The sequence below is a fragment of the Podarcis filfolensis genome (genome assembly GCF_964270895.1).
Source record: "Podarcis filfolensis genome assembly, chromosome: 1".
Lineage (NCBI taxonomy): Eukaryota > Metazoa > Chordata > Lepidosauria > Squamata > Lacertidae > Podarcis > Podarcis filfolensis.
The window spans coordinates 78,571,042-78,824,535 of record NC_139604.1 but is presented as its reverse complement, the minus strand read 5'-3'; the positions used below and the strand labels follow the sequence as shown (position 1 = coordinate 78,824,535).

Here is a 253,494-nt window from a genome sequence, read left to right as displayed (position 1 = left end):
ATTTGTGGATTATAATTGATCGCTGTCATGAGCTGAGCTCGAGTAGGAATGACTGAGATCACAGTAAGATTTTCCCCTTACATTTTGTTCTGGTGCACTGGCTTTCTGCTGCCTTGCCCATGGTCTAGGGTTTGTGCACTGCACAAGTTTCTTTGTACTTAACCATTGCTAAAAGTAGGTCCTAAATGGGTAAAAATAATTCCTCTTAACTATGTGAGACAGATGTGAGACAGCTTTTATCATTTCATGCATGACTCATTCCGGTGTGTCTTAGGGCTATTTTCCTTTTGTGTCTGGACCAGAAGATTCTCCTGACAAACGTAAAGACCATACTGTGCCGTATTCCCTACATTTTCCTATAACATTGCAGCATTCTGCTGGACAGAAGCCAGTCAAAGCTCCAGAGATGGTGCAGTAGCTTAGTGCAAAAGTCCATACATACCGTATTAATGTAATGTTACTCTCATGGGGCGGCGCATGCCTTGCACACTGAAGGTCCCAGGTTCAATCTCCCATATCTCTGAATAGGGTAGGGAAACACTCCTGCCAAAGCCCTGGAGAGCTGCTGCCACTCAGTGCTGAGCTAGATGCGCCAGTGCTCTGACGTGGTGTGCAACAGCTGCCCATGCAACAGTGGTCACGTGGACATGACATTTACTATGTCCCAGCACAAAAAAATAAATGAATGTAAATATACTAAGTACTTCCTGTATACTTAAAAAATGCCTGTTAGGGATATTGCATCAGCCGGTTCTCTGACATAACAATGGCCTGTTGGTGGGAAAGAAACTGCCATGGGACTATCAAAGGTTCTCCACAGTAGCCTCTTGAAGTGTTTCGGCCTTCAAGGAGCTGTCCATCCTGGCCCAACTACAGTTGTACCTCGGGTTACAGAAGCTTCGGGTTACAGACACTTCAGGTTACAGACTCTGCTAACCCAGAAATAGTACCTCAGCTTAAGAACTTTGCTTCAGGATGAGAACAGAAATTGTGTGGCGGTGGCAGCAGGAGGCCCCGTTAGCAAAAGTGGTACCTCAGGTTAAGAACAGCTTCAGGTTAAGAACGGACCTCCAGAACGAATTAAGTTCTTAACCAGAGGTACCACTGTACATTCAAACAAGAACACAAACAGTTATTACTACCTAGAGCAGAGGTTCCCAATTAGCTGATTACAGAGGACCCCCTCTTTCTTAAAAGCCAAGCCTCGGACCCCCTACTTTCTTAAGAACAGCTTCAGGTGAAGAAGGGATCTCCAGAACGAATGAAGTTCTTAACCCGAGTTACCACTGTACTGTTTTCAGCTGTAGATGCTTGGGCAGATGTAAACAGGCAGGCAGTGGTACCTCCTTCCTAGGCATCAGATACCACAACTACAACAGCTCAATGGAAGCAGACAGATCCTGGAAGTGCTGCCTGTCTTTTGTGTGAATGAAGTAGGAAGGGATAGGTCGGGGGTACACAGGTATTAGACTTTTGAGATCTGCTTTCACTATTGTTTACTTGAACCCTGAGACCCACTATCCAGAGCCAGGTACAAGAGAGTGGAGATGCCCTAAGAATTAAGGATAGGATATATCTTATGCTTCCATGCAAGCAATGAAACAGTTGTGGAACATGGATATAAAATTTACAGCATGTTATGGTTTAAGAGAAAATTATATGAAAATGATATATCGTTGGTATCTAACACCAAGTCAAATGGCAAAAATGTATAAATCTAGATCAAACAAGTGTTGGAAATGTAAAGAGAAAGAAGGTTCTTTTTATATATATGGTGGTCTTGTAGTAAGGTTAAAGCTTACTGGGAAATGATATATAATGAATTGAAAAGGATGTTCAAAATAACCTTTGTAAAAAAAACCACCCAGAAGCTTTCCTTTAGGGAATTATAGGGACAGAACTACCTAAATTGTATAGAAATTTATTTATGTATGCTACTACAGCAGCAAGAATGCTACTCACCCCAAAATGGAAAGAAGCAGAAGTCCCAGCAAAGGAAGAATGGATAACAAAAACTTATGGAATATGCACAAATGGCAAAACTTACCAGAAGTATAAGAAATCAAGATAAAAAACTTTTTATAAAAGAATGTAAATGGTTTATTGAATATTTACAGATAAATTGCAAACAGAGAAAAACATTGGCAGGATTATTGTAATAACCTGCAGTTTCATAAGAGAATATATTTAAAGTAGATAATTAAATGAGTAAATTAAATGAATTTGGATATGCAGAAGATATTAAGTAATAAATTTAAGGATCCGCAGAAAGAGGGGGAAGGAAGTCAAACTTTGAAATGTTAAAATGCATGTAAAATTAATGAAATGTATAAATTTGAAAAGCATAAATAAAATCTTTTTTAAAAAGAAAAAAGGATAGGATCCCACACATACACTAAGTAAAATAGAAACATCGCCACCTGACCCCACCCCCACCCACCATGACCCCCACCACCTCTTCCCCGCTTTTCTTCTAATGTAATACTAATGTCTCAACAAATGAAACTGATCTGTAGAAAATGTAACTTGAAGAAAGAGACACTGCACATACTTTTGTAAACCAAGAAATCTTTAATAAAAAATACATTAAAAAAAGAAGAAAAAAAGGATAGGATGTATCTAACTACCTGCTCGTGCCAGAGAAAACACCTACTTCTGGTTTCTTCCCAAGCTTTCTTTATTTCAGGAGCCTATTTTAGAAATGGAGGGGTGAAGGGAACCTTTTAACTGTTCCAATTGTTAGACAAATGGGAGTCAGAAGTCCTTGCCAGTCTACTGCAACTCACTTAGTACATTGCAATCTGCCTTCCACCTACCCCAGGGGTTGTTGTTGTAACACTCTTGGAATAAGGGGAATATTTCCAGAGGTGCTCAGAGGATCATTATAGGGACTCATGCATGGAATGATTACTTTATGCTTTGAATCTGCTCAGGCATTTCAGAAAGGCAGTTTAAGAACAGGTTATTTCACTTAATCTTTTGAAAGAGCGGGAAAAACCCACCCTCTCTCTTTGGTGGCATTACACAATACAAAGAAGGATGCCTTCGTAATAGCTTCCTGGCTGATAAGAGGTTTTACCATGTTTTGTTATTGTTCTCATTTCTGCTGTGCAAGTTCATTAACAGATTGCACTTGTATACAGATTGTACTTTGTATACGGTTTATAAGATAATATGATATTTTTAGCTGCAATCACATGTAACCCCATTCTATGTCACTGACAGCAAATCATCAGCACGGGATGATTCATTCAAGGTCCATTGGATAAATATCTAAGACAAAAACCCAATCATAGAATCAAGTTCAAATGAACTGAAGGATACAAAAGCTCCTTTTCTTTAGCTGTTGACATGTTAGAGCCTAAAGCTTAGGAAAAGGGGTTAGCGTTTTTACTTCTTCCTTTTTAAACACACACACCTGTTTTCTTTCCTCTTGACAATCATGGCATATGAGGACAGGCTCTTGACAGAAGCAGAGTTTTAATTCTGATATTAATCTAGGTTCTTAAGTAGGCTTATTTTGTGTCAGTATACATGAAAAATATAGTATGGCAGCTAACAGTATATGCAATGAGCTAGGCTAACCCCTATACAGAGATTGCCTTATAGGTAGCCATTAGCAAGTCACTAATCTCTCAGTTTCTCCCCCCACCCCCACCCCCAAATATGAAAATAACAATACTGATCTATAGCTATTACTCTCTGCTAGGGAAGAAGAAAAAGAGTTTGGATTTGATATCCCGCTTTATCACTACTCGAAGGAGTCTCAAAGCAGCTAACATTCTCCTTTCCCTTCCTTCCCCACAACAAACACTCTGTGAGGTGAGTGGGGCTGAGAGACTTCAGAGAAGTGTGACTGGCCCAAGGTCACCCAGCAGCTGCATGTGGAGGAGCGGAGACGCGAACCCGGTTCCCCAGATTACGAGTCCACCGCTCTTAACCACTACACCACACTGGTGTGTTCATTTCGGTTCCTCTTAGTTTCTTTCTTTGCCAGTCTTAAGTTCACCCCATTTCTACACCTGCTATCATTTTAAAAAAGAAGTCCAAATGAAAATCTGCAAACATTTTCATTCACATGTCTTTTAATAGAGACAATGTTGTATGTGATTTTGTTTAAAGCTGTTTTCCTCAATATAATATATTTTTCATTAACACACATATTTATTGTGCACTTTCCCCTAAAATACCCTTTCCTGTACATACAGTATATTCTGGTTGGGAAACTACAGCACAGATTCAGAATTTTGGAAAAGTGCAAAACTTTGGGTTCTGTGTTGCGATTCACATATTTGGGAAGTGTGAATTCTCTCCCATCCCTAATGTCTGTAGGTTCTGGGGGGTTTTTTGGTTTTGGTTCCCCCCCCCAGATGAAGTTGGACTTCAGCTCCCATCCACTCCAGCCATTATGGCCATTGGTCAGAGATAATGGGAGCTCGAGGTCAACAACATCTGGAGAGTCACACCTCTCACCCTGCACTGTATACGCAATATATTATACATGCTAAATATTACTGTACATTGTACAGTTATATTGTACATTGTACACTATTGTCTATTGTAATATTGTACATTCACATTATTTCAGATGAACCCTCTATACTGTTTTGTTTGATATCGCCCAACATTTTCCCTCAGAGCTACCCTAACCAGTTTGCACCCTTACTGGAAAAATAGCTGGCTTGCACAATTCTCTCCCTTTCTGCTCCCATACTTCAAGCACCTTATTTCCACTCTCTCCTTGGGCTAGATGACTTTGCCTCATGAGTAAACATGTATTCTGCAAAGTGTCCATTGCATGCAAACTTGAATGATTTGAGAAGCAACGGAAGAGAGTATTTTATTTTTATTTTTTGCCTACAGCACTTGTTTTTATTTTGTTCGTACAATGATGTGACCTAAATGCTGCCTTTCCCCTTAGAAGATGCAGGTTAAAAGAAAGATTATCCTCTACAGAGACAGAAGAAAACCCTGAGGCTAAGCCACAGACAAGAGGCTAGATATATTTAAGGAAATCCCCATTTATTTTATGTGTGTGCATTCAAATGTATACCATCCCCTTGATTATAGAAGTGAAGATTTCTAGAAGCATGAACCCCCTCCTCAGTTTTCTGCGGAAGATAGCAGAGCTGTAGCCCAGTCCTATTCACGGTCACTCAGGTGTAAGCCCCTCTGTGTTCACCAGAGCTTAACCCCCTGGTAAATGTGCAAAGGATTTCAGCCTCAGTGCTCCTTTGCCCAGGTTTTGCCATTTAAGGATTAGCATCTAACAGCACAATCCTATCCACATCTACTCAGAAAGATATCTCACACTGAATTCCATGGGACTTATTTCAAGGAAGGTGGGGATAGAATTGCAGCCTAACATATTATTGAGCTGGGTTAATGTTACTTTTGTTAGATAAGGATAAAAGAGAAAAAGACAGCTGTTTAAAATTATTTATTAAAAATGAACACCCATATTTCACACTTAGGACATTTCTCTTGTATCCATTCTGCAAACATATGCAAGCAACTGGTTTATATTAAATGTAATTCTGCCCCCACCCCCCAAAAGGAGCTTGTGACTTAGTGATAATTTTCCAGCAAAAGTCCTGTTTTTGTTGTTGTTGTTAATGCTCTAAAGTTCTGGATGACGTTCGTAGCCCAAGCATTGCATGTGATTGTAGCCACTGCTTCAGGGAAAGGTGTGGTGACCTTTCAACTTCTCTTCTGCTTTTGTCATTGTGTTACCGTGGCCTTATTGTTTATTGCCTTGACTGTGGCAAGTGGGCGGGTTTCTACTTCCCTCTCCACCCATTGGGTGTCTGATAGTGGGGAGTGGTAAACTTCTAAATAGCCTAAAATTGGCCTCAGTTCACCCATTGAATGAGTGGAAAGTTGACTTCCATCTCCCTCATTTTTTTTCTGACACTCATCTTTTATTTAATATGTTTATATCCTATAATTCCTTTTTTAAAAAAAGCTTGGAGCAGCTTACATGGGAGAAAGCCCCATGGAGCTCAATATTAAATATACACAGGTTCAGGTTCAGGCTGCATACAGCACATACACTAGTGGCCAAAACTGTGGAAACCTTTTGGAAAAAGTGTATTTCCGAGGTTTGATGGCTCATAACACCTGATTGGCTCTCTAAACACTCATGCTCATTGGCTACATTCAAATGAAGGAAACCTAAGCAAGTTGTGCTTCCTTTTTCTGGTTATTTGGCTATATCTTTTGATAGAATACAGATAATTGAACATACTTTGTTATACTGCACTTCATTAAATTATCTTTCCATTGATATATAATTTTATGGTATTACTCCAAAAAAAGTGGTGTTATGAGCCATCAAACCTCAGAAATACACTTTTCCCAAAAGGTTTCCACAATTTTAGCCACAGTGTAGTTACATTGTGAAATTCGCTCCATTGTAGTCTGAAAAGAGAATCAGATATAAGTATGGAGGACAAGGCTCTCAATGGTCATTATTAACCATGATGCTTATGTTCTGCCTTCACTGGTAGAATAGAACAGTAGCTGTGTATCGCAAGTGAGCAGATTGTGGCTGCAGGCATCTGGCTGGCCATTGTCCTTGCCTGTGCTGGGCTAGATATGCCTTTGGCTTGATCCAGTCAGGCTCTTCTTATATTCTATGTACAGTATACTCAAACTAGCTTAGTCCCATTGATTTCAATGAAGCTCAAAGAGTTTAAGGGCAGCTGGCATAATAAAGGCTTGTGGCACATGCCCTTTATGTGTCATTCCTTGTCTTTCAAGAACATACACAACAACCACTAATCAACTTTTCCCTGATCTCAGTCTGTGAATAATAAGAATGAAAGTATCCCAATGAAAACAAACCGCCTAATTTGCGACAGTAGTAATGTGCTTGCTTGTAGGTAAAGCATGCCCCCAACACAATGAGCTGCCAAAAATGATTTATCCAATTACATTACTTTGTATATTTATTCTTTTCTTCACATTATTGTTTTGGACAGATCAATAGCAATTCTGTTTTGGAAAGGCTAAGCTCCAGCTATTGCCTTTAAATCTGTACTTTCCCTCCAGCACTGTGGGTGAAAACAGAAGAAAAGAAAGGATGGCAATATGTCAGGATCCGACATGAAGGATGAACATGAATGACACCTGTGTGAAATAAACAGCTAGCTATATCTTACTGTTGCCTGAAGCGGAAAGGTATACCTTTTAAAGAGTTAAAGCCAGGTTCAAACTTGCAGAGACAGCAACTGAAGTTGCAGAAACAACTTCATCAGAGAATGAGCACTCTGGGAACATTTATGTGAACCTTAACCGACTATGAAACGAAAGACATGAAGGAAATGCATATTTTGCAAGGTAGAAATGTCATAACCTACTAACCTGGAAGCCATGAGAAATCCCTGCATGTGCTAGATCTCAGCACTTGACCCTCATACAGACATGCCACTGTAAACATTGTGAAAGAAGGAAGAAGAAGCAGAAGAAGGAAGAACCAGCGCTGTTAGCAGTAACAAGACAACTGTAACTTAATAACATAAATACTTCCCTTCTATGTATCAGTAGATTTCCGATTTTATTTTTAAATTGGGCTATAATTTAGCCACTTAAATATATTATATATGATCATCAATATTAGTTTATTCTTCATTGCTGGTGAAACTTATGGGCCAACTTATGACCAAGCCCTACAAATGAATGTTTAGGACTGGCTACAACAACACACCAATGCAACATCTCAAACCACCCTTGCACTGAACAGCTCACCTAGTCATCATAGACATCAAGGAATTCCACGGTGGTGAATATATGGAATTCCACCCAGGTGAGTAAACTGGCTGGCAAGAGAAGGATAGAGTGGTCCATCTTTCCTTTGCCAACTCGCTTAGTTTCCATGCTAGCTATGGAGGAAGTGAAGTCTCTTTCTCCCTGGTCACTATGGAAACATAGTGGGCTGGCGGAGGAGAGAGGGATAGATCAATCTGTTCCTTCTGCTCCAGCCCACTTGTGTTTCTATGCTGGCTAGGGAGGAAGATCACAGAAACCAAGCCAGCTGTCAGATGAAGAACATAATAACCCAACCTTTCTGTATGAACAACAAAATGTGTCTTTCCCACATCGGTCTCTACAGCCACAGCAGGTGCTTCAAACCTCCAATGGTTTGACTTCACCTGCAAAGGCACATTCCTCCATTGTTTCCTGAGACAGACAGATGTCAACAGCAGTCTGTAGTCAGTCATCCACCTGGTAGAAAGCTCCCCTCCCCCAGCCTAAGAGGCTAGGTTTTTTTTTAAAAAAAAAAAATGCTAGTAACATGCTTTTGACAGATTTCAGGGCTATTATTCATAGTGACATTGTGTATAGAGATACAAGTACCATATTTGGGATGCTGAAGACCAGCTACTTTAACATATGATTGCAGAGACAGAAGTGTGTAACAACTACATCTTCATCCCTAGACAATGTGGAAGGTGCTCATTCCACAAGCCTCTGTCAGGCAATAGGATAACCTTTGGAGGTGTGCATTAGTGCTTGTTCTTTACTCTTTCCAGGGAAACTTTCTTATTAATCCATTGAGGTTCCTTTTAGATGTATGATTTGATTTCCCTCCGCAGGCATTAATATGCCTCCATGTCATGATACACAGAACTATAATTATTTCCAATCTCTGTGTCATTTTCAAAATTTTCCAATCCAATTTCCTGGGTAGGAAAGGGGAAAAAGGGGAGGTTACTGCTATTTGTAGTGCTACGGCGATGTTTCCAAAACAAGATGTACTATGTCCTGAAAGCTGCTATTTTGATAACTGTGGTTATGCTCCAAGTTATGAATAGCAAAATAAGACAACACTTAGTTTTAAATATGCTTTTAATGCACTGCTAGAACTGAGAACTCTAGCAAAGCCGTAAGCTTAATTGCAAGGGGCTCAGATCATTGCCCTGAAGTTCATCTCTTTTTTAAAATAATTTTTTATTCATTTTTAAACATATTAATTGTCATACATACCACAAACTTTCACATCTTATACAATCTTTTTGGACTTCCATCAGCACCTCTGATGATCCCCCATTTTTATCTTAACTAACATCTTCCTTTTTATCCAATTATGCAATAATTCAAATTATTCACCTCACAAAACTTCCTGGCCCTGAAGTTCATCTCAGTCTTTTAACAGCTGCTGAAGGAAACAGGACAACTTTACATACTATTCCTGGTTAAATTAGCAATGTCATGATCATTCATGTGACGCTTCAGTAGCCTTTGTGAGTAGTTCACAGTTCATGGAGAAGGTGGAATTGATAGCTTTTAGTAGATTTTCATTAGTAATATTTTACTTTCTGATGTTTAGAGGATATTTCGTTTAGTTGTTTGCTATGTTTACTACACATTTTCCTTGTATTTTTGTAGCTGAGTTTTATGTGTAATGTTCCATTGAAGATGATGTTTTATTTAGTGGATTGGAGAAATTCTCTGGAGTTTGTTTGGTTTTTATATTTGCTTTTTTATAAAAAAAATCCTAGTTAGTATATAAATTGAACAAACAAACCATCAACAAGCTTTTCAATATGACTGGAGAATAATTCAATTTACATACCTGGGTCTCAAACTGTGAGGCAAGTCTCATTAGGGAGTTCCACGTTCCATCTGTAAACATTTCTACACGCACCTTGATTGGATCAGACCAGGGTGGGCAGACTTCAGGCTTGTCAAATCTATTTTGTTTTTCATTAGAACTCCAAGATCTATCAATCAAAGCCATATGCGAACCAGACATCTGGTTAGAATGAATAAGGTGCTTCTGAGCCTATTCTGAGCCTTTGTTTTCAACACCAGAACTGAACTGAGCTCATATTCCTTTCACAAAAAGTCCACTCCTGGTTAGCTTTCTTCATTTCAGTAAATTGATTAGAAGGGGAAAGTTAATTTGCTGTTGTTCTGTGGCTGAGAGTCCAGAAGCAAATGATCCAGAGAAGGATGAGCAGGTTCAGATTCACCAGCTTCCCACCCCTGGATTAGAGAACAGGCTGTTCCACTTCACCTCCTCAAATCAAAGCAATTCAGAAGACTATGATTCCCCATCTTGTTTGTTGCCAGTCCTTGAGGCTAGGGAACTAAACAAATCACAGGCCTGTTTTCCCAAAGCATTTTGAAATGTTGCCTTGGGCCCAATGACTGCCTTCATCTCTCAGTTTGCTTTCTCTTAAACGGCAAACAACAGGGAACCATTCCAAAAAACCCAGTTATGACTTTTGACTTCAGGGAGACCCATTATGAAATCAGATACAAACCGGATATAATTCTGATACAGATTCTTCTAAAAATATTTACATACTGGGCTTGGCTTTTCCTACAGTCCCTTATCTGGTCCTATCAACTCATTTCATACATCTAAGTTGTGTTTGGCTGGGAAGCAACTTAGACCTTGGAAGTACCTGTTCAAGGAGACCTATTTTACTCGCTCTCCAATACATGTGTGCTACTGGAGCAAGGCATTTTACCTGTTATGTCATCCATTTCCCATGTGCCTGATATTATTATTATTATTATTATTATTATTATTATTATTATTATTATTTATATACCGCCCTATACCCGGGGGGTCTCAGGGTGGTTCACAGAATAAAATCAAGATATAAAACCACAAAATACATAATAAAAATGAAAACAACAACCCAATAGCTACTATTGGGGGTTAAACCCCAACTTCCATCAGCCCCAGCTAGCATGATCAATGGTTAATGATGATGGGAGTTGTAGTCCGGCAACAACCGGAACTCCACAAGTTGCCCACCCTTGCATTACATGATATTTGTAGTGCCCCTGCATACTGTTGCCACTATTGGCCTGCTCTAGACATGCTACTGTTAATTCAGTATGCTGGAGTCCCAGAAGCTGAGACTTCTGAATCAGAGGTAACAGCTTTATTATATGTAAACAGCAACCTTAGTCCTTGACTTCAGTTTACCCCTCAAATTCTGCTGCTGGTCATGCAAGAGGTTCTTACTTGGCCATTACTGATAACGGCTTTCCCATCACATAAACAAAGCTCAGGCTACAATCTTAAACGTACTTACCATAGAACAAGCCCTGCTGAACACAATAGGAATTATTGCTCAATAAACATGGGCAAGATTGCATTGCGCTGTAAAGCTGCAGTCCTATGTGTGCTTGCTTGGCTGTAAACACCACTGAACTCCATGGGATCCATTTTTTATCCCCCCCCCCAATGTTTAATGTTCTATTACGTTTTTGTTGTCAAATCTTTTTTTATTGCAAATTAAAATTCAAACATTAAACATCAACAACATCATGGGATCCATTTTTGGGTAGATGTGCATAGGATTGCTCTGCAGAACTTTCTACCTTACGCAAAAGGTGGAAAAAAGTTTCCAGGCTTCTTCCTCAATGTGAGTTTTTGCTCTGTCTCTGTTTGGAAAGACGGCAAAAGATCATCAGACTTCAAGCTTAACATCAGTTAAAAAATTAATAATGTGTAAATTGCATTGATTTTTTTCTTGCCTTTGAACAGATGATGCAGGGAATTCTAATCCAGTTTGCCTATTGCTCATTAAAGTGTTTATATGAAAATAAGGTACTATGGCCAAGAATTATCTGGTGTAATTAACAATATGATATACAGCGCTGCAAACCGCCTTAAGGCATACCCTACGTTTAACAGCACATAGTGTTTGGTGCCAATTTTTGTAGACATGCATCTACAGTAGTATTCACATGCACAAACATGTACTTTTAATACACAAAACAAAGTGTACATTAGTATATGCGTAGCGTTTGGATGTCACATTCAGATGCACTCGCAAACATTGCAAGAGGAATTGTGTTTTGAAAAGTTCAGTCATTTCAAGGCTCAGATTTATTGTTGGCCACACTCAGGGAAAGGAGAGGTATTGTGAGGACCGCGAATACCTCAGCTCAAATTCAGCAAAAGTGCAAGACGATGCTGCAATTAGAGTCAGTGAAAAGACTGCATGAGCAGTTGTCATGCATGCGATAAGTTGTTATTTCAGGCCGATGGCAGAAATCCTAGAAGAAAAATGAAGCACGTGGGTGATTCAGAGAATTGAAGCAAGTGAAATGTCTCACTTCAACGGGCTGAAAAGAGTCTTTTCTACAAAGATCTTTTAAAATGAATGCTGCAGAGATTTTGTAAGTTACTGACATTTCCTTCTTCGCTCTCCCAGATGCCTGAGGTGAATAGCAATCAATTTTAAAGTTGGCAATCAATCAAAATACATCAAAAAAATTTTATTTTAAATAAATCCCCAACCATAATCCCAGCCCAAATGAATAAGTCTTACATTCTCAAATCAGAAAACCACAGGCTAAATAAATAAATAAATAAATAAATATTTATTTATTAAAAATCTGGCATTGGTGAGTTTTAAAAGGAAAGGATATTTAAAGTGGTGATGTAGGTATTAAGAATACCTTTGCTTAGCAAAGCAGGCACAACTCTGAGCATGTGAAGAGGGCATTCAAGTTGGAGTCAGAGATCACTGGCAAAAGGCAGTTAGGCTGCGATTCTATATGCACTTACCTGTTATTGAATTCATTGGGGCTTACTTCTGAGTATACACAGTATACACAGGATTTGCTCTTCAGAGTTGGTAGGTCAAAATCAGTACCTTTGAATGAGCTCAAAAGGCAATAGGTAGCTTGTTCAAATAATCAGATTATTAATTTATATTCCACGTTTCCCCCAAGGAGCTTGTGTCAGCATATTTGCTTCACCCTTTTAGTAGGATTATTCTGAAACAGCTTTACAAAGTAAGCTTAAAGGTATGAAATTGGCTTTACCCAGGGAAGCTGCAAGTTAGCATTTAATATGGAAGAGACATTGGCCTCTGGCTTAATCTGGCCAGAGGTGGATGGGAGATATTTCCATTTTATTTTCTCCACTGCTAATTCCAGGGCTGGTACAGCTTGAGGGCTTCTTTGGGTGTTGTGAAGGGGCTTAGAAACCTGTTAATTGACTATAGACCTGATAGTTGACTATAGTCAAAAGACCTCTTTTCTTTTTGTTATAATGCTTTGTGATTTTTTTGATTTTTGATTTTATTATTATTTCTACTTGGGGTTTTTTTTGTTCAGTTTTGATGTATGGCTTTTTTCATTGTACATTAATAATAATAGATATATATTTTTTAAAAAAGAAACCTGTTAATTGATGTCCTAACTCCTAGATTGCCCCATTTTGGTCCCCTGTGCTATTGGAATACCACTGGTGGTACCACCTATTCGACTCTCCACAGATATGCCCTAGGTAGGGAGACCTGTGGCAACAAAGATGGGCTTCCTCTCTGACCATGGAGTCCTTCTCCCAGAGCTTCCTATGGTACCTTAGTTGCTGAAAGCCAAATGCAGTCTTGGAACTAAATATTTATTATTAATTTCCTATCTAACATGAGTCTGACCAAACTGCGGGAGGCAGTGGAAGACAGGAGTGCCTGGTGTGCTCTGGTCCATGGGGTCACGAAGAGTCGGACAAGACGAAACGACTAAACAACAACAACATCTAACATTCTGCTCCAGGGGTTCGGGGGGGCGGGAAGAGGGAGAAACTTTGCATTTTGTTTATATTTTGTTGAAAGCCAATAAAGGCTGTTGTTATTATTATTAGTATCCTTCTGTCTCAAGAGACACTGGAGTGTGCCTCCAGGGGGTGAAGTCAAAGGCTGGGTTAGCAGCACCAAAGTGACCTCTGCAGAGTGCAAGCCTAGGCAGTGTGTATGGAGCTCCTGGGCTGCCCAGACGACGAGACTCCTCTCTCAGCCTCGCTGATGTGGTCCAAAGGGAAGCAGAGCAATACGTTTGGCACCAGCTTGGCTGCAGGAGTTGCCAGAAAAAAATGGTGTACAAGGCACCATCTAACTGTCATAAGATTTTCTTAAAAATAAATAAAAACCAAGTTTACATTTGCCAAGGATGCCAGTAAAATTTCTATTGTGTAGGGCTGGATCACATCAGACATAGCCTGCTGTTTCAAGGTCAAAGTTAACAGAAATTTGGCTTAGAGAAAGGAGAATTCTGCAGATTGGCTGAATACTAGACCTTTAATAATGACACTGAGAAACAGTTTTGGCATACTGCACATCTATGTTTTTGAGATGCTGCTACCGAAGCTGCAAACAAACTAACAACCAACCAACAGTATTGGAAATAATATTTTAATATTAAGAAAAAATAATAATCTTAAGAAACATATTTGCGGAATGTAGGTAAACCAACAGATGTGCCCCTAGAAATGGGTCATTTCTAAACTCTGTTGCAACAAAACACACAAGGATTCTTGCCTAGATTTCTTTCCGGTGTTCTTCGCTTACAGCAAAATCTCTGCTTTGAGAAAACGCCTTCAGAAAAGGAAGGAGCAGGATGAGTAAAGAGTCAAGGTATGTTAATTGTTTTCAATTATATAAAAGGCTGCTCTAACAGGATGAAAAAAAGGGGAGGGGAAATTCTCCCCAGTGACTTACAGAGAATAACAGGGAAAGTCAGCAGTTTAAGCGTGTGAGCGACAGAAGTAAGTAGCAGTAACTAACAATTAGGAAATATGGTGGCAACCCATTAGAGGGAATTTCTACAGTATAATCCTATAAGAGAAGCTCCCCCTCAAAGTCCCTTCTATCGAGCTATTAAGATCGCTATATTTTATTTTTACTATAACTCCTTCTTGAACAGCCACACATCAAGCAGAATTTCAGCAAGTGTTTTCCGGCATGAAGATGAACAAAGATTAGCACTACCCTTGCTGAATTGCCTCGTGTTTTCTTTTAAGTGTCACAGAAGCCCAGCCAGAAGAAAAGAAGCCGCCCAGCCTTCTTGCTAGGAATGACACAGGCACATACAGGAACGTGACCTGGCCATAGCTGTCAACTTATAGATTTGAAAATAAGGGACCAGCAGCCTCGAAAATAAGGGATCAGCAGCCAAAAGAAGGGATCAACCATTACTTTGATACAATACATATTTTGTTGTGTGCAAATGGCTTTGGATACCTATTAGGTCCATAAATTACCATATAGCATATATTCAACACAAAAAACCAGCAACAATTTGTTGTTGACAAAGGACAGCTGGACATAGAAAGGGCCCCATTACCTTCAGTAGCCTATTTAAGGGACATCATCAATAAGGGACAGCAGTGGGACATGGCGCTGGGATAAGGGACTGTCCCGCCAAATAAGGGACGCTTGACAGCTATGACCTGGGCACAGACAACTGGTATGTCAGTTCCAATGGATTCCCCTTTTCCTTGGCTGGTCATAAGATCACAAGAGTCCTGCTGGACCAGGCGAATGGCTCATCTAATCCAGTTTCCTGTTCTCACAATGGCCAATCAGATGTTCATGGGAAGCTCATAAGCAGGACCTGAGCACTAGGCTACTCTCCCTTCCTGTGGTTTCCAGAAACTGGTATTCAGAAGCACACAGCTTTCACTATAGTTGTAGTGTGGTAGAGGCTGGATGTCCACTTATCAGGGATAGTGTAGTAGTGGACTGCAGGCAATGGCAGGTGACTGTGATCTTTGAGGGCCTTTCTGACTGCATGATGTTGGTGGTTCAGAACAGGGGAGTCAAAGCCTACTTTACATAACAGTCACTATAGTTTTCAGAATCTTTAAAAAATAAAAATAAGGTGCTTGACTTTTGGAATCCTTCCAGGCATTCAAATTCAGCACCTAAACACCACAAATGACAGATCACAATGCTTGCTCCACTTTCATTCATTTTTCCGTACGATGGGAGTCTTTAATTACACAGATCGCCTCTGTCCAAAAGTTGTTCAGCTACGGTTCAGTTACTGAAAATTGTATGTGCAGAACATCAAAGAAAAAGCCACGGATTGCTTCTTCTCTCGTGTACTTGAGAATGTCCACAGCACTCATGTGAAATTCATGTGAGGTTCGCTTTCCGTAGCTCAGAAATATAGTAATTAAAATTGTGGTAGAGAGTCCCCGACAAAGTTTATTGCAGCCGAAGTCAAGTATTAACTTGCCAATTTTACAAGCAACAAAGCCAGCCGTGTGTGAGATGTTAGCGGAAAGCATGTCAGCTACATGTTGCTGTCTTGTAACGTTATTTTGTAAATTCAGCGCTAGATTCAGGGTCTGCCAATTCCTTCCTAGTGCCAAACACAAAGAATGCACCAGTTAACCGGCAATCTTTCAAGCTGCACAAGCGTGAAAAGTAGCACCTTGGGGCAAGGGCAGGTCTCCTTTGCAGAAACACCAGGCGCATGGCTAAGCAGTGATAGAAACTCAAATATATAAGCTACGGTAGGTGCCAAATGGCTCCTTGAACCGGGGTGACAGTTGCCAAATAGAAATGCCAAGTTGCCATTTTTGGGCCAGGCGGCTCCTAAGTTGTACTTTTCAATACTGCTTTTGGGTTCCTGAAACTCATTCTGATTGTGCAGATAAAATCCGATGGATAGAATTCTACAGGATGTGCTGCTAGTGTGTGAAAACAGCCCAGGTCCAAGGATCCCCAGGCATGCACCTCCAGGCACCATCCTGCCACCCGGGCATCTTCACTTGGTCGCAAGTGGCCAATAAGGTAAAGGGACCCCTGACCATTAGGTCCAGTCACGGACGACTCTGGGGTTGCAGTGCTCATCTCGCTTTATTGGCCGGCGTACAGCTTCTGGGTCATGTGACCAGCATGACTAAGCTGCTTCTGGCAAACCAGAGCAGCACATGGAAACGCTGTTTACCTTCCCGCTATTTATCTACCTGCACTTCGTGCTTTCGAACTGCTACGTTGGCAGGAGCAGGGACCGAGCGATGGGAGCTCACGCGTCACGGGGATTCAAACCGCCGACCTTCTGATCAGCAAGCCCTAGGCTCTGTGGTTTAACCAGGTGCAAAATATGCCTGGCTGATTTTGAACACTGTGGATATGGCTATATAACCAACGTATTATTTATTACAGTTGTACCTTGGTTCTCAAACGCCTTGGTACTCTCATGTTTTGGCTCCCCAACACCTCAAACCAAGAAGTAAGTGTTCCAGTTTGCAAATGTTTTTCGGAAGCCGAATGTTTGGCGCGGCTTCCACTTGATTGCAGGAAGCTCCTGCAGCCAATCGGAAGCCACGCCTTGGTTTCTGAACTGTTTTGGGAGTTGAACGGACTCCTGAAACAGATTGAGTTCAAGAACCAAGGTACCATTTTATTACTGTTATGTACTTAAGAACATGTTCTCAAAGCTACCAGCATGAGTTTGACCAAACTGCGGGAGGCAGTGAAAGAAAGGAGCGCCTGGCGTGCTCTGGTCCATGGGGTCACCAAGAGTCAGACACGACTGAACAACTAAACAACAACAACAACTTAAGAACAGAACAGAACAATCATTAAAATGATTGGCTACTCAAGAAAAAGTTAAACAACTGCATAGGCCTGTCAGAATAGTCTTCAAGGGACACCTGAAAGTCGAAAGTGTGAAAGCCTGCAGAATCTCCACTTGAGACAGGCTAACCCTAAATGTCCAAATTCTGGTTGAGGACAGTGGGGCCTCTGTAACATGGGGGACAACTAACCACGGTCTTCCAGATGATCTCAATGATCAAATGGGGATACACAAGCTCAGGCAGTCCATCTGCCCCATCAGCAGTCTAGCTGCTGCCTTGTGCACCAGCCGAAGCTCCCAGACTGGGGCCCAACATGTACAGACATACCGCTTTCCTTGACAATCAAGAACTTGGTGCGTTCAACAGTATACATGCTGGGTGCTTTCTGACTAATGCTGTATGTGCCAGAGGGGCAAGATGGCATTGGGTACAGGGCTAGAATGTACAGTCCCGCCACTCCGCTCAAATGTTCACTGAATGGCTATGGTCCCACCCCCCAAAAAAGATCTATTCAATAGCTGTTTTTTCCACCTAGACAGAAATAACAATATGGTGGACCTCTGCTAGTGGAAGCAACCACTAAGTACTTATAAAGTCACCTGAGTAGCCAATTTGTGCCACAGTACTACAAACAGCACAGGCAATCCAGGCTCATGGTAAGCTTGGACAAGAGCAGGAGCTCCAGTGACATGAATGGGAAAGCCTGTGGCTCTCCAGATGCTGCTGGACTACAACTCCCATCATCCTTGACCATTGGCCAGGCTGGCTGTGGCTGATGGGAACTGAAGTCTAACAACATCAGGCAGAACAAAAAAAAATTTTTCCTTCCAGTAGCACCTTAAAGACCAACTAAGTTAGTTCTTGGTATGAGCTTTCGTGTGCAACTTCTGTTTCAGTGTATCTGAAGAAGTGTGCATGCACACGAAAGCTCATACCAAGAACTAACTTAGTTGGTCTTTAAGGTGCTACTGGAAGGAAAAAATTTTTTTTGTTTTGACTATGGCAGACCAACACGGCTACCTATCTGTAACTGGAACATCAGGCAGGCTCTACACTGGCTACTCCGGTTTAGGGTAAAGGGATGGTAGCACCCTCTGAGGTGATCCTGAGTACTGTGGCGAATGCTGTGGCATGGGGAGAGAAGTGCAGGGGCCAGGGAGAGGCAATGGTTGATGGTAAAACCAACCTGGAGGCAGGCAATTCACTAAATGGGATGCTGGCTCATGCAGAACTCGCCCCGATTGGCTGCCACAACATTCTCCTCAGTGTGCCTGTTTGTATTCTTCCCAGCTGCACCCAGTGAGAGTTCACATCCAGGCCTAAACCTGTGACCTCTCACAGAAGAAACCTGGGTTGCTCTACAGCCGTGGTTCTTAAAGGGTATGGCAAGAGAGGATGGTAAGTGGGGCGGGGAGATTCAGGAACAACCAGCATCATATTTTTGGAATGATTCATGTACTTCTTGTTGTTTCTTTTTTGTTTCCTGATGGATTTCTTATCAATAAAAATGTGGTATGGCGAAAGCAAATTTTTATTCTGAATGTGTGGCCCAGAGAAAAAGGTGTGAGAACCACTGTTCTGTATGATTAGAGCTTCATGGTATCCCACACATTGCATGTAGTGGGGAAGAGGGATGCCATGGGGGCATTTTCCTGTTTCTGGAAATGGATTGGCTCCCTATATGCCTGACCAATGTAGGAGCCTACTTGCTGCTCAGCAATTGGCGAGAACGTGCAATATTGCTCTGGAATTCAGCTGATTGGCTCTGAAAGCCCATCTTTGAAAGCTACCGTAGCTCCTGCTCAGGTGAACTCTGACAGGTGTGGTGCCAGTCACTTGCTATCTATGTAATGGCAGCTGACTTGGCTGGTGGGTAGTTCCACCTGTCAAAGGTGGCCCACAGAGAATGGAGGATTAAGGAATCCAGCCTGCAGTCTGGCCCATTTCCCATCCCAGTACTGGATGCTTCGGGGAGGGGCTGTCTATTTGCTATGGGCTGTGTGTTTTGGAGTGCTTGTGTTTTCTCCTTTTCAGTTTTTGTGCTGGGAATGTATAACATCCTGACTACATGATGCTAGCTAGCATAAGCCGACCTCCCAGCTTGCTGGGTGAGACCCTCAGACTGACCCATAAATCAGTCTTGGAGCAAAGCAGAGAGCAAGAAGAGAAAGAAATAAGCAAGGTTAAGTGCAAATGCCGTTCTGTAAGTGGTTTGTCTATAGCAGCCACAGCCCCCAACCTTTTTTTTTTTTAAAATGACAGCTCAACTGTGTCTTTAATTTTCCATTTCATGTCATCTTTTCCCATTGATTTCATTGTCCAGTTTCCCGTTGCAAAGCTTCTTCAACATAGTCTGCCGCAAGTTTCATATGACAGTTCTTGAGGGCTTTTATTACATCGTCAACCTTTGCTTCCTTCCCCTTTGATTTCCGCCACTCTAGAAGCGATTGCATCATTTGTTCATGCATGTTATATGGATTGGCGGTTACAATTCTATCGATTTTGACTTCTGAGATGCCAAGTTTTCGAATGAGCATTCTCCAGTTTTTCCCAACGTGATCACATATGACCTCAAATGCTTTGTCCAGCTTACCTAAAAACAAAATCATAGTTTGCGTCAACTTGCTAATTCACAATGGACCATTTAACGCTCCTCCTGCCATACTCCAGAGAATACTCTGTCTTGACCCTCCTACTTGTCCTACTGTGAAACACTCGGGGTTATGGCGTAACACTCAAGAGATGGGACAGGACTCCAGTCTGGGCGCTACTTCCCATATTTGCTACCCAGCCAACCCCATTTTTCATCTTGAGGTGTGCAGGGCCTCTGGGTATCTACATACCCAGTGAGAAGTTCACTGGCCAACCTTTGACTGTACTTAAGGAGTAAGGAGCCTCCAGCCCAGGGGCCTAAATAAGCCCATCAGGCCTCCCCATTTGGCCCATGAGGTCTTTCCGGCCAAGCCACACCCACATGCCCTACACCTGACATCATACATGATGCCAGATGTGGAGTGGAACATCACTTGGCTGTGATGAAATGAGGTTTGCAGGCATTGCCAAGCAGTTGATTGGTGCTGCCTGCAAAACCCCATGCAAAGCACTGGGCCCAGGGATTCCCAGTACTTGACAATCAGCTGATCGCTGGTACTTTGTGCACGGTGCATTTGCCCACACACTCTGATTTCAAACCAGGCTTGCATGTGTGTGTATCACCTGCCATTGTGACATCAGGTGATGGACAAGAGAGCAGCCTCACTCATCTGTCAAACTTGGCTAATGGTGAAGAGGTGGGGGAGAGAGAACCATCAGGCCCATTGGCCAGGTTTGAGAAGCTCAGAAAAGGCCATAGCTCAGAGGAGTTTCTAACTGCCTTCTGCCAGCAGCGATCAGCTGATTGTCGAATACTGGGAATCCCTGGGCCCAACGCTTTGCAGGCACCACTGATCAGCATCTTGGCGATGCCTGCAAACATCATTTCCTGTAAGCACACAAAGTGTCTGTTTATTTTTATATTGGGAAACAGGAAAAGAGTTACCATCTTTTTTCCTTGCAGGATATCTTAAAGAAAAAAGTTTAAGAGGAGTTCTGGAATGCAGATGGCATTAGCCCTATTCAGGGATTCACACAAAGCAGGGAGGAGGCAGAGGTGCACAGGCAAATCCTGTCCCCAATATTTACATAGAGGCTCCTCTTCAGACTTTCAAGTGTTCAGTGTGAAGATGGATGTCTGAGTGTGTTGGAAGCATCATGATAATGCCTGCATTATTAGAACTCTCAATCATAGGGAAGCTTCTTTATGCATTCAGTCAAATGTATACAGAAGCCCCCCATAAGTCCTTTATGCTGAACATGTGAGGGCCTAAGTATGAGCCCATGCACAAGGGAACACTGGAGGGTGGGCTTGCCAATGCACCTCCTCCTCACTCCCTCTGACAGTCTGGAGCCTCCATTTGTTTCCAACTACAACTCCTATCAGCCCCAGTCAAAATGGCACCACTGGCTGGGGCTGATGGGAGTTTAGTGGTGAAAGCTGCTCTAAGGCCTCATGTGTACAGGTGTGCAAACACCTAAATAAGGCTAGTGGGCTAAGCAAATTGTTTCAAGTTGTTAAAAGCAAGAACCCTAGACAAGACAGCTTGATCAGCTTTAATAGCAGCTTGATCAAGATGAAGCTAAAGTTGAAGGTTAAAAGGTAAAGGGACCCCTGACCATTAGGTCCAGTCGTGACCGACTGTGGGGTTGCGGCGCTCATCTCGCTTTACTGGCTGAGGGAGCCGGCATACAGCTTCCGGGTAATGTGGCCAGCATGACTAAGCTGCTTCTGGCAAACCAGAGCAGCGCACGGAAACGCCGTTTACCTTCCCGCCTATTTATCTACTTGCACTTTGACGTGCTTTTGAACTGCTAGGTTGGCAGGAGCAAAGACTGAACAACGGGAGCTCACCCCGTCGCGGGGATTCGAACCACTGACCTTCTGATCTGCAAGTCCTTGGCTCAGTGGTTTAACCCACAGAGCCACCTGCATCCCTCAAAAAGTTGAAGGTTAGGCAATGCAAAAAGGTGAACTGAGCTGCTTCAGACAGCATTATTATTATTATCATTATTACTATTAGTAGTAGTAGTATTAAGAATTTACCCTAAGCCCTATGGTCAAGTCACAACAATTAAATGACATAATCAATATTAAAACACAAATTTAAAAACTGTGGAAAACAACTTAAAATTACAAAACTAAGGTGGGCCCTGAAAATATACACCTCAAGTGTCAAAAGCCAGAGTAAGGGTGTAGAACACTTTTAGCTCCTTACAGGCTACAAACTCAATAATAAAGAAACAAATTTTCATATGCCAAAGCTCACTTCCTTAGATTAAACAAAAAAGCCAATTCCACCTACGTTTTTCTTGTGCATTCAGCTGATCTTCCGGGTCCCCACTTGCGCCCTCTTCAAACTGCCTAAGCAAAGTCAGCAGATCTTCTCTTTGCAGGCTTTTGAAGGCCTGCTCCAAGAACTCCACCTTGGTCCTCGTAACTATTTCCTGTTCCAGGAAAATGTTGAATAGATCGAGGCCACTTTGCACGGCCTCGAGCTTTTTTTTGCCAATGCGATCCCGGCAAAGGAACTTGAGATCGGCGAGCTCCTTTGGAGAAAGGCTCCTCGAGAATAAATTCAGCAGATCCAAAAACGGATCCATTTCTGGGGAACCTAGAAAGAGCAAGGCGGGAGATTAGGGAGTCCATATTAAAGGCATCAGTATTCAGGAAACCTTTCTCCTTTTTAAATAGAATACTGCTTTAATGCAGTTTTTTTATGGGCAGAGAAACATCTAGCAAAGATGCATTTGAACCCCAGGGCGATCATCGGGCAGAAAACGCAACTTTTAAAAATCTGACTTTCTCTTTCACTTTGTTTTCTAAACTTTCCCCCCAAAACAAACGCTAGGAAACTTTTTGCGCGGCGCTGAAATCTCGATAGGAGGTTGGAAAAAATGGAAAACTTAAGTTTTTAGAAAGCTTTACATACTTACTTCCTGGTTGAAACTTTGTTGTCGATCCGGAGGCTCCGGCGTCATCCGGAGGGAGGTCGCTTCCCTTTCGGGGCCCTCCGCCCACGCGGCGCAGCTTGCCTCTCTCCGGAAATCCGAGGCAAGGGAGAGAATCGCAGGGCGCTCCGCGGACACCAGGGGGCAGCATTGGCACAGCTTTTGCAACTAGCACCGCTGTTAACACGACCCAAGCCAGCCAGAGAAGAAAGCTCAGAAATAAACGTACGGCTTTTCTAGTTAAGTATTTCACTTAAAAATATGGAGGTGTTGTTAGACACCGCATTAAAATTGATCTGTCTGCTCCGTTGCAGAAACATGGTTTATGCATTTCTGCAGCAACCAGTTCTCCGTTCTGCATTGTTTTATTTTCTAAGTTGTGGACATTGCATTGTATTTTATAATAATAATAATAATAATAATAATAATAATAATAATAATAATAATAATAATTTATTTATACCCCGCCCATCTGGCTGAGTTTCCCCAGCCACTCTGGGTGGCTCCCAATCAGTGGCGTAGTGTGGGGGGTGCAGGGGGGGCCGGCCGCACCGGGCGCAACATCTGGGGGTTAGGGCAAATCCACGGGTTAGGGGGCGCAAATCCACGGGTTAGGGGGCGCAAATTACTTGCCTTGCCCCGGGTTCTGACAACCCACGCTACGCCACTGCTCACAATCAAATGTTAAAAACAGTATAGCATTAAATATTAAAAACTTCCCTAAACAAGGCTGCCTTCAGATGTCTTTTAAAGATAGGATAACTGCTTTTCTAAGTTGTGGACATTGTATGATGTCAACAGGGCAAAGTCGTTGTTTTATTTCTGCACTTCTCAAACATTTGTATTGTTATATGTAATAAAAGAAAACAATCAAAATTATTGATTGGTGATTGATTGATTGATTGATTAACCACTAACCCCCTCCCGGTACCAATAAAAAAAAATTCTTTTCAGGGATTTGTATTTTGTGCATATGCTTAATTTTAATTCAGTTGTGCAGTCTTCCTTCCTTCTTGCATGCTATTGAAATGTATGTGCTTTATTACATGGTTATTTTTTTATTTTTTAAATTGCACATTCTAATTTATGTAAATAAATACAATGGATAAAAATGCTTTGGGCAGTCAAAGCCAAGCACTTTAAAGTCATATTGCTTTCCAAGGGGAGATATTTAGAGTGCAATGTGTGCAGGTGAGTGTATATTTTTGGGCCAAGATCCATGGCTCAGTGTTAGGTGCCAGGCTCAATTCCCAGAATACCCAGATAGGGCTGGAAATGCCCCCTGAGTTCCTGGAGAGCTGCTGTCAATCGGTGTAGACAATAGTGAGCTAGATGAAGCAATGTTCTGACTCACTCCTATGTTTATAGGGAAGCAAATAGCACTGTTTTCAATGGGATTTCAGTATGTAAAAACACAATCAGAGGCGGATCTTGGGGCCTCAAATTCCAGCAGCAGCACCTGTGCGACGCCAAAATTCAGTGCCCCCCCCAACGCTTCTTGCCTTCCATTCTAAATCATAGTTTAAAAGTCAGTTTTAAGAAAGAAAGTGGGTTTGTTGCACTTTAAATCCACTTTAGTTCTGCGCTTCGAGGTCTAGCACTCAAATCTAGTTTTCAGCTAGCAATATCTGTCCAGCAGAGGGAGTTCAAAGAACTGGAAACCACAGAAAATATATTCCTTTCTTTGGAATAACCATTAGAAAGACCAACAGTTCACACAGTTTCTTCCTCTTGCAGCAATTGTAGTGTGCTGTGCTGTATGATTTTTAATTGCCTTTTTCTTGCTTCTTTTATTTCTTATATTGAATGTTATTGTATTCTATAGAATTCAGATTGTAAGTGTTCTTCACAGGTGTGCTGCAGATGACCTTAGAAAGCTTGATCTGCTGATTACAACTTGGGAAACTCTGGTACAGGGAAATCCCTTTTGATTCAAAGGTTATATAAATTAAGGTTATGACGATTAGGCGGTATATACGGTAAATCCTGCCAAATGAAATGAAATATTCAACCGTGTTGAGCCCTCATCTGAAGAGTTACTATCCAGCCACCATTTTGCCATAGGCATTACCTGAATCACAGGAGAAATGATCTCTCCTTAACAAATATTTCATTTGTTAGCTTTTTAAATCCTACATCTAAAGCAGCAGTGGTTTGTATGGTGGGACAGAGGAGCAGCCTTCATCTCCCAGCAGCATCATTCCCTCTTACCAGTAGGGGGAGACAGTGGCCACACCAGGCCAGCCAATCCAGTGCTCCTCCTGGTGCACCTGCACTGCCCCAGCCATGTCTCCCCCTCCTGGTAAGCAGCAGTAAAGCAGTTGCTGTAGCTCCCTCCCGCTAGGAGATCTGCTCTTGACCTAAAGCAGGCCTAGCAGAAGCAGGGCCAGTCTTGCCTTGAAAAAATTTCAAAGAAAGATTAAATTGGCCCCTTTTCTTTTTGAATTGGTTCCAATACCTCTTGCAAATTCCAGTCAAGATATAGAAAGGAAGGCAAGCAGGCATGCTAGCTACATTATTTTCGGCACTTGTTTTCAACATATGTGTGTATGAATTAGGTAAAGGTAAAGGGACCCCTGACCATTAGATCTAGTTGCAGACGACTCTGGGGTTGCGGCGCTCATCTCACTTTATTGGCCAAAGGAGCCAGCGTACAGCTTCCGGGTCATGTGGCCAGCATGACCAAGCCGCTTCTGGCGAACCAGAGCAGTGCACGGAAACGCCGTTTACCTTCCCGCCGGAGTGGTACCTATTGATCTACTTGCACTCTGACCTGCTTTCGAATTGCTAGGTTGGCAGGAGCAGGGACCGGGCAATGGGAGCTCACCCCATTGCGGGGATTCGAACCGCCGACCTTCTGATCAGCAAGTCCTAGGCTCTGTGGTTTAACCCACAGCGCCACCTGTGTTAAAGACCCCCAAATCTCTCTGGCCACCTCTGCACTACACATTTAAAGCACCATGACGCTGCTTTAACAGTCATGACTTTCCCCCCTAAGGAATCCTGGGACTTGCAGCAAAAGCAGCTGTACCTGTCAGGAGTCAGAGGTATTTGCTGAGTGAGAGCATGGAAAGTCTCTAATTCAGATTTTTTAAAAAATGGTTAGGGTGTATATTTTACACTGTCTGCATATGATCTGAATGTAAGTAGATACCCTGATCCTTTCCTTTCCTTTTTCATGAGTCATCACTTCTCCTTCCCAGGAAAAGGAAAGGTTTGTTAATATTCTGTTAGAAAGGGCGTTGCCCTTTCTATTCACAGGGAGCAGATTATCTTCAGTCCTGTCAATAAGCAGTACAGGATATGACTATGCTGGTTACTCATACCAGTTCAGAAAGAATGAATAAGAAAGGAATTCCTTTTTCATTGCATAGCTTGCATTCAACTTTTTTTTCTAAAGAGAAAATTGTTTTTATAATTTATTTTGCCACCAACTTCAAACCGATATTGAAGCCCTGGAAGTAAGAATCCCAGTCTTTCCTACCCTAACTTGTATTCCAAGTTGTGCAAGTAGCCAAACTGGTGTTATGGTGCACGCGGACGAAATGATACACTAATCCCCACATCTTTAGCACAACAAATTGCCACTGTAACTTGAAGTGCATGCATGTATGGCCTAGGGGAGCTTTCTCCCACCTGGCGCCTTCCAGATGTTTTTTTGACTACAACTCCCATCAAACTCATCCTGCATGTCTATAGGAGGTCCAGGTGTCAGATCCGGCCCAATCGCCGCCTCAATCCAGCCCGCGGATGGTCCGGGAATCAGCGTGTTTTTACACGAGTAGAATGTGTGCTTTTATTTAAAATGCATCTCTGGGTTATTTGTGGGGCATAGGAATTCGTTCATCCCCCCCATATAGCCTGCCCCCCCACAAGGTCTGAGGGACAGTGGACCCCACTGAAAAAGTTTGCTGACCCCTGGTCTAAAACATCAGCTTAGCTTAGGGAATGCATTGATAGAGAAAAACAGCAGCAGGGCCTGAGACAGAAACAGCATGTTGTTGTATGCCTTACCTTTATGACCTTTATAACCCACCCAGTGTTGAGATTCGTGCATTGCTGCGGATGGACTAGATGACCCCTAGGGTCCCATTCAACACTACAATTCTTTGATTCTTCCTTCAAGAAGGCCAGGATAGTGTACATTGCTTCCTACCTCCCACCTTTTATCCTCACAATACTGTGAGGTAGGTTAGGCTGACAGTAGGGATGGAAGAATGCATCAGTTTCGGTTCTCCCAGGTCCCCCCCCCTTTTCCAATCTGAAACTTAGTTCTCCACGTTATACTTTTGTCATACTAAGAAATAATCTGTAATCTCCCATGGAATTGGAAGGAACCAGAAAATATGAGGTGGCTACATCCCAGCCCAACACTGACGACACTTGAGAAAATGGTAGGATGTCAGAAGAGCCACCACTCCTTTTCAGCCACCAGGACATGTTTCTCACCTGCTTCAACCTTACTTTTCAGGGAAATGGACATATCAGGGTCTTAAGTCTACCCAAGAATATGTGAGCGGATCTTGAAAGTTGTAATTAATATTCCAAGGATGATCTATAGATACATTTTTAAAGGTCCTTACAACTTTCCCCTCATGGTTGTTTTGCCTAAAAAATATTTATTTATTTACTATAAAGATTACTGTTCCATCAAAACTTTGTTAAAATTGGCAAGCCGTCATGAGAAAGAAGAGAATCCCCCCCAATGTTGCATACGGAAATAATTGAATAAGAATAACAAGGATACATGTGAATTTGTAAGCAGACATGAAGTGATATAAATGGTTTTTAAGGGTGAAAGACAAAGGGGAGAGGTTTTCTTTGAAAGCTCCATTGGGAAGATGTGATCTCTGAGGGAAAACATCTAAAAATACTCTAGTGCTCCCACTTCCTCAAACTAGGAGGAATTTAATCATAGTTTGTTTATTCCTGGTTCCTAGAATATGTGGGAGTTTCGCCATTCTTTTTTCACTGGAACTGGGATAAGCATCATGCAACAGTTAACAATCTTGTTGTTTAAAGCTATTTTAGATGGTTTCATGCTGTGTGTTTTCCCTTTCTTTTTTGGACTGTAAGGTGGTGAGGAAGCCCATTGAGTTGATCAACTGTGATGGAAGCCCATTGGATTGATCACACACACACACAAACCCCTGTATATTATGCTATGTTGTGCTGCAGATAAGTGTTAAAAAAGCTGAGGCGTAGTTGTGTTGACTTGGGATTTATTCACCCTCAAACAAGGTAAGACTGCCAATAATTTGTGTGCTGTATCTTAGAAACACAGTGCTATGGAAATCAAATAGGGCTGGTCAAGCAATGCTAACAGAACAGGGTGTGAGTAATTTCTGGTTCAAACATACAAACAGAAGTCAGCGCCTTTCCCACAATACTGGCTTAGGTTGGCAAACAAGTGTGTGTGTGTGTGTGTGTGTGTGTGTAAGTAATCAAATGTTCCAGCCTAGTATTTTCATCCACTTTCAAGTCCTGCTTGGCACGAGTGACTTACCAAAGAAACCAGCGTAATTCATACCAGCATAGTTCTTAATTTCCACTCAGATTGTGTGGTTTTTGCATTATAGCTGTTGCATGGAATTTGGTATCCTTGCATGCAGACAACACCCTTTCAGTACTGAGCAGAGGGTTCACTGTTCGGGACACTGTCATAACAGCCTCTTGCCTGCATGCAGGTTAAAGTTGTGCTCCTCCTTTAGCAGTATGCTTCAAAGGCGAATTTATTTCTGTGAATTATGTTGGCTAATATTTCATAAAACAAATCCTTCTTCAAACTAGCCCTTGGAAGGCACGACGATGAAACTTGCCTCCACTTGCCAAAGGGAATATTAGCTGAAGCCTCATATCTGAAGAACTTTTCACTATGATAGCCACAGTCAACACAGCCACCAGCTTATCTGAGCTGTATCTGATGCTTTGAAAAGGTGCCCACAATGAGCTGTTCCTCTTGCTTATAGCTTGAGATTAGACCTAAGGTCAGTTAGCATCTTGATAATGCACATTTCGCAAACAGAAGCTTTGAACACTTAGCAGCCCACAGCGTTACCAACTTAAATGTAACCATACTGATTCATGGATGCTTTTCTATATTATTATTTCTACCCCAGCCGCTCTGGGCGGCTTTCAACAGAACATTAAAAACAGAATAAAACTTCAAACATTAAAAACTTCCCTAAACAGGGCTGCCTCCAGATGTCTTCTAAAAGTCAGATAGGTGTTTATTTCCTTGACATCTGACGGGAGGGCGTTCCACAGATCGGGCACCACCACCGAGAAGGCCCTCTGCCTGGTTCCCTGTAACCTCACTTCTCGTAGTGAGGGAACTGTCAGAAAGCCCTCGGAGCTGGACCACAGTGTCCGGGCTGAACGATGGGGGTGGAGACGCTCCTTCAGGTATACAGGACTGAGGCCGTTTAGGGCTTTAAAGGTCAGCACCAACACTTTGAATTCTAACATATAGGTTGATTGTTTTAGTTAAGCTGGAGGAAGTGCACTTTTTGTGTACTGTATTTGCACTCTGTATTTTAACCTGAATGGATCATAATAAAGTATTGACCGACTGAGAACACAGGAAGCTAACCTACACTGAGTTCATTTAGCTTTTAATGTTTGCTGTTGTTCCCGTATTTTTTTGGAAGCTGCCCAGTGGCTGGGGCAACATAGGCGGATGGGTTGGGTATAATAATAATAATAATAATAATAATAATAATAATAATAATAATAATAGACTGCTCCCATTTCCAATGTCCTTACCTGTGCTACCCCTTGGGGTCATAGTGGACAACTTGATGAAGGAGTTTACTCATCTTTTTTCAAAACTAAAAAGTCCAAGTTGATGCAATTTTTCATCACAAGTTATTCCATCCTCTTGATAATTTGGGCTGCCCTTTTCTGAACCTTTTCCAACTCTACAACATTCTTTTCGAGTTGAGGTAACCAAAACTGTATGCACTATTCCAAATCCATAGACTTGTATAACAGCATTATATTAGCAGTTTTATTTTCATTCCTTTTCCTCATTGATCCCTATCATGCAATTTGTATTTTTTTACAGCTGCCGCACACTGGGCTCTGCTTCAACTGGTTATTCAAAAAGTTCAAAAAGTTTGGTTATTTTATCTTTAACAATACTTTCCACCAGTTTTCCCAGGACAGACATTAAGCTAACCAGCCTGTAATTTCCAGGATTCCCCCCTGTTGCAAATTCAGAGTCGTAAAGTCTTTAAGTGCTTATCAGTCCCTTGTTCAGTGACAAGAAATTAGTCTCAGCCTCCGTGGTAAGAGCAGTCTTTACTGGTCTGTACTATTGCCAATGTGGGATCAAGCTGTGCAGTGTTTTGGCGGAGAAAAAAAATCCTTTGTATATGATTGTGATGCCCTCATGAGAAGAGCAGCAGCTTTAAGGAAGGTTGTTTTATAGACGTCAGGATTCATGGGTAAATTTCAGCATTATTAGAGGGGCAGTAAGTCTGTGATTCTGGGAGGAGAAAGCACATGTATTCAAGAAACTTAGCAGCACCACAACATGGGGCAAAAAGGAAAAATGCCATAAATATTGGGAAGAATTCCATGTTGTGCCATGTTGACAGTTTCACCAGAGCAAGCATTTCAGCTTGACAAACAGAATGATTCCTCTTTTCTCCCTCCATGTATGGTTCTGTGCGTTCTCCTGAACCCCACAGAGCAAATTGTAGGGGCACAAGAGGCACACAGGGGAGGGGGAAAGCCCGGCTGCACAAGCAGAAGTCCTTGTGAGGGCTTTCATTGGTGGGATTCATTAGTTAACTGAATTCTATCAATTATATGTCGGTATGGACATAGCTAGAGAATAATCTTCAGATTTTTGAACAGGTCCAACTTTTGTTCAGAGAGCAACAGAAAGATCACACTACGTGGTCGGGATCTCCTAAAATTTCAGACTTTAGAGGAATATAGCAATAGTGTCAAAGCCACCCCAAATTTAACAGTCACTTTATATTGACATTACAAGTCCAACAACCCTTTGTTTTTTGTTTTTCCCTATTAGATGACTATAGAGTACTGTGAAATGGCATTTGCCCGAAGGAACCAATGAAGGAATATTAACTATACAAAGAAATATTCAACAAAAAACTAAAGCAGCTTTATATGCATTTACTTTTCTTTTCTTTTTAAAAAAGGAAGCATTATATAATTTTCTAGGTAGTAATACAATATTATATACAAACCCCATTGAAAAATAGTAAAGAACTATAAAACAAGTAAAAGCATTTATTATTATTTAATGATCTCAAAATAATGAATGTTTATAAGTATATAGTCTTAATATTTACAGGAATGTATTAGGACAACATTTTAAGATAACTCTTTACAATTTCTTTATTTCCCATCGCTTGTATTCAGCATATAATTCTAAACTGGGCAATCCATCTACAGTACTTATAAAATTACAAGCTGATAGAGCGTGAAATGGAATATACATTTTCTATGGGTGTGTACATTCATCCTGGTTTCTAGTTAAACTAATAGCTCAGGATACATTTTACATGAATGTAGGCTACCTAGAGAGAAAAACAGTAAGATGGAAGTCACAAAGGGATTGATTTTTTGCTCACGAGACGGCACCTCCTGCATTCTGTTCCTGCTGCCTTGTTTCCCTCATATTCATCCCAATCCAACAAGCATAATCTGCACATGCAAATAGGCTTCTGGAATCATGTCCATGCCATGAGTTCAGAGTGACCAGCTCCCATGTAAGTGTGCAAAGGGCTGCAGCCTCCTTCATGTAGATTGCTCTTTTGAATATTGTCCCAGCAACGCAGAAGGAAATATCCATCTGACACCTGCACTCTGTGTGAACTTTGAACAGGTGGTCAATGCTAACAGCTCAAAGGTTGCATACAGATGCACCTGCAAACAGAATCGGGTACAGGTTTCTCCCCTCCGAGGTAAGTTCTGCTGCTTTGATTTTGCTCTTCAAAGAACATGCAGCCTCCAGGTCTAACGCCACACACATTTTCATTCATATTTATCTGCTCATGCCTCTGCTTGGCAGCGTAATTATTTATCTAATAAAGGGCCACATCTTTTTAAGGTGCTAAAAATTGTTCCAAGTAATCATTGGAGTTGACTTCATGATCGACACAGGGGTGTTAGCCAATCAGAGCTGTGCAAATCCAGCTTCTGCTGAAAAAACCCCCAGAAGAGTTTGATCCAGGGGGAAAGATTGTGCATTTGCCAAAAAAACACTTAATGTGCTATCCTGGCTGGCTCATCACTGATATTTTGTGCGTTGGTTTGCATACTAAAAATACTGACCATTGATGGGGAAGGGGTTTGATGGAACTGATTTTCAAACATTCCCTCTCTGTCCAGTAGATCATGAATGGGGAAAACTTGCTCCCCCCCCCCCAGGTTTTGCTGAACTATCATTCTCAATATCCCTGACCATCAGCCATGCTTGCTGGGGCTGATGGGAGTTTAACTCCAGCAACACCTGGAGGGCCAAAGGTTACCCACTCCTGGAGTAGATGATGAACATTTAAAAGCTGAAAGAGCTGGCTACTGGTTTGGTGGAATGTGTAGGTAGGGATCTCTGGATTTGGGATGGCATCCAATGCTAGATAGACCCAATGGAATAAAATCCACAGATTTCAATGCATCTACTCTGGATGTGGCTAATAATGGATATCACTCTTTGCATCTGGCCAGTCCTAGCACAACCTGGGGTGTGTAGTCTAGATCGTGCCTTAACTACATTTTAAAATGTAATAATTGAAGTTTACAGGCCAAGAACAGAGCAGTTCTGGCGATCACACACAAGACTTTCTAGCCCAATAGATAACATTTTCACCTCGATGCCAGATGCTGTGGGTAACTAGTAATATGCAATGAAAATGTAGCACCCAAATGGCACCTGGCGAAACACTCCCATCAGTTTCAAGGGACAGATGGGAATGTCAACTTGCATTCATGTTATACATGCAATGTCCATGAACGGGTAACACCTCTGCATCTCATGTGCATCCTCCCTGCATATCTACATCAAAGCCCATACCTATAGGTTGGCAGCAGGATCCATAGCCAATAAACATGCACAGATGCTTTCCCATGTTGTAAAAAGCTCTTACCGCTGCCAAAGGCCATTGTTGGATCAGGGTAAAAGTGAGAGAAAATTTCTATTGTCTTCTGTGAATCCTGTATCAATAAAGGTAGACAAGGCTGACTACAATGGTAACAGACTTTTAAGCAAGTTTTTTTAGATATAAAAAGGTGACATTCCTGCAATTCAATATATAAGAAGCAATTATAAACAAAAACAAGCCCTTTATTAAAAACAATCTTTGGTTAGATTGGTATTTTAAACATGTTGGACAACATTTTGTTAACTTCCACGTAAAGAGTGTTTCGGACAAATTATACTTAAGAATGAGTTTGCTGCATACTTTGTATAAAAACTAATAAGTACTACAAAACTATGTGATGATTTTGCTTTTATTTTCTATAATTCTGCAACAATGCTCTTTTAATTGAAATATAACACTCTTGGACATTTGGTTTTGCAACAAACCATACAGTAAGTTAATTTGCAATATAATGCCAGGCTTTGGCAGTTGTGGATGAAATTGATTTTTGTTCTCTATTAAAACTAAATTTCATCCTCAACTTACACAGCATAGGACTTTTTTTGGTATATATATGATATGATGCACTGCAGTTCATAACTAGGAAGACTGTTATATGAACATTTCATATTGTATGTAACATGAAGCAAATGTTCTACATTTTGCTTTGTTGTCTTTGCTCAAGATACACGTAGAAGGTGCAGATTAAGAGGGAGCTGGTGCCCTGCCAAGAACACACATAATAAATAAATTTAAAGACTTTTCGTGTATCTGGGGCAAAATTAAGAGGGGGGGGGTCTGCTCAGGGTGCTTGCCCTTTTGATTCTACTTTCATCTTTGTGTCCACCTGCATCACTGGGGTTATCTATCGAGGATGCCATATTTTTGGAGCAATCGTATCCTAAGCACTAGGCCTGACACTAGATATAACCGTGGAGCGGATGGACCTGGCAGGTATGTTCTAGCTCTCGGACTTGTTATCTGGAGCTTCCTCTTGGGTTACTTTCCCTGGAGAGTGACATTGGAAGGAATGTTGTCATGTGCCTTGGCTGCCCAAACCCTGTCACCAGCGCCATTTGTTGCCAAATGTTTGCAAATTGTAGGGAGGGTATGTGATGGTTGCTTAGCAGCCACTAAACAGATTCTCCCATTTCTTTCCTTTTCCATCCCAGGAGATGGAGATATATTGCCAAAAAGTCCCAAATGAGGCTGTTGGGCCCTCAGCCTGTAGGAAGTAGCAAGTGTTACTTGTTGGGGATCAGCAACAGGTTTTTTGTTTTTAAAAATCCCTTTACATTTTGCAGATGGCATACAAAAAGTATACTTGCCAGTCATCGCATTTTCCACAACATAATGCACCTGAAGATTTTTTGTACTCTGGAAAGTGCCGTATAAATGCTAACCATTACTATCAAGTCTGAAGGACGTCCATGTGATCTGCTCCCAGTTGCTGTTATTTGAAAGAGGCATGCACTAAATTTTACACATACATGCCCTTCAGATGTGATGAGAGGCGTGCATATCTTGTACTTGGCTGTCCGTATCCCAGTACAAACTGTAAAGTGACAATTGCAATCGAGGGCTAGCTAGGTGTTCGTAGAAGGATTTCTTTGACTTTGAAGTGTCCAGAACAATTTGTGCATGGTAGACTTGCAAAGGCAACCTGGGCTTATTTCTTTCTGCATGGCACTCGATAGGGTCACAGGGAAAACTGAACACAAAAAGGGGATTTGGCAGGAGATGCAACATGGAAGTATTTATATGCAGATGCCTAGAAGCCTCCGACACAAGATGAGGGAACTGGAGAGCCTGATGTTAAAAAAATAAATAGTAGGCACATCAGAAATATTCTGGAATGGGCAGAATAGGTGGAACATCATCATAATATAAACTTTATAGTAAGATCAGGGAAGAGTGTATTTGGGGTAGTGTTGCTCTGAATGTCGAAAGTGGATATAGAGTCCTAAAAGCTAGAAAAATTAAAAGGACTATTTGCATCCACAGAATCATTGTAAGTGGAAATAATCTGGTCCAAAACACAGCTTAGAACTTGAGTTCTATTATCTCCACTTCACCAAAACGCCAAAGGTAATATTAAGTTGCAGTCCTATATGTACATACCTGGGAAAATTTACTTCCCAGGTAACATGCATAGGATTGCACTGTTGATCTTAAACTTGATTAAAAAAAAAAATCCTCAAGGATTCTCAGGAATAACTCCATACCAGAATCTATACTAGATTTGCAGAGGGACACCCTTGGCCCAGCACATGCTCTGATGGGCTCTTCTTCCCTCAACTCAGCCTGCTATGCACTCTTCCTCATGCATTTCACTTGCTGATTCTCCCTTTCTGCCATTCATTCCTACTCCTTCCACACTCCCTCCCCCTGTCTCTTTTGAGCCGGCAGAAATTACAAGCTGTCACACAAAGAAACAATTGTGTGAAAGAGTACTTTCTTAATATCTCTTCTGAGCATGCTGCTTGTTAATTTCATTGAGTGACCCTGAATATTACGAGGGAGAAATCTCTCTCTCTCCCCCCTCGTGCCAGTCATAATTGTATAAGATATCCCAATTTAGTAAAAAAACAACAAAAAACAAAGCCTCAAATGTTCATAGAGAAGATGCTCCAACCCTTTGATAAGAGCAAGAGAACTGAAAGCAGCAAAGAAGCTGGAAAGTGGCAGAGAACAATATTTAGATACCTTTGTCAGGGAACTGGGCAGCTGAGTCATCATAACTGCTGAACTGAAGGATGCTTTGAGTTACAATGCTCTGGTCAGTGAAATGATAGGGGGCTGTGGTATCTGGAAGTATGAGATGTAATCAAAGATGGGATGTCCAGCTACACTGAGCAGGATGACCTGTGAACGTAATTGCTTGGGGAATAAGTTTGTTTAACATATTCCTTCAGCAACTAGGTTCCTAGGTTTGTGGAGGGCAGTGCAATTTGCTAGCAGCTGTGTGTGTGCTCTTTAATTCAGGGCACTTTTGAAAAAAGGCCCCTCAGTGCTTGGGGAAATTGTGCTGTTGCTAATATTCTTTCTTGTCCTCTGGACCCCCTCTGGAATGTGCACTTAGACACTCTGGATTACTAAACATAAATGCCCTTTTCACAAATCCTTCATCTTTCACATCGGAAGGAATGAAAGATATTCAAACAAACTGCTCTCAGTAGTGCTGGGCTGATGGCCCCACCATTTTGTTCACTGGCGTGAGTGAAGTGATGAATTGGGTTCTACCCAAGGCGTGAGCCCCAGATGAGAAACAAAATCTTCTTGCCACTGCTTTTGCTTAAGAGAAAATATTGCATGTTCAGCATAGAGCCCAGGAAACACAACAGGATTTCTGCTTGCAAAAAGGCCAGCAGATTGAAGCACAGTTTTTCTTCCTCTGTCTTGCAAGGAAGAACTCCACAGGATGCTCTTTATTTGCTTTGCAAACTGTAAAGCTCCCATACAGCTTATCAGGAATGGGGAGCCTCTAGTTATTCAAAACCCTCAGCCATTTTTCAATAAATAAGCTAAAGTAAAATTCCCAAGAGAATAGCCTACCTGTTCTATTTTCTTAAAATATAAAAACAGTGATAGTTATAAGCTAACCATGAAATATAGATATATGTAAAAAAAAATATCCCTGCATTGCTTTTTGTGCAAATAAAACCCCCAAAAGATCCTTGTCAGAAACAGAATATGGTCCTCCATTTTTGTAAGAACGTAATTTCTTACATAGATATAAGCAAAATGGTTGCATATGCTTAAACATGCACCAGGCTGTTAAAGAATCAAGTCCTATCCTTTAAATAATGGCTTGCTTATGAGTGGAATGCCCCGGAATAAAACCACTTCCTCTTCTACACTTCAACATGGCATGAATGAATGGAAGACGCACTCCCTCTATGGCTCATTGACGATCTGGGGCTATGGTTGTTACAGTTTTCACCTTTCCTTTTCTCCTTGCCCCCCCAGTTTTCTAGCAGCTGCAGCTTTCCCTGTTCTTCTTTCATGAAGACTTCCACCATCAGAACTTTCTCCTTATGAATTTGCTGACTGATGTCCTTGGGAATGTCTGGGATAATCCAGTCCACAAAGTCACTCATAAACATGACCAAGTTCTGAAAAATAAGAATTTCAGAGCCAATATTAGCAGACAAAACTAAGCACTTTGAAGTCCCAATTATTACAACGGAGAGCTCAGTATTTGCAAAAATTTGTCCCATGGAAGTCTGCGGAACATAAAAATTGCTTAACTTTGACTAGATTGTGTCCTAAATCATGTTCCTAAACAAGCCTGCTTGGAAGCAACCTTGATTGAAATCAATGGGAATTACTTCTACAATTATGGGATGCGGGTGGCGCTGTGGGTTAAACCACAGAGCCTAGGACTTGCTGATCAGAAGGTCGGTGGTTCGAATCCCCGCCACGGGGTGAGCTCCCGTTGCTCAGTCCCTGCTCCTGCTAACCTAGCAGTTTGAAAGCACGTCAAAGTGCAAGTAGATAAATAGGTACAGCTCTGGCGGGAAAGTAAACAGCGTTTCCGTGCGCTGCTCTGGTTCACCAGAAGCGGCTTAGTCATGCTGGCCACATGACCCGGAAGCTGTACGCCAGCTCCCTCGGCCAATAAAGCGAGATGAGTGCCGCAACCCCAGAGTCGGTCATGACTGGACCTAATGGTCAGAGGGTCCCTTTACCTTTACCTTACTTCTACAATTAGGACTGATATGCTAGACATATATTTTTTATTTAGAAACCAGAGTTATGTAAAATTACTGTACAGTTTACAACTCTCTGGCATACATGGCCACAGATATTTAAGGCCCACTCCCAAACAAAACCAGCCTGTCATGAATAAATTTCCCCAATGTCTGACTGCATGCAACTCTCCTTTTCTAAATGTCACTTTTTATACATGAAAATTAAGAAAAAGTAAAAAGTCTGTTTTGTGACACATTAAGGACACACACAGTTTTCCTCCCTGGCTTCTCTGGTCACATGGCCAACATGTGCCTGATCTAATACATCTGTAGCAGAAGACACATGTAACACTCTTCATATGTTACAACACATGTACCTTTTCTTTCTTAGAAATGAATTTCCTGGTGGGAAGTGGTAATACTTAGGCCCTCAACTCATAGAGAGTCAAATATTGGTTCAGAGAATTTATTTATTTACTTTATTTTTATCCCATCCTCCCCCATCCCACCAAAAGGAGCCCAGGGCAGCCACCCAATACCCACAAATAAAACAACATAATTCAAACACTACTGAAGTCAAAACTATCAAAGCGCATTTCAAACAATACACAATTCTAGCTGCTAAATGTACCACCCTTTCAAGTACAAAATGCCTGGCCAACAAAAATGTTTTAAAATGATGGCAATGTATGTGACAATCATCTTTCATCGGGGGGCGGGCGGGGGGATTTGATAGTAGGGGTGCTGCCAAAGGGCAAGGTCATGCTGTGGGCTACCGCCCACCCCCAAATCTATCTCCATTGGCGGCACTACAAGCAAGGCCTCAACCATTGATCTTAAGACCTTGTCTGGTTGGTATTGGAGGAAGTGGTCTTTTACGTACTTAGACTCTGAGCTATTAAGGGCTTTGTGATTACCAACACGTTGAATTGGAACTGGTGGCTTTACAGGAAGCCAAGGCAATGCTAGGACAGGTGACACATGACCCAGTCTGGCAGTCACAGACTTCATTACCATCTTCCAGGGAAGTCCCATGTGGAGCACTTGACCTAGTACAAACAGGTCACCAGAGCATGGGTTACTGGCACCAGGCTATCCTGGTTCATGAACAGTTGTTGCTGGCACAACAGTCAAAATTGGGCATAAGCTGCTCCAGATGTCATCTAGCTATACAGCGACTCCTTGTATCAATGAGTACTCTTGGAGTACTAACAGGGTTTGATTCTCCCCATTTCTCTCCTGATAAACATGACTAAGGCTATTTTGGTGACAAAACCAGACCTGGAGCCAGAGTAAAATGGCTCCAGATAATATTGTTATCAATATGTGGGTGCTAAATGCTTGGGTTTAATAAATGTTAGGATTTAATTAGAACTGGATGTGAAAATGGCATGTCAGACCCTTATGTCTAAGATACGTGGATTGGGTTATATTATATTAACAAAGTATTCTCTTTTCCAAGCTCTGTCTGTTAATACAGAGCCACCTTAAATAATTTTGGGATATACTTTACCTGAAACACTATTACAAACGCTAGTCTTGCTGCTAGCACAGCCCAGAAATCCTTTGCAATATCATATTTAGTTTCAGACCACGGGGGATCTCGGTAATCTTTGTATCTGAAAAGCAGAACTGAGAGTCAGTATGTTTAAGATGGGGATCTTGACTGAATATACACAATATGGCTCTTGCAAAAAGCATGAAACTTTGCCAAAGTTTTGTTGCTTTGTTGTACCCTTATCATATCCACCTGTTGGTGTTGCTTAATATTTCAGTTGTAGCCTTCTTAGAGATGCTGAGAAAAAATGTGTGCATGTATGTTTTGCATACGTATGTGTGTGTGTGAGTGTGAGTGAGAGAGAGAGAGCGAGAGAGAGAGAGCGCATTGACATTTCTTGAACAGAAAGGGCTTATTCCATGCAAGCCTCAAAATACATGTTATTATCACCAGTTATCTATGTAATAGTCCGGGTTGATTTGTGAGAAAACCAATCACAATCGGATCCTTCAAAAAGAGAATTTTGAGCGATTTCTAAAACTAAAAGTAGGCTGATGCCTATTAAGTGATGTTATCATGTTGGTAATAGACCTAACTTTGCCATTAGCCCCTCCCCTGCATATTCCATCTACTGTAAGTGCAAATTAGGGTAGGGGGAAAGGATGCAGGTTGGCGGGGAGGTGAAGAAATGAGATGGAGCCCTTATCACCCGAAGTCCTATGAGACTTGCAATAGGAAAGTAGGCAGAGACCCTTTTGGACCCATTCCTGCCTTCTTCATCCACCAGTTGGGGAAGGCATAGAGTGCTGCCTCATTGGACGGACTGAAGCAAAATACGTAATAACACAAATAAACTGTCTCCCATTTTAAAATAGGAAGAGCTGGCTCCAAATGGAAATCTTATCCAGCAAAAGATTTGCTGTGGGGCAGAAGGGTTAACACGACTTTTCAAAATGATTGGGTTGGAGGCCAGGGAGAAGCTTCCTAGGAATTTTAATACAGTATATTGACCGGGAGTTGTGCAGTATATTGGAAGGTGTTCTCAGCCCTCCTATGTCATGAGCATGGAGGTACAATGAAGCCTTGAGGCACAGAAGTGCAGATTTTTGCACTCTAGATTTTCTGGACTCCAACTCCCACCATTCTTAGCTAGCACAGCCAATGGTCTCGGATGTTGGGAGTCCAGCAGCATCTCAAGGAACATAGGCTCCCCACCCCCATCCTAGGAGATGAGTGACACCAGAGATAGCAGGGTGTGTGGGGTGGAAGATATATTTTGGTGAAGGGAAGGAAGGGGTGCTAGCTTTGGTAGCCCTGAGTGGCTTGCACGTAATCCTGGAGAGATTATGCGGGATGCTTACGGCAGGAGATTACATTTGGGTTTGGGACCTAATGAAAAGGAGCGCTGCGGCTTAGAAGTTCAGATTGGCACAGGGAATGGGCGAAGCTTAAGTGGTCATGAGTTTGTTCTAGCACAGGTGGAGCTGACCATTATATTTTCAACAATGCATGTTACTGGGATAACTAACAAGACAGAACAGCCTAGTCTCTGGCTTAGATCTTCAGATTCCAGTCTTTGGACCAGAGGCAAAAAGCATATCCAACAATAATAGGATTATGGATATATGTTCTGAGATTGACCGGGCCTGTTCAGTGGTATTAAAGCATTGACCATGCAAGCTAACAAGATTTCTGGGTGTTCTTTGATTACAGGACTAGATGCTGCAGTAGTAAGTAGAGCCTCGAGTAGCTGAGCTGTACTGTGTATTTGAAAGGTTGAGCAATAAAACAGTCATAAAGACAAAGGGGAGTAAGCAGCAGCCATAGCTTTTCATGCAAAGGCTGTGGGAAAGTGGGTCCTCACACAGGCCTCTGGGTTTGGGTGTTAGACAAATGGAGGAGTCCTGTGGATAACGACTAGTTCTGGTATGTGTCCCCTAACAGGCTGGGGTTGTTAGTGTGGACACTACTAACTAGAAATGCTTCACAGTGAAGGGGGTAGATTTAGACGGCTTTGTTATTCTTCCTTGGGTGGCAGTGCAACGGGAGGAAATGAGATCACATCGAGGCCTCAGGGGCACTCTTATGGGCCATAGCTTTGGGGGGAGCTGGAGAAGCTCTGAAGTCGACAGTTTTCAAGCTTCGAGAAAGGTGTCAAGGAAAGGAAATGGTATGGCTCAGACCATGACAACTGAGACGAGATAGTGGATATACACAGAAGGAAGATTTGTATGCAGATGGAAGGTGGTAGCCACAAATCCATGTTCAAATCCATACAACCTAAATACATGGAAACTTAATTATGAGTCCTTCTGAGATGCATGAATGGGTCAACATCCCAGGGAAAAATCTCTTTTAAGGAAATAACAGTATGTACCTGCATATTTGGACTGGGTAGCCAAGCTCCATAGCGTCATTTGGAGCTGTTCCATCTTGAAAATCGCTGACATTAAAATAGGATAGCGTATGGTTCACGAAGCCATGCATGGTGCCACTTTCACTGTACATATACAGGTACACGAGGCGTGGAATGAAGTCAGATGTGAATGAGATCACAAATGCCTAAGCCATAAGAGTAAACAATGAGCGCAATATTCAGGCAATGCTTGACTGATTTCATAACCAAACTCAACTGTCTCCTCCCCCAGTTGGGCTTATGAGCAGATGGATTGCTATAAATCAGGCTGGTTTCTGGCCATAATCCGCAGATTAATGATTTTCTTCACTCCATAGAAGTTTTGATATTCGAACTCTAGAACTGCAGCAAATTGAGAATGAGCAATTGAGGTTGGCTGAGGACATAACATCATGTGGACAATAAAAAACAGGTCCTTCATTGTTTTCTAATTTCAATATGGTTCTGCTTTCAGTATAAGTGCAACATTTGCAGTGTTCTGCTCTCTCTGGTTCTATATCCACTTATTTATTTATTTATTTATTACTAAGGCATTAAGGGGCGTGTGTGTAAGAATCCCCTCTTGCTTTTGTTGTTGTGTGCAGCGAGCCATTTGAACCACTTTGCATTGATGTGGTCTGAAAGTAATAGCAGTTTGGGTCAGCCTAGGCAGATGCTACAAATCAAGGGCACTCAAATTTATTATAATCTTGTCAAACAATAATGAATGTCCATACCACAAAGGGGATGACACACAGTAGTTGTTTAAAAAAACCAGAAAACACTCCATCCAGGAAGACTCAAACGTTCAAAAACGTACCAAAATTTTTGGTCCTTTATAATATTAATAAATCTTATATAATTAGATTTGCTGGTGTGAGCACAAGAGGGACCACCAGCAAATTGGGGGGGGGAAGCATTTGGGGAACATATAGTAATTTGCTTGGGGCCCAAATGATCCTTTTCCAAAGGATTCTTATAAAGCAGGAGTGGGGAACATGTGGTCCTCCAGATGTTCTTGGGACATCTGGAGGACAAAAGCCACGCAACACCTGGAGGACCACAGGTTCCCCATTTTTCTCGCAAGGGAATATTGCTGTTTTCTCCTGGCTTTCTCCACCAGTGGCTTCCGAATCCAATGTACCGATTCCACACTCAGACCCATTTGGAAGCTTAATAACCGACACATATTGCATTAAGGAAAAGGACAAAGAATGTCGTGCTTAACAAGCTTGGAAGCAAAAAGTCAAGAATGAATGTGGACACACAGAGGTGAGCATCAACCGACACAGCTTCTGACTGAGCACAACTGGGAGGCAGTGCAAGAGTAGCAGAAGCGGGGAGACTTTCTTGCCAATTTCTATTCCACACTTTCACATATTTTTCCATCACTGGATGAGCATTTTACACACATGGCTACAGGGATGGGCCACATCTGAAGGGGAAAAGGGAAGGAGGTAAGGGCCTCACATAAAGATGACTCCTTGAAGGACCAGAAAGACAGAGGAAGCAGGCACCCAGAGAGAAAAGGGTGGGCAAAGCCAGCTGGAAATAGAAGTTGAGCATGGCACATGCTTTCGCTTCAGCACATCTTTATGGCTGCCTTCCCAAATATATTCCTAACTATTTGGTGGACATCCCGCTAGTAAAGGTAAAGGGACCCCTGACCATTAGGTCCAGTCGTGGCTGACTCTGGGGTTGCGGTGCTCATCTCGCTTTATTGGCCAAGGGAGCTGGCATACAGCTTCCAGGTCATGTGGCCAGCATGACTAAGCCGCTTCTGGAGAACCAGAGCAGCGCACAGAAACGCCATTTACCTTCCCACCGGAGCGGTACCTGTTTATCTACTTGCACTCTGACGTGCTTTTGAACTGCTAGGTTGGCAGAAGCAGGGACCGAGCAGCGGGAGCTCACCCCGTCACGGGGATTTGAACCGCCAACCTTTTGATCAGCAAGTCCTAGGCTCTGTGGTTTAACCCACAGCACCACCCGCGTCCTGGACATCCTGCTAGTATGTTATTAAATCATTGTTTGGTGATCTCTTAAGTTTTTTTTACATTGCAGTGTTTTCCTCTACTCCAACTACAACAAATGCCAGCTGAATTATGTGAGCTTCGAAAGACGGGATGCCCTTTAAAGCGCGGCAAAGAACTGAAGACAAACCAGCTCTATAAATAAACGATCACTGTGTTACACAAAAACATCCATTTTAACAGGGCTATTAGATGCATCAAGATAAAACGGACTGGCCCACTGGGCCACATGGCTTTTTCTAAACATGAAAAGCCTAATGATTGTAATTAGTTTTGTTGAGATGTTTTAAAAGAAGTATGACATATAATACAGAACATACAACCTAGGTCAGTTATGTTTTAAACAACTCTCCCCCCTGCCCCTTTTAACAGCTATTGCAGGAATCAGCAATTTTTTTTAGCCGCAGGCAGGTCCACTGTCCCTCACACCTTGTGGCGGGCCGGAGAAGCAGCACCGGGGGGGGGGAGCTGGAAGAAGAGGCAAGGGGGGCCAGTAGTCCTCCAGTAGTCCTCCTCCCCACCCCCCCACCTTCCCTGGGGCTGCCACCGCCACCACTGCTTCTCATGGGTAGGCAGAGCAAGCTCGTCTGCTCCACTCTCTGGCCCACAAGAGCACCAGGGTGGCGGCAGTGGTGGAGGGAAGATGAGCGGTGCAAAAGGACTGGCTCCGGAGAGGGGCTGCTTAAAATGGCGTTCAGGCAGCCCTCTTCCTCCTCTAGGCAGGGCGGAAGAAGCCAGGAGAAGGGAGGGAGGAGGCGCTGCCGGGTGTGTGTGAGGGTGTGTGTGTGGGGAAATGGAATGGTGCAGAAAAAAAATTGGCGCAGGCCGAACAAACAGAATCCTCATGCCGATCCACGGACAGTCCACAGGCCAGATCCTGAAGGCAATTACCCCTGATCTGGCCTGCGGGCCTTAGTTTGCTGACCCCTGAGCTATTGCCTTTAAGAAGCAGGTGTTAGACATGAGATGAAGAGAGTCACTGTCGGACAACTGGTTGTTGCAGGTATCTGGAATGAGAGCTGCACTCACCTGGTAGGATAGGAATGGAAAGAAGTTTTGTCAGATTTGGTACAGGATCTAAGAAGTTTGTGAGGGGAGGCAGTCTCAGGTAGCAGGCAGTCTTTTGAGTGACACCGCCTACCTATGTGGTTGCTTATATGCTTCTGTAAGGCCTATTCACATTTGCAATGTACAACTGTACATTTGTAAAAAGTGCAAATAGAATACTGCAACAAGATGAGCTCACTGTCTTTTGCAAAGGAAACTGAAACTCTGCCCTGTGCCTGGGAAAGGGGAGTATGAAACAAGATACAGAACAATACATGTCTATAATGTTAACATTTCCAAGTAACTGAAAGGAAATTAAGAATCGGCGTGATCAATCACTATTTGCAAAGAATTACTTACATTTATGATCACAGCAAGTTTTCCTACACCTCTGAGGATATTATACCATATTCCTGGAGGGAAAAGACAAGCAGAAGGTTAAAAGACTTTAAAATGGCTACCCATAAGAATGGATAACTATAAATAACATCACTGTACAAGTTCAAGGTGCTGGTTTTTATCTCCATGGCCTAAACAGCCTGGGGCTCAAGTACTCTAAATACTATCTTCTTCCATATGTATTATCTCATACACTCTGCTCCATATGTGAGATCCTGCTTCAATCTCCTAATTGTTGTTCTTATTGCTATTTAGTTTAGTGATGGAGTTGTCCATTTGTTTACACTTTGTCCATTTGTGTGTTTGTGCGTGTGTGTGTATATAGATAGATAATTTTCCGCATATAGATATTTTTCTATTATTTTATTTACTTGATCCCTGCTCTGGGATTGAAATGTTGACTAAGTATCATCTTCACTACCAGTGTCATCATCTCATCACCTTATGCAGTTAGCAGACCTGAATTTCCCTAGTAGAATAAAGGAGGATTGAAATTTAAAACACAAAACTAAAATAAGAGTCCTGCCTCATCCATCACATATGGCAAAGTGACATAAATAAGGAATAATATCAACTAGTTACTGTGCTGTTAGTGAACTGCTTACCTATATCTTTTGCTCTTACTGCAACTGGCCTTCTAAGCTCAGTAACAAACTTCTTTGCATCCAGACGTATTTCAATGATGTTGTTCAGGAGCGCAAACAAGGGAGCCAGTGGGAAAGATGCAACAAACAGGGTTACAAACCCAAACTGGATGACTGAAAATTAAAAAGAAAACACACTGTAGTTTGCACATTATGCTGTTCTAGATGGAATGTATTTTTGGAAACAGCTCCCCACAAACAGCCAGTGCTAACTACTGAAACCACAATACTCTCAGATCATATGCATATGAATGTAGGTAGGTGCTGACCCTGTAATGTGTCACTTTGAGATATCAAGAACATGGGAGAATTTGCAATTCCAAGTAGAAGAAGGAATGACTGCTCAACTCTTAGAAAGAGACTCTCCAACATTTTTCTTACATATTCCATCTTATGCTAACAAATCATATCCAAAACAGTTTATAAATAAACAATCCTGCCCTTGAGACTCAGTCTTTTTATTTAAAAAACACATTACCTACTCAGTGGCGTAGCGTGGGTTGTCAGCACCCGGGGCAAGGCAAGTAATTTGCGCCCCCTAACCCGTGGATTTGCGCCCCCTAACCCATGGATTTGCCCTAACCCCAGATGTTGCGCCCGGTGCGGCCCGCCCCCCCTGCACCCCCCACGCTACGCCACTGCACCTACTAAAACTGACCATGACCATTACTCATCTATCACTGATTAAGGGTGCGATTCTATGCTCACTTACTCTTTGTATAGGGTAGCACTGTAAGCTATTAAAAAACTGAAACCCTAGTTTAAACACTTGAAATCTCACTCACTCATTTCCATGTATTCTGGAGTAAGACCAGCAAAAGGTTCCAGATTATAGTCTACTTCATAGCGTTGTTTTTTCTTCAAATATTCCTCGTGGTCTCCAGGACGCCGTCGTTTCGATTTCAAGTATCTTATGAATTTTTTCATTTTTCTAAGACGAAACATTAAAAACAACTCTTTGAAAAGTTTCAGTAGTTTTGTAAGAGCAAAAGACCAAAAAAACCAACCAAACAAAAATCGTGAATTTGCTGATTATGAAATTAGTTATATGGGGACTGTGGAGGGGAACGAAAGGGTCCCTCAGATGTGCACAAGACTTTCCATGAGTGCCTTCTGAGGCTTCTGTGCTTCATCTCCCAGTCTACAGTTGCAACAAGGGCTCTTCCTGAAGTTTATTTGACTTTCAGAGATGCCTTGTCTGAGAGGCACACTGGAAGGGTAGGCCTCAGAAGCCTTACTGTAAGTAGGGCTACTCCTTGGATTCAGTCTAAATATTTGCAAGGCATATGAAAAAGTAAATGGGATGAGGTCAATACACTTTCTCACACTAGTCCCTAAGGGTGGCAAAGATTGGTATTATTAATAGGCTATTTTGTAAGAACTAAGCCTTCATTTCTTTCAGTATTTAGGATTATTTTCAGCTTCTGCTATTACCTGTTAACAAACAAATTTAATTTAATTTGTTTTCACTGTAGATTCAGAATTCTTTTTTTATTGTCCAAGTTCTGTTGTATACCACTCTAGGAACCATACGATTGAAAAGCAAAATAATAAATATAGAAAATTGTATAATAAAGCAAATTCATGTTATTTTATAGTACAGTGGTGCCTCGCAAGACGAAAAGAATCCGTTCCGCGACTCTCTTCGTCTTGCGGTTTTTTCGTCTTGCGAAGCAAGCCCATTAGCGGCTTAGCGGATTAGCGCTATTAGCGGCTTAGCGGATCAGCTGTTAAGCGGCTTAGCAGCTTAGCGGATCAGCTGTTAAGCGGCTTAGCGGATCAGCTGATAAGCGGCTTAGCGGCTTGGGGAAAAGGGGGGAAAAAGGGAAAAAAAACCCGCAGGAACTCGCAAGACATTTTCGTCTTGCGAAGCAAGCCCATAGGAAATTTGTTTTGCGAAGCACCTCCAAAACGGAAAACCCTTTCGTCTAGCGGCTTTTCCGTCTTGCGAGGCATTCGTCTTGCGGGGCACCACTGTATGTAGCATAGCTGTCTTCTTGCCTTCTGCCTTTCAGACAAACAAAAAAACAACATAGCATTTCTGCTTTCAAGTTAATATGCAAGCATTTTACAGCAGATGGTCTCAGTCCTTGGCTACTTACGGAATGCCAATTTCAAAAAGATTGTTCTGAATCAGCTGTTTGCCCAACATAATAATGCTGAGTTGTATACACAATTCCATTAGGCAACCACCAGGAGCACACTAAAGGAGAAATAGAGATACATAGATTAGGGGGATCTAGGTAACGTAACACAGGCTTATATCAAGTTCATTCTCCTTGTGCCTCTTACTGCCTCTTAAACTCTGTTCCTGAAAGCTGAAGGACCCTCTGGAACAGTGTGAGAAGTGGCTGCAGGGGGTGGGGGTAAAATCAGTGAAAACTGCTTTCTCCCCACTTCTGTCAGTGGGGTCCCTCTGCTGGATCAAAAGCCTTCTGTGGAATGATGTTGCCCTTCTGTGTGCAGATGGTTAAATTTGTATCCACACCATGGTTGTTTTCTAGATCAGAAATAAGCATGCACAAAATGAACTGCCGTTACCTCTTCCATGCGAAAAGAATGAAAAATGTAGACATAATCTCCTGGGCGCCCAACGAATCTAGGAAAATTCAGAAACAATTACTGGTCTTTTGTTCTGCCTATTTTAGAGGAACAAGGTGTCGCACTCCTCCTGCAACATCTCCCATACATCCAGATAGAATCTTTGGGATGAATTCAGTGGGATGGTATGTCAATCGTTCTCTTGGAGCAAGAATTTCAGCATTGTCTGTCTGTTTGTTTATAGATTGTTCTTTAATAATAATAATCATCCTTCTCTATCCTCCATGTGCTGTTCTGAGGGGTTCCTCTGCCCCACCCCAGAGCCACTTTTGGTTGTGTGGGGAGTATGCAGGAGCAGAAGACAGTGTGTCTGTGTGGCCGGGGGGGGGGGAGAGCACCATTGCACAAACGGATATTCTTGAATGGGCTTCCACCAGTGGGACTTATTAGTTGAATCCAGTTATATAATCTGCAGGGCATGGACTCCTAGTCCTCATTGAGTAGGGATCCTGATATAAATGGGTGAATTTATCAATTTTTGTTTCTCTCTGTTTTTCTTTTTTTTTTAAACTTGAGTTTGGTTCTTCACATTTCTGCATCAATTTGTGATTTTTTGTAGACTCATGGAAATTAATCAGCATTTTGTTGCAATTTTCTGATAATATACACATTTTTGCAAATACAGTCAAACCTTGTTCTGCGTGTGCCTCTGCTTGCGTCCGCTTCGGCGAACGTCTGGAAGTACCGGGTTTGCCGCTTGCAGATAAGTGCTAAATCATGCATGCGCAGAAGCGCTAAATCATGGCGCTTCGGCGTGCATCATTTTCGGCTTGCGGACGGGCCTCTGGAACAGATCCCGTCCACAAAACGAGGTTTGACTGTAAAATTTGCTTAAAAACAATGCATTTTTTCTGTTATTTTCAGTACTATAAGCAATTCTACACACATATTATGCTAATATATGCATTTTTGTACATATTATTGGCAGGCTCCCCTGGATCTCTGGGTCCCAGTAACCTTTCCACTCCCATGCCTGGGCCCTGACTTTATCTCAACAAATGTTCAGTGTCAGCCTAGGTAACTATTAAATATTTAATTGATTTCTCCTGCTACTCACTGGTTCTTGTATAAGGTCTCAGAGTCAGGTTGAAGTAGTAGTTGCAACACTTGAAGTTAAACATTTAATTCACCTTATGCAACTTACTGGTCCTTGAAAAAGGTATTGAATTCACTGCTTGTATAACTCACCGGCCCTTGAAGAAAGCCACATAGAAAATAGGCGTGTAGGCATTGACAAATTTCAAAAGGAAGGCCTTGAAGATAAGACGTTCTTCAAAACTCTTGTCTGTTTTTGGAACCTCTGTGTAAAGAAGATTAATGTAAGAGTGCTTGAAAAAAGCATTCAAATACCTAAATTTTAGAGCCTGTTAAGATTTAAGATTTTGGAAGACTTCTCTTGATCTGTTTAGTTGTTGTTTTTTAAAAAAGAAAGGGTACAACCCGAAGGACCTGTCTGTATGGTGATGGTGGAACTAGAAAACTTCCAGCTTCCAGCAACCCTCTCCATGTCTGGAGCTGCATGCATTGTCCTGCCTAGGTATGGACTACATTCATTGGAAACATCAGCCTGGTCTGATCACAAGAAATGTAACTCAGGGAAAATTCTGTGTTTGATGAAACCCTAAGAAGTTCATGCTCAGCAATAACTGGACACCTCATTTTTCCAGGTCTTGATTTATTGTCCCTATGAAGAAAGCAATGACTGTAAATGAAGATGAATTACGTTACTCAGCTTCTGAAAATGGTTTGGTTCTCCATAGCAAGTGAAGAAGCTCTTGATTAATCTAAGTCCATTTCCCCATTTTATAATCAAACCAATGTTAGTTGCTGAAAGAAGTTCATGTAATAATACCAAGTGATTATTTCATATATATCATTGGCTAGACATGCTTTGTTCTTGGCTGTGTGGCCAAAGTGAAATAATTGTGCTTTTTTAAGACAGGCCATTTAAAGAAACTGTAGCTTTAAGTCAAAATAACTTTTAAGATTTATACCTACCAATCTGGGTCAGCCATCTGGCTATGCAGCCGTATACTTCATCCAAGATTATTATCACCACCAGATTAATAATCACTGCAGTTGCTGTGACAGTTACTCTAACATTAGACCGGCCACCGGGAGTGGAGCTGATGGCTAAAGCTGCTGCAGTGGAGATTCGGTATATTATGACTCCAAAAACAATGGCAAATGTCAGTCCAATCTGGAAAGACAAAAGTAGTATGTCGTAAGAATATGCAGATGTCAGTAAAAATGTCTAGATGTCAGTAATTGTTAAAAGGATGGCCAGATCTAGATTGAAAGGAAATGTTTAACAGTGAAACGTACTAGAGGAATAGTTCTGTCCTAGGGCCCAATTCATGCATCATATTTGTCCTTTGTGTGTCTATGCAGTAGCATTTTTTCAGGTTGCCACCACTGCAAAAATTGCAGTGGCAACATTCAGCTCTCATGTAAAGGAACCAGCTCACACAGGTGTCCATATATAGAAGGACTGCCTTGCTGCAACCCTAGTTGTGGGCCATGCTTTGTCAGAGGTGCAGGTAGTGTGAACCAGTCCATGGTTTTAAAGAAAATTGCTGCTCCTAACTGAGATTATCAAGGCCATTTCTGAATGCTACTGTATCACTTTTCTCAGAAGGTGGTGTAATTCAATCAACAGTGAACCTAAAGGCCATGTAAGCTATAGAGGAATTCTAAACTGCCAAGGAAATAACTAAATCATGGCTGAGAAGCATGTCCACAGTTACACTACATGATAAACTGTGGAAAAGAAAGAACAGCAAGCATACACAACGCCACTGAACGTGACCAATAATTAGCTGAAAGGCTTTGAAATTTCATAGATGGGGGGGGGGAGGTATTGGTCTATGTGTGTGGAATTTGTTTCAATCCTCTTCAAATGTTTATTTGTAAAAAATAACGCAGGAGTTCAGGTAGCATATGGCTGGCCATTGCAAGGACAGAATGCTGGACCACAGAGGTCTTTGGTATGATCCTGCAGAACTCTTCTTATGTTCTCATAATGGGGATGATACAGTAGTCACGACTATCAACTATAAAATCACAAAAAAAATGACTAGTGAAAGTGCATCCCAAAAAATCGACTTGAGAGAAGTCAGCGAGAAGCTTGGTCCTTCTCCAATGTTACAGAAGCTTTGCTCACCCGTTGAAAAATCTTGCATTACACTTAACCATAAACATTTACTAGGTAATACTTACCATGAAAATGATGCTCACAAAATTTGTGAAGTATGCTGGAAAACGATCTTTCCACGTCAGTTTTTCTTTTTCAGTCTATGGCATGAAAGAAAACACAATGACCCTGAGATGTAATATAGCCACATATACTGTAGCGACGAAAGCATTTTCTTTTTAATTTGTGCCGGTCATCCAAACTTTGATGTGTAGGAAAGCAATCAAATGCATAACTTGATAGTAGTGCAAAGACACAGGAATGGAAATAAACATTTTAGGAGGCAAACATCAGAACAGTGTGGAGTCAATTCAGTTAACTACAACTATATAAAGGGGTCAGTATATCACAATATTTATTTCAAATTGAGCTAGTTTGTTTATCAGTGTTATGAGGCCAAGCAATTTTATTTTATTTTTTACAAAAACACAGATTTTTAGGGATTGTCAAAGCACATTTATCTCTGTCTCTATTTTAGTCTATTTTATATTGGCCACTATGAAAATCCCCCCCCCCCTTCAGAACATTGCTATGCGTTTATAACAATGCAGAAAAGTTAAGATACTTTGTGAAAGTTTCATCACTCATGAAAATCCATTGTTTGTGGGAAAAGATGAATGCGATACTAAATAAGTTGATTAAAGAATGCAAACGAGGAGTGTGCTTATTTGGCTTGTCTTTTCTGTTTCAAGTCAGAGGAACAGGAGCTACTTTCCTGAATATGGTAAAATTTAGGAAACTGGTACTGAGGCAAGCATATGGAACAATATACAGATATACTGCAGATGATCTCAAGGGCAAGACAGCATGAACTGGGCCAACATGAAACATGATGTGTGTGTGGATATGTGTTTGCCAAGAAAAATATGGTCAATAACATGGTCAGCGATGTGGAATCTCAGCGCCATGGTGCCTTGATACTCGTCAAACCAGTCTTGCCTGCATTAGTTTACAGCTGCTCAGTCTCAACTAAGATATGCTGTAGTTCCTTTAAAAGCCCCGTAGCAGAAGGACAGAATGAAACCACTGCATCTCCCATCCTATCCATCCACTGGCTCCCTTCTTCCATCCTTTTGTTCATTTTATTTATTAAAAGTATTCATGAATTGCCTTTTCTGCTCCCAAGGCAATATACAACAACTAGAAACAACACATTTTTTAAAAAAACACAAATTAACAAAACAAAACCATCAAGAGCCAGGTGGAACAAAATAGTTTTTAAAGTTAGGCAAAGATAGGGACAACTTTGTGGCCCCCCTAGGGAAGGAGTTCCACAAGCCAGATGCTGCTATATAGAAGAGTTTCTGTCCTGGGCTTTTCACCTAGGAGCCTAGTTGTTGCCCCCTACATTTGGCAAGGAAGAAAGGTGACAAAAAGAAATGGTGGAGAAACAGAATGGGAAGCAGAGTGGCAGCACCTTCTCCTGATGTTACAGGGCCTTTAAAGGTTTGGGCAACATCTTTGGGCTCAGATATAGTAACATTAATATCTGATCATATCTTGTTTATTTTCATGGTCTGGTGAGTGATCACCGTTGTATTTCAACACACTGTGTCATGGAGATTATTTGATTTTTTAAAGCCTGAAAACAGGGAATGATGTGTTAATATTGCGATGTCATATATAATTACAGAAGGCCACTTCAAGAACAACAAGCATTTAATGTCACATGCATGTCACACGCATGCTGTCTGAGGAAAAACAAACAGCCGCAGGCAACTCTGCCAAGCATCTGGCACGTGCAGAAGTGCCACACCAGTCAATATGTAAGGATTAACCATGCAGTGCCATTCCAAACAAAGAGGAGAACCAGTCCCAACAAGAGTGCTGAAGAAGGGGGCAGGGGGAGGGGGGAAAATACGTATATGTGTATATTAGACAATAAACAGACAAAGTTTGGAAAACAAATCAATTTGTGTTTTCTATAGTTATTCATAGTTCAGAAAGTTTCCACAAATTTGAATGAAATGTACCAATTTCACCCCAGCCATGACTCTCTTAACTCTTTGTCGCCATTTGTTGGCTGCCTCTTCCGGCAATTGCGGGCCCTTCTGATGGCATTTGAAGGAAACAGAAAAGGGTCATGCAATATGGTTGTTACAAAGCATTGACTCATATAGGCAAATAAATCAATACCCTCAGCAAAATATGGACACGCTACAGCTTAAAAACAAATAGAAGCTGCCTTTACTTGTTATGGGCCAATGCTATGTCTTCTGAAATGAAGTAAATTACTATAAGGAAGAAAGTACAAAATAAAACCACAGGAAAATGACCAGTGTTATCTAGTAAAACAACAACAACAAAAACAATGCAAAGGATAAAAACGGATCTGTATTATTTTAAGGTGTCACAATATGTGTCAGACAAGAGTCTGATCTCCTTCATAATGAAAGTTATCAGCAAAATCCCATAATATTTTCTAGTGGGATGACTAGTCATTTAACTAACCAATGACCTGGAGTCAGGAATGAGTAGTGAGTTTGCAGGTAGAATGAACTTTTTCAGAATGGTGGAACCCAAAGGAGATTGTGGAGAAACCAAGAAGGATCTACCTGCAAGATCTTTGCTTTTTTAGTTCATTTTTGAGATAGGGTGACTGGAATGGAATACAGTATTTCAATCATGTTCACACCATAGATGTACATTAAGAACATTGGCAGTTCCTGCCCCCACATCCATGTTAACTACAATTTAATTCCCCCTCACCACCACCACCAATGTTGCATACTGAATAAAAGTTTTCATCTAGCTATTCATCATAAACTGTGAATTTCTTGCTTGGCTAGTCGTACCACTCTATCTCCCATTAGTACATAAAAATTACTTTCACTCTTGTTCCAATTTGCATCACTGCATACACACTTACAATGAAATTTAGCTGCCAATTTGTGGCCCACTAGCCTAAGCAGTTTGGTGTTGTTTGCAAACTTGAGCAGTTTACTCCTCTCTGCTGTTGAACCATATGGTTATAAATTTATAACACCTGTCCTCTTATTCCATGCCTGCTAACTTTTATTCTCTCCATATGAACCAACTCAGACCCTGTGATCATCATCCAAGGCCCTTCACTGTGTGCCTCCTCCGTGAGAGGACTGGAGGGTGGCAACCTAAGAAAGGGGCCTTTTCTGTTGGTGGCGCCTGCTTCTGGGATGCTCTCCCCAGGGAAGCTCGCCTGGCACCTTTGTTACATATCTTCAGGTGCCAGGAAAAAACAGTCTTCTTCTCTCAGGCCTCTGGCTAATTAAACAATCTATGGCCTTTTAAACTGTGGGCTGGAGGTATTGTTTTTGTTTGGTACTATGGTATGTATTTTTGTGTTTTTATATTGTAAACCTTGTGAGCCTCACATGGAGGGTGGTATAGAAATCTAATAAATAATAACAACAACTTTACACAGGAGCATTTGGTGAGGGAGTTCTCTGGCTCTCACAAATTCTGTAGTAGTTGATTTTTTATTTTTTATTGTGCCAGATCTACACCTTTACAGACTACTACATACCATGTGGCACATAGAAATCTGTATCAGTGAAAGTGCATCAAATGTCTGTTTTTCTTCTAGAAAACCAGGACTGTAGTTGTTGTACAGAAGTTTGGTTGCAAAGGAGCTTAGAGATGTTAGAAAGGGGAAACATTTAAAATGTAAAATTAAGGACTTGAAAATTAGGTAAATCATTCCATAAACCAGTTTGGGTTTCTGCACCCCTGGTTTTAAACTAGAATCACGCTGAAATTAATGTAACTAAACTGTTTTAAACCCATGGTGAATTAGAATGTGAATTACATGCTTACGTTCTGATCCTGAAGTGACAAATATCTGCAATGGTACACACAGGGCACTGATATATAATGGCCTCACAGATGGGCCATACTCATACCAATCCATGATAAAACCTTACTGTCAAAACATTACATGTATAGACACAAATGTAATTGGTTCAGTCGCAGCAGAAGTGCCTTCATGTTTAAGCAAATAATCCCCAAAGTTGAACTTAACCTACTTCAACTTCACCCAGTTCTACAGCAAGTAATATTTATGTCTGGCAATGGTTGTTTCCAGTGCAGCACAATTCCAATGTTGATGAGGCTGCTTCACTAGTCTATCTTCACAGGACATCAGGGCAATGCCGTACAGCAAGATGAGTGTTCCTTTTCTGGAGCAGTGGCTCAAATAACTGAGCCTTGCAAGCATTAACGAAACTGAAAACCCCCACAAATTAAGGTGCCGATTCTGGGGTTACAGTCCAGACACATGATAACCCATTCACAACACCCGTCCAACATATGTAAATCTATTGAAAATGGCATCTCATGTAGACTTGAACCTGGAAAATGAAGAAAGTCAATGGGAAACGAAGCAAGAGAAAATAATTACTAAATAGAAATGGTCAGGGAGGGGGAAGTTTGTGGCTTCCTTGGAAATAACTGGTCTGGGGTGGGAGGGAGGGAGAGAAAATGGTGATTAACCAGATGCAGATCCACTAGGCAACTATACAGTGCAATCTGCCCAGGTGTGTTTGGGCCATTTCGCACATTATACAGAGGTAAGCTTGGATTTGGCACGGAGTGTATATTCAACAGACAGCTGCAGCCAATCACGGCTTTCTTACACGTGTCCCTATACAATACATCCTTCGCTCTAGTCACAGTCTGTTTTTCTGTGCCCTTAAGTACCTAGCTATGGAGGAGGCTGCCCACTGTATTCTTGCATGTAGTCAATTTTCTTCTAATAATAGATTTAAGGCAGGGTCACCTGGAGTGAGCTCATCAAGAAAAAGCAATTCTTATTCTTTTACATTCTAAAAGTAGATCTTTTAAAGTATACCTCCAATTTTCATTCCGGGGGGAAAGACCCAGTTATCAGAACTTTGGGAAACACCAATATAGTGCGTTCAGTTCTGTGCACATATATTAATACTATTTTCACAGGCTTCCGTAATTGTTCTGGCTGCTATTCTATTCACGGACCATGATTTAGGTGTGAGAACGTGCACAGAATAAGGCTGCATGCGCTCCAAGGAATTATTGGAATTTAAAATAATACCTATGGTCACTATGCCTGTGATGAACCCACATCTGTATTAACCCTAGAGAGCTCAGATTATTTTCCTGAAGCAACAGCAGTCTAAACATTGTCGGACCCCAACTCTCACCAGCACCAGCCAGCATGGCCAATAGTCAGGGGTGATGGGAGGTGTAGTCCCACAACATCTAGAACAGGCATAGGCAAACTCCGGCCCTCCAGATGTTTGAGACTACAATTCCCATAATCCCTGACCACTGGTCCTGTTAGCTAGGGATGATGGGAATTATAGTCCCAAACATCTGGAGGGCCAGAGTTTGCTTATGCCTGATCTAGAAGGTCATAGGTTTCCCCCGTTTGTGTAGCTACCCTCTCTTGCTCTCCTGTCCTTGCTCTCTCTTTTTGGGTGTCCATCTCTATCTGTCTTTCTTTATATGTGAAGTTAAAGAATGGTAATGGAGGTGGAGAGTTGCTGTTTGTTACTGTATGTCATTGTAAATGGGGAAACCTTAACTATGAATAAAAAAAAATCTACATTGTTAGCTTACCTCTTTATTTTTGGATTCTTTCCTTAGTGATTTTTCTAACACTTTAGCTTCATATTCAGCCCTGGGGTGATCCTGCAAATAAGTCAATAGGCTAGTGAGCCATGAAACCCATTTTCTACCCATTCAAATGTTCAAGAACAAAAACAAATAAAGGTTCCAGTGTAATTTAATTTTAAAAAATTAAATGTTAATCTTATTTGAAAAATAAAATGTTAAGAGTTAATTTAAAATGCTTGCTCATGTCATTGCTCTCTGTTGGTGTGCCATTGTAACTAAAGACCTTAAGCTATAATCTGCAATGCTGCTGGCTCAGCTGATGTCCTTGCCTTGATGGTGACACTGCTGCTGCGAGATTGGCTGCGCTCCTCTCCCATATGACACAGCAGCTGCATCACACAGTTAGGGATGGGACAGAGGCAGGATTATGGCCAGCAGCAGTGCAAATCAAGTACAACCCTGCAACAATTTCTCTAGCAGCAAATGGTTTATATTGCATAATGTGCTGATTTGCAGCCTTGCAATTCATTTTAAACTGGAACCTTTCATTTCAGTCATTGCACAGAGGCCATTTGTAAGACGGTTCATCTGAGCTGATGTTACCATAAATGACCCAAGAAGGGGCTGGGACAGCAATAAGGTGGTTTGAGTTTAAGCATTCAGTTTATGGACACCTGAGATGCTCTTTCTTATCAGTTAACCTCATCAGTCTTGCCAAAAGAATGCATTTCAGATTTGCCAAACACACTGGGAAAATATGTGAAAATAATCAGAAGTTGAAGGAATGAGACAGCCAAAAGATTCAGAAAGTGCCTTAAAAATGCATTAGATGGATATGGGAATGGATATGAAAAAGTCCCAACAGGGATATATATATATATATACACAGTATAGGAAGAAAGAATCATTGCAGTGGAAGGAAATCAGATGCTAGGAAAAAAGAATGAGGTGAGATCAGAAGGCATCTTTCACCACTCGACAGATCAAAAAGGTAGAGAAATTTCAAAAAAATAAATAAAAATAAAAATAAATCCAAACCTTGACTGCCTCCTTCAGGAAACCATAAAAAACACAAACAAACATAAAAATTAAAATTACTTCACTGTTGCACAATTCTGCACTGGATACAATTGTTTTTATTCATGTGAATGTGGCTGAAGGAATCAGAAGAGACATGGCTGCATCTTTGGGGAAACTGTCTTCTTTTGCATTTATATTAATGTTAAATTGGTAGCATGAAAGGAAACATATTATTGCATCAAGATGAATGAGTTTAAGTAACATGGTGGTATACAGTCTGGATGGTGACATGTGATTAAACCCTCAATGGAATAAGCAACAACTACATGAAAGAACAGTTGTGCGCTGGATTTCCAGCCAGTGTTCATTTCAATGGGACGAGAAGCTCCTGGGGATTTTGTCTCACACTATTTAACCTCTTCAGTCTTCAGCAGGATTTAAATGCATGCTCAAGAGCTTGGTTCATAGGGCTGAATTAGTGGGACTGGAGTGTGTTAAGTGAAAAGTAAAATACATTCTATTAACAGCAGTTATCTCAGGTCACAGGCTGTTACCATTGCAGAGAACACTGAACATAACCCTGAAAGATATTTGCCACTAGAAGGATACAGTTAATCCTTTCCACTTTCATGTAAGCTAACAACAAGGTACCAAAAATAAAAGAACAGTTGTCTTATGGTATCCATAAAAACATCCTCCCATTGTTATCCAATAGGTTACGTCTCAATCCTAGGTATGCATGTGGGGTTCATGTTAGCCCAACGACATGTTTGCAAGCAAACAACAGGATCAGGGCCTTAGAACACTTTGATGTCACTGAAGACCTTTCAACACAATGGTCAAAAAAATATTAAGGCTGTAATTTATATTTATTCATTTCAATATGTATCACCTTTGATATTGAGGGCATCTGCAGGAAGCAGATGACCCACCTTATATTCCGTTATCCCAGCCCTAAATTAATGATTACACTAAAGTGAATATTTAGTTTGATAGACAAAATTGTGCTTCTGATTATTGGACAGTGTTTTAAACATTTTAATGTAAGCACTGCAGTTGGCAAACATTATCTTTAAAAAGTGGTCTCTCATAAAAGAGGAAATGTCTCTTCTAAGATGATTCCTAGGATGACACACATATACACAACCGAAAAAAAAGTTCTGTATGCATTTGCTTCAGAACCATCGTTTTTCTTCAAATGCAAATTCAGTTGGTTTACTCAGCTCAGATTTGTTTAACTGTAAAGTAAGCCCTCAACTTACACAGGGGTTCTGGTTCTGGGGATCGCACCTAAAGCTGAAATTGCATATTTTATTTTATTTATATATTTTTGCTTGCCGAGTGCATAAAGCTGAACGTGCACAAGTTAAATGCTCATAGGTTGTGGGTTTGCTGTATACTGTGCTATGTTATGCCAAAACTAGCTGTGATTTATGGTAGTAGAAGATCCTCACAACAGTTCAATGGAACCTTGTCTGCTCATCAGTTTTAAAATATGAGAGATGTGACCTCTAACCCTGGAAAGGTAGAGCACACAGTGCAAAAATAAATTTAAAAAGGAAAGTGGAGGGATAGGAAATTTGCAAAATGGGAATGTTTGTTGGAGAGAAGGGAGTAGCCTCAGGGTAAATGATTAAGTAACCTCTCCTTAATCACACCCGTTCTACTCCTGACTTCAATGACCTTGTTTTGGTTAAAATATTTGGTGTGGTTCTAATCTAACACCGAGTGTGAGCAAAACCCACCAACTGAACCTTCCAAAAATAAATTTGAGGGAAGTTGTGGCAAGTCAGAAAAAGAGAAAGCCTTTAGGTTCATGAGCCTTTCCTAACTGCAAGAGGCAGTGATTGAGACATCCAAACAGAAACCACAGAAGTCCTCTTCAGGCATTCAGCCTGAACAGGCAATGGCAAAAACAATGACCAATTTTCCTGCAATAATACGGCAGGTAATAAAAGGGAGGCTTCTAAGTACTCGGCCCGCCAGCTCTTTTGGGACTACAACTCCCATCATCCCTAGCTAACAAGACCAGTGGTCAGGGATGATGGGAATTGTAGTCCCAAAACATCTGGAGGGCTGAGTTTGCTTGTGCCTGGTCAAGCTGAATGTGCTCTGAAACTCCCTTCAGACACGCTGAATGAGCAAATGGTGGGGGTGAAGGAATGGGGCAGGACATGCAGGGGTGTACGTGAGAGGGCTGAAGTGCATGCCTCAAGCTCCCTATACACATTTTGCTCTTGTTTAGGCTACTAAACACCTCAAAAATTTATGCAACTCTGTCTTGTACCTAGTTTAGTGTAGTAACTTCATCCACTGTGGCCCAGTTTGCATGTCACAGCAAACATAGGTAAATGTTGGTCATGAGCACACTTTTCTTAGGCGCTTATGTCCTTCCCGTTTGCATACTGAAGAAACAAATCATGATTCCTAGCTTAGCTTTATGTAGGAACAAGGGACCATGGTTTGTTTTATTCCAGCAAACCCTGATTAGTAAGCTACAGAAAGTGGTTTGTTAGGAGTAAAATGAACAATCCCTGGTTCAAATCCCAAAACTAGGGATTATGGTTTGTTTCCTTTCAGCGTGACCTAGATCGTAGGGTTCATCGTGACATGCGATTGAAACCAGTAACACAATTCTAATTTGGAAGCCCGGAAGTTATTTTATAAATAAAAGCTCACAACTAACACCGATTTCCTTATTAAACTTTTAAAGCAGTATTTTAAGCAGTATTTATTCACTTTTTGAAAATGGAACTGTAAGGGATGGATTATACAAACACTGGATTGATTCACAAACTATTTCTAGGGAAATTTACATTTCAGGAAAAAAATTGAAAAAACTAAACATTAAAACGTAACAAAAGCAAAACAGCAGAAAACATTCTTTCAAAACAATCAACATTTTCCTTTTTGCAGTGCTTAAACTATGTCAGTGCTCTCTAATATTTTCTACATAATTTGCTGTCTTGAATTATTTTACCTTTCAATCAATGTTTGATATGCTGAATATAAGCTATAGTTTAAAAATCTAGGCTCACACAGAAAAGACAATTGAAGTACTTGCCACCCTGCATTTAGGAGAGAATTATTCTCAAAACAGAGCAAATCACACAATTTTTTCTTACACTCCCCCTCCCGTTCTCCTTCATGGGTGTGCTCTCTTAATATGTTTCCTGTATCAAGGGATTCATTTGCAAGCTATATATGTTTTAATGCCCACAACACTAGGCGTGACCCTCATTTTATAGCTCTAACGTTATGCCTCCATGGTAACAAGACATGCTACCGTACTACCACACCCTTCCCAAACTTAGAAATAGTATATGTGCAGGATTTTCCTTTCCAATGGGTCAACAACTAAAAATGAAAGACCATTTGGCAGATGTAACAACCAATGAAACAGCACATAACAAAATTAACTTACTTCCTCTTCTTCAAACCCAGTCAGATCCCATCTGTAGTTCAGACGCATCTGTTTTCTCTTCCAGTGTTCCATGAATGTAGCAGCTGGGTGGTTAAAAGAAAAAAATACTTAGAAGAGCAGGCTAATTCTACCACTTGCTATTTGTTATGGTTTCCATTAACAAAACCAGAGATGGTTACATATGCTATACAGCACACTACTTTCTTTCCTCTCCAAAGATAAATTAAAACATTTCTTTAAAAGCCCAAAGTAGAATGGAAGACCCTACTGCAGGCATGGCCAAACCTGGCCCTCCAGCTGTTTTGGGACTACAACTCCCATCATCCCCAGCTAACAGGACCAACGGTCAGGGTTAATGGGAATTGTAGTCCCAAAACGGCTGGAGGGCCAAGTTTGGTCATGCCTGCCCTACTGCCTTTAAGACTGATGATTGTAAATAATTGTAATTGATTTGATAGCATTGGGTTACTAGTAAGTCTAAACATTAGAGGACACTTAATGCTGTTTTTGCAATTTTCATTTACAAATATTGTAGAAATAAAACAAAATAAAAGTTGCCTTGACTTTATTTACAAATATATAAGCAGTACATAAGATGAGGCACTCCTAAAAGACAGAAGATTCACTATGGCATGCCAGATCCCCAGACAAATGCCTCAGCTCCCATTAAGCCTTCAGCCAACTTACCACTCTTTTTCCTTTTGCCAATTCCACAGAATCTGCCTTCCTCTCCCCATGGCTGTGTATGTGTGTTTCACCTGTCTCAAGCTCTGATGGGGATCTCATTTAAACACAAGTGTTCCCAATTATTCCTGAGCGATTAGCATCCATGGAGGCTCAAGCAACTATTCTGGGCTATTAACCCACAATTTTCAAGAGGGATTTAATATTCAAGCTGTGCAAAGGATGAGGATGGTTCAGATTTGAAATGCCCCCACTTGCAACCAAAGCTGTGGTCCATTTTGTTTGTCAACCCAGACCCATGTTTCCCAAATCTGGATTCATGCTTGAAATGGGTCACAGACCCCTTCTTCTCTCCTGTGCCAGTTCTCCCTTCATAGGCAAAGGGAGGGGGACACTTCAGGGAGTCTAGCTCACTAATAGGCAGGCTGACTGACTGACTGGTTAACTCAGGCATAGGCAAACTCGGCCCTGCAGATGTTTTGGGACTACAACTCCCATCATCCCTAGCTAACAGGACCAGTGGTCAGGGATGATGGGAACTGTAGTCCCAAAACATCTGGAGGGCCGAGTTTGCCTATGCCTGGGTTAACTCTAGAATTTGACATAGTGCTTGTGAGAATGTTCAGAAACTTATAAACCTTTATACGCTTCTAAGCATTTCAATTAAAGCATCATTTCTTGTGCCATCTCTGACACCTGAGATGTGTATTTTTGGAACCTACCTCACTTTTGTGATAGTAACTTGTTTTAAACTGTTTGGCATGTTATATTTTAAATTGTTGAAACCTGTCTTGGGACCTTAGGGTGAAGGGTGGGTATATAGTAGGAGCAATAAATTATTTATTACACACACACACACACACACACACACACACTGCCATTTATCAAAAGATCTCAAGGAGGTGTGCAACTTTAGAAACACATTACATTACATTCCCTTGTTGCCACCCTCTGAACCTCTCCGGGAGTGGAGACACAGAGAAGGGCCTCAGATGACAAGTGCATGGTCCGGGTTAGTTTGTATGAGGAGAGGCAGTCCTTAAGGTATTGAGGCCCTGAGCCGTGTAAGGCTTTATAGGTCAACACCAGCACTTTGAATTGGAAACTGATCAGCAGCCAGTGCAGTTATGCCAGGTTTGGTGTTATATGCTCAAACCGCCTCGTTCTGGTGAGCAATCTGGCCATTGCATTCTGCACCAGCTGAAGTTTCCGAATCGTCTTCAGAGGCAGCCCTGCGTATAACGCATTGCAGTAATTCAACCTAGAGGTTGTTGGAGCGTAGGCCATAGAAGTTATGCTTTCCCTGTCCAGATAGGGGCATAGCTGGGCCACCAACCGAAGCTGGCAGAAGGCACTCCACACCACTGAGGCCACTTGGGCCTCAAGTGACAGCAGCGGATCCAGGAGCACCCCCAAGCTATGTACCTGTTCCTTCAGAGGGAGTGTAACCTCCTCAAGAGCAGGCAATCTTCCACCCATCCAGCCCAGGGAACCTCCTAGTACCAGTGCCTCAGTCTTATCTGGATTGAGCTTCAGTTTATTGGCTCTCATCCATTACTGAAGCAAGGCACCAGTCCAGCACATCCACTGCCACACCTGCAGATGTAAAGGAGAAATAGAGCTGTGTGTCACCAGCATACTGCTGACAACACACACCAAAAGGCTGGATGACTCCTTGCCTCAAACTCTTTGGAGGAAAGGCAAGATATAAATATAAGACATAAATACATGAATTGGAGCACCCACCTGTTGCAGGTTAGCCCCTCGCTTCATGAAAATAAAACTGCAGGGGCAATCTACTATCTGGGTTTCCCCCCTATTCTTTGAAAATATTAATAAAACCTTGAATTTTTGTTAAGCATTTGCAATGAGTGATTACAGGGGAAACCTTCCCGATAAAGTAATTGTCAGCCCGAAGCTGCAATAATATGTTTGGGGCTGCTGGAACCTCTGCATCAATCCTCAATTCCATTACTTGCAAATTTCAGCGGCAGCACTATTTGGGACTTATGCAGATTTCCTTAAGGTGAAATCATCTTAAATCCAAGCACTTCAGCTTAACTGGACAAACGACTTACAAGAAAATATGTAAAGAAGGAAATGTAAAGCAGTAATTGCGCTGGAACCTAGAGAGGGGCTATAATTTCATTTTCAATGGGGACGCTACTATAAAGGAGGGGCACAGCGACAACTCTTAAGCTGCAGCAAACACAGCTTGTGTACATCAATCTATGTGCCACTGAGGTTGGGGAAGGCCCTGGGGACATGGATTTGAATACTGGGAACAGACCAGCACTACACAGTAAATAAGTAATTGTGAAAGAAGTAAGCGTGCTGAGAAAGCCTAACCCCAGGGGAATTGCTCCGAAGTGACTGCTAACAGATGTGATCAACAAGCTGTACTGAGATCCCAGTAAAACCCTGGAGAAAAGGAAAATGGGAGGAACTAGGCAAGGTCTCCACGTATCTTAATTACGCAGCAACAATGGGAATTTGCCAACATATTTTAATCATGTTTTATTCAGTTCTGTTAATCTGTTCTGTATCTCCTGTGCATAAATCTTAGAAACTCATTGCACACTGACATCATAATTATATATAATAAAAAGTAAAATCCTTAAAATGGTGCTTTTGGCTTTCTGTAGCTTGTTGATAGCTTTTCTGGGGATGCTTGGTATACTTGCTGAATGGTACATGCATATAAAGTGAGAATTATGGATAATGAAAGACTTCTCTCCCCCACCCCCCTTTGCTACCAGGAATCCCTCTTTTATAGCGTTAGCTTACAAAGCCATAAAGGAACTGTATCACTCTCTAACATGCAGATATGCTAGGTCCAAGGAGATGATCAGGATGTGTCTTTGTAGCTGGATGTTTGTGTTTGTGTGTGGACCATGCAGTGAAACATTTTTTTTAAACCCTACTCTCCAAACCACTGGTTGTGCATGCATCTTTGTCATGATGTCATGCAACCTTGGCCTCAGAGAACAGAGCACAGCCACAAACCATCAGGCTGCCACTTGAAACCATAGCTCAGTGGGAGAGAACGCGCTTGAGTGCCGAATGTCCCCAAGTACACTCCCTGCACAGCTTCAGCTCAAAGCAGACTCATGGGGAAAATGGGAGCCTCCACCTTAGACCGTGCAGAGCTGCTGCAAGTCAGAATGGATAGTACTACACTAGAGACCTAGAGAGACATACATACCCTTTGAAAAATAAGATAAAATCTTGCCCTGTACCAAGTAGCTCAAAATGACACAAACGTTTCCCTTCCATTTTATACTTGTGAGGTTGGTCTCTTCAAGGTGGACGTGGAAGACTTGCATTTGTCACAGTGATAGCAACATAATTTTTTGAAAGGCTTTAGAGAGCAAATATCAGAGAGGAAGTGTGGGGCAATAACAAGGACTAGGATTTTCATTACTAGATTACAAACTGCAATTTAGTCGGTTAGCTACTGAGCTTGACATTCTATTCATATATACTCCCTAAAAATCTGACTTCCCTTTGCACTAGCTTACAATGCTTAGCTTGCAGCTGAACCACCATGGTTAAAATGACATAAAACACAGAAAACTATTTGGGTCCTCTTTTATGCAAGAGCAGGGTGGTCCAACTTTTCACACAAAGTTGACTGCAACAGTACTTTGACATGAGACCTGTGGGCCACATGCTACTTTGCTGTGCACACGTGAGGAGGGCGGGGCGGAAGCGAGGCCAAAATTTGATGACCCCCAACCTTCATGCTACCTTCCCAAAGCCAATTAAGCAAGTTGCAAGGTTCTGGCAGGGACCTAGAGTGCACCCACCTCCTTCCCAAAGCTGGGAAAGTGCTAACTAGGCTTTGGGAAGGAAAAATGGTGGACTCTAGGACCGTATCAGGGCCCCTCACGTCTCCTTTCCAAAACCCTGAGCCTTGCTTACTCTCAGGCCACATGTTGGACTGCCCTGTGCTAGAAATAGCCAACTTAGCAATGCAGTGTGTGCATGGGTATGTACATACAGACTTCCCAATGTAACCAATGGCAAAAAAATTAAACACAAAGCTGAACAATCCGTCTCTGTAAAAATAAAATAATAAAAAACAAAATGAAGAAGCTCCAAAACTATAACATATAAATAAAAAACATATAAATAAAAAAATTCCAACTAAGACCAACTAAGTTTGTTATTGGTATGAGCTTTCGTATGCATGCACACTTCTTCATAGTGATTTTGAGATACTGCTCTCCACTGTCACAGGAGAAGGAGAGAAGGGTCAAAGTGATGCCTGGCCATATAATTCATGCCAAGCCACATAAAATTTGATAGCATAGTCTCTTCTTTCCCTAAACAAACAAAAATAACAGCAGGAAATATTTTTAGCACTTACGGTTGTGGAGAAAAGTAGCATAACACGAGATCAAAATCTGCTTTAAAAACAGATTGTCCCTACAATCATCCCTGCAACCCAGGATTCCAGAATGCTCTCTGGCCTAAGCCTAGACTAGTCCACCACAGGGCTTAGAGACAATTCTGGAAGGTGGAACACCAGTTTGTATGCAAGTGTAGACATGGAAAGTACTCTAAAATAAGAATCTTTATTTAATAACCATAGGCTCAGCCCAGTTTCTTCTTGAATTCAACAGCTGCAGCTGATGGGATTTCAAACCAACAACAACATGGGGGGGTAATGTTTTCCCACTCTGGTCTATAGGATTCTTTTGACTAATAGACTAGGCAATGGCCACTTCTGATTAGAGGAGTGCTGTTTTCAGTGTATCATATATTCTGAGTATCTGGAGACTAGACTGAGGGACTTGCAAATGTATTGGAAAGGGAGGGAAAGGTGAAAGGGAGAGAATGGATATTTGATTGCCTGGATGAAGGGATAAGACTATTTAAAGACACGACATTCTGCTTTGGCTTATATAACACATTTCTCAATACATGTAATGTGACAAGCCACTCTACATGATAACAAATCATCGATCTCTGTGGCATAGGTTGTTTTGCTCAGATTCATCTTCCTTCCTTTTTGGCTTCCCTCTTGCTGACTGCAGTATAAAATTAAATCTAAACTCAATCAGTCCATATTTCAGCTTGCCATTATCACACAGACACCCCTTACCACCCCACTCCTATTAAGTAAAATATACAGTTGTGTGTGTTAGCAGTATAAAAAAAATGATGATTTAGTCAAAAGGGGTGGTGGTGGTGGAAGAAGCCAGGTCCTGAACTCTCACAGAGGTAACTTGACTGAAATGCATTTTAATAGGAAAAATTATTGATTCCCTGTACAGCTGAGCAAATGGAAACTTGAACTGTATTTCTCATATCAAATGGCATAATACATGTCATCAATAATGAAAAAGTTTTCTACGTGGCAGGCAATTATCTTAATTTAAAAACAAACACAAGCACCATACTACAATTTCATGCAGGGTAAGAATAATTGCTGCAAATTCTGTTGTCTAAGCTGCTGTACTTTACTCTCCATATATCTAATATTTGAAAGTGGGGCAACAGGGTGCAGACATCTTGGACAAGTGCCTTCTTGCAAGCGTATGCAGCAACAAGTGTTTGACACTTTTAACGTGCATTTATAATGGATTTCTACTGGACCATCTGCTCCTCCTCCTGCTGCTACATACGTGTTCTTCAATATTCCTACATTATTGACTCCACACTGGCTTTCCTTGAGTCCTCCCGGGCCACTGTTTCCATTTCCATAATCCACTCCCCTTTTTCAACAGTGGAAATCAGTTGCACTATCATGCCTTGCCACCATCCCACTTTTTCTACAGCTACAGCTCATCAGCCCAGACCAGGTGATCTGGGGCCCTAACCAGGTGTGTGTGCTGGGGGTGGGGGGTGGGCGGGAATCTGGGTTATGACCACAGCCAATGGATGTGACTCTTACTTTTGTACACAAGTCTGTATTTCGGCCATACAAAAGCCAGAGGTTTTCAGACAAACATCTGTCCATGGTGCATGCAGGCAAGCAGAAGCCATCGTCCAAGAATACAATTTAGCCAGGCAAAAACACACAAGGAAGGGGTGGAGACAGCATTAGCCAAATGGCTAGATACTATCAGCCAAGACAGGAAAGAATCATGCAAACAAGTGCTAGTGGCCCACATGTCTTTAAGTACTTTGTCTATACCCTCAGGTTGCAACAACTGAAACCCACCCAGGCAATAATGGTGATACAGTTCTACGGGAGCATCTTGCTTATGGACTGCATTCAACACCACCTCCAAATTGGAATAGGTGTAATAGATTTCATTACGTGCAAACATTCATATCACATTATCCCAGGTATGTGCTGCATGTGTGAGAATGCATGTGCAAGATCCCCCATTGCACATTCAGGATCATGTCATGCTATGAAGGCAAATCCTTACTCTTTTTGAATTTTAATAGCTAGATCTCAGGGTTGTTGTTTTTTGCCATTTTACACAATCCGCTTGGTGCTTGGCTTTCAATTGCTACAGCATCTCAATACCTGGATCATGGAAGGCTCTTTGCAAAAGTGGGATGCCCCTCAAAAATAAAAGGACACCTTGAGAGGTACAAACAGCATCCTATTGATAACACTAATGCACTTAGCAGCTTGGTCATTATTCAACCGTACTTTGTTAAAGGCCATTTCTATAAGAACCGCCCCCCCAACAATAAATCTTTGCTCCAATGGTCTAATTTGGAAGCCAAGTCTGCAAATAGATTTTGTTGGCATGCTCTGCAATCCCCTTAATGCTATCTATACATGCCATGCAGCAGTTTTATGACAAATGCTTCATTTTATATTCATCCAAGCAGCTTTCTATTTTAACCTTCAGTTCAAAACATAAATATAAGGGTGGCAGTTTTATGGGAGAAGGAAAAAAGGGGGGGATCTACAGATAATTAACTGTTGAATTGTATAAACACTGATTTATCCTCCTGCTTGTTTCCTTCCGCAAGTAAGCAGATTAAAAACCACAGCCAGTGCCTGGGCCAACCAAAGTCGTGCAGACATTCTTACCCCACAGAGCCATGAAGACTGAGAAGAAGACAGTTGCTGGGTTGTCAAAGAGATGGCTTGCCCGAGATGTGGCACAAGCGGAGCTCAGCTTCCAATAGCTACAGGTTCTATCGCATAAGGGACACATAGTAATATTGTTCCTCTGGTCACACATCTCCATGCTGAGGGAAAACAAACAGTGCATGTCAGGTAAATACAAACCATTCTTCAAACTTGGTGTTTTCTTGTCCTGCTTCTCCCCTGGTCCCAATCTGTAATTTATACAGATTGTATATTCACCTGACTGACCTGCCAAAAGCTCTTTTCATGAATCCACCTCCTCATTTCAGACTTACCTATGGCTGTTTATACACCATACATTGAAAACATGCACCCCAAATTCTGAGAACTGAAGTTTGCTAAGAGCTCTGGGAGCTATAGCTTTGTACACTTTAAATATATAGTGTATATGCAGCCTATATGACAGTATTAGCTGCATGAAGTTACAGTACAAAAAAAAGAAGAAGGGAAATAGCACTGATTCCGTTATAGAGACTCTGCCCTTAAATGTTTGTCTATTATGCTGGTGTGGCTCTGCTATTGCTGCATTTTGTGATGTCATACTGGTCTAAGTATTTTTGTGCTGGTACAATATTGTATGCTTAGGGCATGAAATGTCTTTCCCGGACACCTAGGAGCCTGCAGAACACCAGTGCCCTAAGACATTCTACTCCATTCTCCTGAGACGCAACTAGTGTTGTTGTAGTTACTGAGCTATACTGGCCCAGTGTCAATGTAAAGTGGCCAATATAATCCAACATGTATCAACAGTTAAGGAAACTGGGACAGGCCACAGAATTGTGCTCTCCCTCAACCTTTCCTCCGCCCCCTGCACTCTCCTTTTCCTTCCTTTTTCAGCATTAACTACTGCTGCACTGACATTAACCCTGGTTAATACTGGCCAGCGTTTGCATTTAACCAGAGCTTGAAAGCAGGGTATGAATATGGTCTCCAGACACCAGTTAAAGATAATTGAGGTTAATGTTAACTTTGGCTAGCACAATGCAGATAGAAAGCCATAAGATGGAAGGAAGAAATTCACATTGCGGCTAGGGAGGAAACACCAGCTCTGTAACCTGTTCTCATTCCATTTACGTACATGTTCCATAAATTATTTCTGTACCAGACCATTGCCTATCACTAAATTTCCTTCCGTCTAGGAATTATAGCAAGTAAACAAGTCAAGGCAGTTTAGGCATTTCAATGGAATTTGCCCCAGGTTGACTCCTATCTCCTGGTACCTTCATGGCACAAAGAACTTGTTTAGGCAGGCATTTCTATAGGAGTGAGGAAGACAGGGCAAGGGTGAGCCTTCTCTGGAAACAGACTTCAGAGGAACCCTCACTATGTACAAATGTACGAAGTATACATGGACTCAGAGCTTAATTTGCAGCACAGCTCTCTGAAGACCTGCTTTCAGTGCCATCCCTTAAACATGTGTACGTAACAGAATGCTTTGCAAAACGCATTCCCCATCCCATTAGTCCTCTTCAATTTGCAGAAGGAGAAAAGCATTTCCAGGCTGGTTGAGGTTTTTTTTGACACCCACTCCCTTCAACTTTTTAGCATATGTCCAAGCAGTTTTCAACTTGACCAGCATTTTCTAGGCATGGGGCTGGGCAGTTTTCTCCTTTCCCAGGAAAAACCCGCTCTTTAGCTTTAAATCAGAACAAACAGCAATCCACGGAAAATTGGGTTGCTGTTTGTTCTGAGTGAGCACTAGAGAGCAGTTTTCTCTGGGGAAGAGAAGCAGGACAAGAGCGAGTATGGATAAGCTCATAGCCTCTCCAGAACTCCTCCCAACGTGTAACCATTTTTCTTGAACTATGATGCTTAATAATAAAAATGACCATTAGAATCAAACTCATGCTTCAAGGAATATGAGAAGTCATGGGGGAAAGGGTTAAGTGGTGATCTACTATGTATTTTGGTAATTTGTTTGTTTGCTATGCATTTGGACACCTTTTAGAATTCTGGACTGGATTACTTCAGAGAATGACATTTCAGAAGACTAGTTCCAGGGATGCCAGTGCAGATGTTTCTGGACTCCAACTCCTATTATTCCTGACCATTGGCCATTCTTACTGACGGGGTTTGTAGGCCAATAACATCTGGAGAGCATCACATTGGCTATGCCTGGTCTATACTAAGGAAACTCTTTCCTCCCACATGCCACACTAAGTTCTGAACCCCTTACGTCTAATCTTTGCAGCGATTCCATCAGCCAGATACCACAAGGAAACAAAAATGTTGAGGAAAAACAGACATTTCCCATAAATTAGAACTGCGTCGCAAGTTGCAGCACTTAACTAATATACATTATTAGCATCCTTCTATTTCCTGTACCCTATATTGATCTATTTTCAATTAAAGATCTGAAAGCTTTAAAAAGCAGCCACAGAAAATGTGACTCTTGAGAGATATAAGGCAAGTAAGCTGATATCTTTTTCCTGAATAAGACCTGTTGGTGTCAGAGTATGCAAGCTTTCAAGACTGATGACAGCAAGTTACATATAATGGATCATTAAGTGAAGTTAGTAAAACTCCCATCTTATCAGCTTTGGACCTCATGCAGAACAGTTCTGTATGTATATTCAGAAGTCCCATTGACTTCAATGGAACTTACTCCCAGGTAAATGCGTACAGAGCATTGAAGCCTCATTCTTAGAGAAGATCACTGTATATAACAAGCTAAATAAAAAAAATAAAAAAGTTGTCCAGTAGTGCCTTAGAGACTAAGTTTGTTCTTGGTATAAGCTAACTAGTGCTTCTAATTTCAGCAGGGTGTAGATATTTCGATACTCAAAATTAATTCATCTCCCATCTATGAAATGGTCAAGCAGTTTCTGTGCATGGAAGCTGAGTACCTATTAGCACTCAATAGTTTTTTGTATATAAGCATCTCTGGATTTGGGGCAGTACTTGCCCCTTATATGTACAAGACTCATCAACAGGCATGAAATAAGCTAACGCTTATACTTTCATCTAATGTTATTTATACATTTATCTTGAGTTCAGCAGTGTTAGCTATGTGCGAGAAGTTAATATACCTGCACAGTTCATACAGCTGTAATCAGATGATAAACTTATTTCATGCCTGAGCATGACTGAGCAGACTGGACATGGCCTGTGTCATAAGAGGAAATGAGGACGTTTTGAACACGTGGAAGATGGAAACCCACAAATGTGTATGTTACCTTGGTATGTTCTCGTCCACTGTTGCACAGCCATACAGGAACACGATAATCCCCACAATGGAAGCTGGAATAAGCATTTGTGTATAAACGCCAAGCCAGGCAAAATACAGTCCAATCTTTTCACCAAAGTACTTTCTGAAATACATTGAAGGGGAAACATTGTGCAATGTTTACTATTTCTTAAATTGTACCATGCTTAAGCTTATGAATCACACAGCAGGGTTGACTTTGAAGGAGAAAATAAGCCCTGTTGATTAGTTGGAATGCATTTCCCCTTGGAGGATTCTTGTCTGCATGCTGCTTGGAACAGATCCAGGACTGGAGGCACCAAGTAAGTCATCCATTCCTGCTTATCAGGCAGCTTTGCTGATCTGTTTCTATAGCTATCTTGGTCACCACAGGCTTGGCGAGGATCTCCTCACGCTGGCTCAGTTCAGACACAATGATAAACCATGGTTTATTGTTATGAGGACAATAAGGCATGTCTTCTTTCCTCCCTGCCCCAAGTGCAAGGCAAGGGGATTGGGAGGCTCAGCTTCCACTTAGTGGCAAACCACAGTACACCGTTTCCTTTAAGCCAGGCATGGCCAAACTTGGCCCTCCAGATGTTTTGGGACTACAACTCCCATCATCCCTAGCTAACAGAACCAGTAGTCAGCGATGATGGGAATTGTAGTCGCAAAACATCTGGAGGGCCAAGTTTGGCCATGCCTGCTTTAAGTAAAGCATAGTTTGCAAAATCCAGACACCTGTGGTTTGCCATTAAGTAGAAACAATAGCCTTCAATTTCCTTCCCTCACACATGTCTGAAATGAGCTTTCCTTTTAGTGCACAGACTCTCCTGTTCCAAAAGCAATAAATGAAACCCAGATTCTAAGTGTAGAGTCTTAATTTAACAAAGTCTTCCTTTATTTTGTGCAGATGAATGTGATAAATGGAGCTGCACAATATATTGAAGTGTCTGGCTAAAAGCTGAAAAAAATGAAGTAGGAGGTTAGAGAGAAAAATATATTCCCTTGCTGATTCTTTCCAGTGAAGCTTTCATTAAGTCAAAGTATATTGCTAATGGATACTGTTCCATTCAGCCTTTTGTAGTAAGGTGGTGTCACTAGAATTTGGTGGTGGTAGCAGAGCATTCAGGTTTTTCCCAAGCTGCATCTCCCTGGGAATTGCTGAAAAGGGTGGAGTTGCAAAATAGTACCTGCTACCTGCCTTGTTACCTTTGGGGCCTTGCTATACATTGTGTTAAAAATGTGATTAGCAGTTTTGTCATTTTTTAAAAAATAAAATGAAATACTAGGAATGTGGGAAGGGGGGGAGTATCAGTTTGGCATCAATTTGTGGAAGTTTAGGCCACTCCTCCCCAGCCATGATCCCATTTTCTCCACTCCTATTGTTGGACGCAGCATGGTGTAGTGGTTTGATTGTTGGATTTGGACCTGGAGGGCCAGAGTTCAAATCCCCACACAATTATGAAGCTCACTGGGTAACTATGGACCAGTCTCTATCTCTTGGTCTAATCTATGCCACAGAGTTGTTGTGAGGATAAAATCTGAGTGTGGGGGAATAACCATGCATGTTCCTGGAGAAAAGGTAGGCTATAAATTGAATTAAAACAAAATAAGCATGATCTTAAGTTTGTGGAAGGATCACAGTACAGTAATAGAGACCATTATTGCATGCAGAAACTTCAGCCCCAGGCATCTCCAGGTAAAAAGGTAAAAGACCCCTGGACGGTTAAGTCCAGTCAAAGGTGACTATGGGGTTGTGGTGCTCATCTCGCTTTCAGGCTGAGGGAGCCAGTGTTTGTCCACAGACAGCCTTCCGGGTCATGTGGCCAGCATGACTAAACCGCTTCTGGCTCAATGGAACACAGTGACAGAAAACAGAGTGCATGAAAACGCCATTTACCTTCCCACCGCAGCGGCACCTACTTGCACAGGTGTGCTTTCGAACTGGTAGGTTGGCAGGAGCTGGGACAGAGCAACAGGAGCTTACTCCGTCATGGGGATTTGAACCACCAACCTTCAAATTGGCACGCCCAAGAAGCTCAGTGGTTTAGACCACAGTGCCACCTGCATTTAGAACCACTCTTGGTTGTCAAACTGAATACAGAGAGAGGATGAACATATGACCTGGGCAGTTTGACTTTTCTCTTGAGCCTCAAGCTGTAAACAAACATTTGGAGGAAAGGGGCAAGGCAATATTTTAGGTTTAATGAGGGACCACATTCTCCTTACCTCACTAGGTCAATTGGTTGGTACTTATAAAAGACTCCATAACTTGCCCATTCCTCACACAGGAGCTGTAAAAGAAATTTAAAATTAAAACTAAAACTAAAACTGCAAGCAAGCAGTTCCTTCCTTGCTTCCACTACAGAGTTCACATTGTCCTCTGGTGTCACCATCTTGTGGGTTTATGTTCTTTAATCCACCAATACATATAATTTGCATTAAGTATTGAACATGAGTTTGATGGTTTGGCTCACTGACAGCTTCTTGTATTAATCTACAAGAGAACTAACAGACAGATATAAAGGTGCTGGGGGGCGGAGGGCGGGAGGCAAGAGCGGCCTTGATGTATGATTTGTAGCAATGCACATACTAGAAAGGCTCTTAATAGATCTGGAGGATGTTTGTTCTTTGAGTTATTAGTGTGGGTTAAGACGAAAGAACCTGGCTTATAGTCTCTGAACTAATATTATGCACTATATGAAAGATGCACACTGAACCTAAGAGTAGGACAAAATGATCTTTCTTTATTATTCTTTCCTTCTTTTTTTTACCACGATGTTAGCCAAATCAAATAAAGACCACTATTAGTATAAACCCATAAAATTAGAGAAAACTGAGCTGGCCATTTTCTTTCTTTCTTTCTTTCTTTCTTTCTTTCTTTCTTTCTTTCTTTCTTTAAAAGATTGATTATTCTTGTCACTGGGTAATGACAGGGAGAAAAATAACAATATTTGTGCTTGGTGCGTTATTGTTGATTGCTGCAATTCTGCCCCACCCTCAATTTTGTTCAACACCCCTTTAAATGATGGCTATTGATTTTGATTTGTGCAAGTTCGTTGGATTACAGCCAGTGAGTTTTAATATTCCACAGAGGTATGCATTTCACTACCAAACACTACCTCCCTGAATTTACATCCAAACTCCTCAGGACACAGGGATAAGTCTGGAGGTCAGTTGGGCCAAAGCTATGACAGTAGAACGTGCAAACACAACCCTATCATGTTGCGGGAGAGGTGAGACTCTGGAGATCTCGCCATTGCAGCATTTATGAAAATCAGAGATCCATCATGAATTTGTTATGCTTGGCATGCAGTTAATCTCAATTCTTAAATTAAACTTCTGAAATAACCAAATTCTCCAAATGTCAAGGAAAGTGTTTCAGTTACTTTTGTGTGTTTGTAACACTTTTTTCATTTAGGACTTTTGGACTGACCACTTGATTCATAGTTCATAATTGAAGGTTTTATATTGCAATCTGCAGAGTGAAAAATTGCAGCTGAATGAGGAGGCAATGAGGCCTCCTTGCTCAGTAGTGTGGGAAAATGGCCCGAATGGAAGAGATGTTCCACCACATCTGTCTATGCAAGCGGACACTTAGCGGAGCACTGCTTTTCTTCCCAATTGCTGGGTGGCAGAAAAAGGAGTTGCATTTGATATAGGAAACCTTATGCAGGCTTATTGGAAGTAGCAATGCTGACTTGGACACATCAGAGCAACTTCCTGACTATACCTTTTACAACGTGGAGCAACAGTACATTTTAATCTTTGTTCTTAAATCAAAGTGCACCGAGGGTGAATACCAACACGGATATTTAAGGTCACAGAGTTCGTCTGGATTTACACCACTGTGGGGTATGTGCAAAATCTCATAAGGGCCGACAACAGCAAAGAGCGTTAATAAACAGATGCAAATGTGTCTAGCTCTCAATTATTTATTATGGAATCACAAAATGGATTAAAAATGTTGGGAAGCCAACATTTTCCACCTTTTGAGATGCTCTTCAATTACTGGGGGAGGCCAGTATGTTCTGGCCTTCAGCTTAAAAGAGGCTTTGAACCCTTACTGGAGCCAAGTAATAACAAAGATACCAGGGATCTTCACAAGACTGAGATTTCCTCTGAGCGGAATGATCTAATCTGAAGCTCAGTTATGTAAATCGCTGCTCATCCATCAGCATTTTTTTAAAAAATAAACCATAACCCAAATTTAGCCAAAGTTTTGATTCCTAAAATGCTTTGCATGTTCACTCATGCTGTTTGGAAGGCACTACCATATTCCTCTCATGTTATGTGCTCGTAAACAGCTGCGTGGCAAGCCTCTTTGGCTGCATTCACACATAACATTAAACCAAAGACAACACAAGCTTGGCAGTAAAAATACAACAATGGTAAATTAAATAACTAAAAATGTGGTGTCCTTTCAGGGCACCCAGAATCAGCTGCCTAAGGCAACAGCATCATTCCACAGAGAGGCCAGTGCCGTTAAAGCAGGAAGAGTATGTGCCTGTTAAATTCAGCATGTTTCTCTTTTAAATACTTGAGAGAATATGGTGATCATCTGTTTCTTAATATTTTAAAGGCACAGATTCTACATTTCTGCACATGTGTGCCCTTCACATTTAACCACAAGTGTGAATATGTGGCACACAGGTGACTCACACCTGAGGATAAAATTGAGCATGTGAAGCGACCTTCTGTGGTAAGGATAGTTCACTCTGTGTATTATTAAAGAAACTCTCTTTGCTGCCATTTTGTTTCATGTGTCAGCAATGAGCCCAGGCACCGAAAATAGGCCAGAGGATGCAGGCCTAAGCCCTACCGGAAAAAGAAGTGAAGATGGCATTGGGAAGAGGCATGCATCAAATCCTTGGCCAGGTAGTACATTCTTCTCTCTGACTGAATGTCCAGATAGCACAAAGTGACAACTGGCGTGCTCAGATAATAGCATCTCCTTCATGAGAATCCCTCTGCTATTTATGCAGGGAAGAGAAAGTGTCAATGGAACAGAGGAATCACAACAATACCTTCCTCTGTCTGAAGGAGCAGCAGTTCAGTTATATTTAGCTTTCAGATGAATAACGCAGCAGTTAGCAGTGAGAAATTGCTTATTTTGTGAAAATGTCCCCTACATAAATGGAATTCTGAAATTAGCAAGAACCACCCTACAACTGCAACTGGAAAATTATATGGCATGTGCCCTTAAAGGGGTAACATTTCCTATGACATTTGGGACAATTGGCAGGGCTTGCTCAAGCGATTTTGCAACATTAGATGGAGTAAGATTTTGTCATTTGTTCTCACCCCAACCCTTTGAGTATCATCATGTTCAATGCCTGAATAGCAAAAGACCACACTTTTAAAATAGATTGTTAGCAATCTAGTACAACTATGTTTTTTCATTACATTACTCAAGGTAGCACATGCCACTCAAATACTGAATAACATATAATGTCTGGTATTATTAGACACATGTACTTGCTCAAGTTATTGAAAGTTACAATTGGTGGAACGTGAAGTGTACACATTGCTTTCTGGCTTCCTTTCGGCTAACAAACAAGAGCAGAGGAAACAACTAACACCAACAAAAAGGTTACTCAGGAATGGGGAACAGGTCAGCAATGGAATCTGTCTCAGAATCAGAGTTTCATGGGAACTAAGAACCTTGTTTTCAGCCTGATATCCTAAGGATATTTATTCTGATATCTCACTCATTTCTCTTTACATTTGAAAGGCTGTTAACCTTATTGCGAAATAATTTTAACGAGACTTGCTTGCAATAAAATCTGCACAAAAATTGCAGCTCTAACAGTCTGCTTAGAAAAGGCTGTGGTGTCTCACACACACGCAGAAACCATCTGCCACAATGTCCCTGCTGCTGCAACATTCCCACCCTGGCTCTGTGATTCTGGAATATGCTTCCAGAATACTGTTCTCTCTCATTTGCTACCCCAACCAAGCAATCAGTTAGGTGGGTTGGCTGGGCCCGAAACTTGACATGTATCCATATGATCCATACTTCAAGAGGTGAACCATAAAGCTGACACTCTGAGAGGTGAGTCCTCAAGTACCAACTTACTTTTCTGTCATTGTGCTCAACGTGTTCACCTTCATAATCCCCCTTTTTAAAAAAGAAAAGAAAAGAGATATTATGCAACAAATCAAAAATGACATGTGTTCTTTTTTTCTTGTATACATGCAAGACCAGTAATTATGACAGAGAAAGACACGACTTCCGAATTAGCAAATCATGTCCTAGGCAAGCCTTTGCTAATCTCATGTCATCCATTTTTTTCAGCGAAAAGGGAGCTGTTCAAAACATCTAGAGGACACCAGGTTGGCAAGGGCTAAGGCCCTCCCTTGGCAGACTGGGCAGCTGCTCTAGGGGGAATAACATATTTATTCATCTATTTTAAAAAGTATATCCCACTTTTCGCCATGTAGGTCTCAAAGCGGCTTACTACAATAAACACATGCACAATTAAAAACATGAATCAAATCTCCAAAATTTAAAACCTCTAAAATTGAGAAACTCAAAAAAGAAGGGAAAAAAGAAGTAAAACATCTGAGAAGCATTCAGGTGCAAAGGGCTCCTGAAAGAACACAATATTGACCAGGCAACTAAACTAAAAAGGGATGGTGCCTAACTGACTTCTTGTGGGAGGGAATTTCATAGAACTGAACCCACAACACTGAAAGCATGTTCCCTTGTTGGCTTCTAGCCCACAGGGAACCACTAATAGTACGCCCACCACGACCTCAGTGATGGATCTGGGGTGCTCAGGGTAAAGTGGTCCTTCAGGTATTCAAGGATTTGCACTCTAGTACCAGAGCCTCTTAACCTGGCCCAGTGGCAGACAGGAGGCTAGTGCAGCAGTGTCATGTGTTGGCAGTAGTCTGTTCCCATTACCAGTGTAGCAGCAGCATTCTGCATTGGCTGAAATTTCTAGACCAGACCGAAGGGCAGCCCCACATAGAGAGCACTGCAATTATCCTGTCTTGAGATTACGAATGCCTGAGCTATAGTGGTCAGGTTATCCCTATCCAGGAACGGGTATCCCTATCCAGGAATGTCTGTTGTTTGAGCCTGAGTTTTCCCACTGCATGCTGGAAGTGATTCACAAGAACAAGACGACTAAACCTGTTAAGAGCATTTCCTTCCTTCATCTTTTAAAGTCACCTAATGACAGGTGTAACACAGCAATGCTGGAGATCACCGCCTTAGTTTCTGTAGACAGGAGTGTCTACATTGTCAGTTGACACATGTATGAAAGTAAGCTGCTGCTTATGAGACCTCCTCCTACAGTAACTCCACAGAGTGTCTAAGCTGCCACAGGTTTCTCTGGCTTGGTTTGAAAACGCCACGAAAGAGCAGTCACAAGGTGAACTGGTACAGGAAAAGGGGGGCAGTAGCAATATAAGGTGATTCTTTTTTGAGTGCAGAAAGGAATGAAAGACTAGGACCAGAGGCAGATTTCCACATTAATAATAAAAAATATTTATACCCAATGCTTTGAAATGCATTCCTTTTTAATATAAAGCTGGACAACCTAAAGTAGGGATCCGGGTACAGCCCCAGGATCACTGAGAAGCAGGTCTCAGTCTTCTTCTATTATTTCGACTTTGGTGTTAATATTTAAACTGTTTAAACATATTTCTGGGTAAACACATCACATTCACACATAATAAACACATGTTGTGGTTGTTATTGTTATTATTACCATCATCATCATCATCAAGCACCCAAAGTACTTAATTATATTGTGAAATATGAGTATACAATCTGCAGCCTTTAGATAGTTGATAACAATGCAGCAACAGGGTGGCCACTCCCAGATGCATGTAAATATGATTTAATATGTAGCCTATGTTTCAAGTCATATATAAGCAATCCACCTTTACAACAGAAACTGCCCATTGAGAGCATGTGTTGCATTTATTAGGAGTATGTCAAGGAGATTTAGATCAGGAAACCAGCTACATGGTGCCACGGATATAAATATGTATCAGCAATCCCAGTGTCCTTGGCAGAAGAAGGTCAAAAGCATGGTTATTTGCTGAGCAGGTCATTTGCTGAGTCATTTTTACGGCTCTGATTCATATACAGCTAAAGAAAGTTATTATTTGTGTTACAACACCCGTAAAAAGTTGGCCTGAAGAAATTGCTAAAATGTAATATGCAAGCAGAGCGGTAGGATGCTGGGCTCATGAAAGGCTGAAGATGTTTAGGATAGTGTCATTCATACCTAACATGTTAAGGATTCTTGGTATCAGCTTCTAGAAACATAAAATATATTCCAAGACCACTTACATCATGCAAGGGATACGCAGCACTGTAAACGCCATTGGCAAGCAGACTGGTGATCCCTGGAAAAACAACAGAGGATATCTATTTATGCTTCCAAGTCTGAATTCCCTCACATAAACCCACTTTTCAGTTCTGGAGATTTCTCTCTCAAAACATCAGCAGTTTTGTTAGAGAATGAATCTGCACCCATTAATTTGCCTTCACAGCTTTTTGAATGTATAGATTATTAAACATGATTTGTTTTAAGAAACGGAAAGCCGTGGAGAATCAGAGGAAGTCATACGCTGCGGAGTCAAGAGTTTAGTCATTGCAATAAATTACACAACCTGAAGCTTCAAGTTGGATTTGAAAAGCAAGCCCATAGGTTTGGAAGTAGCAAAAGGCGAGGTTATCAGAAAGAGGAGAGTTCAGCTGGGACTGACCACCAGGGGTGTCAATAATAGCCATCCCTCCCACTCTCTTACATACACATCCACAGAAAAGAGTTTTAAAAATCAGATTTAAGCTTGATTAGAGAAGCTGTTTGGAAAGCCTTTGGAAAGACCTTGGTATTATACTTACCATATTTACCACATTTTCGTCTTTTATTTAAAAGGGTAGTTTCCTTCTTTCTTCCCTCTCCTTGCCCTGTTTACACATTTGTCTATTAGTTGTATGATTGAGCAGTTACAATGTTTGTGCGATGGGGACTCAGAGGGATGTATATTATTTCTTCAGGGGAATCATCTTTAAAATTTGAAATTGAATAAGAGAGTATATATCAGGCGCTCCTGTAAGTATAGCTGGGATTTTGCAATGGGTGAAGAATGCGGTTAGAAATTTTAGCTTGCCACAGAATTCCAGCAACTGCTTACTTACAGACTCTTGGAGACTGCAGTATTTGATTGCTGGATGTGTTTTTCATTACAGCTGCTGGCATTAATATAGCTGCTTCCAAATACGGGATACCTGACAGACTTTGAAAGGGTCATGTTACCTCAGAAAACATGCGTGCTGATTCTGATACCCTATCTACAATGGCTTGGATCTAGTCAGCAAAACCAATATTAAAAAGCAATATGAAAACAGCAGTGTGGATATTGACATGATAACAAGGCATTGGATAGGAATATGAAAACATACAGTGTGATATATTCTGTGAGGGGAAATATTTTCAGTTTCGCACCCCTAGGTTCATTAAGTCCATTTTTTACTCTCAGAGTTATTTCACTGATAGGATACTTTACAACAAGAAGAAATACTAATGCCACAGTCTACAAAAGTTATTTGTTGCCTCTTGCAACAAACATTTCATCCAATTCTGCATTGCTACTTAAACCTTCTGCAAACTATTTAGAGCATTCATGCTCAATAACATGGAACCTGGGATACCCTGAACCAATTTACTTCAAAGGCTAAAGCATGGAATTCACTTGAGGGTGAATTTGTTGTATTTGTTGTACAAAGAGTAACATACACATACACATGAATTTATCAGCAGTGAAACCGCAATGGAAGTCAATTTCTTTGGCTAAGCAAGTCTTTTGCTATTGTTTGTTTAGAGTACTTAAAAGAGTGAAGGTGTAGGTGAATGCCTGACCATAAGAAAAATTATAATCAAGTTTTATTGCCTAAGCACTGCTGGCACATTGTTATGTTTATGGCTGTAGATGGCAAATGAAGGGCTGAGTCTATTAAATGCCAAAGACCATCTGTGCAGTTGTTACTAAAAGCTCCCAGTTCATCAGAAGCTTCGATCATGCTCTGAAGAAGAAAGAAAATGCCAACACTGCTCATTTGTCTAGCATCATTAATTATTTGCACAATGGCTCCCTGCCCCTCCCAGCGCCCACAGGAAACAAATCAGAAAGTGTTTCTGTTAAGCATTAAAGGCTTGGGAACAACAAGCCCACACCTTGACAAAAGATTTGACAAAATGTCAATGGATGACCTACTCAAGTGGCAGACTTAGGCTAGTTTTATTAGAGTGGAAAATCTATTGCTGCAACCTCACAAGAAATCACTTCATTTAAGTGATTTTTCCTGGTTCGACAAGCCCCCACCCTACACTGACGCTGCTAGTCAATCCATTCAAATGAGGATCACATAGGAATATAGGAAGCTGCCTTATACTGAATCAGACCATTGGTCAGCTACATCTACCACTGTCTATGCTGCCTGGCAGTGGCTCTCCAGGATTCTCTCCCAGCCCTAAATGGAGATGTCAGGGACTCAACATTGAATCTTCTGCATGCAAAGCTGATGTTCTACTATTAGGCTAGGGCCTTTCCTCATTGGGGGGCTCTTATGTTTCCAATGAAGGTTCCGAGGATGAAATCTGCTGAAAAGTGCTCTGGGTGTCAGTCACCTGAAAACTGAGAAATGTGGAGGTGTCTTGTCAGATTTTGGCGTTAGTGACATCTTGGAAATTCATTTCAGATTGGCTGTTGATCCTAACCAACTTCACACTTTGATATACTGTTAGGATTATATAAAATGCAGTCCCAGACGGCATTACATCACTTTACATCATTTGAAGAAAGTGCCCAACCATTATTTTTTAATCAAGCTGTGCACACTGGTGTTCCCCACCCCCATATCCACTTCTGATGGAAGGAATATATAATTTATTAGACCACTTTCTCTGTTAATGTAGTCATGATTGTTAGGCCACTTTGTGACCACAACGGCAAATTGATTTGTAAATGCTATGATCAGACACAGGTAAAGGAAATGATTTCTTGAAACCTGATTTCTCCTGAAAGAAAAAAACCACACTTCCTTTCTTAAAACAACACACAAGCTTTTAAGCAAGGGTTGATTCCATGAATATTCCTGGTTGGTTACAAAATCAACCAGTTTGATTACTGTTGTTGTATAAAGCATACCACCAATGCATCAAACTCTACAGTTTCCTTTAACACAGTGCTAAGACTCAGGCATATGTCTGTATATTCCAATACAGGCTGTAAGGTATTTCCTCCAACAAGTTTCTCAATAACATACCACTGAAGGAAGAACCTCCATAAAAAACCCCCCACATTACAGTGTCTTAAAGGCACAGCAGAAGCCACTCAACTTGCATTCTGATTTGATTTGTACTTTGTAAGTTGCCTTGATAGGGCTTTTAAAAGCAAAAAAAGCAGGGCATAAATTATTTTATGAAATAAATAAAATACTTAACAAACAAATAAAGAAGTGTACAAGAGTGCTATGGGAAATGTTGATCAAATGGCCCAGTTTAAGCCAGGGATTGATAAATAATCAAAGCTTAGTCTTCCATTATTCGAAAGTTGTTTAATCAGTCTTTGTGCCAATATTTGCACATGCATAGCAGTAATCCGGTTTCCCATACTTGTTTTTAACACCCTGTGGGTGAATGGCTTGCCAGAATAGAAATTACAATAAATTTCAAAGGTTAGCTTTGATTAGAGTAGCGCAGTGAGAGATGTACACAAAGATTAAAAGCCTAAACACACTTACTAGGGAGTAAGTCATATTAAACACAGTAGGACTTACTTCCAAGTAAACATGCATAGGACAGTATTGCACATGTCTTGTTTTGAGACCTGGCAGAATTATATCCAAAGAGCATGGGAAATATGGCATGTATCCATAAAAGGTTGATGGCCTAAAAACAGAGAGATGCATAAACAATGTGAGTGTATGCAATATTTTGGTTTATCATATATGTATAGGTATATCAACTGAGTCTCTCTCCACAAAATCAGTTTAAGCAGTTCATAATCTCTGCAAGTTAAAATATCACACAAATCACTCTCGGTTACATGAACTATATTAGACAAGAGAATAAAAAAACTTGCAAACTCTTCAAACGTAAGTTTCAAATATTCTGGAATCTGGAAAATATGCTGATCTGCAAGCTAAATAAACTTTCTTACCCATGCTATATTTGGCTTTGGTGCATGTAGTTCTTTTCAATATTTCATAAACCTACAAGGGGGAAAAATGGTTTTTATAAACACCAGGTCACCTGTAGCCCTTGGAAAATTAGCAGTAAGATTTTGATTGCATACAGATCAAATTTAAGCACTGGCACGTTTAAGTTCTTGAGCACTATCATCGAATATTAAGAATTTGCACACAGGACACACAGGAATTAGTAGCTTTGTACCGTATGGGTAGAATTCAATAAGGTGAGCATTCCTTCTCTTTTCCCTGCTGGCTGCCCCAAATCTTTTCTAGGGGATCTCCCAACCCTCTGAACCAGATTTGCTGAAGGTGCAGGATGCAAGGTGGGGTGGGAGTAGAGGAGAGAGAGGGAGGGAAGTCTTGCTATGCAAGCAGAGATCCTTGCACTAATGGGGCATAGTAGGTTAATACCTCCCCATGTCTCTTGCTTTGAATGCCATTACTGACTCTTCGGTTGCTCTCCCCCCCCCCCCAAGGTTGATAACCATACCTTCTCATATGTGTACATTCTGCTCAATGAGTTAAAAATCACTGCAAATGTCCACTTTTGGGTCACCACCCTATAAACTATAGCCATTGCCATGTATGCCAGATAGTTACCATACATATATTGTATTATTTCTATCGTATTACTCCTATTATTCAGGAGTTTCCTGAACAACAACAACAACGGTTCACTCGCAACTGCCATCTGCCCAATTGAGTTGGATGATTCATCCATGTTTGTGGTTCCTTGACTTCCAAGGTGCAGGTTCAAGCCAATTAAAACATTCCAAAACAATAGGCTCTTTTCCCACTCTAATGAGCCCCAAAGCGGTGTACTTACCTTCAAGTCTAGGTATACATTTGGAATTATGCTGAAGTCATTCTTTCTGTTTTGCTAAGCACTGTTTTGTTTAAACACGTACTGTTTTAGCATTGTGGCCAAGTTTGCATTTTAGATAGATTTTTGTGTGTCAAAAATAGAAGTCATATAATTAGTGGATTGCAGCTGGATTATCACGCCATGGAAACAAACAGTAAAGAACTATACTTACTAACTATTCTTCTTTTGCAAACAAGAAAAAGAAAAAGAAAACTGCGAAGGATAGTATTTCTGGCAGAACTGATACTTAAAGAGTTTTGTAAAATGAAAACTAAAAAAGGGTTATTTATATTTTATAAATGTTAACATTTTAAAATACAGATATAGAGAAAACAGCAGTAAGTGGATTTTGCTATTTATGGTGTTGATTGTAAGGTATATATATATCTTGTTTTTTATATTTATTTGAAGCTTGGTATAAAATCAAGAGACTTGTTTTCAGCTCCAATCTTAAGTAGTTTCTGCATTCATTTGCTCTTTTATTTAAGCCTTAAATTTTAAAGGGAGTTGTATGCTGCCCTTCAAAATACAATATTTGCAAGGTGGAAAATCTAGAAAGAAATAGTTTTACATTATACAGAATTAATGAATTCTGACAAGCATCTCACCAGAGGATTGTTCTTAAAAGATGCTCCACATATTAGCAACTTCTGTTCAGTTATTTAAAACAAAATTAGGGCTAATGGCTTGTATCTAAGTCTAGTCCTACACAGAGTAGACCCATGGAGATTAATGGAACCTATTGATTGAGGGTCATTAATTGCAATGGTTTTAGTCTGAGTAGGAGTAGCATATATTACCCACGTCCCCAATTAAAGTGGCAATAGATAAACATTGTTTACTTTACTTTTCTCTTTGCAAATAACAGAAAGGAAAGAAGGCAGCATGAGAAAGGCTAGTTAAGTCTATATGGGAGAAAAGGACCAGTACTAGATTACTGAAGGAGCCACAGGAAGTGAAAGATGACATCAGCATACGAAAAATGTTGACATTATGAGCAGGATATATGAGAGTGTTGGATTATTGAGGACTGATTAAGGAAAGGAGGGAGATGGAAGGGCTCCATAGAGGAAGTATTTAAAAAGCCTTTGTACAGACCCTTTCATCCCATAACATCTGACAAGGCAAGAGGACCAACCACAAACTGGATGCTATTCATTAGTGACTCATTAAAGGGCATGGGAGTGCCCGATGAGTTTACAAAAAAAGTCCCACCTTTATAAATTCTACAGTTTATAAAAATGACACTTACTGAGCTAATAACAGAAAACCTGGTGTACATGATCAAGCTCATCCACTAAAAATTGCCACAGCGACAGCAAGTTTAAAGGTGCTGAAAATCAGCACATCGATATTTGTTACTCCAATTTCAAAACATGTATTTCTTTCCAGTTTTTCCAAAAAGATGCATTTTATTCAGGCTTGCGGGGCATGTGATCCTTCAATGGTTTGGTGAACTTCTGAGCAGCCGTTTTCTTATTTCATTCAAGTCTATGACAACTTCTGGTACAATAAGGTGATGCGTGCAAAGATCAATTTTTGAAGTTAATTATTTTGGCCAGGAATACAATGACTGCGGAAGGAACCATATTGCAGATGCTATGTGCAATGTCTATTCTAATATAACATGGCCACATTTGGAAACGAGAAACTCCCATGGGCACGACACAAATTCAGATGGGGAGGATGCAGTGATGGGGACAAAAATGTCTCATATACTCTTGATCCTGCATGTTTTATCTCCATCAAGAACCTCAGATTCTAAGGCAATTCTAAATGCCTCACAACATGCCTGCTGGTGGAAATCTTAACATAGCAAAGAATGAAAGCTTTTCTCCTGATCATAAGCACCTCCAAATCCTTTGCACATCATTGCTGATCATGGGTCATGTCTGTTAAGGCATCAGCCTTAGCTTCCAGCTTCCTTGATTTGTGGAGCCAACATGTGTTGGCGTTAACTCATGACTTTAAACCAGCAGAGTTTTTTTTAAAAAATAAATCACTGAACAGTTATTCCTCTCTCATACAGCTTCTTCACTATGCTAATAGTCCACTCAAGAGTAGACAAGAGCAGCTGGAAATTGGAGCATTCTCTTGTTTCTGAGAAATGGGGAAGACAACAAAGGACCCTTCTTCCATGTTTAAGTTTGCTATGGAACGTCACCCGTCACCACTGCAAAATCATGAAGTCCTGGGAGGTAAGAAAATATTCCCCTCAGTTGTCAGATGAGGAGCTGAGAAGAAAGGACTTTTAAATGAGAAAACTAAATGAATGTTTCTGAACTGTCTGTCACGCAGTGCTAGGGATGGGAGTGAGTAAGTATTGACCTATTTAGTTAATATTATAAGAGAGCTTAGAAATGAATGCTGGATGACAACTTTAGGGAAGAAGGAAAACAAGTGACTAAAAAGGGGGAGGGCTGGACAATTGCTGTCCCCTGCTGAAGAGAATGTCTTTACATAACCACATAAAAAATTATACGCTTCAGTTACAGTTATGTATTGTTTATTGATAAATGCAAAAGGAAGCACAGAAAATGTTCTCTCTTTCCCACGGATTCTTTCTATGGTTGTCTTTCCACTTGATGAGAGTAAACACGTTCTGGAAAGAAAGGCATGGTTCTACTCATCCTCAGCCCTTATTTGTCAGCAGTGCATAACTAGGCCTGGGTATGGGTGATTTCTTCCTATTTCAATGGATCAGTGGCTCACAGCTGATTTTAATGGATCAGTGGTTCACATGGTTGTCCAGTGTTCACTGAATTTTTCTGATTTCAAATTCAAAAAGAGAGCTGTTGTCTGGGGCCACTCTGGAACATGTGTTTGTGGTGGGGAATCTCTTTGTTGTGAATATGCCCAAGAGCCAGCTCACAGGTATTCTGTTACATTGTGTGTGTGTGTAGGGGGGGGATATTTATGAAATGTTTTAGGAACACTTGTTGTCATTATTTTCTCTTCCTATATTTCACAGTAAATCTATACAGAGGACAGGAATTCAGTTCAGGATGACCTGGCTTGAGATTCATACAACAATGCCACTGACATTTCTGTGACATGGAGATGACTCATGTGATAGGGGGAAGTGAGCTCCACTAGCCAGAAAAAAGAAAGCACTGTTTTAAGTTACTGTACATCTTTATTAGCATTTGAATGTTTTTAAATACCCGTTTTTAAGAAGGATTTTGATTTTGCATTTTATAAACTGCTTACAGGCTTTCTTACAATCAAGTAGCATATAATTTTTGTTAAATAAATAAATAAATAAATAAATAAATAAGAAATTAACTGGGAGGAAGCTCCATTGAATTCAAGCCCTATTGGACTTTTTTCCTGAGTAGACATAGTTAGGGTTGGTTTGTAAACTAGGAATACAATATTTTTTATAACGTAAGTATTATAACGTAAGTATTATATTGTAATACTTACTATGGTACTTCTGGTCTTGCTGTCAAAAAAGGAATCTCTGTCAGAGAGGTCAAATCTGTCAAAACATTGAAAGGGGGGGAAGTGATTAAATGTATAATATGGATTTCAAACAAGTCAACTTTATTTTCTGGCTGTGTGTGTCTTTCAAAGGGTTATATTGAAAGAAGAGATGGCACATCTAAATGTTGACTCTTTATTTCTCTGAATTTCCCTGAAAAAGGACCAGCAGCATCTTAAATGTGTTGGAATAATAAATATCTCCTATGCATTGCTTTTTTGCTTCCAGTTCCAGATCTTTAGACAGCAGCCATTCCTCTCTAGAAATCTCAGAAGCCCCCAAATATTCTGTAGCCAAACTGAATGTGCACTCTGATGGGAAGAATAATAAACTCTGTTTCCTAGACAATGTGTAGCACCTGTTGCTGCTCTTGCAATATTAAAGTAGCTGTCTGTTGATTTCATATACTTCTATCTGCAATCTCTTTCTCCCCCCCCCCCACACAAAATAAATGGTGCAATAAGCACACAATGGGTACAGTACAAGTGCGTCTCTACAAAACAAAAGGCACATTCGTTACTCTGCAGAGAATCACTATCTATCCTATAATGAGAGCTAAAATCTGCACTAATTCTCACACAGAGATCCCAAGGACACACATTTCTTATACAGTGGTATATGAATGCTTCGGGTTACAAACTCCGCTAACCCAGAAGTAGCTGCTCCTGGTTGCGAACTTTGCCCCAGAATGCGAACAGAAATCATGAGCCAGAGGCGCGCACGCAGCGGGAGACCCCACTAGCGAAAGCGCACCTCAGGATAAGAACGGTTTCAGCTTAAGAATGGACGTCCGGAATGAATTAAGTTTGTAACCAGAGGTACCACTGTACTTTTACAGTTTCCCAGCTATGAGGATGGGGTCCCTAAGACAGCAAAAGCTTCTCTCTTATCTCCTGCTTAATCTACATTTGGAGCAAATCCATACAGCCATACTTAGCATGTGATAGCCGCAGGGGAAAAGAGCTATGTCGACCACCACTCAACAATGTGGAAAGCTGGTCATCTGCAGCTTCCGGTCATACAGTTAGGATTCCTAAGCATTACTTCTTACTTCACTGCATTACCACTGGCAACCAAAGAAGCCCTTCATGTGCAGACAGTACATGATAGTTTTTAAAAGTTTTGATCACATTGAAAACTGATTTTTAGCCCTGGAGTGTGCTGATTAGCCTGAGTCACTGAAGTATGCTGTTTTATTTGCCACAGTGGGTGGTACCAATGGGGAACCTTAAAGGACACGAGAGACCTTGGTTTGTACTGCTATGTGTCAGGAAAAGGATTGTTGCTTGCACAGCAGAACATTCTCCCCCTTTCCTGTCTCTTGCATCTCCTAAATCTGTTCTGGGGTTCCCCAACAGATTTGGAGGGGGAGTGCAAGGTATGTGAGGAGTCGGAGTCCCGTTGTGCAAGTAGAAATCCTTGCACTGACAGGACTTGTTAGTTGAATTACCGCCCCAACGCATTCCATCTCATGCCTGCTTTGGGCAAACACTGAGCATTTAACAGACCGGTTTTTCTCTCCCCTTGATTATACTTTGCTCCTGGCAAACATGAAGACTGAAACACAGGATGGCCACTCTATTGTTTGGGCTGCTTTGGCATGCAAGTGGCATAACCCAATTGTTTTTAGCTTTCGGATGAGAACAATTATAGCTATATGAGCTGTCTTTCCCTACTGATGTTGCTAACTTCGAAGAGGCACAAATATTTCTTTGTTTAAGACTTTTTTAGGGAAGCTGACTAAGACAAGGCTCTTCTTCGTGTCGTACGAGATCTTGTTTATTTGGAAAAAATGATCATCTTAGTGCTAGTTGCATCTAAACACTGGCCTACGTATTTCTATTAATATTCTCATGATTTATCTTCAAGTTGTATTCCCAGAGGCCGAGTTTGCTGAAAATGACATTAAAGATGACGAACTTTGACTTACAAGTGTTGTTTCTCCCTGGAGAAGGGGTAGGAGAGGCGTTTCACTGTCTGATGTTTGTGTTCTGCCACTTTAGGTTGGATGGGTTCCGTTATTTTTTGAATTACGGAATTGATTTTTTTCAATAGGCCATGAGGTTGATGAATTTGATATACCTGAGGACCAAACAAACAATCAATCCATTATTTATTTCAAGTCATTGACAAAGGATACCAAAGCATCAAGAACAGAACATTCTTCAAAAGAAAATCAAAATCAAAATCTGTACAGTACAAGGGGCAATGAAAATTGGAAATAGGTGATAAGTACACCCTTTGCATGCTCTCTGCCAGTGGGAGAGTCTAGTTAGTGAAGTTCTGCTCTGGGGAACTCTGAATTGAACCCTGTTAATGTTTAAAATAATAATAATATACAATAAATGATTCCAAATAAAGGATTAAGTAAATTAGAACAATTTATACAGATTGCAGAATTTTCTTTATCTCCCATCCCCCTTTTTAGCAACGAGTATACATAGCTTTAGTTACGATATAATAGTACTTCCTGCTTTGGATCATGATGCTCCCATCTATTTTGGGAAAAGAACAATCCTACTTCTATGCAGTTGGACAAGATCTGATCCCTTTCAACCCTACACCTCCATAATTTAACATTCTTCAGTATAATGGCAGGCTATTGTAAAATTTAGAAACATAATTAAAACAAGTAGCATGATAAATGGGAATGGATCAGCTCCTAATCTAAAACTGAAATCCCAAAGTTTAATTTTAGTTTTACTTGCAATAAATTACTATGTACTCTTAGGCTGTCTCCTGTTCCATTAGAGACATTTCCCTGCAGAGTCTGCTTTCTGCACTTAGCATGTCATTAAATATTGATCCATTTCTCAGTTTTGCACCCTGAACAGGTACAGATACTTCCCTCAGAAGCTTCACATTCATCACATCCTCCTGTCATCCGGTGACAATGTGCTGTCACTTTCATAATGACAATTCAAAGATTCATTGGGAAGGCAGGACTAGGTCCAACCAATCCTTTCATGCTCGCCAAATGTTGGGCATAGACATGGGACTCTTCATATGCATAAATCTATATACGGAACCACGACCTTGTTGTGTTGTTGCTGGTGGTGACAGGCAGCATTGGAGTGAAGGACACAGAACCCAACTTATTTGTATTTGCCCTTTCACATCAGAGCGTTGGGAGATCATACACAGAGAAAGGAACTCTTTCCCTGGGTCTTTTATATCACCCATGTGTTGCAGCTGCAATGTGTTGCAGCATAGGGAGCAAGGGTGGCCTTATCATAGACAAGAAGACATGGGATTCAATTACACTGCTGCAGCAAGACCTCTAGCACTGATGGCGAAGAAATGTCATTCACTTTGTGACTTGGTTACAAGGCTTCCCCTCAGAGGATATTTAGAACTTCACTCCTGTTGGGATCCATGCAGTTGTGTCTAACAGAGAACAATTTCTCTATAGGTCAGCAAGGTTACCCTACAAGAGGAGTAGCAATGGCATCTAAAAGGATACACAACCATTTTAGGTTTGCAGAGCAGATGTGCGCTGCTCATGTTAGGGTTGCCACCTAACCCTATTTTGGTTTACCTGATCATGCAGACTGTTTCTTTTCTTGGGAGAAGGGTATTTTTTGTTTGTTTCTTTTCTTTTCTTAAACAAAATGCCTCAAGTATGTGCAGAGGGCTGTTCCTTGATGAAGAGAATATTCCCTTGTTGGTCCTGAGGTTGTTTGGACATGCCATGGAACCTGGCATACTGTACTTGGTTATCAGTCTGCCCGTAAAAGGCTGTGGTGGCCTCATTAGTGTTGTGAGGCAGTCAAGGAAAACATAATAAGCAGTCTCTTGACTGAGTGTGGGAGGTCAGCTCTAGAATGGGTGGATGTTAGCAATAGACTAAGGTGCAGCCATATTAAATGCAAACCTGGGCAAGCTGCTTGGGTGCGATTCATGGGGAAATGGATATAAATGTTAATAAACAAACTGCAAAATGGTAGCAATTTCCCCACGTGCATCTCAAACCACACATTGTTATGTCACTGTGCACAGAATATGCATTCATACTCACAGCTCACAGCATTACATTATAAATTGTATAGCAAATTATATTAAGTAGAAAGCTAATTTCTCCACTTCTTGTATTTAAAGACAAAAATTGTTCATAAGGACATGTAAATTAATCAGCATTTGGAAAATAACCACACTAAACCATAAGTAACTGTTTTATGTTTCCTAGTATAAAATAATATTTAAACTAACCTTTTTTGTGGGCATCTTCAGTTTCATAAATTCTGCTTCCCGGCACAAAACATTCCAAGGTGCATGTATTTTTACAAATCCAAGCCCATGTATTTTTGTCTAAAAACATTTGGAGGGAGAGAAAGGGAAAACTTTTTATCAAATAACCTAAAACACAAATCTGCTCAATTTCACACAGGCCTGGAAGATCCCCCCTCATGAGCTATTTCCCAAAAGCTAGTTTATTTGACACGTGGATGAAACTAATGACTACATTTCGCAGAAAACAACGGAGGGATGCGAGAGAGATAACTCTGATTCACGTAAGACATAAACAAGTGAACAATCATTTAAAGGATAAGCCAATATCCCATAAAAATAGTTTGTGAGCATAGCACTGATATTAAACAGCCCAGATTGAAGATTAAATAATAAAGACATTTTGTAAAGGAAGTGGAATCGGTTCACAGTGGATAAAGTTTTCTTTACAAGGGCAGAAGATTCTAAAACTATAGTGGCCAAGAGAGGAAACACTTCAGCTATGTGATTTTTGGGAAGCTCTTTTGTATCTTGGGGGAAGTTGTAGAGCACCTGGTTGAATGCAGAAGGTCACAGGTTCAATTCCTGGCATCTCCCAGAGAGCTGCTGTCTGTGTAGTCAACACAGTGTTGGACAGACTGATGGTCTGAATCAGAACAAGGCTCAGTATAAGGCTCCCAATGTTCCTATCCCCTTTGGACAAGAACCAACACAGGGCTTGGGATGAATCTTTAGAACAGCTTTTGAGCCAAGACTAACCATTATTTCACATTTTCTCTTTTTAAAGGCTTGTTCTGCACCCAGCACAGTTCCTTCTGTAGCGAGTGTAGATGCTGAAAGGCTCAACGACACTGCCAAGTGCTGCCTGCTGCGCAAAGCAGATCACATCAGTGCAGCTGACATGTTTAAGGCAGCAGTGCTTGATTCAAGGTCTGCTGCTGGCAATCTCTGAATGTAATTAGTCTCAAGAGGAAGGCGCAATGATACCTGTTTTTAAACAGCAATATTTGAATCTGCACATATATTACGTTTCCTGGCGTGACCAACGTATTTGTCTCATCAGCAAATAAACAACAGAAGCTTTCATGCAAGTTAGTCCACATAATTGACAAACGATGTCAAGAACATTGCAGAAAACTTCAAAGGACAGCTCTGTACAAAAAGCAATTCGAAGAATGGGTGTATACAGAGTTCCTCCCCTACTTTTATCAGTTTTCTGTAAGAGGAATTTCAAGCCTTTCTCCAGAAGTCTGAGGTCTACAATGATGCTTTAAAAAAAATAAATCTAAAGTTTAGGATTTATTGAATTTTATTTTAGAATAATTATATATATTTAAGGGGCTAATAAGGTAGCATATACATTTAAACTACTGTGTTCTATCCAGTGTTCCGAAGCAAAGAATTATCAATGAACACATTTCCTGCATCACTGTATCTACCAAGAAAAGCATTTTCTACTGAGTTTCTGTTTCTTCCACACTTGTTGCGGACACAAGAGTCCCACTAAAAAAAGGAAGGAGAAATCCTTGCTATATCTACTAGGTAAAGATTGAAATGGAAAGTGGCAATGCACTAAAAACACTGGATTAAAATTCATTACTCATTTACTTCACAGCAGTCCAATTCACTGAATAGCTGATAAACAGAAATGTGTTTTCTCTTTATAGTGCCATCTATTCCTGGTCTTGTCTATAGGATGATCGCTTTAATGTCTGATTGATTGCCTAGCATAAATCTGGGTGTTTAAAAGTCTGCTCCTCTGCAATGTTAGTTTTGCTTGCATTGAGGAGCTGTTGGATTAGGCAATACTACAGATTTGAATTTTAGTTTAAAAATTGTTTCCAGTCTAGTAAGTAATCTACAACCAGTTTGTGAACACCAGCTCAGAGGCAAAGAGCATCTTCTCTCAGCCTTTTGTTTCACCGCTGTTGCTGCTGTACTAGTTTGCACAGGCACAAAAGCCTGTTTTCATCCTGCCGTCCTGTGCACCTGCTTACTAGAAATACATTACTCAAGGGACGTAAATAGCTGCCAATCTCCAATATGGCAAAGCTTCAAAAACATGTATTAGCTTACTTCACAGAGCAGAATTTAATCAACTTAATATATGCCTTCCTTGAAACAAGCTTTTACTTTTAACCAATATTAAAGTCAGCAGTAAGGCTTCAGGCAACTCTCAATGACAGCCAATCAAATGACTGCAAGCCTCCATTTTGCCCTATTTCTAGAACTGATCTCTCTCTCATCTTCAAACACTTGCTTATTTTTGATATTATATGCGGATGGATAGCAATATGTGCAGCTGCAGCACTGAATAGACATGTGTCTATTCAGAAGTAAGCCCCATTGAGCTTAGCAGGACTTACTCTCAAGTAAATGGGTATAGAATCACAAGCTTAGGCTGCAATCCTGTGGCCCTCCAGATGTTGTTGAACAACAATTTACATCATCTCTGACTACTTGACAAGGCCAACTGGTGCTAATGGGAGTTGGAGTCCCATAACCTCTGGAGAATATAGCCACTTGGCTGGGAGTAAAGTTCCCTCAAAGTCAGTGTGACTTACTTCAGAGTAGACATGCATAGAATTCTGCTGCCAGTCAGAATGCATGGAAATCTTCTGCCTAGAAATACTACTATTACTGTAAACACTGTATTTGGTAAAAATGATAAATTGAAGTGAAAAATACTGTCTGTCCAGGAACATGTTAATGTGCCTCTTTCAGCAAAACTGCACAACCATATCCAGACAAGTATCATACTCTGGGGATTAAAGAGAGTAATTGTGTATCAAACAAACCTTTAATATCATCTTTAGATTTGTTTATATCAAACTGTGTGTGTGTGTGTGTGTGTGTGTGTGTGTGTGTATAGACTGTATATATAAAATTTATTTAGTCTGCCTATATCATTATTGGCCTCATTTATTTTCAGTGGAAGGTTCATCACCACTAAGGTTCAGCACCTCCCCCCAATTTATTCCTCTTCAAAAGTGGTTTTATTATTTATTTTGTGGCTGTGGGGTTTTGAGCTTACCTCTTCCATTGCAAGGTGGCCAAGGGTGGTGTTTGAGCTCCACCACTCACCAACCCAGCACACACCCCGCAGCATTCCTAGCTGCCCACACTTCCTGGTATGAAAAAGCCCCATGGAGATGTTATCTTATGAAGTCTTCTCCTGGGTTTTGGTTAAACTGTGGGCACGTGGGAAGGCTGCAGAGTGCAGACCACTGATAAGATGATTTGTAGAAGCTAAGGGACACTCACAAGCATCCCTCAGCCACTTAAAAGTAAGGTAAGTGCAAAAAAAAAAGACCCCTAAACATCATTCATTACTGAGATTTTATCTCCCCTCTGATCATTTTCAAATGCCATTTCTTTCCCCATCAACTTATGGGCACTGGTGGGGGAGGGGGAACACAGGAGAAATTTTGGGCACAGCAAATATGATAGTCTTTATGGAAACAAATTTTATTAGAACGTGCTGCTAACTTTGTAGGTTGTTTAACACATAATACCAGATTACAGACTGCATGCTCTCTCCCCTACTCCTTACTCCTCCATGCTCCAGTTCACTTACAGTAGTTATTTCTAATTTAGTTCAAGCCATAGTTTGCTGTTGCATCCAAACTGGCAAACTATGGCTTGTTCATGGCACCCAAACCAAAACTGGAAATTGCATTCAAATCAAGGGCAAACCATAACTTGATGATTTGGATGTACAGTAACTGGAACACTGGGGTTTGTTAACTTGAGTAAGTAATATTAAAAGACCTTATACTGTGTAACTGAATTGACCATGGTTGAATGGCATCTCCAACATTTAAATTAGACATGTGACTCTTAAAGTCTGATTAATTTAAATATGAAATTTCATTCAACTTTCACCAACTTTCTCTATGTGGGTGTAAATGTCCATCAATCCAGACATATTTGACTTCAAACAGCAAAACACACCACTGAATGATAAGTTGTCTGCTTTAGATTCAACTAGCCATTTTTCTACCTTGTGTTCGGTAGACGGTAGTCTGTCACTAATTACAAGTTTATTCATGGCAGTCTAAACCTGTTTCACTCTCCAAAAAAGAATAGTCTGGTATGTCTAAACTAATGTCTAAGCTAACTGCTAAATTCATGGAGTTAAATCTAAGACTTTTTTTTACAGAACTAGCTTCTGTTTATTGCTTTCTGGAAATGAAAAGCATAATGCTGATATCAACCTATACAATTACTTGCCAATATCAAAGAAATTATTGTAAAATGTTAGCAAGAATTGCTTCAATTTTATTGTATTTTAGATGTGTAACGTAAAACAAAAAAGTGCAAGACTAATAACCAAAAATAGTGCCTTAGGGTGCAACCCAAACCTGCCCACTATCCTGGCAGTGCTCCACTGCCAGGGTCAAAAGAAGCAGTAAGATTGCTTGCAGGTGACATAGTAATCAGGCTCAAATTGGACCATATGCTGTTACTCAATGGCCCTGAGACTGGTTATGGGGCTTTCTGCTGGTGCGTATCCTGCCCATGGCACTCCCATTTGCCTGGCAGGCAGAAGAGGGAGGTTGGCGTTTCCCAAGTGATGCTTCCAGGGTGTTGGCAGCTTAGCTGGGAGAGGTGGATGAAGAAACACCTCTACTCATTCCACCTCCCTGCCAGCCTAGTGTAAGGGGAGTTAGGTGGGCTGGATTGTCCTGTTCATCTGTACAAAGCAGTACAAGCACATTTGTAGAAGTAGTCCACAGTGTGGAAGATCAGGAGGACTGAGGACAGGAGATCCCTAACTTGCCCTAGCTCCTACCACTTATTCTCAGATATATTCGAAGAGAAAGTTGATTATCTGCTGTTTTCACAATCTGAGGAGGGGTTAGCAACCTCAGGCCCAGGGGCTGAAAGCAGCCTTCCAAGCTTCTCTATCCTGGTCCTTGGAACTGTCACTAGGCCACACTCCCTCACTAGCCTTGCTTCAGACTTTCCTCAAACTCTTTTGCCTGGCGGGAATGTGTCCCTGAACAACAATAATGCTTCTTGCTTGTCTGGACAAAGTTTGGAGAGATGTGTGGGTGTCCTTTTGCACTCAGCTTACTGAACAAAGGGAAGTGTCAAATCCATTGCCCCACCCACTTGTGCCTCCAGCCCCTCAGAAGGTTGCCTGCGAAGGAATGCAGTTCTCATGTGGAAAATGGTTCCTCTGCCCTGGTTTAGATTCAGGCACTGAAGTTCAAACACAGCTCCTCAGTCCTGTAAATGCACACACAAATGCATATTCCACTTCCCTCTTCAGCTGATGTGTTGGACTCAATTTATGATAATATTCCTGTACCTCTAATACAGCATGAAAATGAGAGAGAGAGAGAGAAAATATGAACTGCTCGGATTTTCTGTTCTATGAACTATTGTACACAAAAGAGTTCTGGTTCCATGTTGACTCTGGCAACCTTTAACGTGGAGTCTGAAGGAAACTGACTTCAGCAGCCAATTGAAATTGAGCCTCTGCCTTTGAAATTAGTATGTCTGGGATTCTCTCTGTTAATCATGCTGGCATTAGTTCACTCATGCCACAATTATTATTTGAGATAGGCACTCTTTTAATAGAACACTTTGCTTTGGCTAAGCAGGTGAAAGGAGCTATACTGTACCACTCCTCTTTAATCACAGCGTAATTGCATCTTGGATCCCAGCATTTAATTTGGAACTTTTGCTAAAAGGTTCCCTTGAACAAATGGAGGTTAAAATAGCAGTATCAATACTTCTTTTTGACGGAGAGTTGGAATTCCTATAGCCGTTAGACAGAGAAATATGTGGATCTTTTAAATACTGCTTCAGACCTTATGTGGAAGAAAGCTTGAGCATGAAATTCTAAATGCAAATTTTCTTGCTTCAGGCTTCAGTTTTAAGTCTAGTGGAACTATTTCTGTGTGCAAATGTTTTTTTGCATGTATGTGATCTGTGAAACTAAAATGGCACAGAATCCCACCCTACCCCACCCCATTCTGCACACCCTTATCTGTGCAAAGGTAATATTGGAGGACATTTTAATGTCAGAATTCTTTTTATACCACTTGTTGGTGGGGTGGGGGACATTTATTCAGAGCCCTCTCTCCCTCTCTGCCCTACGACAAAGGCCACCAGATTGATGTGGAAGGAACTGGGGTGATTGTCATGTTCCAAACTTGGTGGAATTTGAGACTTGATTCTAAGTTGCTTTGGGTCTGTCTGTTAATTTAAAGGGGGAGGGGTTTGGTCAGTTCTTCAGATGGGAACAAAAGACTTGCTCTGGATCTGCTATCATCATCAGTTTCTTAAAACACTTTTAAAAGAAAAATTATTTTTAATATTTTCTAGATCTAATAAAGGCATTGTAATAATCCTATGAAAATGGGGTTTTGGAGCACTGGTGTATAAAACTCTACTCAGGTTCCTATATATGAGGGTTAAATCATTGGCATGCTAGATAGTCAATTTAATGGGGTTCATCTTATTCATTCCCCATTTTTTTTGGCTAGGTCACATTATTAAACCTTGGTATATGGGCTGAGGAAAATGGTGCAGAGTTTAAAACATGCTGAAGTGGTCATCAAATGCTGAACAAAAGACAGCAGATCCAGCTTTCCCTGTCATTGCATCTGTTGGGATTTCTGCCTGTAATGCAGCTCCTAAAGGCATAGGGCCTACGTGAAAGGATGGACAACTTTACCAATATATACTGAGTTCCCACAGCCACCAGTAGTGTGGCAAATTTGGGTTATGAGATGTGAGTTGGAAAGTGTCGTGAAGAAATCACACAAACATTTTGCAACACTTCAGACTTTCTGCTAATACACACCCCTGTACGTACTCATGTGAATGGACCCTTGTTCTGATTAAATGAAAAAGGTTTATGTAAGGTTAGAAAAAAAAAATCTACTGGAGGGCAAGGTCTACAGTTCTCAAAGTACAGCTGGGGTCCTGAGGGAAAGGAAGCAGACCTGGCAAGATTAAGTAAGAATATTCCCAGATCTGCAGAGATCCGCTTACAGAAGTGTGGGTGTCTACAAAGGACTCTGCTGGGATTAGAGAGCACTGGGATCTTTGTACAAAACCACAGGCCTTTCTCTTTACTTCAGTAAATAAGATTCTTGTTAAATTTATTTTGCTTTTCTGTTGCTCATCTTCACCCTTGCACGACTACCCTTCTAAGAGGCCACTAGCAGAAAGGGACACGTCCTTGTGGGAAATAGTGCTGACAAGGTCAAAATATACTTCCGTGGGAAACTCTCTCTGCCTTGGAACCATGCCCCATAACTGAAACAATATCTTCCACCTATCTGTCTCCTCTACCATACAAATTCCTGACACTATGCTGTTCATATGTAAGGTGAAACGTAGGTTCTTATTATCATACAGTTGTAATGTTTTAAAGCTCATAGCCATGTCCACTGTTTGTGTAGACTGTTTCTCTGGCTCAAGCACCTTCCCCTAGAGGCATGGATGTAGACCTTTAAAGTTTACTTTGTACGATCTTTTGCATGTCTATTCAAAAGCAAGCCCCACTGAGTGCAATGAGACTCGGCCTGTCAACACATTACCAGTTTAAAACAAAGCAAGATCGTTCTTTTTCTCAATTCAGAAATTAGGTGGTTTGGGGGAAAGCACTTCAAAATGCAGCATTTCGTGACATGTCTATACCATTTCCCAAACCAGCAGTGGGAGCACGCTGGATGCAGAGGAAACAGGAGTGTGTGCTAGTCTTACTCCCAGGTAAGTAAGAACAGGATTGCAAATAATCCTATACTAACAGTTATTTTGTCAGGATGAGGTTTAGTATTTTTAGCCTGTCTAGTTTGAGCCCTGGAAATATTCACATTTTTATCACTAGACTATAGTCCTTAATACAGCTGGGGGGGAGAATCTGCATAATAAGAAATAACAGGGAATTTTCATTCTGCCGATAAGAATAGTTCGCTTTCCCAGTGCATGTATTATCAGCAGTATTTAATACAATACAGCAAAGTCTGCTTGCATTTATACACACAGACATGCCACCTCAGAATAAATGTGGCATATATGCCATAGCTCCACTATGGTTGATATTTTTAAACACTTTTGGGGGGGGTGGGGACAAACAAACCCAATCTTACGAATCAAAAAGTAGCACTGCGGGTGAAAGGCAGGACTTGATTGTTTCTATTTGCAGGGATTTTTCTTTTTATCATGGGGGAGCACTGAAAAGTGATATCCCAACCCCAGCCCCAGTAGTAGGCAATGCTATCGTGTCTTCCCAAAGGTGTCTCAGTAGGAGAAGGGAAAGCTGCATCTCTTTTGTTTCCCACTCCACATACTTGTACGCCTGTCATCAGAATATGCCCAAGGCCCAGTGCTCAATAAGGTACGGCTCTGGAAATCTGGCTTTTTACACCTATAGCACGGATGGGGAACCTGTGGCACTCTGGATGTTGTTGGACTCCAAGTGTGAGCAGAATGGCAGAGCCATTCTCCCACCACCACAGCTGCACCACACTGACCTCACTGCTGCCTCTCCCCTCTCCCAGTAAGCACAGCTACACAGCTGACGCAAGGCCAGGTGTGTGGCGCTGCCCCTCCCATCAGGACCCCTCCTGTTGAACATACATAGCAAGGTCATAGCTGGACCAGCTCTAAGTTACATACTAAGGTTTCTGGACCTCTGGAACCTTCCAGTGCCTCACCTACCAGTCTTGGCAAATACATAGCCCAGCTAATTTTTAAAAAGAATGAAGGGAATAATTACGTCTTCATCTCTTTCCAACTCAAGGCCGGCCTGCATAAGGTTGTTTTCGTACTCTTCTCTGCGGACTCTCTTGTCATCTTCATGGTAATCCATGTGGGGCTCACTGTCGTGCATATTAACCTGCCCTGCTTTCCCAGGAAGCGGCTGGTCCTGTTTGAGGCTCCGAGGCCCCAGGTCATTGAAATGGATCCGCCTGGTGAGCGTTCTGCTGAAGGAGGACTTCTTGTAGTGGTAAACCAGGATATAATCCACTTTCCTTTTCCCGTCTCTGAAATAAAGTCCATACTTGCAGTTGGCATCAGGATCTTGCGAGAATGAATTCAATAACTGCAATGAAAGGAAAGGAAATGTGTTCAATCATCTCTTTGACTAAGCATTAAAATAATCAAGTATTAAGTATTTCTTTTCAGCCACAGCAGAAATTATGAATTTACTCAACAAAATGTTACAAGTTAATATGTTTGCTGGTTGATCAGTCAATAAGTTCAGTTATCAGATATATATATGTGCATGTATGTGTTTTCTTGTAACCTGTGCTAGTACTGCCCTTTGCAATGAACAGTGGGCTTAAAATGTGTTAAATGGATTAATAAAATAAGCAACTTTTAAAATATATATTTATACCCCAGCTTTATTATGTGATGAATCCCAGGTGAACCTAACATGTGTCTCCCTGGTGGTCACCTATCTAGGCAGTGACCAGCCCCAAGTTTGATAAGGCTACCTAAGAATCTTGGAAGCTGTGCTTTGATCAGAGTGCTGGGAACTGTAGCTCTGAGAGAGGGAAACTACAGGTCACATGATCCCGGGGCTCTTAAACAGAAAGCGCATGTGTAGCCTAAGCCTGAGCAAGATGGTGGCTTCATGTGCCTTCAGACTATATCTTGGGTGCAACTCAAGATAATTCAGACAACCAATCTGAGGTAACTGATCAACACAAAGTGACTTGCCTCTTCAGCTTTGCACAGTGAACTGGATGTGAACTCGTCCTCATGGGGCCAGATCTCAATTTACTACATCCTAACCTTCATAATCTGACCTTTCCAACTCAGAAATACTTGTGTAGATCAACTTTAATTTCATCACCAGTTTTATCCTTCAACCAGTTTGTGAGTTCTCTAACTTTTTGTGCTTTAAAGCCGGCTGAGATCCTTTGCCCTTCTCCACCGAAGGCATCTGTGTTTTACTACTGACAAACAGATTAATAATATGCTCAAACATTTGTCACTTCTCTGCATCATGTGAAAAAGAGATCATTTTTAACAGAGATTGAAAGGAGCCAGCTGGTCATATAGCTCAGCCAAAAAGGCCAGTGGACCACAGCCAGGGTTCAGTTTTTTCATTCATTACTCTTTCTCATGGAAAATTAAAATGGAAATGCATTTACCAGTCCTGCCCCCCCCAACTCCATGATAACAAAATATGGATATTGCAATTAAAACTTGCATTGTTAAATGAATATGAAATTCCTGAAAGATGCATCTCCAGATGAAAAGGTAACATTTGGTTGTGCATCCAAGTGCATATTCCATTAAAAGCAATGTGGTACAGATAAACCACGCTTACACTGCATTTGGCTGTACATCTGAATTACACGTTGTCCTTTAAGAAGGCACTGCCTCTATTGCAATCTAAAGGCTCTTTTAGGTGGAGGGAGAAATTAGGCTTGAAAGGGAATTCCTTCCATTCCACACAATTCCAGGGGGGCTTTGATAATGCTTGACTGCTGTTCTTCCTTGCTTTGAGAAGAAAAATAGATGTTATCTTATATTGTCTTGTTTTGTTTAAAGGGACACGTGCGAACTCTGCTTTTGAAAAAGACTCTCTGTCCAGCCATAGACCACTTCCAACGTTGCCTCTGATGGTGTGCTAACTTCTACATTATGGTAGCTCCTTGTGCCAGTTGGTAATGTTCGAAGGAAGCAATTATTATGTGAGGAGAATCCATTCTGTGGCTCCTTCCCCATGGCACTGCTGCTTTAGTTACAAGGACAGGAAATTATTGCACAGAATGACCGCTCCCCACATTAAATGGGGGGGCACGCTTTGAGTGGTCACACGCAGCCCCCTGGACCCTATGCGGCACCATTAGCACAGGCTTGGCTTCGCCTTCCCCAGGTGGGATACCTGGAGGTCTCCGCTGACCACAGCCAGTTGCCCAATCCCGCCTGGAGAGGCGTTGACAAGGTGATCAAGCCAGGTAGGGGGAGGGACCACCTGCCCACACAATAGGGGAGGATCCTACCTGGGAACCGTCAGTTGGCTCCAGAGCTTCTCCCATCCTACCCACCCTCAGTTAAGACTTCTTTTGCAGGTTAACCTTTTCTCCACAGGTACAAGGGCGCTGTTGAAGGGCCGGAAAGGAATTCTCCTGCATTGGCAGGTTTGCCGTTCCCTGTAGCAAAACGTCACAACTTTGGCAGTATCAGGCCTTGGGCGGAATCCTTTAGTCTATCTTTCCTAAATGGGGGTGGACATGTAGCGGTGGCCCACGCCCCCTCCTCTTTGTGGCAGCGATACCAGGGTTCCCCGTTAAAGGGGTTTTGAGGGGAGGCTTTGGCCATACACCTAGAGGTTGTCATTGCTCTCCCCTGCGATGGCGACGTAACAGGGGTGGGCTCTCTCTGCTTGAACATATGTTCTCTAGAGCCAGCCCATCTCCCCCACTAGATAACCCTGATGTTCCCCAGATCCCCGGTGGGGGACTGGGAGGGATAAATGCCCAATGCCTGAGCCAAGGCCTACCCATATCTGAAGCATAATAAGTTGTGGCCAATTTTAATCCCATAGCACATTGTCTTGAGTCTTTATTCCACATGGGGGCTGCCCAGGGTTTGGGGGACTCCGCCTGTCCACGCAAAGGAACTGTGGCATGGACTCCTCCCATCACTTTGGACAAGGCTAGTGCAGTGAGGCATGCAGCTTCTCCCATGCCACTAAAGGGAATGTCAGCCTCGGACAGCCAAGGGCAGATGTTGTTGTTGTTGTGTCATCCAAAGATCTCAAGGCGGTTCACAGGATAAAAATGTTGTTGTACTGTATACTTGAAACATTAGTGCCACACTCTTGCTAATTAAGTGCAAATCCTAAAGCAGAAGAGGCAGACCCAAGATTAAGTGCAGATGCACTGATAATTCAGTTCCAGCTGTTTTAAATAACATATAAGCCTGTTGTTTTGGTCCCTTCAAACAACCACTAGCAGGCAGGCCAGTGGGCACACACCTGTTCTTTGAAAGGAGTATAGCACTTAGTGCTTCAGCCATTCCCAGGCTAAGTTAGCAGATGCTAGCTGTGCCTCAAACACAGTTTTCCAGCTGGGTAAAGTTGACACCTTAAGACCACCAGAACAGAACAAAGGAACTAGAATGCAAGATGGATTTGTATGGCTTGGGTGGTAAAGACAATACGGATGTTCCAGATCAGGATCTTCATGTATTACACCCACTTTTTCTTAATTAAACAAAGTACTCAGAATTATTCCTTTATTAGGCTGTAAGAGGAAAGAAAGTCATTGATGCTTCCAAGTTTGCATGTGTGGTCTCTCTCAAGAGACCACTTTTATATAAATTTGGCTGTAGTATAAAAAACAGATGCTTCCTTTTGAGAAAGAAAAAACATATTTTTGTGCCATTTCTCAAAGATGTCTTGGCCTCCTGATCTGCAAAGTGTTTTGTTCAAGAGCTTTTAATAAATTCTAGTCTTAGCTGAAGTGACTAAATGCTTTCATAATGTGGAGAGATGTAATTAGTTAAGTTCTAAAACTGTGCCAGGCTGCTGAAGAAGCATGAGAACTACATGAAAGGCCAAACCAGACATTATAAGAGGCACACAGGGATGCCACCACTCTGCTCCTCTTCACTCTATTTTCTTTGTAACGTATAATATAAATGTAATGTCTGATATGACGTCACTGTGCTGATCACATTAGACTTTAATAATAATAATAATAATAATAATAATAATAATAATAATAATAATAATTTATTATTTATACCCCGCCCATCTGGCTGAGTTTCCCCAGCCACTCTGGGCGGCTCCCAATCAAGTATTAAAAACAATACAGTGTTAAATATTAAAAACTTCCCTGAACAGGGCCGCCTTCAGATGTCTTTTAAAAATAGGATAGCTGCTTATTTCCTTGACATCTGTTGGGAGGGCGTTTCACAGGGCGGGTGCCACTACCAAGAAGGCCCTCTGCCTGGTTCCCTGTAACTTGGCTTCTCGCAGCAAGGGAACTGCCAGAAGGCCCTTGGTGCTGGAACTCAGTGTCCGGGCTGAACGATAGGGGGTGGAGACACTCCTTCAGGTATACAGGACCAAGGCCGTTTAGGGCTTTAAAGGTCAGCACCAATACTTTGAATTCTACTTGGAAACGTACTGGGAGCCAATGCAGATCTCTCAGAACCGGTGTTATGTGGCCCCGGCGGCTGCTCCTAGTCACCAGTCTAGCTGCCGCATTCTGGGTTAATTGTAGTTTCCGGGTCACCTTCAAAGGTAGGCCCACGTAGAGCGCATTGCAGTAGTCCAAGCGGGAGATAACTAGAGCATGCACCACTCTGGTGAGACAGTCCGCAGGCAGGTAGGGTCTTTAAGAAGTGCAGGGGGAGGGAAGTGCACACACAAGCTCCCCCCTGCTGCCCCAGTTTTCCATACAGGCTTCTCTCAGACCTTCACACGTTGAAGGTCTGAATGTGACTTCTAAAAATACTTAGACAGACAATACTGGCCTAATGACGAGTGGTGAATAAATACCCAACCTTTTTATGCACCATTCAAGGGAACATACACCATATACAGCATGGATTTAACCAATAAGTTGACACTATACATAGTTTCATTTTCAAATGGTGCATTTTCATGAAGCCCTTCTAGTCGCTAGAATCTAGTGCCCCTTTCAGTGGCAGTATCTGAACTTCAAAGCTCTGTCTTGGGTGCCATAGTTCAAATCTGGACAAATTTCTGCTCCCAATCACCCATACCTACAGATGATTTGAATCATCTTTTAAATGTCTTTAAATAGTTGTTTTTAGCTTTTTTAAAAACAAGAATTTTAATGTTTTATTGTATATTTTTGTAAACTGCTTCGAGGTTTTCTTATACACACGTGGTATATAAATTTTGTTAAGTAAGAATAAACAAATATGTAGCATTTTTCGAGCTGAGAGATGATGTCTCTGACTTCTGCTTGTATGCATACAGCTCTACAACCCTCTTTGCACACTGTGTGCTCATTCACTGGAGTCACCCTATAAGTCTTCCCGGTGTTTATACTTGTACTTGGGAAGAAACAAACATTCACCTTCTTCGCTCTGACACAGGCACACTGAGCAACTCCCAGATTCTTGCCCTATAGCCAACTAACTCACAAGCAGAGAAAGGAATCAATTCTTTCCACTGTAGAGTTTTCATCGTAGGAGTTTCATGTGAAAGAATTAATAAAAAAAACGAACTGCAATATGGCATACACCCCTAAGATTATGTTTCCATGCTAGTCCCAAGCCATTATGCCTCTGCAGGTCTAGTTGCCTGCTGCATTAAGGTTTATAAGCAGCCCATTTTTGAAACGGTGCCCATCTAAAGAAGTTCCAAAGGTGAAAGATTTGAATAAACCTGAAGGAGATAAATACCAATAAATTTGTATTCAGTAACTGATCAACATGTGATTTTGAATAAAAAGGTTTCTTCTTCTTCTTCTTCTTCTTCTTCTTCTTCTTCTTCTTCTTCTTCTTCTTCTTCTTCTTCTTCTTTTATTTGTACCCCACCCATCTGACTGGGATGCCCCAGCCACTGTGGCAGCTTCCAGCAGATTTAAAAATATAATAAAACATCAAACATTAAAAACTTCCCTATGCAGGGCTGCCTTCAGATGTCTTCTAAAAGTTGTATAGTTATTTATCTCCTTGACATCTGATGGGAGGGCATGGTGAATATTTTCTCACCACAATTTGAAAGCCATACCTCAAAAGGCAACTCAGTATTTATTAATATGTTCCCTAATGGAGAAAAAAAGTTCTGCTTGTAGGACATTGCTCGAGAACAAGGACAGAGTCCTAGTTATCCCTTCATCCGAACTTTTTTCACTTGCTTACTAGTGCCAAGAAATAATCAACACTGTTTGTGGTCATTGTAATTCTTTTACATACATTTGCAGCACAATCCTGTGCATGTCTACTGAGAAGGAAGTATCACTGAGTTCAAAAAGGTAAGTGGGCATAAGACTGCAGCCTTCAGTCTATACTTCACTGTCTATACTTTTTGAATTTAATTCCCCTATACAAAAGCACATGACATAATACATGTATTAGCTTTTAAGGTGCCGCAAGTGTCTTGTTTTTGTAACAGAAGGCTCACATGGCTCCCTTCCTGGACATCGATCATACACTTGGGATCTTATTAGTTTGAGGTTTTCACTTTTTTATGGCTGCATAATATGCAAATGCCAACAGGTAAACTTCCCCCCTCCCTCATCACAGCATTTATATGCCAAGGAAAGTTTTTCCCTCTGCAAAAGGCATGAAGTGTGATATTAGAGGGACAGAGGCTAATCCTTTGTGCGTTTGTGTGTGATAATATCGTTAACATTTTAATCTCAAAGCATATCTGGGAACAGCTGCCTTGAGGGTCATTTTGACAGAAATATAAATGATTTTTAAAAAATAAAGATATACTATTTCGAAAATTTCTTAGTATAGTACTGCAAGGGGCAGCTGAAGGCAGCACAAAAACTTCCCACAAAATTTACATTTAGCAATGCAAGTATGTGTGTGTGTGGTTCTGTGGTATCTAGACTGAAATACCCGCTTTAAAATGCACTGATTAAAGTGAAACCTTCTCATGCAAGCCCTCATTAGGCAGTGAAATGCTGTAATGTTATTTAGCGTCAGACATCTGAAACAGTCTTAGTTTTGGAAGGAATACTGTACAGTGGAGTGCACAGTTACAACCCTGGGGTTATAAGGGGCAAAAGGACAGAGATCACAGACAGGATTATGTTGTTAGCAGCTAGATATGTCAACAAATAGGTGAGAAGACGCCTCCTCAACTCACCGTACTCTCCGTGCGAACGTATCCTATATCTTCAATAGCTCTGATGTTGATAATGTGGATCCCTTTCTCATCAGCAGGTAGCGTGGAGTATTTCTCATTCACCCTCATTGTTCTTTCATTAGGAGAGTCTCTGAAATCTTCTGGCAGAAACTCCACCCCATGAAATGAACCATCGGTGTCTGAAGGAAAGAGAAACAGGTTGTTTTAAAGCCTTTCATCACTTCTCATCCACAGTCTCTCTCTCTCTCTCTCCACCATCCAGCTGGAACTTGTCTTGTTCCAGTCGGCATCTGCCCCTGTCTTTTGTCTCTCTTCCCACCCCTTTGTGGGAAGAGAGACAAAAAAGTACCTCCCCTGCCAGCTTTGCCTTATGCTCCCCTGGTTCTACTCAGAGCACTTCTGAGCTTTCCCCAGGTTTCTTCTTGACACTGGCTTCCCTAATCAGCAGCACTGTAGAAAGGATTCTGTGTTTCAGATTATAGGCACCACCAATGAACTATTCCAAACTGCACTGGCAGCTGAGCGAACTGGATTTCTAACTGATTGTTTTAGCAATAGCCATTGCAAATTAATTGGGCTCAAATAAATAAATAAATAAATAAATAAATAAATAAATAAATAGCATAAGCCTTTAAAACAATCACCAGAGTAAGACACACCCACAAAACACATAGCATGCTAACCTATTAGCATTACCATTATTTATGTGAATTCTAAATATATGTAATGGAAACAGAATCCTCACAACCAAACCTGTTGGCAGTCCTGTCAGTTTGACAAAACTGACCACTTTAGGTGAAAGTCCCTTCCCCTCAAAAGATTTAGCTCACTCACCAAGCCTGCAAACAGGTAGCTAGAGTTGTCAAAACTTGTCCAACTTTTTGTTTGTGTGTCATTCCACTCCAGCAAGGGGCCCTGAATGCCCTGCCCTGGGTGATGGATGCACATTCCTTAAAAGCACATGCAATATCCTTTGGCATGTGTGGACTACTGCATGCTGATCAATTTGCTGGATCATAGGAAGTAGGTAGTAGCTTTCAAAGATATATCAGTACTCAGTAAAGCTAAATATGCCTTGCAATGCCGTCCTGTACATTTCTACTCTAAATTGAATGGGATTCACAGGTAAGTGTATTGCAGCCTGAGTCTATAGTGCCTCGATTTTAAAGTACCTGGAAACTCTGTATCAGCTTCAGCTGAAAATTCATGCTAAAGGAGTCATTCTGACATTACAAAAGACTTCAGTCCTTTGTGCAGAAAAATGCTAATACATGGATTGACTCCCTTATTAATAGAGAACTGAAGAACAGACTTGTACAAAATTATTTACAAGCCAAAATCACATCCCTAAAATGTGTGTGTGTGTGTGGGGAGATTTATATATTGAAAACTTCAAATGAAGTGTTCCCAGCTAACTGCATTTTGGGACTTTGTCTAAGCCCAGTTTGGGGAAGTATGGGAATTGTCTGGAACTCTGTTCAGATGAGTCAGTTCTATTGTAGAATCCCAAACAACTGTCCATCTGCCGGTGTGTACACCTGAGCCCATAGTGCCATCACCTTTGGCAATACATGACGTAAGGCAGAACAAATATAGCAGCGTAAGAGGCAGGGAACCATGAATCCTCTTTGTTATGGATAGCAGAAGAGATGTGAAATGTAAATATCTCCCATAATACAATACTGTATTAAGCAGAAGCACCACTTCAATTGAATTTAATATGAGGAGAGTGCCCACAAACAGTAGGTGCATGCAAATCCCAAGATTTCTATAATCAGCGGCTTATATAGTTACTGGCCTCATATGGAAGACTGATATGAAGCACTTTCATTCCTACTCTCTTTGTCTCTGTGTTACCTTTGGATGTTTTGAGAATACAAAATGCGAAGTACCACTGTAAATGTCCTTATGCCCCTCTGTTTCTCTGGTCTTTGCTTTATCAGAATCAGAAATGCAGGCAGGGTAAGATCAATAAGTAAACCACCCAAGCTTTGTTCACCTTACCTAAGATTTTCCTCCTAAGGCAGGAGTTCCTTCTGGCTTAGGGTAAATTTTTCAAGATTACTATCAACTTCTATCATACTTCTAATAATCCTGAAAAACAAATCTCCCTTCAGCTGTTATGACTGTGAGGATGGAGGTTGCTTTTAAGGACACCTCATCTAACAAGGAAGGTTGATTATGTTTTTCAGCATCCAACAGAACACCTCTTAGAAGGTACAGTCCTGAATGACATGTACAGAATGAGATGGTCTAATGAGGGTGGTGTCTGAAAAGATCCCAGTCCAGATTAGACATGCATAACTTGCTTCTCAAATGTCTTTCCCTCCATGAAACACAAGTTATGGATGACTGCCAGGCAAATCCAATTATTTAATAACATTAACTGAGTTTCACTATGATTAAAGAAGAAGGGGCATTTCCTGGTCCTTGTGTCTTTAGTGAGAACTTCCATTAAGGATTCCAGTTCCAGTGAATAAATGATCACTATTAATAACTCTCCCTTCCAAAAAGCTGTCTTTTACGCCAGTGCAGCAGTGGGAGGAGAGGTAAGAAGAAGGAGAAAAGTTATGAAAATCTACAGTGATACTGTGCCTCCCTGATAGGTCATATATTCTGAGTTTTATCCATGAAAGGATAAAATGGAACACAAATTTGGCCAAACTGGATGCCTATGTTCAGGCACAGGAAATGGACTCATAATAAGAGACTTTTAACTATTTCTTCAAGGACTGCACATAGGAACACAGTGAAAATAGGAAACTCTTTTATACTGAATTAAACTACTGATCCATCTAGCTGCAGGCGAGGAGAGTGCTGATACACTCCAGTACTGCTTATAGGCTTCCCACAGGCACCTGGTTGGCCAGTGTGAGAATAGGATGCTGGACTACATGAGCCACTGGCCTGATCAAGCAGGGCTCTTCTTATGTTCTTAGTAGTCTGAAACACCTGGAGGACACAAGCTTGGAGAAAGCCAATCTGCATGGACTGGTAGTAGCTCTCCAAGGTTTTAAACAAGAGTCTTCCTTAGTCTTAGCTGGAGATGCTGGGGATTGAACCTGAGGGCTTTCAGATGCAAAACCTGCGCTCAACCGCTGAGCTAAGGCCCTTCCACCTGCTTGTCTATCTTTGCATCCATTTTATGATACAATCTCTCTACATTACAATTCTTTAACATGTCTGTCCTGAGAGAATTAGTACTGGTGGTTCAAGAGTGGCATGCCCAGTGGAAGACAGCAAGTCACCTACATACGGATTCTGAAAAAGAAAAGCTTAACTGACACGAAGAGAAACTGGCAAAGCATCAGATATCATCTTAGATGATTAATTTTCCCTACCCTTTTCCTGTGGTGGTGTACCAAGCACTGACTAATATAATAAAATGGTCCTTCATTTCTTATTTATTTATTTATTTATACCCCGCCCATCTGGCTGGGTTTCTTAAGAGTCATAATCTAAAAAGATCCAAACTTCATTTCCTCTTGTATAGAACATAAGGGGGTAAGTCTGAAAATACAATGGCAAGGTTCCATTCCTGGCAACTGTACTATCCTCCACTGTCCTGCTTTTGTTGCACTATAGTGTGACAGTATCCGTCTAGACGGCAATAATGTAGCAATATTGAAGAAGTATTGAAGAACAATAAATGAAGTTCTCCAATGATTTATAGACAGTATGTCCAGTATAACTACATCACTAACGCACCATTATTGGGACAATAACGTGTTGCAGATCACACCCACAAAAAACACCACCAGTCTGGAAGGATCCTTAGTTACCTCCTGGAATGTTTCTTGGAATATGAAGCACATATGTTGCTAATATGGGTCAAGTCCATGATCAACGACATTCAAAAGCTCCCTCACATAAGGATCCCTTCTATTTATATGGGCTATCAGGCTTCTCAACAGCCACTCACCTGGTCACCTGTGGGAGAGTAAGAATAATGTCTAGGTGACATCATGACCAGGTGACCAAGAAGGGTGCAACTGGGAAAGGGCTGTCTCTATTTTCCTTCCAGGCTGTTGCTGTGTGGTAGCCAGGCAAGCTTGAAAACTTCTTCTTTCTTTCTTTCTTTTGAGGGCTAGTAACATTTGTGGATTTCATTGCAAGGATGTGTGATGCCTCTACTGTCACATCCTAAGAGTGTGATGCAGAAGAATGGCTTGCGGATGGGACCTGCTCCCATGTTGGCAGGTGCCTACACAATCAGAGCTGCCTGTGATGCACATAGGATAAGGTGTATAGCACAGTGAAAATAGCATGACTACAAATCCATGGTTATACAGGAACAGGCTAATGCTGTATTAACAAATGGACCACGGAGTACAACAGCAGTAACTGTAAAAGCCAGTGTGTAAAATAGACCTGTTTTGCTGCTCTCCTGCCTTTTTAAGGAATTGGGGTTCCCTGGTTATCTCTTAAATCTAGCAATCTAGCCAAAGCCTGCCTGAGGGCACATTTTTTTATATATGCTAAGCGGACTGTGGGAAAGAATGATGTTTGTGTGATGGCAAGCTCAATCAGGCAATTGATATTTGCAATAAAATAATCAGTCATTACCTTTAAACCTAACTGAGATCTGTTACCAAGATAAAAGCACAGCTAGTTTATTTAACGAATGCCTAATACTCAAATTCAGATACTGGACCTGCCTGAAAGGGTGGTTTTGTTTTTGTTTTTCATGACCACTGCTTGGTTCAATTAGTATAGCAACTAGCATTCCTAGGTTTAGTTGCTGCATTCAAAAAATATCCATATGGCTGAAAACTACAGCTGCTCTTGCTAGCAATTTTCTTACATTTCCAGGGGTACAGTTAGTAATTTTAAGACTGAACAGTCTTACAGGGAGGGGAGCTGTTTAGGTTGTGATGTGTATTACTTTAAAATGCCTCTCCCCGACATAGTAGTATTACTTCACAATGAAATCAGGCCCTCTGTGTTTGGTGGGGCCTTCTTTGCTCAATCCACTAAGTGAGGTCTTGGACCAAAGACCTGCTCTGATGGAACCACCTTCTATTTCAAAATATCCCCAACCACTTCTGCCTTCCCAGTAGCTGTCACTGCCTCCCTTCCTCTTGCTGCTCCTTGGGAACTCTTCATATTCCCACTTCACTCACTCACAAGTCTCCTGCTGGCCTGTTACTTCCTCCTTTCCACTCTGATCCACATAGCCCAGAGAAACCTGCTTTCCTCAGCCTCCCCCACCCCACAAGCTCTCACCATCTCCATTCTAGGTCGGCTTTCTCCACTCCATTTAGCCAACCTTGAACCGAAAAAGAACAAGAAGGATATTAGTCTCAAACCACAGCTGGGTGGCTCCTGTATTCAGACATTCTATAAGGAAGTTACTTTATACGGGGAGGCCATTGGCTTACATAGCTAAGCATGGCTTTCTCTGGTTGGCAGCAAATCTCCAGCACTTTCTCAGCTTTGCTACCTGAAATGCTCTTGTAACAGAAAGAGGGTAGGGGTTAGGTCTGGAGGCCCTTCCATGAAAAACATGTTGCAAAATCAGTCTTCATTTTAATGTACTCTGGACACATATGGCATTCACACTAAATTCAGAGACAAGGAAGCACACAGAGCAAGCATGCAGGCCCTTGTGACCAGATCAAAAGCAATACTCCACACTGAGTCAGTCTGCTGTATGTAAACAATTTCAGAACAGACCACTGACAGAAACCTTTACTCACATTATGGCTATAGAGAAAGCTGGCTTCTCCTATCTAAGCAGCATTTGTTCCCACTGTAAAGATTCTGCTCAAAAAAAATGATGCCTGAACAAAGTATTGAAAAGGACATTCACCTTTGAAAACAGAGTTGTTTTCAACATGCCCCGAGCTTCCTCCTGAAAAGCTTGCTAGTACAATGGTAAATGTAAAAAAGCCGCATTCTTGTGTTTAGGGGATAGAAGCATGAGTTCTGCAATAGTTTTCAGTTTTAAAATTCCACACCAATATTCATACAGAAAATAAATTCATGACTGTGATTTCCCTCCCTCTCAAATCCTTCTGAATAAAAGCTGAGTTGTCATTTCTGTAACAAATGTACCTCCTTGCCAATTTATAAGTTCACTAACTCCCTGAAAGGAATGTCAAGATAATCCTACCTGTGCATTTCAATTTTCTTTTAACTAATGATAAACTAATTGTTGTGAAACTCTCTCCTTTGAAATTAAATATGACTGTGTTGGACTTCCTGCCTGGTTTTCCATACACACCTATGTTTATTTGATATACTAGATCCCTCTGTTGCTATGGATGACAAGTCACATCTTTACATCAATACACCTATCTGGATGTGATATGCATCTGTGAGTGCAGCTGTTGTTACACAAAAATTACATTGTTAAGTGGCATATACATGGCTGAAATTAATTTTTATTTATATGCCAGTCTGCTTATAAAGGTACAACATATCCTGCTAGATCTCTTTCACTTGATATGTCCAAGTGGCTAAGATGAAATCTAAAATTCAGTTCCATGGCTAAGGCCCCATCTGCACTATACATTTAAAGCATCATCATATCACTTTAAACAGGCATAGCTTCCCACGAAGAATCTTGGGAACTGTTGTTTGTTAAGAGTACTGAGAGTTGGTAGGCTATCTCCATTCTTTTCACACAGCTACAATTCCCAGAGTTCCCTGACAAAATGTTTGTTCCAATTTAGCATTAAAGAATGAGTTTTCCCTGGGGAAGGCATGGGACAAGGGGGAAACCGCTTGGAACCATGCCTCAAAAGCATGAGTAAAGTGGAACAACACTTGGGCCTGTGCTTTCTAGGCATGGCACAAGTGGAAATGCAGACAAGACCAATATTGCTGGATGGACCAATGGTCTGATTCAAGGCAGCTTCCTGTGTTCTTAGGGCACAGTGTGTGGTAGAGGCCTGTCCTCACTATTCCCAGTATTCCTCACTCTGCTGAAGTTATGTCCCAGACTATCAACTTTGCCTCTCTGTATCCACAACTTTAGGAAGACAAACACCTAAGACAGTTACCCAGTACAATTATCAGCATGATTTTGAGGATGCAGGTGGCGCTGTGGGTTAAACCACAGAGCCTAGGACTTGCCGATAAGAAGGTTGGCGGTTTGAATCCCCGCGACGGGATGAGCTCCCGTTGCTCAGTCCCTTCTCCTGCCAAGCTAGCAGTTCGAAAGCACGTCAAAGTGCAAGTAGATAAATAGGTACCACTCTGGCGGGAAAGTAAATGGCGTTTCCGTGCGTTGCTCTGGTTCGCCAGAAGTGGCTTAGTCATGCTGGCCACGTGACCCGGAAGCTGTACGCCGGCTCTCTCGGCCAATAAAGCGAGATGAGCGCCGCAACCCCAGAGTTGGTCACAACTGGACCTAATGGTCAGGGGTCCCTTTACCTTTACCTTTTACCCACAACTTTAGAAAGACAAACACCTAAGACTGTTACCCAGTACAATTATCAGCATGATTTTGAGTCACTGAGGTCTTGTGCTAGTTCGTACAGACAACTACTTTATAGAATGCACACACCCATTTTTTTCTTACTGCTGTTTTTGGAAATGCAAAATAGCCCTCGGATCATTTCGTGCTATAGCAATACCTAAATTTTTATCTCCCTGCTCCCCAGCTGTTGTTTGTTTGGATAATGCTGAAAATGTGTGTGCTAGTCTGAATACGGCACAGCAACACTAAACGTCTGCTATGAGCAAAGTTTATCCTCTGGCATAGAAGGTGGCTGAACAGCAGGTGGTTTCTTCTTACATCTCCACTATTTGGACTTTGCCCTGTGACAGGCTGTAGGTGCTAGATTTTCTCTTCCCACCCCCCTCCCCGTGCGACAAGTTTGTTGCCATCAGGACAGAAAATGGATTCAGTTACAGGCGTTTGGGGGATTGAGTTGCCCTAGAACGAATAGTAAAAACTGACACTTGCTGAAGGGGATTAATGATTTAAGGAAATTATTTTTCATGCACATGCTTGCCTCCTAGCTTTAGCTGGTGTGACATTGGCACCATTACTGCCTACACAGTGAAATCAAGAAACCTACAGTTCTCCCTGTCTCCAATGAAAACTTAAGCAGTATGGGTGGGCAGCAGCTGTTGGTAACATATCATGACTCAAAGGTATGAGGTTAGGTTAGTGGCAGTAGGCCCAGGAACACCTGACAGACTGTCCTTTCCTTCTGTTTTAGATACCCATGCCATCCTGCCAACAGAGTCTATTGGCAATATTGCATATATATATATTCTGAGTCCCAATTCAATAACGTGTGTGTGTGCGCGCGTGTGTGCGCGTGTAACTTCCATTGAACTCTAGTGTTTTTGACTTATCGGGACAGTCCACTTACAGCACAATTGTAACCATGTCTACTCAGATGTATGTCCCACTGAATTCAATGGGGCTTACTTCCAGGTGAGTGGGATTAGGACAGCAGCCTTACCCAGCAAACTACTTATCCCATTCAATGGCAATGGGTATAAACACATATCATGCATCTAAGATAATCTGATGAAAGAACTTGGTGTTTAAATTTGTATGTACCTAAGCCAAATTTAAGCAATTCTCAGGAAAGAGAGGAAGGAAGGATCCTCACATTATATTATTTAATTTGTATCAAAGGGCACTTAAACCTCCTCTATTACCACAAAAAGCAATGGATGGTCAGGCGACTTTATATTCAAGTCTGTAGGTCTCCCATCTGCTCAAAGGAATAAATTTTCAGTGTCTGAAGCAATTTTATTTGTGATATGATGCAGATAAAAATAAGTCTGTTGAAGACCCACAGCAATCAATCCAACTAAAGCAGCATTCCTGTAGGAGTTACTTGAGAGTAAGTCCCAAAGAATTCAGTGAGACTTACTTCAGAATAGCCTGCATGCCTGCTCTCCTAATAACACTTGAAGCTCAACAGGAGTCAGTGGGTTCCAATTAAATGTGGCAGAGGCAGAGTGTTAAAGCACATAGCGCAACCAAGGCATTCTTTTTAAATAAAGGGACAAGTACAGAGATGTTCTTGATTGTTGCTCCATTATGTGAAATGTCCTTGCACTGAGGATTCAAAAAGGACGGGCCAGATCATCTTTTGAAAACACTGTGGGGCCTTTTTACATGGGCTTGCTTCCAGAAGCTGCAGCTAAACCAACTGGAGAACTGGAGTTTAGCAGATACTGTGATCTATTTTTGATATTTTGTATATTGTACTTTCACCCACCCCAAGCATTCGGAATGAGGAGGATTAGATAGTTGGATTAATGAATAAATAAAATTTTCCTGTGCCTAAAATAACCTCCCTAGTTTTGCATGCCACATGAACACATTTCCTCATTCAGATTTCTCACTGAACTCCAGTTCTTCCCCTGATTACAATCAGTGCTAGCTACTGTACAGAAAATGAACTTTCTTGTTTTCGTTAGTAATTCTCTAATTTCATTATTATTGCTTTTTGTATTGTAGGAATGCCTACAGGGAGCAGGACGAATAGCCAGTGTGCTGCACATACTCTTAAACATGCAGCACACCCTACTCTTAAGGGATTACATTCTTAGATAGACAAAACCATACATACAAAGGAGTACGAGCAAGGAAGTATTCTTAAAAATATTTTCTGTTTTGTAAAGCACAGTAATATTTATGTGAGTTTCCAGAACCAAACAGGAAATCTGTGTCAGAGCCAAGAGTTGAACCATCCTTTCCTTTCTTTAAAATGTATTTCAAAATGCTAGGTTAGCATGGGCTCCAAAAGTCAGTTTCATCAAAAGCAGAAACATGCCAAATGAGTTAATGGCCAGCCCCTTTTCTATTAGGGGAGACTCCCACGCTCCTTTGAAATAGTTTGGTGTTGCAACACTGACATCCTAAATGTTTAAATCACCAGTTCTTCTGAAAAATTGTTCTACTGTGAACCAGTATCCTGCTTTGCTTGTGCTTTGCTTTGCTGACCACAGCATTTTGGGACATCACGGCTTTTAGAGGCAAAGCCTCTGGAAAGACTTAAAACTAAAACTCAGCTTATTCTGCACTCAAGCGTAGCTATACTGCTTACTCCATCCATATGACTGACTCTTTATGGGGAATTTCCGACTATGATAATGACCAGATTGGCTCCTTTCCTTATGCATATTGCTGCATCCAAGTCATTTATTATATTATCCCTGCTTAACAGGATGGCATATCACTTGTTGGCCCAATAAAAATTCTGGGGACTTGTCTAAGAATCCAAATGTTAGTATTGCAATAAACAGAGGGAAATCATGCCTCTGTTTATAAAGTATATAAGCTGTATGATATTGTATAGGTATCATTCATTTTTCATTTAATAACTCCTGGTATCTTTGGGTGAAGCCACGCTTTATGGGTAAATTCACAATTCTTCTTCTGCATAGTTTATTCTTCTGCTTTTAACTTTTAAAGTTGTTGTTTTTTTGCTCTATAATCATGAGACATAAATTGTAGGGTGTACAGAAAATACTCCAACCAACAATAATTACCAAATTACATAGTTACATCAAGAAATTAAAAACTATAGAAGCCCTTTGCTAGATAATCTTGAAGACATACATACCAATATTCAAAAATGAAAACTAACTTGACACAAAAAAAATTCTACTTTTTCTTTGCTTCTTTGAATTGCACTAGATGCTTGAGTTTTACTATGTGCAACGTACACCAAACCCCGTTCAACCAACCCTTTGTCTGCTGGCCTTGTTTCTCCCCACCCACCCCCAGTTTATAATGAGACCTGTGTTCTTGCTGTAACAATTAACAGATCAATCCTAACCCACCAGTGGTGATGCCTTTGGATTGTTTAGGATTGTTATTTGCTGAACGAAAGAACATTGCTTTCTACTGGCCTCATTTGGTGGAGTTACCCTGGTGAGGGTGGCTCTACTATGTCAGAGACCACAGTTCCAGTCAGGGCAGTGGATTATCACAGCAGTATTCCTAGCCAGTGGAAAGCCACAAAATGCAGCATTTTGAGATAGGGCAGGAGCAAGGATGGCTTTGGACCTCCTGGATACAAAGCCTGAATGATCCCCCGAGTGTTCAGCTACATGTGCCAAGAAAAGCCTCACAATATTGTGATGGGGGGGCGGGGGGAGAGAAGCGGGGATTAATCCATCTGGCTAGCTGAAATACTTGTGCTGATGGAACGATCAGAAGAGTGTGATGTTGATTTCTCCCTGAATATTTCCGGTGTGGTAAAATGTATTTAAAAAATGAGAAAGCCGGTGTAAGGCCCCACAGAGGCAAAAACGCTGGAGACTCAAGATCCTTCCGCAATGCAAACAGTAAGATTTCCCCTATCAAGAGAATCTGTCAGCAAAGAACAGAAATAGAGGATATATTGAAGGTATCAAATGTGGTGCTTTCCGGACGTTGTTGAACTCCAACTACCATCAGTCCCAGCCAGTATGACCAATAGTGAAGGATTCTGGGAGCTGTAGTTCAACAATACCTGGAGGGCACCATGGGCTAGATGAGTTAATCTTTCCCCAAGAGCCATCGCTGGCTTCTTTTCCTCTTTCCAAATATCAAATATAGCTTTTTAGTTCTGTATTTCTATTCCTGGGGACCTTGAATAGAGCTACACAGACTCCTCAGCACCAAGGCATTTTCAGAAGCAAAGCCTGTGAGTATTATTTTAATTTGACTCTTTAACCCAAATTTATACTCTGTGTGGTAGCCGCATAGACTCTTAGGAGTCCTTAAGCATGAATGTCCAGAAAAACAAGAGTTGTGGAGCTCCCCCATGTCCCAACTCTAAGCCACAGTTACCAAAGGCTGGTACCAAAGGACCTTCACCAGACCCCTGAAGTTCAGACTATTCCATTTTGGGCAATGCTTTCTCCCCACTTTGCCTATCACCTGTCTTTCCTAGTTTGCTTTTGGGGCAATGCTTTTGTCATCTGGTGACAGATCTGCTAATTCTGGTCCTCCTTGCCTAGAGTTTAATTTGCATTTCACTTTAATTCTAATTACTTGTCTATTCTACTCAGTCTATAGCTGCTCTTCTGCGTAGTGTGTCTAATAAACTTGCTATTATTCCTGATCTCCCCCCACCACCACTAAGAAAACTATTTTCTTGCTTTAATAGGAACATGATAATGTTCTTTTCAAAGGGTTAGTCCTGATGTTCTTTCTTTTATACATTCACCTTGACCTTGGTTGTGGTTATGGAGTTCCTTTTTGGTTTTCTCATCACCTTGTCATTTTCAAATCTTGTCATTTTCTTCTTTTCATTTCCACCCCCATCTTTTTTACAGTTGATGCCATTTGTCTTGATTAATTGCTCTAATTGCTTAATCAATCTTGATTAATTGCTCTAATTAATTGCTTGATTTAAGCTTGCAGCCCTAGCAAGTTTCCATTTTCACTAAACTGAGTCTGGGGGATGGAACAGCAAGATCGCTGTGTGAGTGAAGGATTTGTGATGGAATCTGAATACAGTAGATAAGGCCTACAGTTCTATACAAACATCAAAGAAAGCGTGTTTTCTTTTCCTTCCAACTAGCATACAAGAGTATAATGCACATTCTAGGGTATAGAATAGGACCCCCAGTTATGGAGTACACAATGCTTTGTTCAGCAGGAGTTACGTACACACAAGCCATGTAGTTTCAGAAACTCTCCCTAAGGTCAGAGAACTGAACACAGTGGATACAATCCAGCTGTCCTTTTCCTTCCCTGATACAACCAGATACTTTTCTCGGAGCTATACAAATGCAACTCTCACAAACCCAAGATTTTCTTTGTTTTAAACATGATAAAGTAACCATAAAAGAGTAACAAAAAACGGAGAAGAAAAGGAAAACAAAATTAAACAATCTCCCTTAAGATAAACTACTGAGAAGGCAGTAAGGAGGCCTGCCTCTTGTCAAAAGTTATTAGGGAACAAATGTGACAGATTTGTCTGCAAAGAGACATCACTTGTACATAGGGCATACTTAAAGCCTGTCAGTGATTTCCCTCTGTTGATAGGTCTGCTTATCCTTAATGTACACATCCTTTTATATTCGCATAAAGCCCATGCATTGTCCAGGGAACTGATTTATTTGCTGAAGGAAAGAACATTGCCCTCCACCACCTAATTTTGAGCCCCTCCAGATTATAGCCTTTGTTTACCTGGATTACAGAAGAGGAAAGTCTTAGGCTAAAACCCAGGCTCTTTGAATTCTTCTTCCTTCTGCATAATGACTAAAGTCAACAAGGGCAGGCAAATGCAAACAAAAATGGAATTGTTTCATCCAAAAGTCACATTCTGACTGACTGATATGCCTAAAGCAAGTATCCTTAAAGTACACAAGGTACAATGGTGATCAGCAGGTTGTACACATGCGGTAAAAGAGGGAACCATGTAATACAGATGGCTGAATGCGAAAGAAATAAAAGTGTCTTCCAACACAAACACCAAGAGTTGTATCATATTTAACGCTCAGTTCCCTCAACCCTCTGGAGCAGATTTGGGGAGGGTACAAGGTGTGCCGGGTGAGGAGATGGGGGGAAAGTTCCATTGGAGAAGCATAAATCCTTGTGCTATCAGAACAGGTGCAATGCATATTGCAAGGGAAAAACCTAAACCGTCTTCAGGATTTGCATGTAAGGTCTTATAGAGCAGTGAAACGAACTATACAAGCTTCTTTATCCTTTCAATCCATTGGATCAGCTTGCATTGTCTAAGAACTGTCATGTAGTCAGAGTGAATTTGTTCTCCTGAAACCTTATGCCCTCCAGATGTTTTGGACTACAACTCCCATCACTCCTTAATGCTTGGCTATGCTGCTTGGGGCTAATGGAAGTTGTAGTTCAAAACATCCAGAGGATCTGAGGTGGGAGAAGGGTAGGACTCAAACCACTGAGCTTGAATAGATGCTGGTAACTTTAAATGAATTGCATAAGTGGATATGCAAAGCTTCTACCACAATGCAATTGTATCCACAGAGGCATGTGAAATGTGACATTGCAGGATGAGAAGTGTTGAAGATAAGCAAATACATAGTATGAAAGGAAGAGGGTGGGGACTATGCTGTTATATGGAATGTATTCACTTTTGTACATCAGTTTTGTTATTTGTCAATTAAAAAGCATTATTTGATTGCTCCCATCGACTTTTTGGGGGGCAGGATTTGGGTACTTTGAAGAACCCAGCAAGTCCTAACCATTGCAAACTAGTTTTAAATTTTTTAAGGTTTAAAAACATTGAGGCAATCAGAAACATACTATTGGTAAATGCAAACTGATTATCAGCATATCAGCATATGTGGCTAACCTGTGGCACTCCAGATATCGTGGGACTTAACTCTAATCAGCCCCAGTCAGTATGGCCAATGGTGGAGTTGATGGGAGTTGTAGTCCAGCAATAAGAAGGTGGACACAGGGTACAGCCAACCGATTTCACGGCGACAATTTCTTTAAGTTACTTTTATTTGTTCTGAACCTACTGCTGGCAATATTTGAAGGATATCCCCATGTGCTAGAGTCAGGGGAGAATAATATCTTTCTCTAAGTGAGCTGCACGGCATTTATGGTAAACGGAAAGATCAACCATGGGAAGAGTATGTAGATGAGGCTGTTCAGTACTTTAATTAAAACAGAGCTTTTGCCAAATGTGAAAGTTATTGGAGGGGGAAAAAAACCTTTGAAATCCCACATGGGACTGCATTCAACTGGGAGGATTTTATTACAAAGCTCTTGCAACCGGCTACCAAAGGACAAGTGTTTTTTCTTTTTTAAAAAATCATTTTTTAAAAAAAACAAGTTAAAATGGAATAACTATGCAGATAGCTCAGTGCAAATGAATTCATGAGAACCGGTAGAAACATTTCATTTAAAAACAAGCAAGCAACAAGCACAAAAAATAACTTCCCTGTGGCTAGCCATTGCACCAAGGCCATAAAAGTGAATTAGAATATAATAACCTTCCATAAATATTTTGTTCGACAAGATTTTGAAGAAAAGTGTGTTCCCTTACTCCTTCCCTCTTTCTTAAAAACTGAGGTCAATCTTGTAGGGAGGGTGGAGGGTAATCAGCCAAGTCAAGAAGGGCATATCTTGTTTTGCTATATCATGTGGGTACCATAGAGGCCAAGAAGTCAGCTGGATTCTCAGTTCCTCTGGGATACATTCATGTCATCATTCACAGTGATTGCGAGATGATTCAAATGTTACACTGAACCATGGTTTGGCACTTTGTGAACAATCCTCTAAGGGCCTTCAGGTCTGAAAGCTCTCTTCTTGCATTCCCTCTTCCTCTTGTGCGCAATTGTTCTCTTGCTCCTTTCAACGTATACAGCAAACCATAGCTTGCCATTTCGGTTGAACCGAAGAAAACAATGGTTTGTGCTTGCCCTGCAAATCAGGACTGAAAAGCAGGATCAAACTGTAGTGGTTTCCAATGCTGGTTTCCACAGCAAAAGCAAACCAGAATTTGTTGGTTCAGATGAAATTTCAAACTATGGTTTGCTGCAAATGAAGAAGTAGGGAAGGAAGGATGAGGAAGAAAGGAAGCAGGCAACATATGAGCTCGAGAATCCATAAAGGTTTGTTCATATAATGCCAACTGTGGTTTGTAATGTTCTGATGCAGCCATGTAAGTTAAGTGCTGAGTCTCAGGACTTGGATTAACATATACATCAATGCAAAAGCAGCACCTTTCTAGAAAGGTTGGCTCCAAGGCAAGAATTCCATTGTCACCTTGTTTTAGTATTTTGCATAAGGTCCTTTCAGCCACTTTAAAACACTGCCAAACTACTTATTCAGTGTTCCTAAATCAACAAAACTCAGGCAATTACATAAGTGAAATTGCCTGATGTAACTAATTGCCAGAATTTGACTGCACATTTTAAATAGGGTACAGTCATTGTGAGTCAGATATACCACAATTGCTTCCAGACCCACCCAGCAGTATATTATTTTTAAGGAGATGCACAGAGCACACGTTTCTACATTCTGACTGGAAACATTCTTACATCCTGCTTTGCCCTAACATACCCTAGTTGTAAATTCAGCATCACACATGAGGGGTATATATTGTACCATCTTATTTTAATCTTCAGACCAAGACAGCAACAGGCATGCACAAGAAGAAGATGTTAGAAGGGCCAAGGAACTCAAAGTTTTTCAAAAGTACAACTTTTATTAAATGTAACCTAACAAGATGAGAAATTCCTGAAAGCTGCCTAATAAAGTTGGGAAAGGGGCTTGAGGAAGAAACATATTGCTACAAAAAGGATAGAGAGAACTCTCCCATTGTCTAGCTAACTCATTTTCTGTAGAAGAATAACTGAGAAGTTATTTTTAAATGACCCTCAAGGACAAAAGTGAAAGTTGCCCATAGAAATCAATGGAAGTTTTGATGTAGCTGCAATTGGACAACAATGAGTCCATTCCCCTGCCCCCCTCCCCCACAAAACACATACTCAAAATGTTCAAATTCCATTCTTATTTAGTGTAGGACATTTTTAAAATGTTAAAGCAAATGCAGTGCATTGTCCCCATATTGCAGTTGTGGCTGAGAGGGTGTAATTCATGACACCCCTGCAAAGTAGTACACACTGAATTCTGCGGGTCAGGCTGCAAACAGTTTGCAGCATCCCTGCAGTGCTATCCATTGCTTTTATCCCCCATAATGCTGGTTAGGCTGAGAGTAATAAAGAACCCTGCAGTGTGCTTCAGTTATACTTGATGGCAAGTCGGAGGTCTGCTCTGATAGAGAGCAGCTTACGGCAGTCATGCAATGTAATGATCCATTGTTAATACTGCAGGTCAGAGTTGGGGATACTTAAACTGACCCCTCATACCTCCTCTGAGGCCTAGCCAAGCACTCTGTTGCATGCAGAAGCCTTATGCTCTACTGACTTGAATGCAAACTATTTGTACTTTTAAATGTTCAGATAAATTTGTACACATGAAGTAAGTTACTGCAGAGACTCCTGGCCCCTCAGCCAGGGACTCAGATAACACACACAGAAATGCCAGGGATACTCTGCAAGACAGAGATACGAGAAGGCATGGGAGACCCCCAAGATGTGCAGAAGCAGAAAACGCGTTCACAAAAACCAACAACTCCAAAACCTTGAGGCAGGGAAGAGCGCCAAAACAGCCCAGTGAGGACTGAGTAGGCTCAGCGAGCAAATCATGTTAACAGAATCATAGAACTGTAGAGCGGGAAGGGATCGCGAGGGTCGTCTATTCCAAGCCCCTGCAGCACAGGAATCTTTTGCCTGACATGTGACTCAAACCAACGGCCCTCAGATGAAGAGTCTCATGCTCTACCAACTGAACTATCTTATCTAGAATTTATTTGGGGGATGGAGAAGAAAAGCTGAGAAAGAGAGGGGAACTGAATGGAGTATCTGGGGATAGGACACAGTTGGATGTCTAGAATCCTGAACAGCAGCACTTCACAATATAGCATTTCATTCCCGGTTTTACCTGTATGCTATCTGTTTCTGTCCAAAGATATGCATCCCTACAGCACACACAAATGAATAAATGAAAGTTGCTCTCATTCATCTTATACTTTTAAATGCTTGGTTTCCTTAGTTTCCTTTTACAGGAACTCATTAGGGCCAAGCAGGGGAACAGATGTGTTGAAAATACTGAAACTCCTCCAAACTTTATTCATGTTCCGGATAGACTACAAACTTCCACTCCCCTGTTTATATTAACACACATATCCTTTTCGGATTTGTGTCACTGCTTTATCTCTGTTTCTTTTTAAAACAAAGTATTATGTCTCCAGTGACATTACTAATAAAAAGGAGATCAAATGTGGAGGGGTGGGTGCTTGTAAAGAAGCAGCACTGCATGGTACAAAACGTTTAATCAAAAATCTCTGGTTCTAAGAAGGCCAGGGGTTCATGCACATGATGATGGCTCAGGTTAGCCTGGTGCATTAAAACAGAAACTGCAGGTACCTGAGTATGTGTCCAGGCGATGCGTCAGAAGGTGGGGGCACAGCTCTTGCAAGAGATAATGGCTAAAAACTCAGAGTGGAGATGGGTCACTGTGTAAGGGCCGTAGCACACTAGCAGGGCATATGCTTTGTGAAGGTTTCTTGTTCAATCTCTTGTTGTTGGGGGGAAAGGAGACACTGTGTAAAGAATTATGTGGCAGATGGACTAATTGTCTGACTTGGTATAAAACAGCTTCCTATGCCGTTCTTGTCATGAAAAGACATGTTGGATGAGTGGTCATATTTTCTGAGGTAACAGGGAGTGGCTATTGTTTCCAGCTGTGGCACCTCACCTTTGGGATTTCCTCCCAGTGGGAATCCTTCCAGCACTCATCTTCACTGTGTTTAACTGACAGGTCATGGTATTATTATTAGTGGCATGGGTGCTGTCAGATGCTGGTGTGGTTGCTCGAGAGCAAACAGGCAAGACTCCAACCTGTCTTTTCCAGGCTTTATTATTAATACAAACTATTTACAGTGCAGAGTGTCGCATGTCCAGCTCAGTCGCTAGCAGAATCTGGGGGTGGCCGGTCCTTGTACCTCCCCCAGCATAACAGTCGTGTGACCCCCATCCTTCTCCTCCCCTCTCTGCGCCCAAACCTCCTGCACAGAGTGGGCGCTGGCAAAGGGGTACTTCCCTCCTCTCCGGTTTGTTCAGGCTCGGTGTTGGGGCTCTCCCTAGCATCTTTTGGTCCCTGCCCCCCCTCCCCACTGGAGGCGGGGCTTTCCTCCTTGCCAGAAGAGGAACTGCTTCACAAGATCTTCGGAGGCTCCCTTTAACACAACTGCCCTTCCACCTCTTGCCTCTGAGCTGATGGCAGTTCCCTGACAGGTGTAGCCAGGATTTTTGTGGGGGGGGTTTGTTAGGGGGTGCAGAACCTCAGATTTGTATTGATTTGTATTATTGATTTGTATTGATTTAGGGAGGCAGGTGCTCTCCCTGCCCCCCCGGCTATGCCCATGATTAGCGGTATTTGATTTTATTGCTATCTGGCTCCCAAATGAGTCCATTTCAGTATTATTTGTTGTCCTTGTTTTTGTTACTTTACTCATCCATAGTTTTAAAATGCTGCTAGCCACTTTGGTGGTCTTAGACTGAAAGGACAAGTAAAAGTATTTTCAATGAACTGAATAAATAAATAAAATGGAGAAAAAAGCTGAGAGGATCTGAGGTGCTTCTGTGCTACCCAAACGAGTAGCTCAGACGAAAGTGAGGAGATCAAAGTGCAATAAAAATATTTTCTCAGGGGAGAAGGAAGCTGCTGTTAGTCATCATGAGAATAACATGAATTACAATGTCTGCAACTGGAATACTAAGAGAGAAAAATAAAAGATATTGGTTGTGTAAATTTGGGCAAAGGTGAATATATTTGACGACACAGTGGAAATAAGTTACAGGGAGAGTGAAAAGAAAGTGAAAATATTTGACCAAAATAGGGGCATCCAGCCTAGGGATTCATGAATAAAGTCAGATAAGAATACAGGATCATATTCCTGGAATAAGGATGGATATGGATTAAAAACCACTCAGCTAAACTATATACTGCAATAATAAGCATCCTACATTTCATTCCAGGCCTTTGCCATTCCCCTGAGCATACTAAAAATTCCTGGAAGTTGATGAGAGCAATTAATTCCCAGTTCAGTCTCTGGCAAGTAATTCAGGCTTAGCTCATCAGTTTCTTTCCACTCATTCATGTTTTAATCCATATCTTCACCACAGACTTAAACTGGGAACTATAGTTCTATGACTAGGAACAGCAGACAGAAAATTGTTGTCGCAATTCTTTGGAAAAAGCTATGACACCTTTTAAACTGTTATGGAACAGGCCTTTTATCTAAATGAAGAAATCCTGGACAATTAATTGTATGAGCTTTAATTAATTTATGGATTGCATTTGCATATAAATAGAGTCAATGCTTTTGCATGGGAAAAAGCATACTTTAGAATATTAGTTGCCCACTACCTCTGCAGTAGTAGTAGAAGTCTAATATATATTTAGCAGCATATAGACTTGGTCAGCAATTTTCTTGGAAGGCCACTCTGGAAATGGACCTGAGGGAGGAGTGTCAATATTCCACACTGACTACTTCTGCGGTAGAGAGAGTGGCTTTTGTGGGAATAGGGGGGACTCTCTTCTACCCATCAAAGCGGCCTGCTAAGAAGTTCTGTTATCACACCCCCACTCCCATCCTGGATCTCCTCAGAGTCAATAGCCACCAGTTGCTAATCCTTACCCTTGATTACGGATGTCAGAGATTTCCCACGGAAATATAAACTGGAGTGGAAATTGCAGGTGTTCACTTATCCATCCCATATCCAAAATGGAAATCAATAAAGCAAATACGATAGGTTTTGCTATTGTCACTTTCAGTCTGCAAACAATACATACGTAACTGATTACATCCTGCTTCTCATCTGCATTACATTTCCTTTACAGCAAAACAAATGGGGAAGAACAATGTAATGACAACATAATTTACAGTGGTACCTTGGTTTAAGAACAGCTTAGTTTATGAACAACTTGGATTAAGAATGCTGCAAACCCGAAAGTAGGTGTTTTGGTTTGTGAACTTTGCCTTGGAATAAGAACATGTTTTGCTTCCTGTTGAGTGTGTTCCATTTGTAAATTGAGTCCACCACTGCTATGGGAAAGCACGCCTTGGTTTAAGAACGGACTTCCGGAACGGATTAAGTTCGTGAACCAAGGTATCACTGTACATTTATTTATGTAATTAGATATGTAAATTACACAAGTTACGTAATATCGTCACATTGAAGTGAATATTGTCATTTTTGGTGGAAGATGAACTGCAGCAGAATGGAAACAGTGCTGCAGGCAATGAATACATGTGGAAAGTAAAACGATGCTTTCTTATATCCCTACCCTTGAGGGTGGACATAATGTCACTAAAATGAAGAAGGACTATAGCAAAGGAAACAAGTATTGAATTATCTCACAGCTGAAACTGGATATACACAAAAAGCAAGTAAAACTGGTGTGAAAGCCCAGGGCTCTGGAAGTGGTGGTCCAGGCACAGTTCAACATTTTAGCATTTAAAGCCCTAAACAACTTGAGATCCAGTAACTAAGGGACTGCCTCACCCTATACACCTGCAATTAAATGACATATTTTGTGGCTACTGCACAGGCTGACACAAACTTCTGGGTCCAAGCCAAAGACCTTCATAGTTTGGAGGCCAACATATCTTAAAGAGACTGCCTTTCCCCATAGCAGCCTCACTGTTGTTTGCATTCTACAGATTAGCTTTGTGCCAGGAACCTATGCTACATGCATGAGGACAGCTATAAAAAAGAACAAGACTGTTTACTGCAATTGCCCCAAGGCTCTGACTAAGATGGCAACTGCTCCTCTCTTTTAGGATGGTGCAAAACTCACCTGTTACAAACATCTCTAAGCACTGTACAGGAAATGAAATAGAGAACTTCTACAAGAGGCTAGTTAAGGTTTGTAATGTACTTCCTAATCTTCACATGTATTTCTTTCTAATCCATAATGTAAACCCTTATTAACCAGTATTTGCATTACAAATTCAGTACAATAGTTTGGGTGATAATTTTAGCTCTTAAGGTACTCAATTGGTAAAGGTAAAGGGACCCCTGACCATTAGGTCCAGTTGTGGCTGACTCTGGGGTTGTGGCGCTCATCTCGCTTTATTGGCTGAGGGAGCCGGCGTACAGCTCCCGGGTCATGTGGCCAGCATGACTAAGCCGCTTCTGGCGAACCAGAGCAGCGCATGGAAACGCTGTTTACCTTCCCACCGGAAGTTATGTGCTTTCAAACTGCTAGGTTGGCAGGAGCTGGGACCGAGAAACGGGAGCTCACCCCGCTGCGGGGATTTGAACCGCTGACCTTCTGATCAGCAAGTCCTAGGCTCTGTGGTTTAACCCACAGCGCCACCCGCGTCCTACTCAACCGGTAGATACATACAAAGAGGGACTTTGTTACTGTGGATACAAGTGAACTCCCAATAAAGATATCTGTAGAATTTCCAATTATCATTAATGCTGCTGAGATGATAACACTTAAATAAGACATGACTACTGAACTAGAGACGCACAGTGTAATCTTATGTGTCATTACTCTGAAATAAGTCCCACTATGCTCAATGCCTAGGACTGCAGCCTTAAGTTTGTTCAATGTGTGCTGCTACAGCAAATGACAGTGTTCTCCTGTTGCCCTGCAGTGTGGTTTTCTGGAGCTAAAACAGCATGCCCATAGTACAAGAACCCATGGGCAGGACTGCAAAATTTGCAGAAAGCACAATATAGATAATTTTAGCCTTTATGTTATATTCTAACTTTTCTGCATGCAACTCTTCACAATAAAACATTTTGTCAGAGTTGAGTGGAATAAAAATCTAATCCAACAGTACAGTTGTAAAAGAAAATAAAAGTCTTTAGCTTACATCATCCTCTGAATGAAGTGCCTTTGACTCAGCTTACATGGCAAAATGCATTTAAGCTTAGCCCCGGCCACTTGCCAAATATCATTACCGATAATGGCAGCAAATGTAAAATAATGCTGCAAATCTTCTTCTGTGCTAACATCAGCACAAAACCCCAGAAAACTGGTTAGACATTCTGCTTGCATACCAATAAGTCACTTTTCTTTCACATGCTACATTTACCTGCGGCCACAGGGCAAGACATTATTAAATATATTGGCCTAGAGATTATTTCTATGCCATCTGTCACTGAAATCAAAGGTATTCGCAAACTTGTTCCAAGGGGTTTATTCATGCCTTTTATGCTGACAATACACAATGCTATTTCGCTTATGGTGATTCAGATTTTTTTTTTCCAAAATCTTTTCTCTTTTTAAATTGACAGCTGAATGCTCAGTCCTAAGCAGTGTGATAATATTTTGGTTTAGGGAGTGCGGCAGGGCAGCAGTGAGGTTCGGGCAGCTTGGGAATACTAGCAGAACCAAGATGCCATGGTGTGTGAAAGAGAAACAGTAGTTCTCAGTTTGGCAGCGATAGGGAGGCTTCTTGGGGATGCAGGACCTCCCTCTGGAGATGCTGTATGTGTGTAGTGGGGTGGTGGATCCGAGTACCTCTTGGCCACTACTTATGCTCTACTTTTTGTAAGTCAAGAAAATATTACCAAAACACTGAGTTAATGAAGTCTCAAATGGTTTGGAACATGAGATTTAAAGGACCATCTAGCCCTGACTGAATCCACCAGTCCACAGAGACCTTCTGGTGAGGAACTCTTATGTGTTCCACCATCAGGACACGATCTACGCAGTAGTGCTATCCAGATGGTGGATCTTCTTATCTCAAGAAGTTCATTTCTACGCTTTCTTTCGACCTCAACTGCTGTAAATTTGGTTACTGACCAGGAGATGTTGTTCTCACTTTCAAGTATCTTGAAACTTGATATTTGGAGCATTGATGGTGTTTTAATGTTGTTTATTTTATTTCAGTGTTTGGTTTTTTTTTTAAAAAAAAAGCTTTTTTAATGTTGTGAGCTGCCTTGTTTGGAAAAATGACATATAAATAATTCAATAAATACAATAAATCATAATTCGTAACTTTCCAGTTCTCTCTCATCAAAAGGAAACCAAAGCCAGGTATAGTGCTGCCCCTGGAACTTTTCACCATTTGGGAAAGTGGAAAATACACAGCCGCAGAATACAGAGAACAAAACTATCAGTACAAGTCACTAAACCAAGGCAGACAACCCTAATCTCCACCCTTTCCTTCTGATGTGTCATCTTGAAACGAGCATACTCTGCTCAGGAGCATAATTCATACTACTTAATCATCAGAAAATATGGTAATCCAGCCATAAGGCCATGGCCAAAGTTATGGCTCTTATGTGGGAAAGGAGAATGTGACTTTTTCTTAAGAAACAGATTCCCGAACAGGAGATTGTAGCAGAGTAAATTGCACAGACACAGTACATACCATTCGTACCAGATAACCTGAAGAGTCTGCATTGTGGAAAGCCAACAGAAGGAATGCATGGATAGAAGGGATGAGAACTCTTATTTATCTTGCAAGACACACAAGGTCAGAGGGTATGCAGCAGTGCTGTATATACTTCTAGGAGAGAGGGTCTAAATTTCTTTAATCCCTTGTCTGTACACATAAGAGTGCTGCGCGCCTTCTATCATAGGGTGCAGCTATTTCAAAACAGACAGGAAGTCATGTCTCCAGACAATCCAAAGGCTGCATTTTGCACCAGTGAGTTGTGTTGCAATTTACTATTGTGTTCAAGGGATTTTGTAAGCCTTCTTTTTAGCCAGTGATAGGTATATTATACTTTCTTTCATGCAAAACATTCACATGGTAAACCTTTCCACCGATTACACATCATGATTATTGCACAAGCTTAGCACAGGTTACAACCACCTTCAGCAATTACATGCCCTGTATTGAGGTGTTCTTTCCACTGAGACTCTCTGTTGCATTACTGTAAATGAAAACAGGGCAGTGGGTGTGTGGAAACACTGCAGCAATAGGTTCCACTACCAGCCCACACACTAATTATAGAGTTTATACAGATATTCTAGTGAATATTATGATGAATATTATGAATATTAGTGCAGGTTACAATCATCTTCAGCAATTATATGCTCTATAAGGAGGTGTCCTTTCCACGGAGACTATTTTCAGATGTTAGTGTTGAATGAGAAGGCAGGATCAGTGGGGGACCACTTCCCTGTCTAGACACAAAAGGCTTTTTCAAGTCTGGACCCAACTGAAGCTGCACTTCTAAAGCTCTCTTCTCTTAAGGAAAGGGAGGTCTCAGGTCTTAAAGCACTAAGGGTTGCATGGGCTTCCCATCCTCGTTCTACATGGGTACATGTTCTAATAAATGCACATAAATTTGAGGGGTTGTCTCCACAATGCTGCTCCCCTCACCAGATATACATGCTCATTTCACTCAATGACATCATCTGAAAGATGTGCACCCTGCAAATATTTTTTCAGACCCTCCTCTTAAGGAACACGGTAGCTGGTTTTCAAAATTGTAATAGCACTTCACTCTTCCCCATGGTTACGGACTGTCTGGAGGACAGCAAACAGTGTGGTAAGTAGAATGTGGGAAAGTTGAAAACGAGTCATTCATTCCTATCATATCAAACACTTGCTCCTAGTGATATAATTAAGGTTATCTATGTGCTCTCCTTGTGGTACAGGAATTTGATCGAGTCACAAACGAGTGAGTAGCAAGGTGTGGTGATTGCCCCAGCAAGGGATGGGAGAAAATAAAAGGCATCGTTGGTGAAAATTTTGACATCAATTATATTTAGAACAGATTGTGCAGTTTGTTTAATGTCATTATGAATAATGGGTGTAAAATATAATCATAAAGAAATGACATTTGAGGGTTTTAAAATTACATACACCAAGAAGTGTTGTAAAAGAACAAAGGTGTGTATTTTGTTCACAGCAAATCTCACCCATCACACTTCTACATGTGGCCATAAAAAATGAAGTTCAACTTTGGTGGTGGTTACATATGTTAGCATTCATCTTTCATTTAGTCTGTTGTTTACTTTTCTAATATTTTGTTCTAGGTATGGATTTATTTTTGGTTTCTGCTACCATAGTACTCGGGTCACACTGTACTAGAGAGGCACAACCGAATAACTGATGTCTGTCCATCCAGCGACTGTTGCACTGAGTAACGAAGGTTAGCTGAACACTGAACAAAGTGGTCCTGCCAAGATTCACAAAACATGACTTAATAGGTGTCATTAAGTCAAGCATGGCCATAGCTGTTATGAGTTAGCACTGGTACCCAGCCTCCTAAACCCAGTCCTGTGTCATGTACTGTATGTACTGTACTAAAGCTGTTACTTAATGTGATAAATCTACACATTCCTTAAACACCTCTCTTCCTCTCCTCCACAACTAGATAGCTGGAGTGAGCTATCATTTATTTCTATCCTGCTCTTACAGGGCAAGCCTTTGGGAGCACCCACTGTTCAATTTTCTTGTGCCATTGAGCAAAAGTGGAGTGTATCTTGCTTTGGATCACAGCCTTAACATGATTTGATGCGACATGATATTTAACAGGAAACTCCGTCACATTTAATATATTTAGTATGACCTACCTTGAGGTTAAGGACCTCTCCTTTATGCATATTTAAATTTTATCTTTTTATGAGTGATTATCTGTTTCTCATTTTATGGGCATTTTATTGGCTTGGCTTTGGAATCAATGCCATTAGTGCAATTTTTGCATTGTATTGTCAGTCTATTGGCTTCAACAATTAATAAAATATGATTTCATTTTATTGCTTTAGCAAGGGAATGCCCTTAAGAACTCAAATTTTCTTGCAACTCAGAGCTCATTCACAGCCTGTAATTCAAGGTTATCCAAGCAGTGGAGTGTGATAATTAGTAGACCTGAACATCCTTGCCTCCCAGATTAATAACCTATACTGAGAAGATGGGTCTATCAATTCCCATTAGAATTTATACCAGGGATGTGGAATCTGCCATCCTCGAGATTTAGTTAGACCACAATCCACATCATCCACCCAAGACAGCTCGGCCAATGGTCGGGGCAATTGTAGTCCAATCATCCCTGACTGCTGGCCAAGCTGGTTAGGGCTGATAGAAGTTGCAGTCTAACACCATTTGGTGAAAGACTAAATGTTATGCAGCTTAATCATGTTTTATGTATTACATTTGTTATAGAGCATTCTGCTCTGGGATTGAATTTAATAAAAAAATGGGTGAGAACTGCCTCAAACAAACAATCAAACCACCAACATCAAGAAGGCCATACATCCCCTATCCTTGATTTATACTTTGGAGATAGTGCAAGTCTGAGGCTAGGCCCTGTAGCCCACGACATGGACAGCAAACATGCCCCCACTGTGCGCGCAATGTTTTTGTTTTTAAATTGACTAACAGACAGGACACTCCATATGTCTCTAATAAAGGGAAACTTTTAATAAGGCAGGAACAAAATGTTTCTCCCGTCCTTATTCTGACCCTCGTTATAAATCGTCCTGAAAGCCACCAAACATTTGAATCTCAATGTTTGGAAATAGGCTGTGGAATACAGGATTTTTGTTTGGTATTTTTCTGGCACATCTAAACCATGCTACATGGATGAAAAATGCCTTAAACATTACCTATGAACACAAGCAGTCAACATGGCTTTACAGCAGGTGTGGGAACCTTTGGCCCTTCAGGTATTCATAGAATCATAGCATTGGAAGGGACCACAAGCATCATCTAGTCCAACTCCCTGCGATGCAGGAATCTTTTGTCCAGCATGAAGCACGAACCCACGACACTGAGAATCATAGCTGTCAACTTACAGATTTGAAAATAAGGGGCCAGCAGCCTTGAAAATAAGGGATCAACAGCCAAAATAAGGGATTTTAGACAACCAGCTGAAATACAAAGTTAAAAGGGACCAGATAATTTGGGAGAGCAGCGCCGGTTTTTAGCCCTTCATTTCCAGAGGTTGCTGCTCAAGACACCAGCTGATGAAACACTGCAATTAAATAACTACAAGCAGCAACCACTTTTCGCACAAAACGAAGTCCAAGCTACGAAGATGCTGCTGCAGTTCTGTATCTTTTCTCTTGTTCTCCATCTGCAGCTCTCAGTTTCATCAGGCAGGGCGGGAGGGGGAATAGCACCGGAAGTAAACCTGCAGATCAGACCATCTATGCAAGTCTACCACTACAAATCTGTGGGAGAAGTGCTTGCGGTCCTTCCTCCGCTTTCCCCCTCTATGGTTAGCCCTTGGAACACCTGCCTTCGCCTCCTCCTCCTCCTCTCTCTGAACTGCTTTCTCTATGGTTGCCCTCGCTCTTCTCTCAAGGCTCCTCAGCAATTCATAGGCCGTGCCAGGCTGGCCATCTCATCTGGGTCCTTTGGCGGCGCAGCTGCAGTATGGCCTAGCGGGAGTGGCAACGGGCAAAGGGGAGGCCCCAGGCAGAGACGCTCAATTGGGCGGCCACGAGGAGGAGGGCGGCAGAAGGGCCCGAGGCTCCCGTCAGTCCCAGCGGGGAGGGGCTCCCGGGGGCCGAGGCTGGTGAGAGGAGGCCAGAGGGAGGCGGGCCGGGCAGCCAAGCAACACAGTTGGAGCCTCCCTCCTCCCTGGCCGGCAGGGAGGGAGGGAGAGGAGCTGCTTCCTTTGAAACCCGGGAAATTTAAGGGACATCATCAATAAGGGACAGCAGTGGGACACAGCGCTGGGATAAGGGAGTTTCCCGCCAAATAAGGGACGGCTGACAGCTATGCTGAGAATAAGTGTCTCATGTTCTACCGACTGAGCCATCTCAGAAGTGTTGATAAACTACAACTCCCACCAGCCCCAGCAAGCATGGCTAATGGCCAGGGATGTTGTAGTTTAGCAACATCTGGAGGGCCAAAGTTTCTCGACACTTGCTTTACAGAGGGGGGGGGGAAAGCTTGCCATTGATCAGCAACTCATAATTTTATTTTTGGCTTCAGACTCAAGAGCAGAATGCAGAGAATCCTCTGCTTTCTTCTTGCCAGATAGAAGATTCTCTGCCAACAGCTATATTAAGCAATAAAGCAATTTTCACTAACAAACAAAGGGCCAAGCTAGACATGAGAATGAAACCATCATTAGAAACTCTGTCTATCTCTATCCAATAAAATCAAACAACTGCATCTGTTACATACTGCAACAGAATGATTGGCCTTTCCTGGCTCCCAAACAATCTGCAGTTTCTGTGTTAGTTTCACACCATATCTTAAGATACTAGTATTCAGTCGTTGCCTCATACATGTGTTTCTAATACCTGGCCACCATAAGTCATGCTGTCATTAACTAGTGACCTATTAACACTTTCCTTTGCAAATCTATTGTTATGAATTGGGAGGGGGGAGGAAATCCCAATAATCTCTATATTCAGTGAAGTTGTCGGAGTTTGAGCAAACTCATTGATTCCTGAATTTAACAAGGGCTGGGAACAGCACCTGCTAACTTCCATCATCAGGCCAGCCTGGTGATGGTGGGTTGCTGAAGAAACAATGATGCTGGTAGCCAGTCATTAGCCCTTCAATGGACGTCATCAACCAGGCAGAAGCCTCTGCCAGGCACAGAGGGAGGTTGCCAGGGTAATGGGGGGGTGTGTGGTATCACTGCGGGAAAAGTGAGCGTCCTTTTGCACAGAGGTTTTTTGGCAAGACATTCTGGGAACCAGAAGGATGAAGTGAGGAGAACTCCACATGGCGCTGGCTGAAGGAGGCTGCACTGAGACACCAGTGGCCATGACTGGCTGCTGCTCTGGACCCAAGCTTGCTGAAGCTATGAGGGGAGCAATGAGAGACCCTCTTGGGATGTAATGTTCTCCACTGAGGGCTCCAGGTGTAAATATTTGCGAATAAACTATATTTCTAAGACCCTGTAGACCATGCTGTGCCTTGATTTTCCAGTGGAAACACAACCCTTGGTGAGTGCCTGGAAACCCCTGGAATCTTGCTACCACTCAGCAGAGATCCGGGGGGGGGGGGGGTTAACACTGTTCACACCAGTCATCCTCCTCCTTCAGCTGGACAATGGACTTTGGTTAAAACTGTTAATATTACTAGATCAAGGCAGCTTAATCACTATTAGGAGTAGGGTTCATTTTGAAAGGCATGGATTATTAGAAGCCAGGGAGTGGATTCAACCTTCTATCACTTTCTTTTTCAGGGGGTTCCTCCCCCGCTGCCCAGGCCTTTAAAATAATGTGTGATCTTGAAATCTGGGGTCTCAATGGCTACTCTGTGTTTCACTGTATACTTGTGCTTTTAAACTGATTTTATTCTCTTCCTCTGCTGGTAACAACAAATGTGCTGAGATTTATTTTTAGGATATAGTATTTTAATGTTTTTGTTTTTGTTTTGGAGAGCTACTCAGAGAACTAATGCTACAGGTTGGCCTATACAAATATAGTAATCACAACTAATATAAGTTTCAATGGAATTTGGTGTGACTTTCTTCAGATTGGGACCAAACAATAAATATTACCATGAATAGGTATGGATTATTGCAGGATCCTTCACATTTTCTATTACTTTTTAGAATTAAGATTTCTTTAAAACACACACACAGAGAATAAATAGTTGTAATCCATATACATACTTGTAAATTATATATAGTGAAAGGCTGACGTAATGTGTGTATAAGGAGGAGTTTTAGGTAGCATTGGGTTATCTGGCCCACTGACAAGAAAGATGTGATAAATGAAAAAAGAGTCACTTTTGAAAGAAGGCAGCAATGCGAGCGGAGCTGGCATAGTACATGAATGCAAATTTAGAGGAAGATTTAGGAAAACAGGCTTCAAGTGGAGTTTAACCAGATGGAAACAGACATTAAAGAAGGGTTCTCGGTTCTAAGAAAAGAAGCTTGAATGAATGCCTCCCCCCGATGTAGTTTTGAAAGGGGATAGATGTACATTTGCTATGGTGCACATGTACCAGATATTTCACCTGAATTTGGTTCCCTACCTGTTCTCATCCATCTACGTTGCAGGTGGCAGCAAACATATAAACAGCTGGGGCCCAGCAATACAGCCTGCAGAATGGGTGCAATAACTTGACACAAAAGCAAGCTTGTGCTTTGAAAGCCCCTGCTTTGCTGGCTTCTAAGTGAGTGCAGAAGCTAAAAGCACAAGGCAGGCACCTCACAGAAGGCTGGATCCTCTCAGACTACCTTGGTATCTTGTTGTGAGAAAAAGGCAAGCCTTCCTTTCCCCAAAAATTTATTCACTCACTCATTCATTTATTCAATGCATAGAACCATCCTAATCCCACAGTGTCCATTCAAAATAAGAGTGCTCTAAGAAACATAAACAAATAATGGGTTGGGTCCAGACTAATTTAGCCCCATTGAAATCAATATGAAATGTTTATTCCCATATTAACTAACCACCACTAACATAAGCCTGGATCCAAAACAGTATTTATAGGAAACCTGTCAGGGCAGAAGGAAAGATGTTTTTAAAGTAAATGTCTTCCAGTTATAAGCCTAAATCGCCTTTTGAAAGAAAGGTCAATAGGAATGAACATGAGTTGCCCTATGAATTTCCTCTTTGAGAACTGTGGCTCTAGGATGCACTTCTGAAGAAAGAGGAAAATAGTGTTAAGTGTGGTTACCTTCTCACTTCTTATGACTGCTAATGTTAGCAGCAGTATTTGCATAGTGGTGCTCAAGACACACTTCATGTGATTAAAAGCTAGGAAACAAGGCACTTGTTAGAGCGCTAGCTAAAAGATCCATGTTTATCATCTGTTCTAAGAGAGTCACCCTAATGTCTCCTTTCTCTTTCAAGCATAGGCAGCAACAGTTTCTCAGAGACCTGTTAATGCAGGATACTTAGAACCATAGAATCATAGAACTGTAGAGTTGGAAGGGACCCTGAGGATCATCTAGTCCAACCCCCTGCAATGCAGGAACATGCAGCTGGTCCATACAGGGATCGAACCTGCAACCTTGGTGTTATCAGCACCATGGTCTTACCAACTGAGCTATCCAGGGGTACTTCCCTGCCCCCACTGCAAAACACAATGGAAGGTGCCAATGTAAAAGAGGCTGCCCAGGAAATTAAGATAAACAGAATAATAAAATTACAAAAGAAAGTATCTCAGAATAATCTACTGAAACATACTCCATCTTTAAGTGATGGGATCCTCCAAGAAAAGACAGAAACAAAGGTCAAGGTTGAAATCCTATACATCAAGGATAAGGAGTCTGTGGCCCTCGAGATGATGTTGGACTACAACTCCCATCAGGCCCACCAACATGGCTAATAGTCAAGAGTGAAGGGCAGTTGGAGTCCAGCAACTCTGGAGGACCACAGGTTCCCCACCCGGGCAATACATATCCAGTGGCAACCCCTTCTGAATAGACATGTAGATGACTGCACTGTGCAAGTGCAATAGCTTCTGCAGGGAGGCTATTGAGAAGAGCATCCCTGTATCTTTTCACCATGGGAAGGAGAAGTGCATGATGTTTGAATGCAAAACACCAACTGTGCCAGACCAAACATAGTCAGTATACAATGCCAGCCTCCTCATGTATCTGCAACATTGGAATGGAGGCTCTTCTTAGAAATGGGTTAATCAGAATATACCGGTAATTGATAAGTGACATTCAAACACCACTCCCACAAAGGTGGAATATCAACACATGGAAGTGGTTTTCAGTGGTTTCCATGTGGGGCCTGTAATATCTAAATCAGACTGCCAAATCAACAACTTCCAGAGAAAGCTTGTTCCTCTACTGAGATGATGTCTTTATATCTTTATATTTAGAGACTACTTTGCCTATATTTTATTACTGAATTATATTGGCTTGGATCCAGACATTTCCTCCTTGTGAGGAAGGAGTCTTTTTCTGATGAAATGAGTCTTTCTACAGGTAGAAGAGCACATCTCACTGTAGACAGATTCCTCCATCAGAGGAGGGGAAACTAGTCCAATTTTTTTGACCTACTTTATTGTAGATAACCAATATTCACCATTGTGAACTGGAAAACTGTCTCTCAGTTTTCTGTATCTTCAACTGTATCTTCACAATATGTTTATTTCATTCTACCCTTGTATGAAACAACACTTGTACTCTGAAGAAATGGGAAGACTGTAAAAAGCTAGAACTGACTGAATAGGAGGCACACAATTCTGGATCATTTAACACATGTATATATACCGCTTACCAGGACAAAAGATCTCAAAGCAGTTTACAGTAGACATTATTCATTAAAAATACAAATAAAAAACAAACATTAAAAGAGAGTTGTTTATATATATATATATATATATATATATATATATATATACACACACATATACACACACACACACAAATCTTACACTGATAAACATTTAAGCACCACAACATGGGTGAAATACTTGCTCTCCCTGTCCCTCTAAACTTATGCAGCATGCAGATGTTATTTAAAGTCAATGTGCAACAACTGCAAGGCTAGAGTTTCCCTTTCCCAGATCACTGGCAACCTGTTCCCACATCTGTCCATGGGACTTTTGTCCATGATTCCCAGGAGAGAATCAAAATATATTAAGGGATTCTAAATTAAATTGTTTGTTTATGTCTTATGAAAAGGAAGGCTCTCTAGATGGCCATAACTGATGTTATGTATCAATTGAAACCAGACAGCTAGAGAAATGAATCCACAGAGATCATGCCGATACACGTGTATCTAAGCGCACGCGCATATACACGCAAATCTGCAAGCTGCCTAATATATGGATAATAAGGGTTATAGAACAAAAACCGCTGACAACAACAACAACAACAATAATAATAATTTATTATTTGTACCCCGCCCATCTGGCTGGGTTTCCCCAGCCACTCTGGGCGGCTTCCACAGAAACCAAAAATACAGTAAAATCACACATTAAAAACTTCCCTGAACAGGGCTGCCTTAAGATGTCTTCTGAATGTCAGGTAGTTGTTTATCGCTTTGACATCTAATGGGAGGGCGTTCCACAGGGCAGGTGCCACTACCGAGAAGGCCCTCTGCCTGGTTCCCTGTAGCTTTGCTTCTTGCAATGAGGGAACCGCCAGAAGGCCCTCGGCGCTGGATCTCAGTGTCCAGGCAGAACAATGGGGGTGGAGACGCTCCTTCAGGACAATGCTCTATTAGAATGAATCGTCATGTTTGATTTTTCGGTGTGAAAGTTGCTCTTTTCAAGAGGAGAGAATTGTCTTCAGGGGCCTTGCTCATGGGCTTGACATCAAGATCCATTAGTGATAGGGCCTCCTGGGATACGACTCCATAGTTGTGGAACTTACTCCCAAGCAGCACGCACTTGGTGTTTACTTGGTAGTTAGCCACTGTGACAGCAAGATGCAGAAGAAGATGTACCATTAGCCTGATCCAGCAGGCTCTTCTTATATTCTTAATGTTGATGATACCCATTTCAATGAACATTCCATAGAAATAAATGCATTGCAGATGTATGACATTTGCATCCACACCTGCAGCCAAAATGTGGATGTTGTCTAACAGTGCAACATTACTAATAATGGAATGCAATTTCAGGTGCACATCCAAATACCCAAACTCATCCATGTTCTGCCCCAACTCATCAACTATGCATGACAGGATCATGATGAAGAAGCACTGACTTTGTTACCTTGGTGACAGGGAAGTCATTAATTCTTCTGACACCCCCCCCAGTTTCTTTTTTTTTCTTCCTTTTTCTTTTGCAAGAGGATGGGAAATACCAAAAAAGTTTTGAATTAAAAATAAGTTCATGAAATGTATCTTACTATTTCAGAACAGCACTAATTAGAATCTGTTCTTTGCAAAGTCGGTTAAAAATAGCGGTCTATTATAACCTTTGGACGGTTTCCCCCGCCCCTTCCCATTTGTTTGTTTCCTGAAGATCAGTTTCTGAGGACCAATAAAAGCAAATATGGTGAATGAATCATATTTTTCCCCAGTTACACTAAGCCACAGTGTGCTTGTTTTCTTAAATTTCCAAGATCCAGAGATAAAACAGGAAAAAAACACTTCTCTCCCTCTTCAACTTATCAATGTTTTTACTGGGCAGTTTTCCCAATGTTATTAGTGGGCCAGTTGATGCTTTCTTGTTTTTGTAATGAAGACTACTCCCCCCCCCTCACAATTCCTCACTATCATGCTCATATATTTTTTTAGATGCTATGCCTGCACAAATCTCAAAAATATTTCTAATTCCCACACCCTAGAACAATGTATTTTAGTTGACCCCTCAGGTTTTTTAAGTTTCCAGCTCTGCTAATAACCTACCCAGCCACAATAAGACCCCATGGTACTAGAAACCTGGTCATCAAAAGAAGTAGGTTGTCGGAAGGTTCAGGAGAAACAAAAATGTATCCCTTCTTCACAGAGTACATAATTAAAGTACGGAATTGGCGTGTCAAGGACCCCCAAGACACCCCTGAATAAAAACATGGTTCACACATCATTTTTGTTTGGGTTTCTGGCATAATTTCGGCCACAACTTTATTGAATTACAGTATGTGAGTGGTTGCTTAGGCAGTGGTTAGCCACTATCTGTTCCCACTTGGAGGTAGGAACAGAAGTGACAACCACACCCGTGCAGAAGTCAGTAAGGGTAAAGAATTTTGGGGAGGGAGAGAATAAAGCTGGGTGCCAGGCTCACACATCTCCCCAAATGCTCCCTGGGGCTCTTGCGTGGCCCTAGCCCTTTGTCAGGGATACGGACAATAGCATGGCGAGCCCCTGGATTCCTTTAATGGAATACCCTTGCAGCAGCAGCATTGGAGGGGAAGGCACAGCCAATCCATGCCCCTCCACCAACCAAAAAATTAACCAATGCCTAACCGCAACCTTACAAGTTGTGATGACTTGCTACGCAGTAGGCAAACCCAAATGGCCCCAGCCAATCAGCCAAATGGTAAAATTCCTACCAGGATGCTGCTCCAAAGCAGACGACTCCATGACAGGCATAGCAGGGTCAGCGCAAACAAACCTTAATTAAAGGGAGGGTGGGCGGGTAATCCGATGGGCGCAGCGAAAAGACACAGGGACCTACATAGCACCCCCATCAATCAAATAAAATTGCAACCATCAATTTTCCCCAGCAACATTGGGGGGGGCAATCAAATTCGTGGCCATCCAAACTAACCTGCCCAGCAACAGGGGATGTCATGGTTGCTTCCACCGCAACACGTGCTCTCCTTGAAGGAGAACCCGCTTTGTCCCCGCAAGTTGTGGTGGAAGGAGTTTAGAGGGTTTTAATGGCGATTAGACGAATGCATGGAAGATAAGGCTACCGATGCCTACTAGTCATGCTGGATATATAAGCTACCTACAGGATCAGTGGCAGTAGACCTCTGAATACCAGTTGCTGGAGAGAACAAATGGGAAGTGGTGCTATTGTGCTCATGTCCTGCTTGCAGTCTGCTCATAGGCATCTGGCTGGCCACGATGAGAACAGGATGCTGAATTAGGGCCTTTGGTCTGATATGGGACACGGTTGGCACTGTGGGTTAAACCACAGAGCGTAGGATTTGCCGATCAGAAGGTCGGCAGTTTGAATCCCTGTGACGGAGTGAGCTTCTGTTGCTTGGTCTCAGCTCCTGCCAACCTAGCAGTTCAAAAGCACGTCAAAGTGCAAGTAGATAATAGGTACCGCTCCGGCGGGAAGGTAAACGGCGTTTCCGTGCGCTGCTCTGGTTCGCCAGAAGCGGCTTAGTCATGCTGGCCACATAACCCGGAAGTTGTATGCCGGCTCCCTCGGCCAATAAAGTGAGATGAGCGCCGTAACCCCAGAGTCGGTCACGACTGGACCTAATGGTCAGGGGTCCCTTTACCTTTACCTTTGGTCTGATCCAGCAGGGCTCTCCTTACATTCTTGTGAAAAGTTTGATAAGAAAATAAATCCTACAGAACAAAATGCAGGCAAGTTCTTCCTCAGTAGTGCTGTGTTGAACATGTATCAATCTCCATAAATGAATAGGTTATTATTTGAAATGAATATATAACGTTAATGACGTGAATGCCTGTTAGCTTCAGAGACGGGAGAGGAGGCCTAATTAAATCAAAGTGGTTATTAGTCTCTTGTCACTATTGATTAATTATTAGCACAAGATACTTCATCACTTTAATTTGCAATGGAAATAGGTATGGTGTTACCAAATGCAGAAATGGGGAAAATGGAGATAAAACTACAGGCTTGGTCTTGAAAGCTCTAATCCAGAACTGGCATATCATTATTTTGGCCCAGGAAATATCCCAATACAGTGGTACCTCGGGTTACATACGCTTCAGGTTACATATTCTTCAGGTTACAGACTCCGCCTTCCCAGAAATATTACCTCGGTTTAAGAACTTTGCTTTAGGATGAGAACAGAAATTGTGCTCCGGCGGCACGGCAGCAGCAGGAGGCCCCATTAGCTAAAGTGGTGCTTCAGGTTAAGAACAGTTTCAGGTTAAGAACGGACCTCCGGAACGAATTAAGTACTTAACCTGAGGTACCACTGTATAGAATAAGGTAGGGAGAAAGAATGTGATGCCTTCAAGGACTGTTCACCATGAACCAAAAGAGCATTCTGCTTTCAACAGATCCTACACCAAACTTATTAAAGCTGAGGTAGGTCATACCACTTCAGACTGAAGGTGCAGTTAATTGAAGTTCCTCCATATTTGGTGGAAAAAAACCAGACATCTGCACACAGAAAACTAGAAAACCAGGGAGAAGGGTAGGCAAGGGCTCTTTTCCCAAGTGCAGCACAGTTAATATATCTTCCTATATACATACAAATGTAAGGTGTGATCATGCTCTGCAGTTTGAATAGCCGACCTACTAGGCAGCTATGGCAAGTGCTGCATAAGGAACAGCAGAAAACCCCAGGTGAGTTATTTAATGAAGACGGGGGGGGGGGGTGCTGTGAAGTGACTCTACCTCTTCATTAAACATGCCTGCAGTGAGGTTTAACGGGGTGTGTGGTTCAAGGAAAAAATAGGTATAAATGAGAATTCCCTGGATGGCAAGATCCAGGTTTGGGGCAAGTACTCTTTGGTGAGAGAACCTCAGCAGTGTTTTAAAATCACAAAATATACAGCAAAGTAAAGAGCTTTAAAATATATGTGCCCTTGAGAGTTCCAAGACTATCCTCTTAAAAACTTTATTTCCAAAGTTTCCCTCTTTCTCCGGCACAGGAAAAGGAATACACATTTGGTAAGTTAAAAAATGATTTACTTACAAACTCTTCAAAGGTTAAGTTCATGTACTTTTCCATACATCAGTCAGAAAAGTTTCACAGGCAGCAAAACTTAGTTTAGTTCCAAAGTGGTGAAAGTTGCTAAATTGTTGGTATAGGAACTGAATAATGGCTTGCAAGAGCCATGCGGTTTGAGCTTGGGAGAGAACAATAGGCCTGATTACATGGTTCCTCACGGTGAGGTAAGCCTGGCAGGACAGCTTACTCTATGGTCTTAACCCCTTCATACATTAATTAGACTTAAGCTTGCTAGTGATATGAGACTGGCTATCCCATAAGAGAGGTAGGTGGGATTGGCGAGCAGAGTAGGCAGGAGTGACAGCCTACATATACATATATATATACATATAGCACGCAAGCATTCCAATATGTGAGCTCATATTTGCAATATGAAACGGTTACAGCCCAGGCACAAAGGAGATTTAGGCAACCCTCCCTCGCACCCACTGTCACACACTGAAAGAACATGTGAAGGAGGCTGTGGGATTTAGCCCCACCTTCTACTACCAGCATGAGCCATGTCCACACCCATACTGTCAGTGTCTTCTGCTGGCATGAGAGCTACTCCACATGAGGAAGGATCCTGGACCAATCAGCAAGACCACTATGTGCCGACATCTGTACAAGCAATGCATGGATGGCGAGGAGCATGGCCATTGTGCATGGCAGTGGTGTGGCTAGCCCACACAAAACCCACAAATTCTTCTTACATGTTCTTTCAATGCTCTGAGGCTGCCATCTGAAACTCCTTATAGATTTTCCTCACCAAAGAACTAGGCTAGAATGGAGCTCCACATGCAGAAGTAGAGATAACTGCTAGGGGAAATGCTGTACCTGGGAACACTGCAGCAGCTGGAAGTTTGTGTCCCAGCCTTTAGCATATGTGCCACTGGGGTGCAAAGATCCACCCAGCGCCCCAAAATTTAGTTTAGCCCCCAAATTAACTTTTATTATGCTTACGTCAGACACCATGCTTACGCCTTATCTCTTGTTGTGAATGACAAGTGTCATCGTTGAGTCTGACAAAGTTGAAAGTCCTTTAGTGAAACAGTAGGTATACATTTCAGTAATACCTAGGTATATATGTATTTTGTTTTCCTAGCTTGAACAAAATTATTTATTATTTCATAACAGGTAGATAGTTAAGAGCCTCGGCGGTGGGCACCTGGCACCCCCCAGAATTTGCCCCGCACCCCTTGCACCCCCAGGTAAAGATGGCTCTGGTCCCAGCATTCATGGAAATGCAATATATGGGCCCTTGCTCCACAAGTACCTTATCCATCTCAATGATGGTCATTTGACTAGGTTTATTAACAGCCTTGGAGAACACTGTAGTTGACCAGCTTCGCCTCTTCATCAGCGCATGTCTGCAGAGGTAGCGAGAGGAGCATGAGTCTCCTCATGCTGCCCATCTCACCTAGTCCCATGAAAAGTCAGCGGGGCTTTTAAAAAGTCTTAGAATTACCGTCCTGCAATAACATCCTCTGTATACCAATTGGTGGGACAACGCAGTTCCCATAGAAACAAAACAATGTTTTATTAATGCTGCCAGTTTCAAAGCTGACTCTGCCCTGCCACCACTTGGTGGTTCACACAAACTCAAGCTCAAGATTCGGGGGGGGGGGGGACGGGACCAAAACAAAAGGGAAGTCAACAAAAGCCACTGCTGGAATTATCAGTACCGCTTGCCTCATAGGACAACATGTCTGAGTTTGAAGGTCCATGACAGAGCAGGCAATCAGTCATCTCATTCACCCTTTCCCTTAATGAAACCACAAACTCACAAAGGAGAATGCCAATGACTCGGAGGGAGGAGCTGACTGTATTCCAAAAAGGGAAATCCTGTCCCTTTAAGAAATCTGAGTAGCCCAGGAAAAAATCCACAAGATGCAACTTCTCTCTTCCTAGTAATGGAGTAAAAGGAAAAGAGCTGCTGACCAGCACCTGTTAGATACCAGGCTCTTCAAGGCTTTTAACGGGCAGCAGAACTGCTGCACATTTCAGATTAAAGGTCTCCCTAGAAGGCAGGACACACAGTCAAAAGCAGCCAAGGACTTAGTAGAAAATCAGGGACCCTGTCATTATTTATATTGGTCTGATGCACTTGGGGGAAATGGCCCCAGAGGCATTTGTTGCTTGCAAGGTTTGAAACAAAATACAGTTAGCTGCTTTCTTATTTTTGCTTACTTTTGGAAGAGCAAAAATTACCCTTGTGCATACTAATTCTGGCTACCCAGATAACAAGCAAGTTATGGAGTTCAAATAGAAGGAAATCTAGTGCTAGAATTATGGTTGGGAAAGTTTGTTTGCCTTTGATGGAGTGCACAAAGCCTCCTCAACCCAGTTTCCCTCCATCTTTGCCAAATCCCAGGTTTGCTGTAGCCATCTAAGAACAGGAGCTTAAAGGAGGCAGCAGCCACAGCACAAAAAAGGCCAGGGCTTCTCTACTCCCAGTATAATTAAAAGATAGAGGTAATAACAAAACATTGGGTTGGATCGAGATTTAGTCATGCTTAGACTAGACCCACTAAAATCAATGGGACTTAAGTCTGTCCCATTCATTTCAGTGAGTGGAGCCTAAGCATGACTAAGTCTGGATCTAAGCCATTATTTAGAATTTCTAAATATTTTAAGAGAGGCAGAGCTTTAGAGAATAAGAGCGATAGCCTGACCTAGCTCTATTAGTCCAAAGGTGAATAAAGCATACGAATTTCTTAAGATTTTAGTGCAGTCCAGTAGTAAGAATACATGCCATGATACCTGTATAATATGCACTGATATATAACTTATCATGAAGGAATATTAGTAGCCCTTTAAAAATGCACACATATATAATTAGTTTTATCTCATCAACAACCTCCCATAGCAGTATGTTCCACAGATTAACTATATATATACAGTTCTGACTTTGATTCTCTGGTGAACAGAAGAAATAATGAACATTTGTAGAGACATTTTGATACTGAAATCAGTGTATGATGGATTTGCATGATATATAGCTTATCTAATTATTCATGTATCTATAGATCTGTGGATATACATGCAGATAGGTAATTTACCAAAAGAGGAAGAAAATGCAAATAACATTTGCAGGCAGCTCTATATGGACACTAGCCCTTAATTTTATCAGGTAGATGCCAAGTCTAGTGCTTAATGTTAAGTTAAATACCTGTTCCTTACTTGCTCATTCTCTAGTGGAGAGCTATGTACCACAGACAAATAACATGCCCCATGAGTAATGATTGTTCAGTACATTTATCAACTGACCCTTCAAACTGATTAATTAACCTATGATAGCCAGCTTCCTGTGTGTTGCCTGATCTTTTCTGATTTAAAAGCTCTCCTTCATGTTGAACCTTAGTATGAAGCTGGCCTTCTCTTCTATACAGATCATAATATGTTAGCGGTGAATACTTAATATCGAGTATTTTGGTATACAGCTCAGCAGATTCATATCAGGCTAATTTCCTAAGTGTTCCTTCCTCCGCCCCCTGCTCCCCCCAGCCTCAGACACTCTGGCTGGTGAGAAATTTGATGAACACTTTGGGCTGAACTCCAGTTCAATATCTGGCTGTTTTAATAAGCAGCTTCAGGATACTGCTACTTCATGGGAATTTAAAGAAGGGAGTAGAGAGAAGGGCTCCCTATACTATTCTTAGAAGCAAACAGTCAGATTTGGCAACTTGATTACAAAGCATGGAATTTATAAACTGTGCCATTCTAAAATTACTTCATTTGTATACAGTTCAGTTGGACGGTCATGTGTTGCAACATATTCCAGTTTATCAGCGCAGTTCTGTAACACCCACAAAATCAAAAGGAAAATTGAGCCACACAGTGGATGCTGGTTATGTCATGTGTTGTCCAGCAACTGGAACTTGTATAGGAAATGGTCATTGAAAGATGTGAAATAAAAATGTGCATGCATCCAACATGCCCTTGATTTATTTTTAAGGGAAAACTGGAGAAACTTCCAAACCCTCTTCTTCAAACTATTCAACTTTAAATGTCTAGTGATGCTTCACAGCTGTGTTAACATTGAAGCATTTTGCCTTCTTATGGGTTAAAGAAATTTCCACACTACTGACTCCTTTAATAAGTTACCAATCTATATTATACCAGGTACCACACTCACAACAAGTGTCATTGATAGCTTCCACAAAAACCTTTCTGGACCTCATCAAGTTGCACACATACTCAAGACAGAACAATTGTAAAGAAAACTCGAACACAGCTCCTTAAAACATTAAACGCTACCCCAAACACTAAGAATCCCACTTCACAATCACCCCAAAAGTAAATACCATGACAATACCATATGAGCAACACCAATGTAGCTTCTTCCATTTATATTGATAACATTGTGCATTTTGCTTTGCAAGTTGTATTATATACATTTCAGCAATTAATCTGTATGTTTCTGCACCCACAGAAAGACATTCTGATGAAAACGTTGTTTCTTCCGCAGCTCAGAAGTACGACAGAAACAACGGTTTCCAAACCTAGTCAGGGATAATAAACACAGATGAGCTCCTACATCCGTGCTTGCCTTTATTTTAAAAGAAAAGGCGGCTAGTGCTTTTATCTTAGCAGGACTGTCAGGACAGTCGTATACTTTTGCCAACAGTGCAGTCATTTCCCATTTATTACGAAGGTCCTTCCTCCTCAATGGGAGGGCAGAGAGAGCTTTAGAATAACTTGCTTTCCAGAAATAATTTCCAATGCCACCCCTGAGGTCCAAGCTCGGTGCGGATCCTTCCCCATTCCAACTCCAGCACACTTACATGACTCGCGGGGAATTCTGTGAAGATCAATGCCATCCGTCTCCATTTCTGAGCCAAGTCTGGGAGGCTGAGCCTGGCGAAAGAAATGCTTAGCGGAATCTTCTCCTTCCTTCCTTCCTTCTCTCCCCTGAGGAGTTTCATTCAAGGAGACAACCCCACTATTGCTGCAGCAGCCCCGTCTGGGGAGCAGCAAGCATACTTGTCCAAGTAGCAGCAGCTACTTAGCCCGACCCATGCTCTTTCATCACGGCAGGGATGCCACCAACCGAAAGCAGCCTCAGCAATGCAAAAGAGCGGCGCGTGGGGTGTTGCACTGAGGAAGCGTCCCACCTTGGCAGCAGAAATTCCCCCACCTCAGGGGAGAAAACACACACACACACAAAACCTCGCTCGCTGCTTTTCCCGGGCACGCACAAAAGTCAAGGGTGCAACCTTTGCCTGGCGCACAGAGCTCTGGCACTCATGCTGATCCCGGGGTTTGAGGAACTCCCTGGCAAAGGGAGAGGCGGGGAGAGGAACCGACTTTAAAATAGCAACGCCGCTTGGTCTCCCAGCCGGGCTCTCCCCGCTCTTGCCGCCGCCGAGACCAAAGGCAGCGGGAAAGAGGCAGCCCGCCACGTGACTCCTGCCGGCGAGGAAGAGCAGCAGCGCCGGGCGAGCGCCAAGCTGGAGGTGGAAGCGGCGGGGCTGCTGCCTTCTTCCCCGGCCAGGGGCGCGAGGAGCGCTTCTTATAGGACGCTCGCCAAGGCCAGCGTCGCGAACTCTTTGCTTAAGACGGGAGGGCGGGAAAGGGAAGGGTGGAGGCGGCGGCGGCTCCAGCCGGAGTTTCCATTATCACCCAAGCCCAGCCTTAACGGCCTCCAGCCACCACCTAAGCTGGACGCGTGGAGTTGGGCGGTTGGACAACGCCTTTTGGTGACTTTGGGTCGCCTTCGCCTGCGTCACTTACACATGGCGTGGGGGAGCGCAGGGCCTGTTTTCTGTGTCAAGGCTGTTTGCATTTCCATGGAGAACCACCGAGGATAGAAAGGGCTGCTTCTAAGGGTGCCGCTCACCCACCCTATGCCAGTGCTTCATGTGGGAAATGAATGCTGAGGAATGGGCTCTTAATTCTGTGGGGGGAGAGACAGGCACACACCTCAGTTGCAACTTAAGAGGCACCTTGAAGACTGAATATATATACTGTATACACACACACATTTTTTATGTGCCTGCACCTCAGCCATCATGTACTGCTCCATAGTTAAGAATGACAGTCTCTTGTCTCATGTTCCTTTTTATTCTGCTGTTCTGCATGTCTTTTCTCCTCTGCCTGCTTTTCTGTGTTGACTTACTCAGGTGTGCTGTGCAGGAGCCTGGCATCAGTCTTGGTCAGACGTATGCTAGGGACCTAGCATGGTGCACCATAGCTGACACCCACCTGCACACTTAACTGGGTTAGCCCTTAAAGCAAACAAAAACCCCAGAGAATGCCAGGTAGCTGCATTGTGCAAAGGAGTATTCTGGAAAAACAAAAGGGGTATGCACATAGTTACCCTGTTCCGTACTGCAAGATGTAATGGTGGCTTCCAATATGGAGGATTAGGTTATCAGTGGGTATTAGCACAGTGCCTATGTCTGCCTCTACTGTTGGAGTCATTTGAAACTGAATGCCAGTTGATGGAAGTCACCAGTGGGAAGAGTGATGTTGCACGGGGGGGCCTCCTTGCAGGCTTCCCAGAAACATCGGATTGGACACTGTGAAAGCAGGAGATGCTGGGCTAGTAGGGCCTTTGTTCTGATTCATCTGGCTCCTTCTTATGTGCTTATAAGTACGTGAGGGAAGAAGCCATCTTTTTATTCCTTCCCCAGTGACCCTGATGATGTGCTGCCATTTGGAGTAACTTCCCACACTCTGCAGCCACCCACCATGCTGTCAGCACCACCAAAACTGCCGCTCATCTCATAGCCTAGTAACTAAAATTCAGTAACTAAAATAAAAAACAGGGTGGGGTGGAATCCCAGCTCCTATTAGAACTTCCCTCAGGTGGTGGTACACATAGTTCTACAAGGGTGATGCTATCTCGTAGCTTCCTTGTAAAACACTCGAAGGCCTAGAGCAGAGTAATTTGAATAGAGACGAGATCCCATCTAGAGCTACCTATTTCCATCTATGTTAGTGTGGCTCAGTCACTTCCTCAGCTACAGAGCAATGTGCTTTGGCACAAATCTCAGATGCAGTTTCGGATGCCAGTGTCAGGCTGTTTTCATACTCAAGCACTAACTCAGAGGTGTAGGAAACTGAAGCAGGAGGATTCTCTCCACTGACAACACATAGAATCACACTATAGACAGATAGGGGCCCTGCAGGCATCTCACGTTGTAGTGTAAACCGTTATAGAGAGTGAAGCCCTTTTGAGGTGTTTTAGACTAACAAAACATGGGAAGGTGCAAGCAAAGAGACATTAGCTCCACATACACACCTGTTTCCATTTCAGTCACATTTGCAAGTGCCTTTTAGGTTCCTTGCACACTCTAGACTTCATTGGACCATCCGGCTCAATATTATTTGCATTGATTGAAACAGCTTTCCAGGTTCTCAGGCAGTGGACATTCCCAGCCCTAGCTGAAGATGCCAGGAATTGAACCTGGGATGAGTTCTGCTGCTGGGCAGCATCTGCTTTTAGAGGTGTGGGTGGAGCACCAGCCAATTTTTCCTTTTCAGAATAAGAGGCTGTGGAGGGGCCTCATGTGGATCGTAACCATGGCCCATGAAGTAGGAAGCTGAAGTCTCTCCTCCTTGTGCTATTTTCCTCCCAAAAATGTCCGCCCCAGCAACTGTTGCCCCTACAGCAGGATGGGGTGGCACTGCTCACCTGAGCTGTCAGTCGCAACGCTGCTGCTTTATTTCACAATTCTGCAGCTCCATAGAAATCTGGGATATGTGGATTTATATCTCCTGACTCCCCGCATCCCTTAAATGGAATCTCCTATAATTTATGGAGATTCACTCTTCTGAAATACCAAATGTTTCAAATAATGGTTACTCTTCAAAATGTGTGATCTATGATGATCCTACCACTCACTGTTTTTCTCCTACTGGAGTTGGAACACAGTGAACTTAGAGGTCTTGGGGGGGGGGAATGAGGCATCTCCTGTATCGAGTTTCATAGACAAGACATCATAAGGCAGTGTGGGAAATATTATCAATTTACGGCTCCTCCAGATGACCTGCTTATTCAGCATTCATCCTGATTATTATTTTTTTGCACAAAACTTACTTGGTTGTCAGACTATGTCCGGTCTTTTTTATTTTTTTTAACTGAGTAGTCATTCTTATTTGTTTAAAGGGCTGAGTGGTTCCATAACAGTGAGCGTTTATTCCGCATTCATCCTGATTTGTGTGCTTGCACCTAGCAGGGTATTTAGACATCTTCCCATTCTTCATTTGTTCATCCCACACTTTTATTTTTCATTTCCCTGTCACTTTCCAAACTGCAATCAGCCCCCTTTAAAAAAAAAAAGTTGATTTGTTCCACTGGGGCAATAAATCTAATTCCATAAGCCCAAATTTCCGGTATGTATTTGAATCCCTCCTGCAAACTGCTGACAGTCTGGAGACACTTGCCTATGGAGCAGGAATGCTGCAAGAGCTTTCAAAACAAGCATTCAACTAATTCAAAAATCCATATTGCTTTTGCCACAAGCTGAGCAATATTCCACTGAATAGTCTTACTTTGCACATTTGCATTTTGTCCTTCCTCCAAGGAGTTGAGTGTGGCATATATGGGTTTTACCTCACTTTATCAAAGCAATAAAAAGAATCAAATAGTTTTATATAAAAAATAGCAAATGGCTGTATTGTGTGTCTACACAGTGCTTTGTCGGGGTGCAGCTTTTACAATCAAATCTTAATACTGTTTGGATAGTGTGTTTCATAAAGGGAGTAGACCTGCATCCAAACCCAGTTTAAAATGACTGAAACAGACTCAGCTTCAATTGGGAATAAAGGATGCTGTCTTTTTCTACACTGTTATGCCATCACAACAGATCTGTGAGGTAGATTAGACTGAGAGACAGTGACTTGCCCAAGATGAGCCAGTGAACTTTATGGTGCTGTTGTGTGTGTTTGTGTTGAACCCCAGACCATGTCTGTTTCTTTACCGCTCCACACTGGCATCTCAGTCTGTACCTATCTCAAATATGTGTCCTAAGCACAGACCTGGTTTTCTTCATTCTTTTCCCTCACTGCAGGGAATTGCTAATTTCTAACTGAAATATGAAAGGCTCTTTTGCAGATGCCAAGAAGAGACTCCCCCACCCGAGCTTGGCTGCAAGAACATTAAAGGAAGGTTGATGGCGCCTTCTTGTGTATCCATAAAACTTGGCGAGTGACATCCACAGATAAATATAATAAATTCAGCCAAGTCTACCTTAAACAAAGCAGTTTGCAGTGGGGAACTGACCTTGGGCATTTGAGCAACAGTGCCCCTGAATGATAGCAGCAGCTGACATGTGCAGGGAGGATTCCTCTTTAAAGGTCACTAACATACTTTGCCAGCAGGCTGCAGGAGAACAGGCAGCTACTGGAGACCACAGGCTTCTAGCCCAGGAGGGGAAAGAGGTGGGCTTCGAGACCACATCCTCCCCAAGTGAAGGGAACTGAGAGATCCTGTGTGCATGCTGCCACTAAGGACCGTTGGGTGAAAGATAATTAAGAGGTCTTGTTAAGAGGGTTCATCTTGGTATATGCAAAGTGAAATGCCACTTAGAAATAGATCATTTATTTATCGATATTGATTTGTTTTTATGACTGTGCGTTTCGATGAAATGTAAATTCTTTCTGTCTTCACCCCCTCTCCCCCCTGCCCATGTCATTGTGTTTATTTAATCCTCTATCTAGCCGAAGTTTGATTATTTTCTCAACTGTATCAGTTTTCATAAATAGCTGAGCCACTTTGCAGGAGGTCTTATTATTTATAAACACATTAGCAGTTCTTGAGCTCAAGATCTAGCCAGAATGTTAGAAACGTTCTCACACACAGGATTTGCTAACACAGTGTCATGTGATGCAGCGCGGCAGAGCTGGCCAGGATATAAACCTCCAGTGGTCCTCTTGCCAGGGATTCATCTGCTTGGAAATCAGGGCATTCGAAGAGCGTTTGGAGAGATCTAAATTGGTTTCTACCAGCAGTACAGAAGCCAAACAAGCAAGTTTTAAAGTGTGCTTCTCTTATAGTAATTCAGAACTAGCATTTTGAAACTGCATGTGATGTAATCGTCTGCAGGTAAGCAGAGTGGCATAAAAAGATGTCTAGAGTAGAAAGTGAAAACACCACAGGTTGATGTCAACCCCCATAAACATCCTGTCCATGGATGACAATTGGCCACAGCTGGAGTAAGGCAAATATGGTGTAATAGAGCATTTAGTATGTCTAACTGCACTCCGGAAATTGTTCTTTTTTAGCCACATATCAGCGGTCTAAAAGACCAATGGTCTTGCTCAATTTTTTAAAATTTCGCAATGAACTACAAGCCTTAACATTTCCAGGGCATTTCTTAATTATTTGGGCTGCCACAGAGTAGATCTTTCTACTTGAGAATATTTTAGTTCCTTTCCCCTCTCCAGTTTCTACAGATGCCACAACTGTGTAGATTTCAAAGCAAATTGTATCACACAATTAAGAAAAGCTACCAAACATTATGAAAACATGATCGTATTTGAACTGTAAGGGGAAACCCTTGCTTTGTCTTAGCCTTAGAACAAGGATGTTCTGTTGTTACTACATCTTAAAGTATACCATGTATAGTATTACTACTAGCATAGTTTCCGTCTTCTCCTTTACCTTTCCCCTTCACATTCCTTCCCCATACGTGACAGCCAGAATGCTGGTGGGAACTGAGTGTTCTGATTTTTTTGTGCTGGTTCTATGAAACTTGCACTGGCTACCAATCAGTTTTGGAGTTCAACTCGAGGCACTAGTCTTAACCTTTAAAGCTTGGGACCTGAGTACCTCAGAAATCGCCCTGTCCAATTTGTCCCTCCCCACCTCACCCACTTGAATCATCATTGGTGGGCTCTGCTTCAAATCCCTTGCCTTGGTGAAGTGAGGATGGTGTCAAAATGGGTGGGCCATTTTCTGCTATGACACCTAACCTTGCTGAGTGAAGTCTGTCAGGCCTCATCAATATACTGCTTTAGGTGGTTGGTGAAGGCCTGGATCTTTTAAGAAAGTCCTTCCATTCATTAAGTCATCTTTCACGGTCTTAGTTCTATGTTACTGTTGTGGTGCTGGCATTGGATATTTTTAATTTATTGATTTCAGTATGTACTGTGTTATGTACTGAAGTTCTCACCCTGGGCGAGCAGGGGGATTCTGTAGATAGGTGTCAGGCACGGCAGTGGATCCAGGGGACTTGGTTTCAACGCCACCTAGGGTAACGCCACAGCCTCAGCGAGAATCGGGTGGCTCCCCCAGACCTGGGTACCAGTCCCTGGCGGTCTGGCAGAGTTTCCAAGCGCCCAACTTATTTAAAGGACTATGTTGTTGGACATGTAACACTGTTGGTCTAATGGAAGTATGTGAAATGTAACCGATATGCTTTTGTGCCTAATTGAACCATTACGTGTAGTGCTGTATATAAGAAAACCATTACGATTGTAACTAACGGCTTATCTCAGTGGGGAGGAGTATTATGTACTGAAGTTCTCACCCTGGGCCAGCAGGAGGATACTGTAGATAGTTCAGGTCCACATATGCAAATAAGGGATCGAAAGTGACGTTCAGTGATTGGATAGTTACAGAAAGTTGTTACAGTTACGTTGTACTGGAGCTCTATATAAGCAGGCTGGCTGAACCCTTCAGTTCAGTTCTGTTCTGGCCTCTGAATAAACAAGAGCTGTTTGAAGAATTGCTGTGTCGTCTGATATGTTCACCCACAACTTAACATACTGAATATCCATTTTAGTGATTCAGCTTGGGTTTTTTCCTGCTTTCATTACTCTCTGTGGGCTGTCATGAATCTCCTTGGAAAAATAGGTGGTTCAGCTGAGGCACAGGTTTACCACCACTGTGAGAAATGGGCCAAAGCAGGGGCCGTTAGAAGCTGCTATCATAATTAGCATTAGAAAGACTTGGCATAAATTTCCAATTGCCACTGCTGACACAGTTAATTCTATTTTGAAAGAAAGGTCTTGAGTGGTCTTACGTTCACTTTTAAGTTTGATTCACTTTGCTTTCATGTTCACAGTGGTATTTAAAACAATCTTTTTCAAAAGGAATTTGATAGTTGACATGATTGCATATAAAAGACTGTTCCTATAAATATATAAATCATGGTCATTTTAAAATATGGGCTTTTTCGAACAAAATGTAATCCTCAAAGACTTAGCAAAAAAGTAAAATGAGCTTGGGTTTATTTTTAATACCCATTATTCAGTTCATTGTAACTTTTATGGTTCACTGTGCAAATATGGATTTAGATAACTTTGAAAAATGCACATTATTTACTTTATTAGAGCCACAGTACAGTATGTGATGTTCTAGATTTGTGATAAATTGAAGCCTAGCGTTGCTGCATTTTACTCCTTCATATGTGAGCCGAGGCAAAATCATGACCTCTGTACCAAAGAGAATGAATGACCTTTGTCCTAACTTCATGCTTGATGAAGAGGCATGGCAGGTGCAATATGATGTTCAGTAGATAAAAATTTTTTGGGAAGGATATTTCATATTATTTTGATATGGTTAAAAAGTTCATAAGATATTTTTTTAAGATCTTAATAACTTTCAAAAAAATAATTGCACTGGCACAGCAAAATGTCACAGAAGCTAACTGCAGTGCCTACATTCTGTGACTTGGTGGGCAACCTGTGGCCTTCATGTTGCCCTTTCCCAATTTCAGATGGGTGACAGAGGGGGGAAATTAGGTAACTAAAAGAGAGAAGTGGGTAAGAGATGGGGAAAGAAAGAGAAGGCGATGGCCCACTTTGACTTGGACTCCAGCTCCAGTTTGTGCCCCCTGTTGGATTACCTCTGAGGGAATGCAGCCCATAAGAGAAATAAAGGTTGTCTGCCCCTGTCCTATGGGGAAATTGTGTGCAGTTCCTAAGTTCCATGATCAGTATTCTTCTCACAGAAAAAGACTGACCCCTTCCCATGGCGCACTTCTGAAAATCTGCTTCAGAAGATTGGGAGATCTTCCAGAAAAAGCACAGGGGACTACCACAAAAAGGACAAATTAGCAAAAATCAGGCTCACTTGCAAGAAGCAGAATTGTCCTTTCCAGTCACACAGGGCACCACAGAGTATCGTAAGGGAGCCCCAATCCTTACAGCACGGGTAAAGTTGGAGAACTGTGAACCAGCCTTAACAGCAGACTGCTGGAACTCCTATATAAACTGTTCCGAGCATTCTAAGGATCTAGGCTGGTTATTGTACTGAATCATGTTGTGCATAGATGGCTGGTTCTTCAAGAACCATCTAAAAGGGTTAGAAAATGAAATGACATTGTATAGCATAGCATGGTTTGGTACATTTATGGAGTGCTCTTTTTAAAAAACCATGGAGGGTCTATGCACAATAGACTTATGAAGAAATATATAAACACATTTAATTCATTTCCCAGCTTAATATATAATAGCTGTAGGATGTTTTAGAAGAAAATGAATCTTCCAAGTAGACACACTGCATCTATAGTACTACAAAACAAAGAGTTGTGTAAATCACCAGAACATGTGTCTTTATCAGAAATCTAGTCCTTCCAAATCACTCCCTCTCTGCTTTTCTGACACAGGCTTTTTGATAATTACATTGTTTTAAAACTGCCTTTGAAACATTTCATCTGCAGTGTAAGATTTGTTTTATGGGCAAAAATGAGTAATAAACCCAACACCACTAAAAAGAACATCAGTGTTCTGGATTAATGGGTACAATGTGAAATGCTGATAACATTCCAACAAGAGTTCTGGAAAACAACACTACAGGTACAAGAAGGGACAAGTATTATTATAATTGTTTCTGAAAAAGGCACTTAATTGACACTGAACTTTGTATGACACAAAATCAAACTCATTCATTCTGGAAAGTATTTACAGCTTCACCTATTTATTATATATCAGGCTAGTTTCACAAAATGGTTCTGTTCTACCAAGGTGTTTTGTGCCGACAGTAGTTTAGAACCTATGCCATAATTTTAGCTACAGACGAACCATGTTTTAGAGTAGCTTGCCTCCTTTTACCTTCTATCTAGGCAAAGTGATGCTGTTAATTCAGACAGCACACCAAACTATCTTCTGGTTTTGTATTCTGGTCTGCTGATGGATCACAAACTATGTTTTTTTCAATCAGACCTCACACTAAACCATAGTTTAGCCTTTAAACCATGGTTTAAAGGTGTCTGACTTGAGCCAGCCATACAGCAATATATTATGGATAGACAGGGTATATAAGCCATAGACCTAGGATGGGAGACTTTCTGGAGTCCAAGGGCCATGTTCCCTCATGGGCAACCTTCCTGGAGCCACACATCAATGGTGAGCATGGCAAAAGCAGATGAGGCCAGACACACACCACACTCCTCCACCCAGGCAAGCAAGAAGTATTATCCCAGTTCAAGGACTCATTCCAGCTAAGTAAAATTAGAGGAGGTAGGCACTTAGCAGGATAAGTAAGGATTGTGATCTGTGTGTGCGGCCTGGACAGAGCCCCAAGGGCTGGCTAGAGAGGCCTGGAGGGCCACATTTGGACAGCAGGCCTGAGGTTCCTCACCCCTACTACAGACATCATACAAGGTTTTGGAGACTGTTTGGAGATCGTGCATGCTACATGACAAAGCACTACTTGACATTGCACCAATACTCCTAGCAGAAAGAAAGAAAGAAAGAAAGAAAGAAAGAAAGAAAGAAAGAAAGGAAGGAAGGAAGGCAGGCAGGCAGGCAGGCAGGCAGGCATATTCTCAGTCCGATGACCCAAAAGCATTAAAACATGATTAACCTTCTGTCTTCAATGAGGCCTGGCAGATTGAGAGGGGGGAGGTTGCAGTGAGGTGATATATGTTTGCCTACCCAAAATTAGTCTGCTCTCAAGATGCAGTTGAGGCAGCCTTTATTGATGTATCAGTTCCCAGCCCAGTTGGCTTGTGCATGTGGAATTGCTCGGGGAGGGGAGGCAGTGCACCTTCTTCTTATCCTCAGGTGGCCAAATGTATTGGGCAAGCCCTGAATGTAAGTATTGTGATGCAAGATGGTTTAGAAAGCCTTTCTGTGAGTCACACTCACAGGTTGTAATCAGTCCCGGCAATCTGTGGTTTAGATAGTATTCTAAAGAAAAGGTTTCTGATTTTTAGTAGAATCATGCCCAAGGTAAATAATAATAATAAAGACCACCCACCACAGGAATAACCACAGGAAGCACAGTGACTCTAGACACTACTGAGTCATAGTCTCTTAGATCCCTCCTTGATTCCAGGGAAGAATCTTTATCCCACCCTAAGCTGCACTGGCTCATTAGGTGAAAACAATCCTATTTCCTGCAGCTGTGTTCATGCCCACGTTCACGCCCTTGTTCTTACATTTCTATATCCAAAAGTTATATAGCTGATATGGTAAAGCAGAAGGTATGCATGTAAGAAGGGTGGGGGGGGGGTATAATTCCCAAACTAGTACATGTTTGATAAATGTCCTTCTTTACAGTGTATTTTTCAAAGAATGTCACTCACTTTCCTGCCCAAAACTTATACTTACTTTCAGTTTATACAGAAATGGATAGTAGAATCATAGAACTGTAGATTTGGAAAGGATGTTGAGGGTCATCCGGTCCAATTCCCTGCGGTGCAGGATCTCAACTAAAGCATCCATGACAGATGGCCATTCAACCTCTGCATAAAAACCTCCAAGGAAGGGCTGCTCTCTGAATTGTTGAAACTCTTCTTAGCACAACCTGATCCTCCATATCCCTTGAAATCTGTGATTGCTAGCCAGAAAGTTCATATAACAAGAGGTATATGTACATAAGTGGCTTCCTGTGTACCCACATTAGCTTCTAGAACTAGAGTAAGAGCCTCCATTTTTTCCCCAAACAAGGCCCAGTGTGCTAACACTATGGTGCCCATTTTGGCATGAATCCACAGCACTGGCCCCATGCCACCCTCCGCTACTAACCCTCCACTACTAATGACAGCGTGGATGAAGGGGCAATGTGGGATGATGCAGCATGGACCACAAAAGTCGGATGCTCATTTAATACCCCCCCCCAAGGAACAGTTCATGCAGATGCACCACTTGGCAGTAAATTGATACAGTCAAGAAAGGTTATTGGAACAGCTATTAGTGTTTTATTGATTTGCTAGCACAATACATATTTTATGTCCACATTTTCTCTCTCCTCTCTCCTTACATTGTTCCAGTGAGCTCAGGAGGGACTATTTGTGCGCCAGTGAGGGCATGTGTCTCAATCTGGACCTCAATAACAAACACATTACAAAAAGTGCAGCAAGGTATTACAAAAACTGTTCCTGAGGTATCAAATATTTGGATTTTTTTAAAATAGAAATGTAAAATTGACTATTACGTGTTACAGTACTGCTCTCTGCCTGGAGGCAAAATCTTCTGTAAGCAAATGCTGCTAATAGATGTGATTCAACCCTAGAAGACTGCCATATACGGAGCAAGTCAGATGGTCGCGGGGAGAGTCCATAGCAGAGAAGCTGCCACTTTTTAAGCCCATCAGGCTCATGTTGGCAAGGGCAAAAAGTTTGTATCTGTGGTACTTCTTCTCCTCCCTCCTTTTTTTGGTACTTGGTTGTCCTGTTTTATTTACCTTCCCATTGGTTTCAGTGAATTGATTTTTTCTTTTCCACATTGGGGGAACAAGAAGACTTTGGATCCTGTGGATCAAAGTCTTCCCCTGTCACACACCCCTTTTCATTCCCTGCCACAATCAGAGGACCAACGTCAAAGCAGTGATGGTGCTGGAGCATAGCTAATGGTCAGGGATGATGGAAACTGTGAACCAGTAGTAACTGGAGTGCCACATGTCCCCAGCTGTAGGACCAGATCTGTGTAGGCCACAACATGGTTTATTAATAAACACTCAGGTGCTTTGAGAAAATGAACCATGACATCTTCTTCAGGAGAGGATGGAAATCTTGCATCTCAGTCACCAGCTGCTTTCACATTCTTTCACATGGTCATCTTACAAATGATGCACCTGCCTACTTTACTGAACTTTGCATTTCCCGATGTATCCATTTTTGATGCCTCAGGAGTATATAAAATTTGTGGCAAACATTTGGTAGAACTGGTCTGCAGAGTGCCATATAAATTGCTTCAGAATTAATATAGCTCAACTTTCATTTTTTTAAAAAGTTTTAGAATTTCAGCCTTCTGGTTTTCAGCTCTTGATTCTAGCTTCTGATCATCAAGTTATATATATATTTCTTTATTCAGAAACACAGTCATTTCATTAAATAAATTATGACCCTATAGTGCCAATTTAACTCACCCCATATTGATTGTATGCCAAAAAAGGGAAAAAAAGGACTTCCTTTGAAAGTCTTGGAGAATTATTTCACAGACAAACATAATTATTTGAATGGTTATGCAGTCTGGCTCTCAAGATTTTGACCTTAAATACTATCCTTTACAATAGCTGCCCCATCTATCAATTTGCCTGACTATAATATTTATACTCCACCTTTCCATTATTAAAAAACAAACAAACTTTAAGCAGTCTGCAGTTACTGAGGCCGACCCACCCATGGGGCAAGGTGAGGCAACTGCCTCAGGGGGCAAGATCCACAGGGGCAGCAGATCTGACCTGCATCTGTTGCATCTGTTGCTGCTACGGTGACAGCAATAGCTGTGGTGCTCTTCTTGGAAGCCATATCTGCCACCTCGGCAATGCCCCTGATTCAGAGCAGGCCCTTTCTCCCCCGCAACAGCCTTTGATACCTACTGCAGTTGTCAGGTAAGACTGACTTGATTCTCACCATGTTTCTGATGTAGATTTTCATTCACCCCTTCTTCCCTGGTGGGGGAAAATGCCATTTTGTGGTTCGCCTCAGGTGCCAAAATGTGGCCCTGACAATTACATTCTATAAAATCACAGTCTCAAAGAAACTGGGTGGCAATATCAGAAATCAACATCTTTCATGAAAACTGTGAACAAATTAAAACCTTGGACAGACAATCAAAAGAGAATATTTTTGGAGAGAGTATTCCACGATCAGGACACTACCGAGAAGGAGGCTGAAACCCTGGTCACCACCATCGTGCTCTCCAAGGGCAAAGATAACCCAAGGGCAAAGATAATTAGAGCAAGGCTTCTGAATGAGCAGGATCATGGAGGAAAAATCTTGCTCTTTTACCCTTAGAGCAGGGACAGCCAATGTGCTACCTTCCAGATATTTGTTGGGCTAAAACTCCTGTCATCCCTGACCACCGGCCACCTCAGCTGAGACAGATGGGAGTTGGATTCCTACGATATCTAGAAGCACTAGGTTGATTACCCCTGATTTAGAGAGGGTACTGGTAAATATGAGGCCTTCTGAGTCCTATCCATCCGCCCACTGAAGATGGACAGCTCCGTCTGCTTGCCAATATTTTATTCTTTTCACTTCACCTTGTTTCATGAAGTGCCAAACCACACATTATGTGGAAGACCCATACTAGATTTCCCTGATGTTGTCAATTTTACTTTAAAGGTGCCAGGGGACTGAGGCTGCCAATTTAATCAAGGCACTGCCACAGAGGTGTTATTTAACTCTTTCTCTCCATAATATGTTCCCAGTCTAATGTCGCCATCCCCCTACAGCTTTTGTTAGGGGAACAAATAGAGGTACTTGAATCCCCCCCCAAAAAAAACCTAATGACAGTTTGGACAGGGGTGATGCATATCAGGAAAACAGTACCAAGAGGAGATTTAAAATGTGTATGTTAACACACAGTGACTTCAAATGGCTTGGGTGTCATGCACTCAGAGGTCATAGAAATGGGCTCTAAAGTATTCAGACTTCAGGTCAGATTTTCTGTAGCCATTTACTTTGAAAACATTCTGTTCACCTTGATTATTTTCTTTCTTAATAAGAATATAAATAAGAAATAATAAAATGTGATCTTAAGAGAATCATCTGTCTCGAACATTTCAAGATGAAATAAACTCCTTTCAGCAAAATATATGCTCAGATGTATTACTTACAGTATTACCAGTTCGTGGAGCCTTAAACAACAGCTAAATATGATGCATTGTTTTAAACACAAGGGGGCACTAAAAAGCTAATCCTTCTCAATAGTATTAGAAAACGCTTCACTGATCCTCAAACATCTCCGAAAATGAGTGTGAGCGTTACATCAAAAGTGGTGGCATAACATGGACCTTTTCACCAATTTGGTATAAACTGCTGGAAAAGCCACCTTGTGTGGCACATTTAATTGAAACAGTTTCTCTTGTAATGGCCAATTGGCTGAGCAATAACTTGAAGTCTTGCACTGATTATTTTTATTATGAGGGAGGATTTCCACTCCAGCAGTTTTCCTGGTGAAAGAGAAAGTTTGTATCCCCCAAAGTCAGCATGGAGATTCGCTTGCCAGCCAAAACCCAGCCCAGAGTTATGTTTAAGCCATGAGACGATGTGCGCATAGTTATACATTGGATTGAAGACATTGCATTCACAGTTATAGTACAACAGCAACACCACAGAGCTTAACGTTTAATGCCTCTGTGTGGAATAAATTGCCCCAAGCAATTCTGCACATCCTGGGCATGCTCCAGCAAAAATTAGTCATTGCTCCTTCCCTTTGAAAGTGAAGGGATGGGAGTGAGTCACCAGACTAACCTAATTCCTATTAAATCGGACTTAGTAATGATTGACTTTAGCTGGATTGTACCCACTACATATTGCATATTCTATGCAGTAATAATGTTTGGCGCTCCTGGACAGGAGGAAGAGGAAGGCTGGGGGGACTGGCTGTTGCACACAGTCTGGTGAACCCTCCCGACTATCTCTCTAGCACTGCCATCTGCTTAAGAGGCAAAGCCACACCAAGATACCAGGTAGAAATCTATGTGTGCACTCTTTAGGCTTAACTTGTGTCACACTTGCCCCAAACTTTGGCCACCATAGGCATATAGAGTGCTATGAGTGTTGGGGCAGGAGCACGTACATGTTCTTTTTCGAAACCTCAAAAAAGAAGAAGAGACCTCTTTGGAGCAGCAACAACTGAGGTAAGGGAAAGAGATGGATTGGTGTTTTCATCTGTACTCGGTTAATAAGGGAATATTCCCACGGAGTGGAGGAAGGGGGGGGGGGAATAAGGAAGAAAATAAGCACCAATGAAACTGACAATTATTTCCCCTGACCTTTTCAGTTTCACCAGAAATGGAGGGGGAGATGGAAATAGCAGTGGTGAAACTGACAACATGTATAGACGCACACACACACACCCAGAACGAGTGGGTGGAGTCATTCCTGGATGTGTCTGGAAAAACTGCTGGGCGGAGAGCAAAAAATGAGCTTCCTTCACAGAAGATACACATAATTGAAGAACCTTAATCTGATTCCTGCATGGTCATCAGTTGATTTAAAAATCCGACACAAGCACATTTATAGCTATTTCTAGCAGTTTGGAAGCGATAGGGCCCCTCTAGATGGCCTGTTCATTCATCCTGATTTGCTTGCACAAAGTTTACTAGATTATAGCCAGTCTTTATTGAGCATTTGTTCTGATTTGTTTGTGGGATGGTTATATGACAATAGGCATTTGCCCTGCATTCATCGTGATTTGCTTGCAGAGCGTTTATACGTCTTCTTGTTGGCCGCTCATTCATCCACACACTTTCGTTGCATTTCTCCGCCACTTTCCAAACCACAAAATGTCAAATTCTTTTTAAAAGTGGGTTTGTTGCTCTAGGACAACAGCACCCTTTACTCCACTTGCAACTGTGCATACCAAAAGTTTTGCTGATGCACTTGAATCCCTTCTGCAAAACTGAGAGTCTGATGGTGCCCTTAGTCCTTTGCATAACACATGTACTTTGATTTTACCCTCATCATCCCAATCTTTCTTTCTCATCCTGTGAAAGTTTGTAAAGTTACACATGGAAGTGTCCATAATATCAATTTTTATTTCCAGTACAGTGGTACCTCGGAAGTCGAACAGAATCCATTCCAGAAGTCCGTTCAACTTCCAAAAAGTTTAGAAACCAAGGTGTGGCTTCCGATTGGCTGCAGGAAGCTCCTGCAGCCAATCAGAAGCCGTGGAAGCCACATCAGACGTTCGGGTTCCAAAGAATGTTCGCAAACCAGAACAATCACTTACTGGGTTACAGGGTTTGGGAGCCAAAACGTTCTATTTGCAAGGTGTTTGGGATCCAAGATACGACTGTATTTCTAATGCAAGATATGCTATCTGAAAAAGTGCAGTATTTAAATGAAATGACAAGGCTATCTTTTTTTTGCAGGCGGTGAACTGCTTTAAAACTGTTGTTTGGTGTTTGCATGTTTTGCACTTATCACATAGGACTTGTAATATTTCCCTTCAACCATATCCTGTTATCTTAGGCATTTTTTTAAATGCAGAATTCCTTATTAAAATTCTCAAGATAGCTGTCTGTCAAGCCCTCTGGCTGACTTTGCACACAGAAATGGAATAAGACCTCTCCCCTGGATCAGACACAGGAAATCTTTGATTCTCTAAATGCTGTTGAAGTGCAGTCTCATTGACCCTAACCATTGGCCATGCTGGCTAGGATGGAAGGGAGTTTTAGTTCCGCAACATCTGGAGGGTGTTCATCTGCCCTATTTGTGGTTATCGGTGGAGTGCAAAGCACTGTAACTACCCCCAAATTTGTCAGGTACATCTCAGGTGTTCCATATTGAATGGCTAAATCAATTTTATCACAGATTCCACTCCTAATTCTATATGCCATAGGTTATTAAGTACACCTAGAAGGGAGATTGAATTTGCCACTGTGGAAATAGTCATGAAATCCTAAACTACCAACATTTTGAATTCTGAAAACCTGCCAAAAGCGAGAGGAATTACATACAGAGGTGGTGTAGAAAGTCACTTTAGCTTTTAAAAGATTCAACACATTCCAAACCATTTCTCTTCCATTCCAGATGTTTTATTTCTACCTTCAGCTTTTTCAAAGCAAAATGAGATTTTATTCCTTGCTGTTTCTCTAAATCCTTGCTTATATTGCTGACTATATTTTGTTAGAGCATCTTGGGTTACTTAAACTACATTACAATGTTTATACATATGTATTGCACAGGATTTCATAGACCACTCAAGCAGGTTTCTTTGCATATATAAAGTCAGTTTCATAGCTGCAGAGTCACTTCAAGACAAGATTTCCTCCCCACCCCACAGCCTCAGGGATTGCCATTTAATAGCAAGAGTGCGTGCCCAGAAAAAGCTAACACAATTGTTCCCCATAGTTTGGGATCACCACAGACATCCCTTGAAAAGTTCTGACATAAAATATGCACCACACATTTAACGCACATTTAAATAATCCTGGGAATTGTAACTTTCCCCACAGAGTATTTTTAATTTAATTTAATTTAATTTAAAGCACAAAGTCATGTGCTTTAAATGTGCATTTGTTGTGCTTTAACTGTATGGTGGATCTGCCAGAAAGAAGCTCCTTCTCATAGTAGCCAGAGGAAAAAATCCTGCTTTGCTGAATGTTGTCTTCGTTCAAAGTTCTTAAAAGGGGCAGAAGTGTTTTTCTTTTCAAAATATGGTCACTGTTATTCAAGTTTAGGAGTAAGCCTGCTATCTTTACCAGGGAGATAGCCATGTGGCAGCATGATTCAGAAAAGAAAAACAGTAACCCGAGGACTTTAGCAATTCATTACATTTACAGAAAAAGGCCCTTGGTATTTAATTATATCTATTTTTCACAGAGCATTGATTAGTTCTACTAAAATAATCTGGGTGTCATCTGAATAGCCATACGACTAAATAACCTTGTGCTTAATAATACCAGTTTTAAAAGAGGACTACAGTATGTTAGTTTTAAAGGTGCTTTTGTAGAGAACGTAAATATACAATAAGCCATTCCTACTAGCCCAAACAGTTATCACGTCCATGATCTGTCATTCAGTTTCCTTCATTTTCCAACCAAACTCGTTTTGCTATCTGGATTAAAATAAAACAGTACAGCAAAATAATCATTTGCCTAAGAAACCCTGCAAAAACTGTTTCAAATCCAGTATCTTCTTTCTTCAGACAGAGCTCTCCAGTTCATGGTGTTAGGCTCTTATCTATATTATGTTGTCCTAATGCATTTCTTTCATTCAACTGACACTTGGAACTTCCAATGATGTCAACTGAACCTTTCATCTTCAAAGAACATTTTTGTACTAAAGCATGTTGTTAGTATAATTTTACCAGTAAATGAATTGTGATTTTACATATGGAAGTTAACTGTGTGTAGCCATCAATTTTCAGGTGATGTTTCAGGATATTAAAAGACATTCCTATTGATAAAATGTACATAGAAATTATGAAACTGACTTTAACCTCCCCACCCCCTTCAACAAAAACATACATAAACTTGCAGTCATTGAAGATATTACAATGGAGCAGTTGTCTTACCTGTTAACAAGTGAGTGTAATACATTTTTCAGAAAGGGCAAGTTTGCTTTCTGTCCTAGTACTCCTCTCTGATAGTAGACTGTTCCAGAAATGAAAGACAAAAATGGAATTGCATCAGAAAACATGAAGGTAATTAAGGTGTGGCTCAGAGGTTTTTGTTTTTTTTTTTAAAAAGTGGCTTTGTAAGTTTTGAACGACTTTCAATTAATGTTCAGTGACATTTGTAAATAAGTTTCACCTGATTTGCACAAGCTGCCCAACCACGCTTTAAAATTATGTTTGATTGAGGGTTTGAAAACATGCAGTTAACTCAACTCTCTAACTGAGGTGGGATCATACCTTAGCAGGAGAGCAAATGATTTGCATGCATAAGGTCTCAGGTTCAATCCCTAAGATCTCCAGTTAAACATTTCAGGTAACAGGTGATGCAAAAGACATCAACCAGAGGCTCTTTTGCATGGCTGGAATGTAGTCTGTAGAGCTCAATCTGTATAACACATTTCACTTGCAGAAGGTCCCAGGTTCAAGTCTTGGCATTTCCAGTTAAAAGGATCAGGCGATGTAAGTATACAACCTTTGATGGAGATGCCAGGCACAGAGACAGCACTATATTAAATAGACAGAAAGTCTGACGTGGTACCCTGAGACTGCCAAGCACATGAAATGCCCAGCATCTTTTTAAAGAGTCTCTAATCCAAGAATTTTTCCTATCATGCAAGTTTGACCCTATATCTCCAAAACAGCTTGTTCACTGGCCATGAGCTGGCTAACTTGCTTTTTATCATTTCAATGGCGTGTTGTTGAACTTGGTAAATCCAAGGTAATAAATGTAGACCTAGCATGTCACTTCTGTGATACACAGTGTTTAAATTCTGTCTTAATATGCTTGCGTTCCTTTATTCCAGCAAACTGCTTTGCTTTTTATTTTCCCCAATGCATTTCTGTCCCATGATCCATTGCACTGGCTGGGCAGACCATAGACAAATCTATGCATTAAGGTCATAGCGTTACATCCATGACACTTCCCTGGTACCAGGACCAACATCCTTTACAGGTGCTGGGCCAAGAAGAAAGCACCTTGCACAGTGAGACAGGCTGCAATGCTGTTCTTTTTTAAACTCAGTTACTTCAGGAGCGGGGATGCAACAAAATACTGTGTGTTAACCCAAAACAAGCCCCCTTTTCAAGGCTACTGGCTGAACCTCATCTGGTGCACTCACAGCCTGATCATTAAGAGGTGGCTGCTCTTGCCCCTTGGCAGGCCCAGAGGCGGATCACCCAAAGAGTCCAACTTCCGGCAGAATTAATTTGCAATAGCAGCTTCTGCTGTGTTCTTTCAGCATGTTTTATCAGCAGAGGGCAGCGTGGTTGGGCAGCACCACAAAGCCCCTCGCGTGACTACTAGTGCTGGGGCAGGACGAGCTGAAGCAAAAACAGTTATATTATTGTCCCTGTTCTTTGTAAAAGCTGGAACTTAAGGGTGGGGGTAGTGAGGATGGCTGCAATAGCAATTAAACAGGTATGCGTGGCAGAGAGCCCGTCTTACAAATGCCCCCAAATGTCTAGATTGCCCTCGAAACAGTTGGAGCCAAGTTACATATTTATATCAGCCTCAGTTTACTTCAATTTGTATAGGCCCCATTCTCAGTTCTTGCTGCAACAAAATCGGTTGCTGTTAGCCATGGGCATAGACGGGGGGCAGCTGCCCCCCACCAATCAAGTAAATAAATAAAAATACTTAACTAAAAGTAGAAATAATCAGCATATTTTAAATGGAAATGCTGGGTGAGGTCACTTGTATGATGTGGTGGTGCATTCTAACGACACAACTGGCAACCCAACTGAGTGATAGGCGAGCTGACCAATTGCATCACAGGTAGCTTGCTCTACCCTCTGCTCCAACATAAATCCTGGCTACGCCCATGCTGTTAGCCCCAGTTGTCCATGGGATGAGATTCTGGATGATACAATCCTGAAGGATCATAACAGGAGGCCCAGCAAGGCTGTTTTGTGTCTCTCTCCCTACACAAGAAGTAACTTCTCCCGTTGCAAGAGCCCCTGTGTGATAAATGATTAAGCAAATGAAGGAAGATAGGCACAGATTTCTTTTCCTTATGCTAAATGAGTTTCACTTTTTTGGTCACTGGCTAGAATAATTTCTTGTTGAGTTGATAGTTTGTTCTTTCACTTGGACTTCTATTAAAGTGTTTTTTAAGTTTTTAAAAAATGGGGATCTCTATAAATCTGTCCAAGAACCATAGCCAGATTTCTGAATGTTAGGGGAAGAACCTTGGAAATGGGCAAGAAAAGATGAAATGTGTTTTCTCTAACCATTTGAAACATCATATTTCATGCCTGTATTATAAGCAGAGTTAAGCTGTATTACCTTATATGGTAAAAAGAACCCTCACTATGAGCTAAATGGCAGAGGTTAGCCAGCCTTACTTTTGTTATTCTTGCGATATTTATTAATTATACTGTAAGAAGTTTTCACGCTGGTTTTCACACCAGACTGATGATACTGGTGTTTGAAAGCAAATATTGAAAGAATTAGTTTAGAGATAAAGTTCATAACCTCTGCTAAGATTAAAAAGGAGGCCAGAGTTTGTGCAATCCCTACAGCGCAAAACTTGTGTTTAATAAAAAGGATGTTAAAATGTGATGCATGTCTCCAAAGTCAATTCAAAATGTGCAATGAAACCATCTTACTTATACATAATGTGTGTATAATCTTTGGCCTCGTCTGCACAATAAATTTAAAGCAGAATCATAACACTTCAAAGAGTCACGGCTTCCCCTGAAAAATCCTGGGAACTTTAGTTTGTATTTAGGAAGTGAGAGCTGTAAGGAGACCCCTATTCACCTGCCAGAGTTACAATTCCTGGAGTGTTTTAACAATCAATCTCTCTTACCACGAAACTGGGGGGATTGCAGCTCTCTGTCAGGGTCTCCTAACACTCAGCACCTTTAACAAACTACAGTTCCCAGGATTGTTTCAGAGGAGCCATGACTATTTAAAGTACAGTCATACGTTGGTTTTTTGAACAGCTTGATTCTTGAACATTTTGGCTCCTGAACACCACAAACCCGGAAGTGCAAACTATTTTTGGAAGTCAGAATGTCCGACAGGGCTTCCACGGCTTCCAGTTGGCTGCAGGAGCTTCGTGCAGCCAATCAGAAGCCCTGCTTTGGTTTCCAAACATTTTGGAAGTCGAACAGACTTCCGGAATGGATTCTGTTTGACTTCCAAGGTACGACTGTACAGTGGTACCTCGGGTTACATACGCTTCAGGTTACAGACACTTCATGTTACAGACTTTGCTAACCCAGAAATAGTACCTCGGGTTAAGAACTTTGCTTCAGGATGAGAACAGAAATTGTGCTCCGGCAGCGCGGCGGCAGCAGGAGGCCCCATTAGCTAAAGTGGTGCTTCAGGTTAAGAACAGTTTCAGGTTAAGAACAGACCTCCAGAACGAATTAAGTACTTAACCTGAGGTACCACTGTACTGCTTTAAGGGTACTGCGCAGATGGGGCCTTTCATTAGACTGTTTTCACCCCTTAAATGGGTAGAATTTTTAGGCAGAAAACTATTTGAACATTGTGCATTAAGCAAATGGGTCATCACCTGAGGACCACCTGTTGATTTCGATGATCAGTCTTCTCTGGGTTACTGCTCACTGCTTTGGCCAACTTCTTCATCCCATTGCCAGCTTCATACTGAGTCTCAGCCTCCACTGCAACTTTTCCATATTAAGAGAATAATATAAGCCCCATGGGATTTAGGCCAAAAGTACATCTAGCCCAGCACCCTATTCCCCACGGCAGCCAACCAGATGTCAAGTGAGGGCAGCAAGCAGGACATGAGTGCAGCAGCCCTCTCTTGCTCTTAGAATCAAAGAATTGTAGAGTTGGAAGCGACTAGTCCTTGTTCCCCATCTGATGTTCACTGGCATTCCGCCTCTGATACTGTAGAAGAGACACCACCAGAATGACTAGCAGCCATTGTTAGCCTTATCCTCCATGCATTTATCTCACCTACTCCTGAAGCCATTTAAATTAGCGGCAATCATGTGGAAGCAAATTACGTAGTTCAGCTATATGCTGTGTGAACAAGTACTTCATTTTGTCTGTCCTTAATCTCCCACTGTTGTGTTGGACGACACTCATCCTCCTGTATGATGAGAAGAAAAACTCTTTATCCACTTCCTGGATAAAGGATCAGGCAGGAGGGTTTCTCGGCAGTGGCGCCCTCCCTGTGGAACACCCTCCCATCAGATGCCAAGGAGATAAAGAACTGCACAACATCTGATGGCAGCCCTGTATTGGGAAGTTTTTAATGTTTGTTGTTATGTTATGCTTTTATATGTGTTGGAAGCTGCCCAGAGTGGCTGGAGCAACGCAGCCAGATGGGTGGGGTATGAATAATAAAATTATTATTATTATTATTATTATTATTATTATTATTATTATTATTATTATTATTCAGCACATCGAGTGTCTTTTCTACAGACCTCTTATCATGCTCCCCCAGTTGCCTTTTTTTTCTAAGCTAAAAACCCCCAGATGTTGCAACATTTCCTCATTGGGAAATTGCCCCAGCCCTGTGGTCATTCCTGTTGCCCTTTTCTGCCCTTTTCTTTTTCTTCTAAGGTCATTTTCTCTTGCTTTCTCCCATTCACCTACTTCTGCTCTACTTCTGCTGCTCCCTCACACACCCTGGCTGCTGTACGTCTCCTTCAGGGCTGACCCCAGTGATAAATTACGCATCTGCTCAACGGTTGGGACAGCACTGAGATTTAAAGGATCAACCCTCAGAAACAGCCAGCTTTGTAATCTGCTCCATTATATACAATGAATAGCTGGTGTTAAGGAAAGCATGCCAGCTCCTGCCCAGTGTTTGTGTGGGACGGCAGGGATAATGTCTATCTCACTTAAGTGCCTAAGACAAAGATTATATGGAAGCTGGTGCACAACCTTGTCCTCTTTTAACAATTATGTTTATGAAATAAAAGAAGGCATTTATGTGACCCAACCCAGTTAATGACTCGCCGGTCAGGTATTCATAGCCATGACTGTAGAGTTGGGGCATTTTGTAAGTAGTTGCAGAGAACTACTTTGAGTTGGTTCCTGCTGGTTGGGTTTTTTCTCCCTCCTGGTATAGACAAGCTTTTATAAGTGATTTTTTTTTTAAGCCAGAACCAAAACACAAAGTTTATTTACGAAAGGTATTTTCACACGAGGCTTAAAGGAGTTTTTGCATCCGTCAGTTTGGAATGCACTTACATTTACCGCAATTGCAAATGCCTCTCATCTCTTCTAGGCCACATTAAAAAAACAAAAAACTATTACGTAGTCATGTAATTTAGGTTTTAATCTCCCTTTTCTTCCTGTAATGAATATTTTGACTCACAGAATGAACATGTGACTCACAGATGGTAGACCTGAACCAGCCTATTTGGAGGTGTCACAGATTCAAATTCGTGCTGTATGCACCACACAGCACACTGGAAGCCATGTTAACAAAAAAGGGGGGGTAATTTTGAGGTGGTGGACTAATTTGGGCATTTGTACTGCAAAACTCTGGAGTAATTTCCCACTGACGTTGATAACTTTATTCCTGTTGGACTGTGTGGTTTTTGACTAAGTCATAGACCCACTGAAAGCGATAGACATGAAGGAGACTGAAGCTATTGGGGGTATTAGTGGCAAAGAAATGCTGGGGTTGGGGCAGGAGATGGCCCTCCCACTCCCGAATACAGTCGTACCTTGGAAGTCGAACAGAATCCGTTCCGGAAGTCCGTTCAACTTCCAAAACGTTCAGAAACCAAAGCGCCTGCAGCCAATTGGAAGCTATGGAAGCCCCGTTGGACGTTCCGACTTCCAAAAATAGTTCACAAACCAGAACAGTCACTTCTGGGTTTGCGACGTTCGGGAGCCAAAACATTCAAGCACTAAGCTGTTCAAAAACCAAGGTACGACTGTAGTAGTTTTATGAGAAAGGAGTAGGCACAGGTGGCAGCTCTCTGTCAAGGGACTGCTCAAGCAAACCACTGGCCTTGTTTTCCACGGCCATCTTCTACCATTAACATGCAATTCCCAACAGTGCTGGGGAACCTGTGGCCTTCCAGATGTTGCTGAACTACAAATCCCTTCATTCCTGACTATTGCCTGTGCAGGCTGGCTGATGGGAGCTGGGGTCCAATGAGTTCCCCACCCATAATCTAACAAAATATGTGACTCACATGGGCCGACTATTGACCATTAAGGGATACGAACCAGTTATTCAGGTCCGTTGACATTCTTCTGTCCAAACATTCATTTGCCGCAGTCTCACAGCAAACTCAGAGCAATTACCGATTGTCTTTGGATGGATACTTACAATGAATAATGAAGTCAACCTTCTGGAGGTAGGGTGAGAAGAAAGTTACGCAACAAAGAGACATGAATAAGCGTAACTAAACAGCACTACCGAGGACTGTGGTTTCTGAGAATCCCCTGAAGGTTCATCTTCCTGGCACATAAAGTCACTGGCTGAAGTTTCCAGGAATAAACATCATTTAAGAGTAAACATAATTCCAAACTGGTTTAGAAGATCTCATCACATGGTTATATTTTCCCACGGAGTTAGATACAAAACTGTGGAGGAAATGATTCTTTCAAAGTTATATTTCCATTCCAAGGGAGTCCCCTCTTAAAGTCTAGTAGGCCATTGTGGAGTTGATTTCTTTGGTTGCCAGGAAGCATCTGATGAGAAACCAGTAACTTTGGAAATGAAATAAAGATAATTTCTCTGCTATTCTGTCTCTCATAAATGATGCCTGTAGCAGTAATGACCACGAGCTCTTTCTTTCTTTGGGGGGGGGGCTTGGGGAGAATTCTTTTTCTTTGCAGATTAAATCTGCATATAAACCAAGTAATATTTTTGCTTGTGCAAAAGGGACACCAGTGGGATAATTTAGAACAGAGATTAAAACACAATTGTTCTGAAGCAAGATTGGAGGCTTCTGGGTGAACTTTGTAGTAACAACCAGGAAAGCAAATTGCCTAATCCCCTGATAGAAAAATTTATTTGTTGAGGACTTGTTTCCACACCAATTGACCTTGCTTATGTTTGATAAATCATGTGGCCCTCACATGTGATCTGATGCATATAGCATTAATCTGACCATTTAGTTTGTCCCACAGTTGGGTTACTCTAGGGTAAATTAGCTGTCTCTTGGGATCCTTCCTCATTTCCTTAATTCTTTTTAACATTTCTTCCAGTCTTTCTAATGTCTTTATTGTGAATTATACAATATTCTGCTTGGATTAGATCATAGCCTAGAAGGCACTGTGTTTGAATTTTCTCAATTGCTAATTTAGAATCTAATATTTCACAAAAAGTTCAGGGCTGGACTTTATTTTTGTACAAAGCTGAAGTCCTGCCTGCCCAATTCAATGCTTGTGGTACTTAATACTACATAATATACACGGCAGTTGCAAATGTAGTAACTCTTTTGTAACTCTGGTACCCAGCTCTTCAAATTTTCTAGCCTTGTTCAAAGATTAAGCTTTTATAGAAAATTATTTTGGAAATAAATAAATAAATAAATAAATAAATAAATGTCCCTCAAAATTCTTCTTTGCCGTGAAGTATTCTGCAAATATTCTATCAAAGCTGCAATATTATTTTTTTTAAAAAAATATCCCAGTATTTTTTTCTGTCTTGACACTCATTCAGTATCTGATATCTGACAATATATCATAATTATCATGTAATGGTACTAGCATTTGACAATACTTGTAGCCTGATATGCAGTAGTGTATAAACCTTGTGTTTTTCAGAGTTTCTGACTTCATGGGACACTTGACATATCCATTTATCTGCCATGGCAGAAGATTTTGGAGCAATTTTGGTGTGTGTGTGTGTGTTGTGTGTGTGTGTGTGTGTGTGTGTGTGAGAGAGAGAGAGAGAGAGAGAGAGAGTTTAGTAGTTCTGTTACCAGTTATAAACTGAAAATGGCCCTGTTCGCACATCACAGTAAACCAAAGTTTACCCTGATCATGCCAAAGGGGGCTCTTTCTTTGCTTGATTGCATAGCTTTATGTTACATCTTGACTAGGGGTTGTGGTTTGTTTCATTCCAGCAACCACAATCCCTGACTTTGCCGTGTTCTCCCAACAGGAAACACCAGCAGAAGGGGAAATATTCAACAATGTGAACAAAAAAAGAGGAGAAGTGCAACTGAAAGATGCTTGAAAGGATTAGTATTTATTATTGTGTTAGCCTGATGGGTTCCAGTTCAATTCAGCATTCATCAGGGGCGAGCTTACCTCACTTACGTCTTTAAAAGATGCTCAAAGAACATCCTCCTAACGCAAGTGGGGAGGAGCAAAAGAGCCCTCTGAGGAATATTCATGGTAAAACATTAACTGTGGTTTACTGTGATGTATGAACTGGATCAACATATTTTATATCCTAATATTCTCCTTTGGCTGCTAATTCTAGAGGATGCAGGGCAAACAAGATGAGATGCATTCATTACCTATGTGTCCTTGCTATTCGCATATAAATGGGTGAATGTCCTTTCCCCTGTTCTTTAAATATATATGCATTGCTATGCATTGTTTCCTCCTCAAATGAGAATTAGAGTCATGACTTCGGTTTACTTTTGTGAATGTAACACAAGAAATGCTGCACACCACACTGTAACCAAGCAGGTAACTATTTATTGTTCTTTTTCTGCTGTGATTGTACTTTTACAGTCTCTCTTCACATTTAAATTAATTTCCCAAGGGACAAAATAATATCTATTTATTGTGCTTAATAGGATTCTTTCTTCTTCTTCTTTTAAAAAAAGACCTGTGATGGGCTGCATTCTTGCTTCTGGTGAGGATATGATGTTATACACAAAAGAAAAGAAGCAGCTGAGGTTGCTTTTGTAACGAAATAAAAAGAAGAGGGTATCTATTCTGCTTGCAATGAAGGTTCTTTAATGGGGAAAGTTAAACATTCTCCCATTTTTTTCATAGATAAATTACAAAGCCTAAGAGCTATAAAGAGCTTTCATTTTATTTATTTTCAGGATTAACTAATATTTGCTATTTACGGACTCCATATTTTATAACATTGCAACAAGTCTTTCTATGATGATGAGATTCAGGGGTGAGAATGATGAACAATTAATAGTTTCATATAGTTTTATTAGGTATTTTATTTCTTTATGATTGCCTAGATCTGTTTTGGCCTACAGCAGCATATGCAAATATATCTTTCTTCCCCTTAATCATCTGAAAAAGGATTGTGTGGGAAAGGGTTTTTCTATTTGCTTCACACTAAATTCAGTACAATAAATTTGTGATCTACCAATCAGCTAATTGACCAGGACTTTGCTTTTAAGTATGCAATTAGAGTGAAGAATTAGTCAGAGATAAAATGATTATTCCTTTCCAACTATGATATTGAAAATGGGCAACAACCGTGGCGGAGCTTCATGCTCCAGCACTGGGGGCCGAGAGCAGGTGGGGGTGGGGCTGGCATGCGTCCCGGGGGTGTGACGTGCTGCCCGCAGGGGCGTGGCACACGTCCTGGGGGTGGGGTGCGCCGCCTGCGGGGGCGGAGCCATGATGGCATCCTGGGGGTCGTGCTGCTGGGGCGGTGTGCTCCCCCCGCACTCCTCTTCCTCCTCCAGTGGGCAACAATAGCAAGCCAAAATATATACATGAGACCCAAAAACAACAAGCCCAACGATGGGCAAAATTCCCTAAGAAAAACAATGTCACAATAACATATCAGTAAATACAATTCAATACAAAAAACAAAATTCATAAATATGGGAGGTGGTATTAGTGTCAAGCTCTTCCAATTGTTCCCTGAGCACAAGTCAAAGGCAGTGAAAGCAGTGCAGGAAGATAGTGATAGTCTGAGCACTGGGATGATGTCCTAAGCCTGACTTTGGGGTCATTATATGTCAAGGACTGGGCAGAGGAGGAATGGTGGAGACCACCTCCCCAACTGGACCCTTCCAGGGAGGAGGAAGATGAAGTTAGTATAGATTTACAACAGGGGTTTGAGGGAGGTCATGGCTCAGAGGCAGATGAGGGGGGAAGTTGGAAAATCATGGGAGAGCCAGTGCAGCTGGCTGACACGTCGTCATTAGAAAGCATTCCAGACCCACCATCTCCCAGAACCCAGGGGGCCTTAAAAGTAGGAGAGCAAAGAGCTTGAAGACAGGGGGCACAGTGGCACCCATAGAGGAGATGATGATGACGAGTGAGGAAGTGGGAGAGACCGGGGGTGGAGATTCACTTGGAACAATGCCATTATCTAAGAGGCTGGGTTCTATACCTCTCTTTGTAAACAAAAAAGGACTGTAAGAAACTTTTCTTTGTCTTTATAATTTCCTGGGCAATCAGCCGGGAGCCGCTGACAGCTTCCTGACACTATACCAGAATAGTGTCCCACATAGTAGGAGATGTGGGGTATGTTACATCAGTACAGTCAATTACAACATGCTTTACTTCCTAGAGTGGACAGAGACAGGGGGATATGTAACTTCTTGATGAGTGTGACTCTATAAAAAGCAGAGTCATGCAGCCATTTTTTTTCTTCTGTTCGATTTCAGCTCTGTTCGATTCAATTCAGTTAAGTCTCTGGCTCATGTTTGATTCAGTTCAGTTAAGTCTCTAGATCATGCCAAGGGGGTCCAAATATTTTTGGGAATGGCACACAACTTGGCAAAGTTTTGCAATGGACTAGCAGATCAGTGTGAGCACTCCAACAGCTGACACACAAAGAGCCAGAAAGCCACGAGCAGGCATTTGAGAAGATTAGAATCATAGAATTAGAGAGTAGGAAGGGACCTCAAGGATCATCTAGTCCAAGCCCTGGAATGCAAGAATCCTGCCCACAGCCATCCTTGGGCGAGATTGAACCACCAGCCTTCTGTTTAGCATCCAGGCCCATTGACCCATTGCACCACTGAACAAAACCTGAGGACACAATAGCTAGGAGTCCTGTACCAAAGTATTATAATCCCAGGATATTATAATCCCGGTGAGCAGTTAGTATTACAATGTGATGGATCTGTGACAGGGCTAGGAGATGCCTTGCTACAGAAACAGCAGCCAGTTGCCTTTGCCAGTAGAGCACTATCAGAAACTGAAAGAGGATATGCACAGACTGAAAAAGAGCTGTTGGCTGGAGTGTTTGGAATGGAACACTTCCATCACCTTTTGTTTGGCCAGACTCTGTACGACCATAAGCCACTGGAAACCATTATGCAGAAGCCATTGCTGAGTGCCCCAATGTGGCTTCATCACGTGTTGATGCGGTTACAAAACTATGACATGCACATCCATTATCACCCAGATGAAAATCTCGTACTTGCAGGCACTTTATGCTGAGCTTATCTCACCAAGCTCAGGGAAGAGGACTCAGTAGAAAAGGACATGGAACCAATAAATATGCACATGGGCAGTACTTACCAGTTTCTCAGTCCTGCTTACAGGCAATACAGGACAAGAGTCTACATACAGTTAAATGTTTTATGCTTGAAGGCTGGCCAGGGTAAAGCATGGACTCCTAGTGAAAGCTGCAGCCTATTTTTCAATGACAAAGGAGCTCAGTGTAAAAGATGGATTTTTAAAAATAGGGGCAATTGAGTTTTCATTCCTGCAGCATTACACTTAGACATAATGAGTACATTCCTCACACATGGGAATTGAGAGCTGTCTCCAAAGAGCAAGGGAATGTGTATACTGCCCTGGCATGAATGCCCAGCTGAAAGCAAACATGAAACAATCAGTGATTTTTGTAACTCGCATGGAAACAGACAACAAAAAGAGACTTTACACCCACATGAGGTGCCAAGCTGACCTTGGGAGAAACTGGGAGTAGGTTTTTTCACATGGGAAAAGAAAGATAATCTCACACAGCAAACTATTAATCCAATATTTGGGAGATAGATCCACTGCCCGATACAAGATCTGAGACAATAATAAAGAAATTAAAGAAATACTTTGCCTGCTATGGAATGGCAGATAGTGTGTTCTTTGATAATGGACCACAATTTGTGTCAGAACATTTCAGAACATTCCAAAAGCGGTGGGAATTTGATCAGCAGACACCTTCACTTGCTCATCCCCAGAGCAATGGGAAAGTTGAATCAGTTGTCAAAATGGCTAAGAGAATTTTGTCCAAAGCCGGAAAATCAGGGCTGGATGCATATCTAGCTATCCTAGACCACCAGAAAACACCTTCACAAGGTGCAGATGGGAATCAGCGCAGTGATTGATGGGTCAAAGGGCAAAATTTTGTGATCAATGAGGTGCCACTTACTATAACCAGACGACTAGAACAAATGAGCTGAACCAGTTGATCAGAATACATTAAGGCGGGCATATTACTATAAGAAGTCAGATAAAGACCTACCCAAACTACAGGTGGGTGAGCAGGTTTGGATACAACACAATAAGGAGTGGAAGAAAGCTGAGGTTCCAAGCTACAAGGTGCATTGACTAATTAGTCCAGCCTTGTCTGGATTTGGCTTCAGTATTCTTGTTGATAGACCCTAACAAGAGCAGGCAATAATGGAAAAGCACTTAGAATGGCAAGAGTTGGGTGTAATGAAGGCATCCCATACCAGCTCATCAAGTGCTATTACTCAGTGCCCTCAAATAGAGGGTGGATGGTAAAATGAAGCTATGTGCACATAGGGGCTCAGACTGACCAAAAAGATGCATCACCTTAGCTCTCACCTTGCCAGCAGCCCACTGAGAAGTAGCAAATGCTATCTCAAATCTGGCCAGGCGTTGAAATACTACACAGGCTCTCTAGGAGTCAGAGACTTGTGTGTGTGTGTGTGTGTGTGTGTGTGTGGTGTGTTTGTAGGTTTTGAGTCATGAGATCACGTTCAGGAGTCAGAGCCAAGTAGCTCCAAACCAGAACAATGAAGACCATTATCACCCTTTTATAAAAGGAAGCATTTTATTGCTCTTCATTGCCTAAAGCTCAGCTCAGCTGCCAAGCGCCCCAAACCTGGTAACTGCCCAAGCAAATGCTACAAAGTGCAGTATTGGTGCATTTTGCCATTTCTGCATAGTCCATCATTTTCAATTGCCATTCTTTTATTGTTGGTATCTTATCTTCCTTCCACCTTTGGGCTAGTAAGATACAGGCTGTTGTTATTGCGTACATAAACAGTTTTTTCTTTTGCTTTGGGATTTGATTTTCTGTTATTATTCCTAATATTATTTATTATTCCTAATAAAAACGCTTCTGGGGTGTGTTTTTTAAAAAAGGTCATTTTAAACATTTTCTTCAGTTCATTATATATCATTATTTCCCAGTAATTTTTGACCATTTTACACTCCCACCACATATGGTAGAAAGTACCCTCTTTTTCTTTACATTTCCAACACTTATTAGAACTTGTTCTATACATTTTTGCAAGTTTTACCGGTGTTATGTACCAATGATACATCATTTTCATATAGTTCTCTTTCAGTGTTGTACATGCAGTAAATTTCAAATCCACCTTCCAAAGTTTCCCCCAGTCACTCATTTGGATATTATGTCCCAAATCTCTCACCCACTTTATCATCACACATTTAACCTCTTCATCCTTTCCCATTCTAACAACCAACTATGCATTTTCTTCAATAGTTTGGTATTGCCCTCTACAATTTTTCTTTGAAATCTAGATATTGTATAACTGAATCCTCTTTTTTGCCTTTAAATGTCTCATTTAATATTTTCAATGAAATAAGAAAACTGGCTATAATATTTTCAATTTTCTATTAAAGGAAGTTTGTTATTTTATACCACCCTCCCCTAGCCTGGGCCTCCAGCTCTTTGGGGCTACAATTCCCATCAGTCCAAGTCAACAAATATACTCACAGTGGATGAAAGCAACTTGGGGGATATTTGGTACTCACACAATTATAGTGGGTTGGGAGGGTGTTTCAGTAGAGAAATGGCACAAGGGAAAACATTGTGAAGCCCTTACTTCCATGCCTACACTAGTAATCTACTTCAAATTGCAGTTTTTGTGACTGTATTGTACTAAAAAGGAGGTTTCTCCCACAAAGAGTAACAGAATGACACATAATGTACACATCTACCCATAGCTTTAGAAGCTCACCTTAGAATTTGAAAGGGGTGGTGCGGGCAAACATATGATATCATTCTGAATGAATGTTCATTCTGCCCGAGGACAATAACATATTAAAATTAAATTCACAGAAACTAAATCCATTGGAAAAACAAAACTGAGCCGTTATTGAAAAGGGTGCTAAAAATGGTTATAGCTCCAGGCCAGCGGTAATGAAGGGGAAACAAGTTAGGCTGGTTTGAGATTATTCAGTTTGGTATTTATGTCTGAAGTGGCTGTATAAGCAGAAGTGGCATGTTGTAATACTCCTCCCTCATGTGGTGTGCACTTGGTTCCACATAAGCCACTCTGCTTTACCAGGGGTAAGAAGGAGTCTTCTGTACAAAAAACAAATGAACACCCTCTTATGTTGGTTATCAGAAGCAATTAATACAGTCCATTGACCACTGAAGATGAGTAAAATAATGCTATAGTACTAATGTTCAAAGCACTTTACCTATATTATTTTTAGTTCTCTGATTGTATTGAATGTGTAGATCAGGGGTCAGCAAACTTACTGCACCTCGGGCCGGTGTCTCCAGCACCGATCGCGCAGCAGGCCGGAGGGTGGGGGAGTGCATGCCCATACGCATGTGCACATGCTATTTCCGGCACACTTCCGGGTCGGAGGAGCAGTGGAAATAGCTTGTGCTCATGTGCACAGGTCTCCTCTGACCTGGATGTGCTCCACAAATAACGCTTGTGCATGCGCAAATAACACTTGCACATGTGCACAAGCTATTTCCGGTGCTCCTCCAACCCGGAAGTGGGCAGCAGCGCAGTGCCGTTAAGAGTGGGCAGCGAGGGTTGCTGCGGGCTGGATAAACGAGTCCATCGGGCCTTATCTGGCCCGCAGATCTTAGTTTGGGGACCCCTGGTGTAGATCATGCTTAAAAATTGTTCCAATTGCCTGGAAGGCATTTTCAATGAAGACTTTGTCCCATGCTCAACACCATTAAAATGACACAAACTTTGCCTTATTTATTTACATGAAGTTGTCATAGTAAAAGGCTGCATTTGGCCACACTCAGGCAATTTGGTTTTGGTGTGTGTTACGTTGAATATTTTTCCTTGAAAGCCACACTGGCCCTCTCACAAGGTGGTCTTGTCCAGTTAGCTCCACCACCCAATTATCTAAGGCAGATAATAGTTGCTTAGGTATCACTCCTCCTTTGAGCCAATGGTAGGATGTAACTAATGTAACTGTGTGACTAATGCAGAGGCCTCACTTCCCTGTCTGCATTTTAAGCAAAAAGCATGAAGATTAGATGATTTATGAATGCAAAAGTGCTTCTTACAATGCAAACATATTAAATCCTAGGAAGCAAGAATGGTGTGCTTTAGGGGGATGGTTTTGAGTCTCCATGATGAGACTGGTTGGCAAAAATCATTGCATTGTTTTTGCTTTGGTGGCTCTTTGCCACGTGGTTCCCCTGGCAATAAATTCTATTAAGTATAGATGAAATCATCATTGCAATTGCTCATGAAAAGGTAGGACAAATGGCTTTTGGGAAGATTTCCAGCAAAAAGATGTTGACAAGAGAGGTTTTTGCACTAAGAACATAAAGACTGCTGTGCTGGCTTAGACCAAAGCAAAGCTTCATCTAGTTCAATGCCTCTGCCTCTGACCAGCTAAATATCACAATATAACCAATATATGTTTAAAATAAGGATGGAACTATAGAGGCGAACAGTAGGGCCAGGTGATATCTGATTTTCAACTTTGTGATATATTATCAGTTAAACATCATGATATACTGATATATCAGAGTGAATGAAATAAGGATGGAGCTCCATAGAGGTATTGGTTGGCTTCATGGTTTTTCCCACGTGATTTTTGCATAGCGCACCCACACACCCATGCACATGCACCCATTCATGATATATTGCCAAGTCAAAAACTATGAAACTGATATCACAATATGGACTTTAGTTTTGGACTATATATTTATGTATCACCCAGCCCTACCTCTGACCCAGCAGGTGGTAATCAAAACATAGAAGCCTTGTTTTGGTCATGGCTACTAGCCATTGATAGGCCTATCTTTCATCAATTCCTCCAATCTTCCAAAAGTGGTGCATATGCTAACAGCTTTTGCCAGGGATCTGCATCAAGGGTTGGGTTGCTTGGGTATCTGCCAAGGGCCCACATCCCAGCAGGGGGCCCATGGATAAGAGCAGCCTGGTCCTGCTGCACATAGACTCCCTGAGAGAGGGGAGACCATAGGATCGTGGGAAGATTCCTTCTTCAAAGTCAGACCATTGGTCCATCTAGTTCAGCATTGTTTACACTGACTGGCATCAACTCTCCAGGATCTGAAGCATAGAGTCTCCCCCAGTCCTACCTGGAGATGTCAGGGATTGAAAAGCGGAACCTCTTCATGCAAGACAGATTCTCTAAAACCAAGCTATAATCCTTTCCCCATTATGACTCATGGAGGGTATCTTGCCCCAGAGCCATCCAAAACTTGGAATCAGCTCTGGTCACTGACATGTGTTATGGCAGGGATGGGAAAACTGCGGCCTGCTAGATGATGTGGAATGCAGCTCCCATCATCCTTATTCATGGAGAATGCTGGCTCGGACTGATGGGAACTGGAGTCATCTCTGGGGACTCCAGTTCCCTGACTTATGGCAATACATGTCCTAAGTTGTGCATTGTGTGAAATGGAATTTCTAGGGTTGCCAGATGTCCAGAATTTCCCGGACACATCTGGAATGTTGCATTTGGCATACAATTTTGCCACCCCCAGCAAGCTCTATAACTGTGCCTAAAAAAGCTCAACAACTTTTCCATCCGGATTTTCAACTCTGTAAAAGAAAGCTTGTGTGTTAAACAGGGAGTGTGAGTGGTAGGACCGCAGGAGCATTGCTCCAATGGAATTTGTTGAGAAATCAGGATGTTATTTGCATATAAGTGTCATAATGGCTGTCAGTTTTCCTTCATGGCAACAAGCTTTACTTCCTGACTAAGATAATATCCTAGCAACTCCCTCTATTAACTGAAATATTATAGCAACAGTGTTTTTACACAGTGCTTTTACAGCACTTTAAAACTGTTTTCAGGGTGATGAAACAATTCTTCTGTTTTCTAAAATTAAGTCTGGACCTCAGGCTAAGAATATCTGTGAGGGTTTTTTTTTTTAAAAAAAAAACTTCATAATAAACATGAAAGAAAGTTGAGAGTTGAACGAGTAATTACATGCCAGTGATGAAGCCCAGATTATGTTCTTTTTCAATGAAAAGCAGCCTTGGGAGGCTGTAGCAGGTGAGAGTCTTTTTAAACACTTCCTCTGCTAGTTATTTTTTTCTGCTCAAAATCACTCCCAAGTTTGCTCCCACTCCAGGGTTCTAGATCAGTCAATCTAGAGCCCTCCAGATAATTTGAACCACAACTCCCATCAACCCCAGCCAGCGCAAAGTTGGGGAAGGCTATTGCAGATGCAGGTTTCTCCTTGTAAATACCCCACAGGAACCCTGTGTTTCAGCCTCCCAGGCTGCTTTTCATTGAAAAAGAACACTGTGAACTCCTGTATTTGCATGTCATGTTGACGCTATCTGTTAGACTTTCTCTCTTGAAAGTAAAATGACCTGATATTCATTCTTATGCATAGAATAAGAAAACAAATAGTGTGGTAAATCAGGGAACCACTGACCCACAGACTGAATGTGGCCTTCCGGGGTGTGTGTGGCTGTCTGGCCCTCAGAACTCCCTGGGAAGATGGTGTGTGTGATTATTTTGAGAAGTGTAGCTCTGTGAGGGATATAGCAGTTTCGTAACAACTCACAGCACCCTTAATGAACTACAGCTCCCAGGATTCTTTGGAGGGAGCCACGGCTATTAAAGTGGCATGACACAACTTTAATTGTATAGTGCAGATGAGGCTTTAGATTGAAAAGGATTTTTATTTTTATAGTAAAACCGAAGAAGGCATCAGCTCGCATTGCAAAATTAAATAGGCACCTATGAAGGGCTGACATGCATTCACAAATTTAAGCAAGTGCTATCCTAGGGCATCTTTGATACTAGTGAATTTGGCTAGATTCAGCTGGATGAAAAAAGAAAGAAAAAAGTTTAACCTATTTTTATACTGAAGTATTGCCACTGTTGAGGTAATCCCAGGAAAATAAACATACGAGAAACCACAAGAGTATCCAAAGGGAAGACCACAGTGGTGCCTATTTTCAGGAGTATGACTAAGTCCCTCGGGAACCCTCCCTGCTTCCCCTGTTCTCTCAGAAGCGCGGCCAATAACATCCCAGGCCCAGAGACATCCTTAGGTCACAACCACAAGCACAGGCTCTGAATATGCTGATCAGCAAGGCTTTTTTTTTTAAAAAAAAATCTCCTTTGCACAGGAAAAAAAACAAAACCCTGCAGATGGCATCTTATATTTGTCATCAGACACAAACTAAGATACTTTGAAGAATGGGTCTTGGTGACCCATGAGTTAACATTTTATTTGGTAGCACATCCCACCCTCTTCTTTATATTGGAACAGGTCGCCCTACAAAATGACTGAAGCCCTCCTGATCACTCAGGGAAGCAGGGCAATAATGGCTTGTAACTCTGAAGTAAATACCTCATTAGCATTGAGCATTACCAAGGGCTCCATTCCACAAACCTTGCTCAGGGCCCTGTTGAAATTCACTTAAGTGCAAATTTAATTGATGCATTGGGGAAATGCTTTGGCAGAGACTCCTGAGTGCAAGAGCAGGCCCCTTCCCAATTTGCCATTAGCGTAATTAAAGAAATAAAGAACAGCCTGGAGAAAAGGCTCAACCTCAAGCTTGCAACTCAGCTCCCTGGATATGGAGAGTTGGCAAACCCTGACCCTGCAAACAACTCCCATATCCAAGTGAACAATTATCCTGAGTTCAGATGCGTGACTTATCTAAGTCACAGCATCTCTGGTTCCCTCTTCAACATGGCATCCTGATCCCCCACAGTATGGTGGAGTTTGGCACCTGCATACATAGGAGCCAACTCCTAGGGGCCAAGTAGTCTTCAGCCCCCCCCATTAAAAATTTGAAGGTGCTGGGCCCCCCAATGTTGATGGGCATTGCCATTCAAATGGTGTGCATGCACCGCATCATGTGATTATGCGGGGCGGGCCTTACCTGCCTCCCCAATATTTTATTCAGGTTGGCACCCCTTCCTGCATGTAAAGCCCTCCCACTTGCATCTGGGATCAGTTACCTGAAGCTTAAGATCCTCTTTAGAGGCCCTGCTCTGGGTGCCACAGCAGAGGCCTTTTTAGCAGTGGCCCCTTGACTGGAGCAACTTTTCCATCTAGTTCCATTTTATGCACTTTTTTTTTAATGCTAGGGAATTAAAAAAAATACCCAGACTTTTAAAACTGTTTTTAACCCAAACTGTAAATGTGCAGCCTTTATGCAATGAAGTATTTTGCTGTCATTTATTGCTTATTGTTGTTTTTCATTCTTATTGTATATCACTTTTGGGAATTTACTGAGCAGCTATATGAATCTATGTAGTAGTAGTAGCAGTAGTTAATATAATTCATAATAGTCCATTTTGACCAACGTTGCAGATCTAATAACTTTTTTAGTAAACATTAGTGGCATGGTTTGTGCAGGAATAACCAAATGTGATTTAATGCCTTTTGGAGACATTTCTTCCTGTGCTTTTGACTTTGCGCTAAGGTACTTAAGAAGTGCATGAAATTTCCATAAAGATCTAGGTAAAGGGCAATTGAGCAGGTGTTGGCGCACCCTTCTTTTATTAAAGCAATACTTTAAGAGATTTGGGTCATTTCCAGATGACCTATTAAATGAGCATTCGGCCGAATTTGCAGCAAGATTAGAAAACTATGGCAATTTAATTAGCATTCATCCTGATTTGTTTACAGGGAGATAGGATGGTGTTGTGTTAAGCAATATGCCACACTTTCCAGTGTGTTTTGCCACCGCTTATTGCAAAAAAGTAAATAAAAATCTTCTCTTTTGGGGAAACGGGTTTGTTTTGCAAGAACTGCAGATCGACTTTAATTACACAGCCTCAATTTGCCAGGTTGTGGTTGAATCCCACCTGAAAAATACTGACAGTCTCGAAGCACCCACTGGTTCCCCAGTGATATGTCTTGGTCAAGTATCCTATAAGCTTCCACCTCTGAAAATGGACCTCTACTGTAGTAAAACCATGTCCCTCAAAGTCTTACACAGCTCGGAATTGGAAGCCTGCCTTTTACCACACTGGAGATGAACTCTCATAAATTTCTTGACTGTAAGACTCAGATCCTAATATAGCTTGGCTATATCAACTGATCATACAGAAATGAGATTATTATTTTTGACTTAAAATATAATTATATGCTGGACATGTCAGCAAAATAGATCCATCTCAGTATAATATATAGAAGAAATTCTGATTAAACTCATTACTGGGTGGATATTCCAAGCACAGGGCATGTGGAAAATCTATTTGCTATATGTGAGGATTTCTTTAAGCTTGTTAAACATCCTGGGTTGTCTCCAATGGTGACTTTGTTCTATCTCCTATAGTCCTCTGTGCCATAACCCATACTATTCTGTAGAGACAAGGGATGCGGGTGGCGTTGTGGTCTAAACCACTGAGCCTCTTGGGCTTTCTGATCAGAAGGTCGGCAGTTAGAATATGCGCAACAGTGAGCTCCCGTTGCTCTGTCCCAGCTTCTGCCAACCTAGCAGTTTGAAAGCATGCCAGTGCAAGTAGATAAATAGGTACCACTGCGGTGGGAAGGTAAACGGCGTTTTCGTGCTCTTTGGCTTCTGTCACGGTGTTCTGTGCCAGAAGCGGTTTTGTCATGCTGGCCACATGACCCGGAAAGTTGTCTGCAGACAAACACCGGCTCCCTTGGTCTGAAGCGAGATGAGCGCTGCACCCCATAGTTGCCTTTGACTGGAATTAACCATCCAGGGGCCATGTACCTTTTTACCTTTTATTCTGTAGAGTTCCCCCAATCCTCAGGGGCAGCTTTTGAGGATATGTAGGGGTACAGTGTGTGAAAAGTGGGTGCTCCACATCACTTTCTACTAGTGCAAAGCCACCATTGACTCCAGTCTGCTAACAGCAGACCCCAGGAGGAAGCTAACCTCTTCCAATACTTCTCATACATACTATATTTCACTCCTTGCATAGCGTGCCTAAATTAATTAGGAGCCCACATGCACTTCTGGGAGACAAAACAACAGCATAACAGTTGACTAGGGAAAGTCTTGACTCATAGTATCTATCCAATCATCAGATAAGGATGTTAAAATAGGCATGGAAATAATGACTAATCATATCTGGCAAGTGAAGGATAGTATTTTTGGTTTGGGTTTTTGAGCAAGTAAGGTGTCTTAGCACGTCTTCTTACAGTCTCAAGTCTTTAGTTTCGGGGTGGAGAGTAACCTATTCTACAAAGCCAAGGAAAACAAATTATGAGGGTTGTTTTTGAATTGACATGGGACACAAGGAAAACATTTTAGGATACTCAACTGAGAAGAAATTCAGTCTTCAGCTGAGAGCTGGAGTGATCAACAGTGATATAAGTTGTACACATCTCTCCCCCTTGCTCTTAGCTTTTTCTTTCTTTTCTTTTTTTTAAAAAGCAGTTTGACTTTCATTCCCCGTTTACCAGAAAGTTACATTCACTAGCGGTTTATGCAATTCTGCTTCTTCCTTTGCCTTGATGCCCCATTGCCATCTTTATTTTGTTTTACTTATTTAAAGTATTTCTTACCCATTCTCAATTGCAAATTGAGGTTGCAGATTTGGATACATCATACAAGTTCCACAAATTTGGATACATCATACAAGTTCTACAAATCACCCTGCTATTGCACTATTGCGATGAACTGTAGCTAGCAGCTCCAGAGACCAAAGACTATTTCAAAAAAAGGGAAGAAGTTGTGTAAAGATTTATTGCTCACTCTGATATGAAGATGGGGCTCTTGCACTATCACTCACTAATGGGACAATCCTATGCAAGTTACTAAAAACATAAGGTCCACTGAGCCTCAAGCGACAGCAAAAGATGTAGGAGTACCCCCAAGCTAGGAACCTGCTCCTTCAGAGGAAGTGTAACCCCATCAAGAGCAGGCGATCTCCCACCCTTCTGGTCTAGGGAACCACCCACTAACCGTGCCTCAGTCTTATCTGGATTGAGTTTCAGTTTGTTGGCTCTCATCCCGTCCATTACGGAGGCAAGACACCGGTCTAGCACTTCCACTGCCTTACCTACAGATGTAAAGGAGAAATAGAGTCAGCATACTGCTGACAACAGAGGTTAACCCCACCCAGCGGTTTCATGTAGATGTTAAACAATGTAAGGTATAGGATTGAGCCCTGCAGAACTCCATATTGAAGGTTCCACAGGGCTGAAAAGCATTTCCCAGGCAACACCCTCTAGGAATGACCATCCAAGTAGGACTGAAACTACTGCAAAGTGGTGCCACCTAACCCTAGTTTGGACAGTCGCTCCAGAAGGATACTATGGCTAAAGGTATCGAAAGCCACTGAGAGGTCAAGAAGAATTAACAGGGATATGTTTTCATTGTCTCTCTCTTGACAGAGGTCACCATACAGGGTGACCAAAGCAGTTTCTGTGCCAAAACCAGGCCTAAACTCTGATTGAAATGGATCCAGAAAATCAGTTTCATAGAATCATAGAATCATAGAGTTGGAAGAGACCACAAGGGCCATCGAGTCCAACCCCCTGCCAAGCAGGAAACACCATCAGAGCACTCCTGACATATGGTTGTCAAGCCTCTGCTTAAAGACCTCCAAAGAAGGAGACTCCACCACACTCCTTGGCAGCAAATTCCACTGTTGAACAGCTCTTACTGTCAGGAAGTTCTTCCTAATGTTTAGGTGGAATCTTCTTTCTTGTAGTTTGGAACCATTGCTCCATGTCCACTTCTCTGGAGCAGCAGAAAACAACCTTTCTCCCTCCTCTATGTGACATCCTTTTATATATTTGAACATGGCTATCATATCACCCCTTAACCTCCTCTTCTCTAGGCTAAACATGCCCAGCTCCCTTAGCCGTTCCTCATAAGGCATCGTTTCCAGGCCTTTGACCATTTTGGTTGCCCTCCTCTGGACACGTTCCAGTTTGTCAGTGTCCTTCTTGAACTGTGGTGCCCAGAACTGGACACAGTACTCCAGGTGAGGTCTGACCAGAGCAGAATACAGTGGCACTATTACTTCCCTTGATCTAGATGCTATACTCCTATTGATGCAGCCCAGAATTGCATTGGCTTTTTTAGCTGCCGCGTCACACTGTTGGCTCATGTCAAGTTTGTGGTCAACCAAGACTCCTAGATCCTTTTCACATGTACTACTCTCAAGCCAGGTGTCACCCATCTTGTATTTGTGCCTCTCATTTTTTTTGCCCAAGTGCATACTTTACATTTCTCCCTGTTAAAATTCATCTTGTTTGTTTTGGCCCAGTTCTCTAATCTGTCAAGGTCGTTTTGAAGTGTGATCCTGTCCTCTGGGGTGTTAGCCACCCCTCCCAGTTTGGTGTCATCTGCAAATTTGATCAGGATGCCCTTGAGTCCATCATCCAAGTCGTTGATAAAGATGTTGAATAAGACCGGGCCCAAGACAGAACCCTGTGGCACCCCACTAGTCACTCTTCTCCAGGATGAAGAGGAACCATTGATGAGCACCCTTTGGGTTCGGTCAGTCAGCCAGTTACAAATCCACTGAGTGGTAGCATAGTCAAGACCGCATTTTACCAGCTTCGTTACAAGAATATCATGGGGCACCTTGTCAAATGAGTTTCTTCCCAAAGCGCCTGGATGTGATCTGCACTTGTTCCAGAACATTGGTCAGGAAAGGGAGATTAGCAACTGGCTGGTAGTTAGTTAGGTTTTCCGAATCCATGTTGACCAGTGAGAAGAGGGCAGTCGTTTCACTTGAAAACAGTCATGTATTACCTTTCATTGTAGAGAAAGAGGAGAAGGAATTAAAAATGAAATTCACAAAGCTTTGTGGGTGGCCTAGGCCACTTTGCAGAATATTCTAGTGTGTGCTCATGTCTGCTGCTGCTTTGAAAAAAGAGCTTTTTTATTTGAAGAGCAATGAACCGTCGAGTCAGAATGTTTATATTCATAAATACTGTATCATATTTCTTGACTGAAATAAACAGAACACCCAGATTTCTTCGGAAGTCACAGAATGTTACCAGTGTCTTGCAGTTTCAGGCTAGGGTACCAGGCGAGTGTGATTGTTTTCACGGAATACAAAATTTTTGCTGGAATGTTGAAAATGTCAGCTAACTATAAATAGATCTTAGATATACTTACATGCAAATGGAGTTGCCAGTTTCCCAACACCACCATTAGTTTGGAATAAACATAGCTCCAAAAATATTTTGTGTGCTTACTTGAGAATTTGCATTTAACGTCCCCTACCCTCAAGAGCAGTGGTCTGAGTAAAAACTGTGTATCTACAAGGCCACAGCACCACACAGCAATGCAGCCCAAAGTGAGCATAGGCTCATTTGATATCACATTTGCCATAGTACGATGTGCCTGTGTCAAAGGACCCCTAGATCTTTCAATCCAATGGATAAATGGCACTACAAATGTAATAAATTGTAATAAATTAAATAACTAGCAGCCCGCCACAGTTTAGCGATGTCAGACTCTGGGAGTTTGGGAGGGGGCTACTCCTCTCCGCCTAACCACCACTACTTAAAATGACTTATTCTGCTGTTGCTGCTGATCAAAGTTTGAGGCGACATGAACAAAAGGAATGAACCAGATAACCAAGCCATCAGGAGAATACTGTACACACAGATATTTGAAAACTAAAATGCTCCCCCTAGTGGTAGACATAGGAATGAGCTCAAATGTGCAAAATTTCACTTGAGTTTTTTCTGCAAAAATATACAGCTTGCCTTTCCTAGTAATCCGCAGTGAATGACAGCAGCACATAAACTGTAGAGGGAATTGAATGGGTCCAGGTTCCAGCCTGAGTCTATATACTAGTAATGGTGTATTTGGTGCTTTTCACACCCCCACCCCCACCTAAATTATTAACCCTAAGCATAGCTGGATGTATCATGAGTTTCGTTGAGCCACATGTCTCAGGTGGCAGATTGGAACAGGCAGCAGAATGGGAGTCCTGCCCTGCTCTGCCTGCTCAACTCCCACTGGGCACCCAGAACAAGGGCACTCCTTTGCCAGCCACCGCCGTGCTACTTGGACTCCCACTGTCTCCAGCTGTGTGCTGAGCACTTTGGGAAAATCTCACAAAACATCTCCCAACTCTCTTCTCACTGCACTCAAACCTTGTTTGGAACCACCTCTTTTCTCCTCTCAGTGTCCCTCCCTTCTTGCTCCCATGCCATGGGCAACTGCTGCTGTACAACCTGCCTTCTCTCTTGCATCCTCTACCCCACCCTGGCAAATCCAGGACAGTGATGCAGCACTACAAACCCTCCAATGCGGGCTGCGTGATGACACTCTTACATTTTTATTCTATGCAAGAAATTATCCCTGTACTGCTTTTACTGAAAGTTCAACAAAAATACAGTTTAAAGCCAATATCATAATGACATTATTGGACAACCACATAGAACCACAGAATATAATGCTGAGAGCAAGACGTTTGTACATCAGCAGATAGCTTGTAGATCTTACATCTGTGCATCATCCCAGTTTTACTGAGGACCGACTGAATGCCATAGGGCAGGGGTCAGCAAACTCTTTCAGGAGGGGGCCGGTCCACTGTCCCTCAGACCTTGTGTGGGCATGGACCCCCCTCTCCCAAAAGGACCCCCCCACTCATGCCTCAGCTGCCACCACCACCTTGTCTTTGGCAGTGTCATCGTCCTCTCCCTTGGCCAGAGGTCCGCGGGGCGCGGAGCCCAAGCCGCTGGCCTGGGCGGTGGAGGCAGCCTCCCCGCCGCTGCTTCCTTCTGCTCTTGGCCATATGCGCCGCCTCAGCAGGAAGGAAGGGGCATAGCCCAGAGGCATCCATGGCTTTGGATTGGCTGCAGGAGCTTCCTAAAGCCAATCGGAAGCCACACCAGTGTTGCCGCCTGCTCAGATGCGTCCACGGCTTTGGGTTGGCTGCAGGAGCTTCCTGCAGCCAACTGCAAACCATGCCAGTGTCACAGAAGTCAGTCCCCGTACATCCACATACCTCGCCAGTTTAGCGCGGGGACTGACTGAGCGTCTGCAGGGTCAGCGGACCGGATTTATGAGCCCAGTGGGCTGTATTCTGCCCCCAGGCCGTAGTTTGCTGACCCCTGCCATAGGGCAAGTCGCTTTCAGGCTCAGTTCTTCATACATAAAATGAATGTATTAATAGCTTGCCTCCCAGGGTTGCAAAATGTATGTTACACACTCAAAGTTCTGTGAAAACAACAGTTAATAGTTATTAACTGCCACAATGTGGGATGCCTAAAGAAAACCTTATGTTATATTGCTTGGGGGAAGAAAATAAGAGAGAATCAAATTTACCATCACTGCCAAAGAGGATTCAGTTGAGGAGGCCTCCTTTCTCTCCCTAATGGGATCTGAAAAGACTTTTATGTTCTTTGGGGAAAGGAATATAAGCAGCATTTGGCATTAATGGCAAAGAGGTTTCAGCTGCACAGGCCTGCCTCTTCATTCTTTCAAAACTTAAAAAACTTTAGTCTGATACAACTGCAGCACCAAATAATGACTTGCGTGTTGCAGTGAAATCACAAGGTAATAAGCAGCAAGAGAACTTTCATATGGCCTGCTGTCAATTAAAACATCTATTTAAAATGGACACATTTTATTTAAAATGGTTGTCTATTAAAAATAGACATGTTCCTTATAAGGAATGGTCAAAAGAGCTGGGTATGTTTAGCCTGGAAAAGAGAAGACTGAGAAGAGATATGATAGCCATTTTCAAATACAATGGTACCTCAGGTTAAGTACTTAATTCGTTCCGGAGGTCCGTTCTTAACCCGAAACTGTTCTTAACCTGAAGCACCACTTTAGCTAATAGGGCCTCCTGTTGCCACCACACCACCGGAGCATGATTTCTGTTCTCATCCTGAAACAAAGTTCTTAACCCGAGGTACCATTTCTGGGTTAGCAAAGTCTGTAACCTGAAGTGTATGTAACCTGAAGCATATGTAACCCGAGGTACCACTATAACTCAAGGGCTATCACATGGAAGATGGAGCAAGCTTGTTTTCTCCTGCTCCAGAGGCTAGGACTTGAACCAATGGCTTCAAGTAATAATGGAGATTTTGACTAAACATCAGGAAGAACTTTCTGGCAGTATGAGATGTTCAACAGTGGAACAAACTCCCTTAGGAGCTTGTGGACTCTCCATCCTTGGAGGTTCTTAAGCAGAGGTTGGAAGGCCATCTGCCATGCATCCTTTAGTTGAGATTCCTGCATTTCTGGGGGTTGGACTAGATGACCCTTGGGGTACTTTCCAACTTTCTATGATTCTATGATTTGGTTAAGAACCACCAAAAGCCGAGCCATCAAATAAGATATTAGTCCTGTTCTTCATTTGGAAGTTCATTTGGAAATTAGCAAAGGACATACATCCTTGCTGATCCTTAATCACAGAATTGTAGAGTTGGAGGGGATCCCAAGGATCATCTAGTTCTAGTCCAGCCCCCTGCAATGCAAGGGATCTTCTAAAGCTTTTAGCATCTTTTTAATACGCCAATATTCTTTTGGGTGGATGGGAACATATTGCAGATGTCTCAGGGAAAGTGTTTCATTGGGTTTGCTCCTGTCTCATTTATGCCAACAGATTAACAAGCATTGAGTTCACGTTGAGGCTCCCTTTGAGCTTGAGACTCTAGGTCAAGTGCCCCCCTTGCCCCCTCCACTTGGTCCTGCTGCTTGCCCTTCTTCATACATAAAAGGAACATCCATATTACTAAAAAATTCTATGTGGCTAAAGCATTAATAGAAATATCAAGAGTCAAATCCCTAAAAGAAAAATGCATTTGCAATTTACTGTGCCATAATTATTATGGGCCTGGCTAATGAAATTAAAAAATGCCTGCTTCTTGGGAAAAAAGCGATGACAAACCTAGACAGCATTTTAAAAAGCAGAGACATCACCTTGCCGACAAAGGTTCGTATAGTTAAAACTATGGTTTTCCCAGTAGTGATGTATGGAAGTGAGAGCTGGACCATAAAGAAGGCTGATCGCCGAAGAATTGATGCTTTTGAATTATGGTGCTGGAGGAGACTCTTGAACAGGGGTAGGCAACCTAAGGCCCATGGGCCGCAAGCGGCCCACGGAGGTGGTTTAACTGGTCCACAAGCCACCCCCGAACCAAGCTGCCCGCTTGGCGAGTCCCCGCATGCTGCACTAAACTACTGCAGCACACTTCCATGGTGCCAGAAATCACATCTGCACAGACGCAGATGCAGGAACTTGTGGGCATGTGCGCAATCTGGCCCACGGAGGGATCTTCACTGGAGTGAACCGGCCCAGGAGCGGGAAACCTTGCCTACCCCTGCTCTTGAGAGTCCCATAGACTGCAAGAAGATCAAACCTATCCATTCTGAAGCAAATCAGCCCTGAGTGCTCACTGGAAGGACAGATCGTGAAGCTGAGGCTCCAGTACTTTGGCCATCTCATGAGAAGAGAAGACTCCCTGGAAAAGACCCTGATGTTGGGAAAGATGGAGGGCACAAGGAGAAGGGGACGACAGAGGACGAGATGGTTGGACAGTGTTCTCAAAGCTACCAGCATGAGTTTGACCAAACTGTGGGAGGCAGTGGAAGACAGGAGTGCCTGGTGTGCTCTGGTCCATGGGGTCACAAAGAGTCGGACGTGACTAAACGACTAAACAACAACAACATTATTACATCAAGGGCAGTAAGAATACACATTTCTAATTAAAATGGAAAAAGAAGCACTTACTTAATATATTCAATATTATGTGTATTCTATATATGCATGGGGATGCCATACACTAACTCAGAAAAACTGGTTTAGGACTACCACTGATTTATCCCACTGATTGAAGAGTGTCTTGTTGCTTTAGGACATACTGAAAATGAGTGAAACACACCTTGGAAAATGTTGACAACAGTGGCAGCAGTGCATAGGAAATTTGATGTGTAACAGATTTTGGAACAGTCGTGAAGAATGACTTCCTTACGATGATGTCTAGGAAGTCATTCATCATTCCTCAGATGACTCTGGCACCTCAAGTATTTATCTAAGGAAAGGAAATGAACCCTAGTCATGACATACAAATGTTCAGCGAATCATTAAATAATACAAGGCACCAGCAGTTGACTAAACTGTATATTGCCTTCAGGAAGCTCTCAAAGAAACAATTCGTTCTTGGGGTCTTCTGCTACTTTTCTTATGTTATACACACTCCATTTTTGTTTTACAATAAGAGCATTAGCTTGAAATAAGATGTGTCTGTACATTATATCATTTTTAAAAAAAATATTAGAGGCATTTGACAAATACAAATTGTTCCATCAGAAACAGATCCTGCTCTAATTCAAAAGCTAGAACTGCTAAGAAATGCAGAAAAAATATATAATTAAGCCTCTTCCCTGCTCCACCAGGTCTGGCATTTAAATGGCTTTGTAGGGTATATTATGTACATTTAGCTTCTTCATTTCTGTGTTTTTCCCTAGGCAACACATACTTTTTGAATGAAAGTGGTCTAATAATGCACAGCTTGCAAGAATACGAGAGCAGGCATCCCCAGAGATCCATTGCCAACACATTCATTTTGCAAACTAGGTATACACTAAGATGTGATTAATCTTTAATACATAAAATAATTCCATACCAGTACTATTTGCTTTCTGTGATTCTTCAGAAAGGAATTTGTAGAGCAAGCTTGTATAACAGATGCCCTAGAGGCAAATCAGAACCTAATCTGCAGCCCACAAGAAATTGACCTCAATTAGCGGTAGCATTATTTATTTTTGTATCTTTATATCTCTGCTTTAACTTGTTGGAAGTGCAACAGCAGGGATCATTCAGTGTGCAAGTTAAGAGTTAATTCTGTTCTCAGTGTTAATCAACTACCCAAGGGTGTGTGAGAGAGAGTGTGTTGCTTAGCAACCAATGAGAGTGGCATGATCTTTGCAGAGGTAGCATTCATTCTGACTGAATGTGCCCTTCTGAGGGAGTTTCTTCCCTGTATGTGTTCAGCTGAATGTTGCCTTGCTATGTACAAGGCCTGAACTAAACCTATCTGCTTATTTCTCCTCAGATTGCACACTGTTTTTGTCCAGTTTGCTCAGTAAAGTGTTACCAGGAGTTCTCTCTCTGTACTCTGTTTGCATTGTTTAAGTGACTTTGCCAACACAACTCATTTGCCCAATCCCAGCATTTGTTGAGCATACCTCTGATATCCCCATTCACACAACCTTTCAAGCATATGTCTGTATTTGCTTCTTAAACTTTCTAAGACTGTGTATGGCCTCAGATTTCAATAAATTCTTGAGCTTCAGGAACATCTGAACCCTCAGTAACATCCCTTTTCATATCTGCCAGTTTAATAGGAAATGTATGGATGTAAAGTGACTAATTACTTGGAGAACCAGACTAGAAGGGCAGACTTCAAGAGGTCCCACCATATTGTCACATCATCTATGATTTGTTCAGTTATGAACACAGATACTGGGTCTTCGTTCACTGCACAGTACAAACAACAGCACCAGTGTGCATTCTACCTGTGTACAGCAAAATGTGTGATCTAGTGGCTGCATGCTATGACTCTAAACGTATTCAGGCACTTCCTCCATGTAGCTTGGAGAAGAGAGAAGGACCTTGCTTGCTGGCCCTGCCTAAACTGTTGCATCTCCCCCTGCTCCTTCCATATGTTGAAGAAAGGTCTGTAAAGGGGAGCCTGCTGTAAATGTGTTGGACTCCCCCATTCCGAATCACAGGGGCACAACAGCGGAAGAGGTAAGTAGACCGGGACCTATGGGTGTGGTCATGCTCCTGTCCTGAGGAAGGAAAGCCCAAACAAGAAATCTGACCGTGCTGTATATGACTGATGGGCAGGGAGGAGGCGGGATCAGGGTGGGTAGTTTGTGATCCATAAAAAGGTAAAGGTAAAGGTACCCCTCCCGTACGGGCCAGTCGTGTCCGACTCTAGGGTTGTGCGCCCATCTCACTTAAGAGGCCGGGGGCCAGCGCTGTCCAGAGACACTTCCGGGTCACGTGGCCAGCGTGACAAAGCTGCTCTGGCGAGCCAGCACCAGCGCAGCACACGGAAACGCCGTTTACCTTCCCGCTATAAAGCGGTACCTATTTATCTACTTGCACTTAGGGGTGCTTTCGAACTGCTAGGTGGGCAGGAGCTGGGACCGAAAGACAGGAGCTCACCCCGCCGCGGGGATTCGAACCGCCGACCAATCGATCGGCAAGTCCTAGGCACTGAGGTTTTACCCACAGCGCCACCCGCGTCCCACGCTTGTGATCCATACAAGAGACAAAAGGGCATGAGGGAGAGAGCCTCACACAGAATGTCATCTTTGCCTGTGGTCTTCAGCATGGAAGTTTCCATTGCAGAAGGGTTAAGCCACTTTTTAAACTGAGCAAGACTTTGTTTCTTCAGCCACAGGAACTGGATTTGAAATAGTTTGGAAATGTTTTTGTTTTGTTTTGTTTATATTTCTCAATCACTTCAGAATGTTTCATGGAACATGGTTCATAAATGAAATGAATAAATAATAAAACAGGAACTGCTGTGGCAGAAGCATCAAGGAGACCTCTTGCTGTGCTCATTGGTTTCCTCATGTTTGCATCTCCCTTCCTTAGACTGTGACCATTTCTTTTTCTTCTTGCTCTTGTTATTGTTTCAGTGCAGTAAACATTGAATAATAAAAAAGAAGGAAACAGGTATCATATGCTATTGAATTTTTCTGTGTGTGTGTCTTTCAACATTCTTCACAAATCCTCATATATCAAAGGAATCCTCATATATCCTCTCTCTCTCTCTCTCTCTCTCTATATATATATATATTTCTACAAAAGAACTGAAAAGAATGATGTCTGTACCTTATGATCCAGCATCCATCATGATTCTTCATATGTCGAAGACTCATTTCTCACAAAAAAAACTCTCAAGAAATTGAGAAGAATTGTATCTGCTTTTTGCCTCGTATCTTAGGTCATAAAAATGCTAGAAACTTGTGGGTTCCTTCTTTTTTCCTTAAATGAAAGCTTGGAATCTGGAGATTACAGTTCAGGCGCAGAAGGTTGGTGACTCCTGAGATATTCAAATCACAAAATATGAAACAATTGCACTGGATATGTATTAGGAATGCCGATTACAGTGGTACCTTCAGGGTACAGATGCTTCAGGTTACAAACGCTTCAGGTTACAGACTCCGCTAACCCAGAAATAGTACCTCGGGTTAAGAACTTTGCTTCAGGATGAGAACAGAATTGTGCGGTGGTAGTGCGGTGGCAGCAGGAGGCCCCATTAGCTAAAGTGGTACCTCAGGTTAAGAACAGTTTCAGGTTAAGAACAGACCTCCAGAACAAATTAAGTTCTTAACCCAAGGTACCACTGTAATCCTAAAGCAAGAATCAGAAAAACTATGCTTCAAGCCACTCCTATCTCACTTTTTCCTCCCATCTCTCACCATGGGTGGGAAGGGGAAGGTTCCACCAACAGACCCTGAGGCAGGACACATTCCCACTGAAGCCAACCAGTCAACAGACACAGTACTCATAAACTCATATTATAATAAAGAAAGCCTGGAGGGGAAAGGGGGTGGGAGCAAATAGAGGCAGAGGTGGGAATCCTACAAGCAAAATACCTTACAGCTCCCACTTCTCTCCTGTCTCCCACCTTGAGGGGCAGAGCAAGACCCACAACAGCAGCCTGTCACCCTGCACATGAAAAAATAAATAAATTATCCCAGGCAAGGAGAGCCCAGGCGATTTCGAACATCTCCTCTCTGCAGATTCTGAAGAAGGTTGCCCTCTTCTTGGCGGCGTCTGTGACGTCTTTTGCCTCTAGGAGGAACTGAAACCGGGTGGCGTACACTTCCCAGTCTCCTGAAGCTGGTTTGAACGCCGTGAAGCTGCTGTCGGTTGCCATTCTGGGTCCCATGGGTCCTGGAGCTGGAGCCTAGATGCACGGTGCGATGCAGCGGTGCGGTGCAGTCAGCTCAGCAGGATCCCACCTTCGTCGCCAGTGGAATATACTCAGAGTGGAGTAGTAATTTCATGCTCTTTATTTCAGCTCATAGGAACAGTGATTGAATTTCCCCCCAAACCTCAGGCTTTATATACATTATTTACACAATGAGTACCATCTGATTGGTTGATTATGCTTCCCTCCTGGGGTCTGATTGGGCTGCTGCTGCAGGCCAATCAGTTGTTGCATCCTAGTATCCTACCGGCCTAATAGGCTGATTAACTTCCTCCTGGGGTCTGATTGGGCTGCTCCCGCAGGCCAATCAGGTTGTTGCATTCTAGGATCCTACCTGCTTATTGTTCTAGGATCCAAGCTTAGTACATAACACTCCCTCAGCTAGTTTCCCTACCGGCAATATATAAACAAATCATAGCTAATCGATCTTCTAATAACTGATAGCTTGCGGCTTTGGTTTGTTTATTATTTTCCAGGTTTTAGGGCTTGATGATATATGGAGCAGGTTGGCTCTGGCAGCTTTGAATTTCCAACCAGAGTCCTTAGCCTCAGTATAAATACAGTTATGAGGGGTTTTTTTTGGGGGGGGGAGGTTGTATGCCTGAGCCCTTGGAGAATGGGACAGCATGCAACAATATGCTGTGTAAATATGCTTTAGTGAATAAGGACCAACACAGATTTGGCCATGGAGCCATATGCACTATTGAATAGCGCATTTTCCTACAAATCCATTGCCATGTTTTGTGGAAGCGTTGTCAAATGCTTGACATTTAGAGGAGGCCTCTATTTGGTGGGTTTGTTGTTTAGTCGTCTTAGTCGTGTTCGACTCTCTGTGACCCCATTAACCAGAGCATGCCTTGGAACCTCTCACTTTCTTCTCAAAGCTTCTCCTTTTTTGTGTCCATGGAGTTTTCTTGGCAAAATACTGGAGTGGGTTGCCAGTTCCTTCTTCAGGTGGATCACATTTAGTCTAAAGTCTCGGCTATGACCTGTCCATCTTGGGTGGCCCTGCATGGCATAGCTCATAGCTCCTCTGAGTTATTCAAGCCCCTTCACCACGACAAGGCAGTGATTCATGAAGGGGATTTGATGGGTTACCAGGCCCAAATATGGTATAAAGATTAATAAGCATCATAAGTGGGATGGGGTACCTTGAGGTCACCAATTAACAGTAGATGCCTGGTCCAAGCAGGCACACAACTCCCTTGTGTGGCTCCTTTGCCCTCCCGACTACAGGGTGTTTTTGTTTTTAAGGCTTTTAGAGACGGCTGTCACATGGCTGTTCGGGACTGCTGATACTTCAGGACCATAGCAGAAGCGTGTAAAAGCTAGAGAGGAGCGGACTAGAATGGGCATTGCTAAATCACGTGATTCATGAAAGAAAGAACAGTGCCTGGGCATGCTATTTACTGAGATTTCAGCAAATGTGTTCTTCCCAGTTTTTCAGCAAGAACTAAACCTGCTCTCGCCTTCCAGTGGTGTGACTAATGAGGGTGAAGCATGATTGGTGTGACTGACAAGTGGGAAAGAACTGGCGCCCCAGTGTTTTTACATTGTAAGTGGGGAATTGCAATGAATTTTAGAGTAAACCTTTGGAGATTGGGCTCCTAATACTTCAGAGTAAGTTAATTAAACAAAATGTAGGGAGTGAGGAATATCTGTATCCATGTGCACTGTGGGAAGAAACTAATACCGGGAAATGAAAGGGATTTTGGATTTTATAAACTTTTAGTTTTCAGCTGGAAACTGGATTCTATGTGGAAGATAATCTGAGGGTTACTGATAAACTGTTGAATGAATATCCCCTCCTAAAAAAGATCAGAGAATTGTTTAGGAGAACATAATGGGCATTGAAATGTCTGCGGTCAAATTCTTGCAAGGGAACATCAAAGTACAATCGAGAAAGAGAAAATATGAAAATTCACACTTTCTGTGTTCTGACACAAGGTGGCAGCTTTTACACACGTCCATGAAAATAAGAAATTATCTTTGGATATTCGTTCATAAAAACAACAACCCTGGTGTTACTTTGTAGCTATCACTAAAATGATTTAATTTTATTAAAATCACAACTAGCCATTAGAAGTCTTGTCTTGTGTGATGTTATATTTTAAACACATAAGACAGCTTATCATGATTTTTTTAGCAACACTAACTTGGTCATTGATTAGTTTTTCTTTGTCATTTGTAGCAAATTAAAAAAGACTTTTCCAAAACTGAGAAAGCTGGAAGCTTACTTTCCATCAACAAAAGCTGAGATTGTGCTAGGCATAATATATTGCATATATTGTGAGTTTAACCTTTACAAAAGTTACAGGGACAATTCTGCTTTGTATTTGTAAGTAAAGGGACCCCTGACCATTAGGTCCAGTCACAGACGACTCTGGGGTTGCTGCGCTCATCTCACTTTATTGGCCGAGGGAGCCGGCGTACAGCTTCTGGGTCTTCTGGCCAGCATGACTAAGCCACTTCTGGAGAACCAGAGCAGTGCATGGGAACGCTGTTTACCTTCCCACTGGAGCGGTACCTATTTATCTACTTGCACTTCGTGCTTTTGAACTGCTAGGTTGGCAGGTTTGTACTTGTAGATATGTAATATTAGGCAATGTCTTCCTTAAACAAAAGTATTCAGATACTGTACAAATCTCTGTGCCTGAACTAACTTTCGCAGGAAGGGAGTTTGAGGAACTGAGGCAAATAATGGTGACTAGAGATGAAGTTCTAGGTCTAATTGACAAAATAAAAACCATCAAGTGCCAGGACCAGATGAAATCCACCTGAGTATTCTTAAAGAACTCAAATGTGAAATTGCTGGTCTTCTAATTAAAATAAGCAGCTTGTCCCTAAGGTCTGCCTCCATCACTGAGGACTGGAAAGTGATCAATGTAACTTTAATTTTTAAAAAGGAATCCAGGAGTTTTTCCTGGAAATTACAGGCCAACTATTTTAAAGAATGTTCTAGGGAAACTGATAGAAAGTATTGTTAAAACGTTTAAATAAACAGGTGTAAGATAATGCTTTGTGCAAGAACGAAACAAAACCCAAACTATTGCTGTCAACAGATAAATGGTCCAAGAGATCAATTTGGTATTTGGTATTGTTTCTTTCGCAAGCTTATCAAAAGCTTTATAGTATTTCTGAAGCCCTGCCTTGGCCAAGAGAAATATGTTTGTGCATTTGCACATTGTGTATTTCTGCTGTACTCTGGGATTAAGTGTGCAAATTGACCTGACACTCTGTTGTCAGCACAGCCTGCTCATCTCTGATACTGCTGCATACAACAGTGATAGGTTCGTGCCACCCCTTCTAAAGATAGCAGATTATGAGCAAGCAGCCTTTTCTCTTGCTTCAAGCTCCTTAGATGAGCAATGACTGAGCATAGGAGAGCGAATCCCCCTGTGGCCAAACAGCAAGCAAGACCCCCAACTGCTGCTGTCTGCTACAATTGATGTTGCCTTCAGCCACCTTTTGTAAAAGGGATTATATTATAAGGGGCTGAATTCCTTGTCCAGTGGTGACGTCATACGTTCCAGAAGAATGTAAATAATTTCAAATAATAACAGCTTTGTCAAAAATTACAGAGTCAGATATCGTATTTTTCCATCCCCATGTATAAGACGACCCCTATTTTTTTTGAACCCCAAACTAAGAAATCAATATTTTAAAATAGATAGGATTGCCAAAGTTAGGGCTGCCATATTTCAAGAGCCCCAGCCCAAACTCCTGTGCATTCACCATCCGTGCATAAGATGACCCCCATTTTTTGACTATTTTTTTTTTAGCAAAAAACATTGTCTTATACACAGAAAAATATGGTAGATTCCCCCCGTCTTCAGGGCAATTTACTTACAACAGAAGTAATAAAGTAGTCTGAATGGTTGATGGGTGATTTTTTTTAAAAAATATTTCTATTATGTTTATATTCCACATTGTCTGAATAAGATTACAGTCATACCTTGGAAGTTGAACGAAATCAGTTCCAGAAGTCCGTTTGACTTCCAAAGTGTTTGACTTCCAAAGCACAGCTTCTGATCGGCTGCAGGAAGCTCCTGCAGCCAATTGGAGGGCGCAGAAGCCCCATCGTACATTCAGCTTCCAAAAGAACGTTCGTAAACTGGAACAGTCACTTCTGGGTTTCGATCGTTTGGGAGCCGAAATGTTCGAGAACTAGGCTGTTTGAAAACCAAGGTACTCGTACAACTGTACTGATGGATAATGTTTGTTTGTGTTGTATTAAATTTGTATCCTGTCTTTCCCTGCAAGAGTTCAGGCTGGCATACATGATTCTGCACCTCCTCATCTTAACCTTACAATAACCCTTTGAGTGGGGCTGGGCTACTACTGACTCAAGATCACCTAGGGAGTGTCATAGCTGAGTGGAGATTTGAACCCTGGTCTCCTTGGTCATAGTCCAACACTCCAAGCAAAAATGCAAATGTGGAAGAGGATTACAATTATTATATTGCACACAGCGCCTAGAGCAAACACGTTGAATAACGTAACAAAAACGGAATTCATGCGTGGGATTTAAATGCAGTAACAGGAATGATAAATGTGCTTCCTCAAATAATCACACTCCCCCAATAAGAACAGAGAAAAGGAATGTGTAGTGGAACGTTTAGTATAGCAGTTGCTTTGATGCAACATTATCTACCTTTCCTGCAATCAAATCAGGATGAATGCTCAATAAACAGGCCATTTGGTAGCACACAAACTTACATCGTATTCATGTGGGGAGGATTGGTTCCCTATTGTTCCTGTAAATCTTACACTTTGTAAGCAACATACAATGGACTGTGCAGAATCCCAATAGGTTAGGGGATAGGGTTTGCCCCGAACCCCTTCTCATCCATGACCTCTGAAAGTGAGAGAGGTGGGGGCACAGAGTGGGTGGTAGAGAGATCCCCAACTCCAGAATTTATTAAACAATCATTTGCTTCCAAGTTGTCTTGCTCTGAGGGGATGGTGCTTCCAAACAATCATTTGCTTCCAAGTTGTCTTGCTCTGAGGGGATGGTGCTTCAGGAGAAAAGCTCCTGGGAAGAAGCTTAGCCAGCATGAAAATCCACTGGCTTTTTATGTTTTTTGTTCACATGTCTAGTATTGTTCACACGTGATTTGTTTTCTCATTTAACGTCTTCTGGGTTGTTTTGGTTTGTGAGGTCAATGGGATGATATTTTATTAGCACAGTAAGCTCAATAATAAATAAGTGCATAAATAAATACGGCACTAGAAGCAAATCTGATTATGATTAAAGCACATCTGCTCCCCTTTTCAGGGTTTCAAAATCTGGATTCCCACTACGCTATGTGACCTTTGCCTGGTACTTAGATCAGCCATGGTCAATGAACTGCAAAAGCATGGCAATATTAGTAGCTCACTGATTCAGCCTAATCTGTTACTCTCTTTTTTAGTTTGCAAAAGAAGTTAGTCCAAAATCAACAGGACTGAAGCAATCATAGCAAGACCACTTCCCCATTCCCAAGGAGCATTTTGCATATTGTGGTGGCTGCTGCAAGGACTCAGTGACATATCAGAGTTTTGTTTTCCTCCCATGTCCTCAATAATAATAATAATAATAAATAATAAATTTTTATTTGTATCCCACCCTCCCGGGCCAAGGCCAGGCTCAGAGTGGCTAACATCATAAAAACAACACAATATGCATAAAAACAGACATCAATTAATTAAAATACATCTTAAAATTAATTCAGACAGGTTAAAATCTGGGCAGGTGGCAATTATCAGGTTGGAATTGAGAGAGGTTAATACTTGCCAGGAACAACTGTTTCCACTGATCATACAAGGACCTGTGAGCAGGTTGGGGGCCTCCTTCGGGCTTGTTTTATACAAAGGAAAGTAAGTCAAACTGCATCCTGCCCAAAGCCCTGGTGGAACAACTCTGTCTTGCAGGCCCTGCGGAAAGATGTCAAATCCTGCAGGGCCCTGGTCTCTTGTGGGAGAGCATTCCACCAGGCTGGGACCATGACCGAAAAGGCCCTGGCTCTGGTCAAGGCCAGTCTAATTTCCCTGGGGTCCGGGATCTTCAAGGTGTTGTTAGCAGACCATAAGGTCCTCCGTGGGGCATACCAGAAGAGGTGGTCCCATAGGTATGAGGGCCCTAGGGTCCTTCTTTTGCAATCTAAAAAACAATTGTATATGAATTCACTATGTTGAACTCCATATATTCAGACTGACTCCGTATATTCAAACTGAAATGCCTTTCTGAAGTCAGAGTAATTTACCGTATTTTTCGCTCTATAGGACGCACTTTTTCCCCTTCAAAAATGAAGGGGAAATGTGTGTGCGTCCTATGGAGCGAAGACGCCATAGCCCTGCGACCCTCTCCCGGCTGGAGAGGTGTCGTGCGCCTATGGCAGGAGCCTCCATAGGCGCGCGTCACCTCTCCACCCGGGAGAGCGCGCGCGGGGCTAAAGCAGCCCCCCGCGACCCTCTCCCGGCTGGAGAGGTGACGCGCGCCTATGGCAGGAGCCTCCATAGGCGCGCGTCACCTCTCCACCCGGGAGAGCGCACGCGGGGCTAAAGAAGCCATAGCCCCGCGACCCTCTCCCAGCTGGAGAAGTGACGCGTGACTATGGCAGCAGCCTCTCCGCTGCGCCTTTCCGCTGCTCCCTGACCTGCTCTTTGGGGCTGGTGGTGGGCTTCCCCCCGCCAGCCCCAAAGCACAGGTCGAAAGGAACCTGAAGCCTGGAGAGCGAGAGGGGTCGGTGCGCACCGACCCCTCTCGCTCTCCAGGCTTCCAAGGTAGCCGCCTGAACGCACCTTAAACGGCACCTTGTTTTAGAGCGGGAAAACAAGAGGGGGGAAATTCTCCCACTCTCTGCGCAGCGCCTCCTGCCACTTCGCTGAAGGGGCGCTGGGCAGAGAGCGGAATAATTTTTTTCCCTTGTTCTCCCCCCTCTAAAACAAGGTGCGTCCTATTGTCCGGTGCGTCCTATGGTGCGAAAAATACGGTACTTAAAACTGACATTTTAGCCCTGTTGAAAATCAATGGCTGTCAGTCAATGAGTTCTCACTGTGGTGTAAATATTCTAAAAACCAAATACTGTGTAGGGGTCTGTCATTCTCTCTCAATGCGGCTCCACTTATGGCTTTGTCTTGTGTGACAATGTCATATGAGGAGATCCACAGTCATGTGTGGCGAAGGTGCAAGCATTTTTTAAAAAAATATGCAACAGGTTGCAAAAGTGCCCTGTCCCTTATTCCTACTTCCATACAGCACCAGAAAAGACATTTGATTATGCTCATCTTAAATTTCTCTAAACACAAGTATGAATCTGTGGTTGCAACTGTATATTTACTTACCTGGGAATTAGTCCCATTGAACTTATTATGACTGATTTCTGAGTAGACGTGCACTGCTTGTGCAATGAAACAGCCAACTAAAGAAACAACTTTTGGTATACAGGTATAAAAATTATATACTAATAATACGCACTTAACATTTGTATAGTGCTTTTAAAACACTTCATTTGTACCTAGGTGTAATCTTTAAAATGACTCTAAAGTAAGTCAGTATTATTATTCCTCATATTCCAGATGGAAAGAGAGAGAGGGGAGGGAGGCTGCATGGGGTTTCCAATGTGTGTGGATGCTGTGCTGCAATAGACTGGATTGAGAGACAATAGAGTGTGCCTCTGGAGGTGAATTCAAATGGCTGTGTCTGCAGCACTGAAGTCACCTCCCTGGGTTGCAAGCCTAGGCAGTGTGTATGGAGGTCCTGGGCTGCCCAGACAACAAGACCCCCCTCCCCTCTTGACCTCACTGCTGTGGCTCAAAGGAAAGCAGAGTAATATGTCTGGCACCAGATTGGCTGCAAGAGTTGTCGAAGGAGGCATACATGGTGCCATCCAACCGACTTAGGAACTTCACTTCGGATTTGTGTAGGGTTCACTCCTTAGCCTTTTCTTCTCTCAAAGATATCCTGCAATGCAGTGGAGGTCAGTGATGAATTAAACCCTGTGGAAATCTTAGAACTCCCTCTCAAATTGTTCCCTGACACATTTTTTTTTAATTTTTCCTACCAACACTCTTAAGAACCCAAATCAATATTATACTGATCCATTGTTGCAGGGTCCCTAAAAGGCATGGGGCCCATAGGCCAGGGCCTACCTTGCCTACTTGGTAATCTGGTACTGGTGAAGGTTTAGGATCAGAATTTTCCTTCTCCTAGATGGGCTTCCTTCCCAGGTTGACAAGCCCCATCTGCCCCTCACCTCCCTCTACAGCACGTGTGGACCGGTTTGAGCCTATAATATTTCCATGACTTCTATTCAAAGGGCATTTCTACCCATTAGGCAGGTGATGCTCACTGACCTCTAATAATCCCAACAAATAGCCACGTCAATATAGTGGAATTTTATGGGACTCCTAGTAAATCTGCACACCCACCCACACACCCCTTGTTACTCATTTTCCATTATCAGCAATAAATAAGATTGTTCTCATAAAGCTTTAAAACTGTAACTGGCAGTGAAAGGCAAATTAGAGATAAAGCCCATTGCTAGGTGTTTATAACCGATGAACTGATATCTCACCTGTGCTTCTGTTCAGTTTTTGTTTCTGTAGCTGCCAACTTATCTCCCTTGAAATACTCATTAAAGGTGTAGGAGACAAGCGGTGTGACTTTCTTACCTGTCGTCAAAGTTCAGGTGGGAAAGACTGAACAAATTCTGTGACTGGATCATGTGTGCTTCGACCATCATAATTAAAGAACAATAAATATTTCACCTCTGAGCTCCTTCCAAGGAAAGCAATAGCAGGAGAGGGGGAGGATGACGGGGTGGGGGTCCTTTCTACACATGTGTGACATATCAGGGCCAGAAGTTCCACAGCTGGCCTATCACAATGCCTTCTTGCTACATGGGGCACCCATGTATAAGGGTGAATACATGCACCATACAAACACCCAGATTATGTAAGGTCATTTGTAAATACTACTACGGTACTTCCTTTGTTACCTTTGTGAAGTAAAATAGGATGGACCTACCTGCTGAACGTCAGTGCCCAGTTCTTTACCTTTTTTTATTTCAACAGTCTTTATTGTTGTTTTTCAGTTTATTGGAACTAATTTCCTTCCTCAGGGCATCTGATATGTTACAGTGTCTCTGGCTTATTGTGTTGGTAGGGAAGAATGCCAATTCATTAACAAGGGAGTGCCTGGTGCAATAGTTTAGGTGATGTTCACATTGATTTTTGCTGTCTGTGGCTTTGTGTGATCTTGGGGTAAATTTTGAATGACAGCCCTATGCTTTCAGAAAAGTTCTTATCCATCTTTAGTGTTTCTTTTTTGTTTTGTTGTTTATTTCTTCTTGCTTGCTTCTTTTAATGCACCCACCTCTTCTACCTTTATTTTCTGTTTTTAAAAAACATATGGCTTAGGAACAGTCATCATGTCTTTAGGGACATGTGACGCTGTGGTCCTCCAGATGTTGTTGGATTCCATCTCCCATCCAACCACACCAGTGAGACCAATAGCAAAGGATGATGGGAGCTGTAACCCTGAAACTTCTTCAGAACCATGAGTTCCCTGCCTTATGGGAATCAGGTTCACGTTTCGAAAACCCAGGATTAACTTTCTATATTTTCATTGTCGATCATTTATTTATCTTTCCAATCCAAGCTAATTGCACTGTGATCAGATACACAACATGCATCAATATCACAGTCTTGAATTTGATGGTACAAGGATGCTTATATTAAGAAAAAATCCAACCTAAAACATTTTTTATGTACTTGACTATAAAACGTAAACTTCCTTTCGGTAGGATGCCTTAAGCACCAAGGGTCAACCAGATTCAACTCTTGCATGTACTTTTTGAAAGTTTCTCTAATTAATGAATCTTTTTTTGTGTGTGAAGGCGTGTTTCTATCCAGGTTAGGATCAATTATTTCATTGAAATCACCTCCTATTATAAGTTTATCCTATGTACTTTGACTCAGATGACTAAAACATTGATAAAACGTATCTGGAGAATCCACATTCGGTCCATACATATTCATCAACCTTATTACCATTTCGGAAATTTTCACACACAAAATTAAATAGTGTTTTGTCACCTGGCTCTAGTGATTTCACTTGACTTGACTTATTTAGGTTGCATTAAGTATCCTTACGGTGCAGTCCTCTAGCTGCTTACCTGGAAGAAGTCCCATTGAATTCAATGGAACTTCTGAGTAGATATGTATAGGATTGCACTTGACATCTTCAATCCTATGCACACTTTCATGAGACTGAGTTCTCAACAAAGTGGGACTTGCTTCTGAACAAGAATGCAGAGGAGTCCACTGTTAGTATGTTTTCACATCTGACTCAGAACACCACCTACCAGCCAGCTGTATATGCCATGACCCCAACTAAGAAGAAAGCTAAGAAATGATTAGTTTATTAGTCATTACTTTATCAGGCAATGGCTTGTGTAGAACACATTCATTTACATATCTGCTACATCCGAAATCTAATGTTCAGCCTATGGCTATTTGTTGTTGTGATTTCAATTGCCTTATTACATCAGTGAATCACAAGGTGAGAAGATTTAGCACCTAATGTTTCCCTGTATTTTAGCTCTTGGGTATCTTTTGAGAGCAAAGGTTAGGAATACTGAAATAATGAATCACAATTTGGTCTTTTAAAATATAACTCACCTGGTGTTCATTGAACTGTAGGATCTCTCTACCTTTTTCTGATTCAAGTGCAGCTCTCATTTTCTTATGGGAGAACAGATAAAAATAAGTGATTCAGCCTGTGGCTAATGTTACACATAATATTGATAAACTATTAATAGATAATGCTCAAATGCAGAGTGTGGTTTCCAACAGCCCATAGAATTACGCTTGAAGATGGTACCATATATAAAAGTGCTGGGTTTTGCGGCAAAGTAAATTGCTTTCTGCATTATGTTTGTTATGCCTGCTCAAGTTTCCGGCATTAGATGGCTGTTACTTTACTCAGCCAATGCCGCTCAGCTGGTGTTACTTTCATATAATGAATAATAGTATCTGGGATGTAGAAGCATAACAGGAATGTAGAAGCAGTCATAAAACATGGAAACGTGAGAACATGAAAAATGTTAATTGTTTCACAACCAAAGTAATAGACGTGTCTATCTAAAACCCCTCGCCCTCTAAAGGCTGTTAAGGGCACCACAGCTTCTGTCTTTCCTGGGGATCTGCGCTGGGGAATTTTCACACACACCCTTTCCAGGGAAAAGAGATTGTTGTATCCCTAAAAACCCATGGTGGAGCAGAAGCCTTAGGGTAGAAATGTCCTTGCTTGGGTGCTGGGGACACTACTCCCATTATCTTTTAAAGATTCATTTTAAGTTGTTCTTTTATTGATGGAAATAATGTGATATAATTGCTGGTAATATGTAGGAAAGGTCTAAGTGGACAACATCAGGTTTTAGCTTATAGCATATTGTGCCAGAATTTGGCCTGCGCTTCCAAGCATGTATTCTGATTTTTGGTGTGGTTTTCTGTTCACCCTGCATTGAAATAACCTGGATTTACCTCCATAACCTCTGCGCATCTATAATTCGTTCATTAACTTTTATAGGAACTGGAAAGCTGTGATTTATTACTCATTAGAAATCCATTTCACCCCTCATTACAAGCTTTGAAGTTCTAAAACATAAAGATGCCTTTCAAAGGATGCTATAAAGCAAAGTGTTAGTTAATGAGTCACTTTATGTCTTTACCAGAAAGATTGCTACTTGTTTTGATTGATACCTTATATCATGCTAGTGATTGCCAACCTTTGAGAGGTTTCACTCCTAACCCTTTGGAAAATGTTTACATCTTTATTTCTTCCAATGAAAATTGTTGGGGGGGTCAAGCTGAGGTTTATTCTTGAAATGCAGAACGGTGTTCAATGAAAATATTGCACCAGCCTGGATCCAGAACAATCAGTGGAACTTAACTAAGTTGTTGCTAACTTTTCATATTTATTTCAATGGGACTTAAAGTGTGACTAACTTAGTCTGAATCCAACCCTTTCCATTTCACTTTATCCTCTTCCCTTTGAATGGAGGTGTGGGGGAGCTGACATTCAAAGATGAAAGTAGAGTTGTGCCCTGACGGTGTGTACCAGTTGACATCTCAGGGTTCAACAGTTATTGTGTTGCAAAGAAAGGTTCGTACAGAATGTTGGGTGGTTAAATTTAACCAAAGGTCACTTTGCCAGTGATTCCACTGAAATGCAGACATGAAGTTGGCGTTCCATTTTTCCTTGGTTCACACACTACCAGTGGTAAAAGTTAAAAGTAAAGGACCCCTGGATGGTTAGGTCCAGTCAAAGGCAGCTATGGGGTTGCGGCGCTGATCTCGCTTGAGGCTGAGGGAGCCAACGTTTGTCCACAGACAGCTTTCCAGGTCATGTGTCCAGCATGACTAAACTGCTTCTGGTACAACGGGACACCGTGACGGAAAACAGAGCACACAGAAATGCTGTTTACCTTCCCGCCATAGCGGTACCTGTTTATCTACTTGCACTGGTGTGCTTTTGAACTGCTAGCATGGCAGGAGCTGGGACAGAGCAACAGGAGCTCCCCCCATCACAGGGATTCAAACCACCGACCTTCCAATCAGCAAGCCTAAGAAGCTCGATGATTTAGACCACAGTGCCACCCGTGTGGTAGCATTCATCGGTAGATTGCTGGGCAAGCTTCCTTACTAGCAGCATCTACTTCAAAGTATGGGTGAGACCATGGCATATACACCTCATTGATCAAGAATGGAATTGTAGGAACAGGGTCTCTACATGACCAGGTGTTGGTGTGGAGACTCTGGCTTACCTGTTCTCTGGCATGTGTGGCACAGATGAGGGAACCTGCTAGTAATGCCTAAACCAGAGCTTTGACTCACCATGAGGTATTAAGCTTTGTCTAACCAGTACTCTCAGCAATACACAATCCAATTAATTACATCTTCCTTATACAGTGGGATGCGGGTGGCGCTGTGGGTTAAAACACTGAGCCTAGGGCTTGCCGATCAGAAGGTCGGCGGTTCAAATCCCCACGACGGGGTGAGCTCCCGTTGCTCTGTCCCTGCTCCTGCCAACCTAGCAGTTCGAAAGCACGTCAAAGTGCAAGTAGATCAATAGGTACCGCTCCAGCAGGAAGGTAAACGGTGTTTCCATGCGCTGCTCTGGTTCGCCAGAAGCGGCTTAGTCATGCTGGACACATGACCTGGAAGCTGTACGCCGGCTCCCTTGGCCAATAAAGCGAGAGTCATCCAGACCCCAGAGTCGTCCACGACTGGACCTAATGGTCAGGGGTCCTTTACCTTTACTTAAAATAACTTTAAATCACTTTCCTCTCTCCGGCCCTGGGACAGAAAAGCAAGAGAAAGGGAAGAACCTTGGGTCATTTGGAATGGCTCTGAGTTGCATATGCAACAAAGTCGCTGTGTTCCCAGAGCCACAACGGAACTTCCTCTCCCTTTCCTCACTGTGAACACTCCCTGCCCCCAGCACATGAGCCAGAGCCCACGAAAGGAATTCACATAGTGTAGGAGGCAGCAAACTTTGTCCTTGCAGGACAAACATTTGTGGGCACGCTGCCAATGCGCCTGCAAGCATGCATGTTTATGGGCAGAGGCGGAGCCCCACTCAGTTGAGAACCCTGAAAAAGCATGATTCCTAGTGGGGTGGAACGCTGCCTGCGCATATGCGCTTATACACATTGAAGAACGTGTTGGATGTGCCCATAAACGCACATGTAGTAAAGAAGATGGAGACTGCCACTTCCTGCCAGTGTGGTGTAGTGGTTAAGAGCGGTAGTCTCATAATCTGGGCAACCGGGTTCGCGTCTCCGCTCCTCCACATGCAGCGGCTGGGTGACCTTGGGCCAGTCACACTTCTCTGAAGTCTCTCAGCCTCACCTCACAGAGTGTTTGTTGTGGGGAGGAAGGGAAAGGAGATTGTTAGCCGCTTTGAGACTCCTTAAAGGGAGTGAAAGGTGGGATATCAAATCCAAACTCTTCTTCTTCTTCTTCTGCCATATGTGTGTGTGTACAGAAGCTGTTATATTTAAAGGGCTTTTGTTTTGCCCCCAACAGCAGACCAGCGTTGGCATGAAGGTTTTGATAGTGCTGACTCCCGCTTAGGTGGACCAAAATGGTGCCAGAGGGCAGGTGTTCCCAGATATGCAGTGGCAGATGTTGTGTGCAGCATCCCTCTCCCTCTACAATTGGCTTCTGCAGATCCAGAAGGCCAGTACTCCTGCAGAACACCACCCAAACACTCCTGTTTCCTCTGCTACTGAACTGAGACCTAAAGACACAAATCTATGAATTAATCTAAAATCTTGTGACTAAAAATATTAAAAATAATACCTCAGTGCTTAACTTCAAAAACGTACTGGAATAGCAGATGGATATAATATTCCTTTATGTCTGCAGGGCCACAATTTGTTCCTGCTTCAACATCAGACAACACATGCAAGCTGTGACTGTTCTTGTCTTCAAAATGTTTTTCTTATCCAGGAGTGATTAAGTGGAACAAATTAATGGAGTAACTTTCAGATTATTTATTGCTCGTTGTCAGATACTGTACCAGACGGTCCATGGCTCTCGGGAGCATATATCAACATTTTATTATGTTATTACTACTAGCTAACCTGGCAAACAGATGATATAACTATCATAAGGTACCATAATGATAGAAATATGTACATTCCAGGATTAGCAAGCTTGTTCCTCAAGCCATTCCCTGGAATGACTGTGTTTTTGTTGTGTTGTAAATTTCCTATAAAGAAATAACATTCTAGTGAGCCAAGTTCATATCATGAACATTGAAGAGAAGGTGAAAATTACACACAGTGCAAGCTGATGTTACAGATTCGGTTTAGATCTGGCTTAATAAAATGCACGCTCCGTAGATGTGCAGAAGAATAAATGCTGAAATAGTCTGTAGCAGTACAAAAACAATGGGGAGTCTTTTGTTACATTAAAGACTAATACATATCTTCTGGCATACACTTTCATGGACCAGAAGTCACTTTATTATTATACGATATAGAGCGTCGAAGTGCTGCTAAGGAAAAAGATACTGCATTTAACACTCAATAAAGTTCTTATTGGAATAAACCCATTGCCACAAGGTGGCACTGTGTATCTCCTTTACAGATTTCTGATTTTGTTCCCCCACAACAGCTATGACAATCCCCTTTTCTTTTTTTTTCTTTTTTTCCTATAATATTTTATTGGGATTTTACAAAAACATCAGTTTACAAAATACAAAAAAGAACATATGAAAAAAAAGAAAAAAAAGAAAACCTAAAACAAAATACATAAAAAGAAGAAATACAAATAAAAATACAATATACAAAAAACGAATAGGTAAAAGAGAATTAAAAACAAATCCATTTTTTATAACTTAATGCTCATTAACTTGTTTCCTTGACCTCCTCACACCTCCCCTTTTTGTATTCCCATTTAGATAATCAAATCAGCAAATCCTTACCCTCTTTCATTTATCTTAACTCTATATCTTAACATATTATAACTCTATATTTTCATCCATTATCAATTCATTTTTGCATATTCTTATTAACTTTGTTGCTAATACCCCCTATTCAATCCAATCATCATTTTAACATTCATTAATTTTACAATATTTCTGTAGATAGTCTTTAAATTTCTTCCAATCTTCTTCCACCAACTCTTCTCCCTGGTCTCGGATTCTGCCAGTCATTTCCGCCAGTTCCATATAGTCCATCACCTTCATCTGCCACTCTTCCAGGGTGGGTAAATCTTGTGTCTTCCAATACTTTGCAATCAGTATTCTTGCTGCTGTTGTTGCGTACATAAAGAAAGTTCTGTCCTTCTTTGGCACCAATTGGCCGACTATGCCCAGGAGAAAGGCCTCTGGTTTCTTCAGGAAGGTATATTTAAATACCTTTTTCATTTCATTATAGATCATCTCCCAGAAAGCCTTAATCTTTGGGCACATCCACCAAAGGTGAAAGAATGTACCTTCATTTTCTTTACATTTCCAACATTTGTTATCAGGCAAATGATATATTTTCGCAAGCTTGACTGGTGTCATGTACCACCTATATATCATTTTCATAATATTCTCTCTTAAGGCATTACATGCCGTAAATTTCATACCGGTGGTCCACAACTGACAATCCCCTTTTCTATTCCAACTTAAAAGTAGAGAGTTTAAATAATATCAACTTCTTCTGGTATAAGAGGATTTAGGATTTCTTCTAAGATAAATTCAAAGTGCTGCAGTACCAATGACATAGCGGGCATGATTAATACAAAGTATTTTATATCCCCTTCAAATGAATGTTTAACATTTCAGAAAGAAAGAATAAAATGCAGCAGGTTTGTAAGAAAACTTTGGAAGACACTAGATTTCATATCAAGCATCTAAATGGTGGATTTAAATGAAAGAGAAAGCACTGATAAGAAAAACAGATACTCATTGACTGCTTTGCAAATATGTTCTTCGTGGCAAATAAATGCCATTGCGTGCTGCCCTTTCTCTATATGCTGTTTTCCTGCCCATTCATCTCTCTCTGGGAACTCCTTATGGTGCCTGGAAGATAAAAATGTGATTGACTTAAGTGTAATGACCAGGCTATGGGCAAAATTACTTCATCTGTGTAACATACCCCAAAGTACCTCTTTCTTGTTCCCTCCCCCTTCTTTTTTAGATTCATATATTTCCATTCTGTTTAATTATTATTATTATTATTAATAATAATAACCTGACCCCATCAAACTGGCAGTTTTATACTTCAGATTAATCAGTTGCCTGGCACTGGGGATGTGTACAGCAGAGGTACTATTGTGGAGATCTAGAGGGAGCCAGGCTGAGGAATGAGGCTGTAATTGGGGTGGTTATGAGTTCACTTCCAAGAAAACAGCCTGAGCAGGTAGGGAATAGACATACATTGAAGCAAATTAAAGGCACATGGGATGCGGGTGGCGCTGTGGGTTAAACCAGCCTAGGACTTGCCGATCAGAAGGTCGGCGATTCGAATCCCCGTGACGGGGTGAGCTCCCGTTGCTCGGTCCCTGCTCCTGCCAACCTAGCAGTTCGAAAGCACGTCAAAGTGCAAGTAGATCAATAGGTACCGCTCCGGCGGGAAGGTAAACGGCATTTCCGTGCGCTGCTCTGGTTCGCCAGAAGCAGCTTAGTCCTGCTGGCCACATGACCTGGAAGCTGTATGCCGGCTTCCTCGGCCAGTAAAGCGAGATGAGCGCTGCAACCCCAGAGTTGGTCACGACTGAACCTAATGGTCAGAGGTCCCTTTACCCTTTACCTTTTAAAGGCACATGAATTCCCCCAAAGAATCCTGGGAACTATAGCTTGTTAAGGCTAGTGGGAACTGCTGCTGCGTGCAGGGTAAACTACCATTTCCAGGATTCTTTTGGAGGGAGGAAACATGTGCTTTAAATGTGTGGTCTGTATACAACTAAAGACAAGTAGGTCACACAGCTATTGGGCTCGAGGAGCAAGCAGAGATTTAGCAATTCATATCTGCTGGGCTCATAATGATGATGATGATGATGATGATGATAATGATAATAATAATAATAAAATATATAAATAAATAAATAAATAATTTTTATTTATATCCCACCCTCCCCAGCCAAAGCCAGGCTCAGAGCAGCTAACAGCTAACAACAGTAAAAGTAACAGTTTACATAAAATCACAATCAATTAATTGAAATACATTCTAAAATCAATTCATTCTAAAATCAATTCAGAATCAAAATTAATGGCAACCATTGGGCTAGAGTTCTATGAGGATTACCAAAGGAGGGGGTCAGACTGTGCCTTAACCAAAGGCCTGGTGGAACAACTCTGTCCTGCAGGCCCTGTGGAAAGATTTCAGGGCCCTAGTCTCTTGTGACACAGCATTCCACCAGATCGGGGCCACAGCCGAAAAAGCCCTGGCTCTGGTTGAGGCCAGCCTAACCTCCCTGTGGCCTGGGACCTTCAAGATGTTTTTGTTTGAAGACCATAAGGTCTTCCGTGGGACATACCAGGAGAGGCTGTCCCATATGTACACTGTGATTCCCTGCAAGGTTCTGTCAGTGAGGGTTCTGTCAGTGCTGGCTGCCCCTGAATATCAGTCAGGAGCAGGGGACGGTGTGTCTGAGCATAGCACTTATCATCATCTAGTGACTCCCCTCAGAATGTGGGCTGGTGGTGATCAGGCAGCAGGGCAGCATAATGAATTGATGCACCCAAGGTTTGGGAGCTGGCCGAGAAATTTGGTTGAGGGATAAGACAAAGGCGTAGTTGGGATACTAATTAAAGTTCAGTTCCAAGAAAGCAGTCCCAGCAGGCAGGGTGAGACAAAGGGAAGTCCATAACAGACCATTGGTGCTGCAGAACAAGGAGAGGTCCAGGAAGGCTAGGGAGCAAGAAAAGGCCAAGACCAGGGACCTGAGCTATTCACAAGATACGCCACAAAATCTGCTGGAAAGAAGAAGAAGCATATATAGAAACGGGGGAAGCAGCATCCTGTGCGGGTGGGATGGAACAACAGAGAGTGTTGATGAAGGTGCTTGAGGCCCAGAAGATGGGTGGCTTTTCAACAGAGGCCCCACTTCAACTTTGAGAACACCTCAAGACCTTCTGCGTCTAATGATCCTGACATCTATTCAGGGTTGGTTAATGGAGCTCTCATCCATATTTGAGAATTAATACTGAGCTATATTTAAAGACCAAATTTGTACAACTGTTTTGCCATATACCCTATTTGCTTTTATAGTGAAGCAGTCACAGTTATGGAGGGTGGTGACAGAGCACATGCCTTGCAAGTAAACACCCAAATCTCTAGTAAGTCCAGGTAGGGCTTGAAAAAACCCTGCCAAGCCATTGCCTGATATTGTAGGTCAATACCAACCCTGATTGATCAATTATCTCACCTGATATAAGGCAACTTCCTCCTATTTTACCATGTCATATCCCAACCCACTTTTGGATGCTTTGAAAGTTCATCTGTGAAGGCATGGGGTTGTAGAATACATCCAACCAGAGGACAGCAATACCCATCTGGATAACCCATCTGGCATCAACCAATGCCCACTTAATTGGGACATTTAGTAATGCAAGACAAGGATAGTGCCTGGGAAGAGAATTCACAGTGTTTTCACACAGAAGTGATTCTCTATGCACACTGACTTGAAGGCGCATTTGCAAGCCTAATTTGTTGTATTTTACTCTCCATGATGCTTTGCCATTGTGATGCTTCTGCAGAATTGCCCTGTTGCACCATTTGCTTGATCAAAGCCTTTCTTGTTTACCACACTGTTGTGGCAGTGTGTAGCTCTAAGGTTTCCAATTCCCACATTTGGTGAATGCCAATGAACTATAAAATAATTAGCTAAGAATTGGCTCATGCAACTTAAATCATTTTATGATGCTACATGTTCCCATCGACCAGTGGGTTGGTTCACATGCAGGTGAGACCACTCCATTTGCATTGTCATTACCTGCTTTTAGTTAGCAGGTAGGTACCCACATGTCCTATCTAGTGGTTCCACAGAGAGTCATATAAATTGGAAGATGAAAAGGAACAGCAATTCACTGTTGTTGAAATCTGTACAGCTGCTCCACCCTGACATCCCCTTACTAAATGTTCAGGCAATTCCTTCACCTGACACTTGGGGGTTGTTTGTTTAGATAAATCCTTGTCTCGTTTGCATATCAGCCGTTGGTTAAGAAGGACATACACTATTCTCCACAAAGTCTTACATGGCTTTCACTCCAGTTCAAAACTAATGAGATCTCCGTGCATACTAGAGGATATGCCTGCTAATGTGACTACTAATAACTGTGCCTTTTAAAATTAATAAAGTTTACCAGGAAATTTGCACGAACTGATAACTCAGTGTGCTGCTGGCTATCAGGGTAAACGTACAACAGCTGAACCATAGCTATCCAAAAGAGAGAGGTTCAGGTTGTAATAAGTATTTAAATTGGTCAAGTTGGTAGCCTAAATTTGCAATGCTACAGACAATTGCCTGGGAATAACTCTTCGTGAACTCACTGAAATATGTTGGAGGTCATCTTTGGTGGAACAATCAGTAGGTGAATATGAAGGTTGGTTGCTCAATATATTGGTGCAGGACCTATGTATGGAAATACCTTGCTCAAAGGAAGACCGAAAAGGAAGTGGGGTGATTTGTTTCTCAAATTCAGCCATTCTTTGTTATGTTTTTAGGTTCTCCTGAAAAGAAATGGGGCGGCACTGCACCCATTTCACTCCACTTGAAATACCTTCTATGACAATTATGAGTTTTGCTTTTGCTTGTATTATGTTACAAATGCCTTTTTATTTGTTCATAAGCTATGCTTGTATCTGTTTTTTTGTCTTTTTACAATATAATAACAATAATCTGATCTACTTTCCCAAAGTCTGAATTCAAGAAACTAACATTATGGTTGGATTAAAACAACCAAATTTAGAATCCATTGGATACCCTTCTAAAAAGTTTAAGAAATGTAAGCCTAGAGATTTTGGGTTGGCATGGTACATGCGGTTTCCAGAGTTAACTTTCTCCCAAATTCAGAGTTATTTGGATAAAGGTTTGGGAGCTATAATGTATCCCTCTCCTAAGGGTCAGGCTAAGTTACTGTTGTCAGCTGTTGTTAACAGATAAGGGCCATTTGCCATAGATGGCTGTAATTGTAGCTTGTGCCTAGGTCATTTGCCTTTTGCACCAGACAATATTAGTTCCTATCGATATGCAAACATGGCGTGTTTGGTTTGCATTTAGTGTAAGTCTCATGCACTCTGTACACGTCTCTATTATTTTGCCAGAAACTATGCTTAATTCTGCTTCTTGTTCCTTTAAACCAGCCAGTGGTTACAAAGGCTTTGCCTGTGATCCAGCAGGATTCTTATATATGGGTTAAAAGTTGCTCCTTAGCAGTTAAAACAGTCCTGTCTTATAACACAAGAAAATCTTCAATAAAAGCTATTTAAAACAACAACAACCATCAATTCCTCTTCTCTGGAACTCTAGGAATTGTAGCTGTGCAGATTTCACACGCGTGGGCAATGTTGAATCCACAATAAACCGCTGTGGGGGGTGCACCCCAGTTGGTGCGGTACTTTGTCCAAGATTATATAACTCATTTCTGTGGCCATGATTCAGCACGTGTATGGTTGTTATTGTTCTGTTACTATTTGAGTTATAACCTGCCTTATCACAAGGTGCAAAGTCCTTAAAGTGATTTACAGAGCACAGTATCCCAGCATCATCAATAAAACATCTACATTTCAGACTAATAAAAATCATGATGAGCCTAAACAAAATAAAGAGCATAACATTTTATAACAGCAAATTATTCTCCCCTCCCGCCACCATTCAAGTTCCTTAAAAGAGTGTCAAAAGATCAGCAAGCCAAGAGGGGTTTAGACTACAGCACCACCCGCGTTCCTGTTTCACTAGTAGAGCATTTGCAGAAGACTCCAGGTTCAAAAAGAACCATCTCTCATTCAAAGGATCTCAGCTTGAGATTCCCGAGAGCTGTTGCCAGTCAGAATTCATAACACTGCATTAGATACCTGAAAAGTCTGACCTATATCAAAATACACAATACTGGGTTCGATGTTTGAACATTTTGACCTGTATACATCATCTTGCTTTTACATTTCCATGTCAGATTTTTTAGGCATATTGAAGTTACAGTCAGACTGATCTTTCAACCCATTACGAGGTTGGCTGGCTGGGAAACAGGCATAGGATCACACCCTCCATTTCAGATCTTAAAAACAAATACCATCCTTCTTGTTATATAAACACACATATATTTAAGTGGGAAGTTGACTCTCTGCCTTTAATCATGCCAAAATTGCTGTTGTTGCCACCAGATTGCATGTGTTCATAGACTGGGGTTGCTACCCAGCCATTAATTCTGGCTAAGCCAAGTTAATAAATGGCTAAATAAAGAATTTTGATTAGTAAAGGACCCACTCTAAGTACTAGGTTGTTCCTTATTTTCCTAAAATAAGTCATCTTATTTCCTCTATTACTTAGCTAGCATTTAAGCACTTTGAAGAATTAAAGCACATTATAACTTGCACAAGAGGGATATTCTGATAGGAAGTGTTTGTAGTGGTCATATAAATTACCCACAGTTATCCAAAATAACTAAGAACAGCTTGTGAGGTTAAGTGGCATCTTGCAATGAAGTTTCCACAGTTAGCTCAAAGTCTGATTTGGTTATTCCCAGCATTGCTTTAATATAATTTGTTGTGAATGATGGGGTCAGATTTCATTTAGATTCTTAATAAGTGCAAAATTAATTCTATAGGAACAAAGCATTTCCTTCATGTATTTATTCAAATACAAATCTAAGGCTCATTAGGGCTGTGCACACAACTGCCAGTTTAAATAATGCAGCTAGGTCAATCTTTTTCTCAATTCAGGCCAAAGCTGATTTGGTGGCAAATGCATCGTTCCATGAGAAACAACAGGACCGATACAGGATACATATAGACTGTGGCCAATGTCTTGTGTGCACTGCTTTCTGAACCAGTGGCAGGAGCTCACTGGATGTAGAGTCACAGGGAGTGTGTACGCAACCTAGGTGGTATCTCTGCAGTTGTCTAGAGAAAGTTGTCCTGTATCCCAAGACTCATGGTAGCATATCCTGCTATGAAGTTGCATGGCCTCTCAATAAAAGGATATCAGGATGCCATACTATGAGTACAAACTCAGAAGTCCATCCCAATGAATTCAATGGGGATTTGTGCTAGGTAAGTGGTTAGCCCAGAAATGAGTAGGGCCACCCACATAATCCATACAAAGGCATCACAGACTGTGATAGAGACAAGATTGCTTTCTCCATTTCTCTCTCTCTCCCCCAGTATCCATATTTTCTCCTCCTCCTTCCTATTAACACATGGTATCTTGCAAAGTTCCATAGGACTGGTCCTTGTTCTCAGGGAGTTTACCCTCCACCTAGGAAGTTGCTTTGTACAGCTCAGTCTGCATAGTCTGACCAGTGGTGGCACCCCAGCAGCATCTCAGGGTAGAATCTTTCCCAGCATTGGCTGCTTCTCACATCTGCTTAGCTGAAGATGCTCAGAATTAAACCAGAGACCTCATGCTTGCAAAGTATGGGTTCCACTACTTAGCCATGATTACCTCACAGAAAACAGATCATAACAAAATATTTAGAGGGTGCCATCCAGTATAACTGGTCAGCCCTGTCAGGCAGTTGCCAACAGTGTGAGCCCCTGGGGTGGCCAACAGCCTACCCTGCCTGCCACAAGGGATGGGGAGGAATTTGGTGAATGCAAATCTGCTGAAGTTACACTTCCTGAAACGGTATGCCAGCTGAAAGACAGCTCTCCTTTGGCAGCTGAGCTTCTCTAAAATTTTCCAGTGCAGTTCTCTCATCCGGAAAAAATGAATTGCAAGTATTAGGGGAAAGTGTGCATTAAACTGCACATATTAAAAGAAAATGTTCCAAAGCAGATGCAGAAATGTGACTAACTGAATATTGGGGTGGGGGTGGGGGAGAGAGTGCTCAGTGATGGTGTAGTTTTCTGGCCACAATATTCCATGCAGATCAGAGGAAGGTTCAGAGAGGGGGAACCCTCTGCACTTGGACCACTCAGACCAGAGGCTGTGGTCTTACCAGACTCTTCCAGCTTGGAGGCCATTGCTTCCCATCCATCCCTCGCTACCTCCACACTACATGAGCCAGTGGTCACAGAATAGGTCAAGGCCCCTTTAAAAGAACAGACAGCCCCTCACAGGGGTGGAGCTAACAGGAAGTTCAGACCAGTCAGCTTTCATAAAGCCTCCGAAGAGCTTAGTGCATGGGTAGGCAACCTAAGGCCCAGGGGCCAAATCCGGCCCAATCGCCTTCTAAATCCGGCCTGCGGATGGTCCGGGAATCAGCATGTTTTTACATGAGTAGAATGTGTCCTTTTATTTAAAATGCATCTCTGGGTTATTTGTGGGGCATCGGAATTCGTTCATCTTTCCCCCAAAAAAATATAGTCCGGCCCTCCACAAGGTCTGAGGGACAGTGGACAGGCCCCCTTGCTGAAAAAGTTTGCTGACCCCTGGCTTAGTGTGTTGCTGAGGTACTAGCTCTCCTTGGGTGAGCCCTCAGGAGCAGGGCTGCTGTGAGCTCTCCAGGGTGCTGGGATGTGTCAGTATTTATTAGATTTGATTGGACTTGCCTTGTTGTGAACCTGGTGATGATGCAGTCAAGTGATATATGTATATATGTGGTTATATATTACATATGTCTTTCCCCTACACAGTCAAGCAACTACCTGAATTTCAGCTAGGCAACTATTTATAGGATTAAGGGGACAGGGGGGAAATTAAACATAACCCTCTTAACTTTTTCAGAGGTGGCCCTTTTTCCTTTGTACTGTACAGTGGTACCTCAGGTTACATACGCTTCAGGTTACAGACTCCACTAACCCAGAAATATTACCTCGGGTTAAGAACTTTGCTTCAGGATGAGAACAGAAATCGTGCTCTGGCGGCGCAGCGGCAGCAGGAGGCCCCATTAGCTAAAGTGGTGCTTCAGGTTAAGAACAGTTTCAGGTTAAGAACAGACCTCCAGAACAAATTAAGTTCTTAACCTGACAAGACAGAAGTACTGTTTTTGGGGGACAGGGGGCGGGCAGGTGTGGGGGACTCCCAGGTTCTGAATGGGGTAACTGTGCCCCTGAAGGACTAGGTATGCAGCCTGGGAGTCATTTTGGACTCACAGCTGTCCATGGAGGTGCAGGTCAATTCTGTTTCTAGGGCAGCTGTCTACCAGCTCCATCTGGTACGCAGGCTGAGACCCTACCCGCCCACGGACTGCCTCGCCAGAGTGGTGCATGCTCTAGTTATCTCCTGCTTGGACTACTGCAATGCGCTCTATGTGAGGCTACCTTTAAAGGTGACCCAGAAACTGCAATTAATCCAGAATGCGGCAGCTAGACTGGTGGCTGGGAGTGGCCGCCGGGACCACATAACATCTGTCCTGAGAGATCTGCATTGCCTCCCAGTATGTTTCTGAGCACAATTCAAAGTGTTGGTGCTGACCTTTAAAGCCCTAAACAGCCTTGGTCCTGTATACTTGAAGGAGCATCTCCACCCCCATCGTTCAGCCCGGACACTGAGATCCAGCACCAAGGGCCTTCTGGCAGTTCCCTTGCTGCGAGAAGCCAAGTTACAAGGAACCACACAGAGGGCTTTCTTGGTAGTGGCACCCGCCCTGTGAAACGCCCTCCCAACAGATGTCAAAGAAATAAGCAGCTATCCTATTTTTAAAAGACATCTGAAAGCAGCCCTGTTTAGGGAAGTTTTTAATATTTAATGCTGTATTATTAATATTTAATGCTCAATTGGGAGCCGCCCGGAATGGCAGGGGAAACTCAGCCAGATGGGTGGGGTATAAATAAATTATTATTATTAGCAGTAGTAGCAGTAGTAGTAGTAATAATAGTATTATTATTATTATTATTATTATTTATTATTGACAATGATTTTTCCCTTGTATTTGAAGAGTCTGAATGCAGCAGGTCATGACCTAAATTGAATGCATGCTGGTAGAACTTTCTGGCTTTCTGACAAAAGACAAATTCACCCCAGTAGCAACTGGGCAGCAAGTGTGGAAGAAAATGTGAATGGTAATAACTACAAAGGAGGTCACTAAGACTTTTTGACTCCTGGCATGCTTTGGTAGGTATATAGACCATGCCACTTTAGCATTCCTCTCACAAAGGGGCTGCCTTTGAACAAGCCGAAATGGACAGCTTTTTTTCCTGCCTCTGTGCGAGTTCAGAGTCCGAGACCTGGCACTCATGTCATTGGTGCATGACCAAAGGGGGAGAAGTGACACTTTAGGAGCACACTAGTTTTTTTGCTCCCCCCCCTTTTGTCTCCTAGACAGTCCAGTGTTCTTGGTTATCATGGAAAAAAAATACAATAAAGGTGTCGCTGAGGCCCAAGGATGAAACTGGCATTGCAAAACTGCAATGGTGCAGAACTAATCTGCGTCCAGACCCTTCCTGTGTGATAAGCCCCCACCAAGTAACCTAATCTGGGATGGGAAATCCCCCCCTCCCCAAAGTTACCCAGCATTTATTGATGACCTGGATTTTTTCACAGCCATTTGAAGGTTTCCACTGGGACCTTTCTGGTCATTTGATGTGGCAATTAGCAAGGGGACTTTTGTGCTCTTGGAGACAAGACAGTCTCTTTCAATAATTATGTTTATGCCTTGAACAAAAACAAAGTGAGACCTGCAAACATCAGATCACTTGGGCTGGTTGTCCTTTATTATGTTTTAAGCAAGCAAAGTGTGACTTTTCCCATGAGAAAACGAAAGGTGCAATTCACCACCCCTCGAAATCCATGCGTAAAACAACCGTTGAATTTAATGGATTTTAATATTCCTTTCAACTCTCTTTGATTCTATCCCCCAATGTGGGTTCTTAATATATACCCCCCCCCCCATTATGTGATCTTATGGTGTGTTCTCTTTAAACTAAAACAATTAGCATTGCGGAACATTAGCAATTATGGGTTGAAAATGCCCAGCAGTAATTGACAATTGCTCTTCTTCTGACATCAAAGCAAGGGCAGAAATATAAATAACGCTGCATTGGGAATCAGCACCATGCTGAAAGTTGGTATGCAGAACAGGCTTGCTGAATGACACATGTTTGTGAATTCATTGATACTGTTCTTTAGGGTGATCAATCCACTTGATAAAAATGCAACAAGGCATTCAGTGATATTTCAGCGTCCACAATCTCGAAACAACTTCAAATACCCTCAGAAGAAAAGTAACAATGGAATATAACTGACCAAGTCATGAGGGAGAAATAGCTTGTTAGTTTTAAAACTGAAATACTGACAATCAATGAATGACTTTTCTCTTGCTGTTGTTTTATCATCATCATCATAATCATAACTACTAATTTCTTGCCCACTCTTCACCATAGGGTTACAGCAATTTAAAAATGCCATATTAAAACAGTTTAAAGCAAATGACAGTCACAAACATAAAGATTACATTTTATTTTCTTCCCGCGATGGAGTGAGCTCCTGTTGCTCGGTCCCAGCTCCTGCCAACCTAGCAGTTTGAAAGCACGCCAAAAATTGCAAGTAGCTAAATAGGTACTGCTCTGGTGGCAAGGTAAACAGCGTTTCTGTGCGCTGCTCTGGTTTCGGTGTTCCATTGTGCCAGAAGTGGCTTGGTCATGCTGGCCACATGACCCGGAAAAACTGTCTGCAGACAAACGTCGGCTCCCTCGGCCAGTAAAGCGAGCTGAGCGCCGCAGCCCCAGAGTCGTCTGCGACTGGACTTAACTGTCAGGGGTCCTTTTCCTTTTTATTCTGTTCTGACAACTCACTGTTGACCCATGTAGTGTAGGCAGAATCCTGCTCATATGATTTTAAGATATGTATATTTTACCTTTTGTGTGAGGGAGAAGATCTGATGTCACGTGGGGGAAGAATATTGTTCCCTGAGAATACACAACAGGCAGGTATTCCTTTTGTATTCCAAGTCTTAACTGATTGTCATTTTTTGGAGCCATCGCTCCTGATCCCCCCCCCCCATGTGAAGAATCTAATATTTAAGCTACCTCCTGGTTATTATCCTTGGAAAGGCCTGATCACATGATCCTCCCATCATTCCCTGTTGAATAGCTATTAGAGGCCACTGCACTATCTAGCAAGTGGAAGTTTTGTCCTCATGTGGCTATTTCCTGCATTGTTGTGTGAAGCATTAAAGCAGCAGCATTAGAGAATATTCTCTCTTGAGCAGGAAAATGGTTGCTTTTATTTTTGTTTATTTAACATAATTTGTATACCTCTCAATTGCAGAAACCTCTAAGCAGTTCACATAAATGATAAAACATACACCAAGACTATCAATAGTAACCAAAACATCTTGACCCCCAAAATTCAAAATATAAATAAAACCAGCAGTTTAAAATATGCATTATTTAAAATAAAATCACATATTTTATCACACACACCTGTTTTACACACCTGGGTAAGCTTGTCTAAACAAAAATATTTTAGCAGGCACCAAAAACAATACGGTGGAGGCCCTGCCAAATGTCAAGTGGCAGGGAGTTCTAGAGGGAAACTGCTGCAACACTGAAAAATGGATTCCTTACAGGTGTTGGATGAATATTGTGTGGCACTTGTAGAAGTGGTTGTTTTACAGGCTGGGGTGTTTGAGTGGGTCAAAGCAGCAGCATTAGAAAATATTCTTCATTAAGCAGGAAAACTATTTCACAGGGATCCCTTTCCTAACATTGCTTCAGGACACCTTGAGTGGCACTTCAGGACAACTGGTACAGAAAGCCAGGCTCAAATGCGCTTGAAGGTGGATATCACATTTTAAGTGTGGTAATTATTGTAATTTCAATAATGATTTCTTGAACATTTAGCAAAATCAATTTTGAACGTCCACCCCCTTTGCCATTCATGATGTGTATGTAACTCTCATTATGTGTACTGTTTTTCTCATTCGCCATTTGGAATTCATTTTCCATGCCAACAGGAATATTTACATTTGTAAATATTTGCAAATACATGTAAATACATTTGTAAATCTTCCTGTTGCCAAAGGTATTGGCTAGAACGCTCTGGAATGCAGAGAGAAAAGGATCTTGAACATAGGGGTGGCAATTTTGCTGCCATGTCTGAATACTCATAGAAATGTTTTTCAATATATATTCAGCTGTAGTGCGAATTCTTTGTGGATGGTGTGTGTGTGAAAGAGTTTGTGTGTGCCTTCCGATGGGGACTTAATATTACAACTGTTAGCATCATCATTATTTTTTAACCATTTGGATGTTTCCTAGAAAGGGTATATCTACATTAAAGAAGGGAAAAATCCAGGCTGGTATTTTGATGACAATAATGTTACACGGACTATCGGGGTGTGTGTGTGTGTGTGTGTGCGTGTGACGACAAGACCCTTCCATGCATGAGTACCGATCCCACAATAAACATCCGCCTAGAAAGAGAGGAAGATGAGAAAGAAAGAGAAACAATGAGGAACGGGCTGAGGGAGGCGGGAGATTAAATAGCAGTCTGTTCCAAAAATAGGAGATTATTCACAAAAGCACAGGAAATCGTACCATGATCGTGCAGTGACTAATCATACAGGCACATCTGGATTTTTTTAAAGCAAATGACCAACACAGCCTTTAGATGAAATAGGGGTAGCCGCAAATATGGAGTGTTTCCTGAAATACTGAACAGAATTTAGGACTGCTACATCCTGATCTTAATCACCTTACTGCCCCCAAGTTATTTTCATTTTTGTTCATTTCCAAGAAACTGACAAACTGATTGGCAGGAACATCTTTTGTAGCAAATTATTTTTGAATAGATTTTCTTTCGTGGGGCCTGTGGAGGATGTAGCTCTTGAATCCTTCATTATAAGGATTATAACCAGGGACCCTCCAGATCTTGCTGGCCTGCAGCTCGCATCACCCCTAATAATTGGCCATGCTGCCTGGGACTGATGGGAGCAGGAGCAGCCAAAGGTTGTTTTAGTAGGACTGTAGGAAAGAGCATTTTGGCAGGCTCTTCTGGTCAGGCAGAGGTGAGAAAAGCACAAAGTGCCAAGACGACTTCTTTTCTTTAACAAAGTAATGGACTGGAACCCTGTTTTCCTTTGCGTGATCTTCTCATCCTATGAGAGGGAGGGAGAACCTGTGTCCCTCCACATGGTTGTGGACTCCAGCTTCCATCATCTCTGACTATTGGTCCTGCTGGCCTGGACTGATGGGAGCCAGAGTGCAACAACATTGAGAGGACCTTAGGTTCCCTGTTCCCATCCTAGAAGATAGTTTCGAATGGATTTTGCCTAAAATATCACTGAAAGGAGGACAGTAAGTAAGGAATGCACTGCAGCCCTATCAATTTGTGTATAAGAGTGCAAAAGGGACTTGACACAGGGCTTTCTTTTCTCCTTGCTTGACCCTTGGTTGGTCTGCCTGTGTATGTTAGCTGGTGTGTAGCCCAGGACCACTGAAATCAGTGGGATTTTGCTATTGCCTTTCACTGGAAGTAGATGCTTCTTTGGTTTGTTTGCTTGCTTACTTGTTTATTTATTGCATCCCCCCCCCCACAGGTTTATGGGGTGTTAGGGGAGGGGGACACGCCGTACTCCTTCTGGGGCAGTTTGGTCCCCACCCTGCACTCAGCTCTCACCTGTGGCTCCTAGAAGATGTCAGCATGCATCAGCAGTCCCACCTTAGGAATGGCAAGGGTAGCTGATGGGTCTCAAATTTCCCCTGCATGCGAATCAATGACAGCAGGCAGTTAAAGGCTGAAGATGATGTTGATTTCAATATCATTTATTTTATCAAGGAATTCCTATAAAATCTGAGCTTACCATGAATAGGGAAATAGGTGGTCAGATGGCTTAGGGTAATGACATGTCTGTGCAACTTCTTGGGTGATCAATAAAGGAGTCTGAATTCATGGTTTCACAAAAGGTTGCCCCCCCCCCCAAAAAAAAACCACCCAACCTTCCACAAACCCAACCCATCTCCATATGCCAGCAGGGGAGGAAGGTTTCACTGACAAGCACTGAAGTAATTGCCTTTGTAGCTTTCCTGTAAGATGCCAATTTGCCACCTCATTATCAGTTTGATGGATGGCACCAGTGTCTTAAAATTTCTGTCAAACATTATGACAGTCAGATTGTCACCTCTTGGCTAAATCCAGGTTGCCTTAAAAAGAAACTCTGATATGCATGACAAAATGTTCTCTTTGACAAGACGCCATTGACAAGGGCTGAAAGAAAAGTACAGTTTCTGCAAAAGCCATTGAGAACAGGGCTTTGAGGGTTGTTTTTTTGTTCCCCTCCCCCAGCTTGAGTACGGCACAAAGCACTGTTTACAGAGGTGGCTGTTTTTCTGTGGCTGAATCCATGTATTTAAAGGTTGTAAAGCCCAACAGGATGACAGGTGCTATCTAAAAACAAGAGATTATACTCAGCTAATATTGGCAGATGTCATTTTAAAGGGTTTTTAACAGCCAGTTCTTAGTGAACAAGGTGATAGCTGCTCCACAGAGTAGGATAGAGATGTGTGTCAAATGCCACTGCTCCATAAAACAAACTCCACAAAGAGTCTCAAACCTTCTCTGTTATTCATTTTTGACCTGGCAGTTCTGATTGGCCATGCCTGGGAAGCATGTGGGACCTGACTTGCTGTACAAATGCAGCTTACCATACAAATTTAAGAATCACACCTGTTGCTTCACTCACTTTTGTCTCTGAGCTCACTCACCACTGGCATGAAGAGCCTAGAGGCTGCCCATGAGGAAATATGGCACGTGAGCTGAAAAAGATTTCCCATCCTTGGACTTGTTTATTGCTGCACAATAGATCTTGTAGGCTGCCTAGCCTGATCCCTTGCTTGCTGGCTGCAGGGAATCCAGAGCTTGAGCATCCTTAGCAGATGACAGACTGGGCAACCTCAACTCAAAGGCGTCCAGTCAAGGAGAACCTACCTCCTCTCCCAAGTCACTGGTTCCCTTGACAAATTTGCATATTAGCTTTATGTTATACATTGCCTTGGACTTAGATAAGATGCAATGTATAAAATATTGCAAGCAAGCAAGCAACCAACCAACCAACCAACCAACCAAACAAACAAACAAACATACTCCATGTAGGCTTAAGGCCTAAAATCCAGGCAAATTGTCCTGCATTAAGAAGAGCCTGCTGGACAAGACCAATGGCCCATCTAGTCCAGCATCCCGTTCTCACATTGGCCAAGCAGCAATTGCAGGCCTCAGAACACACTGTGGAAGGTACAGTGTACAGAACAATTCCTGCCACTCCCTACAGGAGGAAGAGATGTGTGGTGGTGGTAGGTGACTCCCTGCTGAGTGGGACAGAAGCAGCAGTGTGTGGAGGTTACAGGATGTCCTGGGAGATGTGCTGTCTTCCAAGCTCACTGACCACAACTCTTTCCTTCTGATTCATGTAGGTACAAATGATACTGCCAGAAACAGCCATCAATGTTTAGCAAGGGACTATGAGACTCGGGGTAGGAAGTTGAAGGGCACTAGGGTACAGGTGTCGTCCCCCCCCCCCCCGCATCACTGTTGAAGGTCATGGCCCAGGAAGAGAGAGGATAATTCTGTCATGGAAGATGGAAAAAAAAATGAAAAACACTTGTTCTCTCCTGTTCTGGAGGCTAGGATTCAAGTTACAAGAAAGGAAATTCCAACTAGTCAGGAGGAACTTTCTGACAGTAAGAGCTGTTCAACAGTGGAACAGACTCCCACAAGAGGTGGTGGACTCTCCTTCCTTGGAGGTTTGCAAGCAGAGGTTGGATGGCCATCTGCCATGGATGGATGGACTATTTAATTATTGGGGAACCTTCTAACTCTACAATTCTACGATTCCATGTTTTAAAACTGAATTTATCAAATTCGTGCTATGTGAACCAAAGCACTTATCTCAACTTATCCAAATTTCATGATGCAGTTCTTCAACCAGTGTTTTCAAATAGTAAAGGAAAATGTGCACAGACACACCCATATATATTAGGAGACATTTGCACATATATTCTGAAGAATCTTCATGAGAATTATGTCTTTAAAACATCATTGAAGAAATATGGTGAACTGTATTTAAAACTGGAGAAATTAGAGAACTGAAATTGACATATCCTTCCATTCCTAGGGGACAGAAGCAGGCTTTAAATATATGTGTGTGTGTGTGTGTGGTGGGGAATATAAAATGTGAAACAGCCCCTAAGAAAGAAAAAAAGTGATGCAGCACACAGAGTGCAGGAAACAAAAAACGGACAAAATAGCAATTTGAATCTTACATCCCCAATTGTTACAAACACAGAGACATGAGGAATCTGCCACTTCATAATTGATGCCCCTTCTCCAAAGGACTGAGTGCCCCCCCCAGCATTGGAAAAGGGTCTTCTTTTTCTTTTTCTTTTGTTTGTTGGCTATGCCAGAGTAGCACTGTTATTCTCCCATGGAGTTTGAATGAGTCAAGCATCTTGTTAGACAAGACTGATGACAAGGCAGAGGCTGACTGAGCAGCGACTTGGATTGATCATTACAAAAGGAAGGAATCTGCTGATCTGTTAGGGAAATAGAAGACGCATCTTCTCCCGTGAGCTCTTTTTGGGGGGACAAGGGAAGTACAGCCTTTGTTCGGTGCCTTTCATCTACATGAAAACAGGCCTTGCTGATAACATTTTGTTTGTATCATGAAAGGGGCTAGAACGGTGATTGACAGGGGCTACGGTGCAGATGTTTCCTTGAATGCTGGGTGCAAAGCTTATATCCTGAAAGATGATGTTAGGGGCAAAAGACATTGAGAATGAAATGTTCATAATGCTCTCCTGTGAAAATGGTGTCAGATCTTGTTCCATAAGCACAGTATTCAGTCACTTTTCATTGGCTGGAATGGTGAAGTCAATATAGGCCCCAAACAACCAAGGTAGGTGTTTGCATAGGGTGGAAAGATAAAAAGGAGGATAGGGCTCTTGCACCTTTAATAGAAATTCCCTCTTCTCCATTACTGTTAAAGATGCAGAAGCCCTATCCTTTTTTGCATCTGGTCAACCTTTATTTAAAAAGTCTCGAACCAATTATGATACATATATTTCTCATTTATTAGAATCAATTATTCAACTGTTGAAGAACACAGTTACACGTTCTCTTCTGGTTTTATGCATTTTCTTGCGGTTGTAAGCTCTCCCTGTCCGCAAAAATTGCAACGCTGTAACTGCAGGGGGGGGGGTCGTTTTGGTTTTCCTTTCTTTCCTCCTCATTTTTTCAGTTAATGCCCTAGAAGATGAAGAAAAGCGGAAGTCGGTTATGCTACAATCACATTCACTGGGGCAATTTCTTTCTAGTTGTCACATGAATCCATTCTTCTGAGCTCTGACACAGTAGGGCAGGAGGTTTCTGAAGCAGGTTCATGATTTAATGGACAGCAGCTGCAGCTGGAAGGATTTTGACTCTCCTTCTGGTGGCATGCACCCAGGGAGAGGTTCCAAAGTTGTTTTATATCGCATTACATAGCAACAAAATACACAAGGGCCCTGCACTTCTCTCGCCGACTTGGACAGTTGAGAGGCAATAAGAATTAGAATTAATAACAAGGAACTAACAACTAACAAGGAATGACAACACCATGCGCTGCGGCAATGCGTTTAAACCGTGGCGCAAATTTAATTTGAGGTGCACAAATGATTTATTTCATAATGCAATCAAATGGGTCAGAGGCCTTATGGATCTCCAGAGAGGCTTTATATGGGAAGCAATGCAGCTTCTCTAACGCTGCTAGATTAGGTAGTTAAAAACTTGAATTGTTATTCCTTATCAGATTCCATTCATCAGCATCCACATTTAACCCCAGCAATCACTCCCCCAATGCAGTAGCTCTCAAACATTTTTCTCTGGGCCACACATTCAGAATAAAAATTTGCTCACACCACGTTTTTTAATTGTTAAGACATACCTTGGAAAACAAAAAAGAAACAACTCCTAGCAGGGCTTGATATATAACATCAAGCACAGCTACCTTATTTTATGATCATGGGACATCCAGAAAGTAAAAAACAATGGAGCTCTATATTCCCAAAATATAATTATATATGAGTCTTCTCCCATACCGTGTTCAAACAGCGATTCTGGATCACAGCTAGGATTGTCCTCTGGATCACTTGATGCCCTTGGTCTCATTTTGAAAAGATATCAATCCATATTGTGCCAATATTTTTAAAATAATACTATACTATATTATACTATGCTATACTATACTACAGTGAAATGTTTAAATGTATCTTGGATTGTTCTTGAATCTTCTTGCCGCATTTACCATCCTTTCCTTCCACACCCTTTGAGAACCACAAGGATTCCCTGCCCAGCTGATGACCACTGCTTTGATAGCTGTGTCCTTGGCAGCAGATTTTGGGAAGGGAATTGGCATCTGGCAGCAACCCAGCCTTCCACACATCTAGAAAATCATTAGCACAGATCCTGCAGTCCATGGGCAGTGCGATCATAGGCCTGCTAATCTCTTAGCAAGGTTGGAGCAGTAGCTTTATGGTGCCTGGACTGACTGCCTAGGAATTTAACTGGGTCGGTGCCAAACCCCACTCAGATATGTCCCAAGGCAACTGGAGTAGAGTTAAGTTACAAGCAAGGGCCACAGGTGACAGACCACAAGATTACCAGGTTCAATTTCTGGCATAACCAGTTAAAATAGATGAGTTTGCACGGTGATATGAAAGATCACTGCCTGGGGCACTGTAGATCAGAAACTGAGAACCCCGAACCCTCTAGATGTTGTTCTGTTGCTGCTGCGAAGAGGGGTGGTGGCAGCAAGACCGTGGCGATGTTGCTGCCACCTCTCCCGCTCCAACCCAATATGCAGCAGTGACACAGCTGGAGGGAAGTCAGGTGAGTGGCACAGTCCCCCCAATGCCACCCGCTAGGGCTTCTCAGTGGTATTGACACTGAGACATTTCTAGAAAGCAAGGCATGTGCTCTGGACTGCTGGTTGTGCTGACTGGAGCTGGTGGGTTTTGGAGTCCCTCAACATCTGGAGGGTCACAGATCCCGTCACTAGTGGGGAGAGAAGGGCAAATAGTCTGAGCAGCTTCCTGTGTTTGTAATCAATACAGCTGCAACTGCAACCCACAAAACTTCTGCAGCTCCATAAAATTATAGCCTCAACAGTGTATGTGCATGTTGTAGAATGGACTAGCTATGACAAAGATGATGGTGACTTTTCCTTCCCTTCCTATACATTTGTATGATGATGATGCTCAATTCTAGACTGGTGCTGCCAACATGTCTTGCCTGAAAATTCATGCCCTCTGCGATTCAGTTTTTCAGTTGAGGACATTTGTTAGAATCATGTGTCATGTTTTGCTTTACACAATAGTAAGCGTCAACCTTCACTGTTGCAAGAAAAGGAATCTTAGAAATATGTTGACAGGTTGTATGTGGCCACCAGATGGTGCTCCTGTGGCAAGAGAACTTCTCCCAGTAAATTGTCTGATTCCTCATATCTACAGTAGCCTAAGGATTATTTCAAGTTGATTGAAGTTGGGCTGAGCTTGAATATGCAGTATAGTGGTTACTGACCTCCTCGTTGTCCACTCGTATACAGTATCAGCTTCACAATGTAGTTTCACTTTTTACTGGGCCATTTCTGGACCACGTATTTCTGGTGATATGTTTAAATGTCAGTCTGCAGTGAAGTAAGACTTAGGTGTGCATTGAAGGAATTGCATGGACACTTCACTGAGTATCCACATTCAAACCACATTCAGTCTGATCAGGTGATGAACCAGACAATTTTTGCCACAAACAGAACTATGTAACAGCATAGGCAGGAGCAATTTTTGACCATATGGATTGACCCATGGACAAAGTCACACAACCAGACCTAAAATGAAAGTGACTTGGGACTTAGGGGCGACAGAATCTCAGGACCAGTTTATTCATTTCTACATACCACTCAACCAACTAAGATCTCTTGGTGGTTTACATAAACCAGGGGTAGCCAAATGCTTTCCTCCATATGTTGTAGACCACAGCCAGCATAGTCAACAGCCAGGGATGATGGAAGCTGTAGTCCCAAACATCATCTTTGATCATCCCTGATTTAAAATTGCCTTGCTGGGAAATGCAGAGATGGACATGAAAAAAGGAAGGTCCCTAGCTCAGTGGTGGAGCATCTACTCTTCAGTCCCCAGCATCTCCAGGTAGAACAGGCAATGCCCTCTCTGAAAGTCTGGAGAGATGTTGTCAGTCAAGGAAGACAACATGAACCAGATAGATGATAGTCAGACTCCATATAGGTCAGCTTTCTATGTAAATCAGAGGAACCGTTTGGAGTTGGAAGGTGGTTGCAATAGAATCAGGGTGCTCTTGAGCATCTAATAGCCCAACAGGGAAAGGACATGAAGGGAGATTAAAAGGTTTGGAGCTAATTGCTGCAACTATGATAAAGGTACCATAATTGATGGGAAGATGGCCGTTTACAAGGGCATAGGCCTAACTATTATATTAAGAGAATACGAAGTATTAAAGTGTAATTAAAGATCACAGAGGCTTCTGATATCTCAATTCAGCATATTAATCAACATTGTCCAAAATATACAATTTTGTATGTACACAGAATACCTTAACACTGGTTCACATGCTATGGAAATTATGTAATGTCATTGGAAATTATGTAAATAGTTTAGATTTATTTCATTGCATTAACATGGATTTAACACACAGACTCCCTGAAAGATTGCAGTCTGATCGCTGAGTATACAATGGCATATTTATGCAACATTTCTAATTATTCATAATGATAGGCTCAGGGTGAGTGAGTAGTTCTGAAAATGCATGTTTTAGATTATATCATCCTTGAGTTACTTCCACTGCCTCCCCTTTACCCTCAGAATCTATGAAGGGGTGTACTGAGAGACACTTTGTAGGTTACTACAAAGTTATTATACTTGCTTATTATATATTTTGTTTATAGCTTGGTAATGGTGCCCATTCTCCATAATGCTCTCTCCCCTGGTATTCATCACACACCCACAGCAGTGTGATTCTGAAGACATTTGTTTCCTCAGGCTTTCCCCAACTAGTTCACTAGACCATTGTAGATATTGTGTATGTCTCGAATGTTGCTTATTGTTTGCTGTTGGTTTTACACACACACACACACACACACACACACACACACACACACTAGCAGGGAGTACCCAGCATGACCAGATATTTTTTTAGAAACCAAAAGGTATTGCATTTAAAAAAAATGCATAGTGTAATTTGTGAGTTTGGACCCAACATGCCAAAAATCAGGTGCCCAAATCACATTTTGATCCCCCATCTTGATTCAAAATGGGGCCTGGTGTTGAAACATCCCACCTTGGGAACGCTCATGCTGAGTTTGACGATGATATCTTGAGTGACAGTCAAGCCTATGCCAAAAAAGGGTGAACTGAAGTTACAACAGTGTCATATTTCAGTCCACCATCTCGATTCAAAATGACTTCTGATCTCCAAACAGTGACAAAGAATTCCACCTTGGGAACCTGCATGTTGGGTTTGGTGATGCTGTATCAAGAGATGGTTGAATTTATAGAGAACAGACAGACACATAGGGAAGCCACCTTCCAAAATATATTGTAGATACATTTGATTGAATTTGGGTTGGGATTTTATCACGTAAACTGCTTCAGGATCTTTGAATGGGAAGTGGTTCATAAATGATTTCAATAAAATAAATAGTAATAGTAAGAAATTCCACTTACGCTGTGTTCACCTAGAATCTATGTTTTATACCCAAAGCTTCAAGTAATGAAAATGGGCGATTGGATTGGTTTGCCATTAAAATGGTGAATTTAAGAAGAGCTAATGTAATTTAGGGACGCGGGTGGCGCTGTGGGTTAAACCACAGAGCCTAGGGCTTGCGGATCAGAAGGTAGGCGGTTCAAATCCCCGCGATGGGGTGAGCTCCCGTTGCTCAGTCCCTGCTCCTGCCAACCTAGCAGTTCGAAAGCATGTCAAAGTGCAAGTAGATAAATAGGTACTGCTCCGGCGGGAAGGTAAACGGCATTTCCGTGCGCTGCTCTGGTTCGCCAGAAGTGGCTTAGTCATGCTGGCCACATGACCCAGAAGCTGTACGCTGGCTCCCTCGGCCAATAAAGCGAGATGAGCGCCGCAACCCCAGAGTCGGTCACGACTGGACCTAATGGTCAGGGGTCCCTTTACCCTTTACCTTTAATGTAATTCATGGCATTGTAAATTGGATTTATTTTATTATAGTCACATTCTATAGAATAGCATTTACTTTTTAAGAAAAAAACCAAGAGGTTTGTGTCCCATAAATACTAAAATATTTATTATGGCATATCCTTTTGCAGACTATTATCCGCATAATTGTTATTGTTGTTGATTAGATTTCTTCCCCACCCTTCACCATGAAGTACCAGGGCAGATTAGATCCTTCATTGTCATCTGAATCCCACAGTTCACATTTTTCTTCTTCTACATCTATGCATAAATTTGCCAGCTAAGGATAACACTTCCTAAAAGAGAAGGTGCCAACTGTGATGATAGAACATAGACTTCATGGTTTGTAGCCATTGATTTGCCTTGATAAACCAACCCCCTGAGCAGCTTTTCATAGGACACGGGGGGCGGGGGGAGGAGTAATTAGCAAAGATCACTTTCTCCTCCTTCCTCTGAGTCCATGATCAGAATGTACACTCAGGGGAAGTCTGGATCCAACCCAGAATCTTTTGCAATATAAATGATTCAATGGGAGTCTGTTCTTAGTTTTATTTGCTACTGGGAATGACTGCTTCTCGTTTGCTATTCCAGAGAAGACCAATGTGTATCATATTCTCACTCTGTAAGACCAGAAATGGTGGCTATAGCAGGCTTTATCTCATCCATTTTGAGCTCCGCTGTTAACAGGAAATTTATCATAAATAAATACATACAGAATTAAGACAGCAATCCTATACTTACCTAGAGGCAGGCTGAAAGGATGCAACATATGGGAGATTCCACCAGTGAAGAGGGAGTTCTACCTGCAGGAAGAACACTTAGCACTAGATAACAACCAGTACACAAACAGAAATAATACTGGCACAGATGTATCCCCAGTGGTGTTCTATCTACAGGGCTATGAGGGGAGGCAGGACTTCTCAAGGCATCTTGGGGTCAGCTATGAACTTTCCACTTAAAGCTTCATTGCTTCCCTGATATACCCACAAAAATAAGTGAGACCACGACTGCCTGTGTGACTCATGTAGGTAATTGCCTTCCATTGGCTGCAGTGGGACAGATGAGGAAGAATCTGCCCTTCCAACCTCCTGCCCCACTGGAAGTGAGCTGGCAGCGCTATGGGTGCAGTGGTAGCACTACCAACGGATCTGTTGCCTACACCATAAGTCAGTGGTGGCCAAACTCGGCCCTCCAGCTGTTTTGGGACTATAACTCCCATCATCCCTGGCTAACAGGACCAGTGGTCAGGGATGATGGGAAATGTAGTCCCAAAACAGCTGGAGGGCCGAGTTTGGCCATCACTGCCTAGGTGTAGGATTGCTATGCTCAGATGTGAGGTGAGGGCATCCCCTTTAAATCAATTAATTTGCCTAATGTAGACAGTGGATTAGGATGTGTGAATATTTTTGTTTATTGGGATGGAATTCTTGGTGTTTAAGCTGCTTTACACTCCTTATCTGCATTGTTCTCAAAGCAGCTCCTAAAGGGAGGTCATTGTGTTTCCTCCTGATTTTCCCCACCTATTTCCATCTTTTTTCATTGATGGTCTAATGATTAGACCAATAGTGCCTTTAGTGTCACCAGGTGAATCTGTGATGGTACAGCTATTTTAGCTTAGTCCCTTGCAAATCCAAATTCAGCGTTCTTCACCAATGGCAATGGTGGACGTGTTTCAAAGTATGAGTGATTGCACACAACAAAGTTCTGTTGATGCAAATGTTTTTAGAACCTTTGGTAAACAAGAAATATGCCCACATCAAAGAGACCGTGGGACTGCTTTCCTAAAAGCAATTGACAAAACAAAACAAAACAAAACAAAACCCAGGCATTTGACTAGGTCACTTGCTATCATATGTCAAGATAGATAAAACATGGGTGATACTGGTACAACCTAAAGGTCTTCATTGGATGCTCACTTGGCTTCAGATTATTAGGGGAACAATAAATTATTTTACCTTGAATTCCAGATTGATGCAGGTAAATTAGAGAATGCATAAGGGCTTCCCCAGGCAATCTGTTTATACAGCATTCATCCTGATTTGCTTGCACAAAGCTTATGTGGCGGTTAGACAATGTCTGGTCTTTATCATTCTGATTCATTTATGGGGCGATAATATGACAATGAGCATTCATCCTGATGTGCTTGTGGGGTGTTTACACATCTTCCTGTTAATCAGTCCTCCTGCTTTTCAGTGCTTTTCCCTGTCACTTTCCAAACCACAAACAGCTCTTTATTTATTTATTTTAAAATGGATTTGTTGCTTTCAGAGGAGGGTCTCAGGTTCACCCCACAGGCAAAACATGGGAGCTGCCTCTATAATATGGCCCCTTCCCACTATTCAGTCAGCTGCAGTTTCGCTGCTTGTTCTGTCAATGAAGGTTTTTCAGCTATAACAACTATTTTTTTCTCTTCAAAAAGCTATTTTCTGTGAGCAAAGTGCGCGCACACTTTGGCTAATACACAAAAAGATTTGCATCCTGGTTTCCATCCTGTCTGACACAATGGTCTAGGAAGAGAGGTTTCCCCTTTACACCTCTCAAAAGTTATTTCCTTCTGCTAACAATGTGTTAAATACGGTCATATTGCACCTATGTGAAACCTGAGGAAGCCCAAGGCCCCAGCTGATTGGTTGCTTGCTCTCCTTCATCCATGGTCTGACATTGTTTCTGTAATACAACGTAAAAATTGATAGTTTGGATCATGCTTTTCTGCAAAGTCTCTCCATTACCTGACACCTTTAGTAAATGTAGTTTAAATCAGAAGCCTGGAGTTCTCTCTAGCCATAGGATCATTTCACTTACTCGTTTTCCTAAACCACTTGTCCATGCTAGACAATTTTAAGGAGAGGTAAAGAGAAAGGTGCCTATTGGTCCCCTTATCTTGCCAGACCAGAAGCCTTCTTAAAATACTACTCTCAGGAAACCCTGTAGCTCTGAAGTGTCTCCAGCTTCAAGGCTGGATAGATTGTAAGGGGTGGGGGTGACTGATGACAGAAGCACCTCTTCCCTGAGAATGAACACTCACACTTTACATTGTGGGTGCCCTTTGCGGAATTGCGCGTGGTGCTACAGTTCCCAGGGAGCTTACTGGCAAACAGGGGCTGGCTTACCTCTCAGTGTTAATTTTTGGAGGTTCACGCCCAGCCTCAGTAATCAAGTTTCTTGCTGGGAGGTGGGGCCAGCCCCATTTATAAATAGGGGGGTGGAGCTGACAATAGCCAGGCAGTCGGCTCTGAAGATTCACTCTGCCTACCCTCTCTTTGTTTAATGTTTCTTGTTTGCAGGTTAACTTTTTCTTCTTGTTTAGCAGGCGCTGCTACGGTCTTTGACTGGTTGCTGTTGAAGAACCGGGAATAAATTTTCCTGCATTGGCAGGTTTTGTCTTCCCCGTAGCAATTCATCACAACTTTGGTGGTTATGGCCTTGGGTGGAATCCTTTAGTCTTTTCTTCCCTATATGGGGAGGGGGCATGAAGTGGTGACTCACCCCCCTGTGGCAGCGATTCCAGGGTCCCCCTCTTAAAGGGGTTATATATATGGGTATCACTGGCCATACACTAAAAGGTCGTCAGTGAACTACCCTGTGGATATGTGCTTGGCTGCCTGCTACACTTATGTCTCGCAGAGCACCCCCATATCCCATTTACCCTGATGAGCCCCAGTTCCCCCCAGCTGGGGGGGCTGGGATGGATACACGCCCAAGGCCTAGGCCAAAGTCTTCCTACATTTGGAAGTTTAATAAAGTTGTGGCCTAATTTTATTTCCATATAACGTCAGAGTCTTTATTCCTTCCTTATGATCCCTGGGGGCTGGGGCTGTCGCCACCTGGTCACGCATTACATCCCTGCCCATCACAGCAGCCCTTTTTTCTATCATGATTGGATGATGGAATGGATGGGAGAAGCTACAAGGATCTTGTCTCACGCTGCATGGAATTTTTTAAAGCCTGATCTCTGAATTGTGACCTGGCAACTTTAGACAACACAAAAAGAATACAATGAAATCTTGTTTAGAAGTTCACAGGGCCTCAGCTCAGTTTGCAACTTCGCTTGTAGTTGCAAAACGCTTATTCCACCCTTCCCTTTAAGATTTGTTTTTTAAACTTACTATTCTTTCTAATAGCCACAGAGGGATAGGAAATCCCAGTGTGCACACAGTGCAATAATATGCATTGTTACATGGAAGGAAGTCACACTGCCTTCAGTGGAGCTTATTCCCTTCTAAGTAAGTTTAGGACTGCAGCCATAAACAAGAGATCGAAACTAGCTGTGCACTGCTAGCAAAGCCACAGATGAGAAATTATTCTGGGGGCTTTAAATAACGCCAAGTTGTGACAGGTTACGTCTAGGTTACATGATTCAAAATACTTTTTCTGTTCTGCCCTTTTGTTGGGACTCTTTGATTTAATAACACAGGCCTCTTTTTGATCTGGCCATACCTTGTCAGTCATTGACGTCCCACCCATAGACTTTTGATTTCTTTTTCATCTAGTGACACTGGCGGAGGACTCTGACAAAGGCCAAGGGAGGGATTTGGGAATTGTCACATAAAACCTGCGTTACTCAGCTTTCAATATCTCATTGAGACTCTCACAGCTTTGATATTTTAAGTAGGCATCGCACACAAAAAAGGAACCACAAATGCCCGGACAGGTAATGCAGTAGATGCGGACTGTTAATGGCTCAGGAAGACCTGCTGAAAGGAGAGCCCCTTCCCAGGAGTGCTATTTAATTTCATTGCAAGGGTTTCCCTGGCGAATTTCGCCTGCTGCCTCTTCTCCTGCTTGAGCTCCATTCTTTTCTTCTTGCTGAAGTTCCTTTGTTTCATTGAGAAAAACTTCATCTATAACTGCAATTTGAGGCTGGGCTTGTTTGTTTTTAGAGACTCTATTCATATGTGTCACTGAAGCATTCCAAAAAGATTTTTTTTAATAAAAATAAGTCCTACTTCTATTATTATTTATTAACTTTGTATATCACCCTTCATCCAAAGATCTCAGGGTGGGTCACAGCATAAAAATACAAAATAAAAACACAAAATATCCTGTTCTCTGCTACTACCTCTCTCCTGTATGATTGTGACAAGTTGAATCCAAGATGAGGGAGAATGACATATTGTAATGCTCAACATTTGTAACAATTCTCTTTGCTGATCTCCAGATTGCAATACAAAACCTAGAATGTCCCAAGCAGGTACTTTATATATCATTCTGACATGAACTTTGGACCCTCCCAACTGGTGGTGTGTCCACGCAGGTGTATGTTGCAGCATGCCACTGATGCCATGACAGTCCATAAGTGGCGGATTCATACTGGACCACCCACACATCAACATTATGAGTTGTTCTGCGCCACTTCCCCAACATTACCGCAAGAAAAGCAGGACAAATAAAATCCTCAGGAACTTTTAAGGTATGATACAGGATTTCAGTCGGAAGCTACAGAACATGCATTAACTCAAAATGGAGTAGATGTTGCAGGACCCAACAATATTGAAAGTGAGATTGTGTTTAGCTGCCCAAATACTACCATCAGCACAAATTATTATGAATGCACAGTCCAAAGGACATCTAGAGGGGACTTGGCTTGGCAATATCTGAGACTTTGAGTGTTTCCAGATGGGTGTTTATTACAGGATCAGTGCTCCTCATGCATGCCTGTTTATCACAGCACCTACACAAGATTGTCGGCATCAAAGTGCTTGCTCATAATTTTCACCCACGTAATCCAGATTTACCATTTGTGGGGAGAAGCTGATGCTTTTTTTTTAGGAAAACGAAACTGTTGCCAATGACCCATTTGCAATGGCTGAACAACGTATTTTCAACATTAAGCCTGTGTCTGGAAGCCCCTCATATTTAATTCCTTCCTTCTGGGATAGGAGAGCAGTCTTTCTTTGCTGCCCTTCCTGCTGTCCATTGCCCTGAATGATTTTGTACTGGAACATTGTCTCTTTCCTTGTAAGGAATGGGAGTGAGTGGGAGGGAGGGAGGGAGGGAGGGAGGGGGTCTGGTAAATCACATCTACACTTCTAAAGAGCTTTTCCTGCCTCTGCCAAATAGTTTGGGGCAGTCAGCAGCTGCTACCCAGCTAAATACTCTAAAGGGGGAGGATTTGAATGAGTGGGTGAAGTGACTGGGGTGGTGAAGCTGGTGGAAATGGTTTCACATTGAGCATGTCATCGCTTGATGTATGCAGCATCAAGGATTGGCATATTGGCTTACATCACCCCAAAGACAATGCTTTGCAGTGGTTCAGTTCACACATTGAGCCGCCTGATATTGCCTGCTAAGCATCAAGAGCTGAGGGTCTCTGCTTGTATTTGTGGAACCAGCCCTAAGTTGTGGCATAAACTGCTCTGCTGGGATTGCAATGCGGCATCTCAATTCATCCGCACAAATGCTTGTCACTTTTTGGCTTTGCAACCTCTGCAGTGCAGATGACGCCAACTACAGAATGTGTGAAGAGCAGAAACACTAGAGCTTGATTGATGGATTGCAGAATGTCAGAAGAGATCCTTTGAAACTCTCTTGGAGTCCTAACATTATCTATAGTGAGCAAAACCCAGTGTGTGTGTGTGTGTGTGTGTGTGTGTGTGTGTTTCTACATGGACTCTTATTAATCGCACAAACCTCCTTTTACACATAAAACCAAGTTTGTTCAGCTAACTTTTGTTTTAATCTTGTAGAATTCTGCATAATAGACCATTTCCAGTTGTAACAAGAGACGTCAGCCATATAAAGATCTGAGCAATGTGAGACACAAGCTTAAGACTATCTCCAAAACACCTGTCTAGCCTATGATTGACAAACAATCATGCTCTCTATCCTAGCCTATCACCGAAATTTGTTTTTAAAGATGAACAAGGAAGATTTGTGGCAACTGAGATTCAATCACAAGGAGAAAAATTTCTGATTGTAGGAGTTTATACACCAAATGAGGGGAAATCTGAATTCTTCAAGAAATTGCATGAGACATTGCTTGACTACATGGACTACAACATTATTATGATGGGAGATATGAATGGAGTGGTATCTACAAATATGGATAAGTCGCAGAGACAGGTTGTAACTAAAGATGGCAGACTACCAAAAAAACCTTTTTTGAACTGACTGACAATATGGACTTGATTGACATCTGGAGAACTAAGAACCCCCTTGGAAGAGAGGGAACATTCTTCTCTGAAGCCAAAATGACATGGACAAGAATTGACCAAATATGGATAACTAGAGGACTGGCACCTAAGACTCGAAAAGTGGAAATTTGCCCAAAAACTTGCTCCGACCATAATGCGGTGAAGATTGAGATGAAACTAACACCAATCGGTTCCTTCAGATGGAGGATGAATGACACCTTATTTAGAGATCAAGAGGTTACCAAGAAGGCCCCAAAAAATCTTGAGAGATTATTTTGAGATAAATTTGAATACCACGGTTGAAAAAAGAGTAATCTGGGACGCAAGCAAAGCGGTCATGAGAGGGTTTCTGATTCAACAGAACGCAATAAAGAAGAGAATTCAAAATGAGAAAAAAGATAAAATTTTGGAAAAAATAAAAGAAGGAGAGAAGAAATTAAGAGCGAAACCAAAGTCGCAAGAGATTCTGAGAGAAATAAAGCTATATCAAGTACAATACATGAAAATGATAAATCAGGAAGTAGAATGGAAAATCAAGCAGATAAGACAAAAGACATTTGAATCGGCTAATAAATGCAGGAAACTGCTAGCCTGGCAGATGAAAAAAAGACAAAAATTAAACACCATCACAAATTTGGATGTGGAAGGAAAGAACATACAGAATCCATTGGAGATTAGAAAGTGCTTCCAGAGATATTTTAAACAACTATATACACAAGGGCCACAGAAAGAGACTGATTTAGACCAATTTTTAAGAACAAATGGATTACAAAAAATCTCTCAAGAAAATAAGATAATGTTGAATCACAAAATTACAGAACAGGAGGTTGAAGGTGCCATTCAGAACATGCAGTTGGGTAAATCTCCAGGGCCGGATGGTCTAACCTCCAAATACTATAGATCTTTGAAAGACTGGTTAATTCAGCCACTAAAGGAGGTCTTGAAATTTTGGAGGGGGAAAAGGAGCCAGAGTCATGGAAGGAAGCTTACATTACACTTATACCAAAAACTGAGTCTGAAAAGACACAACTCAAGAACTACCGCCCCATATCCCTGCTTAATGTGGATTACAAAATTTTTGCTGATATCTTGGCTAATAGATTAAAAAAGGTATTAGTTGAAGAGATACATAAAGATCAAGCCGGCTTTCTCCCAGGTAGACATCTGTCTGACAATATGAGGAATATAATTAACATTTTGGAGAAGCTGCAAGTGAACATCAATACCAAAGCAGTTTTAATTTTCATAGATGTGGAAAAAGCTTTTGATAATATTTCTTGGAATTTTGTGAAGAAAAATCTTCAGGGAATGGGGGTGGGCCAAGGGTTTGAAAATGGTATAAGTGCAATTTACTCAGAACAAAAGGCTAAGTTAATAGTTAATAATGTGATGACAGAGGAATTTAAGATAGAGAAAGGGACACGACAAGGCTGCCCAATTTCCCCATTACTTTTTATTTTGGTTCTGGAGGTTTTGCTGAATATGATTAGAAGGGACTGTCTGATTAAAGGTATTCAGGTAGGAGCCAAACAATATAAATTGAAAGCTTTTGCAGATGACTTAGTTTTGACGTTACAGGAGCCAGAATCTAGTACGAAAAGAGTATTAGAATTGATTCAAGAATGGGTCATGTGGCAGGATTTAAGCTGAACAAGTCAAAAACTAAAGTGCTTGAGAAAAATTTTACACCAATTGAGAAAGAGAGGTTTCAGAAGGAGACAGGTTTAACATTAGTTAAGAAGGTAAAATATTTGGGGGTTAATATGACTGCCAAGAAGATAACTATGAGAAATGTTGGATAGAAGTGAAAAAAGATTTGGAAATATGGTCAAATTTGAAGCTTTCCCTGTTGGGTCGAATTGCAGCTATAAAGATGAATGTATTGCCAAAAATGTTATTTCTGTTTCAATCATTGCAAATTTTGGACAAGATGGACTGTTTCAAGAAGTGGCAGAGAGACATTTCCAGATTTGTCTGGCAGGGCAAGAAGCCTAGAACAAAATTTAAAATATTAACTGACGCAAAGGAAAGAGGTGGATTTGCCCTGCCAGACCTTAAACTTTACTATGAATCAGCAGCATTCTGCTGGTTGAAAGACTGGCTGCTTCTTGAGAACAAGAAGGACCTAGAAGGTTTTAACAACGTTTTTGGATGGCATGCATATTTGTGGTACGACAAGGTTAAAGCACATAAAGCATTTAAAAACCATATTGTCAGGAAAGCATTGTTCAATGTCTGGATAAGATACAAAGATTTACTGGAAAATAAAACCCCAAGGTGGTTGTCACCAATGGAAGCGAAGGCTCAGAAAAAGCTCAATATGGAGGCCAAATGGCCGAAATATTGGGAAATATTGGAACAAGAAGGAGACAAATTGAAATTGCAGAGTTTTGAGAAATTAAAAGATAAAGTGTGAGACTGGCTTCATTATTATCAAATAAGAGAGGCCTATAATTTGGATAAAAAAATTGGCTTCCAGGTGGAAAAATCAAAATTGGAAACAGAACTGTTAGATCCCAAAACTAAGATACTTTCAAGAATGTATAACTTGCTGTTAAAATGGAATACGCAGGATGAAACGGTTAAATCTGCTATGATCAAATGGGCACAAGATATTGGTCACAACATTATGTTTGCTGACTGGGAACAGTTGTGGACCACCAGTATGAAATTTACGGCATGTAATGCCTTAAGAGAGAATATTATGAAAATGATTTACAGGTGGTACATGACACCAGTCAAGCTTACAAAAATATATCATTTGCCCGATAATAAATGTTGGAAATGTAAAGAAAATGAAGGTACATTCTTTCACCTTTGGTGGACGTGCCCAAAGATTAAGGCTTTCTGGGAGATGATATATAATGAAATGAAAAAGGTATTTAAATATACCTTCCTGAAGAAACCAGAGGCCTTTCTCCTGGGCATAGTCGGCCAATTGGTGCCAAAGAAGGATAGAACTTTCTTTATGTATGCAACAACAGCAGCAAGAATACTTATTGCAAAGTATTGGAAGACACAAGAGTTACCCACTCTGGAAGAGTGGCAGATGAAGGTGATGGATTATATGGAATTGGTGGAAATGACTGGCAGAATCCGAGACCTGGGAGAAGAGTTGGTGGAAGAAGACTGGAAGAAATTTAAAGACTATCTGCAGAAACACTGTAAAATTAATGAATGTTAAAATGATGTTGGATTGAAAATAAGTGGCATTAGCGACAAAGTTAATAAGAATATGCAAAAATGAATTGATAATGGATGAAAATATAGAGTTATAATATGTTAAGATATAGAGTTAAGATAAACGAAAGAGGGTAAGGATTTGCTGATTTGATTATTTAAATAGGAATACAAAAAGGGGAGGTGTGAGGAGGCCAAGGAAACAAGCTAATGAGTTTAAAGTTACAAAAAACGGATTTGTTTTTAATTCTTTTTTATCTCTTTTTTCTTTTTTATGTATTTTTCTATGTTCGCTTGTTTGTATCTTTTTCTTTCTATATGACTTTTTTCTATTTTGTAAACTTATGTTTTTTTTGTAAAATCTCAATAAATATCTTTTTTTTTAAAAAAAAGACAAACAATCATGTCATCATTCATCTCTGAATTTGTCAGCTACATCCCCAGGGTCTGATATCCTAACGGCAACACAAAGTTCACATTTAGTTAAACATATTATATATAGTTCAATTAATTATCATACAATGCCATATTGGGGGGGGCATTTCCTTTCCCCCACTTCTATAGCATTTAGTTTTGGAGTTATTGGGAAATCCTCTCAGAGATTCCCCACTTTGAGGAACCATAGCTTTATTGTTATTGTAGACATCCATATACCAAAGAATTCTGAATGTTGTACATACAGGTTGTTGTTTTATCCTGTCAGCAGCACTGACCCTGAGGAAAAGGTAAAGGTAAAGGCACCCCTGACCATTAGGTTCAGTCGTGGCCGACTCTGGGGTTGCGGCGCTCATCTCGCTTTATTGTCCGACTGAGCCGGCATACAGCTTTCGGGTCATGTGGCCAGCATGACTAAGCCGCTTCTGGCGAACCAGAGCAGCGCATGGAAACGCCGTTTACCTTCCCGCCAGAGCGGTACCTATTGATCTACTTGCACTTTGACGTGCTTTTGAACTGCTAGGTTGGCAGGAGCAGGGACCGAGCAACGGGAGCTCACCCCGTCGCGGGGATTCGAACCACCGACCTTCTGATTGGCAAGTCCTAGGCTCTGTGGTTTAACCCACAGCGCCACCCACGTCCG

The 253,494-nt window shown here is 41.8% G+C and overlaps 2 protein-coding genes and 1 long non-coding RNA gene across 9 annotated transcripts; 1 reads left to right on the top strand and 2 right to left on the bottom strand.

Moving 5' to 3' along the window:
* Positions 1-15,201: 15,201 nt before the first annotated feature.
* LOC310757780 lies at positions 15,202-18,805 on the top strand. Its single transcript, XR_014545467.1, has 3 exons — positions 15,202-17,199; positions 17,341-18,152; positions 18,393-18,805. It is a non-coding gene; the product is annotated as an uncharacterized lncRNA (long non-coding RNA).
* Positions 18,806-19,533: 728 nt separating this feature from the next.
* On the bottom strand, positions 19,534-23,008 carry FADD (Fas associated via death domain). Of its 3 annotated transcripts, none has more exons than XM_083603018.1 (3): positions 22,880-23,008; positions 22,249-22,557; positions 19,534-19,943 (listed from the first exon to the last, which is right to left on the bottom strand). In XM_083603018.1, exons 2-3 carry the CDS (start codon positions 22,544-22,546, stop codon positions 19,663-19,665), a joined length of 579 nt encoding a protein of 192 aa, XP_083459144.1. In that variant the 5' UTR covers positions 22,547-22,557; positions 22,880-23,008; the 3' UTR covers positions 19,534-19,662. The 3 variants fall into 3 exon arrangements, with proteins under 3 accessions (XP_083459144.1, XP_083459143.1, XP_083459145.1); XM_083603017.1 differs by having other exon boundaries at positions 22,876-22,991; XM_083603019.1 differs by having other exon boundaries at positions 22,872-22,979.
* An 8,128-nt stretch (positions 23,009-31,136) lies between these two features.
* Positions 31,137-170,170, bottom strand: ANO1 (anoctamin 1). Of its 5 annotated transcripts, none has more exons than XM_083601779.1 (27): positions 170,075-170,170; positions 109,049-109,227; positions 102,002-102,328; positions 93,241-93,339; positions 90,962-91,113; positions 88,974-89,028; positions 84,652-84,703; positions 81,332-81,397; positions 80,774-80,829; positions 78,542-78,583; positions 74,692-74,756; positions 72,452-72,586; positions 69,216-69,376; positions 61,526-61,608; positions 57,085-57,156; positions 53,487-53,564; positions 51,540-51,614; positions 50,319-50,520; positions 49,509-49,620; positions 48,261-48,318; positions 47,822-47,922; positions 46,505-46,650; positions 45,681-45,833; positions 45,037-45,089; positions 41,579-41,763; positions 39,217-39,322; positions 31,137-37,124 (listed from the first exon to the last, which is right to left on the bottom strand). In XM_083601779.1, exons 1-27 carry the CDS (start codon positions 170,097-170,099, stop codon positions 36,864-36,866), a joined length of 3,099 nt encoding a protein of 1,032 aa, XP_083457905.1. In that variant the 5' UTR covers positions 170,100-170,170; the 3' UTR covers positions 31,137-36,863. The 5 variants fall into 5 exon arrangements, with proteins under 5 accessions (XP_083457905.1, XP_083457904.1, XP_083457907.1 ...); XM_083601778.1 differs by lacking the exon at positions 170,075-170,170 and adding an exon at positions 151,489-152,397; XM_083601781.1 differs by lacking the exons at positions 53,487-53,564; positions 170,075-170,170 and adding an exon at positions 151,489-152,397.
* Positions 170,171-253,494: the final 83,324 nt, after the last annotated feature.

Bases quoted from the DNA above. Each gene is read 5' to 3' on its own strand.
- ANO1 (XM_083601778.1), bottom strand. From the start codon at position 151,534: ATGGAGACGGATGGCATTGATCTTCACAGAATTCCCCGCGAGTCAT. The intron at 84,704-88,973 runs GTAAGTATTACA...TCCCCCTTGTAG, and splicing joins GCAAGACCAGAAGTACCATA to GTTTATGAAATATTGAAAAG. The intron at 78,584-80,773 runs GTAAGTGGTCTT...TTTTTTAAAAAG, and splicing joins CTGCGTATCCCTTGCATGAT to GGGGATTATGAAGGTGAACA.
- FADD (XM_083603017.1), bottom strand. From the start codon at position 22,924: ATGACGCCGGAGCCTCCGGATCGACAACAAAGTTTCAACCAGGAAGTA. The intron at 22,558-22,875 runs GTATGTAAAGCT...TGCTCTTTCTAG, and splicing joins AAGTTTCAACCAGGAAGTAA to GTTCCCCAGAAATGGATCCG. The intron at 19,944-22,248 runs GTAGGTGGAATT...TTTTGTTTTTAG, and splicing joins GCTGAATGCACAAGAAAAAC to GTAAGCTGGACAAAGCATTT.